Here is a 288,358-nt window from a genome sequence, read left to right on the forward strand (position 1 = left end):
ATGGTATTTGTCTTTTTCAGTCTGTTTTATTTCACTTAGCATAATACCCTCTAGGTCCATTCATACTGTTGTAAATGGGAATATCTCATTCTTCTCTATGGCTGCATAATATTGTGTGTGTGTGTGTGCATGTGTGTACCACATCATCTTTATTCATTCATCTGTTGATGGACACTTAGGTTGCTTCCATATCTTGGCTGTTTAAATAATGCTGCAATAAGTATAGGCTTGCATATATCCTTTTAAATTAGTGTTTTTTCTTTCTACAAATACTTAGTAATGGAGATACTGAATCATATGGAATTTCTCTTTTTAATTTTTTGGTTACTGTTTATACTGTTTTCCACAGTGACTGTACTAATTTACGTTTCTATGAACAGTGAATGAGGGTTCTTTTTTTCTCCACATCCTCATCAACACTTGTTCTTTCTTGTCTTTTTTTATTTTAGCCATTCTGGCAGGTATAAGGTGATAGTTCATTATTGTTTTGATTCACATTTCCCTGATAATTGTTTGAGCATCTTTTCATCTGTTTGTTGGCCATCTGTATGTTTTCTTTGGGAAAATTCTATTCAGGTCCTCTGCCAATTTTTTATCAGATTGGTTATGGGGATTTTTAGTTCTTTTTTTTTTTTAATTTTTTTTTTGTTTTGGCATTGAGTTGTATGATACCATTCCTTTTTCTGTGTGTGTGTGTGTGTGTGTGTGTGTGTGTGTGTGTGTATGTGTATGTGTGTGTGTTTTGAGAGAGAGAGAGAGAGAGAGAGAGCGTGAGCATAAGGAAGGGTGGGGGTAGAAGAAGAGGGAGAGAAAGAATCTTAAGCAGGCTCCGTGCATACATGGAGCCTGATATGGGGCTCCATCTCAGGACACTGAGATCATGACTTGAGCCAAAATCAGGAGCTGGATGCTTAATTAACTGATCCACCCTGGTGCCCCCTTTATCTATGTTTTGAAAGACTTTCTCTTAGGGGCACCAGGGTGGCTCAGTCATTAAGTGTCTGGCTTCAACTCAGGTCATGATCCCAGGGTCCTGGAATTGAGCCCCGTGTCAGGCTCCCTGCTTGGTGGGGACTCCGCTTCTCTCCCTCCAGCTCCCCCCTGCTTGTGTTCCCTCTCTTGCTCTTTGTCAAATAAATAAATAAAATCTTTAAAAAAAAAAAAAAAGACTTTCTCTCAGTATGTGTTTTTCATTTTCTTTCTTTTTTTTTAAAGTCTGAGAAATGATAAGTTTAAGTTTTATTGACATACATCCTGAAAAAGTTTAAGTCCTACAACATGATTTGATTTACAAGTATTGTGAAATGATTATTGCAATAGGTTTAGCTATTTTCATTTTCTAAAGTGTCTCTTGTAAGGCAGAATCTTTATTTTAATGAAGTCTAATTTATCAGTTTTTTTCTTTGAAAAAATTTTAAGCCTAGAAGCGTAGAAAGCTTTCTACCATTTAAGATAACTTAATTTTCAGACAAACACAATGTAGGCCTTCTTGAAACAGTCATAGCTCTCACACCAAAAATAAAATATGAAATGAAAACAAAAACAAAGATTCTGATCCTAATACTGATTTTTTGTTTTTCAGTTCAAGAACAAATTACTGAGCAGTGTAAGCAGTACATATAAACATCATTTTTGCCTTATGACAGTTACCAAATCACCTTGATTCTGATCTACATTATTGTTGTTAAACCAGTTGTAATTAGCCATAAATGAGAAACATTTTGTAGTATTTTTTATTTGACCAGGTCTATCTTTTAGCTTTTACAGTTTTCCCCTTGCAATTTCTCTAGTATGGCCACAGTTACCGTTTACATGGACTTGTTAGTGTCAAGCACTTTATTTTATTTTTTAGCTTTTAGAGTGGGGGGGGGCGGCAGAGAGAGAGGAAGGGAGCCCAACGAGGGCACGGAGAGAGCCCAACAAAAGGCTGCATCAGGAACCTGAGATCATGACTTGGGCCGAAATCAAGAGTTGGACACCCAGCCACCTGAGCCACCCGGTACCCTGATGTTAAGTATTTTATAAATACAGTTATTTTCTCCACACACTTCGACATCCTTCTCTGTTCATGCAGTCAACACAGAGGAAGCACATAAGAGGAAGTCAGATGCCATATGATTTGCTAGGGTTGAAGGAGAAGGTACTAATTTTATTAACTATGTCTGAGCTTCTTTCTTTGGTCTTTGTTCTACTTAATACATATACGTTTTCTCCTCTTCAGGCCTCCCTAGCCCTTTGACATTCAAAAATGCTTGATAGGATCAGGAAGCTGGGTATTTATCATATCCCTGTGCGGGGCTGGGGCAAGGGTAGGACTTGGAGGAGCAGAGTGCCTGTATCATCATGCAGGACACAGAGCAGAAACTAAGAAAGGTTGGGCTGCCAACATGTCTCCTCTTTGCCCCCAAATCACCCAACCCTTCAGCTCCTACCACTTAAAGGATGACAGCAGACCCATGATTCATCCTTATCTAAAATATATCAAGGACAAGGGAAAACATGTGCTATCATTCCTGTTTTCTCCTCAAACTTGCTTCAGCAAAGAAGTTCCCAAACCATTCTTAATGTATGTACTCTATTCCCAGCCCATACAGTTTTTTAAGAAAAAAAGATAAATTTAGGAAAAACTGTGTACTGTATCTCAGCTTCAAATTTCATCACTTGCCGTGGACAGTTAAGCTCCAAGAAAGAATTTTTAAAAAGGAATTTAATAATTTTTACTTGGTATTTTCCAAATATTTATGAGGAAAATCACAGAGTTAATGTTCCAGGAAAAAACTTAGCAGAAACTCTTGTGTTTAACACAATAGTGTAGCTATATGCAAAATTTAAATATAATAATATAAGGGAATTTTAAAAAGTCTCAGTGATAGATCCATTTTGCTTTGTTGTTGCTCAGGAGAGGCAGTTAGAAAGTTAGAAAAGTAAGAAAGCATAGAGTAAGTTTCCAGTCAGAGGAATGCTACCGGGTATTGCCAACAGAAGGAAATACTGGAAAAATACAACAAATTCACCCTTTTGCCCTCTCCCTATTTAGTTTTTTTTGTTGGTATGAATGGAAACAAATTCACCTCATGGTTTTGTCATTATGAATGAATAACTTAGCAGGAGTGATAGAGACACTCGATATGTACAACAAAAGATTAGATGTAGGTTTAACATCATTATTTTGTTTATTTGCATGAATGCCAGTGAGGAATTTCCACTTACGCTCTCGTTTTCAAGATGAGCATTTAATTGAATTCCAGGATTCGTTTTACGATAGGACCATGAGTAGAATATAAATTTCTTTGCAAGAAAGATAGTTTGCACACGTGAGTCTGAGGGCAGTTTAATGTTGATGTAACCCCATTGCAGTCTTCCATTTCCTACTTTTTAAAAAAGGGAATAGTTTGATAGTGACTGAGTGGGTTATAAAAGATAATGCTTGTAAAGGTACTCTGTTCAAAGTGTGCTCCATAAACTTCATTACTGTTGACATTTTGGGTTTACAAGGCTACCATTTGCTGGCAATTCGAATCTGACTCTGAGTTAGTCCCCTTGGTGTAGGAGACAATGTTTAAAGGGTTTTAGAGCACAGACCTGCGATTGGACAATCCTAGCTTCCCATCCTCTCACCTCACCATGCCTATTCTTAGCTGTTTGAAACCGCCTTTATCATCCCTAAGATGAACTATGATCTCACATACTTATCTTAGGGAAGCTTAATACATAAAAGGGGCTTGCAACAGTGCTAGGTACCATGGTGTCCCAGTCCAGTGCAATTGCTCTGGCTTAGGATTTTCCCACCATAGAATCTGTCACTGTATCCTACATACTCAGTGTTTACCATGGTTCCTAGCACATAGCAGGTACTTATCAATATTAGTATTTCAGCTGTTCAGGGGTTAATTATATCATATTCACTGCCCTTCAAGTAAGAACGTATCCCAAGACACCTTGTTTGGCTAAGCAAAACTTGGCACTTGTTAAAAATAGAATTTTGATCTTTGAATGCTGCCCTGTATCACAGAGCAATGGGAGTCTCATCTCTTGGAACTAAATCATAAGCAGTTGGGAAACTATATACTTTGGTGTCCATCCTACCAAGCCTTATATTGCTGGAATCTGACACATCATTTGTGGGATTTTGTACAATGTCTTTCCCCTCAACAAAATTCATAAGACCTACTCTCTCAATTGTTAGGCTTTCATGTTGCAAGTAGAAACATTCTGTCCTAATGGCATTGGAAAGCCATTTGAAGTGACTCGGTTTTGTTTCCTGCGAGTAATTTTTATGTCAGTCATAATTATTGTGAGCATTACATTTTGATTTGGGGATGTTCAAATTCCGAAGCATTTTCTTTGATATATCGTAAAAATCACATGGAATCATTGAGGTAAGTCTGGAAATACACATCATTAGAGACTGTCTTAGTGTGGAATACATTGTTAGTATTTCTGGGATTTTATTCCTCATATGTTCTCCAGTAGAATGTAATATGACAGTGAGGTGCCTGGGTGGCTCAGTTGATTAAGTGCCCCACTCTTGATTTCATGTCATTATCTCAGGGTCATGAAATCGAGCCCTGCGTTGGGCTCTGCCTTGCGTTGGGCATGGAGCCTACTTAAGATTCTCTCCCTCACCTTCTGCCCCTCCCCCACCTAGTGTGCACATGCGTTCTCGCTCTCTCTTAAAAAAAAAAAAATAGAATGTAATGTGACAAAAATATCAACTCTATGTGGGTAAGGATTCTTGTCGTATTTCCTTGATAAACAATGACCACAGATAGCAGGTATTCAATTAATATTCATTGTTTGAATGCAGGTTTAGTCACAGATCTTCTATTTGCCACCAACGACTGTCACTATGATTGGCCTGCTTTGTAGAGAAAAATAAATTGGACAATATCCATTGAGTTTTTTTGAGAAAATAGGTGTTTTTCTTTCCTTTCTTCTTTACAGTTATAATTCTGGTAGGTTGGTAGATACCATGGCCTTAATATTTTAGGCCACAGGAATGGAAGATATTATACAGTTTGCAGTTTACTTAATAATAATATGAAGTTTGAGCTTTCATTTCACCATTAAATAATGTATTTATATAGAGTTGATTATCTTAACTGGTATTCAGGAACTACATATAAATGTAATAAATATCTCATAACCTAACTTGAAAGAAAAAAGTTTTTTTTTTTACTAAAGTATTCTTAAATGGAACATATTTAAGTTAGAATTACAGGTAATAATCAATTTACATATATTATACATATAAAGAATGTATATGTTGGATTTTCATTTTGTTTCTATGATTGAAATTCCTACCCTGATAACCTTATCAGTTTATAAGATTCATTTTCAGAAGAAAAGAAAAAGCTTAAAACATAATTAGTTTACCATGGTGTTTTTTTTCCCCCTAATTTTAATTTAATAATTTAAAAAAATATGTAAGGGCAATTTTGTTTGAAAGTTTATGCGAAGCTCCCTACATAATTTCCTGCATATACTCGTAAGTAGAAAGTTTTTTTTTTTTTTACTTTACTGTCCATGTTAAAATCAATGGCATCGAGTGTTTTTTATTTTACAATTTTAAGCTGCTTAATGCTTAAAAAGAAAGCCTTCTGGCTTTTAAGGCAGTAACCAATTTGATCATTGTCTATAATCTAATTAAAGTCTTCCTCAATAGAGTTATTATTTCGGTCAATATTACTGTCAGTGTTGGTAAAAACAGAGTTTGTCAGGACATGGACTGTTCTGGTCTTATCATTTTATGCAGTTTCTTATTTTTCAGATAGCATTAGATAGCATTAGAGGAGAGCTGTGTGGCATCATATGCAAAATAAAAACATCAGAAAATGTGTATATAGTAGTATAATAGATGATGCTGATTATTTTATTGATATGTTTCTGAGAGTAGAGTAGATTTGGAAAAACTTTGGTAAAAGGGATTTTTTTTTCATTTTGTTTTATTTCTTTTCAGTGTTCCAAAATTCATTGTTTATGCACCACACCCAGTGCTCCATGCAATACACACCCTCCTTAACACCCACCACCAACCTCACCCAATCCCCATCCCCCTTCCCTCCAAAACCCTGTTTGTTTCTCAGAGTCCACAGTCTCTCATGGTTTGTCTCCCCCTCTGATTCCCCCAACTCATTTCTCCTCTCCATCTCACAGTGTTCATCTTTTGAGAGCAACATGTGATAAATGATTACATTTTATCTTTGTCTTCCTCTCTATCCTTTCCATCCTCGATGGGTGGCTAAACTTTCACGTTGAGTTTATTTTTCTGTCTTCCTTTTCTCATCCACTCTCTAGATCTCTTTGTTTAGTCTATGTATTGCACAAAGAAAATCTCAGCTTAACTTTATAATTTCTTATTACATTTAGATAACATTTGTGCACCTTCAAAATTACACTCATTTAGGAGAGGGTTTCTTATTGGGAATATAAGAATTTTACTTTGTATGCAACTTTTAAGACAAAAAGAATTAAAAGAAGCAACAACATTGCATTGATAATTTACGTGTGTCTTCCTGATTGAGAGCAACCAAAATTAGAAAAGGTGAATTGGGAATTTCTGAAAATAAACACTGTTTAATTTAGAAATTAAACTATAAACCAATTTTATTTATTTATTTATTTATTTATTTAAGATTTTATTTATTTGAGACAGAGGAAGAGGGAGCATGAGCAGGGGAAGGGGCAGGGGGAGAAGCAGACTTCCTGCTGAGCTGGGAGCCTGATGCGGGGCTTGATCTCAGGACCCTGCAATCATGACCTGAGCTGAAGGCAGACACTGAACAGACTGAGTGACCTAGGTGTTATGCCCAAGTTTTCGCATCTGAGAGACCACCAAGGAGCCAGCACGGATGCAGTCACACGAGGATTTATTTGACAAGCTTAAGCTTGGGCCCAAGTATACCTGACACAGTGGAGTAGGGACTTGGACCCCGAACCAGATTACAGTCAGAGTTTTTAAAGTCAGAGTAGGGGTGGACTTGGCGGTGGGTAAGGACAAAGGGGATTAGGGATGGCGTAAGTCTCTAAGGAATTTTGGAAGCAAGGTCTCCAGGACCTTGAGGGGCTAGCTATTGTTGGGAGAGAGGTTATTTATTACCAATAATAAAAATCTTCTCGTGAGACCCTTTAGATGTGTATCGGTGGGCCATATACTTGGGAATGACTCTCAACACTATCTTGGAGGTTTAGAGATAAAGGAATTGTTAAAGTAGACTTACAGGATCCTGGTCGGACCTGTTGGGGTAGGGGGTTGGTCAGGCTAGGATTGTCCTTAGCAAAACCTCAAGGTGAGGGCAGTTGAGTCCCCAGGGGAGAGCCACTCTGTCTGTTTCAAAGGCTTGTCAGTAGGTAAGGAATTTGAATGATTTTCTTCTGCCTCTGTTTCCCACATCGGCTAAACTTGAGGTGGGATGGCCCTTAATTTTCTCGGCCTCCACACTTCCCCCTGAACAATTTTGACCCTTAAATCTTTAAGGTTGTTGAAGGTGGAAGGTCTCATCTTCTGTAACTTCTTCCTGCTGAATAGGGGCGTAGAGTTGTCCCTACCTACTTGGGTCAACATTGATCAGTTAGGGAATGTGTAGGGGAGTTATGAAAGACAGAGGTAGCTGAGTCCAGGGGTTTAAATCAATCATTAAAGGAGAGAGGGACTGTTTGGGTCAGAACCCAAGAAATATTTTGTGATACTCTGGAACATCAAAATGGCTGCACTTATGTCAGGGCTAGACTCGAGGTGGGTACAGCCTTGTTTTTCTTGGCACCTTATTGTTACAAAGCCTCTGTCTCCAATGTGATTTTTATATGGTGTGGTTAACTTCCCTGTCAATCCAAGTATCTCATTCACGCATTCAGTAATCACAGAAATACCAATGATTTGTTTAATCACACACTCCTTTCTTCCTTCCTTCAGTCAACACTTACCATTACCATTATAGGCCATCTCTCTTCTCAGCAGGGGATATACAGTGTTAACAGCTCTGATACCTGCATTTGTGGAGCTCACACTTTAGTGGAAGAAAGAGATAGTACGGGCAAAAGACAAAACTATTTAAATTATAAATGAGATATGTGCTCCTGAAGGCAAATTTAGCACTCAGAAAAAATAATGAGGTGAGGAAGGATGATTATGAGTTTGCTAAATGAAATTTGTCGGGGCCAGAGGAAACAATGAGGAAGGCACAAGGGCGGCTTTTGGGGCCAGAAAACTGGAATGGGCATATCCAAATTGCTGAGTGGAAAGATAAGTGTTCTGTTCCATCTGATTTATGGATGCTAGAACCAGTGTAGGACTCATATATAAGGGAAGGAAATAGCACATTTTAAAATAAGGGGACGACATGGTCAGTGGAAAGAATATAACCAAGCCGAGGTTCTAGATATGGTTTGGCTAGGTAGAACATGTTTAACTTTGGATAATTCATAAATCCTCTCTAAATCTTTGCTGGCACAGTAATCGAGCTGGAGTCACCAGTAAAATGTCTTCTATTTCTGTGATTGCAAGTTGGTATATGTTTTAAGCTTCCTTCCTGATATTTTTCTTACTTTGTTCCCTATAGTGTGTGGTTTTTTTTCCTTTCATAAGTCTGTGGCAATTGTGTTCCAGATGTGAAAATATTTCTATTGTGCTTTGTGGAGATACGTATCCTTTTATTTTGGCTGCTAGACAAAATGTGTTATTTCAAATGGGAGGTCTGTGGTTTTTCTTTGTGCTTGATCAGTAGATGTTTTCACCTTCCTAGTAGGTAGCTTGTTTGAATCACAAAGCTCAGTAAGCATCATTCTTTCTAAACCTGTCTCCTTTTCCTGTAAGTCTGTCAGCTGAGACTAGAAAATTCTCAGTATGAGATTGGTATTGTACCTAAATTCATCTGATTTTTTATATTTTCAAAGGCCAAGTTGATGTAGCCTTCCATAATTCTATATTTAAAACCAAAAAAATTAGAACAAAATATAGTTGATAGTTTTTTGACTTTAGAAAATGTCATTCTAATACTCAATAAAAGAAATAAAAATGGACACCTGAAAATAATGGCAACATAATTCGGTGTTTAGTTTGGGAAATCCATTGAATCTCTTGGGCCACAGAAGTTATACTGACTGTATTAGTTTGCTAGGGTGGCCATATCAAAATGCCACGGGCTGGGTGCCTTAAACAACAAAAATTTATTTCATTGCAGGCTGGAAACTGGGAATCCAAGGAGTTACTTACCAAAGGACTCAAAGTGGCTCGAAGAAGACGATTTACCTTGTTTCTAGAAAACTTTTTTTCCCCTTCATGTCTCAGTGGTAGTGGGTTTCAAACAGAAGTAGCTTTTTGATGTGTTGGAAGAGATGAGCCAAGCTCTAAATGGAGGAAACAGTATGATGGTTTCCTGCATTTCCCATCCTCTTTGCCTATATTCAGGTATTTTTGCAGAGTACTGAAAACAATCTAATGAGCTAATTGGAAGGTACATAAGCAAGAAACATAGTTGTATTTTTTTAAAATAAAACTTTTGCATAATTCTTTTAAAAATACATCTCTTATTTACTTCATTCCTCGTATAGACTTTGAGCATATTTTATTTTTAATTTTTTAAAATTATTTTCAATTAATTAATTAATTAATTTCTTGGTGCAAAAGGTGATTTTATTAAAGCATGGGAAAGGACCTGAGGGCAGAAGAGGTACTGCATCCGGGTTGTGAGGGGTGGCTGATTATATACTTGGGAGCTGGGGGAGCTAAGGCAAAGGGAAATTTTCAAAAGAGCTTTCCTATGCCAAAGAGGACCTAAAGATGCCGGACACCTTGCATGTATTTTGTTTCATTATTTTTGATATCCTAATTGTTCTGATGATAATACACAAAAAATAATTTTGTGTTTTACTAAATATTATTATACTTGTAATCTCAATGTTTATAATTTTGCCTCTATACATAAATTTTTTCATTATAATAAATCCTATTCCTGAATATTTCCATTATTAGAATATTCTTCTCAAAATGGGGACTATAAGAAGTCAGACTTCTACAAGTCATACTTTCTAATTGCTAACTTATTTTTCATCAACACTTACATGGTCAGCATTACTTACTCTTTATTTATCTTAAACAGTAGACATTTTCATTTAAACTTTAGTCCAGTTAGAAATATATTCTTTTATAATTTAAGCTACAAACCATTAAGTTCATAACTTTCTACAACATACGTATGTTTTCACTCCTGCCCAACCCACCTTTCAAACTCTGTTTCTTCCATATTCTTCTGAAAAGTAAAGGGTCAGAACACTAAATATGTTAAGTATTTTAATCTGTACAACCACATGGTACTTTGAAGAAATCCTTAATGCTCTTTTGACATGGAAGTAATAAAGTGAGTTTATTTTGAAATCCAGTAGGATAATGGCATTAATAATTATAGTCAGTAATTATTAGTGATGATGTTAGTAGCTATGTCCTCATGGTTTGTTGCCCTTTAAATTATAGAATCTTAATTATTTTTCCAAGAGGTCACAAATCTGTGTATCTTAACTCTATAATATTAAAGAGGCAGGAGTTTAATTAGTTCATCTTGAGAATCAGTCACACCATTCATTTCACGACTGGGCAATTAAGTAATCCTATTAAAATAGAGAGACGATGTCTAAAACTGGCTGAGTAGAATCATAAGACATAACTTCAGGAAGGGAAATAGCTTCTTATTAGCACTCTGCCTAAGAAATAGGTTTTTAAAAAAATGTCTTACATGTAGAAAGAATATGAGTGCAGAATTGACTAATTTGTGCATGGTTCCACATTAGTCACAATAGCAACCGAATTAATGTTGAATTATCAGTTGTGAAAATTTTGGGGGGGTTAAGCCATTTTCTCTTAATGTAATGCTGGCTTATTTTCCTGGACATCCACACAGCCTTTATGATGTTTCTGTTACAGATTTGTCTACAGCTGGAAAGCAGTGGTTGTATAATGAAAGCCACATTGACTGTGTAACTGCATGTCTGGATTTGAATTGTGCTCCAGCCACTACCCGTCATGGCATAAATGAAATAAAGTCTCAGAATCTTAGTTTTCTTTATTGAAAGTAGACCTAGAAACATCAATCTCATGATGTGCTGTTTAAATGAGATAATTTATATCAAATGCAGAACAGTGCCTCACAGATAACAGGCACTCAAACATTAGTGCCTATTTCCTGTTCCCCGCAGCCCTTCCTTTTCTACTTCTTCCAAAATGCTAAAAGCAGCTTTATTAAAAAACAGTTTTCAGGGCACCTGGGTGCCTCCATCAGTTAAGCATCATCTAACTTCAGCTGTGGTCATGATCTCAGGCCCTGGGATTTTGGGCTTCCTGCTCAGTGGAGAGTAGGCTTCTCCCTCTGCTAAACAAAACAAAACAAAACAAAACAAATTTTCCGTTCCATGCTTTCCATTGATGAACGAGAGAGGAATTGACATTTTCCTATCTGGTAACGTGTATCTCCTTTTTGAGTTTTGAGAGTTAGATATTATCAAGTGTACAGTTAATTTGACCTCATGTCTCTACAAATGATTTCTTTTTTTTTTTTTAATATTTTATTTATTTGACAGACAGAAATCACAACTAGGCAGAGAGGCAGGCAGAGAGAGGAGGAAGCAGGCTCCCCACAGAGCGAGAGCCCGATGTGGGGCTCGATCCCAGGACACCGGGATCATGACCTGAGCCGAAGGCAGAGGCTTTAACCCACTGAGCCACCCAGGCGCCCTACAAATGATTTCTTAAATCCATACATTGTTCACTATGACTTGAGTTTTGGCGTGCAGACTCCTATCTTTGCTTTCTATGGGATGGGATGTGTGTATATGTGTGTGTGTTTCTATGCTGTAATTTCTGCCTGTTGAGTAGGTGGAAGAAAGGGGGAAGAAGTCATAACTAAAAATTTTACTCCAAAATAATGTCCTAACTTTACTTTGAAAGAATATAACAGCATAATCATTTAAACTTGAAACCCATTAAACTATGCCTTTTTTTTTTCTTTTCTATAAGGATCTCAAGATGAAATGACTGTCAGCAGGCTGAGGCACATGCCAGTGTATACTGCCAGCTTGAGATAGTTCTTAAACCAGGACTTTTTTTTAGAATTGTCTATATGCCAATCTTGAGGAAAACTCGGTTACTTTCAGAGTTTTGCTTTGTATAGAAGTGAATTTAGTTCAGATATGTTGATTTGACTACTAGAAATACGTAAGTCAATTTTGTAAATAAGTTGGGCTAAATGACTTATCTTTTAAAAAATTCTAGGTGTCTCTTGGCTTATTTTTTAATAGGTATATGCATGTATATATCCAAAAAGGATATTATAGTAACTACAATAATTAAAGTGATATCTAAAATTACAAACGAATACATGACAGATTTAGCAGACTGTGTGTATGTTTCTTACTATACAAGTTACATACTTCTTCATCCTAATAACTTGTTCTAAAGGCAAAAAAAGATGCCCAGGAAGGAATAGTGCAGTTTAAGTGCCTGAGGGAATCTTGTACTTTCCATTACCTTAGTCACCATGCATTAAAAAGCAAGCTTATTTTTAGGCCCTCTAAATAAATTATTAGAGTTAACACAAAGAGGGTGGCAGAGATTTTAAGGAATTACTTGAGGAAGGTGCCCATGTCTAAGAGTGATCAGAGGAAGATATTAAAGCAATATTTAAGATCCTATAATTGCCTTGAAAATAATCCTGACTTGAAGTATCTTCCAGTAGTGAGAAATGTTCTGGAATGCAGAAAATACTCATTTAGAATGTACTGAACAATTTAAAAAAGACTTAAAAAAAAAAAAAAAGCCAAGAGAGCCAGAATTATGAACAAATAACTTCAGATATAAATGTCATACGACGTTTCCATGTAGGCAAGAAACAGTGGTTTATGTTTTGTTTTGCTTTATTTTTTTAATGGCAGTGATCAGTGTGAAGTAAGCGTAATCAGAAAGGCAGTTAGGACAGTAGATACTGAAAGGTAGTCACTGCTCTGTTCTTGTTTCATGTGTTGCAACAATAACTATTTATTTGTTCCTTTGTTTTATTCTTTTATTTGGTGGGTGTGGGGCTGAGGGAGGTGGAGAGAGAGAACCCAAAGCAGACTCCCCACTGAGCACAGACCTCCACACAGAGCCAGATCCCATGACCCTGAGATCATGACCCCAGCGGAAACCAAGAGTCTGATGCTCCACCAACTGAGCCAATGCCCCTCCCTCCTTCTTACTAATAAAAGTTGATGAGGATGTATTAATAATTATAATAGCAACCAAGATTTTTAAAAACGCTTTCTCTATTCATGAACTGTGCTACTATTTTCCTTGTTTTATAATTTTTTTTTGACAATAAAATTTGAAATTACATCTATGGCCAACATTTTACAACCAAACAGACTGAGGCTCGGAGAGAGAAAGCAACTTTCTGACGGGGAGTAAATGGAGAGGGCTCTATTCCCATATGAGTTTTTTCCTACCTTCTCTTTGCTTTCTTACCACCCATGTAGGTACCTCCATCTGATTCCCTCCTCTGGACCCCTCGGTCATTACAGCCTCAGAAACTGCCCTCCCCACGGTCTTCAGGGGTGTCAGTGCTGTTAAAGGATGACACCTGTCAGTCAATGTTTTACTTGTACTCTTGCAGCTTTGGGCTGTTTTGACCCCACCTCCCATCTGGAATACTCATCTGTTCATCCACTGAACATCCAGTTTGCTAGCTCTTTTTTCTATGAATGACCGTGCTTTCTCAGCCACGTTTTCGTGGTCCTCTTCCTATTTCTTAATTGGCGAATCTTCATTAGGCCTTAATTTATATACCCCACCTAAGGAATCTCTATTCCCGTGGCTCTGTGCTGATCATCTTTTAGAGCCAGATCCTCACTCCTACTTCTTCACAGGGACTGTTCCCTGTTTTTTTGACCCATTTTATGAGAAGGAGTTCCTACGTACCCTTCAAGTCTCAGTGCAGATGCTATTTTCTTGGAAAGGCCTTGGAAGACCCCTAGGTTCAGTTAATTGGTTTGCTATTAATTCTTCAACTGGCTTTTATTTTCTTTCTCACCCCAAATTCCACTTTTTAAAAAGGATATATCTAATAGAATATATAGTTTACAAGAATAAAGAGAAAGTTTATCTTGCTGCATAACTATTCTTGAAATGTAGAAATAGTCTTGACATATAAGAAATGTTGAGAAGCTTGTTGAATTCAGTGAAAACCTGCAACTCATATTTACTTTTTAGTTGTGTGAGGTGTGGATACCCAGCATTTTCATGACAAGGTTTTGCTTCCCTACATTTTCAATGATGTAGAAGAGATGCCAACAGAGTGTCATATTTAGATAAAATGAAGCATTCCAAAGAGGAATATATGGTTTATTTGAAGCATTTATGAGGGAAAGAAAGACAATTTTCTAAAAGATGCTTCTTCTAAATTCTCTCTTAAAGCTGTAAGTAGAAAATTGAGTTTATATTACATTAGAAGGTACTGTATAGTCTTTATTTAATTCACTGTGCAATCTTTAATCAAATAAGTAAATGCATTATTTATTTCTAAGGTTAAAGCACACATTCTCTTTGTCTGGAATGCCAATTCAGGAGGAAAATATCTCTAACAGTGTATGAAATTGAAGGCTAATTTTACTTTTCATCATTCTTGAAGTATTTAAAAGATCTCAAGTCTGTCTTCTGTGCTGTTGCATGTTTTCAGAAAATATACTTTCTAGAAATTAGATATTCTTATGGGTATGAAATTAACCTCAATAAATAATTTATTTTGGACACTTACTCCATGCTAATGAAAAATCTTTGGAACATTTTTTAAATCTTTAATTAATATTCTGCAAGCAACTTTGAAAATAAATTAAAAACTTCTAGTGGAGAATATTCAAAATGTCTGCTTGAGATTAAAAACTTCATTTTATTGGCCAAAGAACTCTATCATTTCTAATACTTAGGACATGAAAATATATTGGCCGCTAAATAATTAAATATAAATTAAATTCTTAGATTTGGGGGACTTAGAGAAAGAGATCTTGTAGGAATTTCTTTTTCTTTTCTTTTCTTTTTTTTTTTTTTTGGTAGGAATTTCTTGGTGAGATCATGTTGATTGGGTCGTGAGCCTAAATTAAAAAGAGGAAACAAATTATTGTGCTGTACATCAGGATTTAATAATAATCTTTAATCTTAATCTGAGACAATTGAACACCATAACAAATGTCAACATAGTTATTTTTAGTAATATTTGATGAAAAAAGCTATCCCAAACTTGTAGCAAAGGAAGAGCTTAAAGAGGAACAATAACTGAAAACTTAGGCTTGAATCCTAGTTGACTTGCTAGTGGCAACCTTAGACAAGCAATCAAACTCTAATTTTCTCTATCTGTAAAGAATGAATAATTGAACTCATCCTACTTTGTCTAACTTTTTTGTGAGGAAGCTGCATAAGTTTGAAATTTTGTGGTGGGATATAATTATTTAACCAGCTAAACTGATGAAAATTTTTTTAAAAATAGCTCTTTTTTTTGAAGTAAAAATTTCAACTAATTCCATAAATCTGCCTTGTCCAACTTCGGAAAATTTCAGATTATACGGCTAAATCATGGGGAAATAAAGCATATACACTGACATATTAATTTATTCTTGTGAGCTTATAGAGATTACTCAGCTTTATAGGTGATGCATTCACAAAAAAGGTTACTATGTATAAGAATAGAACTCTTTCATCCTCTTCTATTAATTGGAAAAAAAAACCCTATATAATTGAAAAGCCCCACTTGTTCAGAGTTTGTAGTAGGAAATAGCATCTTGAAATAAATATTTCTGTTATTTTTCTATTGCTTAAGTTTTGAAAATAAGGCTTATTGCAGGGCAAATGAAGAAAAAAGTTCTGTCCTTAGAAAAGTGATATTTCTGACCAATTTTAGATGACCCAGCTTCCTCATTGAAGTGGAAAATGGTGCTAAGTCAGCTATTTATTCTTCTCCCCAGTTCCCTGTAGGTCCAATAAATGTTTATTGAATAAATGCTCATCAAAAAGCTATTTCAAGTAAGATACTTTAGAAGCAAAAATTAAGACGCACTTAGCCATTTGTAAGCGTGTTATGAAATATGCATTGAAATGATCAATAAAAAACCAAAATGTGCTAAGTACCGCAAAAGTGGTAAAGCAGATTATTATGGGACCCCAAAATTAAGAAAATATTCTGGGGTAAGTATGGAGTCCTAGAAAGGATTTTTGGCCAATAACCAGGACTGTTTGAAACAAGGCAGTGATGGTAGAGCAGGAACACTGGACATCATGTTGAGATAATGTAAAGAAGAAAACCCAAATGCCAGAAAATGAAAGGTCTCTTAAGAGGAAAACAAGTTGTATGTGTGCTATCAGTTTGATTTTATTACTCTTTTATAAGCAAATTCTAAAGAAATGAAACCCCATGTAATTATGTTAAGGATCACTTGGACAGGAACTTGTAATTTAGAGATACTTTAGGGCCTGTCATAATTCCTAAAACTAAGTCTTATAGACTGGTGGTACTCAAAGCATAGTCCCTAGGTCAACAGCATCAGTGTCACATTAAGACAAAAATTTTGGACTCCTTCCCACATCTTCTGAATGAAACCCAGGAGATGGATCCCAGCAATGTCTTTTGTATTAGGTCCTCCAGATAACTCCGTTGCCTACTTGAGTTGAAGGATCACTGATCCTTCTCCAACTCTCTGAGGCTGTTGGGCACTAACTATGGTAGCCTATGAAGTGTAGCCCCTACAAGACTAACCTTGTTCATCTTATCTGAAACTCAATGACAGAACAAAGGATGATAAATGAGAGGATACAGCTTTGCATATAAAACAAGATCCATGGGATAATCTATTTTCAAGTTTTCTGACTAGAAGATACAACTTGATGTTAAAAAAAACCTATTTTATTGATTTGAGAAAACCCACTGTGTGGCAGGAACTATCCCAAATATGGTATATGTCCTATATCATTGAACATACCCAAATTTCAAAAAATCAAGGAAAAAATGATCCTAACTCCAGATGACACTGTAGTGTAGATATGAGAACTGTTAAATCAAAAAGCAAAATGCCAAATTGTACATAGAATGAATTATTAACTTGCTAAAATAAATACATGAATACAAAAATTATACATAAACTCATCACCTCACACTGGAGGATTTATGAGAAATTGTATAGCAGCAGCAGTAGTACTAGTATTTGAGAGTAACATATAAGGACTTAACAGAGTAGTCTCTAGAGCTTGACTACATGGTATAAATCTTACCCACATCTCATTTGGACTGTGTAAACTTGAGTATTTGACCCTTTCAGAGCTAGCTTCTTTATCTACAAAATGGTAATAAAATAGTGTTTATCTTAAATGAAGACTAAATGAGATAAATTATTTGTAGGGGTTAAAAGGGTGATTGGTGTTATAATTAGTCAATAAATGTTATATTTAATAAAACTAGTTTACTTCCATAAAAATATAAAAAGTTCTACTTGTGATCTCAGTCTGCCAAATAAATAAAATCTTTAAAAAATATATTTAAAAATTCTATTGTTTATAATTATGAAAATGTTTCAGCCTAAAATGTTTGTAATATATGGTAGTTAAAAAAAAAAGCAATAACATGCAGTTTAGATGGTTCTCTATGTTCAGTAACTATATAAGGCTGCACCTAAAGAGCTTATAGTGTTCAGTTCAATAAGAGCTACAGTGGTTCAGAAGAAGGTGAATATGCATTCCATTATGACTAGAGAATGCTTTATGGTGGCAAGTTCGGTGCCTTTCTCGGATGATATATCTTGGGCCCTATGACAGTTCGTAGTAAGACTGAGAGCGAGGATGTTTAAATGCTGAGATGTGGTCCATGCAAAACAGGAAAACACAGGGACTTGTTCAAACGTTGATGTGTAGAATTGTGGCCACTTATGAAGGCAGACATGTCCATGTTTCCTGGTTCTAGTTGGTGAGTCTACAAAGGCTGATCTTGGCCAGACAATCAATGGATTTGGTGATTTGGGCTAGGGAATCTGGAGTTGGAGTGTAAAGGTAGAATGGGGCTTCTAGGAATACTAGTATGGCGATAGGATCTGTAATGAGCAACAGGAAAGTGTAATTGGACTACATAAGGCCTAGGAGTATGGAAACTAAAAGGGGTAATAATGATGGGAAGAATAAGAGAGATGCTAGACTCTGTTTAGAAAAAAAAGCTGATAGAATCTATTATCTGAATATGAAAATAAGGGAAAAGTAGTAGATGTCTGGGAAAAAGGTAGAAATTTTGAGAAAACAGAGGAAGGCAAAAGAACTAATTTTATAGAGGGAATATTTGATTTTAGATTGGTCTGAAATGGCAGCAGCATATGAAATAAAAGTAGCTATGCAGTAGGTGGAAATTCTGATGTAAGGTGCTAGATGGAGTTGTATTTGAGTCATCACCTAGAAATAATATTTGAGATCACAGAGGTAGATGGAAAGAGGGAATCTAAAAGCAGGAGATAAAATGGAAGTGCCCAGGTTTAGAGAAATAAGTGGTGAAAGAGAGACCAAGAAAGAGGTTGGGCATGGGCTGTTAAGTAGATAAAGTTCAGGTGTGGAAGAGAAGAATTACGGTAATATGGTGATATACCATGAGACAAGTACAGAAAGAAGTACTTTCTCTTAAAAGGAGAAAGTAGGGGAGAAGAGCAATGTATGATCAAGTTTACTCTTCATATGCTTCTGAGAGCTCATTATTTGCTAAAACTGAAAGGCTATCAGGGTTAGCCATTGTGAAATCATTTGTAAAATACAAAGTACTTGGCAAATGTAAAATACAGAAGGTGAAAGGAAGAGTATATACATTTGTGTAAATACAAGAGATAGATTCATGAACTTAGTATAGGATGCAGTGGGTGGAAAAAATGTATGAAAGTGAAAAGTGCATGGAAAGAGAAGATAGGTTCAGACAAGTATTTTTGGTTCAAAGACAATCAGTTAGAAAAGAATACCATGTTCACTGTTGTAGTTATTATCACATAATAAGGAAGTTTGAATTTTGGGTGGTAGGTACGTTTGAGCACTTGAGAGTAGCTATACTTTGAAGTAGTTATAGTGGGAGTATTATTGGGATTTAAAATCCATTAATAAAAAACTTACTGAAAATTAGTCAAGATACTGTTGATATCAATAGAAAGTTCAATTTTCAAATTCTGTGGCTTGCCCTCGTAATCCCATGTACTGATTCACATGAAATTTGGCAGAACATTTAAAATTTCACCATGGTAATAATTATTATGTATGTTATGTAAATATTTCTAATATTTTCCATTCTTTCAGTTTAATTTCACGGTGAGTTCTGGCAAAATTTTCATATTGTACAATAGGAATTAGTTTTCAGAAGCTAATATTACAGGTATATTTGCTGTCAGTAACTTTTTAGTCTTAAATTACATAATAGGAAAGAATTTATTGATACCATGTAAGATACAGATGTGAGTTTGTACACGTGGAATATCTGATTAATTAATAACAGCTTTATCTTCGTGGTGCCTTAGCATGTTTCTTGAGCATGTCTTCAAAATATAAAGAATAACAATCAAAATGAGCCTGTGGTAATCTTTTTTCACAATAGCTGAAAACACTGAGTTATTTTAAGTTTTAGTGTATACTTTACATTTGGAAAAAAGATACATTTGATTTAGAATTGCCCAGATTAAAATATATGGTAGATATTCAGGGGAATATCACTGTCTTTCTTAGTCTGTTTATGCTGCCATAACAGAGTACCACAAACTGGGTAGCTTATAAAACAACAGACTCTTATTGCTCAGTTATAGAGGCTGGATGTCCAAGGTCATGGAGCTGGCATGGTTGGGTGAGGGCCCTCTTCCAAGTCACAGACTTCTCATTGTATCTTCACATTGCAGAATAGGGTTAGGGAGCTCTCTGGAGCCTTCTATAAGGGCACTAGTCCCATTCAAATAGGCTCTACCTCTATGACTTAAGTACTTCCCCAAACCCAAACCTATTAATACTATCACCTTTAGGGGGTAGGATTTCAACATATGAATTTTGGGGAGGACATATTCAGACCATAGCACTGTCCCAGACTGTTTTGTTTTCTAATCAAGTTTGACAAATATGTATTGAAATAGAGACAAATTTAAAGAATATTTACACCTATTTAGTAGTTTGTTGGCCTCTCCCTAGATATTTTTTAAGTTTCTATTTACTAGTGTTTATTTCTTCAAGTGATATGACCCTTAATATCAACAGCTATAACATTAATTAATAATGTGGCTGAGAACATTATTCTCTCTGACTTATTCTCCTGAATAACAAAGGGATGCTAATATGACTGTATAAGGTTAGTGTGTGAAGATTGAAGATTGTGTAAGAATCTGTGGTTCACAATATATTAGCATGAAAAATCTAAGCAAAATTCTCTCTGTTATTGGAAGAGATAATTACCAATATAAGATAGGAATTAGTATTAATCTGATTTCTATGTAACTAGACAGGCTTTTTTTTTTTTCCTTCTTATTGAGCACAAGCTGGAGACTGTGCTAATGACCTCCTAAAGACCTAGGGCCTGTAAAATACATACTGCTATGCAAGTCTGAAAATCAGTACTGAATAGGAGCACTGAAGGCATATCACCCAGAAGCACCATTGCCAAGGTAATGGCGATCTTTAGCTGTTGCCTTTGAGTCTTCATTGGAGAAGTGGAGATAAGTCTTGAAGATCTGTACAAATGGGAATAGCAGAAAAAATTATAAAAGGTAAATAATAATAAAAAAATGGAACTCTACACTTAAAGGTTACATGGTGATATGCATATGCTATGGTCTAGCACCCCAACCGAAATGTGTACATGTGTTCAAAATAAGAATGTACTGGAATGTTTATGTTAGCATAATAGCCACCTATTGGAAACTAACCAAATGCCCAGCGGAAAGTGGGATAGAAGAATTAATCACTGCATATTCATACAATGTAATATTGGAGAGCAATAAGAATGAACTACAACCACAGACAGCATTATGAATGACTCTCACAAACAGAATGCTGAATAGGAGAAGCCAGGCACAAAAAGCTACCCTGTATAATTCCATTTATTTAAGCAGAGAAGTAGCAGGTCATTTGTGATTGGAAGTAGGTAAAAGGGGAGCTTCTAGGGCACTGGCAATATTTTATTTTTTGATTTAACTGTTGACTACATAGTTGTGTTTGGTTTGTGGAATTCACTCAGTTGTATTTATATGTCCACTTTTTTGAAAGCATATTGCACATAAGTAAAAATTTAAAAATCCATTTGTTAGGAAGAAAGAGAAGTTTCAGTAATTCATAGGAAAAACACATCTAATGAAGTTTCTGTTGTGACAGAGACCATTGTAAAACTTAGACTATAATATACAGAGAGGAATTAGGAACAATAAAGACTCAGGAGGAACAGAAAAGACCAAAGTGCACATAGGATCAGCATTAAGATAAGTTTCCTAGCCACATATTTGTGGAAAGGTTTCTTCCACATGATAATACAAAGTACCTGGAGACTTATTAGCTTCATGGTGTGTTTTAATTTTAGTTGATTCCATCTAAAGTTATATTTCCTATTAAGCAAATTGTTTAGAGTTCTCATCCCATAGTTTAGGTATTTTTAATTATCCTTTTTTCTTTATAGAATGTCATATTAAATAACTCATTCATGTACTATTAAGTAATTATAATTATCTTTGTGCCTGCTATGCAGAATTAGAATTGCATGATATGATAAATAGAAACCATCTTTAAAAATCTGCTAATAAACAAAAGATCAGAAGCTTAATGAAGCTAATTCTTATCTGACATCACTGTTTCATGACAGCATATGGAAACATAATATACTCTTTGGTTCTGATGGAGTCAGAACACAGGTCAAAAGAGGGGTCCAAGCATACACTAAACAGCTAAACAATGAATGTGGAAAAAAATATGTATATATATTTATAGTTTGTGCTTGTTAACAGAATCAATGACCTCGACTATTAGAGAATATTTGATGAAAGGTTAAGTTATTATATAAGAAAGTGTTGACTTGAATATGCATTGCTGGTTTTCATTGATTAGACAGAGGATCAAACTTTTTCTAACTCATAATAGGAACTCTTCTCTTTTGAAAATGTTTAAAAATATTTTTCTACCATCAGCCAATCTCTCTATGTACCATACTTTATACCACTTAGAGACTTTTTTAGGGTCACTTAAAACTTAAGGAAGTAAATTTATCTAAAGATAAAGTTGAGGTATCCTCGTTACAGTTTAACTAGGATCAATAAGTATGCAAAAAACATTTGATAACAGTAAAGTCTTCATATTGTTGTATCTACTTCAGCATGTACTTTAGATTCTTTTCAAAAATCTAAAAAAGAATGACAAAGATAGATTGCATTATATATTACCTTCTACTATTGATCATTTCCACTATTTCTTACTTATTGTAGTTTTAATAACTGATAAGACATAATTACATACAGCCAGAAAGATTCTGAAATCTGTGCGTAAATTATTATAGTTATTTTTAACATTTTCTCATTAATTTGTCAGTTTAGAAATACTATCTTAATATTAACATTGTGGAAAAATGATTATAATATAAAGGAATTATAAAAGCCAAACAGTACAACATTATGTGACATATTTTCCAATTTTTGAAAAATACTGATATGTTATGCAAAAAAAAAAAAGTTTGTAAAAAAGGCTATACACAAAATCAGCAATAGTAGTTTTAGCTAAGGCTAATGAAAAAAACATGGGCAAAGAGAAGCAAATAGGTGGTAGTCAGGTAGTATTTCAAGGGGAAGAATGTAATCAACTGGGTCAGGTCATTTGTTGACGATAAATCCAGTAATATGAGGACTTGGAAGTGATACAGAATTTGGCAGTATAGTTATCTTTTTTTTTTTTTAAGATTTATTTATGCATTGAAGAGAGAAATAGAGAGTGGGGAGAGGGGCAGAGGGAGAGAGAGAATCCTGAAGCCAGTTACCCACCAAGCATGGAGACAAGGGGCTGGATCCCAGGTCCTCAAGGTCATGACCTGAGCCAAAACCAAGAGTTGGTTGCTCAACCAGCTGAGCCACCCAAGTGCCCAGGAGTGTGGTCATGTTTGGTGTCATTGATAAAAGAAGTTTCAATGGAATGAGGAAAATTAAGCAGGCTGGAGATATGGGATCAAGACAACCAGAGCAGAGGAAACAAACTGTGAATAGAGGTACATTTTTTAAAAATGTGAAGTTTGGGCTCCTGGGTGGCTCAGTTGATTAAGCATCAGACTCTTGGTTTCAGCCCAGGTCATGATCTTAGGGTCATGAGATCCAGCCTTGTGTGGGTTCTGTGCTGTTTGGGGAATCTGCTTGAGATTCTCTCCCTCTGCCTCTCCCCTGCATGCTCTCTCTCTCTCTAAAAACAAATAAGTAAACGTTAAAAGAAAAATGTTGTGAAGACAAAAAGGATGTAGAACAGTAACTGGAGAAGGGTAAAGGGATGAGTGAGAATTTTTTTTAAGTGGAGGAAAATATATGTGTGTGTGTGTGTGTGTGTGTGTGTTTACATATATAGTATCATATACAACCATATATGATAAAGGTTTTGCATATTTAGTTGTATGCTCGTTATCTTATACACTAGAGAAGTAAGACAGGAGAAATTGCTGGAACAATTTCCTTGAATGGGCAAGAGGGAACAGGATTCAAGATCCAGGCGAGATAGGTATGTGGACTATGGATGATGTTGATATCCACGAGAATGGATAAATTCATCCAGTAACTGACTATAAATAGAGAATAGTTCAGATGACAAGCTCCTGCACATTCTAATCTAACGGGAGCATGTTGAAATTCTCTTTTGCTATATAATTTTTAGTTATTAGTGAAGACTGAGGACACAATATGTATGAAAATGCCTTGTCAGTTGGATCTCTAAAATAAAAGTGGGAGCTTCCTGTGTTTTTTTCTCTTTTCAACTTCTGTATACAATTTGTCTTATGAGCTCTAACATCCTAAAATTCAAATCATGACCATTAGTGCACATCTTTCACTTCTTACTAAGCCTTGGAGGCTCTACATTATTTTTTGTTAAATTCCTAATTGCCTGTAATGTAGGATTTTGGTACAGAATGATGTTGGTACCTTTCAATTTGGTATGTGGAATGTGTGTCATTTAATCATATCTTGAGCTCTGGAGCTTTATTTCTCACGTTGTTTTTCGAGAAATTCTATTTCCTAAAAATATCCATGGGAACCTTAAGGGAGGCTATAAATATTAAATTGAATTAATATTAAAAATAAAAATTTAAAAAAACCAAGACAGATTTTTAAAGTTTTATAAGCTTGTCTAACACCTGCTATAGATATTTTTATATTAGTTAGATGAAAATTCACATCAATTGAAATCTCTTTCCAGATTTCAAAATGACATAGGGCAAAGGCCCTTGTCATCATGGACTTAAGATTTTATAATGAAAGTAGTTATATTTCAAGAGAAATATATTTTAGGATTCCCATATTTTTATTTATAAAATAAACAATCCTAAAATATATAAATCCTAAAATCCTAAAATATATAAACTTTAGGAGTTCCCCTCTCCTGTTTTCAGAATAATGTCATTCTTTGAAAAAAAAAACTTACTTATATGTTGTCCAGATCCCCCAATTTTTATTTATTCCATTAACCTTCTTTAAAAGCTTCCATGAGAATTTTTGAAGTTGGTTTTCAGTAGAAGCCAAATGTTTATGATTTAAAAAAATTTTTTTCCTGCTTAGTATGGACTACCATACTTACACTTAAATGTAAAAACACCGTGGTGCAATAAGCAATAATGGATAAAAAAAGTTTTATCTCAGATCTTCCTCATATTTATTTTTGAGCCTATTCCAGGAATTAATATCCATGAATGTAGGAGAAGAGGTGGTTAATTTTCACATGAAATATGGCGAGTTTCTCTAGTCAAAGCTATGCAAAGTTTAACTGTACCTAACTACTGAAGTGGATTATATACAGCACATATACAATGACAAACTGGAAGACTGAAAGCATTGCTGTTTACTTAAATTGAATCTGGCTAAACATGTACATTTCCAACTTAAAAAGAAAAAGAAAAAATCCTAGTGCTGTATAGATATTTGTATTGGTTCTCCTTGATTTCATACCAGTAATTGCTTCTCTTCCACTTCTCTCAATTCTTTTAAGAAAAGTAAGCTATAAGTTGTAGGGACAAACATTACCGAGACAGAATTATAAACCTATGTTATAGTATATTCACTGATATGGACATATATTAACATTTATATTTTCATCTTATGTAGAACTTTTTTACTTATGTTTCATTTATGTGAAGTATTCCAATCAAATATTAATTACTTTGTACAGTAGAAACAAGATGGTTAATACTTTCAATATAACATTAAACTAGCTCAGATATTAGCCAAAAATAATATCAGAAATGAATGAAAAGATTCTATCTACAATAATGGAGCATTATTTTCAGTAGAATGTAAGATCATTGAAGGCATGGGCCCATGTGTTTTCAGTGACACTTCATGTAGAGTCAGTGTCTCAGTGGTAAGGAACTTGGGCAAAGGAATCATACAGAATTCTTCAATTCTTCTTGAAGAATTGAAAACATAATTCTTAAGTTATTCTTTTTCAATTTCAATACTTCTCTTTCTCAATTTTCCTGTTTGCAAAAAGGTAATATCTACATATTATATCCTGTATCTATATCCTAGGGTTGTTGTGAAGATTTAAATTTGATGCACATGAATCTTACAAGACCATGTCAGTTCCATAGGGGGTATATAACAAATGTTATATTTTTTTTATTTACAAACAACAATTCATCCAACTCAAGGTGTTGAGTGCCTATTCTTGTGAAAGACTTGGGCTACACTTTATAGAAATGATTTATTTTCAATATTAAATGCTAATATTTATATTAATATTAAACAAGTACTGTAACAAACTATCATATAAAAAAGTTTATTTTTTAATTCTTAAAATACAAATCTTTCAGTACAAGAATATAGGTCTCAGGATTTTGGTATCTTTACCTTTATAATTTCAACTATACTTTGTGTTTTTCATAATAAATTGCTGCTATTATTGTCTTCTTTCTAGGATCAATGAAAAAGTTTGATCACACTTTTAACACTTGACTGTAGAGTTGTCTGCTAGTCACCTTTCAACCTTGCCAACAAATTCAATCAGCTTAAGAGCATTTTAATGTACCTATGCAACTCCTCAGAATTTAAGATTAGGAGAGAAAAGTAGGTCATATGACCTTTATAAGTAGCATTCAATGGTTACTCTGGAAATGATAGAATTAGTTTAATTTGAGCTGCAATTTGATTGAAATGTTTTCCAGCTTAAAATCAGATACTCGACTAGCGCCTACAATGTGAGGAAGGTTATATGCTGTGCATTTCTAATGCAGTAGAAATGCAGTCAAGTCAAATAAAATTATTTTGTCCTCAGTAATCAGGAAGAGGTTGCCCTAGATGTTTTAGATTCCAATTTTTAATTTAACAAGAAAGCTTAAGTGTACAGTAGTGTAGAGTATAAACGACTCAGCTCTTTTTACTTAGAAGAAAAGTGCAATATTTTACTTTACTTTGACCTTGGGTCAAAGCTTTGTAAAGAATCTGATTCTGAGTGGATTGGGGGTGAAATGAAATGAAAAAGAGGGAAGAGAGCTGCTTTTATCATGACCAGATGGTAATTTTTACTAGTTGGCAGTGAATTAAAACACATTTTTTGAAAGGAAAGTATACATTATAGACTGGCACAACTAAATGTGTGAAAGCATCCCAAAAATAGATAAAAATATTCTTTAGGTTTGAAATAAAGTTATAATAAACTTGTCTAAGTGCATGGTTATCTGTAGGTTACAGGTAGCAATGAAGACTAACTATACAGTCAGAGGTCCTAAAGCAATTAGAACTGAGTCAACAATATTCTAAATTCTGATGTTGTATCTTCAAAAACTTGAATTGTGTTCCTCATGTGCTGGTTGTAGGGTAAACCTGGTGTATGCTTTAAATATTAATGGTTTTCTTGCCCCAGTGAAACCCCAGGTGGTCTCACTAATGCACAGTGTAGATTTCTCAACTAAATTTTTGAGATCAACTAAATTCTGTCACAGGGGTAGACATCTTGAAGTCTGCTGAATTATTCATTAAATAGCTTATTTTAGCTCTTCAAGTTCACCAGGAGAGTTGCAATGACATAATCTGAAAGCCATTAAAATTTACTTGCCCAAAGTCTAGAAAACAAAAAATATTTAATTACCTAATGTTGATTATTCTATTATTAGTTTCATTTGTCTTATTATTGGCATGACTTTTTGATTAGACACTATGACTCTATTTCTTTGATTATTGATATGGTAGATCTGATGAACTCTTTATTTTTTATTTTTTTAAAAGATTTTATTTATTTATTTGACACACAGAGGCACAGCAAGAGAGGGAACACAAGCAGAGGGAGTGGGAGAGGGAGAAGCAGAAAGCCCGATGCAGGCTTGATCCCAGAACCCTAGAATCATGACCTGAGCCTAAGGCAAACGCTTAACCAACTGAGCCACCTAGGTGCCTCATGATGAACTCTTTAAACAAGTTAGTAATCTTTAAACCTTTCTAGTAGTGGGATATCTAATATTTTACTTGGAAATGACTGAAATATCATTTCAACATACCAGTGCAAGTTAAAACTATAAAACTGTCCCCAAACAAGCAGTAGGGACCCTGGATCCCATTCTGCTGCCCTAACAGAGCAGAGAAGTTAGTTTATAGCCCCATCTACTGTTGAATATAGTGCCCAGTCCTGATCATCCAGTAAGGTTGACAAGAGTCCAAGAAAGTGTGAAGTCAATCCTACAACCTCACTTTGATAAAGAACTAAGACAGCAGTACTCTTCAACTGATAACCAGTGGCACATCTCCCCCGTGCCCATCCTCAAAGTTCAAAACATTGCCTTGCCCAAAAAGAGACCATAATAGCAGGTCCCACCTGCCCATAGACATTATAAGCAGATGAACTCAGAAACCCAAACTGAACTGCCTGGTAGAAAAACTGTGTAAAGCAAAGCTGTAAATTTTGTAAGAGGGGCACAATTACTCAGATGCACAGACACCAATGTAAGGAGTCAAGGATCACAAAGAATCAGGTAAGTATGAAACCTTTAAAGGAAATTAATAAAGCTCCAAAAATTGACCTTAAGGAAATGGAGAATCTGTGAACTGTCAAATGAAGAATTCAGGATAATCCTTTTGAAAAAGTTGAGTGAGGGGGCCTGGATGGCTCAGATGTTAAGCGTCTGCCTTCAGCTCAGGTCATGATCCCAAGGTCTGGCTCTCTGCTCAGCAGGAAGCCTGCTTCTCCCTCTCCCACTCCCCTTGCCTGTGTTCCCTCTCTCACTGTCAGTCTCTTTGTCAAATAAACAAATAAAATCTTAAAAAAAAAAAAAGAAAAGAAAAAGTTGAGTGAACTACAAGAAAACACAACAAAACAAAATTAGGAAAAAGATGCATGAACAAAATGAAAAGTTCAAGGAAATAACAATCTTCAAACAAAACAAAACAAAACAACAAAACCAGAAATCTTAGAGTTGAAAATATAATAACTGAATTAAAGAATTCAGTAGAGAGTGTCAAAATGGATTCAATCATTCAGAAGTAAGAATCAGCAAACTGGAGGATGAAACATTTGCCAAAGAAGATAGAACTCAGTCAGAGGAGCAGAAAGGGAAAGAATGAAAGAGAGTAAAGAAAGCCTACAGGAATTATAGGACACAATTAAAAGAAACAATATTTACATTGTGGGAATTCCAGAAAGAGAAGAGGAAAAGAAAGGAACAGAAAGCATATTTAAAACAACCATGGTTGAAAACTTCCCAACCCTTGGAAGAAAATGGACTTCCAGATCTGTAAGTCCTGTAGAATCCCAAATGGGCTGAAAGAACATTAAAATTAAATTGTGAAAATTCAGAGATGGAAAGAATTCTAAAAGCAGTAAGAAGAGAGGAGTTGCTTATAGAGGAACCCTCGTGAGACTATTGGCAAATTTTCCAACAGAAACTTTTTAGGAAAAGAGAAAATGGGAAGGTATATTAGAGATAGTGAAAGAAAATAACTGCCAACTAAGAATTCTATGCCCAGAGAAGCTATCTTTCAGAAACAGAGGAATAAAGACTTTCCCAAACAAACAAAAGCTAAAAGAGTTCATTACCACTAGTCCTGCCTTACAAGAAATGTAAAGGGAGTTCTTTGAGTGGAAGTAAAAGAATGCTAATATCATGAAAACAAGGCACTGTAAAACTCACTGGTCATGGTAAGTATATAGTTGTAGTTAGATTCTGCAATAATTGCAGATTATTGCAATTGCGGTACATACTTCACTCATAACTCTAGAATTAAAAAAAAAAAAAAACATGGTGAAAATAACCATAACTATAGTAATCTGATATTAGTTACAAAATATTAAAAAAACTTATAAATTGTAACAGCAATAATCTAAAATGTGAGGGAGAAGAGTAAAGTGTAAAGTTTATGAATTCTTTTGAAATTGTCAGTTTAAAATAGGATGTTACAAGTTTAAGTCATTTTATGTAAGCCTCATGGTAACCACAAGGGAAGATCGTGTAATTACACACACACACAAAACCTACAAAAAAATAAAGCATATTGATACCAAAAGATATCAACACACACACACACACACACACACACACACACAAAGACAGCAGGATAAGAAACAAGGAACAATGTATCCACAAAACAGCCAGAAAACGATTAACAAAATGGCAATAGTAAGTCCTTATTTATCAGTAATTACTTTAAACATAAATGTACTAAATTCTCCAATCAAAAGACAAAGAATGGCTGAACTGATTAAAAAAAAAAAATCTAACAATATGTTGCCTACCAGAGACTCACTTTACCCTTAAAAACACACAGAATTTGGAGAAAGACAACTATCATATGATCTCCCTGATATGAGGAAGTGGGGATGCAACATGGAGGGTTTGAGGGGTAGGAAAAGAATAAATGAAACAAGATGGGATCGGGAGGGAGACAAACCATAAGAGACTCTTAATGTCACAAAATAAACTGAGGGGGGCCGGGGGAAGAGGGTAGGGAGAAGGTGGTGGGGTTATGGACATTGGGAAGGGTATGTGCTATGGTGAGTGCTCTGAAGTGTGCAAACCTGGTGATTCACAGACCTGTACCCCTGGGGCTAAATATACATTATATGTTTATAAAAAAATTAAAAAATTAAAAAAAAAGACACACAGAAATTGAAAGTGAAGGGATGGAAAAAGACATTTCAAGCAAAAAAAAGGGTAGCTATACTTACAGCACACCAAAAAAGACTTTAAGAATGGTAAGAGACAAGAAAGTCATTATATAATGATGTAGAGGTCATATCAGGAAGATACAACATGGTAAATATAATGTGCCCAACATTGGAACACCTTAATATATCAAGCAAAAACTAATAGAGCCTAACGAAGAAATAAACAGTAATGCAATGACAGGTGGAGACTTTTAATACTCTATTTTCAACAATGGATAGATCATCCAGAGAATCAATAAGGAAACAGCATCTTTGAAAAACACTGTAAATCAAATGGTCTTAACCGACATATTCAGAACATTTTATCCAACAGAATACACATTACCTTCAAGCACACATGCAACATTTTCTAGGATGGACCACAAAACAAGTCACCAATTTAAGAAGATTGAAATCATACCAAGTATCTTCTCTGATCACAGTAGCAAGAAACTAAAAAATCACAATAGGAAAAGTCAAAAATTTATAAACACCTGGAAATTAAACAACACTTTTCTGAGCAATCAATAGATCAAATGAGAAATTAAAAGGGAAATACAAGTTTCTTGAGATAAATGAAAATGGAAACAACATGCAAGAACTTGTAGGTTGCAGCAAAAGCAGTTTTAAGAAGGCCGTTCAAAGCAATAAAATCTTTAATGAAGAAGCAAGAAAGTTTCCATAAACAATCTGACTTTACACCTTCAAGAGCTGGAATAGGAAGAACAAACTTAACCCAAAGTTAACAGGAAAAAGGAAATAATAAGATTAGATTAGAAATAAATGAAACAGAGTACAGAAAAATAACAGAAAAGATTAACCAAACTAAGAGTTGTTTCTTTGAAAAGATAAAGAAAATTGGCAAATTCTTAGCTAGAACAATAAGAACCCAAATAAAGAAAATTATAATTGAAAAAGGAGACATTATAACGATACCATAGAAATTCAAAGAATCATAAGAGACTATGATGGGCAACTATAAGCCAACCACCAGGACAAACTAAAGCAATGGAAAAATTCTTAGAAACTTACAACTTACTAAGACTGAATCAGGAAGAAATAGAAAATCAGAATAGACTACTAGTATGGAGATTGAAGCAGTAACCCAAAATCTCCCAACAAAGAAAATCTCAGGACCAGATGGCTTCACTGGTGAATTTTACCAAACATTTCAAGAATTAACACCAATTCTTTTCAGATCCTTCCAAAAAATCAGAGAAGAGAGAACATTCCCAAACTTATTTTATGAGGCCAATATTATCCAGATACCAAAACCAGAGAAGGATACTATTACAGAAGAAAAGCTACAGGCCAACATCCCTGATGAATATAGATGACAAATTTCTTAAAATACTAGCAAATCAAATTCATATCATGATCAAGTGGGATTTATCCTTGGGATGAAGAGATGGTTCAGCGTATGCAAATCAATCAATGTGATATATCAAATAAACAGAATGAAAAAAACTCATATGATCATCTCAGTGGACAGATAAAACGCATTTGACAAAATTCAATTCATGATAAAAACTTCATGATAAAAACATGATAAAATCCATTCATGATAAAAACTCTTAAGAAATTAGGTCTAGTTGGAACATCTCTCCACATAGTAAAGGCCATATATGACAAACCCACAACTAACATCATACTCAATGGTGAGAAATTGAAAGCTTTTCCTCTAAGGTCAGAAATAAGACATTCTTACCACTCCTATGCAGCCTAATATTGGCAGTCCTAGCTAGAGCAATCAGGCAAGATAAAAAAATAAAAGTTATCACAATTGGAAAGGAAGAGGTAAAAGTGTCTTTATTTGCAGGTGACATAATTTTATACATAGAAAACCCAAGAGATTCAACCATAATTCTTAGATTTAATCAGTGAAATTGGTAAAGTTGCAGGATACAAAATTAATGAAAAGAATCAGTAGTATCTATGTATTATTAATGAATTTTCTGAATAAGAAATAAATTGATCCCATTCAATAGCATTTAAAATAATAAAACACCTAGAAATAAACTAAGGAAGTAAAAACTCTTTATTCTGAGAAGTATAAAGCATTGATGAAAGAAATTGAAGACAAATGGAGAGGTATTCCAGGCTCATGGGTTAGAAGAATTAATATTAATATTGTTAAAATATCAATACTGCCAAAAGTAATTTGTAGATTCTTTATAATTCTTACCAAATTTCAATGGCATTTTTTATAGAAGTAAGAAAAAGACTCCTAAAATTTATATGGAAACACAAAGCCCTCAAATAGAATTCTGAGAAAGAAGAACAAAGTAGGAGATACCACATTTCTTAATTTCAAGCTATGCTATAAAACTGTAGTCATCAAAACAGTAGGTACTAGCATAAAACAAACAAATAGACCAATAAAACAGAATTAAAGCTGGAAATAAACCCAGGCATGTAAGGTTAACTAATATTTGTATACTAGGTGTAAAAACCATCTCTTCAATAAATGATTCTGGGACAATTGGATAGACATATGTAAAAGAATGAGGCTGGACCCATATACCACTCATAAAAATGAGCTTAAAATGGACTAAAGGCTTAAATGTAAGACCTGAAACCATGAAACTTTTAGAGGAAAACTTGGGAATAAAGCTCCTTCAGATGGGTCTTGGTCACAGTTTTTTTGGCTATGACAACCTAAAGCATAAGCAATAAAATAAAAAATAAACAACTGAGAATACATTAAACTAAACAGCTTCTGCACAGCAAAAGAAACCACCAACAAAGTGAAAAAAAACAACAACACTATGGAATAGGAAAAATATTTACAAACCATATGCTTAGTACAAGTTGATATCCAAAATATATAAAGGACTTATACAACTCAATAGCAAAATAATAATCCAATTAAAAATAGACAAAGGATCTGAGCAGACATTTCTCTAAAGAAAATATATGAAAGGCCAACAGGTACGTGAAAAGATACTGAACATCACTAGTCATTAGTGAAATAGAAATGGAAGCCACAATAAGGTATCACATGCCTGTTACAATGGCCATCATCACAAAGACGAGATAAGAAATGCTGGTGTGGATATGGAGAAAAGAGAATCCTTGTGCACTGTTGGGACTGTAAATTGGTACAACTACTCTGGAAAACAGTATAGAGGATCCTTAAAAAATGAAAAACCTCCTTATGAATCAGCAATTCCTCTTCTGGGACTGTATCCAAAGAAAACAAACACTAACTTGAAAAAAATATCTACACCCCACCTTCATGGCAGCATTATTTATAATAGCCAAGATACAGAAAATACCAAAGTGTTCATTGATGGATGAATGGATAAAGAAGTTGTGTTATGTGGTATTCAGCCACAAAAAATAAGGAAATCCTACTACTTGCAAGAACATGGATGGATGTAGGAGGCATTATATAGGTGAAATAAGTCAGACAAATAAGTACTATATGATTTTACTTACATGTGGAATCTAAAACAATAAAAAAGAAACACAGAAAAAAAACCCCAAAAATTCATAGAAAAGGAAATCAGACTTGTCATTATCAGAGACAGAGGAGAGGGGAAAGGGAAATCGGAAGAAGGTGGTCAAAAGGTAAAAACTTCCTGTTATGAAAAAGCACTGGGGATGTTATGTACAGCATGATGACTGTAACAGCGCTGTATCGTATGCAGGAATGTTACTGAGAGTAAATCCTATGAGTTCTCCTAACAGAGAGACGTTTTTTTTTTTTCTTTGACTTTATCCTTATTGTAACTATATGAGAAAATGGATGTTATCTGAACTTACTGTGTAGTCATTTCACAATATGTGTAAATGAAACAATTATGCTGTATGCCTTAAACTTATATAGTGATGTATGTCAATTATATCTTTTTTAAAGATTTATTTATTTGAGAGAGACAGAGTGCTAGCAGGGGCAAGAGCAGAGGGAAAAGGAGAGAGAGAGAGAGAAAGAAAGAAAGAGAGAGAGAAAGAAGCAGACTCTTCACTGACTCTTCACTGGTGGTGAGGCTTGGTCCCATGACCCTGAGATCATGACCTGAGGTTAAGTCAAGAGTCAGACACTTAACTGACTGAGCCACCCATGTGCCCCAGTTATTTCTTAAAAAAAAACTGAAAAAAAAAATTGTTTCCATTCCCAAATTATAGAAATAGATACCTTACACTCATTTTGAGTGTTTGTATGGGTTAATTTTTTTCTACCTTTGAATCTTTAGTCAATTTGGAAAATACTTTGGTATAAGGCAAAAAATATGCATATATTTAATTTTTAAAATAATTTCTTAGCAAATTTGTTATGAACTATTTTTTCAGTAATCCAAACCTTTTCATACCATTATGAAATGAATTCATCATATATATTTTTTTCCCCCACCAAAAAATTAGAAAAATAAACCTCTTACATTTTAATAAAAGTCACTGCAAAAACTTCATGTTGAATAGATACAATGTATTCTTCCAGGGTGTATGGATCAGATCAGAACAGAGTACATTGTTAAATGGCCATATATGTACTATTTAAAAACTCATTGCTTGAAAGGATCTATCAAAGTAATTACTAAGTTGATTTTTCTTTGAATCTAATTTTTGGAATAATCAGTAGGATAAAGTGAAATGTCCATCATGGCGATTTCTGTTTTTTTTTTTAAATTAATTTCAAGATATCCAGAGTTATATTTCTTCTTTATGTGAATTTTCAGAACCATAATTGGAAAAATGGTAATAACAAATACTAGGATTTCAAGATACAGTAATATTTAAGGTTAGATAGAAAGAGCTGAGAGCATGTGAATACTTGGTGCTATGAGAGAAGTGTAAATATTTAAAAATAAATTTGTAGGCTATGCATTTTTTATATTATAGTCATTTATCTAGGGAGAAACACAATTCATCTTATTTAATATAGGTCAGTAGGGTAATAAAAGTATTAGTTAAAAAATAGCTAATTTTTTTCTGTATGCTATTTGGTATAAATTATTTTTGTGTTTGTGTACATCTGTATTGCACATACATTTTAGCTAAATTAGACAAGAAATTTATGAGACAGAACCTAAGTGGCCAATTTTCCCACTTTCTAACTGATAGAAGATCTGAAATTCCAACCCAGGCAGCCTGACTGCAGAGTCTATGGCCATTGTCTACTGCCTTTCTAAAAAAAAAAAAAAAGAATTTGGTTGTCTATAATGATTTCAGCTTAATTAGTGGCATATTTTCGATATTCTATTGGTGTATTTTACAAACACAATAAACTCTTGAAGCATCAAGGTAACAGTGGTCTATTTAAATAAGCATCAATCTTAGTTCTTTTTTTAATGTATGGTAGAACTCAACAGTGAAATCGTCACAATCCAGGGCTACTCATTTATTCTCATTACTAGTTATCTGTTTATTCAGATTTTCTATTTCTTCATGATTTAGTCTTGGTAAGTTTTGTTTGTTTGCTTGAAATTTGTTCATTTCATCTACATGATCCAATTTGTTACCATGCAATTTTTCATGTTATTCTCTTACAATCTTTCATTTCTGTAGAATGGGCAGCAGTGTCTCTGCATTTCTGATTTAAGTAATATGAGTCTTCTCTTTTTTTCTCTTTAGTCAATTTAACTAAAGGTTTGTCAATTTTGTTGATCTTTTTGAAGAACTAATTTACAGATTTTTTAATTTTTCTCTAATGTTTTTCTATATTCTATTCAATTATCTCTTCTTTAATCTTTGTCATTTCCTTCCTTTGGCTAGCTTTGGGTTTTCTTCTTTTAAGCTATAAATTTTCCCTTTTAGGACGGTTTTCATTGTGCCCTGTAAGTTTTAGAATGTTGTGTTTTTATTTTCATTAATCTCTAAGTAGTTTCTAACTTCCCTTGTAATTTCTTGTTTGATCCATTGGTTGTTTTAGAGTGTCTTGTTTAATTTTCACAGTATTGTGAATTTTCTAGTTTCCCTGTGCTGTTGATTTCTGACTTCATCCTATTGTGGTCAGAAAAAGTATTTTGTATGGTATATATCCTTTTAAATCTATCAAGACTCAATTTGTTATGCCAGGTATATTTTTAACTTAAAATATTATAAAAATTACTTCTGTTGATTAACACAATTTTGAATTCTCATGTTGGATATTTTTATCGAATCTGTAGGACTGTTATCTCTTTTTGTATATTATAAACCAACCTTATTTTTAATTTTTTAACATCTAATGTATTTGTTAATTTTAATGAGGTTCTTTGTTCCTTTTTATTTTACTGTGAACTATTGCATTATATAATACTCTGAAGGGATCACTATATATCAGGGACATTTCCAGAAATTGATTAACTCGATAAAGTGATCTTAAATACAGCTTATAATAGCTAGTATGTTAATAATTCCCATTGGCTAGTAAACGGTTTTATAATCTACAGCAAATATAAAATAGATACAAAACAATAACTCCCCATGGGTTGTAGATTTTCACAGATGAAGTTGAAGTGTATTTTCTGAATATTTCCAGGAAAGATTTGTTTCTCACATGTCTCTGCTCCCACTCCAGCTTTGCTTGAGCTGTGTTAACATTATGAATAATGTCAATACCAAAATGAAATATGAATATAACCTATGAAATTCACAGAAATATTAAAGGGGCTGTGAATGAAGAAGTGGATGAACTGATGAGAAGTTGTTGGAGTGTGTGCTAAGGCACTTAATATTCATTCTGATACCGGTGAGGATTTGGCATGTGAATAGTTGCTTTAGTAGTATTTCTGCCATGATGCTACTGATCACAGGTAATTATCATTTAGTTGGTATGTCTTTCTTTTCCTTCTTGAAATAAATCATTGATTTTTCAAGATAAAAGAAAACTCTAATTGTGCTACAGAATTTCCAAAATAGCTAATTTTTCTAAAAATCATGTTGAAATCCATAAAAAAATTAAACAAGCTTATGAAATGTGTTTCTAATAATTTGGTCTCTCTGTCATATAAGTTCCTAAAACTTCATTTAAGAGTTAATAGGATTATAGAGGTTAGACTTGGAGGAAGAAAGAGTTTGACCTGGGTCACCATACTTTCTACTTTTCTTTATTTGTTGGGCTCTGCCTCTGGAACAATATGGGAAAACTTTGGAAATGACCAAACTTTTGTGAAAGATGTTTATGAAGAGTTGTTGACTAGGTAGGGGGATAGGGTAATTGGGTGATGGGTATTCAGGAGCGCACTTGGTTTAATTATCACTGGGTATTGTATGCAACTGATGAATCACTAAATTCTACCCCTTCAACTAATAATATACTATGTGTTAATTAAATTGAATTTAAATTGAAATAAAGTTGTTGACTGCAGATAGCTCATTTTTTACTTCAGGCTGGATCGAAATGGGGTGTCTTACTGCTCAATTTAATTTTATCTATTTTATGTAATGATTTAAGTAAATATGTAACAATTTAAGTAAATTTCCTTTATAAAATATTGCAAAGTAGATTAGCTTTTTTGTAGTCCGTTGCTAAAATGGAAATAAGTAATTAAATTTTTCTGAGTTTGAGGAATAACACAGGGCTCTAATATTACTATGGGAGGTTGAAGTAGGAATTTATGCTTTAAACCAATTCACAAAATGAAATATACATCCAATTTCTTGTTCTTTGTCTTGTCACTATGGTTATGAAAGAAAAGATTCATGATGGCAAGTGATGAATTCAGAGTACTAGTCCCTTTGCTAGGTTCCCTTCTAACTTTCAAAATTCTAGGTCAGAGTCCTCTCTTAACTATACTATGTTGCTTCCTGCAGAGTTTCTTGTCATTAAGCATGGTAGTAGTCCAGACACGTGTGGAAATATAGATTCATAAACTCTTGGCTTATTTTACTATCCACACTGTGGCAATGAGAAGAAATAAGAGGCTGCCATAATGTCCAGCAACACATAAACTCCATGTGGTCCGTGGATTTACCAGTTAATTCCTTCCTTCCACTTTCTCATTTTCCTTCTCAGATTGCTCCCAAACTCTAACCCTCTGCCAAGGTAACATTAGAGAGAGTATAATATTGCTTTGTTCACCAGTACTATTTACTTCATTTACATACTGCTTTTTAATTATAATGATCTCAATGCACTGGACCAGTTACGTGGATATATGGATATATGCAAAAGGTTACATAAAAATTTTAAGAATATCAAGACACTGATAGCAGAAAATGAAACCAAGTGCAGGACCTTTCTAAGCCCTGGGATCTCTGTGTCTGCGTAAGTTGCTTGCTCATAAAGCTGACCCAGTTAACAGGAGGGGTCCACACCAAGATTAATCTGAAGTGTTATCAGAACAATTTTTCTCTGAGCTGGACCTTTTGTTCCATTTACTCAAAGTCCACTTTTGACTGTACCTTACTTCATTCTTATAATTTCAAGAATGTCAGCACTCTGAAGCCTTTTACATCTATTTTTTTTTAAACAGATTTTTGTGGCTAAGTTGTAGCTTCGTAAATCCACTGATTTAGGGCCTTCGAGATCTTTAACGTAGCATGTAATATTTTAAACATTTAGAATCATTTGATTATAACTTTACCCATTGTCTAACATTATGCACTGTAAAAAATTTCTTAATGTTTTACCTTTCCATCCCAAAGTAGAGATATATTCTCTTCTTCTACATATATGATCATCATTACTGTATGTATCACATGGCCCATGCCCAATTTCTTGTAGTGATTTGCCTGATTTCTTTGTATTGTTAAGCCAATTCTGCATCTTTTACATGACCATTTCTTGAATAACACTCTCTTCAGATTTCATTTAAAAGATATGTGAAACTACTAAATTAATTATGATCTAATAAGTCATTTGTTTATTTGCCATTTGTCTATAACTTACTTGCCTAGAGCTTTAATGTAGAGTATCATATAATTAGCCCTGATCAGTTTAAGTATTTGCTCCAAATAATATTGGGAATGTATATATCCACTACAGCTAGCTTTAAGTATATTTGTTAATATTTTTGTTGCATGATTCCTTTAGTGATATCCTCAGTATGTGTTGGTACAGTTTGAATGTAAAATTAGCAATAATGTATAGCTTGTTTCATTTGTGAATTTTTTACCTATTTTCTGACACCTCTGGTTCTTGTGATAACATGTGGGGTTCTTCAATGTATAATGATACCTTTAAATATAAAGTAAATACTTTTACTCTTTAATACTTATTCTCCCTATACAGTCTTTACTAATTATTTCAGTTTATATTTTCTCTCATACATCTTTTTTTTTTTTAAGATTTTATTTATTTATTTGACAGAGAGAGAGATCACAAGTAGGCAGAGAGGCAGGCAGAGAGAGGGGGGAAGCAGGCTTCCTGCTGAGCAGAGAGCCCAATGCGGGGCTTGATCCAGGACTCTGAGACCATGACCTGAGCTGAAGGCAGAGGAATAACCCACTGAGCCACCCAAGCACCCCTTCTCTCATACATCTTTAAACCTGTGTCGCCTTTATAATAGAGAGTATAATTTATTTATTTATTTATTTTTCTAATTTGTACACATAGAGTAGAGTATGGGTGCTGCATGCTGGTAGACATTAACATTGTTTTAAAATACCTACTTTTACTTTCCAAGTATGTTATTTCAAATATAACATAATTAAATGTATAAATACTTGGGTTATTTTCTCTCTCTTAAAAATCACCTCTGCCTTAAAGATCACCTTCTTAGAAATACATATTGCTTATAGAAGCCACATTCCTGACCACTTATACTCCAACTGTTATCACAATAACTGCACATTAAAACAGAACCTAACTACGAAACAGTTGTTAGAGGTATTCTCTTAAAACCTTGACCTAAATTGTTGGCAGATCACAATTTTCTAAGGGGATCGAAGAAAATTCACATGAGTAATGGGGTTGTAATTTGTGTTTTTTAATAGTAAAATAATATTGTGTATAATATAATAAAAATAAACATTGCTTCATGGCAATGGATTTCAAATGGAATGAGGTACAAAATTCTGATTCTCGATAAATATAAACATATGCTTACAGATTTTTTTTCCTACCCTTGTTTAGATTCTTGTGAATTTATGGAATTATATATTATCATTTCAGTTCAAATGGCATGAGACCTTGGAAACACAGGGTACAAGGGATCAATATATAACAGACAAATGACTTGAACAGGTGGTACTTAATGCTGTTTCATATATTGGTCACTTGGGAGGAGAGTTCAGTTACTGAAGTGAATATCATTAGAATAATGTTCACCTCATCACTGATGAAACTAAGTCAAAACATACCACTACTTAGAAGAATGAAGGAACAATACAAATAATGTCTTTAATTCAGCTCAGATTTCAGCCAGTCATCACCAAATGAGTCCAACAATAAGCTGAAGGGTGAGGATAAAAAGATTAAGGCACAGCTTTTATCCTTAAAATGTTCTACTTTTGAGACAAGAGATTATCTTATTAGCATACTAGATATATTAGCAGAAGATAGAGGACCGAGCCATGGGGTAGAAAAAAACACAGTTTGACTCTAAAATACATTACTATGTTCAATAAGGCAAGTGATTTATTTTCTCTTACCTCAGCTTCTTCGTTTGTTAAACCCTTGGATACTTTGTATGTTTTCTTCTGACCCAGACTTTAGTTGGAATTGGCTTAGAACAGTTTCTCTTTCAGCACTGACTACATTTCTCTATCCTTTTATGAGATCTCAGTGGTGAAAGTCAATATGCTGGCAGATATTATGCAGTCATAGGGCTCCTTGGAGGTGGCAGGGTATAGTGATCAATCAAGTAGGTTCTGAAGATGAATGGTCTGGATGCAAATCAGACATCCTCTACTTTCCAATTATGTGATTTGGGCAAGGCACTTAGTCTCTGAGCCTCATTTTCTTCCTCTGGATTGTTTTGAAGACAAAAGAAATTTTAAAAATGTTTAAGACATATGGAGTTAAACAATATGTAAAAGTATATCTCTGACACATCCAAAATTCCCAAGAATATTTACAGTTATTATTTTAAGAACACCAGAACAGTGAGATTTGATCAAGAAATCCTTGGTGGATTTGAGTCAAATGGACACTCTCTTGCTTTGAGGGATGATGAAGAAAGGCAGATTTCAGAAAGCAGAGGGAGACTTTAGGCAATGTCTGGCAGGAGCAATTGGAAATAGGCTACAAATTCAGAAATCAGCTCTCAGTAATTCACTGGTTAAGAGGATACATGTTTCAGGAGTAGCTTCCATACGTATGGTGATATAGGAACCTATGAGATTTACCTTCATGATAACTGATGAATCTACAAGTGGTCAAAATCTGTAGAAATGAAGGTATTTCAGGTTTTTATGTTTCCCCTAAACTTAGAGTTGACATTTTACTCCTTAGAAGTGAATGAAAGCAAGCATACATGCATTCCCCTCTTTTTTGGGACAGTACAGAGAAGTTAACTAGCAACAAATGAAAAATATTCATATGATTTGCTCATTTTATAGCAACTCTTTGAAATGAAAGATAGTTTCTCATTCCTTTAACAAACTTGCATAAAAAAGACAATAGCTATATTTAACTCCTAGGCTAATATTTTTCACCTCATGGAAATATACATAAGGCTTCAAGAGAAGTGATTTGAGTTATGCTGTGTCACCATAGTTGGAAAAAAGCAACATCGCATGTGGAAATGTCACGAGTAATAAATGAGGGGGTTGTAGATGAGAAGATCATAGGAAATCATCTCCTGTGAAAAATACTTTCCATCATTTTTAGGAAACAGGGCTAGTAGAAAAAAGCCTAGTTCTTTGTAATCTTAATTCAATTATATATCTTGTTATATATATTATAATATTTATATATGTAATATATTGAAAGTGGTGTTCTTTGGCCCCTTTCCACTTCATTCATTCATTCATTCATTCACTTATTTGTTTTTTCCTTCCAAGTATTTATTTAAATTCATGTTAGTTAACATACAGTGTAATACTAGCTTTTGGTGTACAATACAATGATTCAACACTTGCATACAATACCCAGTGCTCATTATGAAAAGTGGGCTCCTTAATCCCCATCACCTATTTAACCACCCCCCCCACCAACCTCCCCACTGGCAACCATCAGTTTGTTCACTATAGTAGAGAGAACATGTAAATGTTGAAACAAGAGTTAATTTCCTTTAATTGAAAAGAGCTTATAGTGAAGACACTACAAAATGGATTCATAGGACAATTGTTCTCAGTTAGGATCTCAATAAGTCCAAAGATTGATCAAGAATTATTAAATGAAATATGCAGCTTTATTTAAAAAAATAGACCTTAAATGTTTATACCACAAAAAAGGAATGATAATAATATGTTGTGATGGTGATTCTAGCTAATGTTATGATGGTGATCATTTTGCAATGCACAGACATATCAGATCAACAGCTTACACAATGTTCTATGCCAATTATATTTCAATAATAGTAGAGGAAATTAAGACAAGTATGGCATCATACAGAAATGAGGACATCCTGTGAGTAAAAATGAAAATGTTCACTTTGAAAAAATTTAAACTAATCTTAGAAGAAAAAGAGATGTTAAAATAAATGTGGATAATCCTATAAAATAAAAATTTCCCCAAAAAAATTTTCTTTCAAAATTATCTGTGCAATTGTCCTTCTTGACAGTCATTTTAATTTACAAGAATGCCTTAAAAAGTCACAGTAATACAATCAAGGAAATTTAAAAAATAATTTAATGTGTCAACAGCTTTTAAAATTGCTGCTAATTACATTTCTGGTTGTTACTAATTTCTGTTCATACTGATCTAATCCATGCTTTTCTTTTTAACAATTTACTTTTATAGGAAAGCACAGCTGTGTGAGTGAGATGACTTTATTTCTCATGTACAGCTTGGGGTAAACTTCAAAGGTTTAGTACTAACAGTGCCAATGACACCTACTCACAGCAACAACAATGTCATGCTTAGTGTGAAAAAAATAGTCAGACCCTTGGGAAATACCTTGCAAATTCAAATTCTGTGAGGGCAAATACAACAGGAATTTGGGATACCAAATCCCCCAAAATAACCTGTACATAAAATTTTTAGGCATTTATTATAATTATAAATTTCTGGTTTATAAATTTGATATACCTCAAATAACTTTGGATTCTTATGGTAAGATATTAAATTTTCTTTCAGTATTATTATTTGTTAGCATATAAAATAAAATATTTCCTGATACGTGTAGTTCAGGAGGCTACCAAACTTGTTTTCTTCCATGTCAAGCCTGAAATGTTTTGTTGTATGCTCTTTTTGTCTTTCATTCTTGATTTTAGGGGGTAGGGCACAGTATATTTCTGTTAGGGTGCCTGGGTGGCTCAGTTGGTTAAGTGACTGCCTTAGGCTCAGGTCATGATCCTGGAGTCTGGGGATCAACTCCTACATGGGGCTCCAGTCCCACCTCTGCCACCCTGCTCAGCGGAGAGTCTGCTTCTCCCTTTGACCCTCCCCCCTCTCATGCTCTCTCTCTCTTTTTCTCTCAAATAAATAAATAAATAAATAAATCTTTTAAAAAATGATATTTCTGTTAGCTCTTGGAAAGAAGAACAATTTAATTCAGGAAGTTTAATACTTGGTTCCCAGTTCCCTAGAATGTTATAGTTTACTATTTTCTTTTCACTTAACAGAAGGCATTTTGCTTCTTACCCAGATGCTAATCACAGATTTGTTACTGCCCTGAAAACATCCCTTTACTATGTCTAACATAAAGTTGTCTTACGTTTTTCTAAATTTTCTGAATAGCAAAGGCAATTCAGAACATCAAGAGAGTAGTGATTTCTGCTTCCTTCAGAAAAGCAGGTCTAGGAAATCCTAGGCATAAAAGATATAATCTAATTTCATGGTTTTTTTTATATCCATTTATGGATGATCTTCTTTATATATTCTACTATGTATATATGTGTATATATATACATATGTATGTATATATATTGTTTTAGAAAATGAAAGTGTGTAAGAACACTGGTTGCTGAAGCTTTTGTATTCTAAGAAGTTGATGAATGTTTTCTTAAATGCTGGCAACAAAAGAAAAAAAAATATTTTCAACATTTTAATCTTTGACTCTGCCTTGTAGTCATTTTTCAATGTGATAATTAGTTTCTTGCTTGACTTCTTTATTGAAAATTGGTGCACTGAATTGCTGAAAAGAAGCTCTTTAGTTTTTGCATTCTTTTGCTGGTCAGTGATTACTAATTTCTCCTATGTCTTTTATATGTATTATCCTTTTTTGTTGATATTCAAGAACTCTCGAAAATGCATTGAGAGTTGAGTTGAGTTGGACACATGTAGAGACCTGTACACTTGAAAAAAAATTTCTGCAGAAATATCTTTAAAAATTAATAAAATATCAACTTAGAAATCTACCATGCCTAGAACTGAGTAAGTCCAAAGATGAGAGGTTCAAAGTGAGGTCAAATAGGAAGGCAATAGAAAGGGATTTGGATTTTATTATTGTGATGAGGACTAAATTGGCTGAGAAAGAAATTGGCAAGACTTGGACATGTGTTACTGTGTGCTCTTTAAATGTAACAGTAGTTACTCTGCCTGCCCCCTTGCCCGGGAATCAGAGTACAGGTTCAAAAAGAACAATTCCTCCGCTGATGCAGGAGGTTTACTAGCTCAGCTCCAGGTATGACTTCCTTAACATTGCTGCAAACTTCTTGTCACTGTCCCAGAGGCATTAAGTCAGCATTCATGACTTCTCAACAACCTGATTTCCCCAGGCTCGTTGAACACAGAGTGCGTTGGCTCTTCTAGGCTGAAAGCCATATGCTATAAATTGCAAATGCCTTGCTACTATTCCTAAACATATCACTGAACTGATTTACTGTGTTGACCAGATGCTCACCTTGAGTGTATGTTCACCAGAAAATGAAAAAAAAAATTACAAAAGCACAGTTTCATATTCATGATTAACTTTATCCTATCAAGATGCTGAAAGAAAATGCTAAAGTATCTTCCCACAGTCAGTTCATAACTCAGTGGGGAGTCTGCTTCTCCCTCTGACCCTCCGCCCCTCCTACCCCCACCAAAGATTTAAAAAAGAATAGAGCAAGGGGAACTTACAACTGCAGAGAAACAAATTTAGGATAATTAAAAGCAAAGGTATAGAAAATTCTGAAAGGAATCTCAAGGTGGCATATGTATGGAAATTGTTTCTCACTTGAAACTTTAAGAAAGAGGTATTGCTTCTGATAGTCTCCCTTTTGGTGCTATACCTCAGTGACTTGGTAGCGTTATATCACCTGTCTTCTCAGAAAGTAGATTTATTTTTTTTAATTTTTAGAAAAAGACTTATTTATTTATTTTAGAGAGAGAGTGTGCCTGTGTGTGTGTGTGTGTGTGTGTGTGAGCACGCGTGAGTGGGGGAGGGGCAGAAGGAGAGAGAGAGAGAGAGAGAATGCTGAAGCAGACTCCCTGCTGAGCAGGGAGCCTGACTGGGGCTCTATCCCAGGACCCTAGAATGATGACCTGAGACAAAAACAAGAGTCGACCACTTAACCAACTGAGCCACCCAGTCACCCCAGGAAGTAGTTTTTAGACGAATTTCAAAGCTAAGTTGTTCAATTGGAAAGCAGTCTTTATCCAAGATTCTCTAATTTCTACTTTAATTAATTAGTAGCAATACAGTTCTTGCCAAACAAGGAATCTAAATTCATCAAGATTAAATTTTATTTTATATCTGCCTAGAGGTAGTGAACCACTCTTTGGGAGACATAAATTAGGGTGATAGACAATATCTATTCTCTCTAAAGTAAAGCCTTTATGTGTAATGAATTATTTATCATAATTCTAGGAAGTGAAATGTTTTGGCAATTATAAATACAAATTGTATTAAACTTGCAGAATAAAATATTAAGCTATATTATTAAGGTCAAAATGATGTTTAAAGGAAAACTGTAACTGTAGTCTCCATGTATTAAAATGTGATTTATTATGTAATATTTGTACATCAATCCCTACAAGAGAAACACATTTTTGATATAGAAGTCTTCTCTGATTCATGCATAATAGAACTTGATAAAGTAAAATATATAAATATTTGACAGGATCAACTTCCTTCAAATTAGTTTTTAATTAATTCAGTAAGCATTTATTGATGACCTACTGTATACAGTACACTTTGCTGATACCAATATATTTGATTATGATATGAGGTCATGGATCATGTTATCTATGCTTGAGAATTTATTTATTAAATGCTTGCATGTTATTCTATCTAAGCAAAATAAATAAGTAAATAAAATAAATGTTTAAATTCCTTTTAAAAATCCAGGTAGTGGAGCGCCTGGGTGGCTCAGTGGGTTAAAGCCTCTGCCTTCGGCTCAGGTCATGATCCCTGAATTATGAAAAGTTCTATAACTTCTCCAATGTCTGCTTTCTTCGATTGGAAGAATACCTAGTTCCCATTTAAATGAAGTCTATGAGGCCACCAGCACATAGTAGGTGCTTAATAATTTGAGCTTACATCAAATAAGTGTCCTCATGCATTGTATTATCCTGTGTACTTATAGCCTCTAAATCTGTTATATTCTAGTCTTGGGCTCCCTTTTTTGTGGCCTTACATATTTATATTAGATTAGGATAAAAATAGCACCATCTAATTTTTTTGACTTAACTATTTCAGTTATTTTCAGATTCACATTTTTTTTTATGTTGAACAAATTATAACTGGCTACATACAAAAATACACCTTTCTGGTGTATTCTTAAACTTTCAAAGTTTAGAGAAACTTTTCTATGCAGAAAATGGTATAAGATACACATATGTTCACATATCATATTTACTTAAAAGATATCTAATGAAATTCAGAGTTTGCAGTTGTGTTACACACAGTTGAAGTTGCAAATCAAAAAAGACAGAAATCCAAAAACCAGACTGAATTTCTACCTCAGAAATATTTGCCATCCTTCATTAATGGAATGACAGATTTTGTGATTTTTAAGTTATAGTTTATGTAAAACTACATTTTACACAACTCTAGCCATCAAAAACTTATATTAAAGACTAAATTAAGTCATACATCAGACTAAGAAAGATAGCAAATTTCTTGTGTTCTGGTGTGGGAAGAAAAAGACATTTTTAGTATAAAATTTACTATGCAACACAGAATGGACAGATGGTGCGCATAATCCGTTTGTTGAAAAGCTCTTGGTTCTGTGCATTGGAAGCAAACCAGGTGACACGTTAGGCAGCAGTTTTTATCAGAGACATTTTCACATTGCATACAACCTGAGAATAAAGATCTAGAAGGTGGCTTCCAACAGAAACAAGTCATTCTTGATCAAAATCACAAGATTTCACTATTAATAATCACAAATACTTTATCATCTCAAGCCTAAAAATCTATTCTCTTCTCGCACTTTCAGTTTTTATAGGAGTTTCACAGACAGCATCTTATTTTTTCCTCCTAACTAGATGAATTGGCAGCAAAGATGAGAGAATAACTCAATGCAGTTGGTGATTTTTCTCAAGATCACAGAGTTGGTCAGTAGACCATGTGGTTCAAATAAAACAGGAGACTAGCCACTACTGGGTACCGAAAAAATGAACAGCATTGTGACTACTAAACTGATAAAATCCCCCATTTTATTAGTTTGGGTGATGACTACAGTAAACATGGATTCATGCATGTTACTGTGAGAGAATTAAAAGAAGAAAATTCATGTGATTCTTTTTTTTTTTTTTAATGGCATGCATCTGCTTAGGACAGACTGTGCTTTTTAGATGAACAACTTCATTCTGCAGTTAGAAACTCTAGAGAAGTGTGATAGCAGAACTCAATTGGGCTTGATATTTAAAGTCTTTGTACTAAAATACTAAATCTCTTTGTGAACAATACAAGGATGAGATTTGGCATGAAAGTCGTATCGGTATATTTCAACATATCGGTGCCTCGGTGCTGTATTCGCAAGAAAAATACTTGGCATTTTTCAACATCAGTCCTGTATTTAAAATCTGGCTGCCTTTTTGGTAAAGATATTTTAAATAAGTTATCTGCGGAAAGTTCTGGTTCTGTATTGGCTTAAAGAGGAAGACTGCTCACGCAATATAGGAAAATGGTTTATCTTGATTAGTATCAATATTATCTCAGTTTTCTCAAAGAATATAAACTGGAATATGTAAACTATTCATGCTGTGGGTCATATTGAAAGATAATAAAAAAATTGAAATAAAATGCCAAGATATTAATGGGGACCCATCTGTGCCTACTAGGATCTCAATTTCACCTGAGAATTCTTAGAGGCTCTTGACTATGCCCCAGAAGGCAGTGATTTTCAATACACACTCACTTTTTCTATTGCTAAAAATAGTTTACCAGGAAAAGAGGGAAAGTGCAGGTTGTGTTAAGAGGCAGTTCAAATAAAGGATTAAATCAGGTACAGAGTAGCCATGTGGGAAGCACTTTGTGTTAAAACTCACTGAAAATGCCATAAGTTACATAAGGTTTCCGAACAAAAGAAAACAGCCTGAGTTCTGCATAAACAACTGCTGGCCGGTATGAAATGTGTTGTAAAATATGGAAGAGAAATTAAGAAAAGAACACTTCTTTCTTCTGATCGTTGTCTTCCCTCTGGTTCTCAGCCAACTGAAACAATTTGTTTCATGTTCTTGCTTAGGGCTCCTTCTACGGCAGCAGGTTCTTGCTCATTTTGACAAATGTCACTTTCTTAACAATCATGATGTATGGAAAGGGGGCCAGCAATTCCTCTGGCTCTGCAAAAGACAGGCATACCTGCTGGGTATTAGAGTCTACCAACTGCATGACAATTCATGATGTATTTTCCCACTGCAATCAGCAGCGCCTCTATTTGAAACAGGATGCCCAGTGATAGGTCCAGGTTTATTCTTGAGGTTCCTTTTACTCTCAAAAATATCCTGCTTTGTCAAACCAAATTTATGGTCATCGTATCACCTGTTCTCTATACAAAAAATGCCAATGTTAAAAATTTTTGGTAAAGTAGGAATAAGCTTTGTAATGTCTGCAAGTATGAAATGATATCTGAGCACCATCCCTGTCACTTTGCACTTACAGAATGCAAGTGCTAAGGCAGTGAGTTCACGTGCTTCATTATATTTGTGAAATTGCATGTAGTACACTGTTCACACACACATCAGTCACATATGTACACTCACGCAACGTGTGTAATGAGGAATGAAGGTTTCTAAAAGTCAAATAAAGTGGGGCAGAACTGTATAATATTGTCTCATTTAAGTTTTATTTATTTGTTTATTTATTTGCTTTTAAAAGATTCATTATTTCAGAGAGAGAAAGAAAGCGTGGGGAAGGGGTAAAGGGGAGAGGAAGAGAGAGAATCTCAAGGAGACTCTCCCCTGGGCGCAGAGCCTGATGTGGGCCTCAACTCATGAGCCTGAGATTGTGACCTGAAGTAAAAGCAAGAGCCGGAACCTTACCTGACTCAGCCACCCAGGTGCCCCAAGTTTTATTATTTTAAGGGTCATGATCAAGGAATGAGGGAGGAGATTATACCAGTCGAATAAAACATAAAACCTTGAATACCTTTCAACTCTTCTTTTTGTGGGGACACTAAGAAGCAGTCCAGTGAATGTTTCTGTATGTGTGAAGAAGGATACTTTATCAAATTTTCTTAATAAATGCTATTTAAGTAGTTAATTTGTTAACATTTAGTGAAATTTATATGTGCCTTTTCTATAAAGCTTATAATTTCATTTCAGAGTCTTTCTAACACAGACACACAGGAAAATCCTAGGTTGTTCTTTGGAATATTGTTAGTAGATAACAAAATGGAGATGAATGAATAAACTTTAGTCTATAGATGACTGTGTAATAATTAAAAGGAATAAACTAGATTTCCATTACATCCATCAAATAGGTCTCAAAAATATCACTTAAATGTAAAAAATTAAGTAAAACCAGGTAAATATGATAAAATCTTTTGTGTAAATTTGAAAATGGAAAATTACAAATATTTATGGATATGTATTTGAATAACAAGGAATAAAAGAATTAATCTATTCTTTATTTATAAGTGTAGATTAAACATATATATAGTAAATGTATGAAAATTAGCCTGTAGATTTGTTGACTCTACCTTTACTATTTCCACTCATTTGTTTTTTTTTGTGTTTTTTTTTTTTTAAGATTTGTTCTATTGTTCTTTCTCTAATGCCTTAACTTTTTAATCTGTTTTTAGAGTTTATTGATTTCTGGTGTGTTTTAAGTATGCTCCTGTATTTCCAAATCTGCAAATTCTTTGAGTTTATTGATTTAAAAAAAAATTTAAATGAATTGCATTTTGACTGCAAAAAGTAACTGCTTTATGACTTCCCCATACACTCAAGTTTTGTTTCAAGTTTCATGTGTATCTGGAATAATGTATATTTCTTAAACTGATGTATTTGTTGATATCCTATATATATATATCATTTTGCTTCATATATTTTGATGGCAAATTATTAGAGGCATCAGTGCCTAGAATAACTTCCATAAATGAGTTATTTATCATTGTTTTGTGGTCATATTTCTTCTATGTAGTGTTTTATGCCTTAAAAAATACTGTTTGATATTAATATAGATACAGCAGCTTTCTTTGACTACTATGTGTCCAACTTTCTATGCTTTCTCTATCAGTTTTCCTATGTCCTTATTTTTTATATGTGACTCTTATAAATTGTATAATCCTGGATTTTATTTATTTATTTATTTATTTAGATCCTTTACTGGACTGTTAATCCATTTATTAGGATTACTGTTAAATTTAATACATTACTATATTATTTCTTGTTTTCTTCTTTGTATATTTCTCCTCTGCTTCATTTTATCACCCTTTCTGCATCCTTTAAATTGTTTTTTTAATTGTTTTTATTTTTAAATTTTATTTCTCTCTTATACTTGCAATAATTACCATAAAATTTTAGCAGATGTATTTACCTTAAAGTCTGTAGTAATCACTGTCTCTACTTCCTTCTCTATAACACATGGGCCTGGATTTTTTTTTTTTTTAAATCAAATCACCATCTATCTCACCTTACTTATTATTGTCCCATATTTTAATTCAATCTTTTCTTTGTTCCCAGATTAGGTATTTTCTTGTTTTACACAGACTGTGTAAATTTAGGTTTATGCACATGCTTACCTCTTTCTTTGTTCAACATTTCTTCTTGCATCTCCAATTTTCCTTCTGTGGTTATTTTCCATCTTGCATAAATAACAATTCTTCAAGAAGTGAGGAAACGGTGGTATATTTATTCACTTTCAGGTCAACTAAAGGGTATTTTGGTTTTTCTTTTTTTTCTTTTTTCAGATTTTATTTGTTTATTTGACAGAGAGAGAGAGAGCATAAGCAGAGGGAGTGGCAGGAGAAGGAGAGGGAGAAGCAGACTCCCTGCTGAACAGGGAGCCCAAGATGGGCTCTCTCAGGTCTCTGGGATCAGGACCTGAGCTGAAGACAGATGTTTACCTAACTGAGCTACCCAGGAGTCCCTTTGATTTCTCTTTTATATTTATTCATATTTTATCAGCAATAATTTCAAATGCAAAAATTTTGCAAGAGGAGTACAAATAATTTCTATGTACTCTATACTTATATTCCACACTTGTTTATATTTTATTAAATGTACGTCATTTTTTTTCTCCCTCTCTTCGTCATTAGAGTTTGGTATTACCATGTTGAGAAGAAGTAATCTTATTGCTGTTACGTGAGAAATTTAAAATCAGTGCAAGGTCCAAAGGAGAGAAAGAAGAGTAACTATGTGAACCTCTTTGTGGCTTTTCATGGAAATGGAAGTGCAAGTGTAGAAGATTATTTGATTCAAGGACAGTCAGAGAAAAAAGTAGGATCATGTTGCTATCATAGCAACTGTATGTTTATCTTATTTTATTAGGGTTCCTCAGTTGTTTATATTTGTAAAACTCTTAAATATGGTGAAGTTGTATATGAAATTCTCTAACACTTCTCCCTACTAATGACTAGATAGTATAATGGCTTCTTTCCCCCAAAAAAGTGTGATTCATTTTAATGATAGTCATCTTTCATATCTAAGTGTGCAATATAAAGTACAACATTAAATTTCTACAATATCCACATCAGTAGTATTATTTTCCTCTTATATACATAAAGACATAATTGCTCCCGGTTACAGAGCAAAAACGTGTCAGCGAATAGATTCAAATGTAATCTCTCTGATGTCCAAACTCATGCTTTCAATCATTATACACACCGCTACCAATTTTATGTTTGGGTAATACATTATTTAATGAAATTTCATGGGTTTTACATAAAGAAAATCTGTCACTTAACATTGTCCCAATAGTAATATCATTGTTTTCAAAGAAAGTGGGATATACTTCATATAGTCAGAAAGGTTTGCTTAAACACTATAAAGGGTTGCCCAGTGGACTACAGCTTGATAATCTGTAACATGTAGCATTTATGGCCTTAAACTAAGCCTTGATTTTTTCCTGAAGTAGAGAGGTAAGGACATGCAGCACCTTAGATCTGTAATTTGTAGAGATGCTCATTTGGTTTACCTTCATAAGGGAGATGTAACTTGGCAAGGTATTGTGAAAAACTTAACTTGTTTCTTTAATATCCTAAAGTAACAGGTACTACTGGTACTACTTTTTAAAAAGCCCTGATTCTATTTGTATTTGGTTTAATTTTTAAATGTTTTGGCTCATTTGCATATGGCTTGTTTCTGAATTTCAACACAATCCAACTTAATTTAGTGTAACCTGTGGTGTACCTGCTAAATAATTTAAACAGATTACTATAAGATAGAAATTAAGATTGTAAACATGTATTTTCAAACCCAAACTATAAGGACACAGTATTAGAAAATAAAAACAAGAAAAAAAATGTACTTAGACACTATTTCTGATGCAGTTTAATAATATGGAAAAATTCACTAATGATGATGTTTTGAATATATCTACAGTGTTTTTTAATGTTGCATGCTATGCAGTTTTGGGAGTTTGGTTGAAAATGTATGTCTGAACTAGACTTCAGATTTTTTTTTTTCCCCCTGTATTGAGGAAATGTGAACTGCCATGTCTTTATGTGGCCACTTGATGGAACTCTTTCATTTTGCTTTTCAGCAATCTCCAAGCAATGACAACCTTCAATTTCTGGCAAGGCATGAAGGAATCTCTTTTTTAAAAAATAAGCTTAAAAGAACTTGCTATCTAACATACCATGGAATTATGGTTCTCTATGGAATGCTAAATCAATATGTAAAAAAAAGGAAAGGATAAAAGTCCACTTTGTCTCAAATGAAGGGAACAGTTGTTCCTTCAAGAAATTTTTTATAGAAAATGAATTTTAAATTATTCTAAATATTTTAATATAATCTTAATGAAAATATTATTGTGCTTTATAATGAAATCTAAAATTCTGTTTCTGAGATGTCTTCCAAATTAATAGTCTATACAATATCGTGAGGAGGAGCCCCTGGGTGGTTCAGTTAAGTGTCATGACTCTTGATTTTGGCTCAGATCTTGATCTCAGGGTGGTGAGTTCAAGCCCCACATTGGGCTTCCAGTGGAGCCTACTTTAAAAATATACATATATTATGAGGAAATGTTGCTCGAAGCAGTCCCAGGGTCTGTGGGGTTAGAGGGGATTACATAGCCATTGGTTACTTTCTAGCCATTATCTCAGTGGGAAAGAGAGTTTGGGAAGGGGAAGGATTTATTACAAAGCAAAGTTTCCAATAAAGTCATATGGAATAGTTAAGAATAACTAGAAATGAAATGCTGAAAGAAAATTACATTATTTCCATTGAAAGTGTTGACACTATATATCATCAAAAGGATGGAGGATATGGATCAGTGGCTCACCTGTGAACTTGTCACTTAAAAACGTCCCAAAGTTTTACATAAAAGAGAAATAGGTCTCTTGAGAAGTCCAGATAAAATAAAATTCACCATAATAATATACTTATAAACTCTAAAATCTTCATATAAGTGGTAGTTGGAATTATTATGTTGGTTTAAAGAAGGTCCACAGTAAATATGTCAAGCATATCTCAGAGGGAAGGCTATCTTCAGTGATTCTGCTCTGAGAAATCTTTTCCATCTAGAATGCTCTATAAAGGCTCATTCCTGGTTGCAAGAATCTTAATAAGTGAGGACTCTTTTGAGTGTACCATTTCTTTTATTTGCCACTTCAGCAGTGCCTACTCTTGTGTTAGTGATGGCCAAATTCATTTCTCTAGTCCTGTATTTCCATCCAGTTTTGCCATCCTATTGGGTATTTTCTCCTTGTTATTCCAGTACTTCAGTTTCATGGTGTTCCAAATTGTACTCATTGTGTTTACCCTGCAAAACTTTTGTAAGCACTTGGCTAATAGATATTTTGTATTCCAAATTGGTGAGCATAATTCATTTTCTCCCTGGTACCTAGCCCATGGTAGTAGGCAACCAATTAACCATTTCATAACTAAACTATTTTGAAGCTCAAGACGTAGACTAGAACCACATTGATAATGTCAGTAATTAGTTTTTCTTTTTTTTTGTTACTCAGATATTGGCTTGTGTGGCATTACTTTTCTTTTCTTTTCTTTTTTTTTTTTTTCCTCCAAAGATTAATTTGTTGGGGCACCTGAGTGGCTCAGTCACTTAAGCATCTGCCTTCAGATCTGACTTCAGATCTTAAGCATCTGACTTCAGATCCTGGGATCCTGCCCCAGGGCTGGCTCCCTGCTCAGCGGGGAGTCTGCTTCTCCCTCTCCCTCTGCTTATCCCCCTACTTCTGATCTCTTTCTCTCTCTCAAATAAATACATAAAATCTTAAAAAAAGAAGATTTATTTATTTGGGGGAGGGAGAGAGAGCAAATGGAGAAGGCAGAGGGAGAGAGAAAGAGAGTTCTTTTTTTTTTTTTTTTTAAGATTTTATTTATTTATTTGACACAGAGAGAGAGACAGCGAGAGAGGGAACACAAGCAGGGGGAGTGGGAGAGGGAGAAGCAGGCTTCCCACCGAGCAGGGAACCAGATGCGGGCTGATCCCAGGAGTCAGGGATCACAACTGAAGCCAAAGGCAGACGCCTAACGACTGAGCCACCCAGGCGCCCAGAGAAAGAGAGTTCTAAGCAGACTTCTCACTGAGCTTGGAGCCCAAGGCAGGGCTCAATCTCATGACCCTGAGATCACAACACAAGCCAAAACCAAGAGCTGACGGCTTAACTGGCTATGCCATTCAAATGCTGTACTTTACTTTGCTTTTTTGATGGTTATATTTATTTTTGATCTACCAAGGCATTGGAAATTTAAGGCATTGAATATACCTTTATTTTCAGGCAGTATAAAAGAGATTCCATTGCTACACTAATAACAAAAATCCAAGGAACTCTCTTTTAGTGATAAGATTTCAAATACTATTAATGCTTTTCAGTACATACAGTTTCTCTTGAATTATGAAGGAATTCACTTAAGGGAAATTACCTTCAACAGGAAAAACTGTAAAAGTAAAGCCTGTAGTATTCTCACCTCAGAGTGGAACTATAAGATCAAATGCTTTCACTGAACCAAAAATTATAGACAATTTCTGCAGGTCTGCAATGTGCCTTGTACTTTTAAAGGTACTAGGGATAAAGTAGTGAACAAAAATGGGCATGTCCTTTTCCTTGTGTAGCTTGTAAGGGAGGCCCAATATAAACACATAAATTATTTATATTTGATTTTATGGCAGGATATGATAAAAAATGTGAAGCAGCACAAAGTGATAGAATGATGGAGGCTGCTTTTCCTAATGGGTTGTCCGAGAAGATCTTTCTAAGATAGACACTTGAATGAAGTAAGAGGCACATCATTTAGGGGAAAATACCAGGCAATAGAATTTGTAAGACCTTGAGATGGGATCATTGTTGACATACTTGGAGAAGAGCGTCGACGGCCAGTGTGACTCAAAAGCAGAGAGAGCTGGAACTGATAGATAATGAAGTTAGAGATGGAGGCAGAGGCCATACCTCTTAGGACCTGGTAGGCCACAAAGAGGAGTTTGGGTTTTGTTCTGCATTTGTAGGAAAGTCATTGGGTTGTTTTAACACAGAGAATGGCTGCACTTGAATATACAAATTTTGATGTTATAAGTATAAAGAGGAATGGTAGTTAAACCTATGTGATTGGCTGTCACTGGTTTTCAAACTTTTTGGTCTCAGGACCTCTGCACATTCCAAAAAATTATGTAGGACTCTGAAGAACTTTTGCTTATTGTGGATTTTCTCTATTAATATATGCTGATTTGAAGTTAAAACAAAGTCTCAAAATATGTATTAATTTATTTAAAAATAAGAATAATGAGCTCTTTACGTGAATATGATTTTTTATAGTCGATAATTATATTTTCCAACATAAAAAATAGTGGGAAAAAAAGGGATTGCTTAAATTTATGCATATCTTTTTAAATGGCTTCCTTAATAAAAGACAGCTGGATTCTTACATCTGCTTCTACTCTCAGTCTGTTGAGATATCATTTGCCAGGTTGCTTTTGGAAAACCCAAGTGTGTAACTGTGAGAGAATGAAATAGTTAAAGCAAAATGACATCTTATTATAACAAATGTTTTGACCTTTAGGATCTTTTCAAAAGGTCTCAGGGACCCCTAGGGGTTTCCAGACCACACTTTAAGGATCTCTGACTGAGAGGTCAATAATAGAGAAGAGACATCTGAGAACTGATCTAGGTCAGTCCAACATTTGGAGTACGAAAGCAAAGAAAGTTCCATAAAATGTTATCTTTAAAGCATGTCTACCATTCTGTACACATCTTTTGTGAATTCCAGTTTTCCATTTGGACAGCATATTTTTCTTCCTAGGGTCACACTTAACTTTTTGTCACCTGTAAAGAAATCCATATACATATGCCCTAATTCTAATCCTTACACATATGCCCTAATTATGGCAAAAACTATTCTTAATAATGAGAGCATAATGTATAGGTAAGCAGAGCTCAATCAAAGGGCACAGGTACCAGTGTTAAAATAAAAAGAGCATTTCCTGTATCTTAATTTCCCCCATTTACTAGACTTTTAAAATTTCTAGTGCACAGGATATCACTGGGTCTTTTTTGGGATCTGTGATATTGCAATACTTGTCAAAGAGTATATGTGCAATGCTTATAGTTTGAATTAATTAGTTAATTTGAAGGGGACCTGCTGAACAAGTTGTTCCTAAGGAACAATGAGAGATGAGCCCCTATGGGGTAGCTGCGTAAGGCTGTTCCTGAGATCTAGTTCTAATATTATAAAAAAATCAAATATGTGAAAATAAAATCAAATTAGCAGTTTGATTTTTTTTGATTGTTTTTTTTTCTTTACATCCAGAGATGAAACTAGAGATCTCAGAAGGTTCCCAATCAAAGTTTGGGACAAAAGGTAAGGAGAAAAATTTATCCCATTAGCATAACCTGATAAATTACAGGTCATTCATTTAAATTTAACTTAAGATAAGCCATAAGTTGGGACGCCTGGGTGGCTCAGTTGGTTAAGCGGCTGCCTTCGGCTCAGGTCATGATCCCAGTGTCCTGGGATCGAGTCCCACATCGGGCTCCTTGCTCAGCAGGGAGCCTGCTTCTCCCTCTGCCTCTGCCTGCCTCTCTGTCTGCCTGTGCTCACTCTCTCTGACAAATAAATAAATAAAATCTTTAAAAAAAAAAAAAAAAAAAAAAAGATAAGCCATAAGTAGTTTGGGGTGAAGTTACTCTAAAAACTTATTTGTTGTTTATGTGGAGCTTAAGTGGGCATCCTATACTTTTTTTGGCTAAATCTGATAATTCTGGGTTAGGATTTGGACATATGAGAGTAAGATGCACTTTCTGGAAACATTCAGCGACCTACTTTTGTTAGTCCATCAATCAAAGCCAAGGAACTAAAGATAGATTAGTAGGGCTGAATGTTTCAGGCAGTTGAATAAAGAGTTTGGGGTGAAGTATTTTTTCAAGAAAAAAAAAAAAGGAGGTTAGCTTTTAGAGAGGTGAAATTTTTTGTTTTTAGCTGCGATTTTTTTAAATAAACTTAGAAGAGTTAATCCTATCTCAAAAGAGAAGAGAGCTAACTATAAGTACACTAGGCTCTGTGCGTGTAAGAGACAGCACATGCTGTAGAATTAAACCAACTCACATATACTCTGATAAGCAAACAGAGAGGACAATACCACAGGAAGCTAAACTAGGTCCTCTACTAGGTCCTCTTCTCTGAAGAAAATGGTAGGCTCATGTGATTTGTGGAGGACCTACGATATTCAAAATGAGAAGGTGCAGATGCAAATAGGAGTTATATAACCTCTTTAGCAGTCATATATGCAAGAAAAATCATTAAGTTTATAAGTGAGATAAAAAGTAACAGAATTATTCCCAAATATGTAATAAAGACATTAAAAAGTACCATGACTGACAGAACTCCAGAGTCATGAGAGACTCATTAGTAAATTCTAAAGGAAGTGGCTAATGACTAAGAAAAGCTGTTAAACAGACTTTACAAATCTCCAAAGAACTAGGACAGGCATTAAGGAAATCTTTAGGTAGGTGCAATATAATAAAATTCAGATGAAAAAGTTTAACTGTGGTAGGGTATAAAATATCAAATGCCTTCACGATTTTGACTTTTTTTTTTAAAGAGACAAGAAAGAAAACAACCTTTCTACCAAGGGTCGCTACTATGTCAAAACCATAGAATCTCTTGATACCATAAGCAACTGGTGAGCTTCTAGCTTACATGACAAAAATGCAATGATTACAAAATATTTTTTACATGAAAAAAAGGCCTGGGTTATTTGAATTTGGCCTATAGCTCTGTCTGTGTGCTTGAAATTAAAGTTCTATCTATGGTATCCCAACTCTGCTGTGGCCACATATTTGAGGCTCCTCCCTGGCAGTGATGCTGTGATGTTTACTTGCCAAATTATCTAAAGGCCATCTTTCTGGATATTCAGATATCAGGGGGGTGAAATTAATCATCCAATAGATATAGGTAGCCCTGAAATTCAAAGCAACAGCATCCAAAAAGAACTTATTATTCGGATGGTAGCTCAACTGAAAACGAGAGAAGGGGATTTTCTTTAGAGGATAAGAATATTAGTAAGAAACGAATATGTTTATTTTTTGTTTGTTATAAACAAAGTTCCATTACCTTGAAACCAGAAAGCAGATAAGATAAAAATAGAAGTGATTATGGAAAAATTAATAAAACTTTATCATTCCTCTTTGTTTTGGTCAGCTGGGCTTGGTAAGTTTTCAGAAGAATCATGGCATTTGATTAGTGCCTCATAAATCTTGGAAAACCCATAGCACTTTAAAACATTTCTAATGTGCACGTTTTTACATGCTGTAGCATGGTAGCTTAAATAATTACGTATAAGGGAGCGCCAGCTAGACCATAATATTTTTCAAAAGCAACATTCTTATCACACACCTTGAAGTGAGTTTCAGTGTGACACTATATGACACTGCTTATTTGGAGGAGATATATTTTCTTTTAATACTATAATATGTGACACGTTTTAAAACTTTTATAAAATACAGAAATAAGAGAAACCCAGATACTTTTTGACTGGTTTTCAATGTAAGAATAAACAAAACTTCTAAAATACTTTAAAACTGATGAAACAACAAATTAAAAAAATAGGGGAAATTTTGGTGTTTGTTTTTTATTTATTCCTTAAGGGAAAGAAAAATAGTGTTTTTTCTTTCAACATCGTAGTTGGGGCACATGTCTAAAGAAAAACAAGTTCAGTGTTTTCATTGGATTTTCTAATATCTTCCTCTAGCCTGGATTCTTGCTTGGCTGGCCTGAATCATGTGTGACATACATACATCACTATCCAGTGTATGCTGTGCTATTGTTTCTGCTTCTTGTGCAGATGTTGAAAAGGCCCCTGGGTCAACCTGCAGCTCTTTGTCCATTAAGTTCGTGTGTCTCCTGCTGTGTACAGGGTCTGCCACTGTGGTTCTGTCTCTGTGTCCCCCGTGCTATGATATTTTTGTGCTAATTGAGCCCTCGCATATCTCCTAGATAGCAGCGTGGTCGGCCACTGGGGTTTTTCTCTGAAAAGGAAGCAGTAAGCATATTACCACTTATATTGTGTATCTGTTCCTCTGTAATAAAGCATGCCCAAATTTAAGGGCTTGAACCGCTGCCATTTTGCTCATGATTCCATGGGACAGCAATTTGGGTAGGACTAAGCAAGGATAGCACATGTGTGCTCAACAGGGCTTTGGAGGGCTGAGCTGAAGCTGGAGGGGCCAGTGTGGGCTCATTTCCACGTCTGGAGCTTGGAGGCTTGCCCTCCACTGGAATGCTATGGTTCTCCTCCTTGTGGACTCCATCTGCCTGTGGTCTCTCGTTCTCCAGGGCCCACCTCCTCATGTGTCCACTTCTGTAGCAGGAGAACGTGGGTTTCCTTATGTGGGAATTCAGTTCCAAGATAGAAACTAGAAGCTAAAGGTCTTAAGCTCAAAAGTCCCCCAAAACCATTTCTGTCACATTCCTTTGGCCAAAGCAAACCCCATGGGCATCCCAGACTTAAGGATCGAGAACTAGACTTTGCCTCTCGATGGAAGGTGTGACACATTTTATAAAGAGGCATTGGCATGTTCATTGGTAGGTGGCTTTCGACACCCTGCCGTGCTCCACTGCTATCGTAAATGATGTAACAGTGGTCTTTGAAAAAAGACAGCTGTGCCTGATAGCATTTTCCTCTGAGTGAGGAGGAAGCGTGAGTTTCATGCTTTTCCCCATGTGATTTCTAGAGAATTTTTTCTTGAAAAAATTGTTACCTGCTTGTTTGTGATTGCAATATTAAGTAAAAAATAATTGGAAATTTCATTCTAATCTCTTTCTCCTCAAGTAGCTCAGCTGGTTAATTCAGGAGAACCAAATGCTATTTTTATTGTATTTCTTTCTTTTTGATAAACAAGTCACTTAAGCTGATTTTGTATAAAAAGATGTGGAGATGTGGGTTATAGTCCCTTGGAACACACTTAGAACTGAAAGAACACAATTGGAATCCCCTTGTTGCAGTAGAAAATGCTGTTCAATACTTAATAACTGGCGTTGATTCTATTTGCTGGAATTGGGGGAGGAGGTGTGCGGAGAAGTACTTATTTTGCAGATAAATTATGTAATTCTACTTCCCAGTTTATCTGATAAGTTGATTTTTTCATCTCCCCAACTTCAGTCTGTGTTTATGTGATGTGGTCTCATTGTTTCGCTTAATGCTCTTTAGTTTCTTCCCATGACATGTAGAAAAAGTGAAAATTCCTTTGTGTGACGTTGAAAGCCCTGACCTGTTTCCAGATATAATTCATCATGTCCAGTCTCTCGACCTATGCCCCAGCCAATCACACTACCTGCAAGTCTCCCAAGTTACAAACTGGGGCAGACCTGTCAGACTTTATTTCAGACCTCCCCGATGAAGCCTTTTGCTTTGGTCCCAAGTCATTTTATTCTACCTCCTCCTGAAATTCCTGCCTCGGGAACACTGCTGCTCTTTCTAGACTTAGCTCAAGTCTTTTTTTTTTTTTTTTTAAAGATTTATTTATTTATTTTATTTGACAGACAGAGATCACAAGTAGGCAGAGAGGCAGGCAGAGAGGGGGGTGGGGTGGGGAAGCAGGCTCCCTGCTGAGCAGAGAGCCCGATTCGGGGCTCGATCCCAGGACCCTGAGATCATGACCTGCGCCAAAGGCAGAGACTTTAACCCACTGAGCCATCCAGGCACCCCTTAACTCAAGTCTTGACTCAAGTGAATCTTCCTTTGAACTCCCTCTTCTTATGTTGAACTGTTTTTTTTGTTTTGTTTTGTTTTTTAATTAGGCAGAGTGATCACAAGTAGGCAGAGAGGCAGGCAGAGAGAGAGATAGAGGAGGAAGCAGACACCCTGCTGAGCAGAGAGCCTGATGTGGGGCTTGATCCAAGGACCCTGAGATCATGACCTGAGCTGAAGGCAGTGGTTTAACCCACTGAGCCACCCAGGCGCCCCTGAACTGACTGTTTTATCTCATGTTTGCCAGTTTCCAGACTTCCGTCCATTTCTATCTTTGCAGCTAGATCATTTTCCTGCATGTATTTACTTGTCTTCCTCTACCAGACAACATGCAATATACCCCTTTTTTTCTGAATCTTCTCTTCCTAAACCAATGCTTCGCATATGTTTGATATTTTAAAAATGGTGTTTGTTGAATTAAAGAAACTCTACTAAAATCCTTTTTGATATTAGCCTTCCCCTAGACAAGTGCCAGGACAGAAACATGAGTATTATCTCAGCATGGGTTATCCCAGTATAAGTCAGAACAGATTACTCGTGTATGATGCTCTGTTTTTTAGCTGAGACTTGAAGTAATATTAGAAGCTGAATGTGTTCAGTCTGAAGATGTGCTTTGCTGGATTTTCTCTTCTATGCCATAAACTAATCAGCAGGCTGTTAAAGAGCAACAAGAACATCCTTTTCTTCTTTCAGAAGTCTGTTAAGACAGAGTCTTTGATGTACTTGCTTTCCAAGGCATGCATTAGTTGAGTGCAATTAAATGAAGGAATGTTGACTCCGTAAGCCATATTGCACGGAGTATGTTTCACAGAGCTGTACCTTGATGTGTCACATAATTCCCATATGCATTTGGAAGTCTGTGCTCATTGTCAATGGGTACTGATCTCATCCAAAAGTGACAGTTCTGATTGAAATTTTCATTTGATCCTACAAGTTAAATGTGAGGCTCAGAGCACTAGCAGATTTTTAATGCATGTGTCTCCCTCACCCTCTACCACACAGTTAGCTCCCCTTTTCCACGGGAAAAGTACAAGCCCTCCAACTCATTGTGCTATCATGTCTCTCAAAGGATTACTTTCTTCAAAGTTCCACTTAAATTTCTAAAGCTAGTGTCAGGATAGTTAATCCTGGAGCTGAAAATAAAAGATCCGTTGATATCCTTTATTATAAACTACTTCACATTTCTCTGAGGTAGAGTTGGTATAGTAGAAAATTATACATTTGGGATCGGAAAGAAATTAGTTCAAATTTTAACTATGCTATTCTTTAGCCAACTGTGTTCTTCTTCTTTTTAGTGTCTGCTTTCTCAGCTACAAAATATTTTTTATCCCTGTGTATCTCCATTTACCCAAAGGTCAAGGTAAACCTCACTTCCATTTGCTTTACAGTATTTAGACATTTTACCATGATGTACTTCGCCATGCTTGCTTTGTTGTTTAGTCATTTGGATCACTTTAGAAAAGCAAGTCATTTTGCCATCCTCTGTGTTATCTTCTGATTTCTGTTCCCTATTTTTTATTGATATTTTCTTCTTCCTTCTGGTAATAGGCAATCACCCCTTTCCATTGTATCCCAGTGAGCCTTTGAAATTAATCCTAATTATAAATCTTGCTTATTGAATAATTCATTTTTTAGTCCATGTTGTTTCTTTCGGCATGTGTAAATGTATAAATGTAACCTTTTCTGTGTGTCAAGTCTTAGGCTAGGTAGGCACTGGGGATAGACTGAAAAAGAATATAGATTTTTTTCCCTGCCTTCCTAGGACTTACAGTCAATCAAGGGGAAAAAACAAAATAATTTTTATAACTTATTTTAATTACCACTTACATAAGCATAAAGATGGAGTGAGACTGTAGACAAAATTCCTGGACCAGACTGAAAGGTTGGATGAATTTTTATTTTAAATGTCATTGAAGCTGAGACTTTAAGAATAAATAAAGATTAAATAAAGATTAGTCTCATGGAGGGGGTTAGAGAGAAAGTGCGAATGAATAAAATTAAATTGGAGATGAAATTAGAGGAAAAAGTAGATCAAAATGTGTAGAGCTTTGGAAAAGTTATTTTAAGTTTTAAATTTTTTTAGTTTTTCTGAAGGGAAACAGGAAGACACAGAAAGGTTGCAGCAGAAGAATAACAATATCTCTTTTTTAAAGATATTCTGGGGGTGCCTGGGTGGCTCTTGGTTAAGCATCGGCCTTCAGCTCAAGTCATGATCCCAGGGTCCTGAGATTGAGTCTTACATTGGACTCCCTGCTCAGTGGGGAGTGTGCTTCTCCCTCTGCCCCTCCCCCTGCTCATACTCTCCTTCTTCCCCCTTCTCAAATAAATAAATATAATTAAAAAAAATAAAGATATCCTGGTTTGTGTATATGTTTGTGTAGAATAAGAAAAAAAAAGTGTATATTGCTTGAGGAAGAGCATGTGGAAGAAGTTATGCATAGAATTCTGCAAGTTAATTTTGCAAATAGGTGTATAGAGCTAGAAGACATAGCTGGTATACATAAAAGTTTGACTTACTGGGGCACCTGGGTGGCTCAGTGGGTTAAAGCCTCTGCCTTTGGCTCAGGTCGTGATCTCAAGGTGCTGGGATCGAGCCCCCCATTGGGCTCTCTGCTCCGCAGGGAGCCTGCTTCCCCCCTCTCTCTGCCTGCCTCTCTGCCTAGTTGTGATTTCTCTCTGTCAAATAAGTAAAATATTTAAAAAAAAAAAAAAGTTTGACTTACTAAAGCCTGTAATTGAAAGAAAGGATGGAAGTAGACGGATTGCCTTGAGAGAATATGTTGTAAAATGAGGGATGAAAAAGGAATCATGAGGTACTGCAACATTTAGAAGTTGGGAAGAGAAATATGATCTGGTAAAGATCAACCTAGATGCAGAGGTTATTGAGGAGTGAGGAGCATCCTGAGAATGGAGTTCATTGTACGGTGAGTACTATGATACTAGCCCTCTTTGGGGATTGACTCAGCTGAAAACACCTGCCTCACAGAAGTTGCACTTTCCCTAGAGGTGGCCTGCAACCAGTGCCTGCTTAATTTGGGTGTATTAAGGCCCAGTCCCTTCCCCAACTTGGGCTGGGCTTTCATACCACCCTGGAGTGTCATCTCATCTCCGGATATCCCTGTGGGATGAAACTGGATACAGCCTCATTTCTTTCCTTGCCAGAACGTGATTCTCCTCCTTTCCTGGATATTGACCCCAAGAGAATCATGTAGTAGATGTCCTTCTAGCTAAGATCTATCTGAAACCTCCTGGGGAATCTTGGAATTTGGCTTGAAATCTCTCAGGGAACCTAGCCTACAGCGTAGGGAAAGCAATATATGTATTAAGAGGTTGTGCTATATTGCATCTAGTGATCCTACACAGTTCTCTACTGGGGTGGAGAAAAATGATGATAACTCTTTGGTTCAGGAGTCAGTGCAGCTCTTTAAGTTGAGCCATGAAAGCAGGAATGAGTTTGGGCTGTGGAGGAAGAAGAGATGAAGATTTAGGATCCTTAGGAACATTGCCAGTCCTGTGGAAAAGTTTAGTAGTAAAACATAGGATCTGGGGAATGTGAGGTACCTGGATAATTTAAGATGGAAGAAACTGGATACTTGATTCTGTGATATTCCTGAACAGATGGAAGGAGTGGTCATAGTGCAGATAAGTTTTAGGTTGGTGTGGAGAAGGATGCGGCAGTTTTCTGTCCAGGGACTCTTTTTGTCTCAAGATAAAAGAGATGAGCCCTTCTTAATACCCACCACCAGGCTCACCCATCCCCCCACCTGCCTCCCCTCCAAAACCCTCAGTTTTTCAGAGTCCATAGTCTCTCATGCGTTGTCTCCCCCTCCGATTTCCCCCAGTACACTTTTCCTTTCCTTCTCCTAATGTCCTCCATGTCATTCCTTATGCTCCACAAGTAAGTGAAACCATATGCTAATTGACTTTCTCTGCTTGACTTATTTCACTCAGCATAATCTCCTGTAGTCCCGTCCATGCTGATACAAAAATTGGGTATGCATCCTTTCTGATAGAGGTGTAATATTCCTTGTATATATGGACCATATCTTCTTTATCCATTCGTCTGTTGAAAGGCATCTTGGTTCTTTCCACAGCTGGGCTCTCTACTCTGTTCCACTGGTCTATGTGTCTGTTTTTGTGCCAGTACCATGCTGTGTTGGTGATCACAGCTTTGTAATAAAGCTTGAAATCAGGTAACGTGATACCCCCAGTTTTCTTTTTCTTTTTCAACATCTCCTTGGCGATTTGGGATCTCTTCTGGTGCCATACAAATTTTATGATTCTTTGTTCCAGCTCTTTGAAAAATGACGGTTGAATTTTGATCAGGATGGCATTGGAAGTATAGATTGCTCTAGGCAGTATAGACATTTTAACAATGTTTATTCTTCTGATCCATGACTATGGGATGCTTTTCCATATTTTTGTGTCTTCAGTTTCTTTTATGAGTGTTCTGCAGTTCTTTGAGTACAGATCCTTTACCTCTTTGGTTAGGTTTATTCCAAGGTATCTTTTGGTTCTTGGTGCTATAGTAAATGGAATCAATTCTCTAATTTCCCTTTCTATATTTTCATTGTTAGTGTATAAGAAAGCAACTGATTTCTGTGCATTGATTTTGTATCCTGCTATATGAGTTCTAGTGGTTTGGGGGTGGAGTCTTTTGGGTATTCCATATAAAGTATCATGTCATCTGCAAAGAGAGAGAATTTAACTTCTTCATTGCCAATTTGAATACCTTTTATTTCTCTTTGTTGTCTGATTGCTGTTGCTAGGACTTCTAATACTATGTTGAACAAGAGTAGTAAGAGTGGGCATCCTTGTGTTCCTGATCTCAAAGGGAAGGCTGTCATCTTTTCCCCATTGAGGATTATATTTGCTGTGGGTTTTTCATAGATAGATTTTATGAAGTTGAGGAACGTTCCCTCTATCCCTATACTCTGAAGAGTTTTAATCAGGAACAGATGCTGCATTTTGTCAAACGCTTTTTCTGCATCAATTAAGAGGACCATGTGGTTCTTCTCTCTTCTCTTATTGATTTGTTCTATCATGCTGATTGATTTGTGAATGTGGAACCACCATTGCATCCTAGGGATAAATCCCACCTGGTCATGGTGGATAATCTTTTTAATGTACTGTTGGATCCTATTAGCTAGGATCTTGTTGAGAATCTTGGCGTCCATATTCATCGGGGATATTGGGTCTGAAATTCTCTTTTTTGATGGGGTCTTTATTTGGTTTGGGGATGAAAGTAATGCTGGCTTCATAGAAAGAGTCTGGAAGTTTTCCTTCTGTTTCTATTTTTTGAAACAGCTTCAGGAGAATAGGTCTTATTTCTTCTTTGAATGTTTGGTGGAATTCCCCAGGGAATCTGTCAGGTCTTGGGCTCTTGTTTTTTGGGAGGTTTTTGATCACTGCTTCAATCTCCTTACTAGATATTGGTCTATTCAGGTTGTCAATTTCTTCCTGTTTCAGTCTTGGAAGTTTATAGGTTTTCAGGAATGCATCCATTTCTTCTAGGTTGCTTAACTTATTGGCATATTACTGTTGATAATTTCTGATGATTGTTTCTATTTCTTTGGTGTTAGTCATGATCTCTCCCCTTTCATTCATAATTTTATTAATTTGGGTCCTCTTTTCTTTTGGATTAGTTTGGCTAGTGGTTTATCAGTCTTACTGATTTTTTCAAAGAACCAACTTCTAGTTTCATTGATGTGTTCTACTGTATCTCTAGTTTCTAACTCATTGAACTCTGCTCTAATCTTGATTATTTTCCTTCTTGTGCATTGGGTTGGCTTAATTTGTTGTTGATATTCCAGTTCTTTATGGTGTAAGGAGAGCTGGTGTATTCTGGATTTTTCAATTTTTTGGAGTTAGGCTGGACGGCTATGTATTTCTCCTTTAGGACTGCTGGGTGTGGTGCATAAACAATGAATCTTGGAACACTGAAAAATAAAATTAAATTAAAAAAAAGATAAAAGAGATGAAGAGTAAGGGAAATAAGTAGAGGGTGATTCAGAGGGTTGTGTATATGGGGAAAGATTCAAATAGTTATGTTGTAGAGTGATGGATGGAGTTGAAAGAGAACTACTATAATTTTCCTATGCAGTGTTGGGAGTCCAATGGTAATGAATATATACTGGTACAAATTTAGGCAATCAAATATTCTTGTACTTGCTTTCTTGTCTAATAAAAGTGCCATGCATTTGGGGTTGCTTGGTAAGTGATGCTTGTGATGAAAACATCTGTTTTTTTCTATTCCCTTAAGAAAAAGCCATTCAAAGAAACTTTCAATTACCTTTCATTAGAAAACAGCATACTAATAAGCTTACATAAACATTTTCTCTGTTGCAGAGTACTTCCTACTGACTCTTATCCTTACCACACCTGTCCATAGGGCAAAAAGAAGGAATATATTTGACTAATAAGTGAAAAAGAGTTCTTTGTGAATTTTTAATAATAAACGTATATATAGTTGCCAGTCTAAGTTTATCCTGTTGAATTTCTATAGTTAGAATGTGACTGAAGAGAAGGTATATATATGTATAATATAATGAATGGTTTCAGGAAATTTATTTCCATAGAGGATGTGGGTGTATGGATGGCTCATTTTATTTTTTTTTATATTTATTTTTTTCAAAGATTTTTTATTTATTTATTTGATAGAGATCACAAGCAGGCAGAGAAGCAGGCAGAGAGAGAGAGGAAGGGGATTAGACTCCCTGCTGAGCAGAGAGCCTGATGTGGGGCTCAATCCCAGGACCCTGGGATCATGACCTGAGCCGAAGGCAGAGGCTTTAACCCACTGAGCCACCCAGGTGCCCTGGATGGCTCATTTTAATCAGTATCACATGCAGAGCTGATCAAAATCTGCCTCAGAAAATAAGCTGCATACTTTTGAAATTCCTTTGAATTCTATAAATTGCATGAAAGGTGATATATTAGTCCTCTGTTAAATGATATATTTATATATATTAGATGTTATATATTATATATATTTTAGAGGTGGGGAGGGGCAGAGAGAGAGGAAAGAGAGATTCTTAAGCAGACTCCACATGGAGCCTGAGTCGGGGCTTTATCTCACAACCCTGAGATCATGACATGAGCTGAAATCAATAGTTGGGCTCTTAACCAAGTGAGCCACTCAGGTGCCCCTGTTAAATAATATTTTAGATTAAACTGAGTATAGTCTTGGAGCAGATGGGTGGCTTGGTTGGTTAAGCATCTGCCTTTGGCTCAGGTCATGGTCCCACGGTCCTGGGATGGAGCCCCAACTTGGGATCCCTGTTCAGTGGGGAGTCTGCTTCTCCCTCTGCCCCTCCTCCTACTTATTCTCTCTCTCTCTCTCTCTCTCTCTCTCAGATAATAAATAAATAAAATCTTATAAATCTTTAAAATAAATAAAATAAATAAATAAACACTGTAATGAATACAGTCTTAGGATTTTGTTGTCTTTGTGCACATAGAAAACTTCTGGAGCTTATTTCTAATATTTGCTATTTGACTTACTAAATTTATAGATTTAGAAAATTATCCTTAGGCTTTTCATTATTTATCTCATTTTATTTATAAATGTATAAAAGTTACAGATGTTATCCTTATGTTATTTTAAGTGTTTTGAATAATACGTAATCTTTTAACAAATGTAAAATACATTCAAATAGTTTAAATTTTATTAATAACTTTATATAACTTATTTTAAAATACTTCAATTTTCTGACAACTAAATTCTTTTTTTTTTAATTTTTATTTTTTATTGTGTTACGTCAGTCACGAAAAAATACATCATTAGTTTTTGATGTAGTGTTTCAAGATTGATTGTTTATGTATAACACCCAGTGCTCCATGCAATGCATGCCCACCACCAGGCTCACTCATCCCCAGCCTCTCCCCTCTAAAATCCTCAGTTTGTTTTCTCAGAGTCCATAGTCTCTCATATTTTGTCTCCCCTCTGATTTCCCCCCTTCACTTTTCCTTTTCTTCTTCCAATGTCCTCCATGTTATTCCTTTTGTTCTACAAGTAAGTGAAACCATACGATAATTGACTCTCTCTGCTTGACTTATTTCACTCAGCATAATCTCCTCCAGTCCCATCCATGTTGATGCAAAAGTTGGGTATTCATCCTCTCTGATGGCTGAGTAATACTCCATTGTATATATGGACCACATCTTCTTTATCCATTCATCTGTTGAAGGGCATTTTGGCTCTTTCCACAGTTTGGTGGTTGTGGCCATCACTGCTATGAACATTGGGGTACAGATGGCCCTTCTTTTCACTACATCTGTATCTTTGGGGTAAATACCCAGTAGTGCAATTGCAGGCTCATAGGGTAGCTCTATTTTTAATTTTTTGAGGACTTTCCACACTGTTTTCCAAAGTGGGTGCACCAACTTTCATTTCTGCCAACAGTGTAAGAGGAATCCCCTTTCTCCACATTCTCTCCAACATTTGTTGTTTCTTGCCTTGTTAATTTTTGTCATTTGAACTGCTGTAAGGTGATATCTCAATGTGGTTTTGATTTGAGTTTCCCTGATGGCTAATGATGATGAACTTTTTTCACGTGTTTGTTAGCCCTTTGTATTTCTTCCTTGGAAAAATGTCTGTTCATTTCTTCTGCCCATTTTTTGACTTGATTATCTGGTTTTTGGGGTGTTGAGTTTGGGAAGTTCTTAATAGATCTTGGATATCAGCCCTTCATCTGTTGTGTCTTATGGCTAAATTCTTTCTAATTATCTGAATAGACTTTGTAAGTCTAACAGCTATAGTGAACCAAAATTTCTTCTAGTCATTTTAAAACATTACGTGAACAGTGAGATATCAACTAAAATACTCTCTAGGTCAAACAATTAATTGTATATTTTAAATTTGAAATTGTGACCTATTATTTTAATCACTGTCATTTCTAAATGTAATATATTCTATTTTATTTTTAAGTTCTTTAATTTTCTCTATCAGCAAAATTTCTCTGATAATTTTTTTCTTCAATAAATATGGTAACCTGCCCATTTTGCAAATATCCAAATATTATGCATGATAATGGTAACAAATTTAAAATCAAATATCTATACCAAGTACTCAGTTGCATATTTGATACTCTACCTTGAAACTATTACTGTCAAGGCTAGGATCTTTTAAATGTTACAAATAAACATAAATTTTCCAAATATACATTGATTCCTTCCCAGTGTAAAACTATTTTCCATGATTTTAAATATTCTAAATATTTCTGTATTTAGTTATAAATACTCTTGAGAAGGAGGAAACATATACCCACTAAGAATGTGATCAGCATCCATGTTACGGAAGCTACTCAAAGTAGTGAGTAGTTTGTACTTAATTCTAGATCTTTCTGTTGAGGAAGATAGTGTCATGTTCTATGACTGTGATTTATCATGATTAACAAGTCTGACCAGGATGTTGACTGTTGGGGGTTGTTTTGTTTATTCATTTTTGAGCTACTAACAGACACCTATCTAGCGTTGATATCAGAGACTGCAAAACTCACAGAGGAAGTCACATAGTCCCCTAGTCCCTTGGACCCAGTGGACACAGATTTCCTGATTCCCCTGTTCTTAGAATTCTGCCTTCACACCCCCATTGTTCCTTTGTTTGTATATTGAATTATTACTTTAGCTCTTAAGAAATATGCATACTTTTTCCAACTAAATTTTAGAACTTTGTTGGAATCCCAAGAAATGTCTTTGTCATCTAACTTTAAAGAACTTTGAACGAGATGGAGTTTTGTATTCTTTCATATTCTTAATACCACAAAACATAGATTTTATGAACGTGAATTAAAATCTAGGTGTAACTTGTAGCTTTGTCTGCCTTGGGCTTAAAAATTATAAGTTCATTCTATTGGCAATTATTTAATTATCACTTCTGACATTTTTTGTGGATTGATCCCTGCATTACTGGCCTTTGTAAGGAGAGGATGCTGTCATTTTGCTGGTAATGACAAAGACACATTGCCATTCATTGACATGTGATTGTACTTCAACTTTAAGAGATGTGTGGGTAATGCTTTTGGGTTTTATTTATTTATTTTTTTTCACTGGTAAAACCTCAGAATTGTCAACATGAAGGCTGGTGTGTGTATGAGAGAGAAAGAAACAGAGAGAGGTAGAAAACAGAATAAGCATGGTTATTATTTTGAGACTTTAAAACCTTAAGAGGACTAGAAAGTCTTTGGCAGGCAACAATTGATGAATGTCTTCCACAGTTAATTAACCTCGAAGAAACACACACATAGACACACACAGAGTAAAAAAAAAAAAAAAAAAAAAAAAGAACTCAGAATATCCTAAAGTGCCAGAAACAAAGAAAGAGGAGTTAATTTCATCCAAACTTTAAATACAGGCATTTTGTTTTTTTGAGCAAGTTGGGTAAAGCCTTCTAAAATGATTACGTTGTAGAAAGGATAGAATGCCTGGTTAGTAAACAGTAACATGATTTTAAAGAAATAACATGAGCAAAAGGACTTGATTTTTAATGTGTGATACCCAGGTGCATATAAAAACTTTGATAAAGATTGCCTTTTTAAAACAGTAACAGATGTTTCCAGGTGTGCAGAGGTAGGTATGAATATGAGGAATTAAAACAGAAACTGAGCAGAAAAGCAGTGTTGCTATAGAAAATATATTTGTTTAAAGACTTTGTTCCACTGAGGAAGTGTTTTAATGCTGCTCTGTATACATACAATTATTCACATCTGCCGAAGTGTTTTTTGACTTTCACAAAATTTAGATTCATTGCATCCCTATTTTACACTTTTACACTAATACACTTTGACACTAATAAGTGGTTTCTGGATCTTGGAAGTTAAAACAGGATGGAACATCTAAGTGTCTAAAATAATGTCTTTGACTTCTAAGAAATTACTAAAATCTTACACATTGAAGTGTTTAAAGCACACACATGATTCTAGTCTGTGTGTTTGCCCTAACAGACCATAGCCCCATAGATTTTTGTCCATTAATGTACAGCCCTAAGGAAATGATGCCTTTGTGCCTTTAGGTATCCTTTCCCCTTTTCTCCTATTGTTTCCTGGAATATTCCTTCTTTTCCACTTGGAAGTGGGTGGTCTTGGACCCTATAGCTTTTATTGTTTCTCTTTCTCACTGCTTTGCTCTTTTTCCAGTGCTGAGTTGTGGTGGCGGTTACTGCAGGTGAGAAAGGGGAGAAGGCACAGCGCTCAAGCTACTGACTACCTACTGTGAGGCCTGAAAATCATCCTTCAGGTTATGGACTTTCTCTTAGTCCTTACGAGGTTTGATTGTCTACTTTCCAAAGACCATGGTGGGGAAGAGCTAACATTTACCACAGCCTTCCTGGATTGCTCAGCCTTTGATGATGGAAGCGCTGAAATGCAGACCTTATGCTCTGGTCAGCTCTTCAGTGGTGGAAAACAAAATAATACTTATTTCCAATACACTCTGGCTTCTATTCAAGGCTTCCAGAAGCAGTCACTTAATCAATTTATGCTGTGGTATCATACTAAGCATGGAGTAAATATCAGCAGGCTAGTGGTCTCTCCCCTTTCAGAATCCACAGTCACAAGACTGTGTGAAGATTGCCTTTAGAGCACATTGCTCTACTGTGGTTCTCCTCCACCCCATGTGTTTTGTCTTTTCAGTCTCCCTAATTTATTGCTTCATAAAATTATATCGTGATGTTGAGTGCTGGTGTTTTATACCCTAAGGTTGCATAAAACCGTATTTTTTTTTTTAAATCTCTCTATTTGGCTAATTATAAGTGACCATTTTATATGTAGGGGCAGAGCCTGTAGAGTTGGAGGAGGAAGAAAGGAATGTCATGCTGTTGTCATCATGGGTCGGAGGGGACAGCATGAAATGCCTAAGTTCCCATCTGCATTTTTGCCTTAACAAGGGTAAACGCTGAGCAAGACAGCCAAGATGTGGGGTCTGAGAACATGGACTAAAAACTATGACAAAGACGTGATGGAGTGGACAAGTACAACATTCTTCCTTCAGTGATCTGCATTCTTCCTAATAAGCCTATACCCCTACCCCCTCCAAAGAAGGACAGGTTTCTAAATAGAAGAGAAGCAGTGTTTAATTAAGAGCCTATCAGAACTATTCTTCATTGCTGTTACCTCTAAATAAGTTCTCAGGTGTACTCGCTAGAAGATATTGGGTGACTCTACTGCTCTGGGAGTGTGGGGCTCGGTTGAACTGGAGGGTGGGGGGGAAGAAGCCACAGTCATAGGGATTCGTGCATTCGTTCAAATAAGTTTTGAGTCTCTATTATGTCCCTCCATAGGGCTTTAGCCTCATGGAGTTTGGAGCATACTGCAAGAAACAGACAAATTCAAACGGGAAAGTGCATAAGTAAAATAACTTATAAGCCGAGTAAAGTTCCGCGACTGAAATACCCAGGGGAACAGAAAAAGCTGCATAAAAATTGCATGTTGTGTTAGAGAAGCTTGTTTTAGAAAAGGTGGCTTAGGTAAACTAAGGAAATTGCATTTAAACTGGGACCTGAAAGATTTGGGTGGGGTGAGGGGAGTGTCCTCTGTGGAGACAAATAGGATAGGCCAAGACCCTTGAATTGGAAAATTCCTAGGCCCTTTGAAAAACAGGTACTGAGGTGGAGGTAGAATAGATATGAGAGCAGAAGTCAAACAAGCCATTTCCTTTTTTATTACAAACTACATATAAGGTCTGTAAATATTTAAGAAATTAAATTCTTTGTCATCCTTGAGAAAACATAATTTTATTTTCATCAAAATCTTGTTTTCATAAACTCCGTTTACATTTTATTGTCGTACGCGAAAGATGGCCCTCTACTGCCCCCATGTGGTAGACTGCTGCATTGCATGTGTCTTGCTTTTTAGGGCTGCTTTGGGAAAGAATTGTTTTGTGTATTTATCTTATAAACAGGGAATGCCAAAATAAAGAGGCTTACGGGCCACTTTCCATTTTTCAATCCCTTTCTGAAAAAAATTTCTATTTTTATCCAGTGTACATAAATAATTTCCCAGTCAAATCAACAAATGCTTCGTATCCTTCTCTTGACTGCTCTATCAGTAATGATTTTACACATCAAGTTGCTTAATTCTGTTTCCAGGTTAAACATTTGTCACAGGTTTATTTTGGAAAATATTGAAGGAAGTTTTATTGCTCAAAATTAGGTACTCTCTAGCTCATCCTTCCTTCCTTTCTCTGATTCTTCCTTCCTTTGTCCTTTTCTCACTTCTTTTTTCTTCAGGCAGCCATTTTCACTGTACGTGTTTTCCCACATATTGTTGTCTTTATGCTTTATGGAATGCAGCTGCTGCCCTTGCTCTCCCATTTCATTCCATATTAGAGTAGACCAAAACCCTTTTCTGACTCTATAGAGACTCTGAGCTCTGACTGCCAGTATTGCCTTGTTTCTATTTTTAGTCAGAAACCCAGTGGTCGTCTGCTCAGTCTCATCCTTATCAGGTTCTTTTTTTTTCCCAAGTGGAGCGCTTGTACTCCACACCATTCAGTTGATTTTTAGTTGATTTACAAACAGTTCTGTTTGTAAATGGAAACATAGAATTACAGTTTTCCTGGTACTTGTCAGGGAGCATAATCTCAAATTCACTGTGGCTCGATACCTTTCAGACACTTGGCTAAGAGAAATAATATTTATGGAAGACGGCCTGGAGGAAATGCAGTCATCCATTTTGCCATATAATCTAAAATCTATTTCAGGATTAAGGGAGACCATCGGACAGCTGCCTCACTGAACCCACACACAGCCGAGCACAATGGCTTCTTTCTGAGCTCTGCTTCGCTCTCATGATGAAATATTCTATGAGGGCCCAGAGGAAAATATTTTCCTTTACTTTGTTTTGGCAATTCTCCCAAATAACTGGCTTGCTTTATGTACATTCTTGCTACTGGTTATATATTTTCTGCTTTCCTCACATCCATTACGAAGGTCAGCATCAACATCAAATTTGTGTTCTACCTTGATTGAGTGCATGATTTGTCAAGGCATGCATTTGTTCATTAGCCACATTCCTGGCACCATTTTGCTTTCCTATTTTTACTTTCTGCAGGTCTCTTTATGGAGTTTAAATATTTTATCTTGCTGTGTTTTATGCATCTATAAACAATGTAAAAGCATTTGGGACCAAAGTGATATACCAATAACCATAGGGTCTTTATTGATGCTATACTTAATTATAAAAATTATTTCTTGGCTGAACAGTCTGTAACTTGAATAAGTAAGAATTAAAACAGAGTGTACTATAATTCCACAAGGACGTAAGCCTCCCCACACTGCAACCAATAACATGGATTTTAGAAGCCGTGCTAATCCTATTTCTCAGTGTAGAAATCTTGAATTTGTGGACTATTGATGCATTGATTTTTCCCCATGAAAAATATTGCTAACTAGAGAGAGGGGAGATGAAGAGTAAATTGAAAAGGGTCAAAATATTTTTTTAGGATAACATTTGAGCCAATACATCCATTAGTTAAAGCTGATAACCCAGCATGCCCTCCTCTTTCACAGTGAGCTGCTCTGGTGAAAGGATCAGTACGTATTTGGGGCATAGAGCTTTCCATCAGGGAAGGTTGGCACGCACACTGTGTGTGGGTGAAGATGCGTCTTACCACTTAGGATCTGGATCTATGGTCTGGTTCATTGTCCAACATAATCATTCTGGGAGTTTGAGTGATGATGAGCTTCAGGGATAATTACATTAAAATGCTTTAACTTCATGTAAGCATAATTTAATAAGATGTAGATCTTTGCAGTGCCCCACAGTCTAGCCTTGGATTCAGTCTTGAGAGCAGAGCCCGTATGCCTGTGTAGATCATATCTGGAAAATTCGTGCATTCTTAGACCTCGGTTGATTTCTACTAAGAGGTAGGTTCTTTTTTTGTCCGTGACCTAATAATCACATCTGCAGATTATTATACTCTTACTACTACAGAGAGTTCAAGGCTTTTTCTATACCATTAAGATTATCTTACCTCAAATATTGTGGGACGAAGACAAAATGTACTGTTGGCACTCAGGTTTATGTTGCAGACTAGACAGCAAACCACGGTGGGCCAAAAAATTTTGTTTGTGTATATACTGCAACTATTTTTACTTACTGTTATAAACAATAGGGAGTAAGTAAATGTTATTGATCATGTGAGCAACACCTTGAGCATGAGAAAATTGTAACATTTATCCTCTGCTGGTGAGATTGCCAATTGTCAAAACTGGTTTGAAAAACAATTTGGAATTATACATTTGAAGATGTTTCTGGGAATTTCTTTTTGGCCTTAAATATATAAACATCCATTCCTGGGTTGTTCTGTCTACATGTTCTTCTCTGAACTTCATTCATAGAAATCACTGTCCAGTGTTTTCTAATTCCTGTCACTTTCTCATCAAACAAGGAAGCTAGGCGCGTCTCTCAGCCCCGTAGCCGGCATGGTGCAAACATTTCACTTCTGGCAGTACTGAGTCCATCTCTGGAAACCAGGCCAACTGGCAGTATTCTTTACTTTTGCTTCCTGTCTCAGTCTATTAAAAACCGATACAAAGATGTGCCTCTTTTTCTTAACCCTGCTGTACGACCCAAGCCTAGCAGGTCACTGATTAAGTGGGCACGGAATGGTTTCCTGACAGCAGTTGGTAGCTGATGCTCGCCATTCCCTAGGTAGGAGGGACAGTCAAGGCTATAAATATATAAACACCCACAGACTGATTCCTGTCGCTGTGGAGGCTCGTGCAGTGTGTGTTTCTCCACCAGGTCCTGCGAACGCAGTATCCATGCGGTGTTCTCTCTCTTCCCTACTGATGCCCAGTGGCTCCAATCTCCAGATCTGCTTTATCTCTGTAATTTCTTCCTTTTCTCCTACAGCTGACTTCTTCCAACAGAGTTCAGTAAGTAAAAGGGAATTTATAAAAACCTTCTCCAATAATGTAGCTATGATTTTTCGAAAAATTCCTAGCAGTCTTTAAAAAAAAAAAAAACCCAAAGAACAATTCCTAGCATTCTTAAAATTTTCATTAGACCATAGAAGTGGAAGAACAATCAACAATTTCTACTCAACAGCTCTTCCTTTTAGCCTAGGTATATTTTAAACATGTAAACTTTTGTGATATATTGATAACTTGTGATCAGTTTATAATATGTCCTGGGTTGAATTTCCTTCTTTTCTTTCTTATTTTATCACAAGTGTAACTTTTTTCTCCCTAGGTGTATCTTATATTGTTGGTTCTAAGATTTACTTGTTCTTCCAATTTACAAAAAGTAACGAAACAAACACAAGAAAAGAATTATTCACTTATTCAGTGCCTAGTATGAAAAATAGCAGTTTAAGTTCTTTGAAACTCTAACGTATTTGTACATCTTTTTTTTTTTTCATTTTCCTAACGAAATACCTTGCTATATAGCTGTGCACATATCACTACAATGGTAAGAGACTGATCCACAGTCCATCTAAAGGACCAACCTGATTCCCACATCTCAATGAATTCAGCCGATGAAATAATTCCAACTCATCAGAGAATAAAATTCTACTCTCTGGAAACTTTGTTTTCACAGATTTGTTAAACACAAATCTATATTATAAAAAGGTTTTCAAGGATTCTCTGAAGTATATAGATCAGTGTTTCTTACAGGTAAAATGCCTAAAATAGGTGTGGATTTTATTTTTAAGTTGTGTCAAATATTGCAATTTAACAGTACAGAAGAAATGTTTAATTTATGCAACAGTGATGTTTATGAGATTTTATTGGGGCTTTAAAAAGAATAAGTATTTTAGAACAGACCTGGTTCACTTATACTGTATATATGGTATTACCCTATGATATCATTAGGTGCCTTGCACTTTAAATCTGCGACAAACCATAACAAATTTCTAAAGAGGAAGTATTATTATAAAATGAATTGGGTATTTTCTAAAGGCTATATTGTTGTAAATTTAATTGATAAAACTCTGCTTAATTTAGAGTTTTAAAGAAATATTCTCTCTTCAATAAAGAAATTTTCATAGTGGAGTGATTTACATTGAAATGATAAAGAGTATCATAATAAAATGTTTAAAAATGTTTATATAAAAAAGTTTTCTCCAGCGAGTCTCAGATTTGAAATGTGATATTTTTTGTGTGAAATGGAAATGCAAATAATCACACACATATACCCACACAGACACACACACATACACGCACACACACTTCCTATCTTAGTCAGTAGTCAGTACCATAGACTGGGTGGCTTAAACAACAGACATTTATTTATCACAGCCCTGGAGGCTGGGAAGTCCAAGACCCAGGTGCCAGCATATTTGGTGTCTGATGAGGAGCCTCTTTCTAGTTTGCAGATGGCTACTTTCTTGCTGCATCCTCACAGCTGGGGGGAGGGGGCTGTTTACTTCCTTTTCTTATTAGGGCACTAATCCCATCATGGGGGCCCCAACCTCATGATTTCATCTAAACCCACTTGCCTCCCAAAGGTCCCATCTCTGAATACCATCACACTGGGGACTAGGGATCCAACCTGTGAATTTGGGGGTGGGGGTGGGGGGACACAGAATTCAGTCTGCACCACTTTTCTAGATTTACATTCTCAATGTGTTTTTAAAACCTATACAAAAACATTAATCTCATCTGATATAGTAAGTGCTGCAACAGAAAAAAAAGAAGTAGACTGAACTCTTAAAATTGGGTGGAAAAGAAAAGGAAGACTTCCAGGAAGAGTTGGCAATTATGTTTAAATTAAGAAAGAGGTAGTGGAGTAATTTAAATCTTAACTTCACCCTAAATTGCAACATTTTATCCACCTTCCAAATGTGTATGCTGGGGCCGACACAGGTGCATATCAATGAATATGATTTTGTTCCCTAATAAAGTTAGTAGAAATAAGAAATAAAATAATGGGAGGTCCAGGGTTTAATCTCTAGTGAGGAAACACTACATTAATCCTAGGTTAATAATGTTTGATTATGCCATGTCATACCCCAATTATTTCATGTTGCTATCAGAGTGTCAGCATGATACACACTGTGTACTCAATATATATTTTTTAAGGGGCACGTGGGTGGCTCAGTGGGTTAAAGCCTCTGCTTTCAGTTCCAGTCGTGATCCCAGGGTCCTGTGATCGAGCTCCGCACTGGGCTCTCTGCTCAGTGGGGAGCCTGCTTCCCCCTCTCCCTCTGCCTGCCTCTCTGTCTACTTGTGATCTCTATCTGTCAAATAAATAAATAAATAAATACATCTTAAAAAAAAATTTTTTTTAAGATTTTATTTATTTGACAGAGAGAGAGCCCAAGCAAGGGGAGCTGCAGGCAGAGGGAGAGGGAGAAGCACACCCCCCACTGAGCTAGGAGCCAGACATGGGACTTAATTCCAGGACCCTGGGATCATGACCTGAGCCGAAGGCAGACACTTAACCATCTGAGCCACCCTGATGCCCTGTACTCAATATTTTCAAAATTTAGGTTATCTCCTCATTTTCTGATTAAAATAATCTTCACAGTAATACTGTAAGGACTAGCAGATAGTCCTGCTGCACTGTAAAACAAAAACCTCTTTAATCTTTCACAACCTTATTTTATTTTCATAGAAATTTTACTGTGATTATTGTTTATGATTTTCAAATTGGAATTTGCCCTTGAAAAATTTGACATTCATATCTTCAAACCTGATATGTTAAACTGAGCTATCTCTTTGCAAGTGGTATTTTATGAAACTCATTCTCTATCTGGGGACAAGTGACCTGAAGTCATCATCTTCACAGCAGCTGTGGTCATATTTCACATTCAACTCACTGTGGATATCTTAAATTTTGAAGGTTTAATGTCGGAATTCTGCTTTAAGAAATAGAAATTTTCCTATCTGTATTTAAATGAAACTACCATTTTTATTTTATTATTATTATTTTTTAAAGATTTTATTTATTTATTTGTCAGAGAGAGAGAGCAAGCATAAGCAGGGGCAGCAGCAGGCGGAGGCAGAGGGGGAAGCAGGCTCTCCACTGAGCAGGGAGCCTGATGCGGAACTCCATCCCAGGACCCTGGGATCATGAGCTGAGCTGAAGGCACATGCTTTACTGGCTGAGCCACCCAGGCATCCCCAAAGTGGATAACCTTTATTTGACATTCCTGTATCAATTGTGTAAAAACTGAACTGTTTAAAATTACATTGACTAAAGACATTAACAAACACCATGATATGGAATGGTAAGTTTTATAACTTTATGGAAATATGCCCTAAGCCATGCCTTTTCATACTTGATTGATATTCTTCACTTGAATATGTAAATATAAAGATTATGCTTAATTAAAATAATAAGGCAACCCTCATAGTAAAGGAATCCCGATTTGGTGAGGTGAGATGTATTAATTTAGTTTAAATTAATGTAAAATATTTTATTTGAATTTAGTTCTACAGGCCAGATAGAGAAAGCATGGAAATGACTCTAGGATATTCTTAACATTTTAGTGGGTAATTCCCAGGTGTAGGTGACTCTCAACTCAGATATATTCAACTCACCTTTATAATCTGAAGTTATCCCCACATAGCAGGAAGTGTGGGTCAGAAAATCCAAGTACTTACCATGAGATCCATTAGGATTGATGAGTTGGAATGGTGACTTACTGTATTGGTATTGCCATGATAATAGCCTCAAAATCAAATCCTTATTTGCTGAGCCAGAGGAACAGATAGTGGCTAAAGGCATATCTGGAGCCAGGTTATAAGGCAAGTTCTTATTTGAAGCATTTATTTTTCTTGAAACATTTCTAGAACTCTTCTCTATAGGAAACATTGATTAAGGTGACAGTAACCACAATGGAAATAATATGGGAAATCTATTACAGCAAATAGTTTATTATTCACAACATTTACAGTTTCTAAACTGATATGCAGACTTGTATATATTGAGTGCCCAATTTTTTAAAATTTATTTTTGTTAACATAGAATGTATTATTTGATTCAGGGGTACAAGTCTGTGAATCGTCAGGCTTATACATTTCATAGCACTCATCATAGCACATACCCTCCCCAGTGTCCATAACCCAACCACCCTCTCCCTATCTCCCCCCACTCACCCAGCAACCCTCAGTTTGTTTTGTGAGATTAAGAGTCTCTTATGGTTGAGTACCCAATTTTTGAAGTTGCATTAACAAAATTAACACAAAATTTCTGCCTGTCAACCTTTGAAAGAATTATAGTGACTAGAACGGCATATTTTTCAGTATGAGATATATTTGTGTATTTTTTTTTTTTTTTTGAGGCAGGATTTCTTTCTGGAAAAGAATGCTTAAATACTTTCCCAATGCCATGAGACTTGAACCTAAGGCCTTCCTCATATCTGAATGTCCTCTTCTGCCCATGCCCACCTCTGGGACGAATGTATCAAGTTACTTCTTTTGAGGAATAAACTCCTAAAGTAATTGACATGAAAGAATGGTCATTCGCTGTTATCATTGTGGATTTCATTTTTCTATCAGAACTAACATAGTTAGAATAACTAGTTGTTCTCTCTGTGAGATTATGTCTTCTTCTTTTTAGTTTACATTCTTTTTAGTTTACATTCCTAGGGGTGTATGAGTATAGATCCCTAATAACTGTTTTGAAAATAATTCCAAACATGAGAGCTTGAAATGCATTGCCATCAGAGAGTGGGGGGGAGAACTTATATTTCCTGAGTAGCCATCTTGATATGCTTCCTTTTTCTTGAGCTTACTACCTTATGTGTGTTGTGTCCTTAATTTCTTGAGGTGAAATTTGGGGAAAAAAAAAACCTGGGGACATATTACTAAGTAGATTATCAGTTTGAAAGGGCAGACCTCATTTATTGTTACCACCAGCTTTTTTTTTTTTTTTTTTTAAGATTTTTTTAAATTTTTTCAACAGAGAGAGATCACAAGTAGGCAGAGAGGCAGACAGAGAGAGAGAGGAGGAAGCAGGCTCCCCGCCAAGGAGAGAGCCCGATGCGGGGCTTGATCCCAGGACCTTGGGATCATGACCTGAGCCGAAGGCAGAGGCTTTAATCCTCTGAGCCACCCAGGGTCCCCACCACCAGCTTTTTAAAACAAACTTCATTGACTGCTTTTACTAATTCAGTTTTTGGTGGCTTCTTCAACATTTTGGGATTAAAAGTATGTATTTAGAGAGTCTGAAGCAAAAAAATATACATATATATTGTTAGAAATTGTGAGCCCATACAGTGTAGTTGTAATATTGGCTCTGTAATATAAAACCTATATTCTTTAAGTTATGTGGTATTTTCTTTAAAATTTGGTGATAAGAAAGAGTCATGTTGACTGATTTAATTTTAACTATATTCTAAAAGAGTCTCTAAAATAAAATTGAAAAAGCACACATACTTTTAAAGTGCTGAAGCTCTGTTACTTCTTTATAAGGGTAGTTAGAAAGAAAAAGAAATAAAAAGTCCTTAAATGTCTCTCTGGCATTGAGGCAATTATCTTTAAAATATTTCACGTATATTTAAATTTGCTTTTTGTCTGAGGCTGGCATGCTGCTGTAATAACAGGTTGGGATGTCCATGATCACTTACAGAAGCAAAAATCCTAACCATACACAACTAAATTATGAATTAAAAAGTGGTAATGCTTCACAGTTTAAATTCTGCAAATTGATTTATTAAAGACTAGCCTATAGTAGAAGAAAGTATAATGTCAGATGCAGCAAATAGCACTTCTTGGACATATAATGTGCTAGGGGTGCACAGTTTCAACTCCCACATCCCATTAAAATAACCAAAAAGATAAAAATTATGTCTTCATAACTGTGTGTGTGTGTGTGTGTGTGTGTATTTAAACTGTTACTGAGTTAAATATTCTGTTTATTTAACTCTGGGTTTCCCCTAATTTTCCAAAGACCAATTAGAGCCCACCTCCCTCCAAAACAGGTGTTAAAATATTTTATCATGAGACTCTGGATTCCCTCTCACTGTATGTACGGTTTTAAGTTATCATCACTTCTGTGTTTCTGTAATCTTTTCTTCCTCTTTACTTCAGTCTGACATTACCTCGGTGTGGGCTTACTCGTTTGCATTCCCCTCCCCCTCTATACCCCGTCAAGAACATAGTACGATTGCCTTGCATGCATGGGAACCCCTCCCTTTGGTGATCAGTACATGTTCTTTCCTTTACTCACTATGTGACCTTTGGGTCTCTAGGAGGATCTTTAGTAGGAACAAAGCCTACTGCAGCGTTTGGAAGCTTAAAGTTCTTTTAATGAGACAGACATTCCCTTTAAAATGTGAAATATTCCTTATATTGACTCTATAAACATGTTCTAGGTTAATATTTAAGTCAGTGTGGTGTCACTGGGAAAGGTTGTGCACACTCTCCTGCATTGGGAATGATCCTCAACCTGGGAAGCTTTCAGGGTGACATTTAGATGGAACTTTTTAGAAATATATCACTTTCTCAGGAAAGTACTGTGCAGAGTAGAACAGATTTATAGAGCTGGAAGCCTATTATGCAGAGCTGTAGATCACTACTGTCGACCAATGAGACCAGCTTTTGTGTGTGTGTGTGTGTGTGTGTGTGTGTGTGTGCAAATATTCACCTAATGTCCTTTGTCTTGTCTTTCTGAAGTAACAATTCAGTTTGACTTTTTTTTGTCTGAAAATTCAGATTGCTCGTTACTTTAAATCATTTTCCTTGATTTTTTGTTCCTAATCTCATGCGTTAAACAAATGTTTTTGTTTAGCTGTATTTGTGAGGAATGATAGATTTAACAGCAAGCATCAGTGTAGACAGGTAGTTAAAAATCCAGTACAATAAATCATTGTATTCACCCTGTGTTTATGAAGGAATATGATTAAAAAGGAAACATGTGTAGAAAAATAAATCCAATAAGATTATTGTAGAAGAGCAGTATTAGAAAGTTCAAAATTGTAATCATTATACAGAACTTTTTTTTTTAAAAGGAAAACAGATCTTATAGTTGTTACTTGAAATATTTCAGGCTTCTAATACTTTATCCTTTAAATATAAAATTGTCTTTTTTGCATAAAGCAACCACGTAATAATCTTAGAACTTATTTCAATTCAACCTATTTGTTGAAATAGAGTGACAATTTCCATTTGTTAGAGAGCATTTCATATATCAAAGCTCAGAAAGGAGCAAATTTTTACAATATTATACTGTATGTGATTAAAACGTAACTTTGCCAGATCAAAGTACTTTGGTGTGTTTTCCAAAAGAATAAGCTAGAAAACCAATATTTCTTATAAGACCATGTGATTTGAATAGTTGAATATTATCATTTAACCTTAACTATAAATCATGTCCATGATCTTACAGTCTGAAAACTATCTGTGGTATGGTTATTAGTAATTACATCCATGCTGAATACTCATTCATATATAAATGGAATAACTTTTTGTTCTAGAGTCAAAAATATTTTCTGTGTACATTGGAAATAGAAAAAAACAATATGGACATTATGTTAATATGCATACACAAAGTTGGGACAAATAAGCATATGCCTAGCCATAGCTTTTTAACAAATATATTACTTTGCAGGATATGATAAAACTTTTCTATTCCAGTTCTCTAAGGTTTACAGAATGGTACTTGAGTGAGTTATTTTAATGAGCATTGGACATTTTGTCTTATTTTCTTTTGCCTTCCGGGAAAAATCAACTGCCTTGGAAGGTGGTCATCTTGAAGGCTTGCTGCTATTTCTGGCTGCTGACTTCCGCTGCTGATTTCCACTGTTATTAGGATTTTCATCCCTAATAATAGGAAGTGTACATAAAATCTGATTGCTGTAGGCTAATTGGGTCCCTTTACACCTGTAAATAGCAACTTCCAAATTTTTGCTTGAAGTGTCACACCAATGGTATGACTATTTCACATTTTTTTCAAGTCGGGAATAGGTATCTCTTTCTTGTTGTGTGAAAAATAAGTTAACAGATCTTGTCTGTGACTCCTAGCTTGGGAAACAGATTTATTATGGAGAGAGAAACTACAGAGAATAAGAAATCTTGAACTTCACTGTCTCATGATGATTCCGCCCCCGCCCCCACCCAACCATGGAATTTGATTTAATGTACTCCCATTTGGGGCATCCTTTAATGTTTTAATATGAGAAGTTCTCCAGGTATATTCTTGCTACAGTTTCATTCCAAGGACAAGATTTTTGCAAAACTCTATCATATGTGAGGATTTTATTTTCCCTTATATGGTTTGCCTAGAAAAGGCTGCAGTTATTTCTTATGCTATTTTCTTTATAGAAACTATGAAAAATCACTGTCAGGGTGAATACACATGTGCAAATCCTCATCAAGTTCATTCAATGTCAGTCTTTTAAAACTTTGCCATTAATGAGTGCTAACACCAGTTTTAGCAAATGGAATTCTTAAAAAAAAAAAAAAAGAAAAACTGGAATTCTTTTACTGAGTAAATCAAGGTAAAGGTGTTTCTTTCTTTCTTTTTTTTTTTTTTTAAGATTTGATTTATTTATTTGACAGACAGAGATCACAAGTAGGCAGAGAGGCAGGCAGAGAGAGAGGGGGAAGCAGGCTCCCCGCTGAGCAGAGAGCCCGATGCGGGACTCAATCCCAGGACCCTGAGACCATGACCTGAGCCAAAAGCAGAGGCTTTAATCCACTGAGCCACCCAGGTGCCCCTCTTTTTTTTTTTTAATTTCATTTCATTCAGTGTTCCAAAATTCATTGTTTATGCACCACACCCAGTGCTCCATGCAATACATGCCTTCCATAATACCCACCACCAGGCTCACCCCCCTCCCCTCCAAAACCCTCAGTTTGTTTCTCAGAGTCCACAGTCTCTCATGGTTTGTCTCCCTCTCCAATTTCCCCCCACTCACTTCTCCTCTCCATCTCCCAATATCTTCCGTGTTATTCCTTATGCTCCACAAGTAAGTGAAACCATATAATTGACTCTCTCTGCTTGACTTATTTCACTCAGCATAATCTCCTCCAGTCCCGTCCATGTTGATACAAAAGTTGGGTATTCATCCTTTCTGATGGAGGTATAAGATTCCATTGTATACATGGACCATATCTTCTTTATCCATTCATCTGTTGAGGGGCATCTTGGTTCTTTCCACAGTTTGGTGACTGTGGCCATTGCTGCTATGAACACTGGAGTACAGATGGCCATTCTTTTCACTACATCTGTATCTTTGGGTCAAAATTCCATTGGCATTTTTCAAACAGCTGGAACAAAGAATCATAAAATTTGTATGGAACCAGAAGAGACCCCGAATCGCTAAGGAAATGTTGAAAAAGAAAAACAAAACTGGGGGCATCACATTGCCTGATTTCAAGCTTTACTACAAAGCTGTGATCACCAAGACAGCATGGTACTGGCACAAAAACAGACACATAGACCAGTGGAACAGAGTAGAGAGCCCAGATATGGACTCTCAACTCTATGGTCAACTAATCTTCGACAAAGAAGGAAAAAATATCCAGTGGAAAAAAGACAGTCTCTTCAATAAATGGTGCTGGGAAAATTGGACAGCTATGTATAGAAGAATGAAACTCGACCATTCTCTTACACCATACACAAAGATAAACTCAAAATGGATAAAAGACCTCAATGTGAGGCAGGAGTCTATCAAAATCCTAGAGGGAAACATAGGCAGCAATCTCTTCAACATCGGCCACAGCAACTTCTTTTAAATGTGTTTCTTTTTAACACCTGCACCTACCTACTAGGGACATCAGCACGTTAATTTAATTAGGGGATACATTACATTTCAACTCAGCTGTTTGAATTTTCTATATTTATCTCAGTATAGCCTCATTGTTCAGATTCATATTTTATTTTAGAACAGATTACTTACTTTTTAAAAAAATATTTTATTTGAGAATGAGCAGAAGCAGAGCAAAGAAAGGCAGAGGGAGAGAGAGAAGCAGGCTCCCACTGAATAGGGAGCCTGACATGGGGCTTGATCCTAGGATCCTAGTGTGCTGAGATCATGACCCGAGCTAACCGCAGACACTTAACTGACTGAGCCACCCAGGCACTTCTTTATTACTTACTTTTAAATGAATTTTTACTTTTTTTTTTTAAAGATTATATTTATTTATTTGACAGACAAAGGTCACAAGTAGGCAGAGAGGCAGGCAGAGAGAGAGGAGGAATCAGGTTCCCTGCTGAGCAGAGAGCCCGATGCGGGGCTTGATCCCAGGACCCTGAGATCATGACCTGAGCCAAAGGCAGAGGCTTAACCCACTGAGCCACCCAGGCGCCCCAGTGAATTTTTACTTTTAAATGAGTTCTTGTTGTGTTTGTAACTAATCATGGATGCAGAAATCAAATAGATTACTGCTTGCCTGTATTTTCCATATTTAACTCAAAGGTACTGTTCAACAGAATCAATTAATAGTAGAGGTATATTCTAGTAAAATATGTTTTTTAAAAAGTGTCTTTATTTAGTGACCTTTATGCTCAATTACTTTTAATATGTCATCTGAAGCACCATAAACCCTTTTCCTAGACAAAATAAAATCACATTCAAGAATTATATCGCAAATTTTCACTCATGGCTTGTGGCTTAAAAAAAAATAGCAAAGATTTATGATCTTATAGTTCTGTCCAATACACATCTCTTTGGGCTAACATCAAGGAGTCAGCAAGACTACATTCCTTTTTGGAGGATCTGGGGGAGAGTTCAGTTCCTTCCCTTTTCCCGTTAATAGACACCACTCACATCCCTTGGCCCATGGCCCTCTATCATCTTCAAAGCCACACACAACATCTCTCAGTGCCTCCTTCTGTAGTCACCTCTCTCTCTGATTCTCTTACTCAGCTTCTCTCTTCCATTCTTAAAGACCCTTGTGATTACATTGGATTCAGTAGGATAATTTGAGGTAACTCCCCATTTTGAGGTCAACTAATCAGCAACCTTATTTCTCCTTTGCCATGTAATCAAATATACTCATAGGTTTCACCGATTGGGATTAAGGTATAGATATCATGGAGCACGGGCAGAATTATGACCTTAATTCTGTCTGCCACAAGAATGAGGCCAACCTCTAAAGTAAATTTTGAAGGCCTTAACTGGTTTTTTGGATGCATTAGTAAAATAAAAATATTTTTAAAAAGATTTTATTTATTTATTTGAGAGAGATTGAGTGCAGAGTGAGAGAGAGAGAGAGAGCGCACAAGGAGGGGGGTTAGGGCAGGGCCAGAGGGAGAAGCTGACTCCCCACTGAGCAGAGAGTCCATTATAGGGGTTGATCCCAGAATCCTGGGATCATGACCTCAGCCAGAGGCAGACACTTAACCGACTGAGCCACCCAGGCACCCCAGTAAAATGAAAATATTAATAAAATAATTAAAACCAACTATAAAACTATTTTGTTAAATAAAATTTAACTTGGGGCGCCTGGGTGGCTCAGTGAGTTAAGGCCTCTGCCTTCAGCTTGGGTCATGATCCCAGGGTCCTGGGATCGAGCCCCACATCGGGCTCTCTGCTCGGCGGTGAGCCTGCTTCCTCCTCTCTCTCTGCCTGCTTGTGATCTCTGTCTGTCAAATAAATAAAATCTTAAAATAAAATAAAATAAAATAAAATTTAACTTAAAATAAATATGTAAACTGAATCATAATTTTCCATTAGGAACTCTAGCAGAATTTACTACTGTATCACACTATTTCACTAATGTTATCCCCAAAGAATAATGTGTGTAAGGGTAATTACAACATTTCAGGACATTAGCAAAATAATGCACCAGGTTTTGTCAATCACAAAATGAGCACCTTCAAGCCCAAACTTCTCTCTTCTCCTATCAGGGTGGCACTGTTGGTGTGAAGGAAGATTCAAGGAAGACTGTTTCAAAGCACTGAACCTTACATTTTTCTTTCTTTCTTCCTTTCTTTTCTTTTCTTTTCCTTTTTTTTTTTTTTCTTTTCAAACTATGATCAACAACATATACTTTGGGGCCTGAAGCTCAATCTGTAGGACTTTAGGTCATTTTTGGGTCATGCTTTACATTCTAGACAAGAAGAAAATAAAACAGACAAAGGTAAAGAGGCTTACCTAGGCTCATCTGGGTGTTAAGACTGGGGCTAGAGTTCATTCGTGCATCCTTTAAAACCTCCCCCCCGCAACCCCCCCACCGCCCAATCAGCTCGCACACAGATTTGGCCACAAAGAAAACATAACTGGTAGGACTGCACTGCACATCTTTTTTAACTGATTTTGATGATCTCATTAGGAACTTATATTATTTGGGGGTCTCAGTTACTCTATCTAACTTCAGTTAGGTTTGCTCTGGCTAGGTAAGGCAAAAAATAAAATTAAAAAGTCATTAGAATCTCCTGCAAACTTTGTTTGGGGCAAAGAAGCTGATGTGGAGGTCATGCACCTGCAAACAGTAAGACTTCCCCAGCAGACTGATCTGGCAGGGAAGCTACCACAGCTAACGCACAGCCCGCTTGCCGGGGGTGCTTGGAACAGGGCGTTGCTGCTGGGCTGTTTGCCTCCATAGCTTCCAAAGGCTGGGTGTCTCGCCGCCGTGCTGTGGTATGCTCATCAGAATGGAGTCTAGATATTCTTCAAGAATCTCTCCTCTAAGCCAAAATCTCAAACAAATTCATCTATGTGCTAGATGTAAGGGAAAACGGGTTTGTGCATTAAACCTGGAGAATTCCCAAAATGAATCTTTCCCATCTCCTGGGCACAGTACTGCTCAAAAAGCATCTACAATGTTAACTCCAAGGCTGTCAGATCATCCTCAGTTCTTGACTTGGCATAGGGGTCATTTCCCCCATAGATGGCTTCCAGCCTACAAGTTGATGTAACTTTGGGTGGTAAAAGAGCATCGAGAACAGTAGGGAGAATGGAAGATTATAAAAATTATATATGTTGCAGTGGAGTGGGGAGAAATTGATGTCATTGTCAATCCTAGTATGTATCCTTGACTTTTAAAATAATAATCAGAATTCAATTAAGTGATTTGTTATCCTTAAGTTAGAAATCAGTTGCTGTCAGTTTTTGATTAACATTACATTCAATCATTCTAGAAGCCTGATTATATTTTGTTACATATCAGCTCATTTAAACAATTGAAAATCTAATTCCTAACTAAGTTTATTCAAGGTAATTCTAACTGTATTCTTCAAGGAAGAAATGAGTTACCTAATTTGGTAACTGTGCAGAAATTTTCAGCTGTCAATCATGACCATGAAGTAATCTTGCAGAGTAAACCTATATGCTAACTTCTCTTCCGACCAAACTTTTGAGATAGGCATCATGATTATCTAGATAAGGAAACAGAGGTATAACTTGACAAAGACCATTGAGCACACTTGTGGCAAAATAAATAATTTTGTACAAGACTTCTGTATGCATTTCCTATGTAATAGCCTACCCTTGGGTGGAGTGAGGTGGAGTGTGTGTATGATTAAGTCAAGTTATAAGGCAAAGGTAATGAAATAGTCAATCTTGTGAACATTTTATGTTCTGTAAATCTCTGTAGCAGATCGGGGATAGTTTTGCTGGCTTTAGAGAAGTAAACTGCCCTATTTTGAGAGGACCAGGATCTGAGGGGTGCCTGTAAGAGTTGAGAGTAATGTTAGTTGACAGCCCACAAGGGAACAGGGCCTTTTAGTCCTTTACCTAGAAGGAGCTGAATTCTGTCATCAACCTGAATGGGCCTGGAAGAAGACCCCAAGCTCCAGATGAGAACTGCTGGCTGGCCGACACCTTGCTTTCAGTCTGTGAGTCCCTGAACAGAGGAGCGTTGCCTACATTCCCGACCCAGGGGAACTAAAGATAGTACACTGGGGTTGTTTGAAGCCTGTAATGTGGTAAGCTGTTAAAAAGCAAGAGGAGACTAATGCACATGATGAAGGCCACAGAGCTGACAAGTGGCTGAGGAAATAATTTTATCTGGGAAGTCTGACTGCAAAGCCTCCGGTCTTTTCCAGTTGAATCATTGGCTCTAAGTTAAAGGAACCAGCTATAAACAAATCCAGGAGAACTGCCATAGGCCCCCCTCATACTGTAGGTCAGGCCAGTGGGTGGTACCACTGCTATTAGAGAATTGTAGCTTAGTCTTTTGATAACCAAATTTAAAGGTGAATTATTGATGATTTAGAATTTAACTGAGTAGTATGGTATGATTAGTTTTCTAACCTTTAGAAAGAAGAAGAAAAAAAATGTCTGACCATTACTTTGATTATATTAGAAAATATAGTTAGGTCTGAACCAGGCCTCTTAATTTTAAGCAGATAACTCTTTTTATGCAAAATATAGTTTTCTGGTCTGAAATAGTAAGACAGTGTAAAACCACAATAGATCTAAGATATTTCAAAGGGAATATGTACCTATTAATGCCAGTTTTTCCAAATTTTATATAAAATACACTATGCCATTATTTGGTAAAGAAGTAATTTTTTGGGGGGGGTCTGTGCTTTTCTCATATCTTTATCACAAATATATAGGTATGTATGTATATATTTACATAAATAAGTTGAAACAACTTTTTTTGCCATATTCTTTGCTATAAAAAACAATATCTTTAGCTAATTTTAGGTATAAAGCCATCAGACTAACAAGCATCTATTTAGGGAATAAATTTTCTCTAAATCATAAACTTTTCTCCAAAGTGCTATATCTTTCATAGTATGAGGGCACGATGGAAATTATTTGCCAAAGTAATACTTTCAAGCTCATACAAATATGATGTGATGCTAATTATTATATGCATACTATTTTTAAAATTTAGATATATGTATGTCTCTATGTATGATGCATATTGAAATTTTACTTAGACATATTGATTCATTTAACTCCAAGTGTTATCTGTAAATATTTTAGACTAACTGTTCAAAGAACAGTCTTTATAATGAAAACCTGTCTATCACATGAGTGCCGAGATTGTAATCATTATGTATTCTTGTATTAGTCTGTCCTCTCAACAAGTGTTCTTAGTCAGTGTTCTTAATTGAGCCTTATAAATTGTACTGAGAGTTATTTTTCTTACTCTGCTCCAAAAATCCTCACTTTAGATCTTTCTAAGGATATAACAGCCTCTATAGAAGGCACAGTTTATCATCTAGCTTTTATACAAATGTGACATGAGCTCATTATATTTCTACCACTAGATTTTATCAGTTTAATAATCCATTACAATATTTATAGAATGGCATGATGAGTCATTTTATATTTATCATTTTGTATTTATATTATACAACAAATATCATGACATGCCAATAAATCACTCTATTTTACAGTGTTGAGATTATTCTTCCAAACTTGCATCAATATGATGAGTCAGCGTATAGTCTTTAGCAAATCTATAGTTTTGAACAAATTTGTACCTTAGAGTGTTTAATATGTATGGAAATTCAAAATTATTTATTTTTTAATCTTTTGCTAAGATAAAGTTACTTAGTTGTGCAAAATTTTAATTTCCAAAATAAAGTATTTCTTATAAATGACCCATTGTGTTAGGAGTAATGCAAATCATCTCAGAGTAATAAAACTGGGGTACCTCGGTGGCTCAGCTGTTAAGTGTCTGCCTTTGGCTCAGGTCATGATCCCAGGGTCCTAGGATCAAGCCCCACATTGGGCTCTTTGCTCAGTGGGAAGCCTGATTCTCCCTTCCCACTCCCCCTGCTTGTGTTCCTTCTCTTGCTGTCTCTCTGTCAAATAAATAAATAAAATCTTAAAAAAAAAGTAATAAAACTTTGTATAAGCTGGGATTTCTGGTGAATATTTTTCCTTTTGCAAGAATGGATTGGAGGAGGGGTGCCTGGGTGGCTCGGTGGGTTGGGCCCCTGCCTTTGGCGCTGGTCATGATCTCAGGGTCCTGGGATTGAGCCCTGCATCGGGCCCTCTGCTCAGCGGGGAGCCTGCTTCCCCCTCACTCTCTCCGCCTGCCTCTGCTTGCTTGTGATCTCTGTCAAATAAATAAAGTTAAAAAAAAAAAGTTAAAAAAAAACAAAAAAGAATGGATGGGAGGAAAACTCTATTTTAATAACTAGAGCCCACAAAAAAGAAAGAATATAGAAATATGGTTTAACCTACCAGTTCTATAGACAAGGAAATGGGTTCACAAAGGAATATAATTAGTTAGACTGAAAAAAGAAGTGAGATCAGAAGTTGAATTTTCACACACTTATTTCAGTGTTACTTTATACTAAATCCTTTTTTTTTCTTTGAAATTCAGTTCCTGAATTTTAAGGATTTAATATTTTATGTAAATATCAGGTCAAGCTGATACATACGGTCAAACAAGTTAGCCTAGATGGTGGCAGCATCTTTTGGAGTCCAAGTGCCATTATACTGGAAATACATTAGAAATAAGCTTCTGTTGTTTATGAGCCACTCAGTTCATGATAAACCAGATTTAATCAACGAGCTTAGGCCATGCTTTAGTTTCTTTGCTTTTTCTAGCAATAGAGCAAACCAGAGCCTTGGCATTACTAAAAAACAAAAACAAAAACAAAAAGCTAAACCAAAACTGTGGTTTACCTTGAATATCCATAAATACTTTAAGCTACATACAATTTACAAAAAAGATACTTCTTTTGTCTATATTCTTCCTTATCTTGAAATATTTAATTGTACTTGATGTTAGAGCATGAAACATCTTCTAGAGGGCATAGTTTCTTCCAGTTCAAAGGATGAAATGTATCTTTCTTTTATAGAGCTTCACAAATGTCCTAGTTACCAAGATTTGTTGTGGCTTTCTATTCCTGTCTTATGAGAAATTTAATGGAAAAATCAAAAGCTCCTCTAAAATGTACACACTTGTATATTATTAAGCAGTATTATATATTTTTTTAATTTTTATTTTTTGAGTAGAGTTGATGCACCATGTTATATTAGTTTCTGGGGTACACCAGAGTGATTTCAACAAGTCTATACATTATGCTGTGCTCACCACAGGTGTGCCTACCATCTGTCACCTCGTAATGCAGTTACAGTACCACTGACTATATTCTCTGTGCTGTGCCTTTTATTCCATGACTTATTCATTCTGTAACTGGAAACCTGTCTCTCTCATTCCCCTCCACCCATTTTGCCCATCCCCCCACTCTCCTCCCCTCTGGCAACCATCAGTTTGGTCTCTATTTAATAAAGTCTGATTCTGCTTTTTGTGTGCGTGTTCATTTGTTTTGTTTTTTAGGTTCCATGTGAAATCATATGGTATTTTTGTTTTTCTCTGTCAGACTTACTTCACTTAGCATAATACCCTCTAGGTCCATCCTGTTCTTTTTAAGCACATGTGTTTTAGGATTTTTACTCTTATGTAGATTGAAAATTTTGAAAGGATTGAAAAGTCAGTGTTTGGGGTTAAGTCCTAAACTTTCATTTCTTTGATTGGTTTGACAAACTTAATGAGAATCTAATATGCAACAGTCACTGATTTAGGTGCTACAGTAGTGATTTAGCTAATTTAGGAGATAGAACAGGAAACAATACACAAAATTTGTGGTCCCCTTAGAACTTACCTTCTATTGTGGTAAGACAGTCTCAAAGAAAATAAAACACATTTATCATAAGCTGATAAATGCTGAGGGGAAAATATATATACATAGAGAGGGAGGGAGGGAGGGAGGGTATACAAATTGCAGTTTTGTTTTGTTTTTTTTTTTAAGATTTTATTTATTTATTTGACAGAGACCACAAGTAGGCAGAGAGGCAGGCAGAGAGACAGGGGGAAGCAGGCTCCCTGCCAAGCAGAGAGCCCGATGCAGAGCTCCATCCCAGGACTCTGGGATCATGACCTGAGCCAAAGGCAGAGGCTTTAACCCACTGATCCACCCAGGCGCCCCCAGAGTGCAGTTTTAGATAGCATGGTCAAAGAAGGTCTCACTAAGCAGGTGATGTTCAAGCAAAAACCCAGAGAAAAAGAGGATAAGCCATGCAGCATAGCATAGTGCTTAAGTGCACAGCCTGTGCGGTAGGAAATCTGCAGTGCCTGAGGTATTCAAGGAAGGGCAAGGAGTTTTGTGTCACTGGACTATAGTGAGCAACAGGCACAATGAGAACACAAGGAGGTAGACAGATAATGGGGCCAGATTATTCAGTTCCTTGTAGGTATTTGTAACGTCCCAGGCTTTTGCTTTGAGTGACATGGAAAGCCACTGGAGAGTGTTTAACTAGACATGTGTCATGGCTTATACTATAAAGTATCGTTCTTATGGCTAGACGCTTTGGGAGGCCAGGGTGTATCCACAGCAAACACCAAGCTTTCCACTTGTGGGCTAGACCTTATCATCTCTCACCTAACCCCGGGACATGAATCCACAAAATTTCCCCTTTTTCTGTATCATCAGTTTTCCTCTTTGCAATTAATGATTTTCTTCATATACAAATATGATACAGTTATTCTTCTCTTAGAACACCTTTCTGGGTCATACAGTCCTCTCAAGGTCCTGCCTCTTTTCTCTGATCCCCAGATCTAAGCTGCTGTAGGAGCTGTAGGAGCTGTAGGAGCTGTACCCATTGTAACAAAATCCTTTCTTCATAGTTTTTGGAGATTCCACCCCAGTCTGTCTTCTCCTTTGCTACTTTACAAAAAGTGTGCTTTCCAAGGACAATACCAACCTCCTTATTCCTCAACTCTCAGTCTTTTTCTTAGCATTTGACATGGCTGATTATTCACTTCTTCAAGGATTTTCTTCACTTGGTTTCTAGGACGGTATAATCTTAGTTCTACCTACTGAATAAACTGTTGTTTCTTAGGCTCCTTTGCTTGTCTCCCATCTTCCCAGTTTCTAAATTGCAACTTGACAGAGCTAAATTCTGACACTAATTTCTTCTATCCAAACTTAATCCTTTGTTGATCTCATGCTTTAACTCTCATGCATATACTGCTAACTTTCAAATTTTTATTTTCAACTTTTTTTTAAAAATATTTATTTATTTTGAGAGAGAGAGATGACAAGTAGACAGAGAGGCAGGCAGAGAGAGAGGGGGAAGCAGGCTCCCCGCTGAGCAGAGAGCCCGATGCGGGGCTCGATCCAAGGACCCTGAGATCATGACCTGGGCCGAAGGCAGAGGCTTAACCCACTGAGCCACCCAGGCGCCCCTATTTTCAACTTTCAATACTCTGCTGAACTCCAGAATTTTGTATATTTCACTGCTTGGTTGATACTTCCACTTAAAATCTAATAAGTAACTCAACATTATTACTTGCAAAATTGACCCTCTGACCTTTCCTCCTTCAAAACTTGGTACTCCTAAAATCTTGCCCATTTCAGTAAATAAATTCTATTGTTTAATTATTTAAACCAAAATCCATGGAGTAAATTCTTAACTGTTCTTTTTCTTTTGTTCCATACTTAATCCATCAGGAAATCCTGCAAGTCCACTTTTAAATTGAATATAGATAGATTCGAGATATTTTACACTAATAATACATTTGTCCAAGCCGCCATCAGCTCTTAATGGAACACTGATATCGTCTCCTGTCGTTTGAATTTCTTAATCAAGTGCAGATGAAGCTATATAGTGGGTTTACTGCCAAACCTTTCTTTCTGAAATTATTATTATTAGGTGGTTTTGACGTAATTGACTTATAAATTAAGCTGTCTCATCAAAAGTATCTGCACTATGTCCTTCATGATCATTAAAAACATCCTAAACACCCTTTACTAAAATCTTGAGAGAACTTTCTTCCCGTGGCTGGTTTTCAATGGTGAGCTCTTGCTCAAGAACAAGGACAAATTTGAAAGTATTAGCTAAGGGTAAGTCTAAACTGAATTCAAAGAGAAGAAAGTTGTTCCTGTATTAGGATCTGAAATTCGTTGGGAGTCTTAATATCATAGGAACAAGTAGATTTTGCATAAAGGGCACTTTATAAGTATCTCATTAGCCATTCATTTTTTATAATGCATCCAATTAAGTGTCACATTCCCTGAGTCAAAGTTAGCATCTTATGGTTCATAATTTCTACATTGGTAAAAATTTTAATTTGGTCATAACATTTGACTAGTTTTCTGTCATAATTACATTTTTAGGACACATAGTTTACCTGAGTTGATGATATAACCCATTCAGAATTTTCTAATAAATACCAACTGGTCCTCATAATTCTCTGTTTTTGTTTGTCTGAAGTTGCTTTTTCATGAAGTCTTCCCTAAAATCTCATATTTGTCAAGGTTGTTCTTTAGGTTATCATAAAACACTTTTGTGATTGGAAATCCCTCATCATTCCACAGATGAATGGAAGAACATAGAAATGAATTTGACCTCTTTGCTGCTTTGACATCTTACTGAATTACTACCAGGTTTCCTATAAAAGTCATTAGCTCATTAGTAACTATATCATTTATAATATATTATATGAAATATAAAATATTATGAACTAGTTAGGTTATCTGGTTTCATGCTGTGTAATTGCACTTTTAAATTTATATCTCAGCTGGATTTATGTGCTTTGTAACATTTAGGATATATTCATATTTTTAATGTATATCTTATTTTAGTCAAGATTTGATTGTCTTCAAAAACAAGTTCTTGCCTTGATTTATATCAGCCTTGTGGGCAATTTGCTAATTTTCTAATGGAATTTTTGAGATCATAGATAAATTAAGGAATGATACTGCCATTTAAATTCACTAAGAGAGTTGGAAGACACTGATAGTGATACCAGTAATGATTTAGAACTTTAGAAAATAAAGTGTTTAATAAAATTGGAACAAAATGTATTCTTAATGAGTATAACTTTTTTATTAATGAAAAGACTGATTTTTAAAAAATAGAAATAAATTTGAATTTTTAGGTTTCTAATTTCAGACACGCCTCTCTCTGGTAGTTGTCCATTTTTGTCTTTTTTTTTTTTTTTTTTGTCCATTTTCTTCTTTGTGCAACAAAAAATCCCACAAAAAACAAAAATAAAACTATGTTGGAAAATGTAATTCAATGTCAAAAGAAGCCTGTTAATAGATGTCTCTGTGGTTTATATTCTCAAATCCATGTTACACCACATCCTTTTGTACTTTATAAACCAGTGGTTTAGGACACAAACACACACACACACACACACCCACCCCAACCCAAAACAAAATTGATGTTTCTCAAATCACTTGTGATTTGTTCACACACATTGTGTTTTAGCATTCTAGCAGTGTTTTGGTGGATTTAAAGATTGGTTTGCTCTATAACATGATAATATAAGGAAGTTTTTCTTGGCTTTTAAATCTGATCTCTAAGGGTAGAATAACAGTCTTTCTTCCCCCCCAAAAAATCTTTTTTGAATTTTTTTCCCTTGAAGCACATCAATTTCTTGGTTCCTTTAGGATATATGGGAAAAGAGATTTAAAACATTTTGTAGAAACATTTTCATCTTTTCCATTTTGTAGAGCAGTGTTCCAAAGGGTAGCTAATACTGCATCTCTCAGCTGATTTTTTTTTTTTTTTGGCTAAGATAAATATTAAACAAAACTTAGAGATATAATGACCAGTTAATTCAATAAAATGTTTTCTTTATTTATATTCCTAGATAATTTTTACTAATAAAGATATCTTGGAAACTTGGTACATAATCATGAATTCCATAGAATTCCTATAAAACATATACATATATTTCTAGATGAGGGGAAAGTTTGGTTTTGTTTAAGACCCTTTGTCCTACCAACTCCCCTAGTGTCTGAACACCTCGTATTATGGCTTAAACTGCTATTCAGAAATAATACTCCTTCCTATCATACACTCTTCTTAAAATAAAAGCAATATATTTAGCAATATGACTAAAAAAAAAAGCAAAAGCAAAGTTCTACTGAATATTTTTAAGACCTTCACCAGTAAAGAGCTAAGGATATATAAAAGATGACTGACCAGTACACGGCCAATGGTCACAAACAGTGGTTCAAGGGACTTTGGTAAAGAAACGTAGCCAAGCCTCAGAGACAACTAGAACTAAGAAGTAAAGAACTGACAATTGGTTCTTTACCTATTCAGACCTCAGTTTCCTCATTTGTTATGTGAAATCAGTAATAGAATCTATATCCTAGGACTGATGATGTGATGTATATTAAACATTCTTATACTTTGATACAGCAATTTTTCAACATTCCACTGTAGACAATTATTTTTATAATTTGTGTTATTTTGTTTTCCTTGTTCTTTTCCCAGCCATTTGAATTAGTTAACTGTTGGGACCAGGGTGATGGGACTGATCTACTTTTTGTTCCAATACCTTTGCTCAAGTGTAGAGGAGGTTATTCTCCCTAACGAAGTCTAACATCTTTGTTTCAGATGCATGCCTTTAATATTTTCAATAGTATGAGCATTTTTCTTCATTAAAATGTGAAATTAACTGAAAAATTAACTACATTAAAAAGAAGACAATTATACACATACTGAATAATATTCAGTTAATTTGGAGCATAGTCAAAGGCATCTGGGATATTAATCATTATAGGTGAGTCTTGAATTAATACCAATTCAAGGTAGTTTGAAAATTAAGAATCTTTGTATGTTATTATTTTATAAAAATAAATCAATAGGCACAACTAGAGTGGTAAACAATGTCCTGACACATTTGAATAAACTTTCATTTTTCAAAACATTTCTATTTGGGAAAAAAAAATTCTATTTGATACATTGCCTTGAACTTGTCCTCCAATATGGTTTCTCTCTTGAAGCCAGGTAGATATGCAAAGTTGATGTTTAAGGCCTATGCATAGGACATTACTACCCTTCTAAGTCATCAGATAATATATCGTGGGTTGGTTTTTTTCTTAAACATTTTTTTAAAGATTTTATTTATTTATTTGTCAGAGAGAGAGCAAGAGTGAGAGAGTGAGTGAGCACAAGCAGGGGGAGCCTCAGGCAGAGGGAGAAGCTGGGATCACAACCTGAGCCAAAGGCAGATGCTTAATCGACTGAGCCACCCAGGCATCCCATACTGTGGGTTGTTAAAGTCAAGCATTGGCTCAACATTTTGACTCTGCTGCATTGAGAAAGAATATGCACCTAGGAGAGAGCTTCTTAATTCACAATGTCAGAGAACAGAAGAAAAGGAGTGTCCTATGACAGCTCATGGTTTTTTATCAGCATGTAATGTATTATTTGTTTCAGGGGTACAGGTCTGTGATTCATCAGTTGTACACAATTCACAGCACTCACCATAGCACATACTGACCCCAATGTCCATAACCCAGCCAACCCATCCCTCCCACCCCCCTCCACTCCAGCAACCCTCAGTTTGTATCCTGAGATTAAAAGTCTCCTATGGTTTGTCTGCCTCTCTGGTTTCGTCTTGTTTCATTTTCCCCTCCCTTTCCCTATGATCCTCTGTCTTATTTCTCAGATTCCTCATATCAGAGAGATCATATGATAATTGTCTTTCTCTGATTGACTTATTTCACTTAGCATAATATCCTCGAGTTCCATCCACGTGGTTGCAAATGGCAAGGTTTTATTTTTTGATGTCTGCATAGTATTCCTGTGTGTGTGTGTGTGTGTGTGTGTGTGTCTGTGTGTGTGTGTGTGTGTGTCTGTGTGTGTGTGTGCATGCCACAGCTTTATCCATTCATCTGTTGATGAACATCTAGGCTCTTTCCATAGTTTTGGCTCTTGTGGACATGGCTGCTATAAACATTGGGGTACACATGTCCCTTCGGAGCACTACATTTGTATCTTTGGGATAAATACTCAGTAGTGCAATTGCTGGGTCATAGGGTAGCTCTCTTTTCAACTTTTTGAGGAACCTTCACACGTTTTCTAGAGTGGCTTCCCTAGCTTGCATCCCCACCAACAGCGCAGGAGGGTTCCTCTTTCTCTGCATCCTCACCAACACCTGTTGTTTCCTGGCTTGTTAATTTTAGCCATTGTGACTGGTGTAAAATAGTATCTTATTGAGGTTTTGGTTCGTATTTCCCTGACGCAGAGTGATGTTGAGCACTTTTTCATGTGTTTTCTGACCATTTGGATGTCTTCTTTGCAGAAATGTCTGTTCATATCTTCTGCCCATTTCTTGACTGGATTATTTGTTCTTTTGGGTGTTGAGTTTGATAAGTTCTTTATAGATTTTGGATACTAACCCTTTATCTGATATGTCATTTGCAAGTCTTCTCCATTCTGTTGGTTGTCTTTTGGTTTTGTTGACTCTTTCCTTTGCCATGCAGAAGCTTTTGATCTAGATGAAGTCCAATAGTACATTTTTGCCCTTGCTTCCCTTGCCTTTGGTGAGCCCATGGTTTTTTAATATATGGTGAGCCTGCCATTAGTTAATGGAGCCCACGTGTTGGTCAAATGTTAATCAATCAGATTAGTATTTCTTCTTTTAAGAGGAGTGACTAAAGAAACTTGAAAAGATGAATAGAGACACAGGAGCATATCTTCTTCCTTAATTTATTGTTAGAAAAAATAGATGATTATGAATAAAAAATGAGAGAATAAAGTTATATTAATTGAGACATACTAAAAGATTAAGTATTTGTTATAAAACTGGAGGAATTTGTATTAAATAAAACATGAGACTTTCAAATAAAATAATTGATTATGTTGATAATACACAAAAGGAAATAGCCCAGATTTGCTAGTTTTTTTAAATGGAAAAAAAAATTGCTCCATTTCAGGCATGGCCCTTTAAAGCATATGTAAAAAGGATACAAACACAACTTTAAGATCAACAAAATGGTAAAACAGCAGCTGTAAGATTCTGAAAATAAGTTGCTTCTTTAAGGAAAGGTTAATGAAATGACACTAATTTTATATAATTAAAAATAATACATGACAATAGAGTTTTTCATATTCATTGAAAGTATACATTTGGGAAGAGGGACCTAAACCGGAGGAAGTGAATATGAACAAAAATAGAAGAGACAGACACAAGGGCTAATTATGAGCTTGGTCATGTTTATGCTACTGAATTCCTCATTGAAATGGTGTGTCTTCCCTCCGCATTATCTTGCCCCCCCAACCCCAACTCTGCCACGCTGGAATCAGGCTCTGTTGTTGTGGAACTCAGTCATGCATCTTTCTGTCTCAGTGTCAGTTCCTGGTGGCTCATCTAGTATCAAAAATGAGTAGCTTCAGACTGAGAAAGACAAGGGCAGAAAGACGAATGTGGGTTTGTTAATCAGAGGGCCAGGGAGTGCGGTTGTGTGTGTAGACTGGATGTGCTGAGACTGAGGGAAGAGAATATCTGAGCATCGTTTGCATGACTAACAGCTTCTGAATGTTGTCCCTTCGCTTGTAATTCCTGTCCAAAGTTAAGTGAGGGGCACGATAAAAATGGATATCTTAAGGGCACTTCCTGTCTTCTCGGTGGGGTTGCCGCCTTAGTTATAACATGTATCGAAGAGCCTCCACATGCCACTTGGGAAACAAATTTATAATTTAGTAGTAAGAATGAATTTGATATAATATTGTATATAATATGATGATATTTTTAGCCAAGTACCACTTCCTTGCCTCAGTGATTTTCTGCATGAGCCCAATAATGTTGACAAAAGACCATCTAAAATCTGATCACTTCTCTACCTTCGGTGGCACCTCCATCAGTCCATGGAAAGGGAGTAAAATCAGAAGGAAAAGTGCATTCATTCCATACTGATAAAGACCAGCCTTAATGCCAAGGACTCTGTTTTGTTGTCATGTTTAAGTTTGATAATAGCCCTGTGAGACAACTGTTCTTATCTTTATTTTAAAAATGAACGCTAAAACAGGATCAGAAAGGTTAAATAACTTGTGTTGGATCTTAATTAGTTGGTAGAAGGGCTAGGGATTCAACATCAAAGCTGTCCAATTTTAAATTCTGTGCCAGTTCTAAATCCTTTTCCAGTGAGGAAATACCTCATATTGAAAACTTTTCACAAAGCAAGGAGGTTATTGAGTTCATGTTTATATGTACATTTCACCAGCAATATGTTGCCCTTTCTTTTTTTTTTCTTTTTTTTTTAGATTTTATTTATTTATTAGACAGACAGAGATCACAAGTAGGCAGAGAGGCAGGCAGAGAAAGAGGGGGAAGCAGACTCCCCGCGGAGCAGAGAGCCCGATGCAGGGCTCGATCCCAGAACTCCCGGATCATGACCTGAGCCGAAGGCAGAGGCTTTAACCCACTGAGCCACCCAGGCGCCCCTGTGTTGCCCTTTCTTATGCAACGACCGTTTTACCCACATTGAGATGTTTTTTCAATATTGGTTATAGGTGTGGTTTGCATCTCCTTTAGTGTTATATGGCTTTCATTTCAGGTTAAATGTGTCCATTTGCTGGATGATTAGCTTGGACTTAATAAGTTGATACCCATGTATCAGATTCTTTTGTGCCTGAATTGCTGTACAGAAATAGCCGACCTCTAAGGGGTTTTCACTGGTACAACTGTTTTTAGTCTTGAAGCACCAGCAAATCAATCTTCTGTCCCTGTGGCCAAAAAAGGCCGTATTAGCCTGCAGTTGACACCAGCCGGCATTTTAGAATCACACAAAGAATTGAGGTCATAAAGAATTGTACTGACATTTTACAGTATATGCATTCATTTTATGGGGGGGGGGGTGGAGGTGCTTCATTTAAGCATTCTAAGGAATAGAATTTAGCTACTAATTAAAAGTATTTAACCCACATAAAGTCTTTTATACAGGCTATAAAATTAATTTTATTACAGAAATTGCATTACACTTAACAGCTGATGACCTTATCTTACTGCAGTAATGTATTTTTTATTAAAATGAAACATTGTGTTTCAGAAGCAGAAGCCAAGAATCAGGCCTTGAATCGGAAAGGGCCACATGTATCATGTACAATCCCTGTCTTCTAAAAGGGCGTATAACCTGGTGTTTCTCAGTTTATTATTGTATCAAGATGAGCAGATTTAAACTCTAATTAAAGAGATGCCATACATTTTCTTTTTACAACTTGGGTGACTTTAACTGTTGTACTGTCAAACCAGCCTCAGTAAATATTAACTGTTATTTTGGTCTTTTATGTAAGCTCTGATGTGTAGGTTGAATTTATCATGAAGTCAGAGTATTGACTATCTTTCCACTAGCCAATACGTTTGTTTAATTCTGGCCATACCTTGGTACTGCGATGTTTTATTTGCTGGTAGTGCAAAGTGAATTTTATTTGCTTTTAGTTATTGCAGATCATCCAAAAGACATAAATTTTCTGTGGTACATGACAGGTGCACTATGGATGGCAACTAAATAATTAATTATGCTCATGAATGGAGTAATGGATTTTAAATATTTTCCATTATGTATAGAAACGCAAAACATGCTAATAGGGATTAGGGTACTTTGACGTCTTACATAGATTTAATAATCCATTTTAAAGCCTCAATGAATTTTCAATATTAGGATCCTTCTTGAAAGACTAAACTGCATTACTTCATATGGTTTGGGTAGTATTTTTTCTGAGTTATTATTATCATAAAATAGAAGTATTATATAGGTGAGTGAGTAGGAAATCCATACATTATGAAACACTAAAATCTAAAGATATTTTAAACATAAGGACGAAAAAATGGGTAAATACTAAAATAACTTTAGATTTTGAGTTGTAATAAAAAAAAAAGGGTAGGGTAAAATGATCAAGAAAGTAGATTTGCGGGAGAGAGAATAAATTTAAAGAGAGATTCTATTGGAAATCAAAGAAAAACACAAGTTACCAATTTCCACTGATAACTATATAATCTCTCCACCAAAATAAAACAAAAGATTACAATTTCTCCATTTCTTAGAATGAATGACCAGTGCAGATTTACTACTAATAACGTGCTCCCTATCTCTGCTTACCTTACTGGGAATACTACTTTATTCTGGAAAATATTTTTCCTTGGCAATGATGAGAAAAGAGTAGAAAGAAAACACAATATTCATATGATACAGTTTAATAGATACAGTGTGCCATAACAGCCTATATTTTCATTTTTGGCTGAGAGTTGGGTCATTTTTTTGGTTGTTAATGAATCTGAGTTGATATTTTAAAATTGTCCCACTACTTAAATCATAAAGCTATTTTGTAGAAATAAATTTGAATGTATTTGGAGGATTTGACTTTTTGGTAGAATCCTAGTGTTGATTGAGTGGCAATATTATTGGTTTATTTAATACTTGAACTGTTATACTACAATATTAAAGGATTAGAAAAGCAAAGGGTTAAAAAACAGTAAACGTTTAGAAAAGATAATACATTTGGGAATATATAACTAGAGTAGACAATAAATTCTGAAATAACTTTTAGTGTCCTATTTTTGAGATAAGTAAACAATTTACATATTTAATATCCAAATTGGAGACTTACTCACTATTGAAACTAATTATATCTTAGAAGTAAATGTTTTTCTTTAAAATCAGTATTTAGTAAAGTTCTACTGTAATTAGAAATTTACTTTTGGCAATCATGTTTAATGAGATGAAACCATGAAGAGTTTATGGTAGAATATAAGTTGATCTAAATTCAGTGGTAAATTTAAGGTTTGATCAAGAGTGCTCAAATTATAAAGAAAGGACTAACGTAAAGCGTAGTTTCTACAAAAAGTCCTGAAAATTGGCTTCACCAAAAACATTGTCATCAGGAAAATGAGAGGATGGAAAATGGGACTAATATATGCCTGGTCGTTGCCCTCAAATACTTCACTTCAGGAATGTACTAGAATGCTGTAACATAATTTGATCTTCATATTAACATCATGTTTGAATGGTTTCTCTATGGTATGGAAACATGACACTATTTGATTTCTCCTGTACAGGGTGAGATAAAATCTAGCTAGGAGGCGAGCAAGTGACCAACAGTCAGTTTACAAGCAATTTACTGGAGATCAGCCATTCTGATTGGGGTGTGCTGGCCTTGGCCACGTTGCTGATGGAAACACCCTTTTCTAGCCAGTAGGCCAATATCCATTGTATACCTAAAATCAGAAAACAGGATCTGTTTTTGTAACAACACTTTTCATGATTACTGTTAAATATCCTAACATGGCAAGACGTCCAAGGTGTTTACTACTCCGTACTGATCAAAAATTCAAGCAGGGGTGGTGCCTGGGTGGCACAGTCATTAAGCATCTGCCTTCCCCTCAGGTCATGATCCCAGAGTCCTGGGATCAAGCCCTGCATTGGTCTTCCTATTCAGCGGGAAGCCTGCTTCTCCCTCTCCCACTCCCCATGCTTGTGTTCCCTCTCTCGCTGTGTCTCTGTCAAATAAATAAGTAAAATCTTTAAAAAATAATAATAAAATTCAAGCACAGTTATTTTTAATGGTCTCTAACTGGTTCAAGGTATTGCAGTGGGAAGGAGTCTGGATTATATCACAAAAACCAGTATCTTAGCCTTTGTGGTAGGACGTATTTTCCTGAAAAATATATCACATTCTTTTATTTCTGCGAAAGGTGCTAATTTGGGCAAGTGTTGGATTTTAGATCTATCCTGTTTGCTAATTGAATTACCCTAAAACTGCTCTGTATGGTTGTTTATAATTTTTGATCATATATGTCTACTCACTGTCTATTCAGATGTCATATTTATAAGTGAAAGTGTTTTAAGATGGAATGCCAGTCTTTTATTTTCATCATTTCCACCTATTTGAGGGGCAAATTCCCACTTAAATTTTGGTTTAGCCATCTATAATAGGTCTAAGTATGCCAAGGATTCGTAGGTAAGATATATAACTCTTTATGCAAACAAAACAGAAAATAGGGCATTTTTTTCCCTTTGGAGTAATGGAATTGCCTTATTTAAAGCATCCATAGAGAATATTTCAAAACCCTTGCTTTTGCCAATATCACGTGCAATTATCTTATAGTTTTTCTTCTTAATATTCCTTTTAAAAAATATTTTCTAGTCCTGGAGAGACTGGTTTGTTTATGGAAAAAGTAGCAATTGATTGAAATTTATAGCTTCTCTTTAAAGAAGAAAGCCTTTTTAGGACTCTGTAGCGGAACAATGTGCATTAGCAGACCATTCAAACCACTTTAAGTGCAAATTCATGAGAACTATTAAAAACTTGTTTTATACTTTTTATGAAATGAAATATAGATGTAGGATATACACTCCATGACATGTACAACTGCATCCTTTCTTAAGACACATTACTCAGGTACTTGCTGGATGGAAATTAACGATCTCTGTTTCCAAAGCATAATGTAGATAGTTAAATTTTATCCTCGCCTTGTTTCTTGATAAATACATGAATGGCCAGGAAACTGAACCTATTTTCTCTGTAAATGAGGAAGATTGTACCTCAATAAAGAGATATGGGAAAGAATAATATTTTATACTGTGAGCTTAGTTCAGCCTCACAAAGTGATCGATAAATGGTAGTAGTAATAATAAGAATAATAGATCGTCCATTGTTTTAGTACTTCCTTATGCTTGAATATATACCACAGAATTGGGTCAAAATGAGAACTTCCATCTAATTACAGATGCATAAATGAACACTTCACACATACCTCACTCCACTCAACCCCTATACAGAAATTTGCCATCAGGAACATCCCAAATCTGAGGTTGCTAGAGCTTTAGGTCCCCTTTTACATAGTTCTTTTTCTCATCTCTCCCAACTTTGCTACAACAGAATAGAAAATGGTGTGCAGGCGCGCGTGCGTGCACGCGCGCACAGGCGCGCGCGCGCGCACACACACACGCACCACAAACGCCAAAAGTAAAGATAAAAGAAAACCTCAAGAACAAAACTCCCAAATGTAGAGGAATGCATGGCCATATAGAACATACTTTCTTTTCCTAATAAAATTAGAATCAAGCCACAGATTTTTGTGGCTGGCCCACCACAGCCACTAGTTTTCTCCTGTACCCAAGCTAATTGATTCAGTCAACAAACCTATAGCAACTATCTTAATCTGTTAAACACTGTTTTATATCCTCAAAAAGGAGAAGTCAACTCTATTCTAAAAGTTAGTCTGATTAAAAAGGTAAAGAATTACAATCTGTTGTGTTACATGCCATGACAATGTAGGTATATGAGATGGTGTGACTGTTGTTGCTACCAGAAGTTAGGGATGGCTGACCGCAGGAGATGAGTCTTAAATGTTCAGCAGAAATTAAGAGGGAAGTGGAAAGCTCCTTTTTACGTACAAACAAAAACAAAGAAACAAAGCAACTTGTATGAATGCATAAAAGGGCACTGTGTGTGCAGAGAGCAATGTGAAATTTAGATAATAGGAGTCTAGGAAGGGTAGTGGAAAGGGAGGAGCAAGGACAAAAAGGGTAAATAACCGTGGTAAAGAAGGATGAGTTCAATGCCACAGGTGACAGAGATTTTTAAACAGAAGAGCTGCTTGGTTGAATCTTACCCTTATAAAATATGGCCCCTTTGTTCACTGTAAGATTGTTCAGGAGGAAGTGACAAGTTAGTAGAGACTGAGTAGAGTGGGAGGGAGTATTGAGGCTTTTGTCCTTACCTCCTTCAGGTGTGTCTATACAAATATTGACACTTTATATAAACTGAACCCGATTACTTTATTTGTGTAACAGACCCTGCCACCATTTATCCCCATTTTCTACTTTTTCTTCTTAAAAAAGTATTTCATGAACAGCTGAGTTTTGGTGTTCCCACTAAAATGTAGGCTTTATATTTGTTGGGTTCATTACCATAGCCTCTGTGATTAGAATATTGCCTACGACATAGTAGCTGCTCAGCAAATACTTTTTTTTTTTTTTAATTAAATGAGTGATTCTTCCAAATGTGAATATACGAGGACCTGAACTAGCAATCACCATGGGCTTGGAGTAATGAACACAATCGACTGAAGAAGCTTTTCTAAATTAAAATCAATAAAACACATTTGGTGATATGGTAGATAAGAAAAAAATAGAAGAGGGAGCTCCTTCATTCCAAGCATGAGAAACAGGATGAAGTATGATGATGAATTATGATCACCATGATAGAATGTAATAGGAAAAAAAGGTTTGGGATGGAGATAATGAAATTAGTATCAGACATATTGAACTACATTTGTCTGTGGGCCAATAGAATTACAGATGTGGAACTGGGGAGAAAGATCTAAGATTAAAGTAGAGATTTATCAATGATCAAAAAAATGATAGCAGTGGAAGACATTAAGTACAAAAGTCAAATAGCATAGGAAGAGAGTAGAAATACCGTAAAGTTTAGAGCATTGGGGAAAATATTAGGACCAGGAAAGAAACTGGTAATTTTCAAATGAGTATAAAGGATAGCAAAAATTCCATTGTTTCATTGCAAAATTTTTATAGATTTGGAATTGAAGGAACCATTGGGAGTCTTTGAGGTTGACCACTGTTCATCATGGGGTTACTGCACATTTCTTTCTTTCTTTCTTTCTTTCAAGTAAATGATGGAGAGGAAAAAAATAACTTTTTTTTTGCCAGCGTATTTTATGGTTGTTTTTTTTTTTGCATTTTAAATTAAAGAAATTATTAAGGTTTTAGATATCAGAATTGTGTAGGCTGACAACTGAATTCAGTCTCTTTGGTGACCATAAGGTAATGATGATATCTATATAGTGATGGCTTGTCCCTCACCAGTTGACTGAGAAGACCAGCACTCTGAAGGTGTTCCTCCTGTTTCTAAAGCCTACACTTTCCATGGTTTGCTTTCTATGCATTTATTTCCTGTTGAAAGACTGCCTGTGGTTCTCTCTGTTACAAAGCAGCAGTAATTGAATCTTTAATATCTCTTTAACTCATGTTACCATGTAGACTTTCTCTGGTGCTTGTCCTTTCTCTTTTCTTTAAATAGACCACAAAAATTCCATTAACAGCAGTTTCTACAATGATGGCCATAGGATGGTTAGTACTTCTGAACTGCTTAGTAAAGGAGACTTTTGAAGCCACCGTATATTGGTAAGCTTATTCTAACTTATACCTGGAAAACTGTCCCTTCCCCATGCTCACCATATTGTTTGAAAAGAGATCAGGAGTGATTACTATCTTCGTGGAAAAAAATCCAGTCAGTGATATGTAAGACTTTTGTTGGGGTTTCTGAGAAAAAGGCACTTTTCTTTTTTACTCTGTGCTGAGAGAATGTGAACAGCAGCTGCCATCTTATAAAGGTAAGAACCTTCGTATGAAGCTAAATGAAAGACTATGAACCTAAGGAAGGAAAAGAGAAAAAATAGCTGCTAATAAGTTCTTCATAAAACTACGCATAGACTTTTCAGTTATATGAATTAAAAATTGCTATGTTACTTTGGCCATCTTGTTGGGTCTTTCTTTCCTCAGAGTCCTAATTAATACATAGATCACATGCCATTAGTTGTGCCACACGTTTTATAAACATTATATCACATGATCCTCCCTACAATTCTATGAGGCAGTTATCAACATTTTATTTATTTATTTGACAGACAGAGATCACAAGTAGGCAGAGAGGCAGGCAGAGAGAAAGGGGGAAGCAGGCTCCCCACTGAGCAGAGAGCCCGATGCGGGGCTTGATCCCAGGACCCTGAGACCATGACCTGAGCCGAAGGCAGAGGCTTAACCCACTTAGCCACCCAGGCGCCCCAGTTATCAACATTTTATAGATGCAGAAGATGAAGAACAGAGAGATTAAGAAATTTATCCAAAATCGCATTGGTAATTGAGGTGTAGATATAGAATTTGAACCACAATCCTACTTTAAATCCTATAGTTAATTACACACCCTATTACTCCATCTGTCTTGACCAGAATTTGGCTACACATTAGAATTTCCACTATAATATCTGGCTTAAATTTCCCTCCAAGCTCTGTCTCATTCTAGTCCATCTCATTTTCATGTTCACAGAATAGTTTAAAAGTACAGAGTTTATATTTCTATCTCTATCTCTGTAAAAAGATTGAAGAATTTCCATCTTACAGAAAAGAATCCCATTAATAATAGTTCTTGCTGCTCAAGAGGCAATTAGGATATTCTCCATGGACTCATCCAATCCCAGGTCCACATCTTATTCAGTGAAACATATGGAAACTGAGCTTAATTAAATTAATACAATAAAATGAAGTACTTAAGAATTCAGAATGTGTCCAATTTAGTACCAGCTGTATTACTTAGGTTTTCTTTAGACGTTTTTCTGTTAGAAAACTTCATATAGCACCTGTGTGCTTGAAAATGCTGTGTGCACTTAACACTTACCCATGATCTGCTTCAATATTTGTGTAACATAACGTCCCCAAACATACACAGGTATATTTGAGTCTATGTATAAATATATATTTAAGGGTATTTCTAAAATTCTTAAGAACTGTCAACTATACAAATAGATCTACATATATTGAGTCATTTGGAGAATAATTTTTAAGTTGGCTCTGATATATGATTTGGCTAATAATCTAGTGAGTTTCACATACACAAGATGGGAGAATAAACATGCAATAATATTAGCTGATGCATATACATATGCATATATATGTGTACATATATATATGTTTGCACATATATAATATTATATATATTACATGCATGAGTCTGTGCGTGTGTGTGTGTGTGTATTTTACCCTCAAAGACACCTCAGAAAGTGTCCTTCTTTAGTTAAGTGTTATAGAAATGCCATTCAACTTTGTATTCTTTCCTAAATCTGATTTACAAAAAACTAAAGTTCTCCATCAAGTAATCCCAATTTTTGTTACCAGTTTTAAAAGTCGGATTAAAAAAAGCACAAACATTGCATACTATAATGTTTTAGTAGAAGTAAATTAAGAACGGATTTTTTTAAAGTAAAAAATATATTTCAGACTTCTGGTTTCTGGTTCGACTTGTTAAAAGAGCCTGAAAGTCACCACTTTATCCTAAAGGCAAGGAAAAAAAGCATAACAAATAGAAAAAATCAACAATTTTTCTTAGATCCAACAGAGAAGTGAGGTCACAGGAAAAATTTGTTTCCCCAAAATTAGAGAGACAGATAGGTAGACAAAGAATCACAACTTACTAGAGTAGAAACCCACCAGCAGCAATCGCTACAGGAACCAATGCGAGATAGGAAAACTTGAACTGTAAGTGATGAATTACTGGAGGTTCAGTGTCGACAACTATGCAAGTGAAAAACACCAGGGACTCAGCAGTAGGGGGTCCTCATACTTTTGTGAGTTTTACCACTAGGATCTTTTCTAGGTCTTCATAGTATATTGAAGAAAAATTCCCTGATGCTTCTGGCAGAGGGAAGAGAAAAGGAACCATCTGACATATGCCAGAGCATCCTGTATTTCTCAATAAGGCCTTCAAGATACACTGTTTTACCAGAGGCTACCCTAGCTAGGGGAAGAGAAATACCCAGAGCATAACCTAAATGGGGGAAGAGAAGTACCAAACTCCAGCAACCTCTAGCCCTCTCATGTGCAGGAAGGGAAATACATAAATCTAGCCCCTTCTAGCCATCTTTCCTATGTAATGGAAATGGGAGGAAACTGAGAAGCACTAATAAAGTTCACAGACCAGGGACATGAGCTCCCTCAAACTCTTAGACCTACTCATAAGACTACAGCATGCTAGTTCTTCCCCCATACCTTACCCTTTTATGACTAAAGGCCTCTTTAGGGCAGTATATCATGGTTGCCTTTTAACAAAAAATTAGAAGGCAATGGAATAAACATCAGAACCAGAGTCAAATACAGCAGAAATGTTGCAGTTATCAGAATGGGAATTTTTTAAAATTGTGATTAATATGCTCAGTGATTTAAAGAAAAAAGTACACATCATGCAAGAACACATAAGAAATATAACCATAAAGATGGAAATTCTGAGAAAGATTAAAAAAAAAAAGCTAGAGATTGAAAACACTGTACCAGAAATGAATGCCTTTGTTGAATTATGGGACAACTACAAAAAAGTAAAACATAAACATAATTGGAGAACCAGGAGCAGAAAGAAAGAAACAGGAGCAATATTCAAAGTGATAATGATTGATAATTACTTCAAATCAATATCAGATAACAACCACAGATCTGGGATTCTCAGAAAGCATTAAGCTTCAAAAAATGAAGAAGTAAAGAAAGAAAAAAAGAAAGAAAGTAAAAACCATCTCATACACCCTACACCTAAGCAAATCATTCAAACTTTAGAAAATCAAAGATTAAAAAAAAAAAACCTGAAAGATGCCATAAGGGGGGGAAATACCTATAGAGACATAAAGAATTACATCTGGCTTCTCTTCAGAAACCGTGCAAGCAAAAAGAGAGTGAAAGGAAACATGTAAGTGATGAGAGATAAAACCCACCAACCCAGCATTCTGTGCCATGGGAAATTATACTTCAAAGTAAAGGAGAAATAAAAATTTTCTCAGAAAAATAAAAAGGATCTATCTTGTGAGAAATGTTAAAATAGTTCTTTAGAGAGAAGAAATACGACATAGAAACTTGGAACTACATAAAGAAAGGAAGAGCATTTGAAAAAGAATAAGTGAAGGTAAAATAAAAACCTTTACTTTTCTTATTCTTAATCTATCAGATAACAGATTGTTCAAAAAAATAGTAGCCATGAAGTATTTGATTATGTATTCTAATGTGTAAGTATTTATATGTATAAATGAAATGAATTGAATAATGATATAAAGGATGAGAAGGAAGAATTGGAAATATTTTTTGTTGTAAGGTACTCTGACTATACATGAAGTGGTATAGTGTTATTCGAAAGTGAGCTTGGATTAGATGCAAATATATATGGCAAACTCTAGGGCCATAACTCGAGGATCAAAAAACAGTACAAAAAAGTATAATCAATATGTTGGGAAAAGAGAGAAAATGGAATCGTATAAATGTTTGATTAAAACCATTAAGGATAGAGAAAGTATGGAAGACAAAAATGGGGACAAAGAACAAGGGCAACAAATACAAAATGGTAATAAATATGGTAGGTATTAATTCAATAATTTTAATAATCACCTTAAATATCAGTGAACTAAATACAGTAATTGTCAGAGTGTATAAAAAAACAAGACCCAATTATATATTATTTCCAAGAAACCTACTTTAAATATTAAGACACATATGGGTTAAAGATAAAGGGATAGAGATAAGAACTACACCATGTTAACACTAATCAAAAGAAAGCAGGAGTAGCTATATTAATTTCAGATAGAGCAGGCTTCAGAGCAAGGCAAGTTATCTGGGATAAAGGGGGATATAGGTTATCCCAGATAACCTATATAACCTCTTTATATAGGTTAAAGAGGTCAAGAATCCAAGAAGACATAAAAATCCTTAATGTGTTTGTGCTTAACAAGGAGGGTCAAAGTGCATAAGGCAAAAACTGATAGAACTGCAAGGAGAAATACATGAGGCCACTCTGATAGTTGGAGTCTTTAAGACCCCTCTGTCAGAAATGAATACATACAATAGGCAAAAATTCAGTAAGAACATAATTGAGCTCAATAGCACTAGCAATCAACTGGTCTATGTATCTCTATCATATAGAATACTTCATTCAACAACTTCAGATTACACATTTTTCTCAAGGTTACATGGAACATTCACCAAGCTATACCACTCTGGGTCCCACACCATAAGAAATTTAAAATAAGAATCATACAATGTCTGCTTTCAGTCCACAGTGGAATTAAAATAGAAATCCAACAGAAAAATAGCTGGAAAATCCAAAATACTTTGAGATTAAACTACATAGTTCTGAACACATAAATCAAAGAGTAAATCTTGAGAGAAATTAAAAATATTTTTAAATAATGAGAATGAAAATACAACTTATCAAAATTTGTGGAATGCAGTGAAAGCAGTGCATAGAGGAAATTTATAGCATTGAATGCACATATGAGAATGAAGAAAGATCTAAAATCAACAAGCTTCTATCTTAGTGAACTTGAAAAAGAAGTACAAATTCAATCCAAAAGTAGAAAAAAGTAAAGAAATTATAAAAATTAGAGCAGAAATCAATGGAATTTAAGATAAAAAATCAGTAGAGACAATTAACAAGCAAAAGCTGGTTCTTTGAAAAGATCAATAAAAAAATCCTAGGCCGCTTACCTAAAAAGAGAGAGAGAGGAGACACAGATTACTAATGTCAGAAATAAAAAATGCATCACCACAGATTTCATGAAAATTTAAATGATAATAAAGGAATGCTCTGAACAGCTCTGTGTCTACAAATTTGATAACCTAGGTGAAATAGACCAATTGCTTGGGAGACATGAGTTGCTATAACTCATGCAAGAAGAAATAGACATTCTGAATAAGATTACAGCTATTAAAGAAATCACATTGGTAATTAATAACCATCCAAAACTTAAGGCGCCAGGCTCGGATGTGCTGGTAAATTCTATCAAACCAGTAAGGCAGAAAATGCATAATTTCTCTAAGTTTTACTAGGAAGATCAAAACATACTCAGGTAATGCTTTGTTACTCATCCTATGAAGTCAGTATTACCCTAATATCAAAGTTAAAAAAGACATTATAAGAAAACTATAGGCCAATATGTTTCATTAGTATAGATGCAAAACCTCTCAACAAAATTTAACAAACGAATTCAATAATGCATAAAAAGAATTATACAACATGACCAAAGGAGAATTATTTGAGGTTTGCAAGGTTGGTTAAACATTTCAAAGTCAAATAGTATAATCCATCATATCAACAGGTTTATATTTTTTTAAAAAAGAAAAATCATATGATTGTATCAATATATACAAAAAAAGCTTTTGACAAAATTCAACACACAGCCATGATAAAAACTCTCAGTAAACTAGGAATAGAGGGGAAATTTCCTTAACTTTGATAATGAGTAGCTACAAAGAATCTACTGCTAACATACTTACTGGTGGAAAAACTCAAAGCTTTTCCACTAAGATCAGAAATAAGCACGGGATGTCCCCTGCCACTATTGCTTTTTAACAATGGACTAGAATTCCTAGCTAATTCAATAAGCCAAAGGAAATAAGAGGTATACCTATTGAGGAGGAAGAAATAAACATGTACTGCAGATAACATGACCATATAGAAAAACTGAAAAGAATCAGTAACAACCAAAAGCCTCTCCTGGAATTATTAAATGATTATAACAAAGTTGCAGGATAAAAGGTTAACATACAAAAGTCAATTGCTTTCCTGTATACCAGCTCACAAGTGGGATTTGAGTTTAAAAGCACATTATCAGGGGCACCTGGGTGGCTCAGTGGGTTAAAGCCTCTGCCTTCGGCTCAGGTCATGATCCCAGGGTCCTGGGATCGAGTTCCGCGTCTGGCTCTCTGCTCAGCAGCGAGCCTGCTTCCCTTCCTCTCTCTCTGCCGGCCTCTCTGCCTACCTGTGATCTCTGTCTGTCAAATTAAATAAAATCTTTAAAAAAAAAAAAAAGCACATTATCATTTATGTTAGCACCCCCAAAAAGATACAGAATATTTTACAGTATGTTTAGGAAGAACAGAATTGGAGGACTTGATACTACCTGCCTTCAAGACTTATTACAAATCTATGGTAGTCAAGAAAGTATGGTTTGTATTAGTGAAAGAATAGACAGATAAATCAATGGAACAGAATAGAGAACCCAGATATAGACCTTCATGATTATAGACAACATTATAGATCTTTTTCAAAGGAGTCAAGGCAATACAATGGAGCACAAATAGCCTTCACAACAAATCATGTTTTAAGAACTGGCCATCTACGTGAAAAAAAAAAAAAAAAAAAAGAATCTCAACACAGACATAATAAACTTCTCAAAAATCAACTCAAATGGATAATAGGCCTAAATGTGAAACAAAGAATTTCTAGAAAGTTAGAGTAAAACCTAGATGACCTTGGGTGTGGTGAGGACTTTTTAGCTAAAACACCAAAGGTATAAAACATGGAAGAAATAATTGATAAGCTAGACTTTGTTAAAATTAAAAACTTTTAGAAAAGATAATGCCAAGAGAATGAGATGATAAGTCACAAACTGGAAGAAAATATTTGCAAAAGACACATACGACAAAGGACTACTGGTCAAAATACACAAAGAACTCTTAAAACTCAACAGTAAGGAAATGAACCACCTGATTTAAAAACAGATGGAAGACCTGAGCATACACAACACAAAGATGTCAAATAAGCATAGGAGAAGATATTTGAAAGGTATGCAACATCAGGTATTATTACAGAATTGCAAATTAAAACAACAGTGAGAACTACATACTGATAAGAATAAGAATAAGAAATCTGGAATACTAACAATGCAAAATGCTGATAAGGTTGTAGAGCGCCAGGAACTCGCTCATTCATTGCTGGTGGCAATTCAAATTGGTATGGCCGCTTTGGAAGACAGTTTGGCAGTTTCTCAAAAGACTAAACATTTTCTTACCATACATTTCAGCAGTATGTTCCTTGATATTTATCCAAAGGAGTTGAAAAATTATATCTATGCAAAAATTTTCACAGATGGTTATAGTACTTTTACTTATGGTTGCAGAACCTTGGAAGTAACGATATCCTTCAGTAGGTGAATACTTTACTAAACTGTGGTATTTCCAGGCAATGGAATATTATTCAGTGCATAAAGAAATGGGTATCAAGCCATGAAAAGACATGGGGGAAACTTAAATGCATATTACGAAGTGAAATAAGCCAATCTGAAGAGGCTACATACTATATGATTTCAACTTTATGAATTCTGGAAAAGGCAAAATTATAGAGACAGTAGAAAGATTGGTGATTGTCAGAATGGGCAGGGAAGAGAGGGATAGGTGGAACACAGGGTTTTTAGAGCAGTCGAACTATTTTATAGTTCCTACAATGGTGGATAAATGCCATTAGACATTTGTCAAAACCCATAGAGTATTCAATACCTAGAGTGAATCGTAATGTAAACTATGGGTATTGGGTAATAATGATGTGTCAGTGTAGGTTCATCAACTGTATCAAATGTACCACTTTTGGGAGATGTTGATATTGTAGGAACTTATGTATGTGTGTGGACAGGAAGGATATATGGGAACTCTACTTTCCACTCAAATTTTACTGTGAACCTAAGACTTCTCTAAAAAATACAGTTTTTTAATTAAAATGTATGTGTGTATAAATTTACTTTGAGTTATCCAAATTCATTTCACTGCTAGCTAGCTTGATGGTAGAAGTGTGTAAGCAAGAAAATCCAGCTCCTCCTTTATCCTTCTGTCATTGATTCTAAATAGCTGTCTAATCACTATGGAATCTGATAAACTCTTTTCTCTTTAATAGCTGTGTGATTCGATTTTTCAGATCAAAAGCAATGGCTAGTGCCTTAATTTCTATGCCCTAAATTAAAGAATCAGGACATCTGATTTATATTTTTTTTAATGTAGTGATCTCTTCTTTGCTGGAGTTTATGTGGGTATCCCCAGGTAAGTGATCAGGTACCTGTATGCGTATGCTTTGAACTTGATTTTTATGGGGCAGAAATTTGTGATGGATAATAGCTATCTACTTTATAAAATTTCATTTTAGTGATAGATCCTTTGCTTAAGAATACTTGTAAGGTCATATTTAATCTTTGAGACTATTTCCCAAAGAACTGATATTAGGAGTTCTTTGCCCATTTTGAAAATTAGAAAATGCAGACATACTCAGTGACTCAGACAACTTTGACAAAAGAGCAATTTAGAGTATTTTCTAGATAGAAATCACTGAAGACTTTCATTTTTGCATTCTTAAAAACATCTTCCTCAAATCACTTTTTATTTATCATGCTACTTATGAAGGTATTTTGCATGGCAGACCAAATGTAGGAAACTTATTCCCCCTTTTCTGTTGAGTAAAACATGGTTGATTAAGCCTGTTTTGGGATACTTTTGAGATGTAAATTTGATTTGAACAAAGACAGTTGATTTGAGTTTTCTAGTCTTTATATTTGTCTCCTTGTGTAATCATCATTGTGTTTCTGTTGCCCTTATGTAAATGTTATAAATTCTGCCCATCATAAAATTTAGGATGTGGAAAGTCCCTGATGTCATCAGCTTGCATCCTCATTTGTTTTCATATGTGATCAATCCTGTATTTATGTGCCTTGTGTTCTGGGTGCCCTTTCTTCTCTATAACAAGTAGACATTAAAATAGCATTTTAAAATAAATTATCTTTGCCCCCCAAGAAGAGATTTTGTCATTGGTTATTCACAAGATTTCCCTTCTGTCAGACATGCGTATGGCAAATATTTATTGAATGCTCACACAGGCCAGCTTGAAAAATAATATTTATAATGTATTATACACAATATATTATGTATAATCATTATAGATTTACATGTAACATATAATATGAGGCATAATATATTATGATGTATATCATTATATAGTTATATATATATATAAGCTTTTTGTAATTTTTTTTTAAAGATAAAGGTCTTCTTTTATTATTCCTCCCAAAAATTCAAATGGGAATTTTTTTAACACTTGATGTTCTAAAATACCCAGCTGGAGCTTTCTGTCATGGTGGTTTTTCCATTTTAGTTAAAGGGAAAAAACCATAAAATGTATTTTTATTTGTATGAATGTTTACATTAGAGACATAAATGACCATATAGGAGAAAAATACAGTACAAAGAATGATAGTGATAAATTTGGGGGGAAAATGACATTTTACACTATTTTGTTTATCAATTTTTAAGATGAATATCTATTTCACAGATTATCTTGGCCACCTTCATGAGTATAAGAATTTATAACAGCTAGTTAGAATTATCAGTGGGGCTTTCTGGTTAAGATACCAGCAATCTAAGGTCTCCGATTTTACTGCTCAGATTTGTGAAGAAATTAAAAGTTATCAGTCAAATATATGTCAGATACCAAAAAGAATTTCTAATAACCACAGACGTGTGGAAGCCCTGAGGAAGAATGATAGAAATGCACTGAAAAGTGTAAACACACACACTCACAGACACATACACATACACAAATCTTAAGAAAGAAACAATCAAAAGGACCCCTCAAAAAAAAAAAAAAAATCTGAAGGATATTTCTTAAAGTTGTCAACTAGGTGTACCTACCTTACAAGCATAAGACTTTCAGTGACCAGTTGAATGCAGCAAAGCACTCATAATCCTCCAAGGCAAGCAACCTTCATTAATACTAATCTGAAACAACTCCCCCAAAACACAAGGCCACTAAATAAAAGATATGTTTGGGATTTTTTTTTTTTTTTATTTCCAGACATAGAGTCAATAGTGGAAAAGAGCTAGGCTGAAAAGATTCTTTCATTTTTAAAAAATTTTCAGTGTTCCAAGATTCATTGTTTATGCACCACACCCAGTGCTCCATGCAATATGTGCCCTCCTTAGTACCCACCACCAGGCTCACCCATCCCCCCACCCGCCTCCCCTCCAAAATCCTGTTTGTTTCTCAGAATCCATAGTTTCTCATGGTTCGTCTCCCCCTCCGATTTCCCCTAATTCACTTTTCCTTTCCTTCTCCTAATGTCCTCCATGTTATTCCTTATGCTCCACAAGTAAGTGAAACCATATGATAATTGACTGTCTCTGCTTGACTTATTTCACTCAGCACAACCTCCTCCAGTTCCATCCATGTTAATACAAAAGTCAGGTATTCTTCCTTTCTGATGACTAAGTAATACTCCATTGTATATAAGGACCATATCTTCTTTATGCATTCGTCTGTTGAAGGGCATCTTGGCTCTTTCCACAGTTCGGCAGTTGTGGCCATTGCTGCTATGAACATCGGGATACATATGGCCCTTCTTTTCACTACATCTGTATCTTTGGGGTAAATACCCAGTAGTGCAATTGCAGTCTCATAGGGTAGCTCTATTTTTAATTTTTTGAGGACTCTCCACACTGTTTTCCAAAGTGGCTGCACCAACTTGTATTCCCACCAACAATGTAGGAGGGTTCCCCTTTCTCCACATCCTCTCCAACACTTGTTAATTTTGGCCATTCTAACTGGTATAAGGTGGTATCTCAATGTAGTTTTGATTCGAATCTCTCTGATGACTAATGATGATGAACATTTTTTCATGTGCCTGCTAGCCATTTGTATGTCTTCTTTGGAGAAGTGTCTGTTCATGTCTTCTGCCTATTTTTTGACATGATTAACTCATGTCAACACTCTGCTTTTTTAGTGTGGAGTTCGAGGAGTTCTTTATAGATCTTGGATATCAGCCCTTTTTCTGTAGTGTTGTTTGCAAATATCTTCTTCCATTCTGTGGGTTGCCTCTTTGTTTTGTTGACTGTTTCCTTTGCTGTGCAGAAGCTTTTGATCTTGATGAAGTCCCAAAAGCTCATTTTTGCTTTTGTTTTCTTTGCCTTTGGAGACGTGTCTTGAAAGAAATTGCTGTGACCAATGTCGAAGAGGTTACTGCCTGTGTTATCCTCTAGGATTTTGATAGATTATGGCCTCATGTTGAGGTCTTCTATCCATTTTGAGTTTATCTTTGTGTATGGTGTGAGAGAATGATCGAGTTTCATTCTTATACATAGGTGTCCAATTTTCCCAGTACCATTTATTGAAGAGACTTTTTTCCACTGGATATTTTTTCCTGCTTTGTTGAAGATTATTTGACCATGGAGTTGAGAGTCCATATCTGGACTTGACTCTGTTCCATTGGTCTATGTGTCTGTTTTTGTGTAGGCTGAAAAGATTCTTGGGAGAAGCATGCTCCATTTTTATCTAACAAGAGAATTAAATCTTTTCCAGACTATCACATCATATCCACTGTATACTGAAGCCTACAAAATTCCACAAAGGAGAACCCATTTAGCATCTGTTACCAAACAAAGAGATTTTATAAACATTGCTCATCTAGGGGTAAATAGATAGGTGAGAAAGGGAAATTATAAATCAAGGAACATGCTTAAAAATATAGCCTTCAAGATACTGAAAAAAACCCTTCTTCTGAAAATAAAAGTAAATTATAGATGCTTTGTAATATCAATAAAATTCAGCTAAGTTGGAGTTCATGAAATAAAATAGATGAAATAGACAACAGACTGATATAACGTGAGCTGTCAGTTAGATGACAGTAAAGGTTATACAATATAAACAATAATCACAGGATTAATGCAACACAAGAAGTAATAAGAAGTGGAACTAAACTGTAGGAAGAAGTATATAATAGGCACACTTAAGCTCTTCCATAATGTTAGAGGAGTGGAGAGGAGACTAAAATGCAAAATATGCAAAAAGAGAAGCTAATATGGTGGGCAGAGAGTTATCCAAACATATAACTTTGTTTCTTAAGTTGACATCAGAACACACGAGAGATAAATAATAATTAAAGACACAATAGAATAAAACTTAATAAGCTGAGTCTTATTATCATTTGTGAACAAAAAAAAGACTCATTTTATAACAGGGAAAATTAATGAAGTACTGGAGAGAAACAAATGACTTTTACTTGCAGTAATAAATATTTGTTACCAATGAAGAAAAATGAAAGACTAATTACAAAAGAAAAAAAATGAACATTTTTGGGAACATCGCTGCAACACTAAATAAGAGAAGTAAGAGTATGTTGAGCTGACCCCTAGCATTTTGACCCAAATTGGAACCCAAATAATAAAAAAATCAAAATTCAGTAGTTGTTTATTTGTGAAGGATGTAATCATCTATTCTTTTTTAAAGGATTTTGTTTAAATTCCAGGTAATTAGCAGACATGTAATATTCATTTCATGTGTACAACATAGAGATTCAACATTTCCATATAATACCTGGTGCTCATCACAAGTACACTCCTTAAGCCCCATCACCCATTTAGCCCATCCCCCCACCATTTCCCCATTGGAACCATGAGTTTGTTCCCTGTGGTTAATAGTCTGCTTATTGGTTTCTCTCTCCCTCTCTCCCCCCTACCTTTTTCTCTCTCTCTTTTTTTTTTTTTTTTTTTTAAATATTTATTCGACAGACAGAGATCACAAGTAGGCAGAGAGGTAGGTGGTGGTGGGGGTGGGGGAGGGCGGGAAGCAGACTCCCTGCTGAGCAGAGAGCTCGATGCGGGGCTTGATCCCAGGACCCTGAGATCATGACCTGAACCAAAGGCAGAGGCTTAAGTTACTGCGTTATCCAGGCGCCCTCTCATTTGTTTTTTATCTTAAATCCCACATATGCAAGTAAGGGATAGGGGCAAAGGGAGAGGGAGAGAGTATCTTTTCCTTTTTTTTTTTTTTTTTAAAGATTTTATTTATTTGTTTGACAGAGAGAGATCACAAGTAGGCAGAGAGGAAGGCAGAGAGAGAGAGGGAGAAGCAGGCTCCCCGCTGAGCAGAGAGCCCGATGTGGGGCTCGATCCCAGGACCCCGAGATCATGACCTGAGCTGAAGGCAGAGGCTTAACCCACTGAGCCACCCAGGCGCCCCAGGGAGAGAGTATCTTAAGCAGGCTCCACCCTCAGTGTGGAGCATGATAGAGTATTTGATCTCATGACCCTGAGATCATGACCTGAGGCAAAAATCAAGAATCAGATACTTAATAAACTGAGCCACCCCAATGCCCCAAGACTCACTCATGTATAAACAAAGACAAGGTAATCATCTAATAAATTCAATGAGAAAAAAACCATAAAAATACACATAAGCAAAATTAGGAATAGAGACTAAAGAAACAAAAATGCAGAATATAAATTTGAAGATCTTGATGGCATTAATAATTTTCTGGAACAATAATTTGCCAAACATTGAACTGAACATATATCAAATTGTAATACATACTGAAGTTTTACTAGGTGTTAAAGGAATGCCTTCATTCCATATAACAAATTTATCTTTGCCTCCGGGGAGGTAAAATGAACCCTTATTGATTGGTCTCCACAGGTAATTGTTTCCCCATGTGTGTAACACACATGGCTAGTATATTCACAGGCAGTCATAAGGTTCTGAGAATCCTATAATGCTGAGCAATGTTCCATTATAGATCTCAGGTTTACTTAGGCCACCTTTATAATTAATTATACTTTAAGAAGATCATTCTGACTCACATTTTCAAGCTAAATGGCTCATTAATAACTTTGGGATCATAAATTAGCCAATATAAATTGGGTGATAAGAATATTCAACAGAAAAGCACTTGAAAAATCAAATATATTAGGCTAATCTTAAAAACAAACAAACAAACAACAAAAAAAAACTACCCCAAATGGGTGTATTTTACAGGGAAATCATGTTATTATTCCAGAAGGAGATAATACTATCTTGTTTAAATTACCCCCAACAAAAAGGTTACTAAACATATGAGCCTTTTCAGCATGGTTTAGCAATGGAAACTAATATATTTGGGCATATTCATTTATTTATTTTTGGTTTCATTGATTTCTGATTTGTTTTAGATTTTATTCTATTCGAATTTCCATAGATTACTAACCATAATAGTAAAAATAATAAGTTAAGACTGCTTGAGCATTGAAACTATATTAGGCCCTGTGCTAAGTGTTTCACAAATATTGTCTCATTTTATCTGCACAATTACCCTGCTAGGTATTATCCTCATTCTATAGAAAAGAAAACAGAGACATTTATTTATTTGCCAATTCGGTTTATGTCTTAGGTATCATTACAGAGACTAGTTAATCAACATTCGGTATGAACGAACATATAAACATCTCTGCCTTTGTCATACTTACCTTTCGCAAGAAACATGTTGGAAAAAATAGTTGTGCACAGACACTTAATCAGACTCTTTCTCAGTAAAATGAGAATCTGACCTTGGGTTCCTACTCCAGTAGTGTTCCCCTAGAAATCTAATAAGCGTAGATTATCAATTGTAATTCAACAACATTACTTTTGATGAAAAGTGACCCCAACTTAAGCAATTACATCTGGACTGGTAGGACATAGGCAGGAGCTACCAGCGTATAATGGAAATGCCATATCATGGGCTTTCCTGAGTGTGATGACACTAGTTACTCTGTGCAATCCCTATGTGCTGTGGTCATAGAATTGTTAAAAGAAATACTGGATTCTTTCAGTTATGAGGCTATTAGTTAGGAATACCCTTCCCCCTCATCTCCTTGTACCCAAATGGTCCCTAGATGTGGAACTGTTCTAGGAATTGCTTCCAGGACTTCTGTGGAGAAAATTTTTTGATGCTGCCTTGCTGGCCAGCTGTGGTTCTTCAATACCTTACAGCATAGCTGGGTTTCTGATATGTCATGTGGTAGTCTAAACAATGTTTAATCCTAAGGAAACTCTCTAGTGAGCATTGTAATAGCCAAAAATGTGCATGTGGCAGGTGGTGATAAGTATTTTGATTAGGAGTGAAAGATAGGACATATCAGAGTGAAGGTTTAACAGTGGGAATTAAAACAAAATTAACAAACAAATAAATAAAAGTGTGTCAGGGAGGATCTCACAAAGAAGGTGACCTATAAGTACTTGCTAAATATTAGCTTAAAAATTTGACAATAATTTCCAAAGTCATGTAGCTAATAAAAGGCTAATCCAGGTTTGGTAATCTAGAAGATGTGAATTAAGCTTATTTTTATTTCCACAAGGACATCTTGGAAATCTGGACAATAACAATGAAAAATTCTCTAAAGTTCCTCTATTGATATGTAGGAGAACATAGAACTATTTGACATGCTGAAAGTTACCATTAGTTTGCCAAGGTAACTGTTCAGTTCAGCATCTCTTTATATTCAAGAGTGTGGTTCACTATCTTCATGTACCTGGTGTCTGGCCCAGTATCATCATATATGTGTGTATGATTAATATCATAACAGTTGGATCATTATAATATTCAGGATTGAAAAGTAACAGTCTCCAATTTTCTCCACAATTTACATCAGATGTTTTGCCAATTTGAAATTGAATTTCTACTTCTAGGAGTTTGAATTGAATTTCAAAGTGTATTGTAAGAAATAGAGTGTATACTTCTATAGAGAATATTATTGATAAGCTAGGTAAATTTTCAAAAATACAAAATCACCAGGATGTCAAATATCTGTTTCTAGATTTTTACATGTTATGAATATGATTTTTGGTATTTAGAACTTGCAGTTTTTAAATGCAGCTCCTTTGCATTATTTTAAAGTCAGTATTATGGTAACCACTGATGACATAATAAATAAAATAATTATGCAAGCCAACTTATATAGTTCCATATATATTTAAAGAGTTGTGCTGGGCCAAACATAGGTGTCCTATAGAGACTAGTAAGGTCATTAGTCTTGTGGGTAAAATTGAAGTCAAATAAAATATAAACAAATAATACCCATTATGACCGATTCATAGTTTTCACACTGTTCAACTGATATGTATATATAAGAAGTTATCACTTAAGACACATAATCTAGATGAAACAAGAGCATAATTTTGATCTGAGAATTACAGACTTTTAACAAAGTAAACCTTATGATCTAAGAGGTAATGACTGCAAATGGCTGCTTTAAATGCCATAGCAGTAGGTTCATTATTTTTTGTGCATTAAATAATGATTTTAATAAAAGTCTCGAGTTCATGTTCTGAAAGCTATTACCTTTCAGCCATTGCATATACTTCTTTGTCTAGAGGGCAAAGTGAACAACATCTCATATTTTTCTTAGGCACGATATGAAAGCATTAATTTCCTTCTGCTGCTTTGATGGAACGCGGTGCTTTGGGGCAAGTCAATGCAAAATGATCACATTTTCACTCATAATCAATATAGTTGGCTGACAGTGGGCATCTATTTTTCATTCAAGCATACAGTAAAGTAAAATGATATGTGGATTTTCTTCAAAAGAGGTGCTTTTAGGAAACACAGATGAAATAGCATTTTTAGCAAGCCACTGAGAAAGTTGGTTATTACTGCAACTCCTTGGCTGCAGAGACAGATGTGAGTCTGGCCTTTTCTTTTCTCCTCTTCTATCTCAATGGGATAATTTGAAAATCTGTAACTTTACTTAAGGAGTTGGCTATGAATCATAAATGACAGAATTAGTTTTTAAGGATAATATATTTAGTCCTTGTAGTGTCTCTGTGGACTCCTTGACTTCTAAACACCCATTATGTTTTATGTGAAGAGCATAGATCTGCATTTTCTGCTGAAAAAACGTAATTACCAAATTGCTGCAGGTCCATTTTTTTCTAAGTCATATATTTTCTACTCATGAGATTTTCTAAAATATGAATAAGCTAAATTATAGAAAATGTCTCAAATTGCAGTTAGCTGATTTTGACTGAAAAGCAGTGGATATTTGATGTTGAAGTTGAAATGTTAGAATGCTTGGAGAAAATGACTAACAATAAAAGAACTAACTTTTATAAACTCTATAGGATCCTTTGAATTTCATAGTCATACCAAAAATGTATATTTTACTTATTTAAGTTCTATAAAATTTTATTATTTTTCTATAAATAAATTTTTGCATTAATCAGATGGTTAGGAAAATTACTCACCAAGAACAGAAGGGAAGGAAAGGAGGGAGAAAGATAAGGAAGGAAAGGGGGAGGGAGAGAGAAAGAGGCTCTTTAGGGCTGGCCAAGTCCATGGGTAGAAATTGCTTTGCTTCTGGAGCCTTTTGGTCATGTTGCCATGGAATCTCTCACTGATATATTGGCCAAATTTTCAGCAATCTTGTTAGGGTAGTTTTCAATTGTAGGTGAGGAAAAGGATTAAAGATGATGGTTCTTATTTTATTTCGTAAGTGTCCAGATTGTGTAGGTTTGCAAAAATCACTGGGCTCATGGGGTCACGACTGTACTTTAACAACTAAAGAGAGCATTGAGAAGATCAACTGGAACAGATTCTGTAACTGTTCATCATTAAGTTACTTGGAACCATGACTCCTTGGGCAATTCTTTCAGTTTGATTTGTTTTAGTGTCTAGGAACTGACTGATGATATTGTGCATCTTGATTGATTTCAGAATACCAGTTTGGAGGAGAAACATCATGATTGATTTCCAATTCACTGGAATCACCATACTTTAAAGCATTATCTTTTGTTGTTTTGAAATAATACATACACAAATCCATCATGCTGATAAAAGAGTCAACTAAATAAGTGCCTATATGGAATTAAATGTGAAGACCACTGTTTATCTGCCTCCTGCAACTTCGAGACTCTCTAGAGTTCAATGTATTTTCCATATTGTGTTTACCTTTCCAGTCCCATTCCTGTGCATTTTCAAACCTTTATATGAACGCACAGATATTGAAAAAAGTGATCATATTACATGTTGTATTAAATGCCTATTGCTGCATAATAAATTACCACAAATATAGTGGCTTATAACTGCCCCAATTTATTAGCTCACGCTTACATAGATCTGAGATCTGGCATGGCTCAGCTAGATTCTAACTTCTTGGTTTCACAAGGCTGGAATGAAGATGTTGGCCGGGCTTAGCTCTTACATGGAGACTTGGAGGAAGAATCTGATTCTATGCTTATTTAGACTGTTGACAGAATCCTGTTCCTTGCAGCTGTAGATCTGCAATCCTTGTTTCCTTGCTGGCCACTGGCCAAGGGCTGTCCTTAGCTACTGGAGGCTCCCATGCCTTTTGATACAGCCCCTCTAACTTCAAAGCAGCAATGGTACGTCAAGTTCTTCTTCATGCTTCAAATATCTCTGACTTCCCTTCTACCCTCAGCCAGGATGAAAGCTCTGCTTTTAAGAGTATTTTTACATTGAGCCCACATGGATAATTTGGGGGAATCCCTTTATTTTCAGGTCAGTTGATTAGATGTACTCATTACATCTGCAAAGGTTAGGAAACGTATTTGTGGCAGTAATACCAGGCAGAGGTGAACATGAAGGCCAAGATTCTACCACCACACCTCAGTTTGTGTGCAACTTGCTTTTCCACTTAACAGCATGTCTTTGAAATCTTTCTGTGGATCTAATGTTTCTGTGTTCTTCCCATTTGTATTTCTTTTACATGATGTCACTATATTCTTCCATGGCGTGGAGATAGCATACAACATTTAGTCCTTTTCCTACTTGTGGAAATTTCAGTTGGAAATTGTTTAGTATTATATATGAAAAGAGGCAATATTAGGTTTCTAAAAATCTAATGGCCTGAGTCAATTAATGGCCCCACTACTTTTCTCAGTATGTGAACTGAGTGAGATCTTTAACTTCTTTGGACTATATTCTTTGCTTGTTTTTAAATGATGGGTAATAGTATTTACTTCACAGAGTTAATAGGGAGATTAGGCAGCATAATAGAGGTAAAATGGTTATCCTGGCAGAAAATATTCACTGAAGTAATGTGAATCATTTCTATGCTACACCAACATGTGTATTTCTATGGTGTAATTTCCTAGAAGTAGGATTTAGATAGAAGATTAGTGCACTTTTAACTTAGATAAGACCAAATTGCTTTATGGTAAATCCATCCCTGTAAGAAAGACACAATTTTCTGATTTTTCCTGACCCTCTAATATTGGATTAGGTGCTCCTTATTTAACAAGTGTTTATTAAGTACTTATGATATACCAGATACCTGCTAAGTATCATGCAATACAATTGTGAGCAAAACAGACATGGTTCTTGCTTGTTGAATGTTACAATTTCATAATTTGTCAGTAAATGAACAAGATAAACATCTTATTTTACTTTTTAATAACTTTATTTTTTAAAATATTTTATTTATTTATTTACTTGTCAGAGAGAGAGAGAGAGAGAGGGCACAAGCAGGGGGAGCAGCAGAGGGAGGGGAAGAAGCAGGCTCTCTGCTGAGTAGTGAGCCTGATGCGGGGCTCCACCCCAGAACCCTAGGATTATGACCTGAGCCAAAGGCTGATGCTTAACTGATTGAACGACCCAGATGCCCCTATTTTACTTTTTAAAGATTTATTTATTTTAGAGAGAGAAAGAGTATGAGCAGAAGGGGCAGAGGGAGAGGGAGAGAGAACCTCAAGCAGACACTGCACAGAGCATGGAGTTTGACTCAGGTCTCAACCTCACAACCTGAAGACAAAACCAAGAGTCAGACACAACTGACTATGCCATGCAGGTACCCTGATGATCATACATTTTAATTATAAATTGTGATTAGTGCTATGTAAATGGTTCAGAGAATTAAGGAAGCATTTAACATGGAACCAGATCTTGTTCAGGGAGTTAAATAGCCGTCCTAGAGATAATGTTAATTCAGGCTAGAATAGAAGAAAGATGTGATGAGATTGCTTCTCAAAGGAAATAAAATTATCAAGGCTTACTATTAAACTGAAAGGCAGTTATCAGGACAGGTAAGTTTCTACCTTGCAAAAAACTATATAGATAATAGTGCCAATTATCAAGATAAGGGAAGATGGAGGAAGTTTGAGTTGGGAGGGGAAGATCATACTTTTGAACATAGGCACATTGAATTTGAGGAGAATTTGAGACACCCCAGGGGAGATGTCAAATATACAGTAAAATATATAGAACACGGAAGAGGTCTGGGCTGGACATATATGTTTTAGCGTTTGTGTTTTGAAGTGGTAATTCAAACCATAGGGAAGTATGATACCATGTACCTCTTTAAAGAACAGAGCTGTACCATTCAATACAGGAACCACTAATGACCACTAATGGGACTTCTTAGCATTTGAAATATGGCTAGTCTGAAGCTAAAATTACACCAGATTTTGGAAATTCAGTAGGATACAAAGTATGTAAAATATCTCACTGAAAATTGTTTATGTTGATTGCATGTCGAGATGATAATATTTTGGATATATTGAGTTATTAAAACTAGTCTCATCTGTTTCTTTTTACACTTCTGATGTAGCTTCTATAATATTTAAAATTATACATGTGCCATTTATGACTCACATTATATTTCTACTAGATAGTGGTGGTACAGTGACAAAAAAAAAAGTACCTATATTTGATTTTCTTAAATTTCAAATTTGAACTTTAAGAAAATCAAATATTTAGTGTCTTGATAGAGAGTGCTTAGCTGCAAAGGATGTTGTGAGAGAGCAGTCAGACTACAAAGAGAAAAATAATACTTAAAAGCAAAGAAAAAGTACACTTTGAAAGAAAGTGTGCTTTATTGAATATTGCTCAGAGGTCAGAAAAGATATAGATTGTAAAGTGTGCATTGGATTTATGACTAGGGATTTTTACAAAGGCAGTGACATTTATTTTGGTGGAGAGGGGTGAGTTGAAGACACCTTTCTGAATGTTGATGAACACACCGAATGTAAAGAGTTAGAAACTGGGAAGGCAGACATATCTATGAAATTCGGCTATAAAGGGGAAATAGAATGAAGTGACATGTTTTAATACAAAGGGATTTGAACATATTAAAAACAAAACGAAAAAACAAAACAAACAAACAAAAAAAAAACAAGAGAATTATCTGGAAAAGAAGGAAAGGTTTCAGATACAGGAGAAATTAGACATATTGGATAGTATGTAGATTATTTGAAGTAGAGTCAGAGAGACCTCCCAGAGCACTCATCACATGCTAAATAACTATGTGTTGATTGGTCTATATGTATCATTAGGTGATAGCTCCAAGAAGATAGCCATTTCTTCTTCCTTATCTAACTCTCAACACCTGCCTAGGAAGTATCCTATTCCTAATATAGCATCAAGGTATGTTTAGTACGTGAAGAAAACATGAAGGTTAAATATATGTTTGCTGTATAGATCATAATCACAAAGAACAGTTCTTAGATACCAGGTTGTTGTTAAAGAAAAAAGAATTCTTGGTGTTCATAATGCACAATGAGAGGAAAGAAGAGAAGGCATTGCATACTGATTGTTTTCATATTTTCAGTTTATACTGTAGACCCTGTGGATGGCTAGAACCACTGGAAGCTGGGAAGTTTAATAAAAATACATTAGCACCAGTGTGGGACCTGCCACAGGGCCAGTGAAAAATAAATGAATAAAACCCAAGCCACCTTTGCCCTATGCCTTCAAGTCTAGGCAATTGGTATTACTGAGTTCCTTGATATCTATTATAACTTTATTCTAGGGTCCAAGTTAAACTATTTTGTAATTTTCCACTTTAATAATGTCTTTTAGTCAAGTTGCTGCTGGTGAAACCATGTATGTGCTGAGGTTGTTCGCCAGGACTAGAGTGTCTATAAGTGTGAATGAATATGAGAACAACCGAATGTTTGGGGATGCCTTAATGGATTTTTCTTATTTTCTGCTTCCCTGGTGCATTTCCTCTTTTCCTGGCAATATATCTTCTCTGTCGGTCTTAGATAGACATGGTGGGAACATAGAAAGTCCAAGAACAGGGCTGTCTGAACAGTGGTCTCATTCTGTTATAGATCAGTGTACCTATTATTTTCTAGAAAATGAATTTGGATGAAATAGAGAAAGTTCAAGGGATGCTGTACTTTGAGTAGATAACATTTAATGAGCACTGAAATGTTCCATAGATTGTTGAAACATTTTAGAGTGTCAATTCATTTAATTCTGAAACCAGCTTTTGGGGTAGATACTGTCTTATTGTTGTTATCAGCACTGTTACCATCTTCATTTCATGAATGAGAAAGGAAGGACACAGACCCTTTAAGTAACCAATCTAAATCCTCACAGTTAATAAGTGCAAAGAAAGGGATTTGAGCCCAGCCACTCTGACTCTAGTTTCCTAGCTTGTATCTACTAAGTTATTTAAACTGCGTAAAGCCAGATGGAAATGAGCTCTTAGTTGCTGTACTCAAATAATAGCAGGAACTTGGTGATCTAATGAAGTAAGTCGAAAGCACTAATCTCTTTGTGTGTGCGTGTGTGTGTGTGTGTGTGTGTGTGTGTGTGTGTGTGTTTTAGGCTATGAAGGGAAAATGGGGCATTGCCTTGAGATCTGACCTTATATGCAACTGTGGCTTTATCAACAAGTGAAAACCCCATTAGTCTCAGTGTCCTTCTTTGCAGTCAGTTGGTTAGCCTAAAATTGTCAATAAAGTCATTAAGAACCATTGAATGATGGGATTCTTGAATATTCTTGGAATATTCCAATTAATAGATTTCATGTTTAAAATAATCATCTTAGCAAGTAGGCTGCTAGATAGCAAATGATGAATATGTAAGTGGAAAAGGACACTATTACACATTTCCAGTGAAATCTTTATGAGAGAAATCTCTTTAATTTTTCTTTTAAAACATTTTTAGCAAGGGTGATGGATGACTAATTAGATGTTAATTGTTCATGTCTACTGATTAGGAAATTTAGGGAGGGTTTTTATAGCGTTGATTTAATAAGGAATGACACTTGAATCTTACCCATAATTAGCTTATTACATTTGGCTGCTGTTTGAATCTGTGCTATGGGAATGATTTAAAGAGATTAGTCTTTTTCAAGGACCACGTAAGTGCTGATACATTACCCTAGAACACCTTTCAAACTTGCTGGAACAATGATGACCCTGATTCTATGTAATATATGATACGCTCGTTAGGTTAAGGGGAAAAGCAAGAGATCTAGCTTTTGGGTAGATCCCAACTCTCAGTATCAGTTATGAAAAGGTTACTCAGTTAACAGCCTTATGCCTCCTTTAATGGGGGGATATTTCACGGTACTTAACAATGGAAAATCCATTTTTCAATGTGTACATCAAAAAAGAAACTATTCTCTTTCTTGCCAAAACTTGTGTATAAACCCTCCTTTTATCCCAGATTGACAACGAACTGCCAACAGCAGAGGAAAGAGAACAGAGTGAGAGTGCTCAGCTTAGATAAGGAAGGCTGAGGAAATACTTCCAAGAGTGAATTAATAAACACTTGTATGCCTGATATCCAGCTTAAGAAATGCAACATTGTGAACAGTATTAAGCTCTGGGTGTTACCTGAGGTTGGAGTACATCATTTTCAGGCTTATCTTTATATTTTTACTACATATTTATGTGTCTCTAAACAATATGCTTGCATTTTTTCATTGTTGGAAATTTATGAAGCTTAATAAATGGCAATCTTTTTCTTTGCCTGAGTTCAGAACCAGTTGAAAATAGACTAAGAAGTTAGGTAGCTCGAGATCGCTTGGTAGCTAGCAAAGAGAGAAAGGCTTAGCTGTACAGTGAACTCCTGAGATGAACAATGAACTCCTGAGATGTGAAGTCCAAAATTAGAGTTATCTATTCATTGCTTAGAAAGACAGAATGATTGCAGACCTTCCTATATGGAGGTAAATCATACTACCCATAGGAGCAGATCAGAATGCCTCTCTGTGAGTCCAGCTAACCCCCAATAAGGAAGAAGTGTGGAGCAAAGTATCTGCAGAAGCCAAGGAAAGAACACAGAATCAACAAGGAATTCCTTTATCCATAATTAACAAGGGTTATCACCACCTACTTCCATAAGGAGGAAGGGGAAGTTTACTTAAAAACCCCACTGTATAATAATTTTAGTTACTGCATAAATTTATGTATAACTTAAAGATCTAGTAGACAGAATTTTATTTCAAGCTTAATCATTATTCTTTCCCATCTTCAGAAAATCCTAAATGAAAAGATCTCTTGAGATAGTGCTATATCACTGGATTAAGTGGGCTAAATGGACCATTTGTTTCGTAGGGACAAAATTTTTTTAATCTGGAGTTGGAAAAGGCAAATGTGTAAGACTGCTTAAAAAAAATCTAGCCTACCTTACTTTACTACATGCTCCTGTTGGGTAACTCAGAGTCAATCATATTTATTCCTTGCCACAGAGCAATTTCACAGAAATAAAAGCAAAATAATCTGTTTGAAAGTATGTATTTGTATATTAAATAGATTGTACATTAATTCAAAATAAAATATACACATTTAAAATACATATTTCTTGGGGCACCTGGGTGGCTCCCTGGATTAAGCCTCTGCCTTCGGCTCAGGTCATGATCCCAGGGTCCTGGGATCGAGCCCCGCATCGGTCTCTCTGCTCAGCGGGGAACCTGCTGCCCCAGCTCTCTCTCTGCCTGCCTCTCTTCCTACTTGTGATCTCTGTCAAATAAATAAATAAAATCTTTAAAAAAATATATATATATCTCAAATTTACTACTCCTTATATAGCTTTTGAGTATTTAGACAAATACAAACTCACCTCTTTTCCATAGTTTCCATGCCACACTCATAATTAGTTTAATGCAGCTGCTAAAGAGTTTTGAATCATGGGTGACTTACCTTCCTATAGACAGGTAAACTTTCTTCCTTGTCCTTAAATAATACCTTAAACTTGAAAATCCATTTCAAAATATAAATCAAATGAGAAAATGCAAGATGATCCAAACAAATTGTAAGCATTTCAGGAAAACTAATAGCATTCACATTTTGGAAAGGGTAGTAGGACAATAACAGAGCTTTTAACTCTTTGATATATAAAATAATGATTTTTGACTGACTTAGAGTAGAAGGATAATGGGGAAATTTCTTGTTGTTTGAGGAATGGGGAACATGCCAAGGGACTAGCTATGTTTCATGTCTGGTTCATTCCTTGTTTGCTATCATAAGGGGAAAATTTGATGCTGTTAAAGACTATTCTTGGATGTGGTGTTTGAGAATCATCCAGTTCACTTTCTCCTCTGTGTGGCTGCAAATATGTTTGGATACGTATTCCAGCATTAGAAGACACGATATGTAATAGAAATAATCACAAAATTCAAATATCAGTTAATAGAAAAGCTACCACATTATATCTGCGTACTTTTATACACATTCTCTCCTTTGAAGTTCACAATAAAAATGTGTAGATGTTATCTCATTTTACTGAGGAGGGAAGCTGACAGGGGTTTATTCAAGTTGAGGTAGTTACTGTTATTGCCCCCATCATAGAGATGAACAAGCTGAAGCACAGAGACTTAAGTGATTTATCCAAGTTCACTCAGCTGGGAAGTGAGTTATAAACTCAGCCAGTCTGCCTTTGGAGCCTGTGTGCGTAACTACTACACCATCTGAGAGAGGCAGTGAGAAGGCAAACTTCTTCATCTAGGTCAAAATATATTTACCGCTCTATTCAATATATATTCTCAACAACTCTAAAAATACCAATCTAGCGACTTTTCTCCTCAGGCTATATTTAATTTAATTCCGCTGAAGCATTTGATGCCTTTGGACTAATCGTCTTCTTGAAACTGTCTTCCTTTGGCTTCTATATTGAGAAAAATAATCCGATATTTGCATAGCGTTTTACAGTCACTTTTACAAACATCATTTTATTTTATGTATATAGAGCTTGGGCTGTGTTGGGAAAGTTTTGTGATATCCATTGTATAGATGAGGAAATTAATGCACAGAGACAGTCAATGACTGGTAATAAGTAGAGAAACCACATCTAAAACTCCTATCTTTAGGTTAACTGGCCTTGCACAATTTCTGTTAAAGAATGTTGCCTCCTTAAAATTTGTTTTCCAACAGGATGAATTAGATACTCTTTTTTTTTAAAGAGATTTATTTATTCATTTACTTTTAGAGAGAGAGAGAAAATATGTGAGAGTCGGGGGGAGGAGCAGAGGGAGAGGGAGAGAATCTCAAGGAGACTCCCCACTGAATGTGGAGGCCATGCAGGGCTCGATCTCACCACCCTGACATCATGACCTGAACAAAATCAAGAGCTGGTCGCTTAACTGACTGAACCACCCAGGTGCGCCTGGATACTCTTAAAGTTATTATTTTTCTTACTTATGTTGGACCATCCCTAAATTTGTTGATTATGGTTAAGTTTTACTGAGATTGGGTTTAGAATAATTGTTGACATCTTAGAAAAATATTGTGTGTTTGTAGTGTTTAGGAATGTATCAATTACTGCCATGAAACCAAGCTATAGTGTAATGCATCCAGGGGATGTCATATCTGTATTAAAAATAATAGACTAATTTATTCATTAAATTCTCTATGTACATATGTAATATTGGTAATGTATAATTTATTTCTTAGGCTTCTTCATGTCTTTATAACAGCCTACTGCCATCTACTGGGTTTTATTCAGAACAGTCCTGTTCATCACCAAATTATAACTATAAATTCTATGAGTTTCGTATCTGAGAGCTTGATATTGAGACTTCAGTGATTTTTAACCTCTTTCTTCCTATTATAGATTATGAAATTATTTAATGGAAAACTGGTTTAGTTTTTCTTATTTAGTATAATTTGCCATTTCACTTCACAGGACATTTGGAATTCAGATCTTTCTAATAAATTAAACTGAACATCATCACTATGATTTTGAGGTTCATATCAACTTTTTAATTTTATTGTATTTAAAACTTAGATTTCGTTCTATAAGGTTTTACTAAAATTTTCTCATCCTTCTGTATTTTGAATTATATATACTAGTTACCTCTCCTATTTAAACTGTAAGGTAAAGTCTTAAGATACCCCAAGTCTCTGAAAATTATTCACAGCTAATGAGGAGGTAATGACAATAATATATAATATTACTTTTTGCAGAAACAAATACAATTATAAGTAAACTTTTAGTTTCTGTATATTGAAAAAAATTATTCCTTGTATACAAATTATTATGTCTTCACTCACATGCTGCTGATAGAATTGAACTAACTTTAAGTTTGAAATTTTGTTTTTATTTATATTTTGTAAGTATTGTTTTGTTTTTAAAATAGGATTAGAAGTCTGATTAGGCTTTATAGGTATTAATTTCTCACTGATTTCAGTTATATAAGATAATGTGGTAGTAATTGTTACTACTTGCATATATTATGTTTTCAAAGCACTTGTAATTCTACTTTTTTTTTTTTAGCCTTCTTTCAATTAGCAATAATCGCGCCTCAGATAAACCTCATTGGCTACGATACTGCCACTGCGCAAAGCTTTTAGCCTTCTTTCAAAAGTAATAACTGACATGGAGAAAATGTTTCTCCAAATCATTAATAATGCTGATACTGATTTTTAAATAGTTAGCAATATTGAAATTATTGCCAGAGGCTTTACTGATATAGAATAGAGTCCACAGTACAATAAACAATGATGTAGGCAAGTACTTCATAAGTGGATTTTATAATAATATCATCCCAGATGAAATGCTCTTTTCTTTTTTTTCTAAAGGTGTTTATTTGTTTATTTTTGAGAAGGAGAGAGAGAGAGAGCGAACAAGCACTAGTTGGGGAAGAGGCATAGAGGGAGAGAGAGAATCTTAAGCAGACTCTCAGCTGAGTGTGGAGCAGATGTGGGACTTGATTTCACGATCCTGAGATCATAACTTGAGCTGAAATCAAGAGTCGGATACTTAACCGCCTAAGCCACCCAGGCGCCCTGAAAATGCTTTTTTTCAACAGCGCCATTAAAATGCTTCTCTGAGGTTGCAGAGAAGCCAAGACTGTTCAGCAGGAATACAACTGGGGAGAAGAATGGAATAAAAATACTGAAAAAATTAAAATTATGGCTGTATGGGTTTGAAGATTTAGAAGGGTAGAAAATGCAGTATTTTAGGTACTCCTAATAATACCACATTTAACTTGATTGATAAATTATGCATAACAAAGGTAACACCCTAAAGAACTTCTTTTGCAGAAGCCTTGGTATCATCACTCATTTCTCCGTCTCTCATTAACCCCACATGTAATCATTTACCAAGAATTGACTTGTGCTTCCTACTATCTCTGATTTCCATTTTCTCTTGCTAATGGCTATTTATCTGGCTCCCTTCTTAGGTTACTATTGATATTGCAGTAGTTTTTAATTGGTCTCCAATCCTCCAGACTTCTATTTCTCTAGTTCATGTTCCCCACCGTCCAAAGCTGAAGTAGAGGAAAGGAAGGGGGAAGGAGTTAGGTTTGAAAGCTTGTCATTTGCCAAATGCTCCTCTCAACACTTTGTCCCAATTTATTCAACCCTCATGAGATAGATTAGTCCTAATTTGCAGGACGTAAAATTGAGTACTGTAGGATTTCCATAGCTAGTTTAAGCCCACTGAGCTAGTAAGTGTCAGGAACAGGATCCACTTCCAGTTTCCCATTCCATCTTTCCTAAACCAGATCCAGGAGAAAGCTTTCTACAGGTAAGAGCATTGCCACCTTTCAATGTCGGGTTATACTTTAATAATAAAAACAGTAACAGTTTATATTACATAACACTTTTCATCTTACTAAGCATTCTACTTAATGGTTTAAGTGTATTAATCCATTTAATCTTAAAAATAACCCTACCAGGTCATTAGTATTATTACCACCTTTTTGTGATGAGAAAGTGGGGCACAGAAATAGTCTGACCAGTATTACAAAGCAAGGATATATGAGAGCAGGGATTTGAACCTATGCCTTTCAGCTTCAGAGTCCATGTTCTTTTTTTTTTTTTTTTTTTTTAAGATTTATTTATTTATTTTAGAGAGAGAGAGAGAGAGAGCGGGCACGAGCAGGTGCACAGGGGATGGGGGAGTGGGAGAAAGAGAATCCTCTCGCAGACTCCTCGCTAAGTGCAAAGCCCCATCCTGGACTCACTTTCACAATCCTGAGATCATGACCTGAGCCCAAAAGCAAGAGTTGGTCACTTAACTGAGCCACCCAGGTGCCCCTAGAGTCCATGTCCTTAACTACCACATAAGACCTCATTGTTTCTTTGCAAATCCTTTTTTTTTTTTTTTTAAGATTTTATGTATTTATTTGTCAGATTGAGAGGAAGAGAGAGAGCAGAAGCAGGGGAGCACCAGGCAGAGCAGGCAGAGGGAGAAGCAGTCTTCCCCCTGAACAAGGAGCCCGATGTGAGACTCAATCCCAGGACGCTGGGATCATGACCAGAGGCGAAGGCAAACACTAAACTGACTGAGCCATCCAGGCATCCCACAAATACTTTTTGACTTGAAACTTGAAAAGTCTAATAATTGTGTATGGAAATAGATTTTATGAATTAAATGTCAAGTGGAAATAAAAAGGGTATTGAGGTCCTAGAATTAAAAATCAAATAGAAAAATAAATTTTACCAGGTATATATTTAAGAACTGTGGAAACTTGACAGGCTGAAGTCCTTGTTGAATCTCTCCTCAGTGTGCAATCAGAATAAACAAAACCTTTGAAAGCAAAGAGGGAAAAGGTAGGGCTGGGAACAACAAAATACGGCACGCTTAAGAAAACAAAATAAATAGTGAAATAAAAATCAGTGATGGTAAGAACCAATCGTTTCTCATAGTCTTGATCATAAAAAATATATGTTGAGACCTTGTCCACTTCAATAAGCATGCAAACTTCACATTGTTTTATGACTTCTCAAACTTAGTTGGAGAAAAGTATTTAATTTAGTCTGCTATGAACAGAATGTTTGTGTCCCCCCAAATTCAAGTGTTGAAACTCGAATCCCCAATATGATATAGTATTTAGTGAGGGGCCTTTGGGAAGTGATTTGGTAATGAAGTCACTAGTGCCCTTATAAGAAGAGAAGGGAAAGAGCATGCTTCCTTCCTTTCTGCACCAGGAAGAGCCCCCCGCCCCCCACAATTAGGCACTGCATCAGTCACTACCTTAATCTTGAACTTCTTAGCCCCCAGAACTGTGAAAGGTAATTTTTGTTGTTTAAGCCACCCAGCCTAAGATTGTTTTGTTTTAGCAGTCCTAACTGATGAAGACCTAGTCTTCTAGCCAAGCAAACTCTGACTGCTTGCAAGGAGACTGCTGGTTTTGCCAAAATTTTGGTTGAATTCTGTATTCCAAAACAATGTATTGAAGTTTAAACCCTAATGCCTCAGAATATAACCTTCTTTGGAAATAAGGGCATTGCAGGTGTTTAACAGTTAAGATAAAGTCATACTGGAGTAGGGTGGGTCCTTAATCCATATCACTATGTTGTTATAAGAAAAGGAGAGAGGAAGTCCGAGGGTAGACACCCGTGTGAAGATGGGGACACACAGGAAGAACACTGTGTGACAGCAGAGGCAGAGATGGGGAGTACAGCCGCTAGCCAAGGAGTACTGAGCACTGATGGCCACTACCAGAAGCTAGGAAGAGACAAGGAAGAATTCTATCCTAAATCTCCGTGGAAGCGTGGCCTTGCTGATGCTGTGATTCCTGGACTTCTACCTTTCAGAACTGCGAGGGAATATATTTCTGTTATATTAAGCCACCGGAAGTGTGGTTCTTTGTTATGGCAGCATGAGGAAACTAACATACTTAGCATCAGTTCACACTCCGAGGGAGGCTCTTGCTCCCATGCTAGCCAGCCGGCTCTAGAATCTCTTCCATCTGTGGGTTTTCTATTTCTATTCATTACAATTATGTGCAATTGCCCAGAATGGTTATATTCAGAACAGGAAAAGCCCCTTTCGAAAACATGTGGCACTTTCCAACACATAAAAGATTTAAGTCATCCTCTGTCCTGAAAAAACCCCCCACCCCCGCCATCGGCCCTACGCACACAGGATTCACTTTGTAGTTCTTTCCTTTTCCCACTTCGAAAGGAAAAGGGATGCACCTACTCCCTCTGGAATGTTAGCTACAAGGCTACAGGAGGGTGGCAGCCCGCTCTCTCCCTGATTCAGTCAATTCATGGATAAATGATCTGTCCAAAAGGAAAGACTCACTGACTATGCAGTTTTGTAACCTGTCTGAATACTGTATGCTTCTCAGAACTGGTGCAGAAAGTGGTCTTATTACCCACCACAAACTCATCTACATCCTGAATCACTTGAAATAGCTCCACTCACCCTTAACCTGCCATGATGAGCTGAGAACTCAAAATGGGTCTCTCATCCTATCCAACTATAACGTTGTAATCATAGCTCTCCTTCCTTCCTTCCTTCCTTCCTTCATTCCTTCCTTCCTTCCTTCCTTCCTTCCTTTCTTTCTTATCAAAGTTCCAGGAACATTCCTTAATTTCTCATTATTTCCACATATTATCTTGTCTCTTGTGGACTGAAAAACAATAAATCTTAACTGTTCTGTACGTTGATCACCAAAGTGATTTTTTCCCCCCATTGGTTTTAGGAATTTGGTAAAATATATTACTATTCTCATAGGCAGATTGCCAAAATTTCAAAATGCACACTGATTCTCAAAATTCAAATAACCTAGGGATATTGATTCTATTCCTCTCATTCAATCTTGTAGAACTTCAAAATTCTTAGTATTACCAATTATTCTTGGGTTTCAGGCTGATTTGTCTGCTTTCTTCTTGAATGAGAAATCCCTTTCCATGTCACTTTTCATCAATGGATAATGTATCTGTTGAATGATAGTGAAACTATAGATATAAAATTTGGTGCAATACTCCTTAATATAATTTACGTTTCAGAAAAACTTATCAGTCTAGATAATATTTTGGGTGTTCAATCCCTTCAGAGTTAGGAAAAAGTCAAATTAGATTATTTTTAGTCCAGAAGCAAAATAAATTATTTTCAAATAATTTTTAAAATATAATATTCATTTGATCAAGATTTTAGAGTTTATTTTTGCACGTCTGTTTTTTTCAAGTTTTATAGTAAAATACCACTACCTTTTTTTTTAAAGATTTTATTTATTTATTTGACAGACAGAGATCACAAATAGGCAGAGAGGCAGGCAGAGAGAGAGGAAGGGAAGCAGGCTTCCTGCCGAGCAGAGAGCCCGATGCTGGGCTTTATCCCAGGACCCTGGGATCATGACCTGAGCCAAAGGCAGAGGCTTTAACCCGCTGAGACACCCAGGCACTCCAACCACTACCTTTTTATATAATATTTTCTGACTATATTTAGCAGGCAAAATTACTATATGTCACTGAAAACTTTAAAGTGTAAAATGATTTTTTTCCTTAATAATACAGTATTTTAAAAATAAATTTTCAGTAGACTATTATTGATTGACTTAGGAAATTTTCTATTGAATAAATGTATGTTCAGCATGAATCTGTCAACACAATTAACTTATATTAATCTTTAGTGGAATAATGTCCACAAATAGCACTGATGCTATAACTTTGCCAGTTTGCTATATTCATAGATTTAAAAATAAATGAAAGATAAAAAGATAAATAATAAATTGTATTTACTCTTGATGGAAAAACAACACTAATTATTAAATATTTATACAATTATTCTTTAATATCTCCAATAAATAGATGGAAGGAAAAGATTTTAATGATGTTTTAATGAAAAGATTTTAATGATTTTAATGAAGATTTACTAAGGTCCAAAGCAGTTGAATTCTAAACATAGATCTGAAAATCATCTTTAAGATAGTGGTGAATGGTAATTTCAATTTGTTAAAAAAAAAAAATAAACCCTTAGGTTATGATTTAGGATTAAACCATGAAAAATCATGGAAACTATTATATGGAGATTTCACTGAAGGGCAAAAGCTTTTGTGTTTAGTTCCTTGACACTTTTGTTGAAAGAACATGGAAACCTTTGCAGAGAGAGAATTCTTAGAAATAAATGTGTGAACAGACTTTCAACAATAGCCCCTTATGCTTATCTCACCCTCAAAATTATGGCGAACAATGGGAACTAAAAAATGAATGAAATACTGAGAATGAGTTATTGTAGTATCAAAGAACTTGACGTTATCCCACCATTTGAGCATTATTATATGCTTCTAGACTTTTTTCCCCCAAAGAATCATCTTTGTTGTTGTTAAAATATTTTTGTCAACCAAGAAAGAGTTTACTTTAAAATTCTTTTTGTATTTTTCTCAGCCAATATGAAACTTCTGCTGTTACTATAATCAGAAGAGAATCAATGCTTCCTTTGGTTTTTGTTATTGGTGAGTCATTGGAAGGTAGTGGCTGGTCACTCCTGCCTCTACATAGTCGACTCCCAGCTCTTAACCACACGAGGCAATAAGTGCTGCTGCTACCACACTGAAAATTTGAGATACAGACACACACACCCCCCACTTGAGTAATGAAGACCTTCCTTTGGGAGAAACAGGTAGAGTAGGTACTAATAAAGTTACATTCAGTGTCTGTTCTACTTTTCTCTGTAATCTCCCACCGTGTCTAGAGGTAGGGCTGATACAAGTGTTTATAAATTACTTGCTTTATTTGTTAACATATTACCAAAAAAATGAATAATCATGAGGATAAAAAAGATTCAAATCCCTAAATGCCATTGTTTTGATGCATTCCCTTATGGTCATTAGTTCTAGGCTTCTTTTTAACTTACTAACTTTTTTTTAAAGATTTTATTTATTCATTTGAGAGAGAGAGAGAGAGAAAGAGAGAGCATGAGCAGGGGAGAGAGGCAGAGGCAGATGGGAAAGCAGACTCCCTGCTGAGCAGGGACCTCCCCCCTGCAACATGGGGCTCGATCCCAGGACGCTGAGATCACAAGGTGAGCTGAAGACAGATGTTTAACCATCTGAGCCACTCAGTCACCCTTATTTTAGTAATTTAAATAATAGTTTTATGCAGTTCTTTATCCGGCAGTTTCCAAATTGCTACTTGATTTTCATTAATTTTTCATTTGTTACAATGAATTGAATAACTATATCATAATAATAGATAAATGATAGACCTAGATAGACCATTCCTCTATCATGGACTATTACATAGATTTCTAGAATGGTCCTCTCTGTATAGACTTTAAAGATTATTTGTTTAAATTTGACATTGCTTAATTGATAAATCTATAGCATGTAAAAATATTTGAGTCTTTTAATACATATTGCCAAATTGCCATTCACAGTAGTGCTGCTGACTTTTAGTAGGTGAGGTGGACTATCTTTTTGCTCATAACTCAATAATCCAACTTCTTTGGCTGAATGTGAGTGACTCTGAGCAAAGAACTGAGGAATACCTTATTTGATTAATTGCTATCAATTTATTTTTCTTCTTATAAAAAGGTATAGTTCTAATTTAAAGTGAATTTTAAAGAAACTTTGTATCCAGATGAAATTATCTTGGAGCCTGAGAATTTTGTGAACATCTAAACTTTAAGCATTTGATGTCTTTTCATGAGATTAATACTTCAGGTATTACTAGTAGAGTGAATGGATTCTATCCAGAAAATGTGTCACGTTTCTGTGATTACGAGTTATAACTTTTCAGTGAAGGAGTCATGTTAATAAAAATGATACTCATAATAGCAACTGTACAACATCAACTATTATTTAATGGTAGCTTGTAATGTAATCTTTATTAAATTCTTTATGTACGTGATTTCATGTACTTCACAGGAGCTTTCAAGATAATTATCATATTTTGAAAGATGAGGAGATTGATCATTAAAATGAACATTAAGTGATATGACCAAGAGCACCCAACTAGTAAGAGGTGAAGCTGAAGACCCAGAGAAGCTGTACTCCAGAGTGCGTGTTACTTTGACTTTATCATACTACAAATTCATTATTGAGCTTCTGACAAGAGTAAGGGGCATGATTAGTGTAATTTTGGAAAAATAATTGCCCCTGAAATACCAATTTTTATGAAGTGATATCATGATCATTTGTGAGCGCTACCACAGATATTGAAACATCTAAAGGCAAATTTCTTGGGCACTCAGAATATGACATTACCAGATGAGTTTTGTTGTTATGTGACCAAACAGGATGACTTTCTGTTCAGAGAGGTTATGATTTATGATAATTCATTTTATTCAAATAGATTTTTAAAAAAAGATTTTATTTATTTATTTGACAGACAAAGATCCCAGGTAGGCAGCGAGGCAGGCAGAGAGAGAGGAGGAAGCAGGCTCCCTGCTGCGCAGAGAGCCTGGTGCGGGGCTCAATCCCAGGACCTCTGAGATCATGACCTGAGCCAAAGGCAGAGGCTTTAACCTACTGAGCCACCCAGGCGCCCCTTCAACTAGATTCTAAGTGACTTGCTCTCTCAATGAGACACAGGCTTGCGTGAAACTAGTACGCGGATACCTCATACTTCCCACAAAGAACCATGTGCTTTTTTGGAGACTGTTGTTCTTGAACTGATAAGTGAAACTTCTGGACGACATGTGTGTTGTAACCCAGTTATGGAACATTCTCTGTCCATGTCTTAGGAACAACTATCATATTAAAAGCTGATTATTGGAGTTTTCTGCTGTATAACGATGGATTACTACAATTACTAGTACTGGGAGTCTTAAATATGATCTCCACATGCTTTTTTTGTTAGCTAGTATTCCTTAAAAGTAAATTTAGAATTCAAAAGTTTTTAAGAATTTCATTTTGAAAGAAAAGATTTCCCTGAAATAGCAATAAACTAAGAACTTGCATTAGAAAACTCAACTTTAAATACATCACTATAGGATATAAAGAGTAAGCACACAGTTTGAATCGTTACTTTTTCTGAAATGATATAAGCAGGATAGTTACAGTCTGTTTTAGTCCTAGCCCCTGACATTAGCATTTCTACCTCTGATAAATCCACTCCTCTTGCGCAATTTATAGGCACCAATCACAAGTTAAAAATGACAATGGCAGATGAGAACAATACAACAGTTAGTTGTGATTTTTTTATATCTTGCATTTTAATTACCTAAAATGCTTTCATCCTCATCCCTATGGGAAGAATCACGTTAACTTTCCAGGCAAAGATTTGGATTCAAATTCAGGTTCTATGGTTTGCGAGCTGGTGGGTTAGAAAAATCTGTATTTTCTTCCCTAGTTGTTTTGTGTGTAAAACTGATACAAAAATAGATCCCTCCATATGATTATTATAAGATGCAAATGTAATCACATATGTAAAATATTTAGCAAAGTGAATATGATGATTAGTATCATTAATATTAGTAAATCTAGCATTGCTCTGAAAATTTTTAAATAAATAAACAAATTCTGATTGTTTCCCTAATGGCTCTTTGTAGCATTAGCCATGGGAAGTAATTCTCATGAAATTCAATGCTTCTGCTCTTGTGTCATCCACATGGACGTCTCGTACGTGAGTTTCAGCAGCTATAGATGATGACAGCCAATCTCTTTGATGTGCCCCTGGAACAACAGCACGGGATTGAAAGTATGCTATGCCGCATGCATTTCAAATTATGCCATTCCAAATGCCTCCAAATTTGTTGGAAATTCATACACAAAGTTTAATTTAGATTTTTTTAAAGATTGTGTATGTTTATCTCACTTAAATAACACTGTTAACTGGTTGTAACCCAGATCTACAAATAAGTAGTGTTAGAACCAGGTCTAGATTTTAGGGAAATAGAATAGCATGGGCTGGGGTGCCTGGGTGGCTCAGTGGGTTAAAGCCTCTGCCTTCAGCTCAGGTCATGATCTTAGGGTCCTGGGATCAAGTCCTGCATCAGGCTCTCTGTTCATCAGGGAGCCTGCTTCCCTTCCTCTCTCTCTGCCTGCCTCTCTGCCTACTTGTGATCTCTGTCAAATAATTAAATAAAAATCTTAAAAAAAAAAAAAAAAAAAGAATAGCATGGGCTCTGAAGCTAGCAGCTTTAGTTCAGATCCCGGCCTTGACTCTCTCTTACTATATGACCTTGGGTAATTTACTTAACCTCTCTGTGCCTGTCTTCCTCAGAGTATCACTAGGATTAAATTAGTGGATTTTACATTAGATGTGTAGAGCAAGAGCCCCAGGTGCAGTGCATGTGCAAAATGCTATTTTCTGTTATTTCCTATCTTCAGTTAAGTATTCCTTCTAGTTTCCTTTCCTTGCACATGGTCCTGATGGAATCCTCGAACAGTCAGGGGGATAGAATGAATTAATGTGTGTAACTGTTGTAGTAACTCTGCTATACCCTTTCTACACATTATTTCACTGAATATTAGTAGACTACTTCAGAGCTATTAATATCCATGTTTTCCTTTAACTTAGAGGGTTAGAACAGGGAGGAAAACCTAGATCTTTTTCATTTCTAAATTCATTCTATTTTTATGGCTTTATCTAAGCCTTGTCATGCAGAAGATTTTAGACTTCACTGTTTTTATAAACATTTTAATTTTTTCAGATCTTAATCCTTTCTGTTACTGGATTTGAACACTCACAACTAATATGCTAGCATTGATTTGACCTTCAGTTTCTTTTTTTTTTTTTAAAAGATTTATTTATTATTTAAGAGAGAGAGAGAGAGAAATAGTGAGTTTGGGGAGAAGGAGAGGAGAGAGAATCTTCAAGCAGATTCCCTGCTGAGTTTGGAGCCTGACTTGGGCCTCGGTCTCAGGGCTTCAGGGTCATGACCAAGAGTTGGCCACTTAACTGACTGAGCCACCCAGGCACCCCTTGACCTTGTTTCTTTGATACCATAAACATTTGAGCAATATCCATGAACTCTTTAAAATGGTTGTACAGATGTCATACTCTCATCAGCCAGAAGTTTCTACTAAGTTTCTTTTTGTTTGTGTATGTTCATGCACACGTGAGCATAGCTACTTTCCTCACCTTTAGTTTGGTTGGCAATTTTATTTTTTCTTTGATTTGAGTAACCTATGAGTTTAGTGAAAATTTATAAAGCAAAAGCTTCTATTGCAGATATTAAGGTGTCAAGAAATCATCCTATCTTGTAGGTTCCTTCTACCAACCTCTGAGGCTTATGTCAGTATTCAAAAAATTGAAAAGAGAAATAGGCTATGAAATATGGGATAATGAGATACTTTAAAATGCTGCTTTTAGAACTAATTATTTGAAATGTTAATAATAATTGTCTGTAAAGCAAAACTTTTTTTAAAAATCTGAGTATAGTAGATATATAGTAGGTAGATGATGTTGAGATGAATTTTTTTAAATGTATGGAGAAGTTCCACAGGTAAGATCTAATGTCCTAGCATATTTTATGTATAGTAGGGTCATTTCTGGAAAGCATCTGCTTATTCATTGTTTTGTCATGGGGATAATGACATACATTTTTCTAGTCCATTATTATGGCTATTTTAATAAACAATAAAGTTGAAGGAACTGCCTAAAAGAGTTGGGCTCTTAAATGTCTCGCTTTAACTCATTTGAGAATATAGAAAATTTATTGAACATAGGTGGGGTTAAACTGGTACACAGATTATAGAGAGTTTGTGGTTATTGTTTCCAAATAGAAGTTCAGTAATTCCTCTATAGGCACCATTGAAAGTTAACCAGTAATGATGACTATGGTGTGTGTATATAAACTAGGCTAATAGCTGAGCACATTGATTCAATAGTATGTCTGTTCTTTATATGGAAATTTTTGTATTCTGTGATTAAGGTATTTTGTTTTCCTCTTCTAGTAGTTTCATAATAGCCATCATTTCACAAATGTAGATATACTAGGTTTTGCAATTCAGTAGTAAGAAAATTTTATGTTCCTTGCTCTCCTGAAATTTATATTCTAGTAAGGAGAAATCTCCAGCTAGCTTTATGGGTCTTCCCTTGTAAGTTAAGGACTTCTTTATCCTGCTGCTTTTAAGATTTTTTTATCACTATATTTTGCAAATTTAATTACAATATATCTTGGTGTTAGTCTGCTTTTGTTGATTTTGATGAGAGTTCTCTGTTCCTCGTGGATCTGGGTGTCTGTTTCATCTCTCAAATTAGGGAAGTTTTCTGTTATTATTTCTTGAGATAAATTTTCTGCCCCTTTTCTCTCTCTTCTTTTTCTGGGACTCCTGTAATACAAATGTTATTGTGTTTGTTGGAGTCACTGAATTTCTTAAATCTGTTCTCATGTTGCATAATTCTTCTTTCTCTCTTTTGTTCAGCTTCATTATTTACCATTATTTTGTCTTCTAGGTCACCAATTCCTCTGCTTCTTCCAGCCTGCTGTTCATTGCATCAAGCCCATTTTCAATATTGTTTATTACGTTCTTCATCTCTGATTGATTTTTTAAAAAATTCTATCTCTGTTGTAAGAGTTTCATTAATGTCTTCTATTCTCTTCTCAAGCCCAGTTAAGTATCCTTATAATCATTGCTTTAAATTCTCCATCAGGCACGCTGCTTATATCTGTTTCATTTAGATCTCTGGTTGTGGTCTTATCTTCTTTCATTTGGGATAATTTTCTCTGTCTTGGTATTTTGTCTAAGTCTCTGTCTTCTTCTATGTGTTAGAAAAGCCAGTTAGTCTCCTGCTACTGAAAGTAATGGCCTTCTGAAGAAGAGGTCGTGTCATGTCAGGGAGTGTCTCAGGTGTGTGCTACATGTGCTCTGCTGTTGTGTACTGGCTGCTCTATCCATCAGGCCGGTCTTCTGCAGAGACTCTCCTTGCCTGCTTTGAGCAGTTTGGGCCCTGGCCTGAGTATGGTGTGTTTCAGCTACGTGTGCTCTGGTCTGCTTGTGAAGTGAGACCTGATGCCAACCCCACTAGAACTGAAGCCCTGCAGAACTCTCTGGTCAGGAGAGGTGGTGTGGGCAGTGTGGGCAGGGGCTTGTGCTGGTCCTCTGGGGGAGGGGCCTAACACACTGGTACTGAGGCAAGCTTGACAGGAAGGCAGTACTGCTAGAGCACAAGGGAGCTGGGACTCTGTGTGAGCAGCCAGTGACAGTGCTCTCTGCCTCCTGCCAGAGGCTCTGTGTTTATGCTGGTGGGGAAGAGGCAGGGAGGGAGATGGTGCCAGCCAGCCCCTTTGTTCCCATCGAGGCATTTCCCTGAATACTGCCTCTCAGGGAAGCACACCTAGAATAGTGAATAATCTCCCCACTGTGTGCCCCAGGTGGTTTTCAGATCATTCTTTCTGTACTGCCTGCCCCCAGCTTGTTAGTAAGGAGAAAGATGTCAAAGAGAAAGGACTCTAATAAATTTTAAGTGAAAACTATAAGCATTTTATAAACTCCATTAAGATATTTGGTAAATACATTTTATTCTAAAAGGTAGAAGTGACATAGTCTCAGTGGCCAGAGAAAGTTCCCTTGAGACCTGAAAGAAGTATAACAAGAGCAAAATATTTTTTTTAAAAGATTTTATTTATTTATTTGACAGAGATCACAAGTAGGCAGAGAGGCAGGCAGAGAGAGAGAGGAGAAGCAGGCTCCCAGCTGGGCAGAGAGCCCAATGTGGGACTCAATCCCAGGACCCTGAGATCATGATCTGAGCCGAAGGCAGCGGCTTAACCCACTCAGCCACCCAGGCACCCCATGAGCAAAATTTTTTTTTCATAAAAATAGTTAAATATAAAAAATGATGACATTATTCACATTCTACTGACTATGTAAGAAGTGAGAAATAGAGAGGAGGAGGGAGGGAGAGAAAGGGAAGGAGAGTTTTCAAGTGCAGCTAAAATGGAATCCTGCTTAGAGAATCCTCCAGCAAACTTTATCCATTATTTGTAGCAGTGGTTCCCAACTGTTATCTTTTATGTATTCCTGTATAAATGATGGAAGGGACTCACTATACTTAATTTGGAATTTTAAGAAGTATATCAAAATCTTGGTTTGCTTATTAGTGTTGGGAGAGGTCTGTTTCTTTTTCTTAATTTTTAAAAATTTTTAATTTTTTTAAAAGATTTTATTTTTTTGTCGGACAGAAAGAGAAAGTAAGAGATAGAGAGAGAGAAAACAAGCAGAGAGAGCAGCAGGCAGAGGGAGAAGCAGTCTCCCCACTGAGCAAGGACCTGGATATGGAACTTGATCCCAGGACCCTGGGATCATGGCCTGAGCCCTAGGCACCCCCAGGTGCCTCTGTTTTTATATTTTATTTTTATTTTTTTAAAGGTGTATTTATTTGAGGAAGAGAAAGAGAGAGCAAGTGTGGGGAGGGGCAGAGGAAGAGGATCTTCAAGCAGACTCCCCGCAAAGCTTAGAGCTCAATGGCTCATGACCTGAGCCAAAACCAAGAGTGGGATGCTTATCTGGACTGAGCCACCCTGGTGCCCCAAGAATTCTATCTCTTGAAGGAGTCCCTTCCGATATTTAATGTGAAAGATCATGCAGTGTTTCCCCAAAGAAGGATGGATTAAAATTTGATGGAAATGAAGTTCTCAGTTCTTTTCCCCTCAGAGATTTTCAGCTGAGGACTCATGGTAAAACTCGGGAACACCAAGGATTGCAGTAGAACTTCTCTAACTAATGAAGCATGCTTGACCCAGACAGTTACATATCATGCACAGTTAAGATTATAGCAAAGAAGGAAACATTCCATTTGTTCATCTTTAGGAAGTTTATTTGCCTGTTGCTCTGAACTCTTCCCACGTAAAACTGTACGTGTTTCTGAAAAATGTAACTCATTTTAACAAAAAGAATTTATGACCTATTTAAAGAGTTATCAAGTACAAATACTATTACTACTATTATCATTAATACTTCTAGTGCTATCATCAGTAACAATAGCTTCGGTCCCCTAGAACTGAAAAAAAAAAATGGTGCCAGTTTCTATGCCATATAGAGAATGCCAGATTTCTTTGTTCTTTCAAAATAGAGAGCAAAAACTGTTTATATTAGCAAACTTATTTTGCATGGAAAATCATGTCTGTAGGGAAAGTAAAAGAGAATCTCCTTCAGATGCTTTTTTTTTTTTTTTAATCAACTGCTCTGGGAAATGAATATAATATGGGGATAGAGTGGTTAGAGAGAGAAAAATAATGTATATAAATTGTTTCTCACCATGTACACCTGAACAAATGAACTGTGTTAAATTGCTTATGTAAAGTAGGAGGACTGTTGTCATTCATGAATAAATAGCATTTATAACATTGCTGTTCTAAAGTAATAAATGAATTTGCTGGTGGCTCATGCACCAAATCAATTTTGGATGGGTCAAATGAACTAGATATTACACTATTATAATGGCTTGTTTCCTCTTCAACTCAAAGAAAAACAATAGATGAAACATTTTATGCTGTGAATAACTTTCATAAAGATTTTTTACTATAGTTCACTTTGTTAACAAATATTTCTTGATTTTTATGGGGAGATGACAATAAGATTATAAATATTTCTAAAATTTTTCATCAGTTTATTCAAATTATGAAATTAAGATTATTTTGTTAGAGTTATAGGTTCATTAACATATATATTTGGTTAGTGACCACATAGAATATTAAAGATTTCATATTATTATTGAGTTAAGATCATTCATAGGAATTCAGAGGCAAGCATAGGGTTAATGTTCTAACAAGCAGTTAGACTTTCAACATTTGCAAAATGTCATATTATGGAAAAAATGATATTCAACATTTTATACCAGCATACTCTCTGAGAATCTTCACTAGATCATCAGTCACAGAGTCTTTTAAAGACTGTGTATACCCTATCCTTTTCTTTTCTCTCTCTCTCTTTTTTTTACCTTTAATGTTGATATTTATCACTTTCAGATCTCATCCCTGGTGCTCCCCAACACATAGTTGAGTGGTGGAACAAGATCAAACTTATGTTTGCAGGATCACATAGTCCTATTAATTTTAGTATTTAATCTTTTGCTGACATTAAACACATGATTGTTATTTAATAAATGTAATTCTATTACATTTTTTATGTGAGTTGTTTTTATGTGAGTTAAAATATACTTCCCAAGTTTTTAAATTCTCATTTAAAGTACTTAGATGGTTTAATTAATGAATGGTTAATGTCTCTTTTGCCTCTCTGATTCCTGTATGGGGCACCGCTTTACCCTGAGGAATAACCACACATCAATTATATGGAGAGCATTTTTTACATACTTGTAGGATGACAAATTTTACCTGCTTTTCATCTCCTAAACAAAATACCTCGTCACTTTGAACCCATGAGAAATTTCTGTAATACTTCTCCTAAGGTATGTAGAACATCGTATAAGAGTTCTTTCTGCAGTATTCTCTTGCTCTCCTCTCTTTTAATTTTTCTCATTCTCCATCCACGCCAGAGAGTACTTACCTGTGATAGAAATGCTTGTGTTTCCTGTAGCACCTACCAGATTGATGGCCACATAGGAAATAACCTAAACTTCTTGAGAGAGTCAAACTGAAGAGAGTGCAGCAGGGATAGAGGAGATGGACGAGAATTTGATGGAACTTTTTATCATTAGACATCTATTTCAGGGATAAAAGACAAGCCATGAAATTCTTGCAACGCTGAAAGAGGAAACTGGTGACTACTCCACTAAGGGTCAAACAAACCATTTAATGAGAGCAGCAATTTCACCATCAATGGAACAGAGTGCATATGATAGAATTACTTCCCCAGCAGTAGCAATTTGGGTGATTACTGTCTTTAATATGTTGGCTTACATTTACCTTTCCTTGTTCAATTTTTAGGTTCAACATAATAAAGAAATATTATTGGATAGTAAGGAAGGAGAAAGAGAATAATTGTTTAACTGTAAATAGCAAAGCATCTGTGTGATTCATTTCCAAATTCTTTATAATCACAGAAAATAATTACAGTATTCTGTTCTAAAAATGGTACAGAAATAATTATTAGGCAGATGTACAGCTATTTGTCATTGAGGTTGGACAATTTCATTTATAAACTAATGTGTTTATGTAACAGCCCTGGATCAAACCTACACCATCTGTGTTGGTTAAAAAAGCTTATTTGGGACATGTGCTGCCTACAGTACTGAAACAATTCTTTTGTTTCACTAACAATTGGGGATGTTGTTCTGTGTGATTGGAACCCTGGCATTTTACTCTTCATTTACCCTGGGGAAAAACTAATCGGAATAGTTATCCTATTATCCACATGTAATTCACTGAGGGCCATACAATGTTCTGTGATAAATTATTTAAACGTCATGTCATGAATACTAAGGTGTGTGTCTTACAGAACTCTAGAGCTAGACCTTGGAGGCAGACTACCTCTGAGGTGTGACTAAGGCTCCAGCCAACCAGACTTTCTGGATTCAGATTCTGCCTTGAATATTTAGACAAGTTAGAGAAGTTATTATTGAACTCTCAGGGCCTCAATTTATTTTCCTTTAAATTAGGCATAGTGATTTCTAACTCATAGAATTGATGTGAGGATTAAACATAATGCATGGGAAAAAACCCTATGTAACACTATATGCCCTGTTGTAAGCAGTCAAATACCAGCTCTTATTTTTTTGTTTTACAGATAAAGGAAGCAAGGTCCTGATGCTTTGGAAGGCATTGAGGCCAAATGTAAAAAGAACAAAAATTTGGTGTCAGTCAACTGAGTTTAAATTCAACTCCTCCCTTTATTAGCTATGTGGCTCAATGTTACCAAATATAAAATGAGGGAAACAATTCCGTATTCTTACCTGATGATTTGTTGATAGTGTACAGGAAGGTATTTAGGGTGTCCTTGTTATTATTTTTTGTATATTTTTCAGTCTCGTGTGGGATTTCCTTTATGACCCAGGAAGAAAGATCTGTTTTTTTTTTCCCCCCAGAAGTTTTTATTTTTGTTGTTGTTATTATTGCCTTCAGAGTGATAAGAGAATGTATGCTATCTTCTGCTACTTTTTGGAATTTCTTAAATTCTTCGTGGCCTAAAACATTTCTATTTTTTATAAACAATCAAGGGATGTTCGAATGTAGACTGTTCTGTTCCCTTTCCAAGATACAGAGCTTGGTATATACTATTAGATGTTTCTTAGTTGTTTTTTTTTCAGTTTTACTTATTTTTTTCCTTTAATTTTCATGGATGGAGAGACAAGATTAATGCATTTTTTTTCCCCTTGTATTCTCTCCCCAGTTTGCATTATGCCTGTGGAATTGATACTGTGGAATTATTGGCATAGGTGTTCATCGTGAACTACAACTTACAACAATAAAAAAAAATACCCTTCTTCAATTTGTTTGTGTCCTGACATAATGTTTGCCTGATAAAAGATTTTAATCATGGATTTCTTTTTGTGGTGAATCTTTTGTGTACTTTGATATCTTGGTTTTTATTTTCTAAATTATATGGTCAATGTCTATTTTTTGTAGAGCCTAGAGTTAGGTTTTACTCTAGGCAAACATATAGGGAAGTCTTTTATTTATTGTGTGATAATTTGATCTTAGTTCTAGCATGTTATTTTGTGTCTTACAGCATTTTTAATTTCAGTTTCTGTTTTTCTATTTATAGTTATAATTCTGTTCTGATGTTTAACTTTATCACTATAATTTTATAGAACTCTATGTAATATTGTTAATGTCCTGTTTTTAGATAATCCCTTCTTATCTGACCATTGATAAAAATTAATATATTTATCCTTCTTTGTCTACTTTTTCCTTCTCTGTCACCTAATTTTAGTGGATTTATTAGCTTTCTTAGTGTCTACACTTATAGTGGTGAATATACTTTACATCTACTGCTTGTTAACTTTAATGATACGTTTTTACTTCAGTTACTAAAGGTTGGGAATCAGTGAACCGACTTTCTTCTCACCTTGCTTCCCCATTGCTCCTCTCATTTTTTGTTATGCAATTTCTGAAATACCAGTGGATGTTAAGATCATTTATTTACATTCCGTTCTGAAACCCTAGACCCCACATTTATTTCAATTATGGTAGTTCCATTAAACGATTCAACTTTCTTTCACAAATACTTTTCACCTTTTTTTTTTTTTTTTTTTTTTTTTTATTTTAATAAACATATAATGTATTTTTATCCCCAGGGGTACAGGTCTGTGAATCGTCTGGTTTACACATTTCACAGCACTCATCCTAGCACATACCCTCCCCAATGTCCATTTCCCCACCACCCTCTCCCATCCCCCTTCCCCCCCGCAACCCTCAGTCTGTTTCTTGAGATTGAGTCTTTTATGGTTTGTCTCCCTCCCAATCCCATCTTTTCATTTTTTCTTTTCCTACCTCCCCCCAAACCCCCCCACCTTGCATCTCCACTTCCTCATATCAAAGAGATCATATGATAGTTGTCTTTCTCCGATTGACTTATTTCGCTAAGCATGATACCCTCTAGTTCCATCCACGTCGTCGCAAATGGCAAGATTTCATGTCTTTTGATGGCTGCATAGTATTCCATTGTGTATATATACCACATCTTCTTTATCCATTCATCTGTTGATGGACATCTAGGCGCTTTCCACAGTTTGGCTATTGTGGACATTGCTGCTATAAACATTCGGGTGCACGTGCCCCTTCGGAGCACCACGTTTGTATCTTTAGGATATATACCCAGGAGTGCAATTGCTGGGTCGTAGGGTAGCTCTATTTTCAGTTTTTTGAGGAACCTCCACACTGTTTTCCAGAGTGGTTGCACCAGCTTGCATTCCCACCAACAGTGTAGGAGGGTTCCCCTCTCTCCGCATCCTCGCCAGCATCTGTCATTTCTTGACTTGTTAATTTTAGCCATTCTGACTGGTGTGAGGTGGTATCTCATTGTGGTTTTGATTTGTATTTCCCTGATGCCGAGTGATGTGGAGCATTTTTTCATGTGTCTGTTGGCCATCTGGATGTCTTCCTTGCAGAAATGTCTGTTCATGTCCTCTGCCCATTTCTTGACTGGATTATTTGTTCTTTGGGTATTGAGTTTGATAAGCTCTTTATAGATTTTGGATACGAGCCCTTTATCTGATATGTCGTTTGCAAATATCTTCTCCCATTCTGTCAGTTGTCTTTTGGTTTTGTTAACTGTTTCCTTTGCTGTGCAAAAGCTTTTGATCTTGATGAAATCCCAATAGTTCATTTTTGCCCTTGCTTCTGTCGCCTTTGGCGATGTTCCTAGGAAGAAGTTGCTGCGGTGGAGGTCAAAGAGGTTGCTGCCTGCATTGTCCTCAAGGATTTTGATAGATTCCTTTCGCACATTGAGGTCCTTCATCCACTTTGAGTCTATTTTCGTGTGTGGTGTAAGGAAATAGTCCAATTTCATTTTTCTGCATGTGGCTGTCCAATTTTCCCAGCACCATTTGTTGAAGAGGCTGTCTTTTTTCCATTGGATATTCTTTCCTGCTTTGTCAAGATTAGTTGACCATAGAGTTGAGGGTCTATTTCTGGGCTCTCTATTCTGTTCCATTGGTCTATATGTCTGTTTTTGTGCCAGTACCATACTGTCTTGATGATGACAGCTTTGTAATAGAGCTTGAAGTCTGGAATTGTGATACCACCGACTTTGGCTTTCTTTTTCAATATTCCTTTGGCTATTCGAGGTCTTTTCTGGTTCCATATAAATTTTAGGATTATTTGTTCTATTTCTTTAAAAAAATGGATGGGATTTTGATAGGGATTGCATTAAATGTGTAGATTGCTTTAGGTAAAATAGACATTTTCACAATATTTGTTCTTCCAATCCATGAGCATGGAATATTTTTCCATTTCTTTGTGTCTTCCTCAATTTCTTTCATGAGTACTTTATAGTTTTCTGAGTATAGATTCTTTGCCTCTTTGGTTAGATTTATTCCTAGGTATCTTATGGTTTTGGGTACGATTGTAAATGGGACTGACTCCTCAATTTCTCTTTCTTCTGTCTTGTTGTTAGTGTAAAGAAATGCGACTGATTTCTGTGCATTGACTTTATATCCTGACACTTTACTGAATTCCTGTATAAGTTCTAGCAGTTTTGGAGTGGAGCCTTTTGGGTTTTCGACATATAGTATCATATCATCTGCAAAGAGTGATAGTTTGACTTCTTCTTTGCCGATTTGGATGCCTTTAATTTCTTTTTGTTGTCTGATTGCTGAGGCTAGGACTTCTAGTACTATATTGAACAGCAGTGGTGATAACGGACATCCCTGCCGTGTTCCTGACCTTAGCGGAAAAGCTTTCAGTTTTTCTCCATTGAGAATGATATTTGCGGTGGGTTTTTCATAGATGGCTTTGATAATGTTGAGGTATGTGCCTTCTATCCCTACACTTTGAAGAGTTTTAATCAGGAAGGGATGCTGCACTTTGTCAAACGCTTTTTCAGCATCTATTGAGAGTATCATATGGTTCTTACTCTTTCTTTTATTAATGTATTGTATCACATTGATGGATTTGCGGATGTTGAACCAACCTTGCAGCCCTGGAATAAATCCCACTTGGTCGTGGTGAATAATCCTTTTAATGTACTGTTGGATCCTATTGGCCAGTATTTTGGTGAGAATTTTCGCATCTGTGTTCATCAAGGATATTGGTCTGTAATTCTCTTTTTTGGTGGGATCCTTGTCTGGTTTTGGGATCAAGGTGATGCTGGCCTCATAGAATGAGTTTGGAAGTTTTCCTTCCATTTCTATTTTTTGGAACAGTTTCAGGAGAATAGGAATTAATTCTTCTTTAAATGTTTGGTAGAATTCCCCTGGGAAGCCGTCTGGTCCTGGACTTTTGTTTGTTTGGAGATTTTTGATGACTGTTTCAATCTCCTTACTGGTTATGGGTCTGTTCAGGTTATCTATTTCTTCCTGGTTCAGTTGTGGTAGTTTATACATCTCTAGAAATGTATCCATTTCTTCCAGGTTGTCAAATTTGTTGCCATAGAGTTGCTCGTAGTATGTTCTTATAATTGTTTGTATTTCTTTGGTGTTGGTTGTGATCTCTCCTCTTTCATTCATGATTTTATTTATTTGCGTCCTTTCTCTTTTCTTTTTGATAAGTCTGGCCAGGGGCTTATCAATCTTATTAATTCTTTCAAAGAACCAGCTCCTAGTTTTGTTGATTTGTTCTATTGTTTTTTTAGTTTCTATTTCATTGATTTCTGCTCTGATCTTTATGATTTCTCTTCTCCTGCTGGGTTTAGGCTTTCTTTGTTGTTCTCTCTCCAGCTCCTTTAGGTGTAGGGTTAGGTTGTGTATTTGAGACCTTTCTTGTTTCTTGAGAAAGGCTTGCACTGCTATATATTTTCCTCTCAGGACTGCCTTTGTTGTATCCCACAGATTTTGAACTGTTGTGTTTTCATTATCATTTGTTTCCATGAATTTTTTCAATTCTTCTTTAATTTCCTGGTTGACCCATTCATTTTTTAGAAGGATGCTGTTTAGTCTCCATGTATTTGCGTTCTTTCCAGATTTCCTCTTGTGATTGAGTTCTAGCTTCAGAGCATTGTGGTCTGAAAATATGCAGGGAATGATCTCGATCTTTTGGTACCGATTGAGACCTGATTTATGACCCAGAATGTGGTCTATTCTGGAGAATGTTCCATGTGCACTAGAGAAGAATGTATATTCTGTTGCTTTGGGATGGAATGTTCTGAATATATCTGTGATGTCCATCTGGTCCAGTGTGTCATTTAAGGCCTTTATTTCCTTGTTGATCTTTTGCTTAGATGATCTGTCCATTTCAGTGAGGGGAGTGTTAAAGTCCCCTGCTATTATTGTATTACTGTCGATGTATTTCTTTGATTTTGTTATTAATTGGTTTATATAGTTGGCTGCTCCCATGTTAGGGGCATAGATATTTAAGATTGTTAGATCTTCTTGTTGGACAGACCCTTTGAGTATGATATAGTGTCCTTCCTCATCTCTTATTATAGTCTTTGGCTTAAAATCTAATTGATCTGATATAAGGATTGCCACCCCAGCTTTCTTCTGATGTCCATTGGCATGGTAGATTGTTTTCCACCCCCTCACTTTAAATCTGGAGGTGTCTTCGGATCTAAAATGAGTTTCTTGTAGGCAGCATATGGATGGGTTTTGTTTTTTTATCCATTCTGATACCCTGTGTCTTTTGATTGGGGCATTGAGCCCATTAACATTCAGGGTAACTATTGAGAGACATGAATTTAGTGCCACTGGCCTGTAAGGTGACTGTTACTGTATATTGTCTCTGTTTCTTTCTGATCTACTACTTTTAGGGTCTCTCTTTGCTTAGAGGACCCCTTTCAATATTTCCTGTAGAGCTGGTTTGGTGTTTGCAAATTCTTTCAGCTTTTGTTTGTCCTGGAAGCTCTTTATCTCTCCTTCTATTTTCAATGATAGCCTAGCCGGATATAGTATTCTTGGCTGCATGTTTTTCTCGTTTAGTGCTCTGAATATGTCATGCCAGTTCTTTCTGGCCTGCCAGGTCTCTGTGGATAGGTCCGCTGCCAATCTAATGTTTTTACCCTTGTATGTTACAGACTTCTTTTCCCGGGCTGCTTTCAGGATTTTCTCTTTGTCGCTAAGACTTGTAAATTTTACTATCAGGTGACGAGGTGTGGACCTATTTTTATTGATTTTGAGGGGCGTTCTTAGCATCTCCTGGATTTTGATGTTTGTTCCCTTTGCCATATTAGGGAAATTCTCTCCAATAATTGTCTCCAATATACCTTCTGCTCCCCTCTCTCTTTCTTCTTCTTCTGGAATCCCAATTATTCTAATGTTGTGTCGTCTTATGGTGTCACTTATCTCTCGAATCCTCTCCTCGTGTTCCAGTAGTTGTTTGTCTCTCTTTTGCTCAGCTTCTTTATTCTCTGTCATTTGGTCTTCTATGTCACTAATTCTTTCTTCTGCCTCATTTATCCTGGCAGTGAGAGCTTCCATTTTTGATTGCACCTCATGAATAGCTTTTTTGATTTCAACTTGGTTAGATTTTAGTTCTTTTATTTCTCCAGAAAGGGCTTTTATCTCTCCGGAGAGGGTTTCTCTAATATCTTCTATGCCTTTTTCGAGCCCGGCTAGAACCTTGAGAATTGTCATTCTGAACTCTAGATCTGTCATGCTACCTATGTCTGTATTGATTAGGTCTCCAGCCTTCGGTATGGCCTCTTGTTCTTTTTTTTGAGGTGAGTTTTTCCGCCTTGTCATTTTGTCCAGGTAGGATTTGCTTTCTCCTGCTGTGGAATTCCGCTGTTCTTGGTGACTGAAGTTGGTTTTGGATCGGTTTCTTGTTGATCTTCTGGGGGAGGGGCCTGTTGTAGTGATTTTCAAGTGTCCTTGCCGCAGGCGGAATTGCACCGCCCTTGCCAGGGGCCGGGCTAAGGAATCCGCTCGGGTTTGCTTTCGGGAGCTTTTGTTCCCTGAGCGCTTTCCGTAGAGTTCCGGAGGACGGGAATGAAGATGGCGGCCTCCCAATCTCTCGGCCCGGAGGAGCCGAGAGCTTGGGGTTCCGCTCCTCAGTGCGCTCTCAGAGCAAAGCGCCCAATAGCCCCGCCTCCCTGGCTTGCGGTCGCGCCTCGAGGAAAGCAGTCAATTGTTGGAGCTGGAGAAAAGCGCCGGGTCGCTTTTGTCTCCGTGGCCTCCGGCCGCGCTCCGAGCCCACCCAGCCTGCGACCGGCACAAGGTAACCCCGGGCTTAGAGCTCACTCCTCGGCTTTGTCGCTGTGGCCGGCTTCCCCGCTCTAATACCTGCGAGCTCTGCGGCACTCAGACACCCCCAGTCCTTCTGTGACCCCGCGGGTCCTGGGGTTATGCTGACCCCGCCTGGGTTTCCCCCCAGTTTAGCCTCTGGAGCGATGTCTCCCAGTGGAGCCGACTTTTAAAAGTCCCGATTTTGTGCTCCGTTGCTCCGCCGCTTGCCGGGTGCCGGCCCCTCCCCCCGGGGTCTATCTTCCCGTCGCTTTGGATTCACTTCTCCGCAGGTCCTACCTTTCAGAAAGTGATCGATTTTCTGTTTCTGGGATTGTTGCTCTTCTTCTCTTTGATTTCCCGTTGGATTTGTAGGTGTTCACAATGGTTAGATAAGCTATCTAGCTGATCTCCTGCTACCCGATGGCGTCTCAGCCTGCTACTTCTCCGCCATCTTGACCTACTTTTCACCTTTTGAAAGCGGGTAGAGGATACCCACTTAAATTTGATTTTCAAATAAATATAGAATAAATTTTTAAGGATAAGCATGTTTCATGAAATATTAGGAATATTAAGCATCTTGTTCTTTCACCAAAGATTTTGTCATTCCTGGATTGTTTGGAATTTGGCCTCTAGCAGATCCCTAAAAAATGACTCAGCAACAGTGTGCAAGTTCAAACTGTGTGTCTGGTAACTTTGTACTTGGAAAACAGGTCAGCTGTGTAAAAACAGTTTTCTTAACACTTTGGGTTTAAAAAAAAAAAAATCTGTAGGTGTTTTCTCACTATCCTGTGATACCTGGATGATGTTGAATAAACCTAAGACCAATCAGATTTTTCCTTCTTTCGTAAGACTTAGTATTTTTCCTTTCTACACAAAGCATCTTTCATTTGAATTTATACACCTTTGCTAGGATTCCATTGATTCTTCTGTATCATTTGTACCTAGAATAAAATGTCCTCTTTTAATTTTAGAAGTCTTATCTTTTGTTACTGAAAAATTTTCTTATATATTTATATTTTTCTTATGTTCTATTATTTTGATTTTCTTTTTTAGAGAGATCACCCAAGCTTATAATAAATTTCCTTCGATTTTTTTTTCTATGCCTGTCATTTTATTTTATTTTATTTATTTGACAGAGAGATCACAAGTAGGCAGAGAGGCGGTGGGGGGGGGGGTGCGGGTGCAGGAAGCAGGCTTCCCGCTGAGCAGAGAGACTGATTGTGGGGCTCAATCCCAGGACCCTGGGATCATGACCTGAGGTGAAGGCAAAGGCTTTTAACCCATTGAGCCACTCAGGCGCCCCAATGCCTGTCATTTTAATTCATTTTTTCTCTTTTTAAAAAATGTCTTTTCATTTTAACTATTTCTATTTCCTATTCTTTTTCAATTTCTGTACTCTTTGTTTCTCAGTATTATTTTAGTCATTCATGTTCTTTCCTGTGCTCCTTTCAGATTCATTTTATTTCTATGGTATTTTAATATTTTCTTCCACTTTTTACTGAACCCCCCAGCTCAACTTTTAAAGCTCTCTCAATTGTTTTGTCACTTATTCCCTGAACTCTTGGCCTTCTGCCTTGTGTTCTTGACTAATTGAAGCAATTACTCTTTTTAACTCATGGTGAAAATATATGGTCACAATTTTTATCTTCTCCCTACTAACAATTCTTCTGTTGGGAATTTTTCATTTTTTGTACATGTTTCCTCTCTTATTTTACTCCTTTAAAAAAATGTTGTGCATATCACAACCTTATTCAAAAAATACCTTATTCAAGGTATTTTTTTTAATTAATCGTCATTGAAGGGATGATATTTTCATATCAATAGGGTCAACTATTCTTCAGGCAGGGTGTTAAGGCTGGGTTCAAGTCTAATTGCAGTTTTTCTTATAATACTGAGTTTCTTCTGTGTAAGTTCAGCTATTCCTTACTTTTCCCCATCCAATGAGTTAGGTAACTTCATGGGATTTTTTTGTTGTTATTTCTTTGTTATTGCTGTTTGTTTAATTGCTTTTATTTTATTTTATTTTTTTAGATGGCCATGTTCTCTTTTCTTCTGCAGTCACTATGACAAGCTTGTTAACTGCTTTCTGCAAGATGACTTATCTATTATTCTCTATTTAGCTTTATTTCCTCTGTTTCTTAGATATAAACTGAATTTAGTACTCTTCTGCTACCAGGTGGCATAGTTCTGTTCTCACTTTTTAAATTTTTTTAAAATTCTTTTTTTTTTTTTTATAAACATATAATGTATTATTAGCCCCAGGGGTACAGGCCTGTGAATCACCAGGTTTACACCTGTTCTCATTTTTAAAAAAGAGAATTCTGTTTGTTTCTCCAGGAGTGGCCCTTGTCTTGAAGAAGTTCATTTTTGCTTCCCCTGTCTGAGATGCTTCATACTCAGTTTGTATTTTCTGATACATTATCTTATTCCTACAACTTTTCCTACTAGATCCCTGTTGCTTTTGACCACATTTCTACCTGTGGGGATGGGGGTGGGCATTACATGTTCCCAGTTTTGCCAGGATACAAAATAATTTTGTTGTTGTTGTTGTTGTTACCTTTTTGGTTTTTGAATGACTTCATAGAAATCCTTATTTTGTGCTAAAAGTTTAAACCTATATATTCACTGTTGTACCTTTTAGCATAAACTTGTTCCGTGAAGAAAAATATTTGCTAACTTAATAAGATTTGTCTTAAAAATAATGAGATATTTTTTCCTTGTTTAACCAAACTGGATTAAAGTCAAGATGTATAAGAAAAATCATTATGTTTAAAGCTAAAAGTTGTTTTTCTTGAAAAACAAATTACCTAATTGGAAAATGCAGAAATTATTCAAGGAAGCCAAGTAACATTATTCAGGTTTTGAAGAGCTTCTCTGTATCTAACTAGTATTTCTGCTGTCTTCTTTGTTTCAAGGAAATATTTTTATTTTGTTAGCTTGAATGGCACTTACAACTGATTATTGAGATCCACTGGGATTATTTATCTTATGATTACTCTTAGTACTTCTTTGAGGGTAAGTCCATCCAGTACTCTGTACTCCTACTGTCCTAGGATTTGCTTTTTGTAACTATTTGTATGCTAAGGTTGCTTGTCATAAAAACATCAGGGCAAATTCACAGCCTATCCTACACATTAAATTAGGAACCAGAATAACACTTACCATACATTTGCACACTCACTATTTGATATAACATTCAGGGGACAGCACAGTCAATGGAAAAAGAATTTTTTTTCTATACATTGTTTTTCAGCTTCTCTAAAGTTCACTGATGAGTAGTATTACTCTTCATTAGCATCAGGTAGAGGTCTATGCAATGAGATTTTAGTAAGACATACCAATTTAGTTCACTAAAGTAGGGTCAAGGTGAATTCTTTTTTCAAATGAACTGTTATGCCCCAATAACGGGTCCGTGATTAAAGGAGCGAGACTGATACAAAGCGAAAGTCAAGCAAAGCTTTATTTCGCGCCAAGCATCAAGAATCTAACGGAACGTTCGGGGCCCGCACCTCTTACAAGAGAGGGCGACCCTTCTCTGTTTCACAATCTAGCTTTTAAGGGTAAAGGCCATGCGGTTGGGCCTGGCCACGCACAGGTGACCAATGAGATTGTAACACACACAGGGAACTCCACAGTGATGCTAGGTGACCAATTGAATTACAATTTACCCTAGTAGACATTTGAACCAGCCTATTACACCTTGATCAGGATTGGCGCCAAAAGGGTTCCCAAAGGGCGGGGGCCTATACTCCTTGGTAGCTAGGGAGACAGTATGCAACTCCCCACTGATTGATGTCTCCACCTGGCCTGACCCACCTTTGTATCTGGGCTTTGTTACCTGGAGCTGGCTTCTGGGACTTGTTTTTAAGTGAATCCCCTGGGGGAAGGGAAGCAGGGACAGTTTAAGGGTTAAACAACAATGTTTTTGTTTAACCTCAATGAAAGCTTCTTCCTAAAATATAAAAATATAAAATAGGTCCTTACAGAACCTAGAAAAATATTTCACAATTAAAACTCAGTGTCTAATTTTAAATATTTTTTTTCTGATTTGAAGAAAAATCTGTAAATAATTTGTAATGAAATTCACCAATCTAAACACAGCAACATTTTAAAGTTAGGATTGTAATTTCTGTCTGGGTCTTATACTCTGTTACATCACCAGTGTTCTGACTTTTTTCCTTCATAAACTTAGGTATTCAGTTAAACTAAGTGTTTTTTTTTTTTAATTGTAAAGTACAGTGTTTTAGACCATCCAGATAACTTTAAAGAGAAAAATAGCATTGTCAGCATATAGTATCAAGACAAAGGGGTAAAGCAGGCTGATTGTTTTTAAGTTTTTAAAGTGTGATTATCTGTCACACAAATAATAATGTGAGAGTAGGAGTGTCAGCATAGGGGAATCTGCTAGTTTGCAATTATCGCAAAAATTATACTTCAAAACAGGAAAAGATTTAAAATTTTTCATTAACATATTTATTGAAAAGACAGTCCCTTCATGACTTACTAAACTAAGTTCAAATGAGGAATATAGAAATAGAAATATAATTCTCATGTTGTATGGGGTTAGGAACCATAATCTCCTAACTTTTGAGGGAACATAGTATTGCATGTGAATTATCCCTAAATTGAGATCTCCTCTTGGATATTTATTATTCTTAAGCCCTATTAGTTGCCCGCTATTTATAGATATACAATAAAAGGTGTTCATGGTTAACACCCAGAATGGTGGAAGCATATTAATCTCTATCTGGCTTCATTAGCTTGGGATAACAAAAGATTCATTTGGCACTGAGCATCTGTTTAATATATTGTTGTGAGATGGCCAACCAACATGTTCTTTCCTTGTCTGTTATCAGAAAATTGTTGATATATGATTAAGGGTAAATGAAGGAGGGACTCTGTTGTGGCCAAATTCTATCATCAAAGATTCTTAGTCATGGTGAGAGAGCTTAGATACTCAGAACTTCATGAAGCAAAGCTTTTCCTCAAAGACGATATGCCACTATGATTTCATACTTACTTGTGGGAGAAATCGCCAGACTTTGGGAAGTTTTGGATTGATTCACTTATACCAACCTTAATGCCAGATACATCTCTATCAGCCGTGGCTTTCAAGGTCACTTCTAGAAGTTGAAAAATCTACATGCTGACCTTTTCACAAAGTTAAATCCCATTTTATTCTTTCAGAGCTGTCAAATTAATAATCATAGCTCATATTGTAGGAGAACTCTTTTTTGAGATGTGTTTAAAAAAAATGAGCAGCACATTGTTTATCAGTACATTGAAAGGATTTGTGTAAATTGTCACTAAATTGAACCCCTTAAAACAAATAGACTAGAGTGTGGGACATAACTATTATCTAGCATATATAATTTTATGAAATATAAACATTTGAACAAATTGACTACTGTGGTACAGTTGGACAAGTTCATATGGAAAAACAAATGAATATTTCCTATTCTACAACCAAATGGCTACAGGCTCTCTTGAATATGATTTGAAGTAAAAACAAGTAAAATCCACCGAAAACATAATGCCAAGATAGTAGGTTGAAATAAATAGAAGAAAACCAATGAGTGAACATGGTCCATTATCGAAGTGCCTTCTACACAGTTTTTAGGACTGTGAGTTTGTATAGATTTTAATGCAAATTGCCATGTTATATCAATAGCAAATCTGTTTTATAAAATTTCTCTGAAACCTGGGTACTTTCAAAAGCAGAGGGTAAAATGATCATTACAGAACTGTATGTTTTAAAGCATTCTTACTAGGTGAAGTAGCAACGCTGAAGTGTCATTTACACACAATATGCAAGTGTGTTTGATTCGTTATGCTTAACAGAAAATGTGGCCTTCATGGCAAACAGGTCTTCAGGCTTCTCTTATAAAAAAGAAGACATGAAAAGGATGAGACTAAACACAGAACTGCTCAGTATCTAGCCTTTGGAGGAAGAGCACATAAATCTTTCCTCTCAAAGCAGTGACATTATATTAATTTACAGTAACTGTTTTCCAATTCAAAATCTACATTGGAGAAACCTTTTAGGAAATTATCTTGCCTCGCTGAAAAGATGAGATCTCTAATAAGTAGCCATTGTGTCTAAGGAAAGTTGATTTACAGGCCATTTTTTCTCTGAAGGAAAGGTTATCCCTAAGGGTGTGTGCGTGTGTGGGGGTGTGTATGTGTGTGTGTGTGTGTGTGTGTGAGAGAGAGAGAGAGAGAGAAGGAGAGAGAGAGAGAGAGAGAGAGAGGGTTTGTGTTTATATGGATTCTCTGGAAGAGAATCTTAGTCATACTGGAAATTTACATACAACCATGTTGATTGGGTGATCTGGCGCAAAACTTCTTCACTTCTGACATGTAATCGGGGGTTACAGACTGCTGCTTCACTACTGCATTGTACATTTATTGAAATAAAAATAAAAGAGAATTTCAAAAATACTCATCCAGTGCTTCAGTGCACCACTCCTTGGAAATCATTTGCATGATTTTCTTCGCAGAAAAGGAATGAGAATGGTGATTGTGATGTGATTTTGCATATACAGCAAAAACTTGTGCATAATCATGGTTTGTAGTTATTGTTCTTCTGAACTTCAAAGCATTCAGAGATACCAAGAAATTCATAGCTGTAAAGTTATACTCTATGAAAACACAGAACATAATGAAACAAAAGATTTGTCATTTCAAAAAAAAATTCTTTTAGATCAGTGGACTTTTTTCTCATTGAAATTTGAAAGTGTGATTTCCATAGTTGCATTTTTTGTGACTTTGGCAAGGATAACCTAGTTCACATTTCCATCTATTGAGGACCAAAGCCTCTGTTCAAATGATGTGAGAAATATTTTCTGGCATCTATAGCACCAAAGTAAAAAGCAAACAATTTGCTGCTACACACTAGGGAATGAGATGGCATGCACTTTAAGGAAATTAAACTTTCATTTTATATAGGGTAATTCCAGGGTGGATTTTGCTTCAGTATTCGTAGTCTTAAAAGAAATGTGTTCCCTTCTTATATTCAGATGTGTCTGTGTAATTGGAGGCCACTTGAAGTACACTACTCAATCTCCTAGAGTTTAACTCCAATAACACCAGGTAATGAAGATAACTCCTTACATTGGTCCAGCGCTTTAGAATACACATGGGTGCTTTCACATTTATAACTTTATTTTTAGGGCTAGGCTGAGTTTAGGAAGGAGAATTCTTCTCATATGCATTTGAAAAGTTGTTAAACATGCCCAGTGAGGCACTGTGACCACTAAATCCAGTAGCTAGAGAGGTTTATGTGCTAAAAACTAAGCATGGTTCTTTTTGTAAGAGCAGAAAAGAAAAACCTAAAATATTTAGAGCTGTGTCTCTTGAGCCAGTAACCTTGACAACTGAAGTCATTCCTCAAATGCTTGGAAGTTTTCTAGAGCATGGATTTAATTCTCCTTGATATCAACTGACAGATTAGTTCTTGAACATTGTCCTACCACAAGGATGTTTTTCTATCTTCTGCCTTACCTCTAAATTATTTTGATGTATTTTAGTTGCAAGTCGCTCTTATGCTGAAAGACCTAATGCATCTGACGTGTAAAAATAACATAAACAAAAAGAAATTTTGAAACAAACACATGAGAAAGTTCTCAGCTGCTAGCATTGGAGAATATATTACAATGACAGTGAAATACTATCTTTGCCCTCCATATAGAAAAAAACAAATTCTGTCTGACAGTACTAATTTTGGAAATGTTGTGGAGACATGGGTACCTCCATATATGCTTGCTAGGAGTACAGAGTAGTGCAGTTCTGAAGGGCCAATTGCCAGTATCTAGAAAATACATGGATATGGACATGGATTATGCCCCAGAAGTCCCGTACAAGAAAATCTTATCCACAAGAACAAGGTTTAGATTTGGTTTTATTTCAGTGTTGTTTATAACAGTAAAACCATTAAAACAATGCTTATGCTTGTATTGCTGTAATTTTATTTGATAGGATGTTTCTCAGTTGAATGGAAATATATCTACATAAAAATGCGAGGAAATATCAAAGATGTATGTTACAGAGGATATGATATAATTTATGTAAATTTAAAGAACTTACTATATATACATATACATTTGTATATACATATACATGCACATGTATGTATATATGCATACACACAAGTATATATACATAGGTATATGTAGGTGTGTGTATATTTTTATATATGTAAAAAGTATATATAATGTGTATATATGTAAATGTATATATAAATGTGTTTTTATATATATATACATACACACATACACACAGTTGACCCTTGAACAGTGCAGAGGTTAGAGGCACTGATCTCCATGCAGCTGAAAATCTGCATAGAACTTTTGATTCACCCAAAACTTAACTATTAATAGCCTACTGTTGACTGGAAATCCTACTGTTAACCTGAGCAGTCAATTCACACATATTTTGTATGTGTGTGCATTCTGCATTCAGGGAAGGAAGTCAAAAAAGAAACACTATTAGCCCTTCTGCTGATACCTCCTTACCTCTTATTTGCCACAAACAGGCCACATGCCCATCAGTAATTATAAAAGAGCCTGGAAAATCAATTTCTAAAGAGGAAGAGGGTTATCGTCATTGGCTGGTACTAGTCATGAAATTCTTTCATCTTCCAAACAAAATGAGCATTCTATAGGCAAGAAAGAAAGACTTAAGCAACCAATAGTATCTAGCACTTAGTAAATCACACTGTTGAATGCAGTTCTATTTTTTTTAGTTTTTACTGGTGGATATAACCTTTGAATCCCATCTTGATTTCAAGCTCTTTGTGTAGAGATCCTATTATTTAATGTTTCTCTCATGTCCCCAGAACATTCGGTGATGGCATATGGAAAGCACTTAAAAAATACTTGTTGATTAAATAAGCATTAAAAGAAGAGGATTACAGTCTTGCAAATGAGAAATTTAACTTACTATTTGACCGAAATTTTTTGGACTGCAATTGTCATATTTTTTTTAAAAAATCATATAATTCATTTATATAGTATATTACATTATTTGTGCTAAAATTTAAAAGGTAATTTTTTGCTATTTCTTTTGCATAATTGCTTGGGATTGAAAAAATCTGCCTATGATACGCTGTTAGATTGCAGCATAATATCTATTTGTTACAGTCGAATTTATGAAAGTAAGATCATGTTTCAGCTTACCAACTCTTAAATTAGGACTTCTTTTTTAAATTGAAAGACATCTGGGACACCTGGGTGGCTCAGTGGGTTAAGCCTTCGGCTCAGGTCATGATCTCAGGGTCCTGGGATCAAGCCCTGCATCAGGCTCTCTGCTCAGCGGGGAGCCTGCTTCCCCCTTCTCTCTGCCTGCCTCTCTGCCTACTTGTGATCTCTCTCTCTGCCAAATAAATAAATAAAATCTTAAAAAAAAAATAAAATAAATTGAAAGACATCTTGAAGATCCAGGTAGACTGTTTCCTTTAGAAATTTAAAAGTCTTTATATATTATGGCTTTTTCTTACGTTGGGTTTCCTGAAAAAGAAATCTGAGATAGAGATTTGTTTGCAGGAAGTTATTGGGGAATAAGCTGAGAATAAAAATGAATGACCATATGTGGCGAGGCAGTGTTACCTCTGGCATGGGTTGTTCCAAGGGAGGGGACTCAACTGAGACTTGTCAGCAACTGACATTTCTGGAAGCTCAGTCTTAAAGAGAATGTGGGCAGAGGGCTACAACAGTTTCTTTAGATGTAGTTTCCCTGGCCACTTTTAGCAAATACCCAATACAAACAGCAGATGAGTACTCATACTCTGTCACTGATTTTATATCTATTTGATATAAAGTTTATGAGTATTTCACATTCTTTCAAGCATGGTTGTAACAAAATTCTATTATTCCCAATTTAGTGATTCTGTGCACAAAGTTTTATAAGTTGCACTGATTAATAATTATTTTATAATCATCTCCATCAAATAAAATGTCCTTATTGATTAAGGATTACAGTGATTCCAATCAGGAAAATTAAAGCATAGTGATACATAACCATATTATCACTAACAAACTTGAAAAATAACTAAATAAAAGCAATTATGACAACTAGGAGCCTTGTGGAAACTCTTATGGCCTCCTGTATAGAGAGTCCCTGGGACGAGTCACTAGGAGGCATCGCCAGGACTCATGACAGCTGTTTCATTACAGCAAAGGGACACACTGCAAAAAATGTTGACTACCAGGGAAAGGCGTTAGAGAGTCAGTGTACAAGTTCTTTTTCTTTTTTTTTTTTTTAATGTTTCTTCCAACATATTTAATCATTAGATTTTTCTTTCATTCTTTCTTTATTAGACTTTATGTTTTTAGAGCAGTCTTAGGTTCATAGCAAAATTGAGGGGAAGGTACAGAGATTTCCCATATACCACCTACCCCCACATAAACTCCCCTGTAATCAACATCCTTCACAAAAGTGGTCCATTTTTTATAATCGATGAACTTACCCTGATACATCATAATACCCCAAAGCCTATAATTTACAGTATGATTCACTCTTGGTGTCCTATGAGTTTGAACAAATGTTTAATGATATATATTCATCATTATGTTATAATACGGATTATTTTCACTGTTTCAAAAATCTTCCATGCTCTACATACTCATTCCTCCACCCAACCAGCCCCTGGCAACCACTGATGTTTTTACTATATTTATGCTTTTGCCTTTCCAGAACTCATATAGAGAAATCATAGAGTATGTAGCCTTTTTCAGATTAACTTTTTTCACTTACTAATATGCATTGATATTCTTCCATGTCTTCTCATGGCTTCATGGCTCAGTTCTTTTTAATGGTGAACAGTATTCCTTTATCCAGGTATACCACAACTTATCCATCACCTACTGAAGGATATCTTGGTTGCTTCCAAGTTTGGCAATTATGAATAAAACTGCTATAACATTTACATGCAGGTTTAGAGATGTTTTCCATTCATTTGAAAATAGCATGATTGCTGTAGACATGTTTTCCATTAATTTGCAAGGAGCATGATTGCTGTATTATACCATAAGAGTATGTTTAATTTTGTGAGAAACTACCAAATTGCCTTACAAAGGGACACCGCCAGCAATGAATGAACATTCCTTTTGCTTCACTTCTTCATCAGCATTTGCCAATGATCCATATTTGGACATTCTAATAGATATATAGTGGCATCTCATTATTTATATTGCATTTCCCAGTTGACATATGATTGAAGCACCTTTCAAAAGCATCTTTCAAAGTTACTGGCATACCCAAGGTCATCTAGGTTCTTTCCTCTGTTGTTTTCTAGAAATTTTTGTTTTGTATTTTATATTTAGGTGTGTGACCCAGTTTGAGTTCAGTTTTGTCAGAGGTGCATGATCTATGTCTAGATTCTTTTTAATGTTTAAAATTTATTTATTTTTTGCATGTTGTTGATGTTCAGATGTTCCAGCATCATTTGTCAAGAAGAGTATCTTGGCTGCATTCTATTTCCGTGATTCCTTTGTCAAAGATCATGTGATTATACTTATGTGTGTCTCTTCTTTGTTCTCTCTTCTGTTTCATTTATCTATTTGTCTATGTTTTTGCTAATATTGCAGCATATGGATTACTAGACTTTTATAGTATGTCTTAAAGTCGGTAGTGTCAGTCCTCAAATTTGTTGGCCATTATGTGTGTTTTACCTCCCCGTATAAACTTTAGAATCAGTTTGTTGATATCTATAAAATAATTTCCTGGGATTTGATTGGGATTGCACTGAATCTCTAGATCAAGATGGGAAGAACTGACATCTTGATAGTGTTGATCCTTCCCATCCAGGAACATGGAAATTTTCCTCACTTATTTAGTTCTCTTTGTTTTTGTTCACCAGGGTTTTATATTTTTATTCATATAGCTTTTCTGTATATTTTGTTAGACATATATCTCTATATTTCCTATTTTTGCATGCTAATATAAATGATACTGTGTTTTTAATTTCAAATTTCACTTGCTTGTTACCAGTATATAGGAGAGCAACTGACTTTTGTATATTAGCCTTGCATTCTGCAACCTTGCTATAATTGCACAATAGATCCACAAGTTTTGTTATTGGTGTTCTTAATTCTTTTAGATTTTCTGCATAGATAATCATGTCATCTGTGAACAAAGGCAGTTTTCTTTCTTCCCAGTCTGTATAGCTTTTATTTCTTTTTCTCATCTCACTGAAATGACTGGAACTTTCAGTATGATGTTGGAAAGGAGTGTAGAGAGGGGATATCCTCACCATTTATCTAATTTTAGAGGGAAAGCTTCTAGTCTCTTACTGTTAAGTGTGATGGTAGCTGTAAGTTCTTTGTACATGTTCTTTACCAAGTTGAGGAAGTTCCCCTTTATACCTGGTTTACTGAGAGTTGTATTGGTGTTGGATTTATCAAATCCTTTTTCTGCATCCATTGATATAATCATGTGATTTTTTTTTTCTTTGTCTGGTTAGAAGCTTATAAATTTTACTGATATTTTTGAAGAAACAGCTTTTGGTTTTATTGATTTTTCTCTATTGATTTTCTGTTTTCCTTTTCATTGATATCTGCTCTATTATTTATTTAGTTAGTTAGTTAGTTTACTTTGGATTTAGTTTGCTCTTTTTATCCTAGTTTCCCTAAGAGAATCGGTTTTAGTTCTTTCTTTTTTCCTAATATATGTGTTCGAGATTTCTAAGCACAGATTTGCTGCATCTCACATATTTTATAAGTTGTATTTTCATTTTCATTTAGTTTAAAATATTTTTTAATTTCTCTTGAGATTTCTTCTTCAACTCACTTTACTGCTAGAACAAATTACCTCAATTTCAGTGGCTTAAACTATATAAGTGAATTAATAAATCAGTTCTGGAGGTCTCACCAGTTTAAGACTGAAGTGTTAGTACTTCTTTCTGGAGATTCCAGGAGAGAATGTGTATCCTGCCTTCTCCAAGTTCTAGAGGCTGCCTGAATTCTTTGATTCATGGCCCCCTCATCTTCAGAGCAAAGGCAGGTCTTCTTCTCCTTCCATCTTTCTGATTCTTTTGTCTTTACTGCTTTCTCTGTAACTAAAGCCAGGATGGATCCTCCACTTTTAGGAATTAGATTGGGCCCAGGGTGCCTGGGTGGCTTGGTGTGCCTGGGTGGCTCAGTCTGTTAAGCATCTGCCTTTGGCTCGAGTCATGATTTCCAGTCCTGGGATCAAGCCTGGCATCAGGTTCTGCATTGGGCTCTCTGCTCAGCCAGGAGTTGGCTCCTTCCTCTCCCTCCATGATCTCTCTTGCTTTTGCTCTCTCTCAAATAAATAAAATCTTAAAAAAAAAAAAAAAAAAGAATTTGATTGGACCCACAGGGGTAAAACAGAATAAGCTATCCATCTCACGATTATATTCTTAATGATATCTGCAAAATCTTTTGCTATGTAAGATATTACAATGATTATGATTAATATTCTATGAATATTAGGGGATAAGGGCATAAACATCTTTGAGGCTATTATTCTGTCTACCACAAAAAACATGACTATCACATTGTCATCATCATTGATTGTAGGTGATTTGGAAAAAGATAAAAAATATTTTAGTCTTTTATAAAGAACTATAATTCATTGAAAATGCCAAAGACCCATCAAGATATGTGATACCCAAATAACTAGATTTTTAAATTACCTACAAGACAAATAGAAGTGTGGCAAAAGTACTTTTATTTCATGCATCATACAGTCATACTATTTTATTACTTACAAATGTGGAAAGAAGCTATATATATATATATATGCCATATAGAAGCCATATACATATATTTATAGATATATGTATCTGTTGAACTTGAACTAGAACATAAAAATATTTTATAAAATATAGTTGTATGATGAACTAGATTCAAAATACATATACTTGCATCACATAAATTAAAGGAGAAATAACTTATAAGAATATAACATGCAAGAAACGAGAGATTTATTGTCCTTTAAAAGGGAATCTGATGTCTAGGATGATATGATGGGCTAAAGTTTTTGGTAAGATTATCTGAAAGTTGAGATGCGGGGGCCTCTTTTGTATGTTCCTGGACGCTTACTTCAGGCAGTTCAAGCTTTTTCAATCAAGGGGGAAATTAACACATGAGACAATGAGACACTTTGTTCTTTTGGGTAAGCTATGTAATATCTACTAGTTTTCCTCAGAATCTAATTATTTGTAGCATTATAGTGAAATCATGTAAGAACTCTGAGAGCTTATCCTTATTTTAATTCTTTGTTATATTTGAATGCCGTTTTCATTTCATTACAAATTATAGTCTTTATAGCATATCAGATGCATCTATTTTTTAGAAATTTCAGATGAAGTTTTCAAAGGTCAGTAAAGCAGAGTTACCTGAAAGGAAAATCCTTTAATTGGTCAGTGGTCCACCTGGGTAAACAAATTTACTTATATGGAATTTGCTCCAAGAATGAGCCACAAGAGAATGTTTTGGCAAGAAATGAGGCTTGCCTCTGATTTCCGATAAAGATTTGAGTTGAAACAGTGTGTGTTCACTTAATCTTGTTAAATGTAGCACAAAACACTAAGTGTATTAGAGCGTGTATTTAAATGATAACAAACCCTGCTGTTACAGCTAATAGGAAACAGTTCTGTTCTCATTGAGTTTCCACATTCAAGCATTCCTTTAGATATCATCATTTACTTTGACTTCTTATGGTTGACTACAATATGCTTTTGAGATGCATTTTTAAGCCTTTGTCTTTCCCTATTGCTAAGCAACAGTTTCTTTTTCTGTTAAAGTGATAAAATTCGGGACAACACTCTATTCAGAGGAATATCTACTAATGTGAAATGCACAAATATTTAAACCTAATTAGATCATTATGTTTGAAAAGTAATAACTGGATTTAATGATGATAATAATAGACATTCCAATATTGAGACTTTTTCTATTAAGGATTATTTTCTGTATTTAAATTAATCATCACATCTGAAGCTTGCTATGTCTCAATTAAAATACAGAAATTAAATTAGCTTTGCTCTTGTGTGCATACCCTTACTGAGGTGCTTTTGGTTTCTGGGAGCAGGGACAGGGGGTCGAGGAGGGTAGTCCTTCAGAAGAGTAGTGGAATATTTAAATTCTTCATCTTTTTTCCTTTAGGAGACTTTAGGTTCACTCTGCCTTAAGGCAGGGTGATGACCTCTCAGGATCCCTTCTAGCCTCAAGCACCTGTGAAGTAAAAAGCAGTTATAAAAACTTTAGAACACCTCTTGAAATATACAGTTATAAAAGATAAAGAGTCCCTGAAGCATATTCTGCACTGAAGAACCAATATTGTTTATTACCTCTCTGTTAAATTTAACAAGAAAAATGTCAGGTAAAACATTGAGAAGTTTGTTTCCAAGTAATGGGAATGGCCATATTCTCCCAAGCATTGGCTGGATGTGTATCCAAGGCTTAAGAGCTTGTTACAAAACTACCCTCACTGAATCTTTTTCATGGTCGTTATAGAGTCAAATGTCATATGTCTGTCTTGTTAAATTTCATTCTAATTTATTTGAGCAATAAAACCGATATAAATAGCCAACTTACGGCACCATTTTGGCTTTTTCTCCTTAATAATAATGGATATGGGCTATATTTTATTGTGCCTTGATCAAGCAACTTTTTACTATATCAGCTGACAGTAGTGAAGTAAAAGTAAGCCTTACAGACAATCTCAATTTGGAGAACTTAAGTGAAAGATGAAGTGCGTTTCCATAGAGCAATTATGACATGGTTGAATATAAAATATTTGGAGTAACTTAAACCTGTTTTCATATTACCGCATTAGAGTACAGGAGCTGGATAAATAAAAAGTCGAAGCTCAACTACACCATTTCCAGTTTTTTGGGTAGTAAAAAAACAAAACAGAACAAACACAAAGCTTAAGGATAATAATAGCAAGGGTACTATATTCCAGACACTATTTCATTTGCTTTATTTTCATTATCTGATGAAATTGTCACACTATCTTGTTATTATCTTCATTTTACTGATGTGGAAGTAAGCCCAAAATGGTGAAATTGCCGAGGTAACACTAATAGTAAGTGGTAAAATCAAGGCTCAAGTACTTTTGTCCCTTTGGAGCCCACTCTTCAAACTTCCACCTCATAAACATCCTGTCGGTAAATTACCTGTGCCTTTCCTCCATCTCTTCCCTCTTAACAGGATGTCTTCCGCAGGTCTACATGTTGAAAAGTCTGTCCAAAGTTAGAGAAGTAGTTAATGGTGATCTTAGGGAGAATACTTAGTTTTTTTTTTACCTTATAATTTCATTGTATTTCCTATTATGCTTCAGTGTGTCTAGATGCCCATTCTAGTTTGAGGGTGGGAGAAAAGGAAGATTGATGAATTCATATTTTGATTATGATATCATATCATTATTACTGGTCTTTGTATCAGGACTTTATGGAAAGTACTGTAGCAGAAACAACAATAACTGTTGTAATGGCGGGGGATAAGGCCATTACCAAAACAATTAAACCCTCAAATTTAACTTAGAAAATTGACAAGATCCATATATATACACACACACACACACACACACACACACACACACACATATATATGTGTGTGTATATATATACATACATACATATGTATATATTCATTCCAGATATTAAAAAAGACATTCCTCTGTATTTACTGACCATGAAATGATTTAAACAGAAGTGATAACCAATTTAGGCCTTAAAAATATGTATAATTCTGACAGAATTCTAATCATGGGGAGTTTTGTGGAAAAGCAAAAAACAAACAAACAAAAACACCAAAAAAAAAAAAAAACCCCAAAAACTTGGGGAAAGGCAACTAGTAAGGTTTAATAAAAGCACAAAATGAAAGAAGAGACTTAAGTTAGAAAATAATTTGAGGGATGCCTGGGTGGCTCAGTTGTTTAAGCAGCTGCCTTCGGCTCAGGTCAGGATCCCAGGGTCCTGGGATCAAGGCCCACATTGGGCTCTTTGCTCAGCAGGGAGTCTGCTTCTGCCTGCCTGCCATTCCCTGTGCTTGTGCTTGCTCTCTGTCTCTCTCTCACTCACTCTGTCAAATAAATAATAAAATCTTAAAAAATAATAATAATTTGAAAAGCTAGTTAACATATCTGATTATGTCTAATTTTAGAAGTTAAGGCAAATTATTTAGGCTCTGTGGAAAAAGCAAGAGGTTGTAACTAGATTTTCAGAGCTAAGTGGTATCTGAGTCCCAGTGGAGAGACCACCTATGGCTAAATGAAACATCTCAAGGTTAGTTTGGGTGGGAGTAGGAGGAGAGTAGCTTTGTCCAATTCAGGTTTTTCATGAAGGATGTTATTTTCAGCAAATAAATAAAAGAATTGACTGTGAATTAAACTCCCTGAGAATCTGAATTCAACATTTTACTCTGAGGGGAGGGCTATGATGAATTTTGCAAACTTTTGTATCCTCAGCCCCTGAAGATGTGCCTCTTCCATAGGAGGCACTGATACATGTTGGTTAAATGAATGATTAAGAAGGTCAAAAGTTTTAAGCATTGCATAAAGCATACCTAAACTGGAAGGGTGTCAACCATTTAGTAGGTGAGAGGATCAGACCTAAGATACAAGTGGAATAACAAAGGGTTGGGCAAATTGTTCAGAAAAGAGACATTGGGAAGATGTTATAAAATGCCCAGTTCTATTGGATGGTTGTTCTTAATGCATAAGACACATAATAGGAACTCAATAAATCCTGGCTGAATTAAGAAATGCAATGAAAGCTTCTCCAAAAAATCAGCAATCACATTGTTAACTGTGGCTTAAGAGGATTAGTGTGGCAAAAGTGGAAGGGGAATTGGGTGTGGCAGAAGACACCCCAGGCAATGAGGGTAATTAGGTGTCCATTGAATGTCCCAGGAGGAACACCCAGGAAGGATTGAGAGGGGAGGACCCACAGAATTTGACAACTAATTGAGTGTGGAGATGAGAGCATGGTAGAGATCAGATACTCAATTGAGTTAAGGAGGACCATGCTGATGCCATTAACTAAATAAGGGAAGAGCAGACTTGCTGGGAAAGAAGTACATTCTGTTTTTAATATGCTGAGCTGAGGCCATTGTGGGACATCTGTGGATAAATCGGTAGGAAGAAAGGCAAGAGCTGAATTGAAGAGTATTAATTCAATGCCAGTGATATAGGTTTGGAGGTCACTATTAAAGGCATATATTAAATCCATGCAAAGAAGTGAGATAATCAAGACGGAATGATGTAAAATATAGAATGAAAAGGGAACTAAAAGAGCAACTCCAAGAATTTGAACATTTAAGAAATAGTGGAAAAACAGGAGACAAAAAGTGGCTGGAGAAACAAAGCGATTAAAATTATCTGGTGTCAAAAAACTCAAGACACTTGAAAGAAATGATTTATCATCTCACATTTTTATCCCTATGTGCGTTGTTTCAGTTAGTTTTCAAAAGAACCTGCATTATCTGAGGCTGATAAGGGGAAGAGTTGAGAGGAAAATCTTGTTTCCTGTGACTTTAAGCCCAGATTCTTAAAGGTATATGGTTCCAAAGCTGAACCAAATGGAGACTGAATAGATGTATGGATTTAGGGATCAGGATGTCACTGGCATCCTTTGAGAAAACATATTCCGTAGGAAAATGGAACTGGAATGCATGGAGTTAGAATCATTCAGCGGTGGGGAAGTATAGGCAATTATTAACTAACACACACACAACTATTAGAGACTTAAAAAGACCTTTCTAGTTGCCTATAAATAGAAAGTAGAGGGAGGAATGTGTTGAGAGTTCTTGAGAGAAAAATGATAGGCCTCAATATCTGAAGTACTTTAGCTTTTTATGAATTTCATGAACCTTCATTTATGAATATATTACAGCAAAAGGGAAGGATTTATCAGATAGTGAAAGAATTTGTCTCTGAAAAAGTACAAAAAATAGATTTGTACTTATCACTAAGCTCTTGGGCCCATTTCAACCAGATTTGTAAGGAAACTAAGGTAAAGCCGTTTTACTCAGACTGGTTGATGCATCCCTACATGAATTAATTAAAGGATTTAGACACAGTTGCATTTTTAACATTCTTATGCATTGTTGGAGATCTTTAGATTATGGGAAAGAAAATGAATAATTCCTTGGGTGGTCGTATTTATTGCCATACTTGCAGTTAATTTACTTCACAGTTCAGCCACTCCGAACTGAAGAGCAGTCATGTTTTCATTTTCAGGGTTTCTAACCTGTGGAGTTGGATGGACTTCCTTTGGGCCCCAGGACTCTCTGGAAATTAGACACAAAATGTTGAATGTATGTACATTTTTATAGGGAAAAGTTCCCTGGCTTTCATCAGGATCCCACACTGCCCGTCAGCTTCCTTGTTGAGATGAGCATTATCTACAGTTACAGCTGGCTTTCAAAAGTAGTAATTTTTAGTGCCTCTTTAACTTGGTGAAAATGACCTTGTCATACAGCTGTGGCTTAAAAATAAAAAAAATTATTTTCATTTTCCACAGCACAATTTTGTTCCAAAATCCCTCTCTTTATTTTTAAAATCAAAGCAGTCCTACAATTCCTGTGGTAGATGATTTGAGGTGCTTTGATTTGGTAACTTGTAAGGAAGAGAAAAACTGGCTTTGAAATCATAAGGTTTTTATTTGGAGAGCTGGTGAAAAAATGATTTTCCCTATGTAATAAGCAAAAGAACTTTTTAACCTTGGAATCTTTTTTTTTTTTTTCCTATTCCACATGCTAGAAATAGCAATTTTTAAGTTCTTATAAACCTTTATAAGTTTTTGTGAATTGTTAATTTAGAAATACAGGCATAAGAGAAAACAGCTGTGTCAGAATATATAACCTGTGGGCTCTGAACCCAAGTGTTCTTATCAGACACCATGGTGTTAAACTGAACAGCCGCTGAGATGTTATCCAGATCAGGTGAAAACTATGAAGGAGACCAGTCGGATTAGTAATTTGTCATGACCCCAATGAATTGACTATTCATTATTTTGCCTCAATGTTTGTGATTAGCTATATTTTCTACAGCAAAATAAAATTGATGTTTATGTAAAAGAGACATTATAGTCTATGAAACCAGAAAGTTTTGTGTATGAATATAACTATAGATAGATAGATAGCTAATGGAGATAAACTATTTACCTAAATATAATTCATTAGAAATAGAACTCAAGAAATTCTTACTCTGTTTATTCCTCTGAGTAGAAGTCTGTATTTCCTATGTGAAGTAAAATGTTATATTCTAATAAACTCAATTTTTCAAGCTAATTAGGCATCCCTGAGTTGTTGGTGTTTACCAGGCAGACATTCCCCAAGTTCAGTCCTCTGTTCATTCAAAAATATCACTTATCCATATTTAACTTCCACACACTAACCTTTGCATTTTTGCATCTTGGAACCTGTGAATAGTAACTCAAGGAAGTGACAGGGGAAAATAAAAAGAAGTCTTTCTATCAAGATTTTGCTCATTTGTTTTTAAGCCTAAAGCCGAAGTATCTAGGTACAGTGTGATTCTGGGGGAAGGAGCACACTTTGGAGTTTGAGACCTACATTTAAGTCTTACTTGTAGTGTGTTTTAGCTTTAAGACTTTTGGCTTTTCATCATCATCTTTGTGCCCTATTCCCTCATTTTTTAAAGGTGAATAGTAATATTTATTTTACCTTCCATAGTGAAGTCCAAGACTACTAAATGTGATTAGACGAAAATGGTTGGTAACATCCCCACCCCTCAAAGAAAATAAGTAAATGTACCCTGTGGCTATTTGTAACCATTTTTGCAAAACATTTTTAAAAACTATCTCACCTCGGGGCCCCTGTGTGGCTCAGTGGGTTAAAGCCTCTGCCTTCAGCTCAGGTCATGATCCCAGGGTCCTGGGACCGATCCCCACATCGATCCCCATATTGGGCTCTCTGCTCGGCAGGGAGCCTGCTTCCCCCTCTCTCTCTGCCTGCCTCTCTGCCTACTTGTGATCTCTGTCCGTCAAATAAATAAATAAAATCTTAAAAAAACCAACTATCTCATCTCTCGTTTTTCCTTCTCATTTCCTATGCTCTCACTTTCCTATCATTGCATTCTCTGTCATAATCTTGGCAATAATGTGCAATGCAATTTTTAAAAGTTCTTTATCTTTCTCAATATTTGTTAGTATGAAAATGAAATAAAACAGATTATTTATATATGGAAGAATTTCATGGATGCTTTGATCCTGTCAAGGAAGTCAGTGGAAACAGGATTATAGATTTATAGGGGTGCAAATGGGTGAGCAAATCTTTGTTGATACATGTTCTATAAACACACCACGTTTGGACCCAGGCAAATGATGGAAGAGGAGGAAAAGCGGAAAAAGTTAAGACCAGAAGTAGGAGGCTGAGGAACTGCCAAGGAGAGGCAGATTCTAGAAGATAAAGCCCTTCCTGGGTGTGGCCAGTGTTCAAACCCGCGGACACTTTTTTTCTTTTCTTTTTGTACAATTAAAAGCTTAAGAAGTCTCTAATTCATGGAAATTTATCAAAAAGAAAACAGTGCTTACTTCAGACTTCTTAATCGAGGCACGGATTATCTCATACTGTCATTAGATTTCATGGATTCTTAGATGTCAAACAATGATGTTTAATTTTTACTGTTCATAATGGATTAGAGTCAAGTTGCATTTGTACATCGTATATTTGTACATCAAGGAATTTCTCTAAAGGAAAGGCAATAGCACTGGATTGCAGGCTGCTTGGATTTTAGTTTTTGTCTTGCTATTATATGTTCAGGAAATCTTTAATCATTTTAGCTATAATAGCTATCATATAACTCTGAAATTGTGTTGTGCAAGACGCAATGAAGGTGTTTGTTAAGAGACAGAGTCTGGAACAGGACCCCCCGCCCCGCCTCCCGCTCCAGTTTTAAATCCCAACTCTGGATAAAATGGGCTCGTAAAATACCAGGTTCATAAAACTGATAGAGGTTCAAACAAGCTGATAAATGGAATAGACTCATGGAACGTGAAGCTACTATAAATATTCAGATGTTAACTATGATTGTAATTCCTACCTTCTGAGTTCTGGTACTATTTTAAATACTTATAGAATCTGACAGTGTATCTTTATATGAGAATTGAATTTGTAATCATCCATTTTTGATACTGAGATTTGGTTTGGTGCATATATTTAAAGTGCTGTAAAGTTGTTGATGGAAGATAGGATTACAATTAGTGGTGGCTGCTTCTGGCCATTTCCATGAAAGACACATAGATGTTTTCCAGAGTACGTGTGTTCCCAAGTATGATGTAGGCTTTCTGGGAATTGATATCTAATTTTGGGCCGATTTCTCTTTATCAAAGATTTGGCAGTTCTTTAAGGTAAAATAAAAAAAATATTTTTTAAAGATTTATTTATTTGTTTGGAGGGGAGGGGCAGAGAGAGAGAGTCTTAAATAGACTTGGTGCAGAGCCCAGGTGGGGTGGGGTTCGATCTCATGACCCTGAGATTATCACCTGAGCAGCAGCCGATAGTTGGATACTCAACTGACTGAGCCACCCATATGCCCCAAGGCAAAAATAAAGATATTATGGGTGAGTTTCTAACAATTTAGGAAAACATTTGATTTTCTTAATTCTCAATTGTCAGGTTTGCTTTGTGACTAAAAAGCACAAATTATGTTTGAGTCTCTCATGTGTTAGACATTATTATGTATTTCTTTTTTTATTAATTATTTTTATTAACATATAATGTATTATTTGCCCAGGGGGTACAGGTCTGTGAATCATCAGGCTTATATTATGTATTTCTTTTTGATATCCTGCCCTTACCATTAGTAAATATGACTAATGAAAAAAAATATAGCCTGAATATTAACTTTTCATCATTTATTTTATTATGGAGTAGAAAAATCTAATTAGACTATATATTCATTTGATAGAGAATGCTCCAAATAGCAAAACTGAAGTTTAAGTTTACTTAGCAAGCTTGATCTGTATTGAAAAATACCAAAAGGAGTGAAGAATAGATTTGGAGTTTTATTAGCAAAGAATAAAAATTTTTAAAAATGTTCACAAGTAGAGGGTCAGATAGAAACATTTCTTCATACATGCCATTCATAATGAGATAAGCACATGTCAGAAGCACTTTAAATTTTATAACATTTACATATAAAGAAGAATTCAGACTCTGCTGTCAATAATTTGTGATTACAAATATCAAATTAGAAATTAAGAGTTAAAGAGTTCTTGGGTGGCTCAGTCAGTTGAGCATCTGACTTTGGCTCAGGTCATGATATCAGGTTAGTGGGTTCACCCTAAAACAGGCTCTATACTCGGTCTACTTGTCTTTCTCCCTCTACCCCTCCCCCATCTCAGGCTCTGTCTTTCTCACACAAATAAATAAAATCTTAAAAAAAAAAGAAAAAAGGAAAGAAACTAAGAGTTAAAATCAGTAAGAGAAGAAGCTCAACTTCTCACTCTAATCTTGTTGTAGATAGAAATCAAACTATAAGTCAGCTTAATAGCTTTTGTGCTTTCTCTAAGGCAGAAATACAGAAAACATCTTTTTTCCTCTGGAAACAGAAAATACATATTTTTTTTTCTCCAGCATCTTGACTCTTTTCTCTATCTGCTGCCATTTTTAGAGCTGGATATTACTTATTTCTATTTGAAGATATGTAGGAAAATACTTGGATATTACCAGATTGCACCTCAACAGGAAACTCTGTTGTTTTTTTCCCCCTCCTCAAGTAAAGAAAAAAAAAAACAACAGATATGTATTAGGAATTATTTTGGCTAATTTTGCAACTCAAAGGTGATTTGTTGTTTTTATTTTTTATTTATTTAGTTTTTTTACATTAAAAAGAGCTCAGATAGGCTGCTGAGTTTGGTTTTACAGTGTCTCAATGGCAGAGTGGATGTCTCAGAATTTTCTGAGATTGGACAATATTTTCTTATCTTATCAGTATGCATATACTGGCTACACCACCATAGGAAAAGGGGGTAAGCAAAAAGGAAGCTCCAGACACATTTGTCGCCTTTTATGGAAAAAGCAAGTGCTTTCCCAGAAATCTCTTTAGCACTCTTCTCCTTGAATCTCCTAAGCCAGACTGTTTTTTATGGTATATTAGTTTGCTAGGAATGCTATAACAAAATATCACAGGCTGAGTGGCTTAAACAACAGAAGTTTATTTTCTCACAGTCTGTATCTCAGAAGTCCAAATCAAGGTGCCATCACAATTGGTTCCTGGCTTGCAGATGGCTGTCTTCTTGCCACTGTATCCTCACGTATGCACACACAGGCAGAGAATTGGGTCAGGGTCCCAAACCTCATGACATCATTTAATCTTAATTACCTCTCTTATGGCTCTATTTCCAAATACAGTTTCATTTGGAATTAGAGTTTCAACATAAAAATTTTTGAAGGACGAGAATTCGGATCATAACATGGTTACCTACAGCTCTTTGAAGAACGTTGGATATTGGAGATCAGGATTGTCAGGTGAAGTTCAAAATAGGGTTTCTCATTTGGGGTTGGGTAATTGTGGACATTTTCCTGTGCACTTTCTGATGCTTAGCAGCATTCCTGGCCTCTGCCTCTGGTAGATGAAAATAGCAAGCTAGCAAACTCACTTACCTGGTCCCCCTTCCAAGCTTGGGACATCTAAACATGTCTCCAAACATTGTCAAATGTACCCACGGAGTGAGAGTCAAAATCACATCCCTATCTCCCCATCTGAGAACCACTGGCCCCTGAACAAAATAATGGATCTGCTAGTTACAATGTTAACATATTATGAGGGAACAGATTATGAGGAAAGCTGTAGGACAATTAATAGAGCCTGCCACAGGATTCCCTGTGTCTTCTATAATCTCAGTTTCTTATCCCGATGCTGGCTTGAACTCCTGATGTCAGTGTCAACCTTGGGGCCTTCCTGGTGGAAGCTGTTGCCCTTTACCCCTTCTTCCCTCAGGGCTGGAGGTAGCATGGATGTCTGCGTTATTACACTCTCACTCAAGGAGTCCTACTGGAAAAATCATTTCAACGAATTGGGACTTTAATTCCATTGATCCCACTATTTATTTCTCTTGGTCCATCAGTTTTAATCCTGGTTTTCAATGTACACACATTAGATTTCTATCCTTATGATCAGTCTCTTACAGTTCTTCTTGCTTGCCTTTTTCTCCTTCATCTTATGTGCGCCCAAACTCCAACTCTGGATCTACCCAAACTCTTACTTTTCCATAACTGTAACTTAACAGTAAAAAACAAAACAAAACAAACAAACAAAAAGCAACAAAAAAAACTTTAATGCAATTAATAAGACTGATTTCTTTCACTTTAAAAATTCATGATCACAAACCTGAAATCTTATCTTATGTTCCATTTGCAGGTTCACATTTTCCCCCTTCATGGCAACTATTTCACATCTTTTCTTTTCTCAGATTTGGGTTCTGAAAATCAGATTCCATCATCAGCAAAATCCCCTGTATCTCCACTCTTTTCTCAAGGTCCTCTAAGTTCTTGTACTAAATGAGTTCATTTTTGCTTGCCAGTTCCTTAATCTAGAGTGTCTCTGCTGCTTCAAGTATTTCTGACCTCTCGTATAGAATTTACCTGATTAGAACAGTCCTGCGTAGATAATCCTCTTTGGATTAGTTTAAACTCAATTTATTAGAGATTTAAATACTTCTTCAAAATCTCTTTTACCGTTGCCTTAGCAAAGTAACCTAATGGGAGTAATATCCCATCATATTCATAGTCTGCATTCCCATTCAAGAGGAAGGGATGACATCGGGTGTATATATGGTGGGAACAGAATCTTTATTTCCTTTTTTTTTTTTTATGGTTAACATATAATGTATTATTTATTTATTTCAGGGGTACAGGTCTAGAATTCATCAGTCTTACACAATTCACAGCACTCACCATAGCACATAACCTCCCCATTGTCCATCAGCCAGCCACCCCATCCACCCACCGCCCTCCACTCCAGCAAACCCTCACTTTGTTTCCTGAGATTAAGGGTCTCTTTTGGTTTGTTTCCCTCTCTGGTTTAGTCTTTCTTTCATTTTGTCCCTTGTTTTCCTATGATCCTCTGCATTCTTTCTTGAATTCCACATATCAGTGAGATCATATGATGATTGTCTTTCTCTGATTGATTTATTTCGCTTACCATAATACCTTCCAGTTCCATCCACATTGTTGCAAATGGTACAATTGCTTTTTTTGATGGCTGCATAATATTCCTACACACACACACACACACACACACACACACACACACAGACACCACATCTTCTTTAACCGTTCATTTGTTGATGGACATCTAAGCTCTTTCCATAGTTTGGCTATTGTGGCCATTGCTGCTAAAAACATTGGGGTGCACATGCCCCTTCGGATCACTGCGTTTGTATCTTCGGGATAAATACCCAGTAGTGCAATTGCTGGGTCATAGAGTAGCTCTATTTTCAACTTTTTGAGGAGCCTCCATACTGTTTCCCACAGTGGCTACACCAGCTTGCATTCCCACCAGCAATGTAGGAGGGTTCCCCTTTCTCTGGATCCTTGTCAACATCTGTCATTTCTTGACTTGCTCATTTTAGCCATTCTGATTGGTGTGAGGTGGTATCTCATTGAGGTTTTGATTTGTATTTCTCTGATGCTGGGTGATGTTGAGCCCTCTTTCATGTGTCTTTTGGCCACCTGGATGTCTTGTTTGCCAAAATGTCTGTTCATGTCTTCTGCCCATTGCTTGCTTGGATTATTTGTTCTTTGGGTGTTGAGTTTGATAAGTTCTCTATAGATTTTGGATACTAGCCCTTTGTCTAACATGCCATTTGCAGACATCTTCTCCCATTCTGTTGGTTGTCTTTTAGTTTTGTTGACTGTTTCCTTTGCTGTGCAAAAACTTTTGATCTTGATGAAGTTAGGAAGAAGTTGCTGCAGCTGAGGTTGAAGAGGTGGCTGCCTATGTTCTCAAGGATTTTGATGGATTCCTGTCTCACATTGAGGTCTTTCATCCGTTTTGAGTCTGTTTTTGTGTATGGTGTAAGGAAATGGTCCAGTTTCATTCTTTTGCATTTGGCTCCCTTTTTTCCCCTATGATTCCTCCAATTTTCCCAACAGCATTTGTTAAAGAGTCTGTCTTTTTTCCATTGGACATTCTTTTCTGCTTTGTTGAAGATTAGCTGACCATAGAATTGAGAGTCCTTTTCTGGACTCTCCATTCTGTTCTGTTGATCTATGTGTCTGTTTTTGCGTCAGTACCATACTGTCCTGATGATTACAGTTTTGTAATAGAGCTTGAAGTCTGCAATTGTGATGCCACCAGGTGTGGTTTTCTTTTTCAACATTCCTCTATTGGGGTCTTTTCTGGTTCCATACAAATTTTAAGATTATTTGTTCCATTTCTTTGAAAAAATTGATGGTATTTTGATAAGGATTCCATTAAATGTGTAGATTGCTCTATGTAGCATAGATATTTTCATAATATTTGTTCTTCTAATCCATAAGCATGGAATGTTTTTCCATTTCTTTCTGTCTTCCTCAATTTCTTTCATGAGTATTCTATAGTTTTCTGAGTACATATTCTTTGCCTCTTTGGTTAGGTTTATTCCCAAGTATCTTATGGTTTTGGATGTAGTTGTAAATGGGATTGACTCCTTTATTTCTCTTTCTTCTGTCTTGTTGTTTGTGTATAGAAATGCAACTTATTTCTGTGCATTGATTTTCTATCCTGACACTTTACTGAATTCCTGTATGAGTTCTAGCAGTTTTAGAGTGGAGTCTTTTGGGTTTTCCACATATAATATCATATCATCTGCAAAGAGTGAGAGTTTGACTTCTTTGCTGATTTGGATGCCTTTAATTTCTTTTTGTTGTCTGATTGCTGAGGCTAGGACTTCTAGTACTATGTTGAATAGCAGTGGTGATAGTGGACATCCCTGACATGTTCCTGACTATAGGGGGAAAACTCTTAATTTTTCCCCATTGAGAAAGGTATTTGCTGTGGGTTTTTCATAGATGGCTTTTATGATATTGAGGTGTATACCCTCTAGCCCTACACTGTGAAGGGTTTTGATCAAGAAAGGATACTGTACTTCATCAAATGCTTTTTCTCATCTATTGAGAGCATCATATAGTTCTTTCTTTTATTAATGTATAGTATCACATTGATTGATTTGTGGATGTAGAACCAATCTTGCAGCCCAGGAATAAATTCCACTTGTACATGGTGAATAATCCTTTTAATGTACTATTGGATTCTATTGGCTAGTATTTTGGTGAGAATTTTTACAACCGTGTTCATCAGGGATATTGGTCTGTACTTCTCCTTTTTGATGGGGTCTTTGTCTGGTTTTGGAATCAAGGTAATGCTGGCCTCATAAAATGAGTTTGGAAGTTTTCCTTCCATTTCTGTTTTTTGGAACAGTTTTGGGAGAATAGGTATTAATTCTTCTTTATTTTTTTTTTATTTTTTAAAAAGATTTTATTTATTTATTTGACAGAAAGAAAGAGCTCACAAGTAGACAGAGAGACAGGCAGAGGGAGAGGAGGAAGCAGGCTCCCTGCTAAGCAGAGAGCCTGATGCGGGGTTTGATCCCAAGACCCCAAGACCATGACTCAAGCCAAAGGCAGAGGCTTAACCTACTGAGCCACTCAGGTGCCCCATTCATTCTTCTTTAAATGTTTGGTAGAATTCACCTGGGAAGCCATCTGGCCCTGGGCTCTTGTTTTTGGGGAGATTTTTTTGATGACTGCTTCAATCTCCTTAGTGGTTATGGGTCTGTGCAGGTTTTCTATTTCTTCCTGATTCAGTTTTGGTAGTTTATAGGCCTCTAGGAATGTATCCATTTCTTCCAGATTGTCAAATTTGCTGGCATATAGTTGCTCATAATATGTTCTTATAATTGTTTGTATTTCTTTGGTGTTGGTTGTGACCTCTCCTCTTTCATTCATGATTTTATAATTTGAGTCCTTTCTCTTTTCTTTTTGATAAGTCTGGCCAGGGGTTTATTGATCTTATTAATTCTTTCAAAGAACCAGCTCCTAGTTTCATTGATCTGTTCTATGTTCTTTTGGTTTCTATTTCATTGATTTCTGCTCTTTATTATTTCTCTTCTCCTGCTGGGTTTAGGGTTTATTTGCTCTTCTTTCTCCAGCTCCTTTAGGTATAGGGTTTGGTTGTGTGTTTGAGACCTTTCTTATTTCTTGAGAAAGACTTGTATTGCTATATACTTTCCTCTCAGGACTGCCTTTGCTGTGTCCCAAAGATTTTGAATAGTTTTGTTTTCATTTTCATTTGTTTCCATGATTTTAAAAAATTCTTCTCTAATTTCCTGGTTGACCCATTCATTCTTTAGTAGGATGCTCTTTAGTCTCCATGTATTTGAGTTCTCTCCAACTTTTCTCTTGTGATTGAGTTCTAGTTTCAGAGCACTGTTGTCTGAAAATATACAGGGATATTTGAATATATTATTATTATATATTTATAATTATAATATATTCTAATCTTTTGGTACCCATTGGATCTATTCTGGAGAACGTTCCATGTGCACTAGAGAAGAATTTGTGTTCTGTTGCTTTGGAATAGAATATTCTGAATGTATTTGTGAAGTTCATCTGGTCCAATATGTCATTTAAAGCCTTTATTTCCTTGTTGATCTTTTGCTTAGATGATATGTCCATTTCAGTGAGGGTGGTGTAAAGTCCTCTACTATTATCGTATTATTGTTGATATGTTTCTTTGATTTTGTTATTAGTTGGCTTATATAATTGGCTGTTCCCATGTTAGGAGCATAGATATTTAAAATTGTTTGATCTTCTTGTTGGATAGCCCCTTTAAGTACAGTATTGTGTTCTTCCTTAACTCTTTTTATAGTCTTTGGTTTAAAATCTTATTCATCTGATATAAGGATTGCCCACCCCAGCTTTCTTTTGATGTCCATTGCATGGTAAATGGTTTTCCACCCCATCACTTTAAATCTGGAGGTGACTTTGTGTCTAAAATGAGTCTCTTGCAGGCAGGATATCGATGGGTCTTGTTTTTTGTTTGTTTGTTTGTTTGTTTTTAATCCAATCTGATACCCTGTATCTTTTGATTGGGGCATTGAGCCCATTTACATCAAGGTAACTATTGAAAGATATGAATTAAGTGCCATTGTATTGCCTGTAAGGTGACTGTTACTGTGTATTGTCTCTGTTCCTTTCTAATCTATGTTACTTTTAGGTTATCTCTGGGCTCAGGGGACCATTTTCGGTATTTCCAGTAGGGCTGATCTGGTGTTTGCAAATTCTTTGAGTTTTTGTTTGTCCTGGAAGCTTTTTGTCTCTCCTTCTATTTTCAATGGCAGCTTAGCTGGATATAGTATTCTTGGCTGCACATTTTTCTTGTTTAGTGCTCTGAATATATCATATCAGTCTCTTCTGACCTTCTAGGTCTCTGTGGATAGGTCTGCTGCTAATCTAATGTTTCTACCATTGTAGGTTACAGACCTCTTGTCCCAAGCTGCTTTCAGGATTTTCTCTTTGTCGCTGAGACTTATAAGTTTTATTATTAGAGGAAAGGGTGTTGACCTATTTTTATTGATTTTGAGGGGAGTTTTCTGTGCCTCCTGGATTTTTATGCCTGTTTCCTTCCCCAAATTAGGGAAGTTCTCTGCTATAATTTGCTCCAGTTTAAGTTCTGCCCCCATCTCTTTCTTCTTCTGGGATCCCAGTTATTCTAATATTGTTTCATCTTATGGTATCACTTATTTTTCACATTCTCCCCTCATGATCCAGTAGTTCTTTATCTTTCATGTTCTCAGCTTCTTTATTCTCCATCATTTGGTCTTCTATATCACTAATTCTCTCTTCTGCCTTATCCTAGCAATTAGAGCCTTCATTTTTTATTGTACCTCATTAATAGCCTTTTTTATTTCAACTTGGTTAGATTTTAGTTCTTTTATTTCTCCTGAAAGGGATTCTCTGGTATCTACTATGCTTTTTTCCAGGCCAGCTGGTATCTTTAGAATCGTCATTTTGAACTCTAGTTACAACATCAAACTAATATCCATATTGATTAGGTACCTGGCAGTTGGTACTGCCTCTTGTACTTTTATATATGTATATGCACACACACACACAAATAAATGTAAATACAATGAAGGAATGAAATAAGACTCTAAAGATTAAAATTAAAAAAGATTTTTAAAAAAGGAATTGATAAGATAAGAAGTTGATTGAAAAAAGAAAGGAAAAAAAAAAAAAAGGAGAGAATGTGACCAGGGAGGAGACTAGAACAAAGTCATACACTAGATTTAGGTATATTTTGGTCTGTTAGAAGAAACTGTATCCCAAAATTTTAAAGAAAGAAAAACATATATATATATATATATATATATATATATATATGCATATATATATATACATATGTATATATGCATATATATATGTTTTTCTTTCTTTCTTTTCTTTCTATATGCATATATATACACATATGTATATATGTATATATATGTATATATATATATACACAAAAAATCATGTTAAATACAATGAAGGAATAGAATATTACTGTAAAAATGAAAGTTATAAAAGATTTTAAAAAAGGAATTAATAAGTTAAGATGTTGGCTGAAAAAGGAAAGATGAAAAATTAAAAGAAAATAGAAGAAGAAAAAAATGAAAATTTAAAAAATTAACTTTGAGAGACTAAAGAACCATGGGGAAAAAAAAGCCATGAATTCTATGTGTTATATTCCCCTAATGTTGGAGTTTTGTAGTTCTCATTGATCAGTAAACTTGGTCTTGGCTGGATGTTCTTATGGGTCTTCTGGGGCAGGGCCTGTTGTAGTGATTTTTAAATTACTTTGCCTGAGGTGGAATTGCACTGCTCTTCCCAGGGGCAAGGCTAAGTAATCTGCTTGGGTTTGCTCTTGGTAGCTTTTGTTCCCTGAAACCTTTTCATACAGGTTTGGAAGACAAGAATGAAAATGGTGGCTTTCAAATCTCTGGCCCTGAAGAAGCCAAGAACTCAGGGCCCCACTCCTCAGTGTGCCCTCAGAGAAAAGCAGTCAATCACTCCTGTCTCCTTGGTCTCTGGCCGCACTCCATGCTTACTTGGCCTGTAACCCAGCGTTTCTGTCTCTGTCACATGACCCTGTTTTGAGTCTCTAAACCCAGCAGATTCCTGTGGTGTGCTCTTGTGCTGCTCCTCCCTGGGGAAGGAAGGGAGTCTCCCCAGATCTGGTGCTTGTTGGGAACCTGCTCAAAGAGTAATGGCCCGACTGTGCTGCAGATCATGTTTTATGGCAACCCTGAGCTGAGAGCCGACTACTGGGCTCCATCTTTGCAGCTGGCTTCCCTGCTCTGATTCCTGGGAGCTCTGCCACATTCAGACACCCCAAGTCTTTCTGTGACCCTGAAGGTCCTGAGACCACACTGTCCCTGTGAGGGTTCCACCCCCTGCTTAGCCACTGGAGCAACATTCCTCCATGGAGCAGACTTCTAAAAGTTCTGATTTTGTGCTCTGCTGCTGTCTCACTTTGCCAGTAGTGGCCTGATGGAGGCTCCCTCCCCCCATGGTCTATCATCCCAGCTATCACCTCAGATTCACTTCTCTACATGTCCTGCTTTCCAGAAAGTGGTCACTTTTCTGTTTACAGAGTTGCTGGTATTCTTTTTTTCAATCTCTTGTTGAGTTTATAGGTGTTGAGAATGGTTTCATAACTATCTAGCTGAATTCCTGGGACCAGACAAAATTTAGGTCTCCTACACCTCCACCATCTTGCTCCTTCTCTGGTGGGAATGGAATCTTGGTACAATGCGAGAGTTCTGTCCTTACCACCAACACCCGTTGGCCAACATAAAGGTAGAAAATTTGAGTAAAAAAAGTAATAATTATAGTTAACTGAAACGACTGAGTTTGCATCATGAATTCATAATGCACACTGAAATTTAAAAGTTGCAGGATACAGGGGCACCTGGGTGGCTCAGCTGGTTAAGCATCTGCCTTCAGCTTGGGTCATGATCTCAGGGTCCCGGGGTGGAGCCTTGTGTCAGGCTCCCTTTTCAGTGGGGAGTCTTCTTCCTCCTCTCCTTCTGCCCCTCCCCTGACTCATGCTCACTGATTCTCTCTCTCTCTCTCTCTCTCTCTCTCTCTCTCTCTCCCTCTCTCAAATAAATAAAATCTTTAAAAAACATTGCAGGATGCATAGAGGCATCATGATGTAAACATAAGTGAATATAATGAACATGTTAAATTCTTTATTTTAATAAGCAAAGAGTTTTATATATATATATATATATATATATATATATATATATATATATACTTATTTTGTTTCTTCTATCTCTGAGTGTTTACAAAGTACAAATATGTCTTATGTCCAGGTAATTAGAAAAAAACTTTCAGAAAAAATTGTTTCACATCTTCTATCTTATGAAGCATCCAACAACCCCCAGTTCTGCTCACATTTCATAATCTTGCTTCTTAACTTCAATGCAAAAATAGAATTAATTCAGAGAAAATGGACTCCCCCCTCTAAAATAAGCAAATAAACAAACACAAACTAGAGCTACCTGCGTTTCTATAGACGTTCTGCCCCTTTTCCTTCTGAGGGATACCTCTTCCATATGGAGACTCTGTCTCATCCTGTACCATTTGCTGGAAGAGTTTTGCCCCTTTAATTACCTCAGTTCTCCTCTAAATCATACTTCTCTTTGTATAGGATAAGTTCTTTAGTCTGTCAGCATGATGTAATATCTCCCCACATAAACAAACAACAACAACAAAAAAGCAATCTTTCCCTTCCATTATACTCCTCTATTTCTCTGTTCCCTTTTATAGAGAATTTCCCAAAAGAATCTAGAATACTATCTTGTTCACTTTTCCAGTTTCATTCTTTAGCCTAGCCCAGTCAGACCTTTATCCCCATCGACCTTCTAAAGCCTTCCTTTCTCATCACTAAGAACCTTCATATTGACTTCTCCCAGTATTTTATTCTCAGCCTTGTTTTGCTCGAACTCACTGCCTTATTTTAATAAGGGAGTAAAGAGTTGATTCCTCTCTTCTAGGAAATATATCCTTCACTTGAATTTTAAGATGCATCATTCTCTCATTTCCTCCCATACCCATGGCTTTCCCGATTCCTTCACTGTATCCTCCTCCTTGCTTGTGATTGCTTCAAGCTGTGTTCCTCTAAGGTTCAGTGCTTGGCTTTCTTCTCATTCTTTATAGTCACTCTGAATTATCTCACTGAGTCACCTACTTTTATTTTGTATATACCATTTATATGCTGATGGCATCCATATTTGTCTCTCAGCCCTGAGCTCCAGTTTTAACACATCCAAAATGGAACTCTTGATTCTCTGCCCCCTCAAACCTGTTTTTCCCACTCCTTTATGGGCCATCAAAATTCATTCAATTTCTTGTAAATTCAATTTCTTCTTCTCTTCGTTTTATCTCATCATATATCCAATGTATAAGAAATTTGTCAATTCTCCTTTCAAATAGAACCTGGATATGGTAAACAATTTCAACCTCCATAAATGCCCCCCTAGTCCAATTCCACTTACCTGTTCTTCTCAGGATGTTTAAAATGTAAATCAGAATATTATCACTGCCTGTTTAAACCCAGAAAGACTGTCTCTATGACTTTAGCTCCTCTCTCTCTTCTCCTTGCTCACTTTGATTTTGAGCACATAGAGGGCATTCCCACCTTTGGGCCCTTGCACTAGCTGTTACATCCACCTGAAACACACATCTTCTAGGTCTCCACATGGACAATTCCCCCTTTTCTCAGGTAGCTGCTCAAATATTACCTCATCAGGAAAATTTTCCCAACCAGATATTAAAATACTACTTTCTCCTGAGGTCACACTGTAGGCTTTCACCAGTTTTGATTTTTTCTCCATGGTGCTTTTTCCCTACTTGTCATCTTATTATATCTTAATCAGTTTACTTGCTTGTGATATGTCTTCATAATTAGAACAGAAGTCTATGAATATGTCTTGTCTTCACTGAGTTTCCATTCCATAGGAGACTGCCTGCCTCATGGTAGGTAGCCTGTAAATATTTGTTGAATGAATGAATAATAGAATTTAAAATAACATAGAATAGGAAACTACTTTAACTTGAAAGTCATATAGCTATTATTCCTAAAAATTCAAGGCCATATTCCTGTAAAGTTCCTGAATTTCACCATGTTGCTGGGTCAGTCTTCCCCTTTTCGGTATCTTCCTTCTTCTCCATTTTTCTTCTCCCTTTCCTCTCTCCTGTAGTCAGAGAAAAGCTGCATAATCCCTACAACATTATTAGAAAGTTATTTGCCATATCAGAATAGTTAGTGAAGCCCTTGTTTTTATAACTAAAATGCCCCATTAAGAAATCTTCATAAACAAAATTCCTCCATCCCTAGTGGGGATTATGCTTGTCTCCTGGTGATGCTCATGTGGAAATCTTAATCTCTCTCTCTCTTGTTTTGTCTTTCCTTTTCACACTAAAATGGGATGGCATTATAATAGAGATATGCCAAGGTTGGCTGTTCAGGGAGGCACCAGAGCCACCAGGGCATGCTACCTCCTATGGCAGCCTATTTCAATTTCCAACAGCTCTAATTTTAAAAATGCTCTTTTTATATGATGAGCTAATATTTGCCTGGCTGTAACTTTGATCCATTGGTACTATTTCTGCTGGCTAGGGCTCCTAAGCATAACTATTTCCTGAGTAGAAATAGAACAGCTGCTTAACACCTCCCATATGCTATTGCTTTATATAGCTGAAAATTGTAAATCCCCCAGCCTCCAGCACCTCCACCATACACTTTGTTAGCCTTCTGTTCTCCGTTGTAAATAAATTCGGCTCTGTAGCCTTTCCTCAAATGACCCATTTTCCAAACACTTAATTACTTCTGAACTCAAGAGAGAGGACAAAGCCTTTTCTGGGAAAACCAGCCATTTCTGGGACATTTTATTCAGGGAGGAATATATAGTATAATGTAAAGTGATTGTGAATTCTGATTTTAGTAACTTTATTTAATTGCAGTTTATTTAAAGTAGCACACGTCTATTGATTTATTCAATAAACTTTATCAGGTGTCTCACTAGGTGTAAAGCACTACACCAAAAATAAAATAAACATAAGACATTACCATGGTCTTGAAAGTTTGGTTCAGTTTGTGCAATTAGTACATTTTCTTTTGAGGTTTAAAATACCTTTCTTCTATGCTCAGTGCTCTTGTTAAAGGATGCATGGGGCTTTAGTAGCATTTTTAATGCACCTTCAGGGTTAAGGTGTTCCAAGTCTGAACTGAAGGGAGCTAAGTCACTAGGCTATTTCCCTGGTGATGAGTCCTGCATTTTGACTCCCTCTGGGTAAATGGTAGCTGCATTCATTTCATTAACTTGTGGGTTATAAGTTAATTTAGGGGGAATATGCTATTATAGATTTGGATGAGTTCCATTAAACTCCATTAAAACTTTGACTGTAGGAAGCATTAATAGAGCTTCAAAGTCAGTCAATCAAAAGATTGATGGAGTATATAGAATGGATGTTAAATGGAATATTTGATATGAACTATTAAATCTTTCAGAGGAATTCGTTTTCAATTTTAGATAGGGATTTGGGGATTGTCCTTCTAATGTATGCACCTGTGTTAATGCTGTGCATGGAAATAGTGTAAGATATTTAATTAGGGTGTTCTGTGATTTTATTGTAATGAATTAGTTTATCAATTGAATTGCCTAACGGTGATAAATAAGAAAGATTTCTGAAGATTTTTGAAATTCATAAATATCTGTACAATTTCAGGAGAACTAACCTCTCTTTTGTCCCAGGAAGTTGCCAGATGGTTCTAATCACATTTTTACTTACTAAGTATAATTTTTGAGGTACATATTACTTTTTATTATCCCCATTTTTTATTTGAGAAAACTGAGACTCACAAATTGATGTTAATTCCCAGTATAATTGAACACTAGTATTTACATCTAGATCTGCTTTATTCTAAATCTGAGAGATAAAATAGCTTCTATTAATGTAATATACCAGGCTATCTGTTGAGCAGTAATAATTATAATATGATAATCCAACCTCAGTTATTAGAATATGCTGTTAGTTAACTATGAGTAGATAATATGAATAGTGAATGGGTTGTTTCTGGATTCATGAAAATCCACTTAAAGAAGTACAGGTCAGGGAAGGAAATTACATAATTATGCTCTTGATAAGGTTCATAGCATTCAGGAAAAAATATTTTATTTCCAACGTAGAGGAAAGAAGCTATATCCCAGAGAGGTTAAATAACGTGCCCACAACTACACAGCTGGAAAAATGCAGAGCTGAAATATATCCATGTCTGTCTGCCTTTATAAACTGGCTCTTTTATACCAGAGAAATGATTTATATTTGGCTTCAATTTCATTTGAAATCAAATACGTGGACAGCCAAACACGAATGAGGAAAGATGACCTTTTTTTGTCTTGTTTTGGTTTTCTTTTGAAGATACAATAAAAACATAACCAAGGGCAGTACCCTAAAGCAAAATATCTCCTGTAATTTTTTCTAAAAATACAAATGGCACCTATTATATCATTTGTTTGTTTTAGTTGGAATGAGTGATGCTAGGTGTTGCAAAAGACAAATTGTACAGTCCCCATAGCTTAACACAAAATATGTTTATTTTCCCCTCACGTGTTATCAAATGGAGATCAGGTCTTTCCTCTCCAGGGACTCCACTTCCATTTTTAGCTATGTTGTTTGAAACCCAGGCTGCCAAAGTCTCCACAAAGGGATCAAAGAGCGTGGGCTTTGTGTAGGATGATTTTAAGCACCAGCCCTGAAAATGGTTCACATCACTTTTATTTACATCCCAGTGGCAAGAACCTGATCAGGTAGCTGCAAGCCCATTGCAGAGGAAGCTGGTGCTTGCGCAGGAGCCTAGGAGTATTTGGATAACACTTTGAGTATGTGTCACACTTCAGTAAGATTTTGGTTAACACATTCCTTCCTCTTGCCAGACACTTGATACACACTCATAGGTGAACGGAACACATAGCTGAGCCATTATAAAGCAGCCAGAACTGAGTGGGACAGCATGATAGGTAGGAAGAGATTTCCCTGGCCAGGAGGGAAAAAAATGCTAATATTGTGTTGTAAGTGGAAAGCAGAAAAGATGAAGTGTTTTAAGAGGTAGGTTGGAGAGATTTGAACAGGCACTTCGAAATCAGAGCATGGCCTTTGTGATCCTGCCCAAACCGGCAGCAGCTTCCCCAGAGAAAGGACTTGATAAAAGTTTGCTTTGCCTTTTCTTTTATTGTTTTGATTCTTCATCTCTGGAAAAAGCTATGATGAATTAAAGGTTTATTATTCGAAATCACCAGGCTAAAACTCATATAGTTGTGTAGCCATACAGACATTAGTGGAATGAGTCAGTCAAAATTTCAGTAATTTTCAGGATGATCAGACTACTTGGAAAGATTATGTAGAAAAGTTCAAAGAGCACAATAGCCCTAACTAATATAATATGGAAGGGATTTCAAATTGATATAAAGATGGAAAAATACACAGAAGTCTAAGAGAAGATTTTCATTGTCAGTGACAAGATAGCTGTTGAGAAATTATTTGGCCAGCTGAGCCGTTTCCAGATCAGATTATTACTAAAGAATAGTGGAGGAGCTGGGATTTGAGTATATTTGATTTTCTTTTTTTCAAGATACTCTCCATACTTTCTATTATATATAAGAAGAGAATCAGCCTGTTAGTAGGTCACCGAGGATAAGTAAGTGAATTAGGCCACAAGAATGCAACTAGTCTTGGAGTATTCTAAAAACATTAGGACACTTAACTACCTCCTCTCTTCCATTTTAATACAAATAAACATTTATTTTTTCCAGGCAGATAAATATGTATTTTGGGGATATTTTCAGCAACTGTTGACTTTTTGGTTGATTTTATGCAATATACTACTTGGACAAATACATTTTATAGTTATTTCAGTATCATGATTGATAGCTTGAATAAAGTCATGCTTGGTTGAAAACTCAGAAAGAAATTTGAACTGAATGGTTGGTTGAAAAATGCCATATTAAAGATGTCTGAAACAACTGGGAAATAAAGGAAAATGCTTATCCTGCCTTTCCTACACGAGCTGTACTACTAACTAAATACTACCTGAGAAATGTCTCTGTAAAAATATCACAAGTAACACTTCAAAATAAATGTCAAAATTAGAATCTCACCATTTTTGCAACCCCAACAAATTAATAGAGTCTAATAAATTAATAGAGTCTAATAGAATTAACAGGTCTAAGTGACTGATGGTTTTTAACATCATAAAAGGATAGACAACCAGACATTATGGGTCTCCTGATGTCAGAACATAGCACCACCTATAAAGTCTCATTAGAGAGAACCTGAGTCTGCTCCAACTTCTAATTTGAAAGATACACAGAGAACAGAAGAACATACTGAATTGCACTATGTGATTGCAACTAGCAGAATCCAGACTATAGAAAATACCCCTGGAAAAGAAAACTATCCTGGAAGGAAACTATTGATACAACAAACAAACAAACAAACAAAAAACCAACTTGAATGATGTAACAAGATTTTAAAATGAGGAAAATAAAATTATACTGTTCATGTAAGTACATTTAGGGATTACAATTAAAGTCAGACAGTGATCACTTTAGGAGGGAGAGGAGGACTGTGAAGGGGATGGTGGCCCATGGAAGCAGGTTCTAAGGTGAGTGGCAAAGTTCTATCTTGAACTGAGCTGTGGTTACAATTTTGCAGGTCTTGAAATGATTTGTTAAGTCATATGTATCTTTCTGTTAAGTCTACTTTATCTTACCATGATAAAGTTTTAAAATATTCAATATATACTCAGTGTAAGGAATATCTAAATGCTTCCAAAACATTAAACAAAGATGTATATGAGTAGATATAACTAGTACTTGAATTTATTGCAAAGAAAACCTAATTGTACGACTACTTGGAGTGCTTTGCTCAGCACTTTCACAGCAGACAATTTTCTTTTCCACCTTTTACTGTCAAACAACTTGGTTACCCTTTTCTCCCCCCAATCCAAAAGACATATTGATTTTACTAGGAGGCTAAACGATACCATTTTTGCTTCTCCCAGCCTATTTCTTTCTAAGGTTCTAAATTTCAGATCTATCACTTTTGACAGTACTTTTTTTTTTTTTTTTTTTTTGTCTGCCTCACCATTTCCCCCTGCTAGTTTAAATGTCCTTTAGGATTACTTTCTCTGAATCAGAACATCATAAGTGTTGTATTAAATATATATAGAATGAGATGAGGTTTTAAGATAGCAGCCATGTTTTCGTAAGAGAACCATACACTGAAAATAAGAGGAAATAAGAAAGTAAGGGGAAGATTTCTTCAGGTGCTTAAGGTAACAGAAAAAAAAAAAAAAGCATTTTAAAGCTTATTTGTCTAGGCTACACAGTACAGTTATTTATCGAACAGCAAAAGTAGCCATATAGGTACAAAATTTAACAAGAATAATATATTTGTTGATATGTTTTTGTAGATATGTTATAGACTCATTACACAGGCCCATTCTGAATTGGAATCCAGAATGGGAATTTGTAAGTATAAATCAGTTTCTGACATCAGATAACCGAAGCATATAAAAATAAGTTGACTCTACATCTGTGCTAAATGCAAGGTAGAAAGGTGAAAGGGACAGATAGATGTGCCTGTCAATGCAAAGATCTTATCGTATGTCAGGCCTTAGGCAGTGCTCCATAACTATAGAATTAATGAATTAAGAAGAAATCTGTAATTAAAGTGTGCCTGTTTGTGTGTGCTCTTGTGCTTATATAAAATTCTTTTTTTTCCTCTTTTTTTTTTTTCATATATAAAATTCTTATTTGTGAGCAGAGTGGATTGGTATTTTCCAAGCCCAAGGAATGATCATTTTTCTTAGCTTTTGTATCTGACCCCACCCATCTGTAGATTTTCCTTAACATCTTATGAATTTATGAATAAGGTCCTATGTCCAATCTAACTTTTTTTTTAATTTTTTTTTAAATTTATTTATTTGTTAGAGAGAGAGCGAGGGAGCACAGACAGACAGAGTGGCAGGCAGAGGCAGAGGGAGAAGCAGGCTCCCTGCCGAGCAAGGAGCCCAATGTGGGACTCGATCCCAGGACGCTGAGGTCATGACCTGAGCCGAAGGCAGCTGCTTAACCAACTGAGCCACCCAGGCGTCCCCAATCTAACTTTTAAAATAGAATTTGTTAGTAACACTTTGCTGACTTAAATGAATCTTCTACTTTTTTAGTTCAAACTTCTGAGGCGTGCTGTCCATTGCCTATAGAGACCTTTTCTAGGGCAGCTAAGAGATTTGTGGGTCAGTTCAGTGAGGACACAGAATTGGGTTAAATAGAGTATTGTGGGCCAACAAGTCAATTAACTGAAAAATGAAAGTATTTATTAGAGTATAGTAACTCACATGTGTGTAATCTGTAGCTATATAATCAAGAAATTATTACAGTTCTATTTTCAAATGAAATGCACTCTATACTAGGTTTTAAAGAGACACATAATTCTGAATATTTGTGGAATCTTTACCTAATGTGATTGGAGTGTGTTCCGGGGTCATATAGGCATCTTTCCTCCTTCAGTCTCATTTTGATATCTGCCTTTTGTGGGAACAACACAATTTCCGAAGCTACTACTAGGTGCTTCCTAATTTTTGAATCTTTTTTCTTTATCATATTGGCTATGATCTTTGGGTGAAGAAAACCTTGTTTTTACTCCCATATGTATAACTACCGCTTCTCAGCTATGGATTCTCTGAGAGGAAAGTCCTGTCACTGCACACTGGAATGTTTGCTTCTTCTCCTTTCAGAACCTGAGGCCTGGCAGAGCCTCACAACTACCACCTCTGACATAGCATTCATTCTCTTTCCCCCAAATCAGAAAGCACCCTTAATTTTTATTTTTTGTGTATTTATGATCTCTCAAAGAAGCTCTCCTAAATAAAATATATTAATTATCTCAGGACCACAGGAACCAAAAAGATAACAGTGAGAAGTTTGCTTTGTATTTAACATAGTTGTTTCTATTGTTAAGCAACACACACACACACACACACACACACACACACACACACACGGTCTCAGATCATGCTGGAATTGTCCCGAGAATCACCTGAGCCTGGAGCCTGGGAGTCAGCTATTTTACCGCACTGATCCTGCGATCTTCTTTCAAACCTCTTCCCCAGTTGGTCTGTTTGCCTCCTTAACGTTCTTTTTCTTTTCTTTTCTTTTCTTTCTTTTTTTTTTAAAAAGATTTTATTTATTTATTTGACAGAGAGAGATCACAAGTAGTCAGAGAGGCAAGCAGAGGGAGTGGGGGAAGCAGGTTCTCCACTGAGCAGAGACCTTGGGATCATGACCTGAGCTGAAGGCAGAGGCTTAACCCACTGAGCCACCCAGGCGCCCCTAACATTCTTTTTCTCCATCCTTTTTTCTATTCCTGCCTTAACCCAAGCCCCCTTAACTCCTCTTTCTGACTTTTGGCTTGTGTTCTTATCAAATCTCAGACCCGCAGTCTCCAAAGAGAGGTGAAAGATACTTCAAAAGACCAAAGTCCAAATATTTATGGCTCTAATACCTAAAACCTTTATAAACCGACACAGTTGCATTTTTAATTATTTCCACTCAGTCTTTTTTGAAACTATTTGATAAGTGATCAAATAGACCAAACAACTCTTGATAATTCCTTTGAATGGAGAGGATGGATTGAAGTCTTTGAGGATTTGCTGGCAAACGAGTGATGGGAACGTTTATATATTGGGTTGGATATATATATGTAGAGAGAGAAAGAAAGACACAGACAGACAAACATGTAGCCCTGCATTCTTTGTCTTTCTCTCTGGAAGTTGGAAGTTTGGTAAAAAAGACTTGCAACAAGTAAACTGCCCTTGGTTGGAGGCTCTAGGATTCTTTTTGCAACAAGGATATCTTCCCGAGTCAGTATCATGGGGCATTCTATATTATACAGTTAGATTATAAAGTCAGATATAGTATGTTCTATGATGTTTTATGTGTAAAATTCTGTAGAGTAATTCTTATGCACTGTGAAGTTTGAGACTGCTAGATTAAAAGAAGGAATAAAAAAAATTCTTTATGCAGAGAGCTCGAGGGCTTTTAAGTAATTGGTCCTTTAAGACAATTACCATATTTCTGGAGGAGAATGTGAGGTGTTTTCAGTGTTCCTCCTTGCCTACATAGTTAACTCCATTTTATCTAATAATTTACAACCAGTTATCTTTATAAAAGCTGAAGACCTAGATTTTGTTTTATAAGAGTGGAAGCTTAAAAGCAACTAAGATTGAGTTGAGACTCCATTCTTGTTCTCTGGATTTGAACATTTATGTGTCCCCAGATACATATTTTGAAGCCTAATCCCAATATAATGGTATTTGAATGTGGTACCTTTGGAGATAATTAGGTTTAGATGGGATATAGGAGGTAGCGCCCCCCTATGATGAGACGGCTGCCTCTGTAAAGGGGTGTAAGTACAGAGCTCTCTTCACCCGATGAAGACAGAGTGAAGACTGTCATCTGTGAACCACAAGAGTAGTCTTACCAGAAATCAGCTCTGCCAGTGCCTTGATCTTATACTTCTCAGCATCAAGAACTATAATAAACATATGTTTGTTGTTTAAGTCACCCAGTCCATGATCTTTTTGTTATAGCAGGCTTTATTGACTAAAACAGCTATATTTCCATGGGAGCCAGACAGAATCACTGTGAATCCTTGCATGCAGCCCATGAAGTACATGCTTAGACAGTATCAATTCTCTTGCTAATAAAAAGAGTCTCATCACTCCAGACATTCCTTATCTAAAGGTAGTGATAATAATTCACCTGTTTACTTATTAGATTTTTACCCTAAACCTAAGAGGCTTTAAGAAAACAGGAATTAAGTTTCAGATTTGTAAAGTAATTTTTTTAGACTGCTATTTGTAATATCCTTCAGTTTAGAACATTGGGTGTTATTAAAGGGCTTGTGTAAGGGACGCCTGGGTGGCTCAGTGGCTTAAGCATCCAACTCTTGATTTCAGTCCAGGTCATGATCTCAGGTTTGTGAGATCAAGCCCAATGTTGGGCTCTGTGCTAGGCACCGATATTATTCTGTGCTGGGCACAGAGGCTGCCTAGGATTCTTTCTCTCCCTCCACCCCTCCTGGCTCACGAGCACTGGTGAGTGCTGTCTGTCTCTCAAATGAATAAATGAATCTTTTAAAAAGGGGGGGGGTGTTATGTCGGAAATTGGGCTCCAGGTGGGAGTGGTTATTACAAAGATGTGGAGGTCACCGAGGTAAAGGTCTCAATAAACACCTGCAAAGTCTAGCCTAGGTTTGCCATTGTCTTACATAGACATTTAAATTTCACTGTGAACCTTTTCTAGCAATGATTCTGACATGTTAAATGAACTTTTTTCATATAATTTGAAACTAACAGACTACCTTGTAACTAGTGCTGTCAATGCATTTAGTGAGTTATGTGAATCCATACTAGAGTTTCTATTTCTTATGAATGGTAGAAGTTGCACAGATGTTGTAGGTTTCACAAAGCAGAACTGTATTTCTTTTTTGGGTGGTATTAGAGCTTCTTTTCATTCTTAGCTAAGATCACTTAATATTTTTTAAAACATAGTGATTTTGATGGCTGGAAAGGGTGAAAAAGTCAAATAGCAAATTTAGTGGAATATACTAAAGTTTCTAACCGAATCTGATCCTTGGGGGAAAAAAGTTTAGAAAATGTTCTTATTTTGTTTGTCCTTATGCTATGTTTGTTTCATTGGGTATGGTTTTATTTTCTATAGTGACTACTGTTGAACATTTGTGTGTCAATTTAATGAAATTTCTAAAACATATCGTTGCCCAATAAAAGTGAAACAGGTTGATAGCATATATGAATGTGAGCTAAAATGTTGACTGTTTCAGGTTAATATTATAGCATGTCTCCAAACCAGAGTCTCGTGAAAGATCCTGCTTACTGTAGTGCTATGCTGCCCAGTGAGTAAAGGTCATTGGAGACACAAGCACTCTTCTTTTTATCTGATGTAAACTTGTTCTTCTCGTTCTCCATTTCTCAGAGAAAACCTATTTTATAAACTTTTACTGACCTCTCCCCAGGCATCATAGTGCATTTTCTTCCCCCTTTATCCAAATTGAAGCTCACATGCTGCTTTCCCTGTGTTCTCATGGTGCCCTTGGTTTTACTTCGTTGTAGACTTTATCACGTGTCATTGAGTTTGTGACTTGTCTCCATCTCCCGTATTTGATTTTGAAATGCTCAAAAGCATGATTCCTATGCCTGTCTATCTCAGCGTCTGTCACACTTCTTGATACTTTATGTGCACTTGAGCACATTAAATGAAAGAGTGAGCTCTGCAATTTCATTTCTCTCCATCTAAATTTGTATCTCATTTAAGTAAAAATATATAATATTTCATGTAGTTTGATCATGTTATGTACAGTCTTTAGTTTGGTAGACTGGAGTTCCTACTACACTGAGCTACAACTGAAAAAAAGTCAAGTTTTGAGTATTTGGACAGAAATTGAGAGGGGAGCTACAAGTGGAAGTACTTCTTTCCTTGATAGCTCAAATGTTCAATAAAGATTTATCGGATGCATGCTATGTGTCAGGCAATGTGTTAAGACATGGGGGGTACAAAATGAGTAAGGGAGCATACTACCAATCCAGCACAGCAATGAAGATCAAGAACTTGAGGGTTCTTGGAGGGTTCCTGGAAGTATCTTTGATTTGGCCTACCTCTTTGGCATAAGTAAACTACTTTATTGTATTTTATTGTTTTTTCTACATTACAGACATTTTAGAAATTAGAGAAATTGCTTATAATCTTATACCTCAAAACTAATTATTCATGGCATAATTATTATCCCCAACAGCTTACCCCTTCTCTCTATATATTGATTCCAAAACTGAGACCACAACATATATGTAGTTTTGTATATCGATTTTTGTTTGTTTGTTTTACTCAGCATCTCTATATTATTCCTTCATGTTATTAGACTGACTTCAAAAATATTGTGGTAAAAAAAAAATCTCTCCTATTACTGAGTGTTTATGTTATTTTCTATTTTTCTTTTGCTAGTGCTATAAAAGACATACTTGACTATAATACTTGATCATAACCATGATTGATTTTGTGAAATGGATTACTGGATAACAAATTTGTGTCAAAGGATTTAAGCATAGGAAACAAATCCAACAAGGTTGCTGAAATCTTCTGTTGGTTTAAACAGTTTGAGTTTTTCTTCATGGATGTTGAGATTAGTTGAAAATAGTAGTAATTATTATCTTTCTTCCCTTTTTTTTTTTTTTTTTGAATCTTACTATTTTGCCCAGAATTTCTAATGTCTAAAATGGGCTGGTAGGAGTCCAGCCTCTTCAATTGTGTACTGAAGAGTTAGAATACAAGGTCAAGGGGTGCCTGGGTGGCTCAGTGGGTTAAGCCTCTGCCTTCAGCTCAGGTCATGATCCCAGGGTCCTGGAATCAAGCCCCTGCGTCAGACTCTCTGCTCCGCAGGGAGCCTGCTTCCCCCTTCCTCTCTCTGCCTGCCTCTCTGTGTACTTGTGATCTCTGTCTGTCAAGTAAATAAAATCTAAAAAAAAAAAAAAGTGGGCTTTCTTAGATTTTCAGCCACCAAATTTTAATGTTGAATCCCCTAGTTTTTATCCATAAATATAATTTGTATATCCATTTAAGAGGATTTTATTTTTTAAAATATTTTATTTATTTATTTGGGAGAGAGAGAGAGCATGAGAGGGGAGAAGGTCAGAGGGAGAAGCAGACTCCCCATGGAGCTGGGAGCCTGATGCAGGACTCGATCCCGGGACTCCGGGATCATGACCTGAGCCGAAGACAGTTGCTTAACCAACTGAGCCACCCAGGTGCCCTAAGAGAATTTTATTTATAAGGTTAGGAACTTTTGACTTGTTGATGTGATAGAGATTTTCTAATACTGAAAATACCAGAATTCTCATTATAAACTAATTAATAATGATGAGATATTATAATATATTAAAATTAGTCTTACAGAATTTTATTTAGAATTTTAATGGTTACTCATATGCATATTGATCTATATTATATGTATTATATACATATGTAAAATATATATTTTTTGTTTTGGCTTTGGTACCACTTCATATTTATTGTATGAATTATGAATTTTTAAGAGACAAGCAATATTCTATTACAACTTGAAAGGCCAGCTTCTAAAATCTTAAGCTTTAGTAAGCTTAAATTGTTTTAAACCATTTTAAAATATAACATTCAGTTTATACCATCCTCTCATTTTCTTATTCTCAGAGTTCTTCTCATTCATCATCATCGTCGTCATCATCATCATCATCCAATTTTCTGGTTCCTTGAATGAACCATTGTTTTTCAACTTCACTTTTCTCTCCCATCTCTGTGGAGCTAGTCACCTCAATCCCTAAACTAATCCAAATTTAGCCTGATATCCCGCTATCTAATTCCAAAATTTAGGCAGTTGAAAAAATTCCAGCTCCTTTCAGGGAATTTCCAGTCATACTTAAGATGGATCCTCAGGGCTACCTACAAAATAATGGAGGAACCCCGCATAATACCTACAAGAACATATTGGAGTATAAACTGAAGGAGGGTATGAATTTTTGACTCTTGTTGGTGCTTGTACCCCTGCACATAGAAAAGTACTTGTACACAGTATGTTGGTTGAATAAATGAAAGGACATGTTCCCTGAATTCCTACTGTGTTAACTGTCTTCCTTCTATTAAATTTTCTCATGTTTCACCATTTTCATTCTTAACTTGGCCTGACCTGTGCCCTGATTAAATCTTCAATCTCAGGGGTCATTATGCTCCCTTTGCACACTACTTGAGGATTACTGAATTCCAGTTCTCTGAATCCACCCTACATGCTCACAGTTCCGTGCTCTGTTCAAGAAGTTTTTAATGCTTCCTGGAATAATCTTGGTGCCTCTTTCTCTTTTCCTTTTCTTTCTTTCTCTCTCTCTCTCTCTCTCTCTCTCTTTTTTTTTTTTTTTGGTCTGTTCAGCTCCTCTTCCTCCTCCAAACTCAGCTTAAAAACTAGCATTATATGGAGTCTTCCCTGACCACTTCCCTCTGGATTAAATTTTTCTTCTTTTTTCTCTCATCATACGTCATGAATCCTTCTCTTACAGCATTTATATCACCATGTCATGCATATCATGCATGCTTTCTTACTTTTCTACATCTTCCTCTGATTTGTGAACACCTCAAAGATAGAAACTATTTTCAACTTTTGGGTCCCTACCACCAAACACAATGTCTGTCATTCATTATTAATGCATCAGTAGGAATTTCAGTTATAAAGCAGGATACACCCATTCATCTCCTTTGCTTTATAGCATTGTTCTCCTTTTATGATATCATTTGATTTTTTATATAAAATAATTGCATTTCTGACAATGTTGCCTTTCTTTACATATTTTCTTTGAAAAGTAAAAGTTAAAATATCACTTAATAGCTACAGATTTGTGTCTAAAGGAAACTAGAAGCCCCAAAATGGGTGGAAAGGTTTAACTTGTGGGGTTTTTAGTTAAACTTCTTTTTCTGTTTATGTAGCATCACTGCTCTCTGCTTCAGTGTATGAGCAGAGAGTTCCTGGTGGGTTGGGAGTCCGTGAACGGAGGCTCCAGATCTGATGGATGAATCACTGGTGGTGACTGTGGGCTCTGCTGATTCAGTGAACAATTTTAGGCAAAGTAGATGATCCAGTCAACCTTGGACTAATTCATGCTGTTTTCTACTTCTTTTGCCCTTTGTGTGTGTGTGTATATATATATATATATCTCCAACCTACTCATTAACTGCTGAATAGAAAGAAACCTAGGGAGAAAGAAATGTAAGCTAGAACATAGTTAGGATTGTCTCTGAATGAAAACTGATTCCAAAGGCATTTAGAGTAAACCTATGTCATCTCAATGCCAAACTCAAATTAGCATATGTATCTTGTCCTCTTATTTTCTTATTTCAAATAAGATTAGATAATCTCTTCTGTCTACCAGTTTTGAACCTAATGGGCGATATTCCCAGAGGAGACAATATCTTTGAATTACTTTTTTTTTTTAACCTGTATTTTGGTTTAATTTTCCTTCTCTGATCCATTTTTGTCAATAATACTTGATTCTTTCTTTGATACTTTTTTTATATTAATCTTTCTTTTCGCTGTATTGGTAATGTCAGTTCTCTTCAGATAGTAGTCTTTTCATAAACGGTCTTAAGTATGGAAAATGGAGTTTCTGGCTACAACTTACTTTATTATGCTTAGGACTCATCACCCCTCAGAAACCCAGATATCCTCATAAAATGGAGCTATATTCTTTTATCTGTAGCACTTTTGAAGGTTAATCATAGTAAACAAATACTCTTTAAAGTACCATATGTATCTTGACTAAAAATGTAGACTGTAAGAATTATTATTAAAGCACCTTAATTTTACATTTTAATGATTTATAACTGGAAGGAGTAACATATATTTATAGGACAATGTAAAAATTGATGAATTCTTTAGTGGTCAGCAGAATAATAGTCTTATAATGTAATTTTGAAAATGGATAATCTGGGGACAGCTGGGTGGCTCAGTTAGTTGGGCAGCTACCCTCAGCTCAGGTCGTGATTCCAGAGTCCTGGGATTGAACCTGCATCAGGCTCCTTGCTCTGTGGGGAGTCTGCTTGTCCCTCCCCCTACTCTTGTGCAATCACTTGGCTTCTCTCTCTCTCTATCTCAAATAAATAAAATCTTAAAAAAAAAAAAAAGAAAATGGATTGTCTACTATGTGTAGGACTCTACTAAACACTTGGAGAAACAAATACATATGTTAGTGTCTCTGTTCTCAAAGGGTTTATATAGCAAATTATTTTTATTGATTTTTTACCGAGTTTTTAAAAGTTGGCCTTACTTGGTAACAGCTGACATTTTTTGAATAATGGTGACATGCAGTCACTGTGTGTGGGATTTAAAGCAACAGGGGAAGCTTCTGTGTGTTTGCAGTATAAGGTCTGTCTTCTCAGTTTCTTGCTTAGTGAAAAGCTCTTGATCATCACATACTTCAATAGGAGAAAATAAACTCTCTTTCCAAAATATGAAAGCTTTTTATATGGGTGTAGGTGAATACATTAGTATCTGCCACTTTACCTCACTTTACTGCATTACAGGAAGTCACAATCATTGAGAATAAATAATAATTTGTCGACATATGGTGGTCTTGTTTGACTAAAACTAATAATCACTCAATGGGACTCTGCCCTTTTGTCAGATTTGATATTCTCATTGTCGAGTTGTTTTATGTTGATGAGCACATTGGGATATGTTTTTTTTCTAAAATTAAATTTTCCATAAGAATTATGAGCATTTTATGCATTAACTTGAATGGGTTACAGGGTGCTCAAATATTTAGCTAAACACTATGTTTAGGTATGTCTGTGAGGGTGTTGAGGGTGTTTCTGAATGAGATTAGGATTTGAATTGTTGGACTCAGGCAAGAGTTTGTGCTCCCCAATATAGGTGGACACATCTAATTATTGAGGAACTGAATGGGGAAAAAAAAAAACAAAAACAAGAAAAACATGGGGGAGATTTATTCCTTTTGTTTTTAAAAATGGCAAATCACTTCTTTAAAACAATGGTTCTCAGCAGTACCATCTAAAATTATGTTGCCTAATCATTCTTTTTAAAATCTGAAAAGTGCCAGAGAAGTTAACATGTGATCTATACTATGTATGTTGTTAGAAGAAATTTATAGAAACAAATTTTATTTTTAGGAGGGATCTTAGAAACCATCTTCTTCAAGACTCTGCCATCCCTCCCTTTCATCTCTTCTTTCCGCTTTATAGATGAGAAAACAAAACTGATGGTGACTAAACAATCTGGCTAGGATGAGGCAGTTGGGAAGACAGTTTTCTTAAGTCTTCTTTCAAGTACAACTGATGCAAATTGGCAGATTAGTCTCTAGCCCCCAGAAACAGCAATAACAGAGACATTGGCCTTATTTGCTTAACTGAATGAGCTGCAACATCAGTCTTCTCTTGCACTTGGACTGTGATTTACACCATTGGCTTTCCTCGTTCTCAGACTTTTTTTTTTTTTTTTTAAGATTTTATTTATTTATTTATCTGTCAGACAGAGAGAGAGAGAGAGAGAAAGCACACACACACAAGCAGGCACAGTGGCAGGCAGAGGGCAAGAGAGAAGCAAGCTCCCTGCAGAGCAAGGAGCCTGATGCGGGACTCAATCCCAGGACCCTGGGATCATGGCCTGAGCCAAAGGCAGTGACTTAACCGACTGAGCCACCCAGGCGTCCCTGTTCTCAGACTTTTAAACTAAGACTGAACTACACACTGGGCCTGCAACTTTCAAATGGCAGATAATAGGACTTCTTAGCCTCCATAATCTCATGAGCCAATTCCTTCTGGTAAATCAGTCAATCACTCTGTCTACCTACCTATCTATATATGTAAATCTTTTACTGTTGGTTCTACTTCTCTGGAGAACCCTGACTCATACAATAGTTAACCCTTTAGGTCAAAGAACTCCCAAAAAGATCTTCTCTTTGGCTAGCAGTATGAGGGAGGAGGATCCATATTGTCTTATCTCACTGTTCTGCTTCTAGTTGTCCAGATCTGTGCAAGAGTCTGAAAGGCTAAATCTCTGAAGGAACTCTATAGTTTGACCAGGTTAAGAGACAGAAAGGGGACTCTGGAATCAGTGAGTGAGGGATAAATACATAAGAACAGAGAACTGGAGAAGGGGATTCCTAATTTTGTGTATAAACTAACAAAAGTCCCAAGTTTGCCCACTTCTCAAGCTGTGCTTGGGCAGACAACACCCTAAGTAGCATAGCAAAATCTTTGAGAAGAGAAGGAACATATAAAATCCCATTCAAGTTCTAGGCCAACTCCTGAGTGACTCATGTGATAAGCACACATAAACAGCACAGCAAGAGCACTGATGACTAAATGGATATTTAAGTCACTTTTCATAGAAGGCACCACAGACCTTATAGTCTGGACTTAACCAGGTGATTTCCTTCTACAACAAAGAAACAAATTAATAATTTCCACATAATTTAACAGAACACAAAGACTCAAAACATATTTAAAATATCCACAATACAATCCCAAATTACTCAATATTTACTGACAACCAGGAAAAAAAAAAAAAAAAGAAAAAGTAACCAATTGTCTAGCTAAAGACAATAAACTGATGTAAACTGAAATGACCTAGGTGCTGAAATTATCAGACCATGACTTTAAAGCAGCTCTTGTGACCACGCTTCATGAAGCAAAGGTGACCACTGTTGAAACAACTAACAAAATGGAAATTTTTAGCAAACTGAACAACAACAAAAAAAACTATTAAAAATGGAAATATTGTTATTGAAAGATATAATATCTCAAATTTTTAAAATTCATCAGGTGGATATAGGAGCAAAATGAAGTTGAGAAAAAGAAAAGCCAGTGAATCTTGCAAATATGAATCAAACAAAAACTTCTAGCAAAGGTAGGATGGCTGGACCTCAGTTAAAGAAATCATGCAATGCCAACTATGTAAAATTCATCAAAAACAAAAATGAGGACCACATAGTGAAAAGGTGAGGAACATTATAGTAGCGAATATGTACATTTCATTTTATATGCAATTAGCTTTGAGATTATGTACAAAGTAGGAAACACTTTGAATTTAAGTGTCTTCATTTTTACTTCATAAGAGGTATGAGGTTTCAATGGACTAATAATAATATATAAAATTCAATGAAGTGTAATAACTTCTAGTGTCTTATTCCTGAACTATTTTGAGTCAAACTATATTTGAGCTATTTATGGTTCTATTCTAAAGCTTGATTGAGATAATTAGCATGTGGAAGCGAATTTCTAATGCATTTTCTCTAAAAATTTATTTGACCATGAAATCCTTTTTTTCCCTCATGAAACAAACAGCAGTATATTGTAGTGACTTCAGCTTGAGAAAGATGATTGAAAAGATTTTTTATACTATATGTCTGTAATGCTACCAGAAGGTTATATTCACAAACAATGCCTCTTGGGTTCCTAGAATTGCACTTAACTGACTAGGTCCTAATATTTTGGTTTATATCTATAATCAATAAAAGGAACAAGTTTATGTGAAACAAGTCAGTATTTATTTGAAAACTCTGAACCTGTGTGTTTTATTACCCTACATTATAAAAATACTACCAAACCCCAGAAGTGGGCTGGAGACAGACATCTGGTATGACTGTAGGCACTGTTAATCAATAAAACTTCTCAGGGGATAGCACAGGGAAAGACCCCTGAAGTTTTGTGCTGCTGCATCTCTTGTAAATGACTCATCTCACTCAACTCAAGCCCAAGGCAACCTCGGACTGGCCCATTAACAAAAAGAACCAAATCCTGCCCACAACAGGAAAGAGAGCCTGTGCAGACAACTGGCCTAAGGGATAGACTGGCTCAGCCACAAGAGTAGAGCACATGCAACACACAAAAGAAATACCCCTCAAGCACCAGGTTCTGGGGATCAGGAGACATTGTACTCCAGGGGTCTTAAGACCACTACTTTGGAGAGAGGAGATGTAGCTGACTTCTGTAACCCATAGAAACAGACACAGAAAGGGGAGCTTGGGTGGCTGTCAGTTAAGCATCTGCCTTTGGCTCAGGTCATGATCCTGGGGTCCTGTGATTGAGCCCTGCATCTGGCTACCTGCTCAGCAGGGAGCCTGCAGCCTGCTTCTCCCTCTCCCTCTGCCCCCCCCCAACATACTCTCTTTCTCTCTCTCTCTCAAATAAATAAAGTCTTTAAAAAAAAAAAAGAAGAAGAAGAAGAAGAAGCAGACACAGAGAGACAAAGTGAGGAGTCAGAGGATATGTTCCAAATGATAGAAAAGAACAAAATCACAACAAGAGACCCAAATGAAACAGAGATAAGTAATATGCCTGATAGAGAAATTAAAGTACTATTCATAAAGATACTCCTGGGCTTGAGAAAGAGTAGAGGACCTCAGTGAACCCCTTCACAAAGAGATAGAAAACATAAAAAAGAACTTATTATGGAATAACTCAATAACTGAAAATAAAAACACACTAGATGGAATATATAGCTGACTAGAGGACGCAGAAAAAATGGATCAGTGACTTGAAGACAGAGTAATGGAAAGCAATCAAGCTGAGCAGGAGAGAGAAGGAAAAAAAACAAAAAAACATAATAAAAAATGAAAACAGAGAACTCAGCAATACCATCAAGAATAATATTTATATTATAGGGTTCTGTGAAGGAGAAGAGAAAAAAGGGGGCAGAAAATTTAGTTGAAGAAATACTACAGTGGAAGGAAACAGAAATCTATATCTAGGAGGCACAAAGAGTCCCCCCCCTTCCAAAATCAACCCAAGGAGTCCTATAAGTAATTAACCTATAAGTAATTACAAAGTGTTTCCCAGATAAACAAAAGTTAAAGTAATTCATAACCACTAAACCAATCCTACAAGAATTGTTGAAGGAGACTCTTTGAGTGGAAAGAAAAGACCAAAAGCAAGAGTAGGGAAAGTAGGAAGTACAAAAAAATATATATATATGTATATATATATATATATATATACACATATATATATCTGTAAAAATCAGTCAAGAAACTCAGAAAATGAAAATGTAAATTATAGCATATACATAAAATATATGGAGAAGAGGAGTAAACAATGGGTTCAAACTTCAGCAACCATCAACCAAATGGAAACCACAAATCAAAAACCAGTAATAGATACACAAAGAATAATGAGAAAGAAATCCAAGTGTATCACTAAAGAAAGGCAAGTTATCATGAGAAAAGAAAATAAAGGAGGAAAGGAACAGAGAAGAATTACAAAAACAAGCATAAAAAAATTAACAAAATGTCAATAAATACACACCTATAAATAATTACTTTGAATATAAATAGACAACATGCTCCAATTAAAAGACAAAGGGTGATGGGATGGATAAAAAAACAAAACACATCTATATGCTGCTTATGAGAGACACATTTCAGACCTAAAGACACACGCTGATTGCAAGTGAAAGGATAGAAAAGCATTTATCATGCAAATGGACGTTGACAGAAAGCTGGGATAGCAATACTTAATCAGACAAAATAGACTTTTTAAAACAGACTGCAACAAGAGACAAGGAAGTACAATATATAATCATAAAGGGAACAATCCAACAAGAAGATATAACAATTGTAAATATTTATGCACCCGAATTGGGAGCACCCAAGTAAATAAAGCAGCTAATAAGGATAAAGGAACTAATTGATAATAATATAATAATATTTGGGGACTTTAACAACCCACTTGTATCAATGGATAGATCACTCAGACTTCTCAGAAAATAGAAATGAAATAGTAGCTTTGAATGACACATTGAATCAGATGGCTCTAACAGATAAATTTGGAGAATTCCATCCTAAAACAGCAGAATACACATTCTTTTCAAGTGCGTATGAAACAGTCTCAAGAATAGATTACATATTAGGCCCCCAAATAAGTCTCAACAAATTAAAAAGATTGAAATCATACCATACATTTTTTCTGACCACAATGTTAAGAAACTAGAAACCAACCACAAGGAAAAATCTAGAAAGAACACTAATAGTAATATGTGAAGGTTGAATAACACACTCCTGAAAAATGAATGTGTCAACAAAAACTCAAAGAAGAAACCAAAAAATACATGGAGATGAATGAAAATGAAAACACAACAGTCCAAAATCTTTGGTATGTAGCAAAAGCTATTCTAAGAGAGAAGTTGATAGCAATACTGGCCTACCTCAAGTGCAAGAAAAATTTCAAATAAACAATCTAACATTCCACTTAAAGGAGCTAGAAAAGAAAAAAAAAAAAAAACCCAAAACTAGTAGAAGAAAGGAAATAATAAAGATTAGAGCAGAAGTAAATAAAATAGAAACTTAAAAAAAAAAAAAAAAGTAGAAAAGATCAATGAAACCGGTAGCTGGTTCTTTGAAAAGATCAACAAAACTGATAAACTTTTAGCCAGATTGACCAAAGGGAGGAAAAAAAAAAATGAGTGAGAGGGAGAGAGGGAGGGAGAGGGAGAGAGAGAAAGAAAGAGAGAGAGGACCCAAACAAAATCAGAAGTGAAAGTGGAGAAATAAGAACTGACAGCATAGAAAGGATTATAAGAGACTTTTATGACAAATTATATGCTGACAAATGAGACAACTGACAAGAAATGGATACATTTCTGGAAATGCATAACCTCCCAAAACTGATTCAGGAAGAAACAGAAGATTTGAAAAGACCAATTACCAGCAATGAAATTAAATCAATAATTTTAAAAACTGCCAAAAAAAACAAAGGTCAGGACCAGACAGCTTCAGGTGAAATTTACCATTTAAAAAAGAATTATTCCTATTCTTCCAAAACTATTCCAAAAAATAGAAGAAGAAGGAAAGCTTCTGAATTCATTCTATGAAGTCATCATTACCCTGATATCAGAACCAGATAAAGGCAGAACAGAAAAAGAACTATCGGCCAATATTTCTGATGAACATAGATGCAAAAATCCACAACAAAATATTAGCACACAGAATCCAAAATACATTAAAAAAATCATTCACCACAATCAAGTGGGACTTATTCCTAGGATGTAGGGTGGTTCAATATTCACAAATCAATCAATGTATTACATCATATCAAGAACACAAAGGAAAAAACTATAAGATCACTTTAATAGATGCAGAAAAAGCATTTGACAATGTATAACATCCATTCATGATAAAAATCCTCAATAAAGTAGGTTAAGAAGGAACATACCTATACTAATAAAGGCCATGTATGAAAAACCCACAGCTAACATCATACTCAGTGGTGAATAACTACTAAGGTCCCCTAAGGTCAAGAACAAGACAAGAATGTCCACTCTCATTGCTTTTATTCAACATGGTACTGGAACTTCTAGTCATAACAATCAAACAAAGGGAACAAGATGAGTCTAAATTAGGAAGGAAGAGTTAAAACTTTCACTATTTGCAAATGATATGATGCTATATATGGAAAAAAAAAAAAAAAAAGACTCCACCAATGAACTACTTGAACTGATGAGTGAATTCAGTAAGGTTGCAGAATATAAAATCAGTGTACAGAAATCCATTACCTTTCTATACACTAATAATGAAGCAGCAGAAAGAGATTAATAAAACAATTCCATTTATAATTGCACCAAAGATAATAAAATAGCTAAGAATAAACTTAAATGAGGAGGTGAAAGATCTGTACTTTGAAAACTATAAAACACTGATGAAAGAAACCGAAGATGACACAAACAAGTGGAAAGATATACCATGCTCATGGATTAGAACAACAAATGTTAAATGGCAATACTACCCTAAGCAATCTATGGATTTAATGCAATCTCTAGCCAAACACCAAAACCGTTTTCACAGAACTAGAAAAAACAATCCTAGAAGAACTTGAATAGCCAAAGTGTCTTGAAAAAGAATAAAGCTGGAGGTATCACAATCCCAGATTTTAAGATGTACTACAAAGCCGTAGTAATGAAAAGAGTACAGTACTGGGACAAAGACTAGACAAATATATTGATAGACAAGAATAGGGAGCCCAGAACTAAGCCCATGGTAACACAGTCAATTAATCTTAAAGTAGGCAAGAATATGCAATGGGAAAAGACAGTTTCTTCAACAAATGGTGATGGGAAAAGCTACATGCAAAAGAGTGAAATCGGGCCACTTCCTTACACCATACAAAAAATAAGTAAACTCAAAATGCATTAAGGACCTAAATGGGACACCAGAATAAAATTCTTAGGGAAGAGTACTGATAGTCATTTCTCTGATATTGGGTATGGAGCACTTTTCTAGCTATGTCTCCGAAGGCAAGCAAAATAAAAGCAAAAAGAAACTATTGCGACTACATCAAAATAAAAAGTTTCTGCATAGCAAAGGAAACAATCAACCAAATTAAAGACAATCTGCTGAATGAATGAAGATCTTTGCAAATTATATATCTGATAACATGTCAGTATCCAAAATACTTAAAGAACTTATACAACTCATCACCAAAAAGGTCAGTAATTTAAATGAAATGGGCAAAAGGCATGAACAGATACTTCTTCAAAGAAGACCTCCAGAAACATGTAAAGTTGTTCACATCAGTCATCATTAGGGATTTGCAAGTCAAATCCACAATGAGATACACCTGTCAGAATGGCTAAAATTTAAAAAAAAATACAGAAAACAACAAATGTTGTCAAGAATGTGGAGAAAAAGGAACCCTCTGCACTGTTGGTGGGAATGCAGATTAGTGGAGCCGCTGTGGAAAACAATATGAATTTCTTTAAAAAATTAAAAACAGTACTACCATATGATTCAGTAAGTCCACTATTGGATATTTACCCAAAGAATATGAACACATTAATTCAAAGGGATATATACACCTCTGTATTTATTGAATCATTATTTACAATTGCCAAATTATGGAAGCAGCCCAAGTATCCATCAATAGAGGAATGGATAAAGAAGATGTAGTATATTTATACAATGTAATATTACTAAGTCATAAAAAGGAATGAAATCTTACCATTTGCAACAACATAGATGGATCTAGAGAGTATAATGCTAAGAAAAATAAGTCAGAGTAAAACAAATGCCATATGATTTCACTCATTATGTGGAATTTAAGAAAAAAAAATAGAACAAAGACAAAAAGAAACAAACCAAAAATAAATTCTTCGGTATAGAGAACAAACTGATGGTTACCGGAGGGGAGGTAGGTGGGGGGATGAGTGAAATAGGTGATGGGGATTAAGAGTACATTTACCTTGATAAGCACTGAGTAATGTATAGAATTTGAATCACTATAACCTGAAACTACATACAACATAACACTGTATGTTAACTATAATGGAATTAAAAGATAATAAAATAAAATAAAATGCCACCATAACTGATTCATCTGGAAATTAGAGGCAAGAAGATGTTTTCCCTCATAAATTAGTTTGCTACCTAGAAATGGAAAATTCTCTTATCCCATTTATTTTTCCTTCTCACCTCTGTATTAGAAAAAATTCATAGGTATTACATATGCTCAAATGTAAAAATCTCACTCAGCTACAATTTTTAGGGGTTTTTTTCTTCTTTTTTTGTCTATGGTTCATGGTAGTTGCCTTTGAATTGCATTGATTTTATTGCATTTAATTGCATTGATTGTCAAAAATGCTTTCTGGAAGTAATAAAAACCATGAATCCTCTATGACACATGTTGTTTTTCCAAAATGGTTTTTGTGTTATATATTCTTTTAATTATTCTCTTCCTTCCTAGTATATCCCCTGATTGGTAACTTCTGGAAATCAATAGCACAGTTAACTTTTCATTTTTTCCTCTATGCAAGTCTCATCTTTGTCACCATCACCAACCCTCACCATAGTGCCTAATAGGACTGATGATGAATTGTTTCATATCTTGAGTCAATAGTGTGTAAAATCTCTGAACATTGGACAATTTGCATTATTATACAGCCAACATATTTTCAAATAGCTGCTGTGTTCCAGGAACTTGGTCAGGTACAGAGATACAGGGATAAATAACTATTTTATTACCTGCAAGTTGTTGCTAGAATATTTTGTGGATAGTGACTAAAATCACAGTAGCAAGTGATAAATTTTTATACTAGGTGAGATATGAGGTGTTAGAGTACAGATGGTGCATTTTTATATTGATTTGAAATGGTGAATGAAAAATACTGAGATTTGTAAAAAACGGATCAGAAAGAGCTTTATTTGAAATCTGAAAAATGGATCCAGTAGAAAGGAGGTATTAAATTTCTTAGGACTCGGGGCGCCTGGGTGGCTCAGTGGGTTAAAGCCTCTACCTTCGGCTCAGGTCATGATCCCAGGGTCCTGGGATCGAGCCCCATATTGGGCTCTCTGCTCAGCGAGAGGCCTGCTTCCTCCTCTCTCTCCCTCTGCCTGCCTCTCTGCCTACTTGTGATCTCTGTCCGTCAAATAAATAAATAAAATCTTTAAAAAAAAAATTTCTTAGGACTCTATATTATCTGGGAGTCATATAAAAAGTACTTTGCTTTTTGCATTTCTGTTCTTAACATGTACATACAATTTTACCTTGTTGCTTTTTTCCAAATAAGAATAGTTAAATATCATTCAGTAATATTCAAAGTTTAACAAAAATTTAATTCATTGTTTTTATTCTTTTAATGTTTATAATTACCCAATAACATGTATTTATTATTACCATTTTAGAAAAGAGCAATCAAAAGTAGAGAAGTTAAATGAGTTGTGTAGATAAACCTGTATAACTAGGAAGAGGGAAAACTGAAAATTGAACCCCATTCCTCTGATTTAAAAACTTTATTCTCGGGGCGCCTGGGTGGTCCAGTCATTAGGCGTCTGCCTTTGGCTCAGGTCCTGATCCCAGGATTCTGGGATGGAGCCCCGCATTGGGCTCCCTGTTCTGCGGGAAGCCTGCGTCCTCCCCCCGCCCCCACTCCCGCTTATGTTACCTCTCTCACTGTTTCTCTCTCTCTGTCAAATAAATAAATAAAATCTTAAAAAAAAAAAAAAAGAAACAACAACAACAAAAAAACCCTTATTCTCAGTGCTTCGAATTGTAATTGCTCATCATTTTGGTTTTTGCCAGCATCTCCAAATCTTTTCAGAAAACAAAAGAAATATGTTTTCAATGGAAGCAGTTTTAGCTACAAATTTTTGTATTCTTCCCCATGTGCATTCTCTAATATCAGATATACTTCTCAAATGTTTTATATATTTGATTAAAAAAATAATGGAGTGATCCTTTATTACATACTGGGCACTTCTTTTTCTTTGGAAGGAGATGATAAGTATGTTAAATTGAGAAGGATGAAATTTCAATTCACCGTATAGTTTATTTACCTGGAGAAAAGAAACAAATACAAGTTACATTTTGGGTACCTGACAAGAACCTGTTATTTTCAAGAACTGGACTTCATTCTATCTGTTCAAATTTCTACACACTTGAAATAATTCAGTCCCAATTAAATACAAGTACCGAAGTAGAATGACGAGCAGTGTTGATGGTTCGGGCTAACTAGCTGCCGATGACATTTAGTGAATATCTTGTTTATGAATATGTTGATTAGAAAATACAAGGCGTGATCACCCTGCTGGGTCATCTGGTGAGAGGGTAGAGTAATTTATTTCACATTTCTTCTTAATGTTTCTTTCTATTTTTATTTTGGGTTTGTCACCTTTTTCTCCTAGCTGACTAAGGAGATGTTCTATTCTACATACTAATTGTAAATTCGCCTCTCTCCAAAGTCATCCGATTTCTTTTATGTCTTCCCTGGCAGCTGCAAGAGAGAGAGAGAGACAAGATGAAGCCTTTCTACTGTCAGACACTGACAGAGCAGAGAAATATAGACAGATGGATAACAGATAGTAGGGTTCTAACTACCCTACAATTTATTGAGGCAAATAGAGGAGAGTTGAGTGGCAAATTACCTACACTGTTCACAAACCAGCAGGCAGCCCTGTTTGCCAGCTATCCAAATTGTTTCTGGGTAATTTGGCACATTTCTACTTTGTTGTGCTATATCTAAAGGTATGACTTTGAGTTTTCAAAATCTCCTGTTGTGAAAGATCTGCCCAATAACAAGCAATATCTGGAGTGTGATATTTAGGGAAATTTACCTTTACTTCATCATCCCAAAAAGAAGATTGAAAGTGTGATTTTTTTAAAGCATTAGAAGGAAGAAATAATTCTAAAGAATATTTATAGAGTTTTTGTTTCCATTTTAAAAATCACCGTCTCTAATAGTCACACATCATGGGAATTAGAATTTGATGATGATATTGATAGATGTCAGATACGGAAGTTACTTGTTGCTTTTCAAAACCATAGATTTTTTTTTTTTTTATTTTTATTTTTTTACCTTGAGGCAGAAATAGTTGAGAATCACATATAGCAATACTATAGGCTAGTGAATAACAAATTGGTGTTCTACAGAAATAGTTTCATAAAGATACTCTGGGGGAAAAAAAGAAGGTAGTGAGGAAATCTGGAGTTTAAGTTAGTGCAGGAAAAACAATGTTTCGCAGGTGTTTATACTATCAGATTCTGTAGAGCCTATTACATGCTATTATTCACCATGAATCTCATGGAAAACACTGATTTTGCTATGCATAATAATCCATGGAACCTGAAATAAATGCCATAGACAATAATGTGACTCAGGCATTTTGGTAGTTTGGTCTTTTTTTCTTTTTTTCAAAAAGGACACCTGCCCTTTGGAGCTTTGTGTTCACACTGAAAACTTTTATTCAAACATAGAGGATATTTTAGATTGTAAAAATTATTATTATTATTATTATTGAAATGATGAACATTTGAAACCAAATGCTTGTTATAATGGTTTAAAGTGGCTCATTCAGAATTAATAAAACATAGTTTTGACGATCTGTTAGATATCACATGGTATAATAGACACCAGGGATGTAAGGTTAAACAACATAGAAGTAACCACTAGCTTCATGGGGTCTCCAGTCTAGTTAATAGATTATTACAGTTTACCTGCTGACCTCAAAAACATTACAATGTAAAATGCCCCAAACTGAAGGAATCCTCTTTCCCATCCCCTACTGCAAACCCAGTGCTCCGTATTTCAGTAAATGGCATCATCAAATGTCGGAAAAGTTCAGAAAAGTCAGAAAGCTGAAGTAACCTCGACTGTTTCACCTTCCCCACCTCCCACCATCAGTCAATCATTAAGTCTTGCCAGTTCTAATTCCTCAGTGCCTTTCAATTTCTGGTACTTCCTTCAGTCATCTCTGCCTCTGTTCTAGTACATCATCTAATATTTCAACCATTTCTGTAGTCTGGGGACATATGTCCCCATATTTACTCCCCTCCTTCCTGTTCAGTCTTCTAGTTCTAACCAAGTTTATATTATGATGCTCTCTTCTTTTCTTTGTAGCTAATATGTGGTCATTCTACTGTTTTCATCGGATACCTTACTTCCTCAGACACGTAATAATACCCAAACTTCAGACTGGCTTGATTTTTCCTGTATTACACTCATACAGTACCTCGAATGTTTTTTGTAACAGAGATTACCCTTCCCATAAATTGGTGACTACTAGTCAGTATCACTAAATTTCAAGCTCCTTAAAGACAGGAAAGAGGTCCACCTTTGTCCACAACTCCAAAAGCAGTGCTTGACTTAGCTACTGACCTGTAGATGTACCCAGAAGTTATTTATTTTCCATGCCATTGCTTCTGCTTCTCCTGCAGGATGGAATGTCCGTAACCCTTTTCCACCTACACCTTCCCCCAAATTAAACATCCGTCCTTCCAGATTCAGATCAAATGTACCTCCTTAGTGAATTCTTCCATTATTGCTAATGCCCCCAATGTGTTCAGGATAACCATCTGACAAAATACTTTTCGCTCCACTTACCATCAGTAATAATATCTAACCCCCCTCCATTAACACACACACAGTGCTATCTTTTTTAGAACAAACGCCTTGCTGAGTACCTTGCATAAAAAGAAATTTCAGTGAAAACTTGTTAAACTGAAACTGTTTATACCGATTCTAGCTTTATGCTATTACGTAGAAGCAGACCTTTCCTCAAGACACACACATCCTATTGCCTAATTTGATCTCACCAACCAGAGTCTCACTTCAGATATTCAAAAGAGAATTTTTTTACTCACCCCAATTCAAAGCCTTCTTAATCTTCTTTCTCTAATTAAGTGGTACCACCATCCATTTTCTCAAGTCGAAGCTCTGACAGCATCTCTGGATTTTCTTTTTCTCATCACCCCTACTCCTTCTGTCAAATCTAATAGCAAGCTCACTTGGTACTCTCTCCAGTCGTTTGATTCAGTGCCTTCTCTGTATCCACTGCAACTATATTATTTACACCACCATCATTTTTTCCCCTGGCTCTTCACAGTAGTTTCCTAAAAGGTTTTCCTGAATTTGCTTTCACCCTTCACCAATCCACTCACTATGTAGAGCAAATGAAATTTCTTAAAACATGAATGAGAGCACACCACGTGATGGCTTCAGAACTTTCAGTGATTTTCCCTAGGGAAAAAAAGACATCTTACCATGCTACAAGGCCCTGTACTCTGATCTGTAGCGGCAGGTAAATCTCCTCTCAGCCACCCCCTCGCCATCGTACATCCACCTCACTGAATTTCTTGCAGCTCCTGGCACAAGTCAACCTTTTTCAACCTGTGCTCCTGACACTCCTGCCTGGAATGCACCTTCCCGACATTCTGTGTCACCAGCAACTTCACTTCCTCCAGGGTCAGCGGAAATGTCAGCCTCCCTGGACGGCTCCGACAATATTACCTGCAATAGGTCACCTTCTTCATTGCAGTGTCTAATATTTTGACTGCTTCATAGCCCTTATTATTTTTATTTACCACACACTTGTTTGTTGCGTGGATTCACTCATGAAATGTAAGATCATTAGTGCAGGAGTGATGTCTGATTTCTATAGGATCTATGACATAATTTTATTTATTCTGGCCATTTGGTAAATAATAGGTGAGTGGAGAATGGGTTTGGATACTGACTTAGGAACTGAAAAACTCGGGGTCAGGGCAAGTCATGCAAATATTTGGAGCAATCCTGATTCTTTCCCTCCCTCTAAAACCCTCATGTAGATTTGTTGTAAGGACTTTTGAGAGATATATGTAAAGTACATCAAGCAGGGTTTTCCGTGCATACAACAGGAGATTGGTAAGGAAAAATGACATATTTTATTTACTTTTCAGTGATAAATAGTAGTTGCAATAGCAGTAGCAGTATGTGGGCTTTTTTTCTTTCTGTTAGAAATGCAACAGTTAGACTAACAAGTCTATATAAAAGAAAAGGGATTGTAGGTTAAGTTTTGCATGAAAGAAAATAGTGGATTTCAGATTTTTTTTTAATGTTAGATTAGTGCTTTGTTTTGTTTTTGCATTTGCTTTAAGTTAAAATTGCACGGTAATATTCCTAAGAATATATATACTTTTGGGGCACCTGGTTTGCGCAGTTGGTTAAGCATCCAACTCTTGGTTTCAGCTCTGGTCATGATCTCAGGGTGGTGATGGAGCCCCAGTCAGGCACACTCAGCAGGGAGTCTACTTAAGACTCTCTCTCCCTCTCCTCTGCCCCTTCCTCCCTGCCCTCGCGCATGTGAGCCAGCTTTCTCTATCAGATAAATATGTATTTTTAAAGAATACATTTACTTCTAGTAACAATGAAAAGAAATTCAAATGAGTTGACTCAGATTCTGCCATGATTTCTAAAATATGACATTTGCTGTAATGGGGAATTAGAGTTCTAAAACTCTCTACCAACTGCCATGCTTTTAAAATGCAACCCAAGCACCCCTGAAATGTGATAAGCCATGCACATTCCTGAAGATGTGTTCCTTAGTGCCTTAATTATATTTGAGATAATTCCCAGGCTTCAGATAAAATATTTCGACTACTCTTCTTTCAAATAATCACTTAGGCTCCATTGCACTATTTTAAAAAGGTTAAAAACTTTCTTTCCCTTTTTAATAGTCATTTCCTCATTCTCAAGCTAGCTTTTAACCTCAATGCTATTTTGACACAGAGATTAAAAATATCCTGTACCAATCATACTATGTTTGACCTTTTATGTCCTAAAAGAAAAGGATGTAGAAAGAGATGATATCATCTGTAGGGGGAATATGTTTAACTCCATAAAAAAATCTCTGTGTGCCACATTTTTATTATGTAGCTTTGTTCCCAGACCATTTGTCCCCCTGTGTATTTGTGTCATGAAAATGTTTGATTCAGTTTTATGTATCTGTATGTCTCTTTTTATTTCTGGGTGAAAGCATTAATAAGTAGGAAAGATTAAGAGCAAGTTTTTGAGTTTGGTGTATGAGAACCAGAACAGGTATAGAGTATTTAACTAGAAATGAAGAAGGGTCAAGAGCATTAGATGGTTAGATAATTGAGTCATACTAGCTTGAATCCTAAATTAATGTATTTGCAAGGAAAAAAGAGCCATAGCATTTCTTGTGAACCCTCTGCAGCTCATAACCAGTTTACATTGGCTTTTCTGTGAGGCAATTTATTTGTGTAATGGTTTATTTAGCCAATAACAGTCTGTCTTTTATGCTTTGGGATAACCTTCCTGAACACATACATGCTTTAATTCATGATCCAGAAACCTGAGGTGTGTTTTTCTCCGTATTTCTTTCTCAAACAGCAGAGAGAAAACTGTTGGCTCACTTCAGTGATTATGTTCAACTACAGTTTTCAGGATCTGGAATGTGACGGACTGAGACAACATGGGAATAGGCTCAATTCGGGATTAGGTTTTGATATCCTATTTAGTGATTATAACTTCTAGGCCCTACTGAAATATCGATTAACCCCTGTGTCCTCCAGTAAGCCTTCTAAATGCTCCGCAAGCTGATGGTTTTTTATAGACTAGGATCGTGCGTCATAAGGTTTCTCCTTTGTCAGCTTGCTAGCCACTCTATGACCAACCACTGCCCTTTGAAAAACTAAATTTAGGGACCATACAACTGAAATTCAAAATTAATATTCTTACTTGGATTATACACTGTTCTTTTTGGAGATAAGGCACATATCCCAAAATTATTTCAGTTTTGTAGTGGTTTAAATAAAAGGTGGTTTTAGGGATGCCTGGATAGCTTAGTAGGGTTATTGCCCTCTCAATCTTAGCTCAGACTTTGATCTCAGCATTATGAGTTCAAGCCCTCCCGCATGCTCCATGCTGGGTTCAATTGGGTGAGTTTTCTGGGTTTGGTTTTTTGTTTGTTTGTTTGTTTGTTTTTTTGTTGTTGTTGTTGAGGGGGAATGGAGAGAGAGAGAGAATCTTAAGCAGGCTTCACACCCAGTGCTGAGCCTGACACACAGCTCAATCTCACAGCCCTGAGATCATGACCTGAGCTGAAATCAAGAGTAGGGTGCTTAACCAATGGAGCCATCCAAGCACCCCTTAAGTTTTCTGTTTCAAATGATGTCAGTTGTTTGCATGGTGGTATTCAGCTGGCAAACGGACTGTTCAAGAGAGTCTTAGAGGTGTCACTTATGTATGTTGTGCTTTACAGTGATACCTAAAGCCTAGGTTCAGCAGGCACTGTCCAGTAGAGTGCCCACCAAGTGATATCTTCAGGATAGCAATCTCAGGCCATTCAGACTTCTTACATGGTGGCTTAGAGCTCTTCCACTGTTGCAAGTGGTCTAGCAGAAGTTGTAAGGGTTCTTATGACCCAACCTGAAAATCCTACAATATCACTTTTGTCCTGTTCTATTGATCAAGTCCCCTGGGCCAGCCCAAATTCAAGGAAGAGGAACTGGACTCCGCCTCTCATTTGGAGTGATAACAAAGAATTTGTGGTTACCCTTAATCTCTCACATTGCTCAACCTTCTGTTAGCCATGACATCTATCGGGTCAGTTCTACCATACTTAAGAACCATTACAGTGGCAAGATAGTAACACAGAGGTTCATAGATAATAGTTAATTTTCATAGTTAATTTTGCTCAAGTTCACACAGCTCGTAATTTAAGAAAGTAAAAATCAGGTTGGCCTGACTCCAGATTTCATGTTTGTATATTGGGGAAATTGATTAATTTGATCTTAATAGCAAATAACTTTTAACTGTTTTCTTATTACAAAATTGCTATTATTTCTGAAATAATTTAGAAAATATGATAAAACAAAGAGTGATATTAAAAACCACAGACCTGTGTATCTACTGCTCAGATATATTCAGTGTGATCACTTGGGTATATCTCTGTATCTGTTCACTATTGTTGTGGAGAAAAAAAAAAAAAAACTACTCTCAACATTTTGTGGCTTAAAATAACAACCATTTATTTGGCTCACTGGTGAATGGATTGTTAATTTAAAATGGGTTCAGCTGAGCTCTTCTTCTGGCTCTAGAACAGGGTTTTACATGCTTCTGTGTCCAGCTAGGAGTGAGCTCGCCAACTGTGCTTCCGGGTGTTGGCTCGCTGACTGCCGGGGTGCCACGGGTCCCTCACACATGGTCTCAACTGATTGTTAACATGCAAATGATGGCACTGAAAGACAGAAGACAGAAGTGTGCAATGCCTCCTGAGGTCAGGACAGGCATATTGGCACAAAGCAAGTTGTAAGACCAGCCCAGATTTCATAGTTGGAGAAATTAACTCCAACTCTTGATCCGGGAAGATGCAAAGTTGTATTTCAAAGGGTATGGACTCAGAAAATGGTAAAAAAAAAAAAAATGTTGTGGTCATTTTTTCAATCAACCTGGTACAACTCATCCTATTTTTTATTCTCCCCTAGGCCTATGTAAGTAAACACAAATACAAACGTAAACACATGGATTTTATATATACCTATTTACATATTACAGGTACACTCTCAGCATTGGCATTGTTAAAAATTACTTGCTACTTTTAATTCTTAAGCAAAATGACCTATTACCATTGCTTTAATTTGCATTTGTTTGATATATATGAAATTAAATATATTTCCACATGTTTGTTGGTTACTTGTTAGTGGAATTTACAGTGATTTGCTGGAGTGAAATACAGGAGGCAAGGAATTACTTGAGAGTATTTGACAATTGCATGTTAGAAAGAAAATGAGCAAGAGAGCACCACTAGTGGTGGATACAGGAATAGAGGAGAAAATCATCATTAGTACAGAATGCAGGTAGTGTGGCCCCTGCTGGAGTGTGTCAAGAGAGGGAAAATTAAACATCAAAGACACTTTGGCAAGAGTGGAAGAATGAGAGTGCCACTAACAGGAATTGTGAAGTGTGGAGGAAAAAGCGATTTCATGAAAAAGTTTGCTCTTGAAGATCCTGACAATAAAATACAATCAGAACACCAAATGAAGATATTAAACATGCAGTCGATAGACTATGGAGATGAGTTAGGTGTTTGCTTGTTTGTTTTAATTAAAGTGATGGTGGGAAAATATTTTACTTCCAAGGGGATAAATGTTATTTCCTAAGCAAGAGAAACACAGATGGTTGATAATACCACAAAGCATATTGCATTTAAAGGACAGAAGAAGTAAGGGGGGGAAAACAAATGAGATGCTAAGGATTAAACATTTTCATAGACTAATTTCTTTCTCACTCTCCAAAACTGTTACTTCCGTCCCTTTCTTATATAAACCCCCTATTACACTTGCTCTCAATTGATGACTATTTCCTTACACTTGGTTATTAACAATAAAAGTTCGTGGGGGATCATTAGGACAGTGAGAATACTCTGTGTGAGTCTATAATGGTGGATACATGTCATTATACATTTTTCCAAACCCATTATATATTTTTCCAAACCCACAGAACGTACAACACCAAGAGTTAACTCTAGTATAAACTGTGGACCTTCAGTGAAAATCATGTATCAATGTAGGCCCATCAGCCGTAACAGATATACCACTCAGGTGAGGGATGTTGATAACCAGGAAGGCTATGTATATACAGGGGCAAATTCTACATGCCTTCTCCTAAATTTTGCTGTAACCCTAATACTGTGAACCTAACACTGCGCTATAAACAATAACATCTGAATAAAGAAAAAAAATAAGGAGTTCAGTATAATGATCTGAAATCTGGGTGTGGTTCACTGAAAAGCAAAGATTATGGCTAAAAAATTTAAAAAATAAAAAGTAAAACAAAACAAAACAAAAAAAAGTAAAACAAAAACTCTCAGCAACCTTTATGTTCTATTACCAAACACAAAACACGCCTGTTAGTACACCCATCCTGTCTTTGTTCTGTCCTCTACAATGAAAAGAACAGACCTTTTCCTCTCTGAAGCATTGTTGATCTCATCTCTTCTTAACTTGCTCAATGATTCACCCTTTCCCTAGCCTCTCTCTTTAGTATCATTTGCCTCTCTTTCTTCCAAATCATTTGCATTAGCAAAGAAATACTCTCAGTATAGCCTATCTGAAATAATAAAAGCAACTTCTGCTCTCATATCTGTCTCCACATAGCAACAAAAAATGGATTCTCAAAACCTGAATTATTTCATATCTAGATCCTAAATAATTTCTTATCCCTTCTAATGCTACTGTTCTTACCTCTCATGATAACCTTTGCACTGAGGTTTCAAACTAGTTTTCTAGAGGGTTTCTCCAGGCTTCTCCCTTATGTTTCCATCCTTCTTGCCATCTACATAGCTGTTCCTTATTTTTCTTTATAATTGTCATAACCTCAAAAGGTCTATTGTGAGTTGTATTGATGCTCCCCAAAAAAGATTTGTTGAAGTCCTCCCAAGTCCCGGTACCTGGGGATGTTACCCCATTCTGAAAATAGGTTATTTGGCAGATAGAATCAAGAGATGAGGCCATGCCAGAGGGAAATGTAGAGAAATGCAGGGGAAATACAGAAATATGACAGTGGAGGCAGTGATTGATGCTTCTACAAGACCAAATTCTAAGAAATGCCAGCAAACATGATAATCTAGAAGAAGTAACCTGAGATCCCTCTGTACATCCTTCAGACAGGGCATGGCCCTGCCAGCACCTTGATTTCAGACTTCTAGCCTCCAGGACTGTGAGAGAATACATTGTTATTTTAGCTCAGTCTTTGGTATGGTGTCACAGCATCCCTAAGAAGCTAATACAGGGCCTCAAATTCCCATGCTAACGACACCTGTTCTACTTTGGAATATCGCGTATTGAGTATGTCTTTCCTTCACACACCCATTACACCAGAAATCTTTGCATATGCTTGTCTGTATTAGTGCCTGTGGCTCCTCGTTTCTGCAGTCGAGGACCCTGCCTTCCATATTCAGGCTCCCATCCCCAGCTCTGTCTAGCATACAGGCAACCATCAGTGTGTTACCTGCTATCAACGTGAAATGAGGCTCCGGTGTTGAGCAGTCAAGGAAACGATAGCTCTAGGTAAAGAACTGGGATTAAGAATGGAAGTCAATGGAATGGAGTCAGAAGCAAAAAGACCACTGGATTTTGTAATGCCGTGGAAGCAGTTGGTACGATTTAAGAGAGCAGTTGCAGGAAACTGGGTATGGCAGAAACCAAATTTTAAGAGCTAACCACTGAGCCACAAGTGCCGAACTGTAGAACCTAGGTGTAGTATGCCTTTGCAAGAAAGTTGGCAGTGAAAAGAAGAGGAGGAATGAAGCAGGGTTTGGTTTTTATTTGGGTGTCTATCTACATAAAATGGCAAAAGAATTTCCAAATAAAGAGGTAGGTTTGCTGCTTATTAATGACAGAAGCCTCTTAGGAGTCCGGTTTTGAGGAGAAAGAATTCAGTGTGAGAGAAGCGGCTGGTATGAATGAAGATAATGATGAAAATACATAGTGTCAGAGACAGCCTCACAGTGACTGGCTTTTATTTTGTTGAAAATTTTGTGTTTGCTTTTTTGAACATACCTTTCTTACTAGATTGTAAACATTTTTGAATACGAAATTCTCTCTCTACATACAAATGAGTGTAAAAAGGTCATTTTAAGTGAAATCCTCTTAAGCCATACATAATTTGTGTTTAGTAGGAAAGCTGTTGTTCTCAATTTTATTCCCAACTTTAAACCTGTCAGGTATTTATCCTGGCGAGGGGTGAAAAAGTTATCTTCATGAATCATTTTCTGTTAACAGAGGACCTCATATTAACTGAGTGCTTATTCTTTGCAGACTCTGTCCTAGGGTTTTTAAATACATTTTATTATTTATCCTTTGAAATAACACAAACAGATAGATGTATTTTGTATCTTTATACAGATGGAGAAACTGAGGTTTAGAGAGATCCCTTATCTAAATCCACACAAAGAAGTTGCAGAAATTATCGGTCCGCCTGTCTGCAGAGCCTCTGGCTTTACTGCATTACTACAAAAATAGATATACAAAACAATTGCCTAAAAGATAATTTTGGTTGTACATAAAGCTGTATTTTTCATTTTATTACCTGTTAAAATACTGTTCACTATAAGAGCAGAAATAAGGTATGTCACTACTGACTTTGAGGCTAATAACTGGCTTTATACTTTATTCCAAAATGCCCTATCTATCCTCCTGACAATTTCTTCTTTCATTGATATTTTTTAAAATAATCAACCTAAAATTTAGTATCAGTAAAACAAAATGATTGACAAAAGATATTCTAAGTAATAAAGTCTCCAATTTCCTTGTTTCTGGTATCTCTTCCAAAGAGATGCTTGGCAGTAGTGCATATCTTTTAGATAAATATTGATGTGTCCATTTGGAAACTAATAAAACCTAATGCCTTGCACAGTTGGTCGCAATAAAAAACCAAGTGTGTATTGTTCAAGGTGGACTTAATAGCCGACACTGAGGCTGACTCAAATTTTATAAGCATTTTAAATTATACTACTCAGCAATTATTGTTAGTGTAGGCATGGGTATGTGCAATTATCAAATTCTTTTAATGATCTAAAATCAATATGTTGGTAGTAAAAGCTTAGGCGTACAACTTCAGAATGGTTCACATGAACTCATTTGACACGATGTTAATGTATCTGTCCCTATTTAGCTTGTTTCCACCTTGTAAAGTAGGTTAATTTAAAAGTTTAAGGTACAGACTTCTGTAACATTATAAAACGCATGAATGTTACCATTACAAGGAAAACAAGTAATGTTATGGATAATAAAATCTCTAAGGTTGTCGCCTGCTTCCATTGCTGTCCCATTGTTTTCCCTTCTTAAATTGCGTGTCATCCAAATGATTGCAGAAACTATATTTGCTCAGTCATTAGACAGTCAATTCAATGGTTCTTTTCACATATTCCGAGCTTGATTACTTTTTATTTCTTATCCCTTCTGTAGACATACAAAGATCTTGCACATTTAATGTAAAACATTCCGTCTTCTGGTTTTAAGGAACATTCTTTGGATTCTTTATAGCAGCACAATGAGAGCAATTAACATTGGCCTTACAGTTTTATCAAGGCAGCAACAAGTGAATATTCTATTTAACAACTGGTGAGTGGTGCTAATGGGCAGATTTAGACCACAGGCCAAGGAGAATCTGTAAGTGCAAATACAAATCTTGTTACATATGATTAAGTAAAATAAATTGGGTAATTAAGAAATAGCTCCAGGCTTAGATGTTACATGCCACAATGTTAATATGCATGTGGTACCTAAGAAAAGATCATTTTACAGTCTCATACCTTCTGTATGTAGAAGTCCAGTGTGATCGGTAGGAATTTCAGGTTTATTCATAATGACAGCTGACCTGCAGAGGATAAGTAGCTTTGTAAAGCATATCTGGACTGAGAAGGGCATGGCTAGGTTATTTTGACCATCTCTCTGCTTTTCCGCAAGGCCATACGTACATTATTTGTGTAACTCGGATATCTTGTCCATTAAAACTTGTCAGGAGAAATATTTCTTAGCCTTCCTTATTCAACCATAGAATTCTTAACAACTCTCATTAGTATATTCCTCTCTTTCATTCATCCATTCATTCATCCACTCTCTTTAGTTCTATCTTGTATGGTAAAGTCCATCTCCTAATTTTTATTTCTGCAGTAGAATATACCTATTATCTACAACTGATTTGCTTCTCTCTCAGATCCTTTGGCAGGATCCAGAGCCTGCTAAAATTAGAACCTTGGGCGTTTTTGTTTTTTGAACTAAGCATAAGCATCTTTTGTTCTAAATATTTCTTTTTGTAATGTTTCTCATACCCTTCTAGGCGTTCAGAAAAGTTTTCATCTTTGTCAAACCTTCTTTCTTTATTTCTTTTCCACTGAACATAATGCAATGGTTGATTACTTCAGGTTTCTCACGCCAGTGACTTCACTTCTTTCCTGCCTTTGTCTCTCCAGGGTGTGCATGTAGAAAATCTTCAATGCTGAATTTATCCCTTTTTACTTTCTTTAGGCCTGAAACTGGACTGGTGTTTGCCATTCTAGAAAACTTCTTGGTTTCCAACAGCAATATCTTGTCATTTCTCTAGATAGCGCTCTCCCATTTTCTGAGGTAACTATTTCAAACCTTCCCACTCTTGTCAAATCACCTGTCCTAGCACCACCCTCTTTGCTATCAGGGAATGAGCTTAATGTCCTCATCACAGAGAAAAGAAGATCCTCAGGACATCTCTGAACCTCATGTCCATTCCCTACCCCTAACCCCACACCTAAAACTGCCCACCCTCTGCTGTTTAATAGAAGTTATTCTCTCTCTAAGGCTAATTTCTCTACATCTGGACGTCATTCCTTCCCACAAGATAAATGATCTCTGAGTTGTTTCTGAATTGCTTATAATTGTTTATAATTTCAGTCTCTGTTGGTACCATCATGTTCAAGTTTGTCCAGTTTAGCAATACAAACAAAAAATAAAGATAATAAAATAATAAAATAAATAAAATAAAATAATAAAAACTTTCAACCCACCTCTCTCCAGCTCTGCCTCCTTTTCTTTCCTCCACTTGATAGCCAAGCATGTATGTTTAAGAGCTGCTCACTCTTGTCATTATTCCTCATCTTTCATTCGTAGGGCGGCTTGTGTTATCTACTTTTATCTACTGAACAACTGAACTGCTTTTCCAAATGTAACATAATTTGCTTGTTCAGAAATACAATGAATAGTTTATTTCTTGTCTTATTTCCTTCCCCAGTAACGTTTCACACTGTGTGCAATTTTCTCATTGAAACACACTCATTCTTTGGATTCTATAGTACCATCTACTCCAAATTTTTGACCATTGCACTACACTCTTTGGAAAATTCTTCTTTGTTAACCCACCAGTTAAATGTTGGGGTCTATAAGAATTCCATTCTACATACAAGTACATACAAGTACATGGGATTGCTCTTCTCCCATGGCTCCAATTAATGTCTTTATAGTTCATGATATCCACTTTTAGATATATTTCTGCTATTTCAGTGCTTATATCCAGCTTGTTCCTGGATATTTTAGTTCATTGTGCCTCACAAGCTGAAATTTGATGTGCAAAATTACTTTCAGGTATTTTTCTTCTCTTGTGCTTATTCTCTCAAAGAATGGTGCTACTATCATCCATTCAGTTATTCAAGTCAGAAAGTTAGGCGTGGTATAAATCCCTCAGTCTTCAAATCCTATTGTTTTAATCTCCCCAGCCTTTACCCCATTCTAGGCCACAATTATTTCTTGCTTATGTAATACTTGACTCATTAATTCTTCCAATGGATTCTCTGTGTTATGAGTAATTTCTTTTCTGATCTGATCATTTATTTTCCATTTTTTAAGTCCATCAGTGGATGAAACTGCACTGAGTTGATGGTATAATCCCACAGAGAAAATTATTCATAAATTATTATTAATGACTGTAAAGATCAGCAGTTTGTCAGTAAGACCTATTTTAAGCTTTCAAGTAACATCTGAAGTGACTTCCTAGAAAATGTTGTGTGAGTCCAGGGCTAGCTTTGTCTACCACTGATCTTTATTCAGATACTAATTGACTGTGTGATCTTTATTTTCCCTTTTTAGTATCAGATCCTATACTTTTATTGAAGAACTTCATGCTCTAGTTATGGGATGAAGATTGTTGTGTGTATCATCACTTATTTTTTTTTGAAGATTTTATTTATTTATTTGACTGATAGAGATCATAAGTAGGCAGAGAGGCAGGCAGAGAGAGAGAGAGAGAGAGAGAGAGAGAGGAGAAAGCAGGCTTCCTGCTGAGCAGAGAGCCGGATGCAGGGCTCAATCCCAGGACCCTGGGATCATGCCTGGAGCTGAAGGCAGAGACTTTAACCCACTGAGCCACCCAGGTGCCCCCTATCATCACGTACTATTTTTTTTAAAGATTTTATTTATTTATTTGACAGGCAGAGATCACAAGTAGGCAGAGAGGCAGGCAGAGAGAGAGGAGGAAGCAGGCTTCCTGCTCAGCAGGGAAACCGATGTAGGACTCGATCTCAGGACCCTGAGATCATGATCTGAGCTGAAGGCAGAGGCTTTAACCCACTGAGCCACCCAGGTGCCCCTCATCACTTATTTTTATCACAACCCTATAACTTTTATATACATTTTAAAGTTATTGTTACTATTCCTGTTTTGCTTAACCACTTTCCTAATTTTTTTTAGCATTTTTTAAAAATTTTATTTATTTGTCAGAGAGAGAGAGAGAGCACAGCAGGCAGAGTGGGAGGCAGAGGAGGCAGAGAGAGAAGCAGGCTCCCCACTGAGCAAGGAGGCTGATGTGGGACGTGATCCCAGGACCCTGGGATCATGACCTGAGCCGAAAGCAGGCACTTAACAGACTGAGCCACCCAGGTGTCCCTCCGTTTTAGCTTTTGAGATGGTTTTTCTGAATCTCTGTGTGTGTCTGTGTATGTGAGTGTATTCTTATACATTACACCTTACTACATTCTCAATGAGCACATATATTTTTAAGTTTCCTAAAGGAAATTTTATGAGTCAAAACAAAACGATGTTAATACCTTAAGGACTATGGATCCAGTACCTAATCTTGCTGTGATTTTTCAAAGTCTCATGTTTAGTTTTCAGGCTGGCTGAAATAAACAGGACCAGTGTATTCATATTTATATTCAAGCTATTATTGGTGTGTTTGTTTTCCTTCCTTAAGAAGGATCCATGTTTACAACTGCAAATATTATTCAGGTGACTTTTCTTAATCTCACTTAAGGGCAGTTTAGGATTAGTTGAAAAGAGTGAAATCTATAATGAGTAAAATTTGAACACAGAATTTAACTTTAGTACATGTTGTATCATTTAATACTTGTAAAAATCTTTTAAGTATTGTGTTATTTGTTTCATTTTTCAGATTAAGAGATTGAGACATAGGTTAGGTTACAGCTAAACATTATTAGAGCAGATTACAAGTGTGTATCTTAAGTACTACAAAATACAGGTATATGTTTTGAATAAGACATGGTCACAGTCCATGATGAACTTGGAGATTACCTACTATTTAACAAATGTTTACAAAACAGCTTATTAGTGCAATTATATTAGGACCAAACATGTAAGATTGCCAGTCCTTTAGGTATAAAGGGGTGGGATATTGGCAATTTTATAGAAATAGACTGTTAACAAGTACACAGTATACAGAGTGGTGTTTAGAGAAAAACATGATTATTTGTGCCCAGTTAGACCAGTGAATTCTTCAGATAGATGTTGAAAAGTAGTCTGAAGAGTTCAGTAGACAAATGATGAGGGGTATGCTTAGTAGATACACACATGAAACACAGAGACATAAAAGAGTTCTGTATACCCAAAGAACTCTAAGAGGTTTTTAATACCTGAAACATAGGGTAAGGGTGCAAAGGGCTATTGCATATGGCTACAGGTGTCCAACTTGTGCATGGTGCAAGGGCGTGAGCTTTAATTAAGTGCCACTTACGTAATAGGCATATATTGATTTTTATATTACCAAGGCAGGCTTAGAAACTTCAGACTTTGTGGCTGGGCCCTAGAGCAGCCAAAGTCCCCTGAGGATTCTTTCCTTTCTTCCTGCTTCTCTGGATGACCTGATTCTTATTTTCCACTGATGTCTACAAACAGCTAGAAGGTTTCAAACGGAAGAAACGGTTAATGATGATGAAAGCTAATAGGAATGATGGTGTTGACTCATGATGATAAGATTGTCTAGCTGCAATTGAATACTTTATTTTTATTTATCAAACACTATGTAAGAATTTTATTCCTATTATGACAATATGAGAATAAGTATTTTATTATTTCCAACATATAGTTAGTTATACCTTAGGTGAATCTTTTTGGGTGTGTGTGTACGTGTTTGTGAACCCATAATCTCAAGAACTGCTGCAGAAAATTTTCATTTGGGTTGCTTTTAATTACTATTTTTTGTAAGTGAACTAGGCAACCAAATTTCAAAAGGCTAATCTAAGAAATGAAAAACAAACCAGCATAATCCAAATAATATTTTTCTTCTAAAATTCATGTTTTCACCATGAGATTTCTCAAAGGTTACTGTAATTCATTTATTATCTTATTCTTGTTTACTTTGCATGAAGAAATAGTTAATGCTGTAAGGAAAAACTGGCAAAGTTTAAGCGAGGTTTGGAAAACTCAAGATCATCTAATTATACACGAGACCTAGAAGCTATTGCTATTTGTCCTTATCCTACTTACTTTCTAAGGGTCATCCAACCAGAAACAACATTCTGATATGTAATATTAGTAACCACTTGGAGGAAACAATTTACGTCACCCACACATACTAACTAGAGATTAAGTAAACAAATAATCTATTGTGACTTAAAATGGTTTCCATGGTGTGCATCTAATTTAGTATGGATAAATGATGGGTTGAAACTGAATGATGCCAGTACTTTAAACATGTTTTTTGATGCCTCTGGTGTAAATGGAAATGTGACCTCAGCCAGTTGTTAAATTGATAGTTATACTGATATGCCCAGCTGAGTGACAACATGGCCTTCATCATTTCTGGAAGTGAGGATTCATTTCATTCATCAATCCCTGTGTAGATTTGGATCTAGAATTGGATGTAATATATTTTATATATAAAATAACATTAGTATTGCTAGTATTCTGAGTTTGTTTGTTTTTTTTTTTTGATGCAGCAAAGATACATTTTCCCATTTAATGCTCACAACTTATGTGCAGGTTGTGGTTATCTCTACCTCACAGATAAGAAAATGGAGAATCCATGCAGTTAAGTAAATTGACCAAGGTCATACAGTTGATGAATGGCAGAAACAGAATTTGAATTCACTTCTAAGTAATTCCTAAGCTAGGGTAGTTTGAAATCTGCTTGTTGCTCATATATGAACAATTGGTATGCCAGTTACTTTTGCATGGGTTGAAAAAAAAATCTTACACCCTAAGTAGTACAATACAAGTATCTTTGTTTTATCTGTAATGACCATGGCACTTTTGCTTCTGGCCACCTTATACTTTAGATTCTAGTAATCTCCACCAACTCTTGATTCCTGAATTCTGTTCTTTCATGCTCCAGGACCTTTGCACATGCTATTTCCTCTGCTTTGAATGCCCTCCCACCCTGCCACCTGAACAGAATTCACATTCACAGTCATCTAATAAATCCCTACTCATCCTTCACATCTGTATTAATTTTCTGTTGGTACCATAACCGATTAAACAACACAGAGTCACCATTTCTTGGCTTTGAAGTTAACAGGGCCTAGAGCCAAGAATTACAGTGGCCTCTAGGAGCTGGGAACTACCCTTACTTTATTTATAGCCACTAAGAAAACTGGAACCGCAGACCTATAACCACAAGAACCTGACTTCAGCCAACAATCTGAGTAAGCAGGAGAGGAATTCTTAACTAGAGCATTCAGAATGTAACACCCTTGCTGACTGCTAGCTCCGAGACCCTTACACACTTCTGACCTATAGAGCTGTGGCACAATAACCTTGTGTCGTTGAAGCTGTTAAGTTTAGGATAATTTTATGAGAGACTGAATGTACAAATGGACAACAGCCAGATCATATAAAAAAATACGAATCTGACCTACAGCCTCTGTAGCAGCTAGTCCAGGAAGACAAATCACAACGTCCGTAGTGACTAGCTTAAAAGTATAAGGGCTTAATCAATAAATTCCAGCTTCTCTGATGTTTTTTTCCTCCAACTATCTACTTTGAATCAGCCAGAAAACGCCAGATATGCTCCCCTAACTGAACACATAGGATTCCTTACTTCTAATTAGCCCTCCTCCAGCTTACCCTTGCCAACAGCCTCCAATCAGGACACATGTTAAGCATGTTTTCCTCTATAAAATCTTCTGTAACTCACCTGCATGTAGAGTCTCTGCCAAATGCAGGTGATGGTTGCTGATTCTTTTATTATGACAGGCTCTGAAGAAGTAACCTTTGTTTCTTTTCATGTAGATAGTCTTTTTTATTTCTATATTTGTCTTGGCAGTAATAGAAGACTCATACATCCAGGGTGAGGGGCAACTTGTGCAAACTCAGTGGTCAGGCGGGGATGGAGTCTACCAAGAAAGGCTGCAGTGGGCTTTACAGAAACAGGCGGCACTGAGCATCTTTACAGTGTAGACTGACCCAACTGACAGTGTAGGGAGGGCCAGACTTCAACATTACCAGTGTGGAGTGGAAAAGACATCACAGCACCTAACTGGGTTCAGACTTGGGTATTCTCTTCACGTTGTGGATTGGTCATGACTGAGGCTGTTTAGCTCCTATGAGTTATGGACAGTTTGGAACCAGCCCCACAACGTAGATATTACGCTCATTACAAAACTAGCATGTGGGTTCTCGAGCCATTAATTGGAAAAATAAAAGAGATTTATTGATGCTTGTTCCTCAGGTTTGTGGAGCATGAAATCATGGCTACCTTCCATTTCCACTCTATGCACTCTGTATGGTTTGAATTATTTATATTGAGCAGGCATTACTTTTAGGATCAGAAATAGAAAACAACACAAATACGTGCCAATTTCGCAAAGCAAAACAAAACCTTGAGGTCTTTAATTTTTTTTCCTGAATTAGTCTCCATGAAACAAGAATCTTCTCAATTATTTGTGACTATGAAGAGAACTAGTTCCTGAAAATCCACACAGTTTGCTCTGAATTTCCTCTCAACATCCAATTTTAGACTTAATTTTATAAAAGTGCATTACAACCAACTTTAATTTCTTATTTAAAACATTGCCATTTCCAGTCTCAAAGGTATCCTTTCATTACCCTCAGGATTGTCATCTGTTGAACCACATTTCATTATACCTTAATTATTTTGCTCTTTCATTGGGAGTAGGAAGATTCGCCTTAATATGGAGTTTTAGAAATCATTAAGAAATACTCGCTGCAAACTATCCCTGAACAAAAAACAAAGCATGTCACTAATGGGACATCATTGCTGAACTGTGTCCCTGTGGTCATTGCAAACAATTACCGGCAAAATGGCAGTATGTTAATTCAAAGGTTGCAGTTACCCTCTTCAGAGCTGAGGTTACAGCTCTTTCCCATCTGTTAATTTCATATTATTAGAATTTAGATTTCTTGAGGAAGCAGATGGCTATAAACTTTAACAGGTGTTTATGGTGCGCTGCCTTAACTTTAAATGCTGAACAGGTACAGCTTGAAGTTTGCTGGGCTGCACAGGGAATTAGTACTTTAAGTGATGTGTGGGGAGAGAATTAATTTGTTTTGAACTACCTGAAGAAAATTCAATATATTGTACACAGAGGTTCATGCTTACTTGACATGGTGCAATACAATGAGAAATGTCAAAAAAAAAAAAAAAAAAAGATTTAAAGAAATCCTGAACTGTATTCTTCAGACCAGCCTACCACTTTTCCTGCTAATAAAGTACCAAACAAGAGCATGCTCCAAGTTATGGCAGTGGATGAAAGTGGAACAAATAGGGAAGCATTCATGCATCAATGACTGCTTCAACAAATGTATGTGTAGCACAGCTCATCTCTGCTCTCCTGGAATGCAAATAAAATGCAAATCTGCATTCCTATTCTGTACATCTTCACAAATATTTTAACATTACATCATGTTGTGCTCCACTTGGCAATGTTCTGTCTCACTCGAATGGAACACTGTCTACTGTTTTATAAATTCACACAATGGCTAAAAAAAACACAAAAAACAAAACTGGTAGAGCACAATATAATGCCTAGATTTATATGTACTTTCTGGAAAAATATAAATTCTTTAAACCCAGGTATATAATTTTCCACATATATGAGATGAATACAAAACTCTGAACAATGACTGATACAGATTTATTCAATTAATTATTTAATGATACTTTTTACCAGAATAACACATTTTCTCTAAATTGCTTGGGTTATGTGACTGCAAAAGTGCTTTAGGCTTTGGTAAGCCCTGTGTAGAGAGGACTTCAGTGCTCTATCCCCAGCACATAGAACATTGCCCTGCTCATTAATTGCTCAATAAATACTTGTTAAATTTATTCAATGTATCATAGATGCAAAGAAACTATAGAAGCCCAAATGTTTGTACTTTATAATTAGTGGTGAAACTGCAGAAAAATTATTGAGACAAGTGTGAAGCTGTCACAGGCATGGATGGATACTGCTGATATCTGCAGAATTAATGCTGCATATGTACACTCCAGAAAAGAAATAACATATAAATAATGATGATATTGCCAATGGTGAAGCTTATGGAAAACACAGTACATTTCCCTTGTACTTGCATTCCTTCTGGAATTTGTTGATGTTCTGAGTTAGTTTTTCTGCCTGAAGTCTACCAGATGGTATGTTGGTCTGTGTTCCCTGAACTTTCTTGGATTCTTTAGGCGGTCAAATTGACACTGCTTTCAGTTCTCTTAATGTTGTGGAAAAACTTTGGTATCCGTGCGTGGTTCATGAGTACAAACTGGATCATGTCATTCCTTCCTGAAATATAACTTGGTTATAGAATGGCCCTTAGTCCTAACTCAAACGTAGGTCCTTTAAGAGCAACGGTCAGCAAATAGAAATAATTGAAATGATTGCCTACAAGAGCGCTCCCTTGGATATTTCCCATTGATCCCTCCAGATCCACTGTACTCTTTTCCAAGTTACTTTGTACTTAAGGGGGATGACTGATAATGGACAGCATTGGTAGACATCCAGTTGGTTTGGTCAACAGGGAACATCACCAAAAACTCAGAAAGGGGAATGAAAGAGAAGTCAGAGTAGTAATTTTCCTCCCTCCCTTGCTGAGGTTATCTTAAGCTGATTGCTTCCCTCAACTAAAGATCACTTATCCCTCTCTTTGCCTCTTTAGTCTTTGAATATACTAAGATGCCCTGCTGTTATTACAATCCCCAGAGAATTAAACTATTCATTGTAGTTTTCCTAAACAACAGCCTGCACTTTTATAAATAGTGCCTTTATTAAATCCTCCTCAATTTACCCAATTTGAGTGTATGCCATCTGTATTTTGCCTGGACCCTGACTGACACAGTCTCCAAGTGATAACTAAAATATTTTAAAGGACTTAAAGTTTTAAATGGCATTCATTTGTTACTTTAAATTTCTTAAGTGATAGAAGATTGGAAGAAAGTATGTAAGAAATTCCTCTTTACCTGCTTTTTTTTTCTTTCTTTTCAGTAGAGATGCTCCCATTTACTTGCAACTATTTTAGAGTTAAGTAACTACTTAGAATTGAGGAGAAAATAATAAAGCTGTTCTTTTGAGAAATGGAAGCTGTCAAGGCTTTATTACCAAGAGGAAGCACCAAAAGTAATCAAGGCTCTTTTTGCAAAATATGATGTGTACCTTCCTGTCAAACTCCATTAACTTAGAGGTTTGAATTATAGTTCTATTTCACAAAATAGTATGATGGAATCAGACATAATATTAGAAGCTCAGAGTTCTGTTTAAAATTGCCTTTTCTTTGTTCTAGAGAAAAATAGAACATTCTGAAATGTATCCTCCTAATCAACTGTTAATAGCTAATTCAATAGCCACCTGCATCAAATTCTGCTGTTCTCAGAATAGAACACCTTGATATTCTAGAGGGAAAGTGTTTACTCTCCTATTTGTGTGTAACTAAGCTGCAAGGTGAATTCCAAATGAACCAATGGGGAAATTGATATCTTCATGTGTCCCATAAATGGGGCATTTTGGGCCTCTATTGGCTACATATCAGAATCGGAGTTCATCCCACAGATATCCAATCGTGTGCCACAGACGCAGGAGCCTATAAAAAAAAAAAGCTGAAAGATGTAATGTAAAAAGTGTGTATGATTATGGCCATATTTTCATTAGGCCTTTTTTCACAAGACAGAAATGACATTCAGATCAGTTTCGTTGGAAATTTATTGGGCCAGTTCACTCATTTTTACAAAATGTGAAAAGAATTTTTAAAATCCTTGTTTGGAAATATTGCTTATCTAGTCACTCTTAGTTTTAACAGCTCTGATAAAAGCCTGGACAACTAGTATAGTTAGGCTTTTGTGTTGTTGTTGTTTTTTAAAGTCCTTTTTCCTTAGCCACTGGTAAAATGAATATAAACCTAGTATTCTTTTTTTTTTTTTTTAAGATTTTATTTACTTATTTGACAGGGATGACAAGTAGGTAGCGAGGGAGGCAGAGAGAGAGGGAAGCAGGCTCCCTGCTGAGCAGAGAGCCTGATGCGGGGCTCAATCCCAGGACCCTGAGATCATGACCTGAGCCGAAGGCAAAGTCTTAACCCACTGAGCCACCCAGGAGTCCCTGAACCTAGTATTCCTTTCAGAACGCCCAGTGCCTGGCATAAGACATTTAACTGTTGTTATTTTGTATCCTGGCGTTCAACAAAAGTGGTGCTTCTTTCTCTTCAAGTAGGAGTAGATTTTTGCGAGAAAGAACAAGGCTAAGATGGAGGTGGGGAAAGAGTAATACGAGGACGTTGGAGGTGAGGAAGTTCAAGTGCACAGGCAGAGCAGGCTAGCGGCACCTCCTAGACCAGGACACATTTGGACCCCTATTCCTCAGAGATGAGGAGGGAAACCTCTAGACCTGCACTACATGACTGTGTTGGTCACAGTCCATCTGTGTGACGGCTGTTTAGCTCAGATTCCATGTGGTTTACTACCTAGCTTCTTCCCATGTAACAGTTTTATTACTGAAAAGAGAGGTTGAACTTTCACGAGCTCTCCCCAGCCTCCGATATTCCCTCCCAACTCTTTGCCCCTTCATGCCTGGCATATTATACCATCTCTGGGAGCTTGATTGTTCTCTGCCCAGAGTGTCCCCTTTATTAAATTCTAAGTATTCCCATTTGAAGATGCCATCTGTTTCCTGACTGCTCGCTGATTGATAGAGGAAGCATTACGGGAACGGGCACACTGGCATGTGGCCAAGCCAGGTCTGCAACTACTATCCTTCTAGCCAGGCATGGGCTGGGCGTCCAATTTGTGCTCCTCAACTCTTTGCTGGTCCACTCCTCCTGACTTCTGGGCTGGATCTCGAAGCAGGGATGTGAAAACAGAGGCAGGGAGGGGAGTGGCTCAACCCCAGATCTTCTTGGAACCCAGTTCAGATATTTGAACTCTGTCTCTAGAGACAAGTATACAGTTTTCCATTGTTAGAGAGTTTAATCACCTGCAACCTACTAAGGCATGGAGGCTACCCCAAAGGCTCACCAGGGGCAGTTTTCACTAGTTAAAGCATTGTTTTGCATTATTGTTTAATAACTGTCCTCACTTACTATTATCTGAATAATTTAATGACTTATAATTTGTCTATTTTTAATTTTAATTAATACCTATGTCTGCTTTTTTTGGTGTTTGCCATTTTATGTCACATTAGTCTGATTTGAAGATTTCCATCTTTAATTAATGTTTTAATTATCATCAGCTCTTCTCAAATTTGAATATGCAAAGCCAAAAAGGCAGTAAATTCCTTCATGATGTACTCTGGACTCCAAAATGCATATAGGCATTCTCTGGTGTCAAAGTTCTAAGCACCTTTACTTCCTGCCTGAGTAGTAAATCACCATTGGGCTTTATCTTGATTGGGCATTCACTCCCTGTTTTATCTTGGAAGATACACGTGATCTCTCTGGGTCTTACTTTTCTCAGTTAGGGGGCTCTTTACATCCCCATAGGTTGTTGTAAGAGTAGAACATAATGATATGTAAAGCACCTCTATCCATGGCTGTACCTGCTATGCATATCATTATTCTTAGTCAACCCTGTTAAACATCAATATTAATTTGTTCAGATTCACATTCTTGGAGCAACATAATCCCAACATCTATGGAAGAAAAGACTGTACATTATTTTCTTTCCTGAGAGCTTAGTTTAAATACAAATTCTGGATATGACGACTAAAGCCATTAATATGCAAGATAACTTGTCCTAATAATTTCCTTAATAATTATCTTTAGCTCACAAACTACCAGATGCAGAGTTTGAGCAAAAAATAAACAGTAAGTTAAACAAGGTTTTAAGCAGTTTATTTTATGTAAGGAATCTTACAGCTATTTTAAGAGGACAGGTGGCTAATATAAAGCCAATGCCGAAAATATTTTACCTTCTAGTAAGTATATTATTACTATGATATATAATACAATTACATATAATGTGTTTAGGATTTTAAATACTGTTCTGCAAGTTTAGTTTCATTATTTGACACTATTTATTTACAAATTCTTAGCAGTTTAAACCTATCTTTAAAAAAATATGTGTTCAGGGGTGCCTGGGTGGCTCTGTGGGTTAAGCCTCTGCGTTCAGCTCAGGTCATGATCTCAGGGTCCTGGGATTGAGCCCCGCATCAGGCTCTCTGCTTAACAGGGAGCCTGCGTCTCCACCACCCCCCTCTCTGCCTGCCTCTCTGCCTACTTGTGATCTCACTCTCTCCCTGTCAAATAAATAAATAAAATCTTTAAAAAAAAAATATGTGTTCATGGCTCGACCTAGATGACCCTGGATACACAAGTAGGTACATATAACTCACGAATTTATGGCAATTTTAGTATTTTTCTGGTGTTTATCATTGTTTAATTTGATATATTAAGCCCCTAATTCAAAAATAACAAAGAAGGCTTCAATTAATCCATTTTTAAAATAATTTGTCATTTTTTTAGTATTATCACTTTTTATTCAGACAGTTACCAAATATTTTTGGAAAATCATGTGTGTGACAAATGGGTTGAGATACTGGAAACAAGAGGATGGAGTAGATGCAGAGCCTGCCTTCAAGGACCTGGTGTCTAATATGGTTAGGCAACACACCAGGCATCAAGAGTGGATTTACGCTATCACAGAAGTGTCTGTAGAGACAGTGTGGATCACTCATCTCTCTTATTTTAGCATGTTGGGTTTTTAAAAAAACGGTGATGCTGGAGTCAGATTTTGAAAGTGAATAATGCTCTTACGAGGTCAGGATTAGAGTAAAATTCCTTGAGGAATTTACTACTTTTGATAGAAATGATCTGTTATTTGCCTTGTGTTGGCCTTAGAATTAATCATCATGTATTAGAAATAAATTCAGTTAAAGAATTTTTCCAAATAACTATTATGCTTCAGGAACTTATCCTTTTAGACATCTCAAAAATACTCAGCTAATAATGTCAAGGGTCCCTTAGGTACTTAGGAAAGCATAATTTTCCCATTTCTTTATCTTTTTAATGCATACTTTGTTGTAAAATATGGGTTTTGTTCATTATTAATACTCTTAGGAAAAATTGTGAAATACTTGAAAATGGGCAAAGAAAAATAATACATTACTGAATGTCTATTCCTCTTTCCAGATTATCCTCAACTTTCATTCTCCTTGAACCTCTTCAGCTCTCTGCGGTTAGATAACAATGCACATGATCTTGTCCTTAGACATGGACAATGTAGGTCCCCTCAGATTGGAAAAAGTAAATTTCTAACTATTTGTAGATTCATTTTCTCCTCTTAAAGACCTAAATATATATGGTACTTTGAATTCTCCTGTGAGGCAGTAGTAACCATTTAGTGATCCCTTCAATAATTAAAGAGTTAAGTAAAATCTTTGAGATGTGTTCACTTATATTTGTATAAGAGTTTTGACTTTAGTTGTTCTTAGAAATATCCTTTATTGCTACCTTTATTTGTAGTGAGATTTTCTCTAGCCCTAATCGTGGAAACTGACACATAATTGTTACAAATATCAAACATTCTGTATGTGGTATAGAATAGTTGAAGAGGAAAATATGTTACTATTTTTATTTTTATATATGTATGTATATATAGTGTATTTGTATATGAATATATATATATATATAAAGTTTATACATATATTGGTATATAGAAAATATTAAGATTTTCTGGAGAAGGTGAGTCAGGAAGGGCAGCAACACCTGTATTCATATTTGAAGACACTTGAGACCAAGTAACATTTTAGACATAGGACTTTATTCTTGTACAAAGATATGATAAATACAGAAGTGTGAAAAGGCATGGCATGCCTGTGGAATTAGTTCACAATAGTTGTCAATCAAACTACATAAAGACATGAGGAAGAAAAGTGATTAGTAATGAGCCTGGGAAAAGTAGCCTAATGAAAATTTGTAAAGATCTTAATTATTGGATAATTCAGAATTTATTCTCTATGCAGTGCAGAGCCACTCAAGAGGTGATATGATCAAATTTGATTTTTTTATTAATGAAATGACCAATGAATTAAATGATGCAGTATTGTAGTCAAAAAGAGGCAATATGGGCTAGAATTTAGTTGTTCAAGTTGGTGGGACACTCTTTGGCCTAGATCAGTAGTACTGAGATAGAGCAGTGAGGAATAGCATGAACCAATAGAATGAAAAACATGGATATTTGTGTACTACAGAAATTAAAAATAAGGAACTTTATCTTCTACTCTGTGTAAATTTTGGATATGGTAATTACCCCCAAATCAAACGGTAAAATTGGGCTACTTCATATTCTTATCAGCCAACAAAGTAATAGTGGAGGACTTTTGAAAGCCAGTTGGAAAACCTCAAAATAAACCACTTTTTAAAAAACGAATGTATTTGTTCCCTAAATAAATTTCAAAATATTTTAAAAATCACAGGTTTGGGGAATTTTGTACTTTATCATTTTCTAAATGAGTTGCACTGTAAGGTATTTAAACTTCTACAGTACTTCTGAAGAAATGCTTAAAAAAATCAATGGATTTTCTAGTTATCTGAAAAATAATATTATGTAAACAGTATTTTAAAATTATTGAGCCACAGTTGATACCATTTTTGTCTACTAGGCACAAATTATTTTCAAAAAGTTTTAAGGCATATTAGCTTTAAAAAACTTAAAATAGGTTACATTGTGCTTTGATTACTAAGTGTAAGAAAATTGGGGACTCAAATCAATACCAAATTTATTTTCAACCTGATTAGGAGCTTCCTTTTGTGTGCTATATTTAAACATAGTTAATAAATATAAATACTGTTTTGATTGAAAATTCCTACCTACATTCTAATATCTACTTTTGCATTTCAAAAAACAAGAGCAAATTGAAAAATTTGGTGTATTTTCTCTAGACAGTATGATTAATATCGTCATCACGTGTTTATAAAGGCCCTAATTATGCATATTGTGCAAAGAGCCACCTAAACCTATTCTTTCCCCTGTAGGATTCAGGAGTCTTATTTATGGACATTCAGGGTTAGCCCTAGATGAATTATCACAGTAGTTGATGGCAAGTATTTGTGTATGACATAAAGTTATATCGATACCTTCCCTTGAACCTTCAAAATAAATTCTCCGCTCAACACTCTGAATTAGTCTTCTCAGCACTTGCTGATAAGAAAATTAACTCAGGGAGGTTAAAGCATTTCAGTCAACTTCATGTAGTAAGTGGAAAAGAAAAAAAATTCATTTACGTCTCCTGAAATCAACCCGAGTGCCTCTCCTAATTCTCTATCCAAAGTTACTTGCTTCTTAGTTCCATACATACTCTTGCTAAACTCCAGCAGTCATCAGGGATGCCAGTTTTTGCCTTTCTCTGAGGTACCTCCTGAGCCATAATTACGTCTGCAACTTCTCCCCCTTCTATAAATATTGCCATTCCTTTGGCAAGGCTGACTTGAACCCACAATCTGCTAATGTAGATTCCACTCCTAATTAAAGGTACAAGGTGAATAACTAACAGTCTTTGTTCTTCTTAGGGGGTGTCTGATTTAAATAAAAACGTCTTGTTCAGGGGTGCCTAGGTGGCTCAGTGGGTTAAAGCCTCTGCCTTCGGCTCAGGTCATGATCCCAGCGTCCTGGGATCGAGCCCCACATCGGGCTCTGTGCTTAGCGGGGAGCCTGCTTCCTCCTGTCTCTCTCTGCCTGCCTCTCTGCCTCCTTGTGATCTCTGTCTATCAAATAAATAAATAAAATCTTTTAAAAAAATGTCTTGTTCAGCTAACGTAAGCATGGAATTTTAATAGAATTTTAGATAATAGATGATGGTATTTTATGACAAAATACCTTTTAGGGATGTGACCTATTGTTTTAGGATCAAAAATTTAACTTTTACCGATGGTATATAGGAAAAAGAGATGCCAAAGTGAAAAATTATTTTGCGAACAAATGGTTAGGAAAAAAATGTACATTTTAGAAATCCCTTGAAGCAATGCTCTTCAGTGTTGTAGGAAAGATAATAATTAGGGAGAATAATTAAGTGCTTATCTACAGAAGGTGTATGCCCAATTTTTTTAATTTTTATTTTAATAAACATATAATGTATTTTTATCCCCAGGGGTACAGGTCTGTGAATCGCCAGGTTTACACATTTCACAGCACTCATCATAGCACATACCCTCCCCAATGTCCATTTCCCCACCACCCTCTCCCGTCCCCCCTCCCCCCAGCAACCCTCAGTCTGTTTCTTGAGATTGACTCTTTTATGGTTTGTCTCCCTCCCAATCCCATCTTTTCATTTTTTCTTTTCCTACCTCCCCCCAACCCCCCCCCGCCTTGCATCTCCACTTCCTCATATCAAAGAGATCATATGATAGTTGTCTTTCTCCGATTGACTTATTTTGCTAAGCATGATACCCTCTAGTTCCATCCACGTCGTCTCAAATGGCAAGATTTCATGTCTTTTGATGGCTGCATAGTATTCCATTGTGTATATATACCACATCTTCTTTATCCATTCATCTGTTGATGGACATCTAGGCTCTTTCCACAGTTTGGCTATTGTGGACATTGCTGCTATAAACATTCGGGTGCACGTGCCCCTTCGGAGTACCACGTTTGTATCTTTAGGATATATACCCAGGAGTGCAATTGCTGGGTCGTAGGGTAGCTCTATTTTCAGTTTTTTGAGGAACCTCCACACTGTTTTCCAGAGTGGTTGCACCAGCTTGCATTCCCACCAGCAGTGTAGGAGGGTTTCCCTCTCTCCGCATCCTTGCCAGCATCTGTCATTTCTTGACTTGTTAATTTTAGCCATTCTGACTGGTGTGAGGTGGTATCTATCTCATTGTGGTTTTGATTTGTATTTCCCTGATGCCGAGTGATGTGGAGCATTTTTTCATGTGTCTGTTGGCCATCTGGATGTCTTCTTTGCAGAAATGTCTGTTCATGTCCTCTGCCCATTTCTTGACTGGATTATTTGTTCTTTGGGTATTGAGTTTGATAAGCTCTTTATAGATTTTGGATACTAGCCCTTTATCTGATATGTCATTTGCAAATATCTTCTCCCATTCTGTCAGTTGTCTTTTGGTTTTGTTAACTGTTTCCTTTGCTGTGCAAAAGCTTTTGATCTTGATGAAATCCCAATAGTTCATTTTTGCCCTTGCTTCTGTTGCCTTTGGCGATGTTCCTAGGAAGAAGTTGCTGCGGTTGAGGTCAAAGAGGTTGCTGCCTGCATTCTCCTCAAGGATTTTGATAGATTCCTTTCTCACATTGAGGTCCTTCATCCATTTTGAGTCTATTTTCGTGTGTGGTGTAAGGAAATGGTCCAATTTCATTTTTCTGCATGTGGCTGTCCAATTTTCCCAGCACCATTTGTTGAAGAGGCTGTCTTTTTTCCATTGGATATTCTTTCCTGCTTTGTCGAAGATTAGTTGACCATAGAGTTGAGGGTCTATTTCTGGGCTCTCTATTCTGTTCCGTTGGTCTATATGTCTGTTTTTGTGCCAGTACCATACTGTCTTGATGATGACAGCTTTGTAATAGAGCTTGAAGTCTGGAATTGGGATGCCACCGACTTTGGCTTTCTTTTTCAATATTCCTTTGGCTATTCGAGGTCTTTTCTGGTTCCATATAAATTTTAGGATTATTTGTTCTATTTCTTTAAAAAAATGGATGGGATTTTGATAGGGATTGCATTAAATGTGTAGATTGCTTTAGGTAGAATAGACATTTTCACAATATTTGTTCTTCCAATCCTTGAGCATGGAATATTTTTCCATTTCTTTGTGTCTTCCTCAATTTCTTTCATGAGTACTTTATAGTTTTCTGAGTATAGATTCTTTGCCTCTTTGGTTAGATTTATTCCTAGGTATCTTATGGTTTTGGGTGTGATTGTAAATGGGACTGACTCCTCAATTTCTCTTTCTTCTGTCTTGTTGTTAGTGTAAAGAAATGCGGCTGATTTCTGTGCATTGACTTTATATCTTGACACTTTACTGAATTCCTGTATAAGTTCTAGCAGTTTTGGAGTGGAGCCTTTTGGGTTTTCCACGTATAGTATCATATCATCTGCAAAGAGTGAGAGTTTGACTTCTTCTTTGCCAATTTGGATGCCTTTAATTTCTTTTTGTTGTCTGATTGCTGAGCCTAGGACTTCTAGTACTATGTTGAACAGCAGTGGTGATAACGGACATCCCTGCCGTGTTCCTGACCTTAGCGGAAAAGCTTTCAGTTTTTCTCCATTGAGAATGATATTTGCGGTGGGTTTTTCATAGATGGCTTTGACAATATTGAGGTATGTGCCTTCTATCCCTACACTTTGAAGAGTTTTAATCAGGAAGGGATGCTGCACTTTGTCAAATGCTTTTTCAGCATCTATTGAGAGTATCATATGGTTCTTACTCTTTCTTTTATGAATGTATTGTATCACATTGATGGATTTGTGGATATTGAACCAACCTTGCAGCCCTGGAATAAATCCCACTTGGTCGTGGTGAATAATCCTTTTAATGTACTGTTGGATCCTATTGGCCAGTATTTTGGTGAGAATTTTCGCATCTGTGTTCATCAAAGATATTGGTCTGTAATTCTCTTTTTTGGTGGGATCCTTGTCTGGTTTTGGGATCAAGGTGATGCTGGCCTCATAGAATGAGTTTGGAAGTTTTCCTTCCATTTCTACTTTTTGGAACAGTTTCAGGAGAATAGGAATTAATTCTTCTTTAAATGTTTGGTAGAATTCCCCTGGGAAGCCGTCTGGTCCTGGACTTTTGTTTGTTTGGAGATTTTTGATGACTGTTTCAATCTCCTTACTGGTTATGGGTCTGTTCAGGTTATCTATTTCTTCCTGGTTCAGTTGTGGTAGTTTATACGTCTCTAGAAATGTATCCATTTCTTCCAGGTTGTCATATTTGTTGGCGTAGAGTTGCTCGTAGTATCTTCTTATAATTGTTTGTATTTCTTTGGTGTTGGTTGTGATCTCTCCTCTTTCATTCATGATTTTATTTATTTGCGTCCTTTCTCTTTTCTTTTTGATAAGTCTGGCCAGGGGCTTATCAATCTTATTAATTCTTTCAAAGAACCAGCTCCTAGTTTTGTTGATTTGTTCTATTGTTTTTTTTAGTTTCTATTTCATTGATTTCTGCTCTGATCTTTATGATTTCTCTTCTCCTGCTGGGTTTAGGCTTTCTTTGTTGTTCTCTCTCCAGCTCCTTTAGGTGTAGGGTTAGGTTGTGTATTTGAGACCTTTCTTGTTTCTTGAGAAAGGCTTGCACAGCTATATATTTTCCTCTCAGGACTGCCTTTGTTGTGTCCCACAGATTTTGAACTGTTGTGTTTTCATTATCATTTGTTTCCATAATTTTTTCAATTCTTCTTTAATTTCCTGGTTGACCCATTCATTTTTTAGAGGGATGCTGTTTAGTCTCCATGTATTTGCGTTCTTTCCAAATTTCCTCTTGTGATTGAGTTCTAGCTTCAGAGCATTGTGGTCTGAAAATATGCAGGGAATGATCTCAATCTTTTGGTACTGATTGAGACCTGATTTATGACCCAGGATGTGGTCTATTCTGGAGAATGTTCCATGTGCACTAGAGAAAAATGTATATTCAGTTGCTTTGGGATGGAATGTTCTGAATATATCTGTGATGTCCATCTGGTCCAGTGTGTCATTTAAGGCCTTTATTTCCTTATTGATCTTTTGCTTAGATGATCTGTCCATTTCAGTGAGGGGAGTGTTAAAGTCCCCTGCTATTATTGTATTACTGTCAATGCATTTCTTTGATTTTGTTATTAATTGGTTTATATAGTTGGCTGCTCCCATGTTAGGGGCATAGATATTTAAGATTGTTAAGTCTTCTTGTTGGACAGACCCTTTGAGTATGATATAGTGTCCTTCCTTATCTCTTATTATAGTCTTTGGCTTAAAATCTAATTGATCTGATATAAGGATTGCCACCCCAGCTTTCTTCTGATGTCCATTAGCATTGTTTTCCACCCCCTCACTTTAAATCTGGAGGTGTCTTCGGGTCTAAAATGAGTTTCTTGTAGGCAGCATATTGATGGGTTTTGTTTTTTTATCCATTCTGATACCCTGTGTCTTTTGATTGGGGCATTTAGCCCATTAACATTCAGGGTAACTATTGAGAGACATGAATTTAGTGCCATTGTATTGCCTGTAAGGTGACTGTTACTGTATATTGTCTCTGTTTCTTTCTGATCTACTACTTTTAGGGTCTCTCTTTGCTTAGAGGACCCCTTTCAATATTTCCTGTAGAGCTGGTTTGGTGTTTGCAAATTCTTTCAGCTTTTGTTTGTCCTGGAAGCTCTTTATCTCTCCTTCTATTTTCAATGATAGCCTAGCCGGATATAGTATTCTTGGCTGCATGTTTTTCTCGTTTAGTGCTCTGAATATATCATGCCAGTTCTTTCTGGCCTGCCAGGTCTCTGTGGATAGGTCTGCTGCCAATCTAATGTTTTTACCCTTGTATGTTACAGACTTCTTTTCCCGGGCTGCTTTCAGGATTTTCAATTTGTCGCTAAGACTTGTAAATTTTACTATCAGGTGACGAGGTGTGGACCTATTTTTATTGATTTTGAGGGGCGTTCTTAGCATCTCCTGGATTTTGATGTTTGTTCCCTTTGCCATATTAGGGAAATTCTCTCCAATAATTGTCTCCAATATACCTTCTGCTCCCCTCTCTCTTTCTTCTTCTTCTGGAATCCCAATTATTCTAACGTTGTGTCATCTTATGGTGTCGCTTATCTCTCGAATTCTCTCCTCGTGGTCCAGTATTTGTTTGTCTCTCTTTTGCTCAGCTTCTTTATTCTCTGTCATTTGGTCTTCTATGTCACTAATTCTTTCTTCTGCCTCATTTATCCTATCAGTGAGAGCGTCCATTTTTGATTGCACCTCATTAATAGCTTTTTTTATTTCAACTTGGTTAGATTTTAGTTCTTTTATTTCTCCAGAAAGGGCTTTTATCTCTCTGGAGAGGGTTTCTCTAATATCTTCTATGCCTTTTTCAAGCCCGGCTAGAACCTTGAGAATTGTCATTCTGAACTCTAGGTCTGTCATGTTACCAATGTCCGTACTGATTAGGTCTCCAGCCTTCGGTACTGCCTCTTGTTCTTTTTTTTTGAGGTGGGTTTTTCCGCCTTGTCATTTTGTCCAGGTAGGATTTGCTTTCTCCTGCTGCGGAATTCCGCTGTTTTTGGTGACTGAAGTTGGTTTTGGATGGGTTTCTTGTTCATCTTCTGGGGGAGGGGCCTGTTGTAGTGATTCTCAAGTGGCTTTGCCGCAGGCGGAATTGCACCGCCCTTGCCAGGGGCCGGGCTAAGTAATCTGCTCGGGTTTGCTTTCGGGAGCTTTCGTTCCCTGAGCGCTTTCCGTAGAGTTCCGGAGGACGGGAATGAAGATGGCGGCCTCCCAGTCTCCGGCCCGGAGGAGCCGAGAGCTTGGGGTTCCGCTCCTCAGTGCGCTCTCAGAGCAAAGCGCCCAACCGCCCTGCCTCCCTGGCCTGCGGTCGCACCTTGAGGAAAGCAGTCAATTGCTGGAGCTGGAGAAAAGCGCCGGGTCGCTTCCGTCTCCGCAGCCTCCAGCCGCGCTCCGAGCCCACCCAGCCTGCGACCGGCACAAGGTAACCCCGGGCTTAGAGCTCGCTCCTCGGCTTTGTCGCTGTAGCCGGCTTCCCCGCTCTAATACCTGCGAGCTCTGCGGCACTCAGACACCCCCAGTCCTTCTGTGACCCCGCGGGACCTGGGGTTATGTTGACCCCGCCTGGGTTTCCCCCGGTTTAGCCTCTGGAGCGATGTCTCCTAGTGGAGCCGACTTTTAAAAGTCCCGATTTTGTGCTCTGTTGCTCCGCCGCTTGCCGGGTGCCGGCCCCTCCCCCCGGGGTCTATCTTCCCGTCGCTTTGGATTCACTTCTCCGCAGGTCCTACCTTTCAGAAAGTGATCGATTTTCTGTTTCTGGAATTGTTGCTCTTCTTCTCTTCGATTTCCCGTTGGATTTGTAGGTGTTCGCAATGGTTAGATAAGCTATCTAGCTGATCTCCTGCTACCTGATGTCGTCTCAGCCTGCTACTTCTCCGCCATCTTGACTCCTGTTGCCTGTCCAATTATTTTTTTAAAGATTTTATTTATTTATTTGACAGAAAGAGTTCACAAGTAGGCAGAGGGGTATCTATAACCCCTCTTCCCCCATCAGGTGACTGTCTTGGGCTTGCTCACATCATGGTGTTCCTAAGATAGCCAAACTTTTTAAGCAGTATTTAGCTTCCAAGAGAGAGCTTCCCAAGTGATGATCTCTTCAGACCCATCTTTTAAGTTGAACAGCATCTCTTCCACCATGTTTCTAGAGGTCAAAACAAATCACAAGGTGGATGCAGATTCACTCCTTGATAGAGGAGAGCTGAAGAATTTGCATCCTTCTGTGATCTACCATAAAGGAGAAGGTGGGTTAGGATTTCAATAGATAAAGAATAGAAAGTTTTCTTAGGGAGAGATTTTGGGTTGGCCATAGTATCCTTAAAACAAACAAAACCCAGGCAATTCAACAGGGCTTAGGAGTAGAGCTATCTAGTTCCAGAGAAATAATCGGAATAAGACAGAAGAAAATTAGGAATAAGAAAAGAAAGGAAAAGCAAATTTTTAGAAGAAATGATCTAATGTAATCTTAAACTAGGTTTTTAATGAAGCAGGATTAAGATAGAAACACAAGGGTATGGAAAGATATTTAAAGGATGAAACTATTTTATGAATACTATACTAGACTATGCCTTTAGTACTTATTTCTGAACCTTATATCATTAAAAGAAAACTGAGAATGAAGCTGTAGAAAACATTAGATGAGATAATTTTCAAAAAGATACTGCAATCTACATTTTAAGGAAATCACAATGTTGATTCACCTTCATACTTTTTTACTTTTTAAAAAGTGCTAAGATAGGTTCTTAATTTATGAAACAGTATTTTGCTTATATTTTGCCTCTATCACAGTATTGAGCAAAAATGTGGAAAAACAGTGCACATAAAAGTAGAAAAACAGTCTTAGGGATGTAATGTCAAAAAGCATTTACTCTTTAAGTTTTAAGTTTTGATGTTGAAGGCTAAGTTCTTGTTAGGCATATTTAATCACGTTATTAATTTGACCATGTGCTGAGGATATATTAAGTCAGGGAACACAAAAAACATAGACTACCAGTATTGGCCCCTTTATAAGATGGACTTATGCCACCTAATTCGTAGCTCTTTTATGACTAAATTCTGTCCATCCTAAAATCCTGAAGCTTCCCAAACTAACACATTCCCCTTCTCATTCCCTAGGCTCAGTTACTTGTGCTTCCTCATTCCAGTTATACTCTTCAGTTATCCGTACAAATATTTCAATCATCCTAGCATTTTTATTGATTTGCTTTATAATTTAGGCTGATAATTAATGCAGTCTTATTTTCCCTTTCCCTGACCAGGACTGTCAAAATACTAACTTCTGACAATCTTTTTTTAGGGTTAATAATAGTTAATCCTAAAAAGATTAAAAGATTTGATAAACTTCAGACTCCAGTCTAGTTTGTAAAGTTTCTCACTTTCGTCTGGCGGAAAGCAACCTGACTTCTTAATATAGCCATTTATAAAACTATGATAACTAGTAAATGTAAATTATTTCTTCAAGTCATTTTAATTTAGGTTGTTAATGAGAAATTAATAAGGTATCATTCATTCAGCAAATACTCATTAAAGGTCTATAATACAAATAGTGGGGGCCGTGCATTCTACAAAGACAAGAAAGGGCCAAATTCAGGTCAGATTTTCCAGTGGCCTCTCAAAATCTGAGTATATTTTAAAGCGAAACTAGGGGCACCTGGGTCGCTCAGTTGATTAAGCGTCTGCCTTCAGCGCAGGTCATGATCCCAGTCATGATCCCAGGGTCATGAGGTAGAGCACCGAGTGGAGCTCCCTGTCTGATGGGGAGCCTCCTTCTCCCTCTGCTTGTGCTCTCTCTGTCTCTCTTTCTTTCTCATGAATAAATAAAATCTTTTTTAAAAATAAGGCAAAAGAAGTAGACTTTTTAATTTAAATTCAATTAACCAAGGTATAAAACGTCATTAGTTTTTGATATGATGTTCAGTGAATAATTCATTATTTGAGTATATCACCCAATGCTCATCATATCATGTGTCCTCTTTAATGCCCACCACCCAGTTACACCATCCCCCCTCCCACTTCCTTTTCCAGAACCCTCAGTTTGTTTCCCAGAGTCAAGAGTCTCCCTCTTGATTTCTTCCCATTCAGTCCCCCATTGTCCTCTGCACTATTCCTTATGTCCCACATGTGAGTGTAGCCATATGATAATTGTATTTCTCTGATTGACTTATTTCACTTAGCATAATACCCTCCAGTTCCATCCATGTCGATGTAAATAAGAAGTAGATTTTATACCAAGTTCAATATCTTATGATATAGCCCATTGCCAAAAAATACTATTTTCTCACCTTCTTTCTAAGGTATGACTTTACTAACACATTGAATTAAATATTTTCTCTCCTGGTCATTTGCGAAAGAAGAAGGAAAACCTTTATTCTTTTAGAGCAGTTTTAGGTTCACAGCAAAATTGAGAGGAAGACAGAAATTTCCCGTATATCTCCTGCCTCCACTTATGCATTTTCTCCCCCATTGATAATTTCCTCCAACAGAGCGGAACATTTGTTACAACTGGTGAACCTACATTGCCACATTGTTATCACCCAAAGTCCATGGTTTGCATGAGGGTTTACCCTTGGTGTTCAATATCCTAAGAACTTGGAAAAGGTATACAGACATGTAGCTGTCATTTTGGTATCAAACAGAGTATTGTCCAGACAGTACTTGTCCAGAGAACAGAACTCTGCCTGTTCATCACCCCCACTTTCCTGGCCCATTGTAATTTCTTAAATCTAAAACTGAACTTAAACTTATTGTTTGAAATAGTATCTCAGAATATCACTTTTTTCCCATACTTGTCATTTCAAATAGCTAATACTACATATCTGCAAGATATATATACTCTCAGATTTCTTTGTCCAATTTCAAAATGCTATGATTATGGCAAATATGGATCAGGTACAAATTAGACATTTCTTCTAACCTTGAAAATGTGTTTAAAATTGTCTAAATGTAGAGGTAAAGTACATTTGTCCAAAATAACAGTTTGAATTATTATTCAAACTAACAGTTTGAATGTAAACTCCTAGAATAAATAGCTCATCCTGAATATAAAGCTTTTAAAGCAAATTCAGAACTTGAGATTCCTTTAAAAGAAATCACCATAAAAAATTCAATGAAAACAACCAAAATAAATTTTCTACTTGTAAAATGAGTCTGAAAATCTGGTTAGTATTGATGGGGACAAATAAGTATCATTAAAATTAAGGATATACTTGGAATAATTTAGGGATGATGGAGATTTTTTACATGTATACATTAATTTTGGATAAATAATGAAATTTTAGCATCTCATAATTTTTCTGGGTCCTGAGAGATGTGTTTGTGTGTATATATGTGACCTTGCTGTCTTGAGGGTAGTGGTGAAGAGATGGGGGATATTGTAGTTGGAATTGCCATGTATTTCTAAATATCTTTTACTTATCTAAAAATTGAATAAAGAGACTATGTGTTCTCTCTGGTTTCTTACAGTTGTAATAAGTCTATGCAAAGTTTGAACCCATTTTTTTAAAAAAATCAACTGCTGCGTATCTCCTATCCTCTCAGATCAGTTTATTATCTGAATCCTAACTCAGCCTAAACAAAGTATTTCCCTTTAGTGATCTCTAATAAAAGACTAGCTTCCATTCAGCTGTCTTCATGTGTCTCCTTTGCTTTTTACTTATTTTTATTCAGTCATTTTCTTCTCTCTGGAGGTGAACAAACCACTTGCCCTAGGCCTTGATAACTTTTAAAAGCAATCTGAGCTTAAAAATCAATTTAATAACATGTTCCTATAGCATTAAGCTCCATTGCTTGCCTACATTTGGCCAAGTTAAATGAGAAGGTGATCTGTTATAACACCTATAAAAATAAATCTACTGGCAGCAGTGAAAGCCCAGTGAAAGTCCAGAAGGCACTGCTATCCATCTCAGGGCTAAACATTTGTGCATTACCTGACTCCACCATCCCTGAGAGATGAAGGAGGCCTGGGAGTCAGTGTTCACCAGCATTGCTGTTTTGTATTCTACATTCAGTGTGCAGTACGGTAGTTCACTACTTCATTAGGATGTATGTGGAATGGTTTAGAGGCTTGATTTCACACCATACTATCATCCTTTTCTCTTTCTGGAAGTTATATTTGGTGAAGGCAAAAGAAATCTGAGACTTAGGGTGGGGAGGGGATTCTGAGCTGTTGAAACTATAGCACATCATGGGTTTGTCTGTCCTGGTCTCCATTCATCTTGCTCTTTTGCCATTAATGTGGAGAGCACTGAATAGAAGAGCTCGTAACAGGATAACTGAATTACTCTTTCTTCAACATTAGGACCCATGTGTCACTAGTCCTTCACGGACTGTTTTTCTAAGAAGACAGCCATGTTTGTCTCTTTTAAAACAGTATATATGTGCTTAATTTTGACTCTGCTTTTACATTCCTTGCACCTGAAATAAATCTCACCATAGTAAATAGAATACTGTATTTTTTAAGGACAGTGTTTTTTCTTATGTAAGTATCAGAATCGGCCTTATTATTGTTTATTTTGTTTTTAATAATATCTATGGTGTTTTGATTTTTAAAACTGTATTTTTTTTCTTGCATAATGATGGGAATAAACTTATTCTTTTCAAGGAAAGCACAAATCTAGTCCAAAGATGAAAGGCATCTCTCCTACTTTGCTGCCTAATGTGGGATATTCATACCAGCAGAATCAGCTCTATTTTAGAAACTGTAATATTTTAGGATCTCAGGCCCCACCCCCAGACCTTCACTTTAACACATCCCCAGGTGATTCTTCTGCACATGAATATTTGAGAAGCATTGCTCTGACAATTCTTTTGAATACACACATAATAACTTTTTTGATGTTGAGCCTTTATTTTTCTCTCCAAACCCTGGCCTAGGTGGTTTTTAGATTTTGTTTAAAGATATGGCCTATTCTTTTGATAATATGCTAACTATATTCTATACACAAAAAGTAAGGGATTTTTTGTTGTTGTTGTTTCTAAAGAATACTTTGTATGTCTTTAAGGTATTAACTAAAAATCCTGCATAATATCAGGACTGTGTATGTAGCAATTTTGCCACAGTAAAAAGGACCTGTGGTTGAGCTCAAATTCTCAAGTGTATCTGAATTTGAAAAAAAACAAAAAAATGTGGATATGGAGAATATGTGAAATATCAGGGGCGAATTTTGTGAACAGCTGGGTTAGTCTACCAAAGTTCTCTATAATATTTCCTGTTTCATTTATAACAATTCAATTTATAAAGATCGAATTTATATACAAATGCAGAAGCACATATACAGCAGCAATTGTTTAGGGGTTATGACACCAAGAACGGCTCTATAAATAGACAACCCAGGGATCGTGCTAGGTCCTCCTCCAGGCTCAGCCTCAAGCTTGCAGCATTTCTCCTCATAGATCATTAAAGCTGAGGCACTTTCATCTCAGTTTTACTAAAAGAGGTTTATAATAATTTTTAAATGGATATTATAGACATTTTTCTGGGAAGTAAATCCATACTATTTGAAGAAAAGTATAAACTAAATGTATTTAATGTTGGGTTCCTATAAAAACAATGGTTTCATATTCATGAAAGATTGAATGTTTATTTTTTTAAAGATTTTTTATTTATGTATTTGAGAGAAAGAGAAAGAGAGAGAGCATGACAGGGGAGAGGTCAGAGGGAGAAAGAGACTCCCTGTGGAGGAGGGATTGGGACTCCAGGATCATGACCTGAGCCAAAGGCAGTTGCTTAACCAACTGAGTCACCCAGGTGCCCTGAATGTTTAGTCTTATATCCTTACATTACAGAAGCAAACCAGAATTTTACTTGTCCCTTTTTTTGCAGTATTTTAAGTAAGTTATATTCATGTCTTAGAAAATCTAAAGACTCCAGTCTAAACCAGTTTACAAACTTCAGTGAAGCTTTAATGAAAACTTCCAGATTTTAATTGTGAATTACATAACTCACAGTATCCACAAATGAATAAATGAATGTCAAATTCACTTTGGGAAATTGAGAAATATCTAGCTATTTTTAAATATTTTAAAGGAAATCTATTTTTTCTTCAAACTCAAATTACTGACTCATTTAGTTGGCTTTGTATCAGTAAATATCTTCATCCAAAAGTAGAACAAATGATGACAAAGAACGTTTTACCTTATTTTGTAGATTATATAAATATCATATGTTAATTTTCTTCCATTTATTCAGTTATTCTTAATATGAGTCAAATGGAAGGATCACATAAATGTTTCTATGTATAGTATAAAATTAAAAATTTAAATAAAATTATTCAGAGGGATTGTGTAGGCTAAAATGAAATAGAGATACAAATGTATCTGTTTTAAAACCATTCACTTTCTCTACGTTCACATCAGGATTAGCAGTTACTCTTTGGATCCTAGTTTTCACATTATGAAAGAGTTAGGAGGTTTTTTAATATATGTTTCTGGAAGGCACGTTTATAAAATTATACTTACGGAGAAGTAACGACTAGAAACGGCTACCAAAGGTATTTCTATGGTAACTTTAAGTTACCCAAAGTAATGTGAATGACTCTCTGAAAAGGAGAGGAGCTATCCCAGCAGCACCAGTGCCTCTTTGTGCTGAGATATAAATAACCTACAGCTGTGCCAGCATCTCAGTAGGCTCCGGCTGAAGTAACCTCATAGCTGGATGGCAGGTGGGCAAGGAGACCCTGGGAGATGCTGCCCAACAGTGGCCACACCTTTCTCTAACAGACCTAAAGAGCAAAGAGTGACATTTTCAGGGGTCACTTAACCCTGACTCCTCACTCTTCCCCCAACACCAAATTTATGTCAATATCCACACACCCTTACATCTTCCTCTCCACATACAAGTGACGCCCTTCTTCTTGAGGGGAGTCCAGTGCATCCTATTCACTAACCCATAGTATCAAAGGCTCTCTCTTCCTATAAATATGCATTGTCTTGTATTTTTCATTCTGAAAATGCCTTTTCTTAACACAGCACCTCCTTCCAAGCTTACTACTATGATGATCTACTAAAGACAAAGACCAGGAATGGTCAATTAATTATCAGATTAATGTTTGTTTCAGTCTTTTCTCCCCAGTGTTCCCTATTTTTCTTCATAAGCATTAGGCAGTATCATTTTCTCTCCACTCAGGACACTTTAGGTCTCTGTCTCAATTCTCTTTCTCGGTATTCCTCTGTCTGCCTGTGAATGTTCTGTCCATGGACCTCTTCCTTTTTCTTCTCATTTTAAAACTTTCCTTTGTGATCTCGCCCTTGACAGTGTTTTTAACTACCATATTTAACTACCTACTGCCCTCAGAAGGAATTAACACCTCCGACATCCCGATTTCAGACTTCTAGCATCCAGAACAGTGAGGCAGTAAATTTCAGTTGTACGAAGCCACTCATTTGGTTGTATTTTGTTATGACGGCCTTAAAACACCAATACACACCCATCCCCCCTCTATCGAGAATTTGGGGAACTAAATGCAGCATAAGCGTCTCAGCATGATACATAAAGGCCATTTGTAACCATTCCTTGCTCTACTCTTCACTTTCATTGATTCCCACCTCCACTTCATTTTTCCTACTTAATGTACCACAAACACAGTCTGTGAATCTTTCCCTCAGCTCCACCTGCTCTCTCACCTTTCCACAGCTTGGCATATACCCTTCGCTTTGTCCATAATACCCACTACTTCTTGCTGGAGAGGTAAACGACTTTTTGTTCTACAAAAGCCAGTTCTGATTTCATTTCTTCTTGGATGACTTCCTTGACCCCTCTTCTGCAACTGCCCATCCATCTGTAGTTTCATTTACTGTCTTCTGTCTGTGCCTGTTATGAGATTGGGGTTTGGGAAGGTGTTTATTTATCTCTGCATCCTTCACCTCTAACACAGGGGCTGGCCTAGAGCAGTTAGTGACTTTATCATTCAATTTAATTCAACAAACATTTGTGTACTTACATGTTCGAGTAATCTGATTTCAGGTCTAAGAAACAAGAATGAGGCAATCTTCTCTATAAGGGTTTGGGGTTTAATAATAGGTTAAGGCCTACTATAAAGAATAAATGAGTATGTAATATAGTGTGTAGGATTCAAGCAGTGACAAGTAGAAGAACAGATTAATTCTAAATCAAAGCCAGTGTCATTTACGAACAATACTAAAATTTATTGACCCAGTAAAAGTACTTGGCAATTTTAATTTGTTGTTAGCTATTTTCTAAGCAGGATGTTCTTTTTAAATAATTGTGAGTCTTCATTAATAAAATAAACATATAGATTTAAGTGCTAACTTGTCCAATATAGACTGCTAACATCATAAATATTTTATCCCAAATCGATCCTGGTGGTGCCAAGTATCAGCCAGCCAGTTTGTGGTCTGAGTAATCAGCTGTTAGGTACAGAGTGCTCAGAAGCAATACAAAGAAGAGAAGAGCCTTTTACTTATTTATTTTTCTTTATTTGTGAGAAGAGCTTTTTGAAGTTTTTAATTTTTTTAGATTTTTTGAAAGTAGCAACAATTCTCAAGAATTTCATTCATAGTTATTAGATTTTTTTAAGGCATCCGCAGTATACGTGGCTCATAAAGACTAGTAGACTTGTAATAAGAGGATAAGAAGACCACAATTAAGGATATTTTGGGTGCATCTTAGCCAATTGTTCCAGATTCCAGAAATATAATTTCCTAGAGGCATCCTCAGTGTAGATCAACTCACTTGGCACTCTCTGCCACTGCTGCTTCAACAGTAGCAATATATTTAGACCTGCAGTCATTCATATGAATAAGTTATTGTGTTTGAAATTTTCATCCTGGAAAAGAAAATGTATTTATGTGTCATTATTTGAATGAGAGCATGTTTGATGAAGAGTTGCAGGCAGTACTTGGATTACAAATATAAACAGTGGGCCTTCACACATCAGAAACAATCATCGTATCTGAATTGTTTCTTGTTCAAAGGTCACACACAGATCACTTAAACAGTGACTCCATTTTAATTGTGGCTGCTGTTAACATATCAGTGCTGTTTAATCCTTCTTACATATTTCATGATCATAGATTTCTACCGGGCTTTTCCAGTACTGCCTGTCAATCCTACGACTTTCCTCTTGTGGGTTCTCTTTTTCCATTCTTTTACAACCATTCCAAACCTTTTATGTCCTACCACCCCACCCCCTTAGTATATAGGCCAACATTTTATTTCATAGAGAAAGATTGCACTATGCTCAGCTACTTTCTACAAAATTGACTAATCTACTTATATCTCTATGAATTTGTCCTATTCAGTCTTTCTAAAAGAATAACTGTTTACCTTTCCAAGCCTTGAAAATCTTGTGTCATTTATTACTAGTCTCTCTCCAGTGTATTAAGCCTTACACTTTCTGTTAGAATTTTCCCTCCTCCCTTCCTTCCTTCCTTCCTTCCATCCTCCCATCCATTAAAAATTCACTTGTGAGTATTGTTCTAATTGTTGATACAGCCTAGTAGATAAGGGTCCCTGCCCTCAGGTAGCTGGCCCCTCAGTGGGGTCCACATACTTTAGCCTCTCTTATTTAAAAATAAAACAAACACACACCAATGCTACATTTTTCTCTAGTTACGTCTTACCTCTTTTCTCTAATTCAAAAGTAAACTTTTGTTAAGTTGTTAAATTCATGAGCTTCCTTTTTTCAGTCCTCCACTCTGATATTTAATTTTAAGTGTCAGCTAGGCTAAGGGACGTCCAGGCAGTTAGTTAAAACATTGTTTCTGGGTGTGTCTGTGAGGGTGTTTCCAGAAAAAAAAAAATAACATCTCTAGACTGAGTAAAGAAAATTGCCCTCACCAATGTGGTGGGCATCATCCAAGCCATTGAAGGCTTGAACAAAATAAAAAAGTGGAGGAAGGGCACATTTTTCTACTTGAGTTGGGACATTCATCTTTTCTTGCCCTTCTACTTTAGAGCTCCTGGTTCTTGGGCCTTCAGATTCTGACCAGGTCTTAGACAATTGGTTTTCCTGGTTTTTAGGCCTTTAGGTTTGGGCTGGAAATATGTACCAGCTTTCCCGGATCTCCAACTATAGAGAGCAGGCTGTGGGACTTCTCAGTGTCTCTAATTACATAAGCCAATCCCTCATAATTAATTTCTTTCCATATATTTCTCTACATTTCCTATTGATTCTGTTTCTCTGGAGAGCTCCAACATGCCCAATTAACCTTCAGTTCATTTCAACCTGATTTTTGTCTTCAGGATGTTGACAAAAGTACTTTAGCTAGAAACAAACAGTCCCTACTTGGCAAACATAAATAAATAAGCAAATAAACAAAAATACTTATCTATGTTTCTGGCAATGTTATATCAACTCTTTAATGCCTGTCTCTTCTTACCAATTATTTGGTATTCCTAATTTCTTTCAAGTCCTCTTAAGTTACATTCTCTCTGTTTGTATTCCTACACCAATGACCTTTATTAATACCTTGAACCACTGACCTCCAGCTTCTTCTCTCAGAGCCAAACTTATAGGTCAAATTAAGTACCCAGTACTTATATTTAGATGTCACGCAGGCACTTCAAACTTAATCATTCAATGTTTTGTGCATGATCTTCCCTACCAACCTTGGGTATTTCAAGGGTCTCCTATTTAACCCTAAACATGACCTCAATCCATCCTTTTTCCTAAATCCAGAAATCTAAGAGTGACTTCTAAAATGCTCCTCATGTTCATTTTCTGTATTGAATCAAGGATATTTAATCATTTTCTTATCTTCATTTTTTTGTGTTACACCAGTTGAGCAAACCACTGTTGTAATGTCAAGGGATTACAATACATTTAATCTTCCCTCATTAAATGTGTTTGACTTTCTTCACTTTGTTCTCCACAATGAATATACCAGACTGATAAGTCAGATGAAAATATCTGATCATGTTAGTGTCATGCTAAATACTCTTTGGAAGCTTTTCATTGCTTCCAAGTTTCTGCATTGTCTTAACTCTTTCATTTGTGAAGCTTCACATTCCATCATTCTTCTGTCTCCTTCATTATACACCAATTATATTGTCCTTCCCATCCATAACTTTTCTGTCTACTGAGGACTTCCTTCTACATTCTACCACTATTTATCTATATACCATACTCATTTTTAGTTCTCAGCTTTAGTCTTTAATTTATACAGCATTAATGCTGTGTGCAGGCATTTGTCTATCTTAACCCTGTAAACTAAGATGAGCTCTCCTGCATGTTCCAAAGCCATGCATCTTCATAACACAGATTACATTTGCAATTAACTAACAATATAAATTGTGTCATTTATCTTCTAGAGTATAAATTCTCAAAGAGTAGGCATCCTTGTCCATTTTCTTATGAGTATATTTTTTTATCAGAGCAACACGTGAAATGCTTGGGTACATCAGAAGTGTTTAAAATAAGTGTATAATGACTGAGCAGAAAATAAAATAATGTCATTAGAGAAAATGTAATAAAAACTTTATAATGAGATCCAAGGTGTTTCTAATGCTAGAGGAAAATGTATTTACTTAAAATTTCTCACTGCATTGTGCAGTGGTTATTTTTTAATATAAAAGTACCTAGGGGTGCCTGGGTGGCTCAGACAGGTAAGTGTCTGACTCTTTGATCTCAGCTCAGGTCTTGATCTCAGGTCATGCATGGCCTTGGGTGTGAAGACCACTTTAAAAAAAAAAAAGGGACTAAAACATTCTACAGATAGTTTTCCATTCCCCAGCATCTGATTTATTGGCTCAATTATTTATTGCCAGAATAATTAAGATCAATTAATGAAACCACCTAGATATAAAAATATCCTAGCAAGGTTTTATATTATCTCACTGAATTACTTTTCATTTCATAAACAATAGCAGGTAGCAGCTTTTCAGGTATTACTCATAGAGTCTACATTATTTAGGTTTTTTAATTTCCTACATGAAGAAGTCAGTATATTAGAAAATTTTGACATTCAATAGCAGTGACCCAAATTGAACTCAACTGCTATTACAGCTTTTCTATTTTTAGTCATATTAAAAATATTTATGTCAGTCTAATAATTAAAAGTGTGTCTGAGGTGTACAGCAGGAAATTCAGTGTATATTTCCAGGAGCTGTTCAGCAGCTCCTTAATGTCAGGGCCCTGGCTCTGTTGTCTCAGGTGCCACATTTCATAAAACTCCATCCAAGGCAGAAAGTAGAAAAAGACAGCACAAAAGCTCCTACGTTTTCTGTCCTCTCTCTTTTTATCAGGAAGACAGTATTTCTCAGAAGTGCTTATGTATTTTCCCTTATCTCTCATTGAGATAACTTGTTTACACTGACAAAGTCTAGCTGCTAGGGGCTGGACAAGTGGAACTGAATTTAAGACTTTTATAACCTTTATAGCAGGAGACAGGTAAATGGTCTGGCCAAGGCTATTAAGGGGACATCCACAATGATCTTTCTCTGTGTAAAACACATTTCAATATTTACAGATTTCAAAATATAAAAATCTGAATACAGAAAATTTAAATTACCTGTACTCTCATGGCCCAGGGATAAACATGATAAATTAATACATATGTGCTTTGATTTCTGATTCATTTTTTCTAAATTTATCTTACATATCATTTTCTCATGTTCATTGATATTCATTGTAAAGGCTATACTTCCATTTTACAGATATACAATTCAATTAACTGTTATAAAATTTATTATTACTTATTTTATTGTTGGTTATTCAATTTTGTATTTTTTTTTTACTAGTCTTACCAGGGATATGTAAATAACAAGAGATATTGGTTTAAAAGGATGCATACTATTGAATCTTAATAGTCCATAATGCTACATGTGAATATGTATATTAATTACTTTAATATAATGTTCAGTCTTTTTAAGTGTGAAATGACTTTGTTTAAAGGAATATTCGGGCACCTGGGTGGCTCCATTGTTAGGTGTCTGCCTTCAGCTCGGGTTGTGGTCCCAGGGTCCTGGGATTGAGCCCTGCATCAAGCTCCCCGGTCAGCAGGGAGCCTGCTTCTCCCTCTCCCACTCACCCTGCTTGTGTTCCCTCTCTTGCTGTGTCTCTCTCTGTCAAATAAATAAATAAAATCTTTAAAAAATAATAAAAAATAAAGGAATATTCAAGTTAAGTGCCTTTTTTGCTAATATTCTATCACCATGGGCCTAGAGAGTAGGGCTGTCACTATAGAGGGCTGAAAAGTGGGATCATTGAGCCAGAGATGACTATTCTCAGGCCAGAAACCTAATGGGATTTGCTGTGCTGAGTTTTGAACTTACTCAGGATAAATGACTCCTTTTTTCCTTCAGTTATTCTTCCGTGGAATGGTAGTGTCTATCCATGCCTAATCTACGATTATATTTTGGAAGCAGACAACTTGCTTCCAATTTCACAGGTCCACAGATGGAGAGGAATTTTTCCCCAGGTTGGATTATACTCAAGAGTCTCACCATATCTGACTTAGATGGTTTAGAAGATGAGATCTGGGACTTAGAGTTGATGCTGAAATGAGTTAAGACTTTTGGCGATATCACGATGTTGTGAAAACATTTTGCATTGGGAAAGGCATGAATTTGGGGGCAGAAGGGTAGGGGGGTTGAATTGTATTCCCAAAACCTGTGTTCAAATTCTACCTCCCCATACCTGTAAATGTAACTTTAAATGAGGTCCTTGTAGATATAATCAAATTAATGTGAGATCATACAGAATTAATTAGCATGGCCCCTAATCCAGTGACTTGTGTCTTTATAAGAAAAAGGAGAGGGAGATTTGAATATAGAGGATACACAGACCCACAGGGAAGACAGCCATGTGGCAGTGGAGCCTAAGATTGGAACTATACAAACCAAGAGATGTCCAAGATTGCCAATGACCAGGATAAACCAGAAAAAGCAAGGAAGCCTTCTTCCCTAGAGCTTTCAGAGGGAGCATGGCCCTGGTGACACTTTTATTTCAGACTTCTAGCCTCCAGAACTGTGAGAGAATCAACTTCTGCTGTCTAAGTCACCCAGGTTGTGGTAGTTTGTCACTCGGCCCTAAGAAAGTAATGCAAATTTGGGTCGTTCATTCAAATTTAGTATTGAACATACATACCATTAAAAAAAAAAAGTCATCTTAAAAAGACATATAAAAATTTAAAGCAACCCTCAGGATATCTTTCTAAATTTGGAGCACTTGAACTTGTAACTTTTTTTGTTTTTAAAACTTGTCACATTTGTTTAAAGAGAAAATTCAGAAAATTAACAGTGCCTTAACATCGAATCATGTCTGAGCTCTTTGATAGAACTCATTGGTATGGTTGTTGGTGTTTGTATTTTTAGGATTATTAATTACATTGTAGTGTTAAATAGAGTGGCATCCTCGAGAGTTGAAACAGTTAGGAGAGACAAGATTGCTATAACTGAATAGCCAGGGAGGATTTTTTATAGTCTTGAGATGGAGATTTAAAGAAGTGGAAGAAGAGAGGGGAGAATAAAGACAGCAGGGAAGATTTTATATTTTACTTATAAGAAACTGTATGGACAAAGATGAATGGATTAGACATTTTATCTTATGTCGGCGGACATTAAAGAAATCAACCCAGTATAGTTAATTTTCTGTACTATTCAATTTAATGTTAATTACCAATTCGGATAATTCAGGTTCTCAATTATGTTTTTTGTTCTACTTAATTGGAATTCACTATTAATTATAAAGGGGACTAGAGAAATTACTTAATTTTAGTTCTTTGCCTATATTTAATTATTTTTCCAGGTACATATTTATTTATACTTAATATGGATAAAATGCTTCAAAATGTAAAAACAAAAAAAACAAATGAACACATGCATTGTAATAATTAATCCTCTCTACCATATTTAGAAATTTCTGCTTTTTATAAATATATATAATTATGTCAAATTTTGGCTCCACATTGAATTTTCTTATATAACCTCACCTTTTTCTATAAAAATGTATATCCAAAGTACAGAATGAAATAAATTTGGCAGGTCTATTCCCACATACTGTTAGGTATAAAAATCGTATTTTAGAAAGGTAGATGATATCCTCAAAGAGCAAAATCTCAAAGTTCTTGCAAAAGTAACTGAGGACATTTGAATGGTGGTTAAGTACCTTTAAACTTCCCTTGTGTGAGCAGTTGTCAGTGATTCTTCTTTCTTAATAACCTTTAAAAACCTGGCAAAGGACAACACTATAAGGTTCTATGGACTTTATATTTATGAATATTGAAGTAGAAAGATGAAATCATATATTTCCTTCTCAAAATTGTTCAAAGTGAAAGGTTATTTGAGGGAGAAGAATACATGATTAAAAGTTTTCTGATTTACACATGGTATGAATCATTTGAATAGATAATTAAATTAGTACAAAATAGCGAATGACTAGATAATGTATGGTTTGATAGAGAAAATACACCCACAGTGTACATAATGTATTTTTCCTCCATATACAACATTTTATGAAAGTTAAATTATCGAAGCTTAATATCTTAATTGTCTCATATATTTGTTAGTAGAATAGCACTTCAGTAATTTGAAATTGAACATACTATTGTTCTTTTAAAGTTTGTATAATTAATAATTAGAAAGCAGTAACATTTACAGTATTTTAAAACTTTAACTGGATGAATGATAGTAAAATTTAATTAATCTCTTTAATTACAGGAGCCATTAGTTGTGCCTCTTTAAAGCAAATGAATTAAACCTCCCACACATAAACAATATAAAACTAAAATATCCAGAAATTTTGGTTTTAAAATATCTTTCATACTAAAATTATGAAAGGATTTGATCACTGTAACCTATCAAAAAGCCAAGCTATAATTAGTTTTACTTTTTCTTTACATGCTTTATCTAAACATCACATTTTAAATCATTCAATAGAAATTAAATTTCTACAGAATGAATTCCAGACAAGCTATATCTTAGCATTTCTCCCTTTGAAGATTCATTGTATTGTTATTTTTTGAAAACTTTATATTTTCCTCATGCTCAACAGCCCCACAAATAGGCTGTGAGTAGTTTGCTCAAGTAACTAGGTGTGCCACTAGGTGTGATAAGGTTGGTTCCTGTCACCAGTTCCCTTTCTTACTGTCTCCAGTTTGTGATCTAGTGACATTCAAATATACTAGTGAAGACTGTCTTTGCCTTTTGCTTATGTCCTCTGCCCTGATCCTACACAAAGATACTTGCCCCCAGGCCTTCACTCCCATGGGCTCAACCCTCCACCTGCTTGGTTGAGCCCAGTCCATGGGTGCTTCTCCTACATGGTTCCCTACATGGAACCTGCTTCCCTCTTCTAGGACCTGTTGATGTAAAAAAAGCTTTTGCATTGTGGTGTTATTCTGCATGGACACCAGATTGATCATCAAAACCTCCATTTTTTTTTTAAGCCTCCATTTTTAAGTAATAGAGTTATTCCTTATAATATAATATACCTAAATGATTTGATATGAATCTTGGGTGAATAAGACATTTGCCATGGCAAATAGGAAAATAAACAGTATATTTTATGCCTCTTTACCATTACAATTACTCCCTTACCATTACATTCTAGGAGTAACTTAAAGAAGTATCTCAGATGCCAATTAATAAATAAGTAGCTGATAAATATTGGCCAGTTAATAAACAAATCAACAACCACTGAGCATCTTTTTCATGTTAACATGGTTCTGGGTGGATACAGTAATAAATGAAAGAGATAAGGCTACTGATGTATATGACCAAGCCTGGTATCTCCCAGATACAGAAAGAGACAGACATAGGAAGATAGGTAATGTGGCTAGAGGAATGAATGTGAAGAAAAGGGATGAGATTAGAGAGGTAAGTAGAGCTAAATTTAGGTGTTTCCAGTCTGGTGCTAGGGGTGGTTTATAGATGTTCTGGGTGATCCCTTCCCCAAACTTTGGGGATGAAATGAAATCAAAGGCACGCCTAGTACCCATCCTTTCAGCCCTGTATAGCCTGTGGGGACTTGGGCCAGCTGGAGACTTGGAGTTTGGTTTCCTTTGATCTCAAGGAGCCCCATTTTACTCTAGGATGTCATATATATATTACCATTTTCTAGGTGTACTGTGACAAAAAGATCTGAAAAGCATCAAATAGACTTTTTGACCAATTTAAGGAGTTTGGATATTATTCTCACTGTAGTGTAAAGCCAAAGAAAGATTGCAACCAATGGAATAAAATAATCTGATTGATGTTTTCAAAAGATCTTACTTTCTGCTTTTAGAGAAGAGTTTTAAAAAAAGGAAAGAAAAAGGAAGCAGTGAGACCAATTAGAAATCTTTTGAAGTATTCTATTCCAGGGTTTCTCAAAATGTGGTCTGAGGTCCAGTAGCATCACCATCATCTGAGAACTTGTTAGAAATGAAAATTTTCAGCCCCATCTCCTCCCCCAGACTTACATTATTTGATGGTTTAACAAGACCTCCAGGTAATTCTGATGCTTACTAAATTTTAAAAATTGTTCTAATCTAGGAATGATGGCTTGGATGAAATGGTATCTATAGAGATGGAGAGAATTAAATAGATTCTGTGGATTTTTTTGAAGTGAGGTCAACAGTTAACACTGCAATGTCAAAATGTCAACTATCAGCAATAACAATGTTCTGATTCCAATGGATACTATTAAAATGATTTTTAACAGGAAAAAATCAAAATTTCCTGGCATGACTTTACATAATATACATGTTTATATATGTACATATAACATGTATTTGCACACGTATGTATAGAATATATATTATATATATCTAATGTGTATTCATAGGTGTGTACACACACACAAATACACACTTTTTTAAAAAGAGAAGTCATCTTGATTAATCCATTTCGGTATAGACCCAAATCAAGCACTTATTCAACAGCAAGGATTCTAATACATAGAGATGACAGATACTGAGGCCAACACAAAATTCTCTTGCATGGTCACATTACTGTGCTTGATAGTACATGATTTGTGGTTTCATTTGAGTACTAATGGGAGCTTGCTATTTCAAAGGAACTTCTTGGGAAGAGTCCTGATGATATCTGCCTGATCAAGATTACAAATTAAATTAGTTCATTTTCATAACAAAACTAGAACATTGATGCTCTCCTATAGTACCTTATTTACAAACAGTTATGTAAAGTTCAAGTCTATAGTGACCTGAGCCTCAAATTAGGGACTACCTGTCATTTATGAAAAGTGGCATATGAATGGTCCAGATAGTCAGTGCTGCAAATTCTTAAGAAAGTGAGGTAACAGTCTGGTTGCAGCTTGACAGAGAAGGCTTCTGATTGTGAGAGCTATGGACAGGGCTTTGAAGGAATCAGGAGTGAATAGGCTGACAGAAGACATAGCTCACAAAATACAGCAGTTGAAAAGTGGGGAGGTGAGTATGTTCATAGTGTGATCCTTTAGAATACACGGACTGTTCTGGACTAAACCACGATGTTTCTGTAGGGGGCTGATAGGGACAAGATTGGGCCATTAGTCTGGAAATAAAGTTTCGGAGTGTGCTAGGTTGAAGAGATACCCTGGGAAGCTTTTAAGATTGCTTCAGTGGGGATTTCCATGATCAAACTATTATATTGAGTATATGATTTGACAATGATGTTCAGGATTGGTTGAAATTAGAGAAAAATACTAGAGAGCATTTATAAAGACACCCAGAATAACCCAGGTGTATTATCACTGCAGTGAAATGGAAAACAGAGTGTAGGTGCAGGTTGGTTACACTTTAGCAGAAAGAGCCTCACATTGGGAAACAGTAAATTCCTTGAGGGCAGGGGAGAGGTCTTGCCCTTTTTTTATATACTTTGTAGAAACCGGCTTTATTTACATACATGCAAAGTGTTAATAATTAATCAATATATGTAATTTTAGTTATGAAATTATCAAAAATTACTTGTATAATCATAAGCATTGGTATTTTTGGGTCACATCAATGAAGCCTACCTAATTCTTACATGCCATGACTTAGATGACAAAGATATTTCCTCCTTATGAGATAAGAAAATCTATTTATTTATTTATTTAAATATTTTTATTTATTTATTTATTTATTTATTTGAGAGAGTGCAAACGAGCATGAGAAGGGGGAGGGGCAGAGGAAGAGGGAGCAGCAGATTCCCGGCTGAGTAGGGAGCCTACTTCCTTTCATGGGCTCAAACTTTTGATTTGGAAAATTCTTTTGCTTTAAGTTCATGCCCAGTTGCATTACTAAGTGAATGAATAGTCCATTTAACACCTTACCCTTCAAATCCCGGAAGAAGATGAAAAATATGTTTCTGCACAAAACGTTCAAATGTATTCCTGAAACAAATGGTGTGTGATAAAAAAGCTCATTTGCAGATTGTTGCTAATTGTGTCTCTTACATATACTTTTGCTTCGTTCGATGTGAATTACAGTGGTAAAAAAATGATTATATGTTTCAGAGAAGAAAAAATTTACTGCCTGCATGCTATAAAATTTAATGGCCTTTCCTTTTATGGTGTTTTATCATTGGCTCCAATGGATTAGGACAGCTTTCATGGTGGAATTGTGAATAATTAAATGTTCACATGTGAAGCAAAGTGGGAAGATATTAGAATCCTATTTAGAGGGTACTACAATGGTCAGTTACTATAAAGTATGTTGAATAGAGAGCCAAAAAAAAAAAGAAAAATGCTGATTACCACCGTGAAATATTATCATAGTAGTCACTGAATTTTTTTTTTTCCTTTCTAAATGTCTCTGAAGTTTGAGACATTACTTTTTCTTCCTTTTTGGGTGGTTAGAAAATGGATCTTGCTTAACGTAATTTCTTATTGCCAAAAATAGTGATTATTTCGTGAGAGTGCTTTCTAAAATCATTCTCCAATAGCCATGTTTCAGCCAGTTGCATTATGAGTGTTAGGGCATGTTTCTGTCCCCTCCAAAATTCTTGTGTTGAAACTCTACCCTCCCATACGATGGTATTAGGAGGCAGGACTTATGGGAAGCAATTAGGTCATGACGATGGAGCTCCCCAAATGGGATTATTGTCTTTATAAAAAGAGGAAGAGCACTAAATACCTCTCCTTGCCATCTGAAGATAGAAGATGACCATCTATAAATCAGAAACAGGACCCTCATCAAAAACTTGCCAGTGCTGACACCTTGATCTCAAATTTCCTAGCCTTCAGAACTAAGAAATAAATTTCTTTTGTTACAGCAGCCTGAACGATGACAAGGGGTGGGGGCATGGGCACACTGTTGAGGTGCTCTGTATTGTCTACTAAGGACTCACAGCTTCCCCTTTCTTCAGATACTTGCCTTTGGCCAAATGAGAGCCGGAGAGTTGCCCTGGGAGGCTTGCAGCTCTCCCCTGCCCCCTGGAGGGGAGCAATCTCAGCCATAAATTTCAAGTACAAGACGCAAAGGGCTGGTCTCCTTGCCTCCGTGTGGGATGCATTTTGTGATACAGCTTGGGCACCAGAACGTCCTGGTGGCATCAGGCAGAAGGGTCTCCCGCTGAAGGCCATAGTTTGTTTCGCTTCTATTCCTCTGCCCTATTTCTCATGTGTCCTTCACACTCCCTCCTTCCCTTGAGAGTACTTCCCCGCAAACAAGAATTCCTATCTCAGGCTCTGCTCCCATGGAACCCAACCTAAGACATCGTATATTTATACACGGAATTTAAGTTGGTGCCCGAGAAAACGCTGCTGCTTCTAGGTCTGTACTGGCTCTTTAAATCCGCAGACACAGCTGACCCCTAAAACACCTCACCAACAAAAGGCAATTCCTGAGGGTTTCTCATTCCTTTAATTTCCAGTTTGTTCCTGAGTCACTTGCTCAACCTTTCTCACTCGCACCTCTGGTGCCAGCCAGACTGCAGAGTTGTCTAGCGTATGCTTTCTGGCTCCTCTAGCCCATCACATTTTCCTTCTGGGTACAATGAAGTCCTCTGCAGTTCTAGCTGCTTCAGCACTGCTAGGTCTTGGGTTTTCCTTAGTGTTCTGCTGAGGGGGCACCTGCCCCTCAACCCTGCCTTCACTTCCTGGGGGAATGTAGGGTGGGGAAGGAGGCGACGGAGGTCAGGTCTTGTTTCATTCTGTTTTGATAAAGTGTAAAGAAAAAAAGTTAAGGGAATAGATCTTTCAGGATCATTTCCAGGTTAGGTGACAAAATAATGTCAGTGCGCCCAGGAGAAAATACAGTGGTACCCCAAGATGGGGAACCAGCAGGGATCTCTCTTGAGAATTCACCACAGAAACCCCCACACATGGAACATTAAGCAGATAAAAACTGCTGGAGCTCAGGAAACAGTGAAGAAAACCACAGTCATCAGCAGAAGGCTGCAATTCTAGGCAGGGTGCTTTGTAGGTGAGAAGACTGGTGTTTACTATTCCCCCTGCTGTTTGTCTCCCTATAGCCAAATTATTAAGATTTTTCTTTATTATTACTTGGGGAAATTTATTTAGAGAACAAAGATAGTAATATTATCTTTCCCAGTTAAATAGGAAAAAAGCTCATAGAAGTAGTGACTGAATAAAATGAAATCGGGACCAGCATTTTGTGTCTATCCATATCCATATATGTCCATATCTTGTCTATTAACAAGCTAGACAACAAGATAAGATTTTATTCTTTTTTCCTTGTTTTTTTTTTTTTTTTTTAAATTTGGGAGGAAGGAAACTTGGGTGAGGGGCTTGGGGAGGAGTCCAGTTTATTATCAGGTTATAATAATAACAGTAAATAGTAGCTGATAATTATGATGTATGTATTCTGCTAGACATTCTGCTAACCATTTTACATATCATATCTCATCGAATCCATATAACAAACTGATGAAATAAGTGTTATTATATTGTATATTTAGGAACAAGACAATCGAAGCACAAAGAGAATAAGTTAATGCAGCTATTAAGAGGTAAAGCCAGGGGTGGAATTTGAGAGACCGATCAGAAGACGCAGCAGACACTAGCTAGCTGTCCTGAGCATCACTTCTTTGTTTCTCTTGGTAAGAGGAATTTTACTTAAGTATGCGTGGTCATGGTACTAGGACCTGGCCTATGGGAAGTGCTGTGTACAGCTTCCGAGTTGTGAGATGAACAAGAAGGAACACACACTTTTTGTGTTTTCAACCCACTTCCCATTGCTTGGAATCCGGACAGGATAATTTTGAGCTGAAATACTTGGCTCGAACCATCAGGCAGAAACAGCCTATGAGGATGGCAGAGTGAAACAAATCAAGACCAGTTCCCTGCAAGTTGTGGGGCTAAATTAACAATCTTGGACTCTCCAGACCCTTAGATGAAAGAAACACAAACTTCTGTTTCCCTTGAGTCATGTTCTTTTGGGATTCTTGTTTAAGCAGCCTAACTTATATAGTATTCATTGATTCAGAGAAGCAGCATAATATATCGGAAGAAGCATTGGACAGGGTGTCAGGAGACCAGAAAGCTGGGAAATTGTACTGAGGCAGAAATTAGGGTTGTAGACAAATTATAAAGTTATGGGTAAAATGAGGGAGTTAGAATACACATAACATCAGATCCCTTCTCATTGCATTTTAAAATGCTGTAAAAACAATTTAAAGAGATGAATAAAAATATACAGTATCACCTAATCAGTTTGGGAGACATTAATGAATTACTTGACTTTTATATCTAGGTAAGTATGAGACTCATATCTTTAAAAAATTGCTTATACAAAATTGATTCTGTTTCTACAAATTTGATTTATGAGTAGGTTCACATTTCTCTGCATAACCACCAATGAATTAAACATACTATATAAATATTACCACTCACATGATAAAACATCTTCTTGAAAAGCTCTTAATTTTAAATTTGCCTTTGTAAAAAATGGAAAAGCAATCTGTTACTGGAATATTTTTAATATGTATCTGTCACATCTATTGCTTATAGTCTAAGCATTACATAATATTTTTTCTGTTGAAAAATATCAGCATCGACATAAGTATTTTTAAGGTTTCAAACATGTTGACAGAGTTGGAAAGCCCAACAGAGGGTAAACCCCAACACCTGTTTCCATCACTGCTTCCTTCTCTGGGGGCAGCCATAAGCATGACATGTTGTAGAAATGCCATAGGTATTTTTTGTATGAATGGATGAACAAGTGTAAGTACTGCACTGTGATAGGTGATTAACATCAACTGTGGATGAAATCTACCCACAGTGAAAGCTTTTGGGAAGATGGTCCTAAACCATAATACAACAGTCCCCAACTTGCACTGGTTCCACTTGTGATTTTTTAACTTTACGATGGTCGGAAAGAGATGCCCATTCAGTAGAAACTGTGCTTGCAATTTGAATTTTGCTCTTTTCCCAGGCTAGAGGCAGGCGGTACTATCGTCTCTTGGGATGCGGGGCAGTGACAGTGAACCACAGCTCCCATGCAGCCATATGACCACAAGATAAAGAACTGGACCCGCATAACCATTCTAGTTTTCACTTTTGGCACGATATTCAATAAATTACAAGAGATGTTCAACACCTTATTATAAAATAGGCTTTGTGTTAGATGATTTTGCCTAACTACTGGCTAATGTAAGTGTTCTGAGCACATTTTAAGGTAGACTAGGCTAAACTATGATGTTCTGTAGCTTAGGTAAATTAAATGCATTTCGATTTAAAACATTTCCAACTTACAATGCGTTTATTGTGCCATAACCCCATCACAAATCAAGGATGATCTTACTTATATCATTAAAAGAGAGTCATGCAAAACTTAATTCATTAAAAATATTTTATTTTGGCTTATTTTTTCTTCAGTGACAGTTTTTATTTCCTATAATAACTGTTAATCTTAGTATTCAATTCTCATCTTCTTACACTATTTCAGACTTAAAATGTTTATTCTCAGAAGGTTCAGGAATTCATGCTAAGCCCCACATCTACTGTCCAGTTTATCAAATTTCCTAAATTACTCTCTTCAGGGGAGTCTCGGTGGCTCAGTTAGTTAACCATCTGCCTTCAGCTCTGGTCTTGAACCTCGGGTCCTAGGATCAAGCTCTGCATCTGGGCTCCCTGCTCAACGAGGAGCCTGCTTCTCCCTCTCCCCATACCCCACTGGTGTTCTCTCTCACACACTCTCTCTCTCTCAAACAAGTAAATAAAATCTATAAATAAATAAATAAATAAATAAATAAATAACTCTCTTCAACCATCCCTCAGAATGAGAAGTTCAAGTATTTTCTTTGTTCTTCTGACAAATGCTTCTCTCTAGGACTCATAGTTAAGATACGCTTCAAGAGTCTGCTACTACTGTTGGCCCATTTCCATCGATCAGCTGTGCTAAATTGTTAAACTCTGGAGAGCTTTTAATATGCATACTAAGTAAAGGGAAGGACTTAATTTTATGAAAGGTACCTGTAAGCTTTTTTTATTTCCTATGTGTGTGTTGTATAACATAACTGCGTGTCAGCAACATGAAAGACTCATTGAAAAAACAAAACAAAACAAAAAAATTCTAATATGTGGTATGTGTATTATATTAGTGGAGAAGTTTTTTCCAAACCAGAAAATAAAAAAATGTTTTTAAGTGCTCAGAGAATGGTCAGGTTGACTTCTATTTCCTGCATAGCAGCTCACAAGAGAAACTCTTTCAACAGCTGTGAAGTAGTAAATGAAATATTGACTGAGTTACTTGTCATTTGGTTTGTAATGATTTCAGTACTTTTCAAGTACTAGGCAAGGCATGGGGTATAATTCAATTGTATCCTTTCTTGTAATTTGAGGATGCAACACAACAAGTCACAAGTTAGCTGGGCCACAGGAAGGTTAATGCAGGTTATGAAAACTAATTAGTAAATAAATATCATGGTGTGGCCAATTAGTTATTCATCATTTTCCCGTTTACCTTTTTCCCCCTACATTTTAGTAAAATTCAGTATTAAATATTTCACAAGTTTTTATTCCATTTTGTTATATAGTTCTTGCAAAGATACTTTGTAATTGTTACTGACTTTGTGCCCTTTCCACTAAAGAATCATGTTTAGGGAGTGGTCTGTTTCAGAATTATTCCCTGGATGTTTTGGCAAATTCTAATTTTATTCTCTGCTGTGTGTATTATTTTTCCACATAATTAAGAAAGGTTCATTTGGAGAAAAAAGTTTGGGAATGCTAGACTCTAGACTAAAGCATCCATTTCTTTAATCAGTCTTAATTAACTGTTACATAAAAGTTTTAATGGCCCCTATATTAATTTTATTTCCTTTTATAAAACTGAACTATGTAACTAACTTTATTAGTGTTGAACTGACTTCTCAGCCAAATCCTTACTTTCATTTTATTTCAATTCAAACTTTTTGTATTAGGAAGACAGGATGAGATTAGTGGCCCTGGAAATTCTTACTATTCCATTTTAGATATAAATCACCAGGCCTGGAACATTTCTTTGATGCTCAAGGATTGCCTAGTGAATAGGTGAAAGGAACTGATTTTACATCATCAGAGAGAGATGATCAGATATACCAAATTCCAGTTTCTGGTGGGCTATCATGTCAGTTTGATTTTGATTTGATTTATATTGATTGATAGATATTACATATATTTCTATATATTTCTGTGTATCCATTCTCTCAGTTACTCAAGACAACTAAGAATCATTCTTTTCCCTTCTTTCTTCTGAATGTACATGTCCCCTCTATTGCCATATCCTGTTGGTTTTAACAATAAAAAATAAAATAAAGCCTATTGGGAGTGAGTGCTTCCATTTGACTCTATCTTCATGGCCATTGCTGTAATCAAAGCCACCATGATATCTTCCAGAACAATTCCAGTAGCCTCGTAGTTGATCTCCTCACATACCTTCTTCACTTTCTGAAATTCATTCTCCACCCATTAACTAGACTTTCCTTTTGAAAATATAAATCAGGTCATGTTAACCTGTTAAATATCACTGAAGTTTTACCATTATGTATTGAATCCAAATTTCTTACCATTCCAATCTATCTCCCACGGCTGTGCAACTGTCCTGTGTTCTCTGCCTAGATGTACCGTGGCCTTCTTTGGTTTCCTTAAATACAGCAGAGGCATTTTTTATTGTTGTTGTTTGTTTTTAAATCTCAGAACCTCAACTCATGCTACTTCATACACTGTAGTGTACTTTATTCTAGGCTTGATATGACTCTTAATTATTCTTCAAATCTTATCTTCAATTTTACTTCCTTAGAGAATTCTTCCCAGATTCCCACAATCTAACAGGATCTCTCAATCGTTCTTTTCATTATTTTCTTATCTTGATTGGTTGATACATTTGTGTCATCATGGATGTATTGGTTTCCCTTCAGAAAGCGTATCTTTCAACCAACTTCTAAGATCCATTGAAGGCATGGACCATGTGTACGTAGTTTGCTCAGGGACGAGCACAAATCTGTGTTCAATTTTCTAAATGTCAATTTCGAACATGATAGATTTTCTAAACCATAAATATATATTTTTTGAGATGAAAATAATTTGAAATGGGTGTAAAAATGGGAAATTCTTTGAAATAATTGGTGACTTATATATCCACCTCCTTTATCATCTTCTTTGTTTATAAGTAATTAATACCTATACTTAATTATTACACTTATTATTATACTTATATTAGTATATTAATATAATTAATACTATAATTATTATACTTAATAAATAATAATTATACTTAAGCTCTGTTGAACTTCACAAAATATTACCAGATGCCTTTTTAATAAAACAAAGCTAAATGTATTAGAACTTACGGAAGTTATAAAGAACACCATCGTGATTGAGTAGTGCCTTTAGAAGTGGGGAGTCAAAATTGATATTTACAGGGATGCCTGGGTGGCTCAGTTGGTTAAGCGGCTGCGTTCGGCTCAGGTCATGATCCCAGCGTCCTGGGATCGAGTCCCACATCGGGCTCCTTGCTCCGCAGGGAGCCTGCTTCTCCCTCTGCCACTCTGTCTGCCTGTGCTCACTCTCTCTCTCTCTCTCTGACAAATAAATAAATAAAATCTTAAAAAAAAATTGATATTTACAGTTTGGGTGTCTGGATTTTGCAGTTTAAGGCAAATTTTTGAAGGCAGGCAACTCATTGGGAATAGAAAATTCACTATAGAATAGTGTAGTATCGGTGGGCAAAGAAAAGCAGACATTTTAAAGAGAGAATTTTAATAGTTAAGTTGTTTGTGATAACTGAATTGTTTACCCAGGTGAGCAAAATGCTATCTTTGATAAATCTTCAGGAATTGCCTAAAGCAAAGAGTAAAGTTATTTTACAGTCTTACCTTGCACAGGCAAAACTTTCCTGATGCATGTAACAAAGTCATGTTGACACAGGTGGTTGTAATTACAGGCGCTGTTAGGTAGGTCATGTTTGATGAAGGTGGTCACAGTTCTTCTTCAGAATAATGCTACTACACCTACAGAAAAATTATTTTACTGTATCTTCTGTAAGAGAGACAAAAAAGAAACAACTTTTCCAGAATGTATTTAACTAACAGAAAAGTAGAATGAGAGAGGATAGCTGATAAAATTGGATCTCCAATCTAGGCCACTGTTTCTCAAAGGATGGTTTGAAGAATATTGCTTCTAAAGGAAGCTTCCAGATATTATGCTAAAGTCTGTCTTCAAATATGTTGGAAGACAATGAGTTACATGATACTAGACAGGTACGGCCCTCACTCTCAAGGCATTTCAAAGCCCTTAATAGGTCAAAGTACATTGTAAGTTTCTAAAAGTGGGAAGAAATAAAGAACATTTGCCATATTTATTTGACCAAGATACTAGTATATTATATATAGTATAATAGCATATATATTTTTTTATACTTATATAAAAATATATATATGGACTAAGGAATAATGGAGCTCACCATACGAAATGCTATTATAAGTTAATAGAATTCTGTAACATTAAGAAATTATATAATTACATTTGTTTTTCCCATCAAAAACATGTATGAATAAAAACACAAAACCAGGAATATTTGAAATTGCATATCAGGACATAAATAATATTTTATAAATATTACTTGATGATCTTTTGGGGAAAAAATAGAATTTTCACCTCATTTTGAATAGTTTTTCCCATTTTTTACCTTTATTGTACTCTGAAATAAGATTCATATAAACTTGATTCTTTTTCATTATAGAATAAAAATCATATGACTATGAATGAAATTTTCAAATACATCATATTTTCAGGGAAATTTCCAGTGCATAAGAAGTTAATGAGTAGTTTTGTACATAAAAGCAGTTGAGTTTATATTTCTTCATGACATTCACCATAGAACCAGTCTGACATATTACTGCTGCTTTTCTAAGGAGTCTGGCTTTGGGCAAGTTAACATATGGAAACTTCAGATTCCTCATAGGCAAAAAGAATGATGTAGGGATGCTCTGAGAATATAATAAGGTAACAAATCTGGTAGGGTGCTTGAAACAATGCTTCCTAAGTTGCCAGCACTCAACAAATGCTAAAACATAGATTACTGAAAACATAGATAAGTTCTAAAAGTTTACTTTTTACCATCTTCCCATTTTCTCCAGTGAATTTCGATATTCGTTATTCAGAAATATTCCATGAGTCAAAGTCTATAATATTTCAAAATGTCATATTGTATGTTATTTTGAAAATCTGACTTTAGGGGTAGAAAAGAGACAAACTTTTATTCTTGTAATTCACCTGGATTATCAGAGCTATATAAATCTGAGAAACTATAAAGGTAGTGAGGATGCTTCTGCTTCTATTCAACTGACGCTTTAGTCTTCAGAACATATTCTTCTCAGACTGGTTGTCACTGAGCACAATATGATGACTGAAGAACAGAGTTCTTACCAGTGGTACCTGTACTACTCCCACCGCCTTTTGATTAAATTCCTGAGGTATAAGCACCATCTATAATTGTATTTTTGTAACTGAAGATAGATGACCAAATTTGTCATCAGGCTGACTTATTAACTGGTGTGTGTTTATAAATTCCAATATGTCACAAAAAAAAAAAAAACCCAAACCAAAACAAACAAAAAAACAACCTCCAGATAGTTGAGGGAGGGTATGAAGGAGACATGAAATGGAAGAGGCAGGTGTCAAGCCAAGCAAGAGATAAGGGGGTTTCCTCTGCCAGTGAACAGCTGTAGATCTAGGCAAGGAAAAAAAAAAAAAAAAAAGCACATTTATGCCCTGGATGAAATTAATATAAATCTACAGTTATCCCCAGATGGTGTGATTTCACAACTTTCATTTTATAACACTTGGTTTGGTGGTAAAATGGTCAATTTTTGTACGGGATCATACTTGTAAATTCTCTAGCAAAGTGTCATATTTTCATGTAAATACTTCCAAAGCAAAACTTATTTTTAGCATCAACTATAGGAAAGAAGTCATGAGCATCTTCTTTTGGAGTTGCTTATGTAACTGTTTTCTATAAGAACTGCAAAAGAAAAAGAAATGAAACAAAGATATAGATAAGGAACATTCGCTTAGGATGATTGAATTAGTTTGAAGCTAGAATAAAATTTTCAAAGGGTGCTTTAAAAATTTGACTTGATGTTACATCATGCCTTAAAGATTTTGCTAGTTGCAATTCTTTCATTCATCAAAAGCAAATCTTTACTAGGTATCATCTGTATGGCAAAAACCATTATAGACCCTTGTGAAATGGCCATGAACATGATTATGTTTTATGTGGAAGACAGACAGAAAAAAAACAGTGCTATTGTGTTGCTAATGAC

This window comes from Martes martes (assembly GCF_963455335.1).
Source record: "Martes martes genome assembly, chromosome: 1".
NCBI lineage: Eukaryota > Metazoa > Chordata > Mammalia > Carnivora > Mustelidae > Martes > Martes martes.